This window comes from Dendropsophus ebraccatus, chromosome 2 (genome assembly GCF_027789765.1).
Source record: "Dendropsophus ebraccatus isolate aDenEbr1 chromosome 2, aDenEbr1.pat, whole genome shotgun sequence".
Classification (NCBI taxonomy): domain Eukaryota; kingdom Metazoa; phylum Chordata; class Amphibia; order Anura; family Hylidae; genus Dendropsophus; species Dendropsophus ebraccatus.
Window position 1 is genome coordinate 43,354,177 of NC_091455.1, and position 288,358 is coordinate 43,642,534.

At 43.5% G+C, this 288,358-nt stretch overlaps 3 protein-coding genes and 1 long non-coding RNA gene across 10 annotated transcripts; 1 reads left to right on the forward strand and 3 right to left on the reverse strand.

Moving 5' to 3' along the window:
- Positions 1-10,495: 10,495 nt before the first annotated feature.
- Positions 10,496-79,562, reverse strand: LOC138784398 (uncharacterized). 2 transcript variants are annotated; one of them, XR_011361833.1, is made up of 4 exons: positions 79,505-79,562; positions 79,259-79,387; positions 68,195-68,250; positions 10,496-10,902 (listed from the first exon to the last, which is right to left on the reverse strand). It is a non-coding gene; the product is annotated as an uncharacterized lncRNA (long non-coding RNA). The 2 variants fall into 2 exon arrangements; XR_011361832.1 differs by lacking the exons at positions 68,195-68,250; positions 79,259-79,387; positions 79,505-79,562 and adding an exon at positions 55,453-55,621.
- On the forward strand, positions 78,946-135,798 carry LOC138784397 (uncharacterized). The gene is made up of 6 exons (XM_069959952.1): positions 78,946-79,133; positions 114,533-114,669; positions 119,019-119,111; positions 121,815-121,892; positions 134,449-134,592; positions 135,482-135,798. The coding sequence occupies exons 1-6, from the start codon at positions 79,124-79,126 to the stop codon at positions 135,635-135,637; spliced, it is 618 nt and encodes a 205-aa protein (XP_069816053.1). The 5' UTR covers positions 78,946-79,123; the 3' UTR covers positions 135,638-135,798.
- A 40,311-nt stretch (positions 135,799-176,109) lies between these two features.
- On the reverse strand, positions 176,110-217,971 carry ZC2HC1A (zinc finger C2HC-type containing 1A). Of its 2 annotated transcripts, XM_069957438.1 has the most exons (10): positions 217,796-217,971; positions 210,489-210,556; positions 206,401-206,517; positions 204,944-205,085; positions 201,212-201,360; positions 196,304-196,403; positions 194,141-194,246; positions 190,056-190,175; positions 186,102-186,203; positions 176,110-176,496 (listed from the first exon to the last, which is right to left on the reverse strand). In XM_069957438.1, the coding sequence occupies exons 1-10, from the start codon at positions 217,809-217,811 to the stop codon at positions 176,310-176,312; spliced, it is 1,107 nt and encodes a 368-aa protein (XP_069813539.1). In that variant the 5' UTR covers positions 217,812-217,971; the 3' UTR covers positions 176,110-176,309. The 2 variants fall into 2 exon arrangements, with proteins under 2 accessions (XP_069813539.1, XP_069813540.1); XM_069957439.1 differs by lacking the exon at positions 190,056-190,175 and having other exon boundaries at positions 217,796-217,970.
- Positions 217,972-240,879: 22,908 nt separating this feature from the next.
- Positions 240,880-266,368, reverse strand: PKIA (cAMP-dependent protein kinase inhibitor alpha). 5 transcript variants are annotated; one of them, XM_069959953.1, is made up of 3 exons: positions 266,199-266,368; positions 246,081-246,258; positions 240,880-241,969 (listed from the first exon to the last, which is right to left on the reverse strand). In XM_069959953.1, the coding sequence occupies exons 2-3, from the start codon at positions 246,229-246,231 to the stop codon at positions 241,890-241,892; spliced, it is 231 nt and encodes a 76-aa protein (XP_069816054.1). In that variant the 5' UTR covers positions 246,232-246,258; positions 266,199-266,368; the 3' UTR covers positions 240,880-241,889. The 5 variants fall into 5 exon arrangements, with proteins under 5 accessions (XP_069816054.1, XP_069816056.1, XP_069816055.1 ...); XM_069959955.1 differs by lacking the exon at positions 266,199-266,368 and adding an exon at positions 263,520-263,645; XM_069959954.1 differs by lacking the exon at positions 266,199-266,368 and adding an exon at positions 254,812-254,896.
- Positions 266,369-288,358: the final 21,990 nt, after the last annotated feature.

The window sequence follows — 288,358 nt, forward strand, 5'->3', positions numbered from 1 at the left end:
TTCCTTTTATGCGGTCTAGCAGAGTCTCTACCTCTCTAGTCTCTATCTGCAGGACCCCAGGCTACTGACTGACTCTTCCTTTTGTACTGTTAGTGAAAAAACTAGAACCTTCTAGTGAGCGGGTGGAGTGTAGAAGCACAGCCTTAACAAATGCAATGTTTCAACTTTAGTCAGCCATAGACTTGTATTAAGTCTCCATACAGTTCTATGGGAATGACAGCAGTTCTTTCTAGACATAAACAACATTGAAAAGGTCAGCATATCTATTTTCTTCCCTCTTAAAGTTTCCCTCCAATACTCATCACTTCACACTATCTCACAGCGACAGTGGAAAACTACTAGCTTCTAAGCTTCTTGGTTCATAGCTTGGCTTTATATTAACCCCTTCAGAGTATGGTGGAGGTACAGTGCAATTACAGGGAACATCACAAAAAGACATTACACACCAAGCAGGGGCGTAACTAGAAATGGCTGGGCCCCATAGCAAACTTTTGATTGGGCCCCCCCCTTCCTCGACCAACCACTATGCCATCAACACATCCAGCTCTACACAGGTTCTGTACACCATATAAATTACACTGCAGTTATATTCAGTGACTCACAGGGGACGTCTTCTCTCATTAGAGTTGTTTCCTTTTCATTTTTTTCTCCATATGCCCTGGGCAATTATAAGAACTTCTCCGAGCCACGAATCCACAGAATCTGCCAGACAGACAAATTAGGCTCTGTGTAGACAGCTTATAGATTGCCCCTTGTTCAGTCCTCCATATAGATGGCCCCATGTGCATCTACTATAGTAGAGATCCCCCTCTGTGTAATCCATTTATTGTAGATGACACCCTCTGTGCATTGCCTATATCAGGGGTAGGGAATCTCGGCTCTCCAGCTTCTGCAAAACTACAACTCCCATCATGTGTGGACAGTCCAAAATAAAGCTGTAGTTTTGCAATAGCTGCCCTACAGTATATGGTCCCCTCTGTGTAGTCCTCTTAGATGACCCCACTGTGTAGTCCACCTCCAGTGTAGTTCCCCTTATAGATGCCCCCTAGTCCCCTTCATAGATGGCCCCTCTGTGTAGTTCCCCTTTTAGATGGCCCACATTCCCAATAAAGGTAGCCCCCAGTGTTGTCCATCCCCGTCCCGCATATAGGTAGCCCCCAGTGTTGTCCATCCCCCATATAGGTAGCCCCCAGTGTTGTCCATCCCCCATATAGGTAGCCCCCAGTGTTGTGCATCTCCCCTATAGGTAGCCCCCAGTGTTGTGCATCTCCCCTATAGGTAGCCCCCAGTGTTGTGCATCTCCCCTATAGGTAGCCCCCAGTGTTGTGCATTCCCATCCCCATATAGCCCCCAGTATTGTGCATCCCCCCATATAGCCCCCAGTATTGTGCATCCCCCCATATAGCCCCCAGTATTGTGCATCTCCCCATATAGCCCCCAGTATTGTGCATCATCATAATTTCTGGGTAACTGTAGCCCAACCTAGCGACAGAACTCAAATTAACCCCTACATATTTTTGAGTGTGGGAGGATACTGAAAAATCTTAAAGAAATACAGAAAAACAGGCTGAAAACACATTTTTTGTGGATGTTGCCCCTAGTTGGATTCAAATCCAGGACTCTAGGACTAAAAGGTAAGATACTGACCACTGGCCATCTGCTGAAAATGCACTTACTCCAATCTGTGTATACCACAGTGCACTTTCCTTATAGAATCCCCCCCCCCACCAAGGTTTGGTTTTCATTGTTATCTGGAGCAGTCACACAGCCTGATAAGCGGCTTTGTCTTCATCTGTCCAGAATGACTCAATGTACATGGTGAGGTAAGACAATGAGTACGGTTAGGTTAAACAATAAGATTTTAATATAGGAATAATACAGGAAATCGTGATAACCTAAACCCTGCATGATTTGTTAGTTGTCTTTGCTGTTGGAGACATTGTGGCTGTGACCATCTGAGAGAGCTGTGGCTATCACATTTATGGGATGCGGCTATCATATCATATTGCTGTAGGCATTTATATACAAGGGCACCAAGACAAGCAGTCAGTGCATGTGCCTTCTGCATGAAAAATTGTCATCCTTGGTTAAAGGCCCTATTACACAAAGCGATTATCCAGGCGACAACGATGGCAACGATCTGCTACCGTTGCTCGCTTGCACCCTCTGATCGCCCATGTAATAGGGGCTATAAGCCATCAATGCCTAATCTAGGGGGTGCAACTCCTATCACCTCAACTAGTCATATAATTGCATAGCACAAGCAAATAGAGGGCATTACATCAGGGTAGGGAGAGAGGGAAGGAAATTCGCTGGAGCAATGCTGGAGCGTATAATTGCATTGCTGTCTCTTCACTACCTACCAGGTACAGCCTTGTACATTTGGTTGCAGCTATATCTGGTATTGATGCTTTAACTATTCACTTTAAATAATTTATACCATTTACCTTTAAATGTTTCATAGACTATACAATGCATTTAGAAAGGTTTCACTTTTTCACAGTGTGTTTTGTTGCAGCCCTGTGTTAAAATTAAAAAATTAAGTTTCCTCCCCATGAGTCTGCACTCAATACTCTATAATGAGAATACAGAATTTTAAGATATTTTTATCAAGTTTATTAAAAAGAAAAATTTTAAATGAACATAAATACTCAGACCCTTTACTACGACATGTGAAATTTAGCTCTGGCTCCTCCCATTTCTCTTGATCATCTCTCAGATGACAGCGGCAGTCGCAGAGATGGGGCTGGGGGGGGGATACGAAGATGAGTAAGTATTGTATTTTTTGTTTTGCTCAGACTTCTTTAAAGGGATTATCCGGGTAACATAAACAATATTCTAAACAATCCCCCTTCCTAATACCACCCTATCTCTTATATACATGTATAACCTATCTTGCACCCTTTCTATGTTTTTTTTCTTATATTTACCTGCTCTGGATGTCTAAATTCACCTTATCTGTGTGCACTCTGACAACACGCTGCTACCTCTTACACCCTCCCTTTGTAGACACAGGATGTGTTATCTCCTCTCTGGGGGCCAGGTTAGCTGTCTATTGACTTGGTAACCCGACCCCCAGGAGACATCATCTGCACCTGATCACTGCCGCTTCCATAGACTTGAATGTGCCGCTTCCATAGACTTACATGTGTCCCTGAGCCTAGGAAACGTTATAGTTCTATCTCTGCTTGCTTTCAGTGAATGCAGGCATATTTACCTGTCTTTGTGTCACTGCTCTGTATATTGTAATTGTTATAGATGTTTTAGAGTCTGGATGGAACTAGAATGATTTCATTCACAGTCAGCAAGCAGAGATCTAAATCTGCACTACACCCCTGGTAAACAGATGCCTATTATGCACATAGCTACACCATGCACGCGTCAGTTCTGCTACATCATCATCTAGTATGGAATACATATACTGGGATGATGTGATGCAAAATCAGTGAAAAATCTGTGTTTTCTGTGCAATAGTGATGACAGCTAGTGGGCAGGAAAGAAAGCTAAGGGGGCAAGTACACAAATGGACCAATCAGGCAGATGCATGATGGGAAATGTAGTTTCATGGCTGGCGCCATCTTGAAAATAGACCAGCTTTTAGATTGTAACTCAGGAATGGCAGCAGCTATGGACAGGAGACTGCTCAAAATACTCAGGGGGACTTGGTAAGACCAGTTAACATTTAATTTTTTAGCTCTTAGGTGGATTACCCCTTTAAACCATTATGCCTCTAGACATGATGCAACAGGATGAGCACATGATTCGTACACTTGACACTTGCTTCATCTGGAATAGTTTGCTATATCATTGTGCAGTAAACATATACAGATGGCGCACTAGATCTCACACAAAGCTTGTTTAGTTATCATACACTTTGCAAGGAGTAAGCACATCTGTCTTTAATATATTGCTTCCACGAGGCCCTATGCTGTAAGTGCAGGGCACCATAAAAAGCAGGTAGGATGGTAAGCTAGGTTTGCTTTGTTCATCCCTAGCTTACTGTTAATAGAATCTCTAAATAATAATAATAATAATGTTTCCATCTGAAGCCAAAAATTATCCTGCTAAAGATGACCAACATAAATAGGACATATAGTATACTCCATAAAACTGTCTCCCTGTTTAGGAATTGCTCAGTTGTTGAATGGTGATCATGCTCATTACTTACAGCCTCTACCAGCTTCATATCTCACATCTGAAATCGAGCAGAGTTTCTATTTCTGTCTGTACAGAATAAAGTTATGACAAATAATAAAGTGGCTGGAGGGGGATTAGGAGACCTTTAAATTCTAAATGATATTTTTGTCCTTCAATCTACAGTCCCTGGAGCCTTATACATGTTAATTGAACAAGTGTTTGTCTCGCTGGCATTGGGTCTTATGAATAATGCCAAAATTAATCCAGCACATGAAATAATCATGCAGTGTGATTTTATTTAGTTAAGATTCAGTGCATTAAAAAATACCCAAATAAGAAAAACAAAAAAAAGCTGTTTTTTTAAATTATTTATTTAATTGATATACTGGTCGATGTTTACTTATCCTATGTGATATGCCTTGTTCCATGACCTCTACCATGTGTGTGGTTCTAATACTTATTGCACAACACCATGTGCCTTTCTGTACTGATGCCTTGATATCTTACTTATTTTTATTGACACCTCTTCCTATGGTTATGGTATGCAAGCTTAAAATAATAAAAGTAGTTTTTAGCCAGAATACTAGCCAGAGGAGACAAGCAGACACCAGGACCGGAAATGCCATGATAAAGTCTAGAAAATAGTGTCGGCAGTTTGGGGGGTGGAGGGGGAGGGGTAAAGATTTGCTTTAATACATAGTTATACTTTCAAAGCATTTTAAAAACCATAATGTTTTTTTTTTACATTAACCCTTTAGACTGGTGATTTTAGTGCTCTGACTGCAGTTATTGAGGACCTGAGAGTTGTTTCTTTTTGATCCAGGTATATTCTTTCCCTTTTTTTTCTGGACAGTCACAGCACCTACTTCTCTCTGCTATGCAATGGCGGATTATAATGTAGGCGGTTTGGGCGGCCGCCCGGGGCCCGAGGCTCCGGGGGGGCCCATGCCTTGCCGCCCACATTATAATGCCGCCCGGGAGGCCCCCTCGCCACTGCACTCTTGTGACCGCAAGCATTGTTTCGCTTGCGGTTACAAGAGTCTCCGGCTGCCTCCGGCTGATGCGCGGCTGCCGGGGGTGTCCCGTCCTCTCCCCGGCAGCGCGCGCATCTCACAGCTCCTAGTGCCGCCTGGGGCCCTGACTTCCGGTACTGGGAGCGCACGTACCGGAAGTCAGGGCCCAGGCGGCACTAGGAGCTGTGTGATGCGCGCGCTGCCGGGGAGAGGACGGGACACCCCCGGCAGCCGCGCATCAGCCGGAGACTGCAGACGGAGAGAGGATCGACGGGGGAACGCAGGGTAGGTGAGTTATATTTTGTTATTTGTGTGTTATTTACTGACTGGGGGGGCTTCTATAAAGAGGAGAAGAGGGGGACCAGCTATATGGGGGGGGGGGAAGAGGGGGACCAGCTATAAGGGGGGGGGGAAGAGGGGGACCAGCTATAAGGGGGGGGGGAAGAGGGGGACCAGCTATAAGGGGGGGGGAAGAGGGGGACCAGCTATAAGGGGGGGGGGAAGAGGGGGACCAGCTATAAGGGGGGGGGGGGAAGAGGGGGACCAGCTATAAGGGGGGGGGGAAAGAGGGGGACCAGCTATAAGGGGGGGGGAAGAGGGGGACCAGCTATAAGGGGGGAAAGGAGGACCAGCTATAAGGGGGGAGAGGGAAGAGGGGGAGAGGGAAGAGGGGGACCATCTATAAGGGGGGAAAGAGGGGGACCATCTATAAGGGGGGGAAGAGGGGGACCATCTATAAGGGGGAAAGAGGGGGACCATCTATAAGGGGGGGAAGAGGGGGACCATCTATAAGGGGGAAAGAGGGGGACCATCTATAAGGGGGGGAAGAGGGGGACCATCTATAAGGGGGGGAAGAGGGGGACCATCTATAAGGGGGGAAGAGGGGGACCATCTATAAAGGGGAAAAGAGGGGGACCATCTATAAGGGGGAAAGAGGGGGACCATCTATAGAGGGTGAAAGAGGGGGACCATCTATAAGGGGGGAAGAGGGGGACCATCTATAAAGGGGGGAAAGAGGGGGACCATCTATAAGGGGGGAAAGAGGGGGACCATCTATACGGGGGGGAAAGAGGGGGACAATCTATAGAGGGGGAAAGAGGGGGACCATCTATAAGGGAGGGGTAGGGGGACCAGCTATAAGGCGGGAAAGAGGGGGACCATCTATAAGGGGGGAAAAAGGGGGACCATCTATAAGGGGGAAAGAGGGGGACCATCTATAAGGGGGAAAGGGGGGACCAGCTATAAGGGGGGAAAGGAGGACCAGCTATAAGGGGGGAGAGGGAAGAGGGGGACCATCTATAAGGGGGGAAAGAGGGGGACCATCTATAAGGGGGGAAAGAGGGGGACCATCTATAAGGGGGAAAGAGGGGGACCATCTATAAGGGAGGGGGAGGGGGACCAGCTATAAGGGGGGAAAGAGGGGGACCATCTATAAGGGGGGAAAGAGGGGGACCATCTATAAGGGGGGAAAGAGGGGGACCATCTATAAGGGGGAAAGGGGGGACCAGCTATAAGGGGGGAAAGGAGGACCAGCTATAAGGGGGGAGAGGGAAGAGGGGGACCATCTATAAGGGGGGAAAGAGGGGGACCATCTATAAGGGGGGAAAGAGGGGGACCATCTATAAGGGGGAAAGAGGGGGGCCATCTATAGGGGGGGAAAAAGGGAGACCATCTATAAAGGGGGACTATCTCCTATAGGATTAGCACCCTCCTCTCCTGACATCCTCTGCGCTGCTGGGACCTCTCCTATAGGATTAGCACCCTCCTCTCCTGACATCCTCTGTGCTGCTGGGACCTCCCCTATAGATCAGCACCCTCCTCTCCTGACATCCTCTGTGCTGCTGGGACCTCTCCTATAAGATCAGCACCCTCTTCTCCTGACATCCTCTGTGCTGCTTGGACCTCTCCTATAAGATCAGCACCCTCCTCTCCTGACATCCTCTGTGCTGCTGTGACCTTGGGAGGGGCAACATCAGGGGACCAGGTGAGGTGGCGATATGTTTATTGGGGGCAGTGGAGGTGGGGTGGGCAATGCTTACTGGGGGTAGCAGCAAGGGACCAAACATTATGTTTATTGGGGCCAGCAGCAAGGGGAGGCAGGCAGGCAGTGTTTATTGGGGACAGTGGGGGGGGGGGGGGAGGCGCAGTAGCAGATTATAATGTGGGCGAATTGACTGGGGGGGGGGGCCCAGGTTGGGTGGACAGCCCGGGGCCCAGGGTACATTTAATCCGCCACTGCTGCTATGCCATGACCCTGTGCTAGGAAAAGTCTTTTACACTAAACAGCCTAACACTGTGTTAGACTAATAATTTTTACAGTACAGTACCATACATGGTATTTGGAGAGAGAAGATGCAATGTGAACACAAACAAAGAAACTGCAGAAAGATGGCATCAACAGGGCAGATTCTAGGGCATTTTGTCAACAGGGCGAATCTTGATAATCTAGTAATAATGTCTCCTGCTGTGCCTCCATGTAGTAATAATACCTCCTGCTATGCCTCCATATAGTAATAATGTTCCCTGCTGTGCCCAGATATAGTAATAATACCCCCTGCTTTGCCCTCCATATAGTAGTAATGGACTGGTCGCACATAGCAACGGCCGGCCTGCTCGGGGGGGCCCCTTTAACCAGTGGGCCCGGTGCACGTGCACCATGTGCCCTCTGGTTAAAGTGGCCCTGCACGCGGCAATACCAAATATATTTATTTATTTATTTTTATTTATAAAATGGGGAAAGGAGGGTGATTTAAACTTTTATTAGGGGAGGGGATTTTTTTACTATTAAAAACACTTTTTTTTCACTAACAGTAATATGAAGCCCCCTGGGGGACTTTTATATACACAGCAGTGATCTCCCATTGAGATCAATGCTGTGTATATAATAGAGCAGTGCTTCCCAACCTTTTCCACCTCGGGGCACACCTTGGAAAAAAAAATTTCCTCAGGGCACCCCTACTAAATAATGTTCTACAAAATAAGAAAACCATCATACAGTGACTCACAGGTGACGTCTTCTTTGATCTGAGGAGTCACTTTCCCTTTTCCCCTCCATCCAGTCCAGTCCTCCATGATGATTTCTTCCAGCTACTTTTCATCTCTTCAGAACCTGCAAGACAAACAATTTAGGCTCCGCACATTTTTAGCAACTTCCTTCCCTTTCTCCCTCCTGTAAGCTCCCATAGTAACTGCGCTGTTTGGTGTTATGTGCAGTAAAGCGAGTAGGAATGTGGGATGCCCCCTGTATGTAGGATCCCCTGCTGTGATGAACTAATAATGCCCCTAGAGGTGCCCCCATGAGCTAATAATGCCCCCAGAGGTGCCCCCATATACTAATAATGCCCCCAGAGGTGCCCCCATGAACTAATAATGCCCCCAGAGGTGCCCCCGTATACTAATAATGCCCCCAGAGGTGCCTCCATATACTAATAATGTCCCCAGAGGTGCCCCCATATACTAATTATGCCCCCAGAGGTGCCCCCCATATACTAATAATGCCCCCAGAGGTTCCCCCATCCTACTCACCTAATCCGCGCTGTGGCTGCAGGAAGCAGCTCTCCTCCTCCTCCTCTTCGGGCTCCATCTTGCGAGCCACGGGGACGGGACTTCCGGCAGACGTGATGACTTCACATCATCACGCCTGCCGCAGAGGTCATGTCCCAGCCTCCCATAGGCTGCCGGCATGAAGTGCCGGAGGCCTATGAGAGTGAATATAGGAGCAGGACGCTGACACGTCCTGCTCCTATATTCTGCTCACTTTAATGTTCCGCCCTCTCACAGTGCGGGCGGAACATGAAAGTGATCCGTGCATCCCGAGAAGCTGCACGGCCGCAGCTTCTCGGGATGCTTAAAGAGACAGCGCATATTTCCCACCGGGATCCCGCGGCACCCCTGGCGGGTTCTCCCGGCACACCAGAGTGCCGCGGCACCCCGGTTGGGAAACGCTGTAATAGAGCAATGATCCACCAGATCGGTGCTCTATTATGATGGTCTGCAGCAGACCATCTACATGGATTGCCGAGCCGAGATCAGCGTCATTCCGACACTGAGCCCCTGCACGCTCATTACAATGGATCTCCCCTCTGCGATCGCATGGCGGGGGGGGGGGGGGGAGATCCCCCACTAGAAACCAGGGAGAGGGGCACAGTCACTATTCAAATGCAGCTGTCAACTTTGACAGCTGCATTTGAATAGTTAATTAGCCGGCCGCAGCAATCGGCCGTGGCGGCTAATACCGTGGTCCCTGGCTGCACATAGTAACCGGGGACCGCAGGCTGGAGAGAAGGCTCACGCCAGGAGCCCTCTCTGATCCCCCTTAAGGGCCGCATGATGGGTATACCCGTCATGCTTCGTTAAGGGATTAAATTACAAATCTATATAACTTTCTGACACCAGCTGATTTGAAAGAAAAAGATTTTCGCTGGATAACCCTTTTATCTATTTTACTCTCTTTTAGGAATTACATAGGCTATCAAATAGAGAGAAGTTAATAAAAATCAAAGTAACCACTTACATCACAGCGTAGTAGATATCTATCAAGGGTCTAAAATGATTTTATTTATTTGTGTATTTAGCTTTTTTTTTTATATTGAATTACAACCCTAAAGCGACTCTGTACCAACAATCTGACCCCGCAACCCACTTGTACCTTCGGATAGCTGCTTTTAATCCAAGATCTGTCCTGGGGTCCGTTCGGCAGGTGATGCAGTTATTGTGCTAAAAACAACTTTTAAACTTGCAACCCTGTACCCTAATTTTGCACCACCCCTCCGTCCCTCCTCCCCACCCTCTTCATCATTAGGAATGCCATTGGAACATTTTCTCCATGCTGAACATTGCACAGGGGTCTTAACGATCCAGCCAATGTTCAGTATTTACACAGCTGACGAATAGGAGACAATCTGCCTGGGGCATTCCTAATGATGAAGAGGGCAGGGAGGAGGGATAGAGAGGGTGTGCCAGCCTAATGCATACACAATCTAAGCCCCGGCGTTTGGGCACGGGGCTGCACATTTAAAAGTTGTTTTTTAGGACAATAACTGCATCACCTGCCGAACGGACCCCAGGACAGATCTTGGATTAAAAGCAGCTATCCGAAGGTACAAGTGGTATGTGGGGGACAGATTGTGGGTACAGAGTCGCTTTAAGCACTAAAATAGTCCCCAAACAGGAGACTTGGACATTGCCCTAAAATTTGGCAGGTTCACGTCCATGTAGTTCCTGCTCCCGAGACATATCATGTGTTGTCCAAGACAAATAATTATTTGGTACTTGCACTCATTATTCATTAACTTTATAGTGATCTCAGTGCCAGACGAATGAGCTGAGTCTAGCAGTAGTCAATGGGAAAAATACAAATAGTGTTTTATTCTCAGTCTCTATTAATCGTTGTGTAGAGTACATTTTATTGACTATAGAGCATTTAATAAAAATGACCTCTATTAGACCTTCAGTAAAAAGATGAAAATATTTTATTATGCCCCCACAACTCCATGGATTGTAAAATGTAAAAAAATATATATATTAAAGAGAAATAAGCAAAAACCTCATACAGATACAACATACAGATATAAAACACAGCTGATGTTTTCTGGCTTTGTGTAAAGACTATTTTAGCCTGCAGCACATCCGCCGTGTTTCTCTGCTCCTGGTGCAATATTTGGCTGATTTTACTTAGATTGTTTGTCCCTAAAACTTGGAGGTCGTTGTCAGGGAGATTGTTTTCCTGTGCCTTGGTTCTTCTGACAATATGCTGTAAAAAAAAACAAAAAAAAAAAAACATCAGTTTTACAGAAGTCTGTCTTTTTTAACTTTATTAAGTCATTGTTACCTTTTTCTGACCCTAGCAACCAATCAGATTCCACCTTTCCTTTTCCAAAGAGTCTGTGAGGAATGAAAGGAGGAATCTGATTGGTTGCTAGGGGCTAGACGCTAGGATTCATGGGGCCCATACTGTTTTTTGCTATGGGGCCACTTGAATCCTAGTTACACCCCTGAGCGAAGGTAGTATCAGCCAAAGTCCAATCTGTAATAAAGTCCTAGGCATTCACAAAACTAGGTGGAAGGCCTGGGTGCTGAAATATCTTTCTTTTTTGCCTTCTCTGTTCTGAGATATAGCTACGAACACTTCACTTTGACAGTGCCTTGGCCTCGCTTACCATGGGTTGTCATTGTGCCGTTCATTGTTTAATTAGTTCAAATACCAATTAATAAACTATAAACAGCATTGTGGGATTATTGTCGCTTTTTTCCCCCAAGTTGCTTTAAATAAGTGAATCCATATAGTGTCAAAGGCCTGCTCCTGTAGGTGTAATAGACTGATGTGGAATTTCAGTTTCTTTGTTAATTTACTGTTCAAAATCTTAAAACAGACTGTGACAAATGACTCTCTAGCCATAGCAATTAGAACAATACGGCAATAACATTTCAATGATATTCTAAGTGTCAAGACAATCAAAGCTGCTCTGCCGTTCCTTGGAATAAAGGACAGATAGTTCTAGTAGATTCTATTTCATAATACAGTTCAGGAAAAAAAAAGATGTAGAGGTTATAAACGATACTGTCATTTAAGGTGAATGTAGATTTAAATACTTAAATACTTGTATTTTCTAATCTCTTTATTTTATTTTTATTACTGTATTCTCCTGTGTATAAGACCACTTTTTAACCCTGGAAAATCTTCTCAAAAGTCCAGGGTCGTCTTATATGCTGGGTGTCATCTTATAGGGCGGGTGGTGAAAAACTGGAAGAGGGGTAGTCTTGTACAGCGTGTATATCCCAAACTCTATATTTTAACTGGAAAAGTTGAGGATTGTCTTATACGCCCAGTTGTCTAATATGCAGGAAAATATGGTACATGATTATGGGGCAGACATCTTCCCTGAGCTGTTTTACCGTTTAAAGATATGCATTACAGCAAGCTCCATGAACAGAGGCACAAAAGACTTGAGCTGAACCTATTTACTTCTATGGGAGAGTTTTCTAGGCATGCTCAATGACCTGTGTAAAGAAGGGAAGCTTGGCTCTGATTGTCACCTATTGTTGTACAAAACGTAGTGAAGGTGGTCAGCGCCCAGTAGCATAGATACTGTTTCCTTTATATCACGGTTTCAGAGCACGAAGGTAAAGCCCCTGGATGCCGAGGTATACACAAAGAAGAAAAGACTGGATTCCTTCAGCTCCCATAAAATCAGTCAAATTTTATTTCAGAATTTCATTAAAAAGACATCCGACGTGTTTCGAGCCTAGCCTGGCTCTTAATCATGGCATCTGTATAATAGTGTTATAAGACATACAAGAAGTTAGTGTATATACAAACAAAATGATTAAAATAACACAAAACAAGATTAAATGGTGGGTTAGTCACATAAAGAATGGACAATAGCATGTTATAGACAAAAAGTCCGGGGTACATAACCCGTAAGATATAATCATGATATGCTTAGGCTATAGTTACATAATATGTCAAACATGATCTAACCTTGCTGTGACTATAGAAAGAGGGTGAAACGTACGGTGTAATATGGACTCCAAATAGGATCGATAGCATATAACTCTAAATACTAGGTATAGGAGAAGATCTATCCAGATCGGTGGGAGATACATGAATATGCAAAATCAGCACACTCTGATTAAATACCTGAAATTGGTGCAATCACTGGGGAAAAAGAGTAATGCCTCCCATATTAAACGGTCACCATGAGAGCAAAAGGTCTCTGCAATACACAAATGAAATACACACCTAATACATGCAGAGACCGATGGCACAAATTACATGATCACGACCTATGACCAAAATAGGTCCACTTAGTGCCGAGTTACAGCTACATTGCCACTCTACATTGGGACCAATTCAGCAGGAGAGACGCATGTAGCGCCGCAAAAGATCGCGGCGTCTAAGGCAGATGCCTGAGTGTCAGAATATATGCCCGATGAAACCGGAAATGACGTCTCGCGTCATATCCGGTTATTGGAACGCATTGGTATCTCAGGGCTGAGTGAGTGGGCGGGCTTAAACTCCGTGGTCATGTCATATTCGCTCAATGCGTTCCAGCTTGGAGCGCATAGCTCATTTCCTGAGCCTCAAAAATAGAGTACATGGACACGGGGAAAAATATTAATCACAAAAAATAAGAAAAAATGAGAAAAAATGATAAGAAAAAGGAAAGAGGAAAAGAGGAGGGGATCTGCTGATATAATCCTATAATATGTAGATGGAATACATGTATGGTAATGGTTGTTGTTATGTGACTGGGTATGTTGTTATAGGGGTATGTTACTGGGTATGCTAACGTCCTCATGCGTGTACAAACGGTACTAGTAGAAATACCTGTCATGATTATTGCATGAACAAAAATAGAACAAAAATAAAATAAAAGATTATAAATACTATATGGACAACATATATTGAAATACTTAATACAAAAACATGAGGTCGCTTCTAATATTGAGGCCAAAAGGTGCTCGTGTACCCAATTTAAAAATCCCCTCTGCCTCCTTAGTTAGCAATTTTTTTCTCCAGTCTCCTCCTCTTCTAGGTTCCAAAACCCTGTCTATAGCAAAACATCTGAGGGTATTTAAACTGCCGTTGTGTGTTGAGCAAAAATGCCTGGCCGCCCCAGAAAGTTGTAAACCCCCATGTTTTATGCTATGCACATGTTCTGCGATACGGACCTTGAGTTTTCTAATGGAGCAACCTACATATTGTAGGTTGCATTCCTCACACTGAATAATATATATAATGTGGTCCGACTCACAACTCAAATGATGGTTTATGTTGTATGTCTTGGTCATGTCACTAGAGTGAAAGGTGGTATACTTCCCTGTATGTTTGCACATACCACATCGTGGTTTGTTGCACGGACTAAAGCCTGCTTGTCTAATGGGTCTTAGTCTTTGAGCTAGTTTGGCACTCACAAAAAAACTGGGAGAGAGTAAACTGCCAAGAGAGAGTCCCCTTCGGGAGACAAAATGACATCCGTCATCCAAAATCCTTGCTAAGCCCTCATCTTGACGTAGAATGCCTAGGTGTTTCCGTACAATGTTCTTGATCTCCATGAACTCCTTGCTTTGGGGGTGCAGAAGTATATGTCATGGAGACCAAGAACATTGTACGGAAACACCTAGGCATTCTACGTCAAGATGAGGGCTTAGCAAGGATTTTGGATGACGGATGTCATTTTGTCTCCCGAAGGGGACCCTCTCTTGGCAGTTTACTCTCTCCCAGTTTTTTTGTCAGTGCCAAACTAGCCCAAAGACTAAGACCCATTAGACAAGCAGGCTTTAGTCCGTGCAACAAACCACGATGTGGTATGTGCAAACATACAGGGAAGTATACCACCTTTCACTCTAGTGACATGACCAAGACATACAACATAAACCATCATTTGAGTTGTGAGTCGGACCACATTATATATATTATTCAGTGTGAGGAATGCAACCTACAATATGTAGGTTGCTCCATTAGAAAACTCAAGGTCCGTATCGCAGAACATGTGCATAGCATAAAACATGGGGGTTTACAACTTTCTGGGGCGGCCAGGCATTTTTGCTCAACACACAACGGCAGTTTAAATACCCTCAGATGTTTTGCTATAGACAGGGTTTTGGAACCTAGAAGAGGAGGAGACTGGAGAAAAAAATTGCTAACTAAGGAGGCAGAGGGGATTTTTAAATTGGGTACACGAGCACCTTTTGGCCTCAATATTAGAAGCGACCTCATGTTTTTGTATTAAGTATTTCAATATATGTTGTCCATATAGTATTTATAATCTTTTATTTTATTTTTGTTCTATTTTTGTTCATGCAATAATCATGACAGGTATTTCTACTAGTACCGTTTGTACACGCATGAGGACGTTAGCATACCCAGTAACATACCCCTATAACAACATACCCAGTCACATAACAAACCATTACCATACATGTATTCCATCTACATATTATAGGATTATATCAGCAGATCCCCTCCTCTTTTCCTCTTTCCTTTTTCTTATCATTTTTTCTTATTTTTTGTGATTAATATTTTTCCCTGTGTCCATGTACTCTATTTTTGAGGCTCAGGAAATGAGCTATGAGCTCCAAGCTGGAACGCATTGAGCGAATATGACATGACCACGGAGTTTAAGCCTGCCCACTCACTCAGCCCTGAGATACCAATGCGTTCCAATAACCGGATATGACGCGAGACGTCATTTCCGGTTTCATCGGGCATATATTCTGACACTCAGGCATCTGCCTTAGACGCCGCGATCTTTTGCGGCGCTACATGCGTCTCTCCTGCTGAATTGGTCCCATAGGTGAGTGGCAATGTAGCTGTAACTCGGCACTAAGTGGACCTATTTTGGTCATAGGTCGTGATCATGTAATTTGTGCCATCGGTCTCTGCATGTATTAGGTGTGTATTTCATTTGTGTATTGCAGAGACCTTTTGCTCTCATGGTGACCGTTTAATATGGGAGGCATTACTCTTTTTCCCCAGTGATTGCACCAATTTCAGGTATTTAATCAGAGTGTGCTGATTTTGCATATTCATGTATCTCCCACCGATCTGGATAGATCTTCTCCTATACCTAGTATTTAGAGTTATATGCTATCAATCCTATTTGGAGTCCATATTACACCGTACGTTTCACCCTCTTTCTATAGTCACAGCAAGGTTAGATCATGTTTGACATATTATGTAGCCTAAGCATATCATGATTATATCTTACGGGTTATGTACCCCGGACTTTTTGTCTATAACATGCTATTGTCCATTCTTTATGTGACTAACCCACCATTTAATCTTGTTTTGTGTTATTTTAATCACTTTGTTTGTATATACACTAACTTCTTGTATGTCTTATAACACTATTATACAGATGCCATGATTAAGAGCCAGGCTAGGCTCGAAATGCGTCGGCTGTCTTTTTAATGAAATTCTGAAATAAAATTTGACTGATTTTGTGGGCGCTGAATGAATCCAGTCTTTTCTTCTTTACCTATTGTTGTACATTGTCATAGATCCTGTCACCTTTCATTATAATCCCATCTGCAATGATAAGTAGGAAACTGCTGATTATATTTCCATACAGAACAGGAAGTGTTAGCTTAATATTAGGCTTAGTGGCCAGATCAAAAACTACACAAATTCTGGATTAAAAAAAAAAATAATATAGTTAAATAGGTCATATTCTATAGACATACTCTATTTGAAGAGACAGCCTATTAAAGTCTATCTGGAATTTTAAAGAATTTTGATTTTTTTTTTTTTATTAACCCTTAGAGTGGTAAAGGGGATTTTAGTCATCTCACTGCTGTTACCGAGCACCTGGAGTATTGTCCAATGAAACAAATTGAATTAATCTTTTGCCTATGTGCTTTTTACACTGTTGATTCCTGGACTTTTAAGACATGTAAGGCATGTATGCAGTGGATTCCCTATGGACTTACAGCAAAACCAGCAATATGTGAATGAGACCTGTAAAATTTCATCCACTGAATTTTTTTTACCTTGTAAATTTACTTTCCAGCACCAGATCACTGTGTATTATCAAGTGTCCCTAACTATTTATAAAGATACAGATTGCCTTTACCTGTGGTACAGCAGCGGGACACAGGGTTAGGTAAATTATTGGATACAGACTGCAAAGGCAGTCTGTATCTTTATAAATAGATATAGGGGCAGGTGCACGTTTATAATAGGGGCAGTTAGATTGAGATGACAGATTCTCTTTAGGCTAAGGGTCCTATTACACGGAGCGATGATTAACGACTAACAATAAACTATCGCAAACGAGATTGTTTTTGTTAATCTGAAATCGTTCACTATATTACACAGAACGATAGTCGTTAGTTACAATCGGTACTGTGATCGTAATTGCGATCGTTACTATGATCGTTTACTTCTTCTGATCCCAGCAAAACAATGAACAATGTGCAATTACACTGAACGATTAGTGAAAAAAATGCGGAACTTGACAGAACAATTAGCGAACTATTAGTGAACGATTAACAATAATTTTAGGTTCAGATCTAAATCAATGATCAACGATATACAAAGGTTTTTTTGATCGTTGCCTGCAATCACACAGAACGATTATCGTTTAAATTAGAACGATTTAACGATTTTTCGCACGATAATCGTCCCGTGTAATAGGGCTCTAAGACTTCCTGTTCTGTCTGAGGTGATAAGAAGAGGCTGCTGTAAAGTGACCTGTACAACATTACATCAGGTGACATCAGTAAACAGACAAAGACAATAGCAGCTCCCTGTTGAATGACCTCTTCACGTTTATCTCATGTATGTTGTTGTCTATGTCCATGAGGCTTGCTGTAAAGCATATAACTAAATGCTGTTAAAAACAACTCAGACAAGACGTCAGCCCCCAATGTATGTACAAAATAAAAAAAAAGTTGAAAATAGAAGCAGTCTAGGAAAAAATTACAAGTTTACTTTTTGAATCTAATCTGTAAAAGAAAAGGCGACACATTCCCTTTCAAGTCCTATCTTACATTGGTTATCCAGTTGTTCATTCTTCGGTGTTCAGTATATTGGAGATTGAGTTGCTGGCTTCACTGGGAAACACATGTGAGCTGTTATATAATGTAGTGCCAAAATTTAATCTGAACTTTGCCAAAGTCAAATAATGGATTTATTCGGAAACCAGGTGATGGTGTAACTATTCCGTTTCAAGGCAAAGCAGGGATATGACTAGAAATCACTGAAACCATTTCAAAAGTCAAGGATGGGTCTCCACTACTAGTCTTCATGGATATAGCATCTCAAGTCTTCCATTACTTATCAGCCGCTGTATGTCCTGCAGGAAGTGGTGTATTCTTTCCAGTCTGACACAGTGCTCTCTGTTGACATCTATGTCTAAGACAAGAACTATTCAAAGCAGAAGAGGTTTTCTATTGGGATTTGCTACTGCTCTGGACAGTTCCTATCACAGACAGAGATGTCAACAGAGAGCACTGTGTCAGACTGAACAGGAAACAACATTTCCTTGGGAAGACTTGAGATTTTTAAATAGACATAAATTAAAAATCTATATAACTTTCCAAAAACAGTTGATCTGAAAGAAAAAGATTTTCACTTGATAACCCCTTTAAATGAGGAGCCAGAAGGTGTCCAATCACCGGCAGAGTTGATCAGTTAGCAGTAGATAAAAATAACAAAGATAGGATATGCTTAAATAAGGAGTATTTATTGTGGTAACACCTTCACCAATATTTACAAATTAAAGTAGCTTGTGATAATTCATGCACATAGTCGTGCCAGTATATGGAAATTCATGCACACAATCGTGCTGTTCTTTCCCTATGTCGTCATAATATAGTACAGTCCAGAACCTGTGTCGGTCTATTAACTGTATTCCAAGATAACATATAGTACCAATCAACCAGATCTACACCGTAAGCCATCATGGTGTAGATCTGGTTGATTGGTACTATATGTTATCTTGGAATACAGTTAATAGACCGACACAGGTTCTGGACTGTACTATATTATGACGACATAGGGAAAGAACAGCACGATTGTGTGCATGAATTTCCATATACTGGCACGACTATGTGCATGAATTATCACAAGCTACTTTAATTTGTAAATATTGGTGAAGGTGTTACCACAATAAATACTCCTTATTTAAGCATATCCTATCTTTGTTATTTTTATCAAGTAGTGCTAGGATTCTTGGCATCATATGGTACTTAGTGTTACACACCACACTAATTGATATAATACAGTTAGCAGTAGGTTATAATGAGAGAGCTTTCTACCTAGTACAGTATCAGATTGAGGACATAGGGGGACTGTATTAATAAATCTTGCTCATTTACCAAGCTACAATTTTTAAAAGGTATTAGCTTGTCTTGCAAAATTCCCTCAGACCAAGTTACTTGTTATCCAAAATGTCACTGTATATTGAAGTGAGGTTAATTATAGTCCTATAATAAAGGTTATTATTAACCAGCAGGTTATACACAAAGGCCTTTGTAGTTTGTAGAGTCACATAGTGTATGGATTTATTTGTGAAATTTGGTCACCCCAACTATATATAAAGTGTGAGGCCACAGGTGACTTCTAGTATTCTTAATAATTTATAGTGGTAAGCACAGTGTACCTGATAATACACCTATTTGCAATCTCAGAAGTACAGTAACTAAGAACTTCTTAGAATACTCTCACCACTATCAGGGCTCACACTCCTGCAGTTAAGCTGAACACATGTATCTCCCACTGTTGGACTTCATCAAAAAAATGTTGCTAGCTATAAGTACAGTCCATTAATAGATTCAGCATATAAAAAACAGCGGCACTCACCAACTTGCTTTACATTAAAGCTTACTTTTATTCCATGCAATTAAAAGAAGGACATGGATGCTGGCAAGTACAGGCAACAGCCGCTTGGCACGCAAAATGGCTGTAGCCTGTACTTGCCAGCGTCCATGTCATACTTTTAATTGCATGGAATAAAAGCAAGTTTTAATATAAAGCAACTCGGTGAGTGCCGCTGTTTTCTATATGCTGAATCTAATAATACCTTAAAGTGTACCCGTCATTATAAGAAAACTTCTGACATGTCATAGAGACGTGTCAAAAGTTTTGATCGAACCAGGTCTGAGTGTTAAGACCCGTACAGATCAGGAGATAGAACGGAGAGAAGACACGCTGCAGTGCGTTCACAAGGGCCAGCTCCAGGTTTTTGCGGGCCCTTGGGCAACAGAGCCTCACTGGGCCCTTCATACATCCACTATGCACCCATCATCCACACACTATGCATAATCCCTTGAGACACCACTAACATACACAAACACATATTACTGACACTGACAGACAGACACAGACACTGACTGACAGTGACACACTCGGGCATTAACACACAGCACTTACAGCTCAGTCTTCTCCCTCTTCCTCTTTGACTGCTCTCCACACTGTAAGGTTGAGGACCTTTAGGTCATGTGATCAGGAGCTTCACCCTTTTCTCTCTTCATGCAGTTCCTGCTCTGTCTCTTGTGTTCTGTCTTTTGATGTTCAACCCCCTCTTTCTGCACTACAGTGAACAGGCTGAACATTAGAGCACCGGGCCCCTAGAGGCGCTGTGGGCCCTGGCACTTGCCCGGGTAAGCCCTGTGCTGACGCCGGCCCTGGCGTCCACTCTCCGCTCTAAATTAAAAAGAGTCTGACTTCTAATGTGCTCTATAGGAGCCCGACTCTTTTTTTTAAAAAAAATCTCCGAGTGGGGAGCGGACGCGCTGCAGCTGTGATCCTCTCCCCGCTCTATCTCCCGATCAATAATAGTGTGAACACTCAGACCCTGACCGATCAAAACTTTTGACATGTCTCTGTGATAAGTCAAGTTTTTTTTTCATAATGACAGATACATTTTAATGTCTGAAAGAAACTACAACTGCTTCTGTTTTGTTCAGCCCTTGACGCAAGTACTTTATGCGTTTTGTCTTGTCAAGTGTTACTAGTAAGTGTAATTTCTGAGCCAATGCAAATAAGTAGGACAAGACAAGACAGCTTGTATGTTTTGTGATACGCCGAAAATAATGTTGAATAATAGGACCATTGTTGTGTAAAAGTACATGTGTTGAACAGCAACACTAAGGAACTTCGATAAACACAATATTGCTTAATAGACTTTACCATGTTCCTTTAGTCTTTGCTGCATCTGCATCTGCAGCTGCAGTCTGATCAGCTTTGCCTATTAGAGGCATATTGAATTACAGTGCTGATCAGCACTGCAATGCAATATGCCTGTAATGAGGCAATTGTACAGTGAAATCCCCATGGTGGGACAATGAAATAAAGTGTAAAAAAACCCAGACACAAAAATATTAATAATAAATTAAAAATCACATGTAATCCCCATAGCACGCAATAAAATAATAGATGTTGGGGGAAAAAAAGTACACATATTTATTATCCAGCGTGTCATTTTTTCATGAAAAAATTAGCATTTTTCACAAAAATGTTTTTACATATCAGCCAAAATTTACCACTAACTTAAAGTACAATATTTCACACAAAAAAACAATCTCTGAATCAGAAAGAAAAGTTATAGAATCACGTAGCTATAACCGCATAAAGTGAGACAGGTTGGATTTTAAAAAAAAATGAGCCCTGGTCCTGAAGGCCAAAATCAGTCCAGTCCTGAAGGGGTTACTAATGCGTTCCCTCCCCTCTTCTTGTGTAGAATTACAGGCCATTTGTTGCATGAGAACACCGCTTTATATATCCAGAATTCCCAGTGGAGCATGAATGGTCATACATCTTTTTGAAGCTTTGGTCCCAGATTTCCAGATGTAACACCTTTTAAAGTTTTAGCAATTCTTTCAGTCATTTGTAAGTTAAAGTATGACTGTCGTATGGGAAAACTTTTGACACGTCATAAATAAAGGCCAAAAGTTTTGACCGGTCCAGGTCTGAGTGTTCACACCTATACAAGCAGGTGCTGCACAGGACCATGCTGCAGCGTGTCCGCTCCCTGCTCTGTGTAAGAAAAAAGAGTCGGGCTCCATAGACTTACATTTAGAGATGAGCGAACTTTTCAAAAGTTCATTCCGACCGGACTTCCAGATTTTTTTGAAAAGTTCGGTTCAACCGAATTTCGGATTTCTTCGGATTTCACAGTTTAAAGCATCTCTATGATACGGGGTAGTGTATTTGGTTGAATTTAGGGCTCTACATGTCAGTAACATCATTATCTTTTCAATATCTAAAAGTCAATTTTTTTTTTTTTTAAACTTCAATATTCATCATTACAGGGTCTATGCAGGAAATTCACCATTACAGGGTCTATGCAGGAAATTCACCATTACAGGGTCTATGCAGGAAACTCACCATTACAGGGTCTATGCAGGAAACTCACCATTACAGGGTCTATGCAGGAAATTCACCATTACAGGGTCTATGCAGGAAACTCACCATTACAGGGTCTATGCAGGAAATTCACCATTACAGGGTCTATGCAGGAAACTCACCATTACAGGGTCTATGCAGGAAACTCACCATTACAGGGTCTATGCAGGAAATTCACCATTACAGGGTCTATGCAGGAAACTCACCATTACAGGGTCTATGCAGGAAACTCACCATTACAGGGTCTATGCAGGAAACTCACCATTACAGGGTCTTTGGAGGGAAAAGGTCACAAATGCAGTGAAGGAGCAGCAGTAGTCATTGGAGGCCAGTGGAGGTCCAGCAATAGTCATTTGAGGCCAGTACAGGAGCAGCAGTAGTCAACATGGAGGCCAGGCAGGAGCAACAGTAGCCAACATGAAGGCTAGGCAGGAGCAGCAGTAGCCAACAAGGAGGCCAGGCAGGAGCAGCAGTAGCCAACATGGAGGCCAAGCAGAAGCAACAGTAACAAACATGGAGGCCAGGCAGGAGCAACAGTAGTCAACATGGAGGCTAGGCAGTAGCAGGAGGTATTCTGACCCTTTCAGGAATCAGTAGTAGATGTGACATCACACTGAACTTCTGAGACTTTGAATTTCTGAGAGACTTACCTGTTGTACAAAAATACCGGATAACAGAGCCGTCACCGGCCGGGACGTGCTCTTCCGTACGCAAAGAACTGAGGATCAAGGACTGGTAGCCATCACAGAGGATTAGAACAGCAAACCAAGTATCATTTTGTATATGGGAACAACAGACAAAAACTGCTGTACTACCGGAGCACATCAGGACCCTGCTATGCAATCACAGTGAGAGGGTGAGTGTGGTTATCTTAGCTCCATTTCATAAGTATACAAACTTACCTTGGAGAATATACTGCTGTGATTAGGGGAACGCTACTATCTATACCAAACTAAATATCTATCATTCAATATATACTATTTGTGTCTATATATTGTAGGGATCTTCCCGGGGGATGGTGTGTTTGGACACAGTTCAGGCAGCAAACTTGGGCTCATAAAACAGCTTTGGGTGTTTATTTGTAGCATAAACGGTCCAGCAACATAAATACAGCAACACTGTGCAGTGAGAATAAACAAAACAAAAAGTCCTGCCCGTCTGGGCGCTTACTAATACAGCAGGTTACCTCTCTGACACTTCAGTGATCTGTATTGCGGGGTGTGAACAGGCCCCAGCAGCGGCTGTCTTCCCAGCTCTCACCAAACAGCATGCAGGCTGTTCACTCCTGGCTGAGAGAGAGAGACCTGTACACTGAGCACAGCTTTTGCCTTCTCAGGCTGATTGGGATCAGAGCTCACCTGATCCCAAAACCCACACTGGATCGAGGGGGAGGGAATGGCAAGTCCCACTACCAAAACCTACCTGCCATTCCATGTAAGTCCAGGCCCGGCAATAATAAATAATAGCTCAGCAGCATAACACTGCTGAGCACAGATGCCTCCTGGACTCACCATCTCACACTGTGTATCAACCTGGGTGAGATGTACATCCCCTCGAGCACTTTACCAGTGACATGTCCACATATCCCCCCCCTCTTCTTCAGACCGGAGGGCTGAGCGTATTGTCCCCACAGGCAGTGTACCCTTGATAGGGCGTCAGCATTTGCCTGTAATTTCCCTGGCCGGTGTTCCACAGTGAAATTAAAGTTTTGTAGGGACAGAAACCACCTAGTCACCCTTGCATTCTTCTCCTTGTTTATTTTCATCCATGTTAGGGGGGCATGGTCTGTCACTAACTTAAACCTCCTGCCTAGTAGGTAGTACCTCAGGGATTCTAGGGCCCACTTCACTGCCAGACATTCTCGCTCAACTATGGCGTAGTTTTTCTCGGCCGGGGATAGTTTCCTGCTTAAGTACATCACCGGGTGCTCCTCGCCATTCACGACCTGTGAGAGGACGGCACCTAACCCTGTGTTAGAGGCGTCTGTCTGTACCAAAAACTCTCGCCTAAAGTCAGGGGTAACTAGCACAGGCTGTTGGCACAGGGCAGACTTGAGGCTTTGAAAAGCCTTCTCGGCCTCTGGAGTCCATGTCACCATTGCGGACTTCGCACCCTTTGTCAGGTCAGTTAGTGGGGCTGCAACTGAGGCAAAATTTGGCACAAACCTACGGTAATAGCCCGTAATACCCAGGAAAGCTCTGACCTGTTTCTTTGTGAGGGGTTGAGGCCAATTCTGTATTGCCTCGATTTTATTTAGTTGTGGTTTCACTAACCCCCTCCCAATAATGTAGCCCAAGTATTTGGCCTCCTCTAAGGCTAGTGCACACTTCTCCGCATTGATGGTTAACCCCGCATCACTTATGGCATCTAACACCGCCTGGACCTTACAGAGGTGACTTTCCCAATCCGGGCTAAAAATGACCACATCATCGAGGTAGGCAGCGGAGTAATCACGATGTGGTCGCAGAATCAAGTCCATCAACCTCTGAAAAGTGGCAGGGGCTCCATGTAACCCGAATGGCATCACTACATATTGGAACAGTCCATCAGGGGTGGAGAATGCAGTCTTCTCTCTAGCCTTAGGAGTGAGTGGGATCTGCCAGTAGCCCTTAGTGAGATCGAGGGTAGTTATGTACCTGGCATTACCCATCCTTTCTATCAACTCATCTACCCTGGGCATGGGGTAGGCATCGAACTTGGAGATCTCATTTAACTTTCTAAAATCATTACAGAACCTCCAAGTTCCATTGGGCTTTGGGATTAACACAATCGGGCTGGACCACTCGCTCTGGGACACCTCAATGACTCCTAGGTCAAGCATACGTTTTACCTCGGATGATACCGCCTCCCTCCGGGCTTCTGGTATCCTATAGGGCTTAAGGTTTACTCTGCTTCTAGGCTTAGTTTCAATATGATGACTAATGAGATGCGTACGCCCTGGTAGGTCAGAAAACTTGTTTTTATTTTTCTGCAGGAACTCCTTAGCTTCCTGCTTCTGGGATACTGATAGGGTGTCACCAATCCTGACCGGAGGGATTGGTGGTGACAGATGACCAACAGGCTTTGTCGCCACCAAGGATTCCCTGTCTTTCCAGGGCTTGATCAAGTTTATGTGATAAACTTGGAAAGGCTTCCTTCTACCTGGTTGGTGTACCTTGTAGTTGACCTCACTGATCTTCTCTACAATTTCATAGGGACCCTGCCACTTTGCTAAGAATTTGCTTTCTACCGTGGGAACAAGTATGAGTACCCGGTCACCTGGGCTAAATGTCCTGATTCTTGCAGAACGATTGTAAATTCTGCTTTGGCCCTCTTGCGCCCTCTGGAGGTGTTCCCTTACTAGGGGCATTACAGTGGCTATACGGTCCTGCATTTGTGCTACATGCTCTATAACACTCTTGTATGGGGTGGACTCACTTTCCCATGTCTCTTTCGCTATATCCAATAAACCCCTAGGGTGACGACCATAGACTAATTCGAAGGGAGAGAACCCTGTGGACGCTTGGGGTACTTCCCTAATAGAAAACATCAGATAAGGTAGTAAGTGATCCCAATCACGACCATCCTTTTCCACCACTTTTTTTAACATATGTTTCAGGGTTTTATTAAACCTCTCCACTAACCCGTCTGTCTGTGGGTGATATACAGAGGTACGTAGGTGTGAGATTTTAAACAGTTTGCATAGCTCTTTCATCATGCGATGCCCTGGCCCCTGGGGGCCACTTCCGCAGTGCTGGTGTTATGAGCGGGCAATGACCGGGGCAGCTGCAGGGTGTATACTTGTCACGGTATAGGCCTGAGGGCAGCACAGCTGTAGGGTCGGTCTGAGGAATCTGCGGGTGATGATGGGCATGCGATTCTTCGCTGCACCTAGTCAGGGCACCAGTTAGTGGACACCAATGCCAGGGTTCAGTAACAGCGGTTTTATTATAGAAAAGGTAACTAGTAGCAACAGTTCTGTCCGGATGCAACCGGGTATATAGCAGGCTTTGACAAATAAAGCAGGAGTGGTGCTGCATAGGCTGTGAGAATACGTGCCGGATGATGGGAGTAGGAGTATGAGAGAAATAGCGTTGCTGGGTGGATTAGCTTGAGAGTAATACTTGCTGTGAATCCTTGCAGCGATGAGGAGAGATAACGGAATGACACCCAGATGAGAGAGGAGACTCCGGACACTTGAGCAGGCAGATACAGCCGAAGACTTGAATACAGCAGAGCACTCGATCCACAACTCCTCTGAGGCAGGAGAGGGACGACACACATCCTCCTTGCTTGGAAGCAGGGGGAAGACTCACTTGTTAGGAGGAAGTGGGAGGTCACATGGTTTCTCCTGGCCAGAGCTAGTCGGCCATTGGAGGAACCATGGTTACAGGTCACGTGATCAACAGCCTTGCATACCACTGTACACTGTAATACACAGGAACACATGAGAACACACATGAGAATGCACATTACCAGAGAATACTAGGGGAAAACCAGCAGCAGTTGCAGTGCAAACACTTACCAGAACAGGCATTGACACAGAAATAGAAATGGCCATAATAGGAGTAGTAGTCTGCATGTTCTGGGACACTGCATACCTCCCTAGCAAATTTGAGCCGACCTCGGCGAATCTAGAAGGCAGCAAACATGAATAGACTGGACAATCAAACAACAGGAATGAATGATGAGAGTGAGTGTGATGAGGTGTGTGTTTCCCACGCCCAAGGCACAGGTGAAAAGAGAGAGAGAATGAGAAACCCTAGTGGCAGGACTTCACCTAGGGGTGCCTAACGTACTCTGGCGACCAGGTAGCTAGTGCGTGAACCATCTGACGTGTAAGCCAGGACAACTTAACTGCTGGCGGGTGACCCTCAATATTCCAGCCAGTTAGACAGTAGGTTTTCTGTTAAATGTGTTACCCTACTGGAAGAGAACTGTGAAGACCTGTGTACTACCTTGGCGTGTCTGAGTAGTGTCTTGGATACCTGGAAGAGAAAAGAACAAAATAATAAAAGCAAACATACATGGGGAGCTCCCTTTCATACCACTCAATCACACACACAAGCACTCCACAGGCCAAACACACGAAAAGGTATCCAAGGTGCGATATGTATGGACAAGTGTGAAGGTTAGGTATGACTATGTGTGATTACTACTGTGTTGGGACAAGACAGAGGCGAACAAATACTGGAAACAAAAGGAAGGGAAACACAAAAGACAACAAATACTGCGAGGTCTTGAGGAGAACTGGCTCAAATGAATCTGAATGAAAATCTGAGAGAAATCTGAATGAAAATTTGAGAAAAATCTACATACGAACTGGCTCAACTACATCTTTCCAGCTATAGATATGATAATAATACACAATAATGAGACTGGATGAGAAAATACACTCCTACATAAACTGGACTTTCTCTGAGGTATATGTAAACTGACTTCTCTTACTCAGAGGAGGAGCTATCTGACTTAGACACTGGAAAATATACTGTTTTACAAAAGAGGCACTCTACTCTGAGGCAATCTATATAACCTTGTGCTTACTCAGAGGAGGAAATACAAAGACTTCGATAACACTGGAATACAATAGTAGAAAAAGTACAATAATGAAATAAGTGCATTAATACCCTGTGTGGAACACACAATCACAGGAAAGTGCATTAGGAAGGAATGGGTTAAGTGTCTCTGTTAGGTAGAGTCTCTTTTAGGCAATTGGAACATCGTCCATGTAAAAGGCTCTGGGACAGGCACTAAAGAACTTTTTGTTACTGTAAGTGTCCATCAGCTCATGGCTGGTTAGTACAGGGAACTTGGTCAGGAGGACCAGGCACGAACCTTGAACGTTGCATGAACTAGAATGGTGAAACAGTTAAGGACTCTGGTCTCTGTAGCGAAGTGGAGGAATTCCTCTGGTAGAGCGCTCAGACCGTCTCAGCGGAGGATCCTCTTCAACAGTGATTGGTGCAGGTACAGGTGGAAGATCACCCCCAGCATCTGGTTGTAGAGCTGGAGTTGTTGGAGGCACAATTGGAAGTGGAGGGGCCACTGGAATGTGTACAGGGACCGCTGGATAGCCTATGGCCATGAGGAACGGTTCAACTTGGAACATTTCTTCCAGAGAGAGAGGTTTAGCTGGAGCTGCTGGGGGAGCCGGAGGTGTGGATGCAGGTACCGGACACGGTGCTGTAAGGCCCTGTAGGTCCTCCTTAGTGCAACGTTTTATCCTATTCCGGTGCACCGTCTGCGGGGCTAGCCCTGGCTTTTTTACTTCATACACATCAGTCTCTGGGTAAGGGATAGAAGAGATGACATAGGGCTCAGGCTCCCAAAGGCTTTCAAGTTTGTGAGAGCGATGATATTTCTTTAGCCAAACTTTATCTCCCACTTGTAGTGGTGTGGCATTCGCCCTTTGGTTGTAGGCATCCTCTTGGCGCTGCTGAGCTTCCCCCATCCTCCGGTCAACAATTTCCCGGGCATCCTGGATTCTCCTCTGATGCTCCCGAACCCAGTCAGTTTCAGGTAGGGGGTTGAAGGTGTCAGGAGCTTGGACTCCCAGAGCACGGTCCTGAGGAAGTTGGCCTTGGCGGCCGAACATCAGGTAGAACGGGGAGTAGCCAGTGGAACAATGAGTGGTATTGTTATAGATCTCCACTAGTTCATCCAACAAGTGGGGCCACTCTACTCTCTTCGTCACTGAAGCCGTTCGGAGCATGTTGATAAAGACCTGGTTAACTTTTTCACACAGACCATTCCCTTGAGGGTGATAGGCCGTGGTACGGAGCTTCTTACATTCATGGTAGGCACACAGCTCCTGGAAAAGTTGCGACTCGAAGGCCGGTCCCCGGTCCGTCAGCAGAGACTCTGGGCACCCATAGTGCTTTACATACTCCTTGTAAAAAGTAAGGGCGGTGGTCTTGGCGGTCAAGTCCCTGACAGGTACCACGACTACCCACTTGGAGTAATGGTCGACCATGGTGAGGGCGTAGGTATACCCGCATCTTGTAGGGGCCAGCTTCACATGGTCCAGGGCGACTAGCTGATTCGGCCGGTGGGAGGTGATTGGATGCAAAGGGGCCCTGACTTCTCTTCCCCCAGCTTTGGAGATATTACAGGCAGGGCACTCGGCACACCAGTTCTCGATGTCAGCCCTCATCCCGATCCAGTAGAACCGCTGTCGGATAGTGGCCTCCGTCTTGTGTACCCCGAAATGACCGGACCGGTCATGGTAGGCATCTAGCACCATCTTAGCGTCTCGTCGGGGAATGAGGATCTGGTGGCACCTCTCCCCGGAGACCGGGTCAAGAGAGTTCCGCAGGATCAGTCCCTTCTGTAGGAAGAGCCTCTTTCTTTGCCTCCAGAGTCGCCTTAGCTCGACATCAGGATAGGGCCTCTTTATCCGCATGGGGACCCGACCAGTAGAGAGGTAGTCATAGATCTCCCCCAGGATGCGGGACTCTTCCTGGATGGTCTGCCACCTGGCCAAGTCTTGCGGGGCCCTAGGTGGAGGCGAAGGCGTTTCAGGCCTAGCTGCATCAATAGCACTCTGGGTAGCGAACCTTTGGTAGAAGGGAGGCATTTCTACATCTTCCCAATCGCTGTCCTCTGGGGCCTCTTCGCCCTTGGGTAGTCGGGACAGGAGGTCTGCATTGACATTAGCCTTGCCACTGCGGTACTTAATTTCAAACTGGAAATTGGCCAGTCGAGAAGCCCACCGCTGTTCCAGGGCGCCCAGCCGAGCAGTGTTGAGATGCGCCAACGGGTTGTTATCCGTATAGATGGTAACAGGGGTGGCAGCCAGGTAGTCCTTGAACTTTTCGGTGACGGCCCACACTAGGGCTAGTAACTCCAACTTGAAGGAGCTATAATTGTTGTCGTTCTTCTCAGCGCCCCGAAGACTCCGGCTGGCATAAGCTACAACTCTCTCTTGGCCATCTTGAACCTGGGACAGCACAGCTCCCAGGCCTTGGAAGCTGGCGTCCGTGTAGAGCCGGAAAGGAAGGTTATAGTCCGGGTAGGCCAGGATAGGAGGCGTAGTCAACAGGCGTTTCAGGGTTTGAAAGGCAATCTCCTGCCGTTCGGACCACTCGACGGGGAGCCGTCGGTTGTAGCTTTCTCGAGGGCAACCCCGGAGTAACTCATTGAGGGGCTCGGCCACTTGGGCAAAGTGGGGAATGAAGCGGCGGTAATAGCCGGCAAATCCCAGAAAACTTCTCACCTCCTTGACTGTCTTAGGGGTATCCCAGTGTTCCACAGCCGAGATCTTCTCTGGATCGGGTTGTATCCCCTCAGCACTCACAACATGCCCCAGATAGTTCACTTGGGGTTTGAGAAGGTGGCACTTGGAAGGCTTGATTTTCAGGCCGTGATCGATTAGGACCTGGAACACTTCAGCCAGATGATGGACGTGATCTTCGTAGGTACGTGAATAGACAATCACATCATCTAGGTAGAGCAGGACACTCTGAAAGTTGAGATGGCCGAGACACCTTTCCATCAACCGCTGGAAGGTAGCGGGGGCGTTGCACAGACCGAAGGGCATGCTGGTGAATTCAAAGAGCCCCATGGGGGTGGTGAAGGCCGTCTTCTCACGGTCTTCGGGTGCCATGGGCACCTGCCAGTACCCACTGGTGAGGTCCAAGGTGGAGAAGTAGGCGGCTGACCCCAAAGCAGCAATAGACTCTTCGATCCGGGGCAAAGGATAGGCATCCTTGTGGGTGATTGTGTTTATCTTCCTATAATCCACGCAGAACCGGATGTTACCGTCTTTCTTTTTCACAAGGACAATAGGGGCAGCCCACGGACTCTGACTTTCTTGGATAACGTTAGAGTCTTTCATCTCCTTGAGCAGTTTCTTGACCTGCTGATAGTTGGCAGGGGGGATTGGCCGATGTTTCTCTTTGATAGGCAAATGGTCCCCAGTGTTGATCCGATGCTGGACCAGATTGGTCTTTCCGAAATCGAGAGAGTGTTTGCTGAAGGCCTCGTGATACCTTTTGGCCACCTTGAGGATGCCGTGGAGGTATTCAAGTGGGGTATTGGCATCGCCAATATGGAGCTCGTCCCACCAAGGGGCGAGAGCCCTGTTTGAGTCCCTTTGAGTGCCACGGATGGATCTCTGATAGGCAATGGTCTCCTCACAGACGATGTCCTCAGGATCGAGTTGGTATAGCATGGCCACGGTGGTGAACTTGGGTAGGTCAGCTGGGGAGTCTCCAAGGTTCACCAGACGGACAGGGACCTGACCATTGGAGACGGTCACCAGGCTTCTAGCGGCCCTGACAAGAGGTTGCCCCTCAATTTCAATAGCATCCAGAAGGGCCACATAGTCAGCATTGTTAAGGCCCGGACGGACCCTGCACCAGATGAGGAACTCACTGTTAGCTGGGATGATGATCGGACGAGCATCTCTAGTGCGGACACGGCAGATTTCTCCTCGAGGATTGGCAAACTTCCGCTGAGCGGTGAGCACTTTAATGGTCTTCTGGACGGCTTGCCTGTACTGAGGAGAAGCACAAGACATAGAGGCATTCAAGGCATCCAACACTTCAGTGAATACATGACGGATAATATTCATGCCTAATACCACGGTCCTACTATCTCCCTGAGCCTCAGTAACAATGATACCCTGACGTGCTAGCTCTTGCTTCCCTATGCAGACAGTGGGTTCCCAGTAACCTAGTTGCACAATAGGACGACCATTACTAGCAATAAGTTTCAGACGGTATTTCTCAACTGGACCTAGGGTTCTCAGATCCCAATGTTCTTCAAACACATGCCTCGGGATAGTGGTAACCTGGGAACCTGTATCTACCAGAGCCTCCAGGGGGACTCCGTCCACCCAGAGAGTCACATGCGGGCATTGTGAGAGGAACCTTGAGAACCACTGTGCTTCCTGCGGGCCTGGATCTCGACCTCCTGGGTATTGGCCCTCGGACCCAGGGGTAGCCCCGTTTAACTGATAGCATTGGGAGCGGTAGTGTCCATGTCGCCTACAGTGGCGGCAATAGGGGCGCTCAGGGGATCTAAGTCTCTGTGGAGGAGGCCGATCGGGAACTGCATACTCAGGGCAGGGGTCCTGTGGTGGTGGAGGTGTTGGATAGGCCCCTTGTAGCCCCCTTAGGGCTTGGCAGAGAGAGTCAACCACTTGCGTAAGGAGAGCAGGGATCGCTGGTGAGCTAGCCGGGATAGACTGTTGGGCAGCTTGTATAGCGGAAACCGGCGGAACCATATTGGGCACTGGAGGTGAGGGTATAGATCCCACCGGGTCCGGGCAATCTGAACCTGGAGTACAGCCGGCACAGGGATTGTCAATGCCAACCACCCTCAGAGCCAGAGTCTTGAAGTCCAGGAAAGGCATTGTAGGGTTTTGGGCAGCTAGCATACGCAGTTGGCTCTGGATGAGTCTAGAGTCCACCCCCTCTATGAAGCGGTCAGTGATCATACTCTCCACAGCCGAGGGGGCTATGGTATCAACCTGTCTCAGGGCCCGGTAGGCAGATTGGAGGGCTAGTGCATAGTCTCTGAGGGTCTCACCTGGCCTTTGTCGTCGGTCATAAAACTTAAGGCGGACCTCCGTGGGTGACTGTACCTCAAATTCTTTACTCAGCCGGGCCAGGATCTGTTGTACATTAGCTTTCTCCGTAGCTGGCCACGACCGCACCTCCTCTGCAGCGGGACCCTCAAGTTGTCCTAGCAGCAACTGCACCTGCTGAGTGGGAGAGAGTGAGACAAGTTCAAGGGTGCGGGAAATTTTTTCCTTGAAATCAGCCAACGTGTGGGGTTCCCCTTTATAACTGGGAAGATTGTTGGGCCCAATGAAGAACGGGACCGCTGCGGTAGCCATAGCAACGGGAGCCGCGGGAAGTCTTCGCCGGGCCATCGGCGGACTGCCGGACCCGTCAGAGTCACTGTGATGGCCGGTGGACATGATGAGGGGTTCTGGTGTAAGGCGTCTGGAAGAGAGCAGAGGTGAGGAGAGCTTGCGGGAACAGCAGGCACCGATAGGCAGGGTGTCCGGGACCGGAGAGGGATAGGGCGGAAGTCAGCACCAACACTTCCGGCGGTCCGGGCACAATCTCCTTCCCTCCTGCAACAGAGGCTTGGATACTGCAGGGCCGGGGCGGAGCTTGAGTGGAGCGCGCGCGCGCGCGAAGACAGTGCGTCACAAGCTGACTTGACCCCTTAGCAGGCCGCAGCGCGGCAATAGCAGAGTCTCTGAGGATGATGAGGGGTAGCAGTACAGTTCTGGGGACACTGACAGTTGGCACAACACAGTCTGTATCCTGTTCGTGACGCCAAAAATGCGATGCCCTGGCCCCTGGGGGCCACTTCCGCAGTGCTGGTGTTATGAGCGGGCAATGACCGGGGCAGCTGCAGGGTGTATACTTGTCACGGTATAGGCCTGAGGGCAGCACAGCTGTAGGGTCGGTCTGAGGAATCTGCGGGTGATGATGGGCATGCGATTCTTCGCTGCACCTAGTCAGGGCACCAGTTAGTGGACACCAATGCCAGGGTTCAGTAACAGCGGTTTTATTATAGAAAAGGTAACTAGTAGCAACAGTTCTGTCCGGATGCAACCGGGTATATAGCAGGCTTTGACAAATAAAGCAGGAGTGGTGCTGCATAGGCTGTGAGAATACGTGCCGGATGATGGGAGTAGGAGTATGAGAGAAATAGCGTTGCTGGGTGGATTAGCTTGAGAGTAATACTTGCTGTGAATCCTTGCAGCGATGAGGAGAGATAACGGAATGACACCCAGATGAGAGAGGAGACTCCGGACACTTGAGCAGGCAGATACAGCCGAAGACTTGAATACAGCAGAGCACTCGATCCACAACTCCTCTGAGGCAGGAGAGGGACGACACACATCCTCCTTGCTTGGAAGCAGGGGGAAGACTCACTTGTTAGGAGGAAGTGGGAGGTCACATGGTTTCTCCTGGCCAGAGCTAGTCGGCCATTGGAGGAACCATGGTTACAGGTCACGTGATCAACAGCCTTGCATACCACTGTACACTGTAATACACAGGAACACATGAGAACACACATGAGAATGCACATTACCAGAGAATACTAGGGGAAAACCAGCAGCAGTTGCAGTGCAAACACTTACCAGAACAGGCATTGACACAGAAATAGAAATGGCCATAATAGGAGTAGTAGTCTGCATGTTCTGGGACACTGCAATCACCTTTGACACAAATGGTGTACCTTGGTCAGTCAAGATTTCCTTGGGGATCCCCACCCTGGAAAACATATAAAACAATTCCCGTGCAATTGATTTAGAGGTAGTGTTTCTTAGGGGTACAGCCTCAGGATAGCGGGTCGCGTAGTCCAACACCACTAGAATGTACTGGTGTCCCCTAGCCGACTTTACAATGGGACCCACCAAGTCCATTGCGATCCGGTCAAAAGGTACCTCTATGATGGGGAGTAGGACCAAAGGACTGCGAAAATGCGACACTGGAGCGCTAAGCTGACATGTGGGGCACGACTCACAGTATTTTTTTATGTCAGCATAAATCGCAGGCCAATAAAACCTCTGGAGGACTCTCTCCTGTGTTTTATCTGTCCCCAAGTGTCCCCCAAGGACATGATTATGGGCCATGTCGAGTACCTGACGCCGGTACGACTTAGGCACCAGAAGCTGTTCCACCACCTCATCATTAATTTTAGTGACTCTGTAGTAGAGATCATTAGTCATAGAAAAATGTGGAAATTTTTTCTCAGCTTCTGGTTCCTGAGGTACCCCATTCATAACAGTGACCTGCTCTCTCGCATTTTTGAGAGTGGGGTCCTGTAATTGTGCAGTACCAAAATTATCCCTAGACACCTCTAAGTCTGGAACATTTTGCGCAGTGGGAGGAGCCTCTTCCTCACCAGCCAGGACCTGCAAAGGAAAAGCATCATATTCCTCCTGTACATTTTTATCATTTACCGTGGGTAATGCAATAGGCTTAGGGGTCTCCTCACTCCTTTCAGGGGATTGTTGTTTTCCCCATAGAGCCCAGAACAAAGGAAAATCACGCCCCAATATAACATTATGCATAAGGTTTTTAACCACACCCACTTCATATTGTACAGCGCCTAGTTCAGTCCCGACATTAGCCCGTACTATAGGGTAAACCTTTGTATCGCCATGTATGCATACCACACTCATATGTCTTGCTGGCACAAAGTCCCCAGTCACCAGGCTGGCATGCACCAGGGTGACAAGGCTTCCTGAGTCCAGCAACGCCTTAACAGGAAAGTCATTTACAGTAATGTTGCAGACTTGTGGTTCAGTCTCTAGTCCAGTGACTGCAACAAAAGACGGCTCCGCAAATAGCGACTGACGCCGGCTAGCGTCACACTCCATGGGCTCAGAGGTAAGAGGGCAATGGGCAGACATATGTCCCGTCTCGTGGCATCTCCAGCACTGGATAGGGCCTGGTCTCCTTGGCAGGGAGTCCTTTTTAGGGCCACTTAGCCACCGGGGTCCCCCACCAGTCTTTTGCCCCTGAGACACCTCCTGAGCGCTCTTCCCTCTATCGGCACCCCTCCACACTCCCCCAATAGATGGAAGTCTCTTACCAGATGATGGCACAGATCTGGCACTCCGGGGAGGTGACGGTGCTGCAGGAACATCACGGAGGTAGTCCTCGGTCGCCTGGAACCTCTCCACAAGGCTGACGAGTTCGTCGGCACTCCTAGGGTCGCCTTGTCCCACCCAGCGTTGTAGATCAGCAGGAAGGGCACGGAGGTAGCGATCCATCACGACCCTCTCTAGAATCTGGGCAGGAGTAGAGGTGTCTGGCTCCAACCATTTTCTTGCCAGATGAATCAGGTCGTACATCTGGGACCTCGCTGACTTGTCCAGACTGTAGCTCCAGTTGCGGACCCTCCGGGCACGGACAGCAGCAGTAACTCCTAGTCGGGCGAGTATCTCTGCTCTTAGCCGAGGATAGTCCTTGACCTCTTGCTCACTGAGGTCATAATAGGCCTTTTGAGGTTCGCCTGTTAAATAGGGAGCAATGACCTCTGCCCACTCAGTGGAGGGTAACTTTTCTCGCTCAGCCACACGCTCAAAGACAGTTAAGTAGGCCTCAACATCGTCATCAGCAGTCATCTTTTGCAGCGCTCGCTGCACGGCTCTTCTCACAGACAAAGTCTCTGGCGCGGCTGCTGCCACCAGCTGGGGATTAGCACCTGCAGACGCCTCTTGCTTTGCTATCAGGTGCTCAATAAGTCTCTGTTGTTGAGCCATTGCTTGCTGATGTGCAGCCATTGTCTGTTCATGGCGCAGATTAGCGGCTGCCTGATCCTGTTTAGCGGCTGCCTGAGCCTGTTGTTGTGCGGCCAATGCCTGTTGTTGTGCGGCCAATGCTTGCTCATGGCGTAGGTTAGCGTCTGTCAGAGCCTGTTGTTGCTGCATATTCACTTGCATTAACTGCTTCATCATCTCCTCCATGTTGCTTGACTGTTTTTGGAGTGAAGCCGCAGCCTTCACCCAGGACATAAGCAGCTGTAGCCAAGTTGATGCACACCGTTGCCCCTAGCAACCGTTTTGCCCGCTCCGCAGCACCAATTGTAGGGATCTTCCCGGGGGATGGTGTGTTTGGACACAGTTCAGGCAGCAAACTTGGGCTCATAAAACAGCTTTGGGTGTTTATTTGTAGCATAAACGGTCCAGCAACATAAATACAGCAACACTGTGCAGTGAGAATAAACAAAACAAAAAGTCCTGCCCGTCTGGGCGCTTACTAATACAGCAGGTTACCTCTCTGACACTTCAGTGATCTGTATTGCGGGGTGTGAACAGGCCCCAGCAGCGGCTGTCTTCCCAGCTCTCACCAAACAGCATGCAGGCTGTTCACTCCTGGCTGAGAGAGAGAGACCTGTACACTGAGCACAGCTTTTGCCTTCTCAGGCTGATTGGGATCAGAGCTCACCTGATCCCAAAACCCACACTGGATCGAGGGGGAGGGAATGGCAAGTCCCACTACCAAAACCTACCTGCCATTCCATGTAAGTCCAGGCCCGGCAATAATAAATAATAGCTCAGCAGCATAACACTGCTGAGCACAGATGCCTCCTGGACTCACCATCTCACACTGTGTATCAACCTGGGTGAGATGTACATCCCCTCGAGCACTTTACCAGTGACATGTCCACAATATATATTTATCTTCCACACTCTATTGTAGTGAGAGGGTTTAACCATAGTGTGCACACAGCCTGAGAATTAAATAGGCACTACTTCAAGCCAACGCCCTGAGGACTTAGCAATCAAGAAGAGCGCGATCAGATACCTTGTTTTATAAATTAAATAAACTTAATGTAACCAAAGCTCCAGGGCCTGATGGATTACACCCCAGAGTTCTAAGGGAACTCAGTTCTGTAATTTTTCTACCCTTGTATGAAAGATTCAGTGATTCTTTGCTGACTGGTATTATGCCGAGGGACTGGCAAATGTAGTGCCGATCTTCAAAAAGGGCTCTCGAACTTCCCCAGGTAACTATAGACCCGTAAGCTTAACGTCCATTGTGGGGAAACTATTTGAGGGGCTTATAAGGGACTACATCCAGGAATATGTAGTGGCTAATAGTATTATAAGTGATAACCAGCATGGTTTTACTAAGGACAGAAGCTGTCAAACCAACCTAATATGTTTCTATGAAGAGGTGAGTAGAAGCCTGGACGGCGGCACGGCTTCATTACGAACCCGAACCCTCGGTAATGATTCCCGCTGTCTGCCCGCTCCGTGGAGCAGGTGGATCAAGCGGGAGGACCGCCTGGAAAACTGGGATACAGCCATAGCCATAGGCTGTATCCCAGTTTTCCAGGCGTTCCTTCCGCTGTATCCGCCCGCTCCATGGAGCGGGCAGACAGCGGGAATCTGCTGCCGAGCGTTCGGGTTCATACGAACCCGAACCTCGGCAGGTTCGGACCATCCCTAATGAGGAGAGAATAAAATAATTAAATATTAATAATAATTAATTTAGTCTGGAGAAGAGACGTATAAGGGGAGATATGATTAACTTATTTAAATATATAAATGGCCCCTACAAGAAATATGGGGAAAAGATGTTCCAGGTAAAACCCCCTCAAAGGACAAGAGGGCACTGCCTCCGCCTGGAGAAAAAAAGGTTCAATCTCCAGAGGCGACAAGCCTTCTTTACAGGGGCGTAGCTAGGGGCTCAGTCTAAGGGGGGCGAGCAACTCTGAGTGGGCCCCCAACCCACGCTGCGGAATCTGCGGAATCTGTTGGCGCTATACAAATAAATATTATTATTATTATTATTATTATTATGACAGACAGCAATGGTTTCTGCATAATGAAGGGTATATTTTACAGTACATAACTCTCAGTGAATGTGAAGGATTTAGAACAGTGTAAACGGCTCTCTACGTATAATCACTCTAAATTAAAGGGGTTATCCAGGATTTAAAAAAATCTTGGCTGTTCTCTTCCAGAAACAGCACCACCCCTGCCCTCAGGCTAAGTGTGGTATTGAATTTTATTTCCACTGAAGTGAATTGAGCCAGGTTTTAATACCACACACTACCAGGGTGATGCTGATTTTGGAAAAAAGTGCCTATGTTGTGCCAATCCTTCATAACACAAACCCCATACCAGCATGGATCCAGTCCTGGGAAACTTCTCCCAGTTTTCCAGGACTGGATCCATCCTTTCCCAGAACCTGGGCAGGAGCTGTAGGTAACAGAGCAGATTTAAAAGCCTGCAGCCTGATGAGCAGAATGCAGATAGGGATGAAGCGATTCGCTTCCTTCCTAATGTAGATACGCTCATCTCTAGTATTAACCCCCTTTTTGCAGCCTGCTCAATAGTATTAGCTGCCCTGTGTAGCTCCATATACTATATGGGACTGCACACAGGAGGTTAATACTACAGAGAGGGCTATACAAAGCTGCATAGACAGAGGACGTTAATACTATATGGCATGGGTCTCCAAACTACGGCCCTCCAACTGTTGCGTAACTACAACTCCCATCATGCCTGGACAGCTAAAGCTTTGGATTTGGCTGTCCAGGCATGATGGGAAATGTAGTTTTGCAACAGCTGGAGGGCCGCAGTTTGGAGACCCATGCTATACGGCATACAATATTAACCCCTTCTGTCTGTGCAGCCGCATACAGTATTGACCCCCTCATATTATGCAGTCCCATACAGCATTTGTCCTCCCCTTTAGCATAAACCCCAGTGGCGGAGTAGTCCATAGGCCCCGGGCCGTCCTCCAAATCTGGGCTCCCTCTTTCCGTGAGCTGCAGGTGTATGAGTATAGGATAGGATAGTCAAATCATTATCAGCAAGTTTTGTGTGTGTTTGTTGGGGAGGGGGGGGGGGGGTTCCTGACATTAGGGCAAAAGGAAGATAGATAAAACAGGAAATAGAGATTGGGATGGGATAGATAGATAGATAGATAGATAGATAGATAGATAGATAGATAGATAGATAGGAGATGGATAGATAGATAGATAGATAGATAGATAGATAGATAGATAGATAGATAAGTAAATAGATAGGAGATAGATAGATAGATAGATAGATAGATAGGAGATAGATAGATAGATAGATAGATAGATAGATAGATAGATAGATAGATAGGAGATAGATAGATAGATAGGAGATAGATAGATAGATAGATAGATAGATAGATAGATAGATAGATAGATAGATAGGCTTTATTTACCTGAACAGTGGGGAGGGGTTCAGCTTGCAGGTAGTACATCACCAGTGATGATAGGACATGTAATGAGAATCCTCTGAGGTAACTCCAGGTCCCTGCTGCTGCAGTCAGATGAGAGGATGAGCTGACAACAGGGCCAGTGAGTGGATCCCTCACAGATCAGGCCAGGATCTATTCTCCTTTCACAGCAACATGTAAGTGCAACTTTAGTGTGTGGTAGCAGTGTCTGTGAGCTCTCTGCCCCTACCAGCTCTGCCTGTCCTGTGTGCTGGGTGCACAGTACCATGTGATGGCAGGACTTGTACTCCAGGGGCTGATGGATGTGGCAGGGGGGCTCCTATTGGAGTCTATAGCTCCAAACAGTTGCATCTTTTGTATTGAGGGGATCAAATGGAGAAGGAAACTGCAGGGTCCTGCTGGAGGATGATAAGAAACACTGCTCCACTACTGTACATGATCCCCGCACAGTCCCTTCAGGCACAGAGACAGAAGCAGCAATAGTTGTGCAGTCTATACTGCTGCCTGTAGTCTTGGTGCCTGCACGGTCTGTGCAGATTGTATGGGAGAAGCAGCTAGTGCTGCCCTGCATCCTGCTGCAGCCCAAAAGCAAAGTGTTTGCAAACATTCATGGGCCCCATCACCACTGATTATCCCCATGAAAAAAGTAAACTTCCCTCTCACACGCTGCCTGGATGCTGCTGCTGCTCTGCAGACCCCGCTCTCCTCTCTCTCTTACTCTTATCTTCCGGCACAGACAATGAGACGCTGCGTCTCTCTGTAGCCTCAGCTTCCTGTCAGCGCTGCACAAGTGAGTGGGGCCACCCCTGGGGATCCGGGACAGGTGTGCTGTGGATCCCCAGGTGATCCCTGCATCGCAGTGTGGAAAGCCGACCCTAATTACCTCCATGTGCTGACACTGGTCAGGGGCCCCCAGCCTATGCGGGCCTGGGAGCGGCAGCCCCCCTGCCCCTCCCCAAATTTCGCTACTGCTTCTTTACCATGAGAACTGTGAATCTGTGGAACAGTCTACCCCAGGATCTGGTCACAGCAAAAACAGTAGAGGGCTTCAAAACAGGGCTAGACAAGTTCTCAGAGCAAAATAATATAAATGCATATGCAAATGCATGTATAGAACCTATCACCCCTTCCCTGTATCCATCCCCTCCTTGGTTGAACTTGATGGACATGTGTCTTTATTCAACAGTATTAACTATGGAGGTCAGGCAGGAGCAGCAGTAGCCAACATGGAGGGCAGGCAGGAGCAGCAGTAGCCAACATGGAGGGCAGGCAGGAGCAGCAGTAGCCAACATGGAGGGCAGGCAGGAGCAACAGTAGTCAACATTGAGGGCAGACATGATCAGCAGTAGCCAACATGGAGGGCAGGCAGGAGCAGCAGTAGCCAACATGGAGGCCAGGCAGGAGCAGCAGTAGCCAACATGGAGGCAAGGGCAGGCACAGCAGTAGACAACATGGATGCCAGTGAAGGCCCAGCAGCAGTCAACATGGATGCAAGTGAAGGCCCAGCAGTAGTCAACATGGATGCCAGTGAAGGCCCAGCAGTAGCCAACATGGAGGCAAGGGCAGGCCCAGCAGTAGTCAACATGGATGCCAGTGAAGGCCCAGCAGTAGCACACATGGAGGCAAGGGCAGGCCTAGCAGTAGTCGACATGGATGCCAGTGAAGGCCCAGCAGTAGTCAACATGGATGCCAGTGAAAGCCCAGCAGTAGCGAACATGGAGGAAAGAGCAGGCACAGCAGTAGTCAACATGGATGCCAGTGAAGGCCCAGCAGTAGCCAACATGGAGGCAAGGGCAGGCACAGCAGTAGTCAACATGGATGCCAGTTAAGGCCCAGCAGTAGCACACATGGAGGTAAGGGCAGGCCCAGCAGTAGTCAACATGGATGCCAGTGAAGGCCCAGCAGTAGCCAACATGGAGGCAAGGGCAGGCCCAGCAGTAGTCAACATGGATGCCAGTGAAGGCCCAGCAGTAGCACACATGGAGGCAAGGGCAGGCCCAGCAGTAGTCGACATGGATGCCAGTGAAGGCCCAGCAGCAGTCAACATGGATGCCAGTGAAAGCCCAGCAGTAGCGAACATGGAGGAAAGAGCAGGCACAGCAGTAGTCAACATGGATGCCAGTGAAGGCCCAGCAGTAGCCAACATGGAGGCAAGGGCAGGCACAGCAGTAGTCAACATGGATGCCAGTTAAGGCCCAGCAGTAGCACACATGGAGGTAAGGGCAGGCCCAGCAGTAGTCAACATGGATGCCAGTGAAGGCCCAGCAGTAGTCAACATGGATGCCAGTGAAAGCCCAGCAGTAGCAAACATGGAGGAAAGAGCAGGCACAGCAGTAGTCAACATGGATGCCAGTGAAGGCCCAGCAGTAGCCAACATGGAGGCAAGGGCAGGCACAGCAGTAGTCAACATGGATGCCAGTTAAGGCCCAGCAGTAGCACACATGGAGGTAAGGGCAGGCCCAGCAGTAGTCAACATGGATGCCAGTGAAGGCACAGCAGTAGTCAAAATGGATGCCAGTGAAGGCCCAGCAGTAGTCAACATAGATGCCAGTTAAGGCCCAGCAGTAGCACACATGGAGGCAAGCGCAGGCACAGCAGTAGTCAACATGGATGCCAGTTAAGGCCCAGCAGTAGTCAACATGGATTCCAGTTAAGGCCCAGCAGTAGCCAACATGGAGGCAAGGGCAGGCACAGCAGTAGTCAACATGGATGCCAGTGAAGGCCCAGCAGTAGGCAACATGGATGCCAGTTATGGCCCAGCAGTAGCCAACATGGAGGCCAGGGCAGGAGCGGCAGTAGTTAACATGGAGGCCAGGGCAGGTGTAGCAGTTGTAATGTGGTGACATGAGCAGCGGAAGCAGAATAATGAGGTCCATGGACAGGCGAGAGGTAGCAGGGCAGCAGCAGCAGGAATGGTGGAATGACCAGTAAGGGCTAGTTCACATATAGGCCATAATAGAAGCAGAAAAGGTCCTACATCTTGGTGACAACAGGACCAAATCATACTCTGTGGTATCAGGAGCAGGTGTCACAAAGTCCTTCATTTTGATGAAAGTCAGACGCTCCACACTATCACAGGACAATCTGGTTCTCCTGGGACTGACAATATGACCTGCTGCTCTGAAAACTCGCTCGGATGACACACTGCTGGCCGGACAGGAGAGTATGTTCAAAGCAAATTCAGCGAGTTGTGGCCAAACATCTAATTTTTCCACCCAGTTGTCCAGGGGTTCGGGGACGTTAGATGGCAACGTAGAGTCCAAAAACACCTGGACTTGCTGTTTGAGGTGTGCCGCCATGTCCTGCTGCTGTGCGGGTGCTCCTGTTACCCCGGCCTGTGGCTGCATGAAAGCATGCATCATGGACATCAGGCTCAGACTGGTGCCGCTGCTCATGCCACCCAAGCTGCTAGAGGAGGATGTGGAGGAGGCAGCCCTGCTGGCGTGGCCCCGGTCGGAATGGCGTGAATGAGAGCGCCGTGTTCCAAAAGCTGCCACTAACTGTGCACCCAGCTCCTCTCTATAATAATTCATTTTTTACTCCCGTTGGGAAGGGTGAATGAATTCACACAGCTTGTTACGATACCGTTGGTCCAGTAGTGTGGTCAGCCAGAACTCGTCCCATTGACGAATCCTTTGCAAGCGTGGGTCAGACCGAAAGCATATCAACATGTGCTTAGTCATTTCCACCACGGAGTGGGAAGGAGTCCCCGCCTCTCCGTCTCTACAGCATATTGCCAATGGGTACTGCCTCCATCCTCCTCATCCTCCTCATAGCCCTGCATATGCTCCTCTGGCCCCCCTCTGGTCTGGCAGGAAGGCTCAACTCCTTCTCCTCCACCCGTCTCCCCTAATAGTTCCTGTGTGTACAGGTCCTCCTCCTCCTCAACTTCCTCTGCCTCCTCCTCCGCCAAGCCTTTCTCCAGTGACCCCGGCTGCAACAGTGGCAAGACCTGTTCACCCTCGCCCTCCGCATCAGCATCAGCTCCAGTACATGAAGCAAGGGTAAGATGGCGCTAAGTCCTGTATCTTGCCCACTGACCAGAAAAGTGGCCTCCTCAAAGGGTCGTAGCAAGCGGCAGGTGTCACGCATGAGCTGCCACTGCCCGAGCTCCAGGTTACACAGGGGGGTTGCCGTGTCCGCCGGCATCAAGAGGAAATCAGTCAAGGCCTTCGTCTGCTCATAGAGCCAGTCCAGCATGTGGAGGGTGGAGTTCCACCGCGTGGCTACATCGCAAATGAGACGATGTTTGGGAAGACGATTCCTCCACTGCAGGTCGAGGAGGATGTGATGAGAGCGACTTGAATGGCTGAAATGGTTACACAGCTTTCGAGCCATAGACAGCACAGTCTGTAAATGGGATGAAGACTTTAGAAAGTGTTTAACTATTAGGTTTAAAACATGTGCCATACACGGGGCGTGCCTCATACCTCCTTGCGGAGAGAATGTTGCTCCCATTGTCACTCACCACCGTCCCAACTTTCAAATGGCGTGGAGTCAGCCACGAGAGGATTTCCGTCTCGAGCAGGCGGTGCAGCTCTTCCCTTGTGTGTCTCCTTTCCCCCAGGCAGGCTAGGTGCAGCACAGCGTGACACCTCCGTGGTACACCCAAGTGGTACAAGGGAGGAACACTGGCGGTTGAGGAGGTTTTGGACCTACTGGAGGAGGTGGAGGAGGATTGCGACACAGGAACCCTGCTGTGACAACGGGGTGGTGTCATCACCCTTTCCTGGCCAAGTTGCTGGGGGTCCGCCGGCCATATTACATTTACCCACTGAGCAGTAATGTACATATAGTACCCTTGCCCGTAATTACAGCTCCAGATGTCTGTGGTTAAATGTACATGTCTGCTCACTGAATGGCTCAGCGAGTCAGCAACCTTTTCGCGAACATAGCTATACATGGCCGGTGTTGGAAAAGTAGTGTCGACAACTTTAAACGGCCGAGCTCCTGCACAGCCAGCGACTTATTATTTCTACTACTCCTGCTCCATTGTTTTTCTTTCTGGGGCCCACTGACACTTCAGCCAACACCCCAAGATGCGGATGACATCTAGCAAAGCCTCAACAGCGGCGCAGAGAAAGACGCAGTCTGCTCTCCCCACAGCCAGAACGACACAAGATGGCGCCGGATTCTTTCCTGACTTTTGTTTTGATGGACTTTGTTCAGATGCAGCAGTGGCGTGGCCATGTTTGTGTGGCAGGCCACTCCGGCATCATCAGCAGCAGCACAGCATCAGAAGAGCTCTGCCTGTGGGCAGTCCCACTCGAAGTTTCCAAAAAAGAAAAAACAGAGAGGTCAGCATATAGAAAAAAGCTCCCGACAGCTGCGATCGGCTGCCAAAGACAAAGCAGTGCCGTCCTTCTCCCCTCTGCATTCTCTCCCCGGCTCCCCCTCTCCTCATGCTGACTCTATCTACGATTGCCCGACTTCTCCTTTATACCTCCCTGAATTGTTTGCAGAAGGGACTACTATAGATTCGGACTCTGAAACTGCATCCCTTGTGGCCGATACCCCTCTTACAACAAAAGGTATTGCTAGCTCTCCGGCTGTGCCATCAGACACAGGATTCTCTCCAGCACCTATGCTTGACCCATTAGATGAGCTGCTCCACACCGACTCCTCTTTTACCTTAAAGGGGTAGTTCGGCGGTAAGCAATTATTTACTAAATAACACACATTGCAAAGTTATACAACTTTGTCATGTATGTTATGTTAGTGAATGGCCCCCTTCCCCGTGTTTCCCCCCACCCACGCTAGACCCGGAAGTGTAGTGCTCTATACTCTACTCTATACCTGATCCATGTCGACCCCCCGTCGCCATCTTGCGACAGTGATGTAATCTTTGGGCGGGCGGTCGAACCGCTCCAACCGTCCCTAGATCCGGCCGCCCTCTGCCGCATCATCAGGTGCTCAGCCGCGATTGTCTGAGCACAGTTATGCTTAGCCAATCACGGCTGACTAGCTGATAACGTGGCAGAGGGCAGCCGGCACGAGGGATGGTCGGAGCGGTTCGGCCCAAAGATTACAAGATGGCGGACGGGGGTATAGGGGGTATGGCGGCTGCCATTTTAGAAAGCAAATAAAAAAAAATAGGGGCGGATTTCCAAAAATCCGAATCCGACAGGACTTGGACTTTTGGGAAAATCCAACCCGAATCCCATACCGGGCTAACCGGTTCGCTCATCTCTACTTACATTATGAGCAGATATGCTGCAGTATGTCCTCTCCTGCTCGTTCTCCTGATCAACATGGGTCTGAACACTCAGACCTGGACCAATCAAAACTTTTGATGTGTCTCTATGACAACTAAAAAATGTTTCCAAACGAAAGTGACACTTTATAAATCTCACAAATATAGTTTTTTTTTGTTTTTTTTTTTGGGGGGGGGGGGGGGGTGTTAGCCAAGAAAAAGCATCACAACTAAATACTCTGTCTCCTTGCCTATCTTAGTTATAATAACCTAATTTAAGTGGAGGCCATGGCCACTTTCTTTTAACCCCTTCCCTCCTGGGCATATTTTCGTTTTTGCGTTTTCGTTTTTCCTCCTCGTGTATATAAGGCCATAGCGCCTGCATTTTTCCACCTACAGACCCAAATGAGCCTTTATTTTTTGTGCAACTAATTGCACTTTGCAATGGCAGACTTACGTTTTGCATAAAATATATTGCGAAACCAGAAAAAAATTATATGTACAGTGAAATTTAAAATAAAATGCAATATTTTTTATCTGGGGTGGTTTTGTGTTTACGCCACGCGCCATATGGTAAAACTGACTTGTTATGCATGTTCCTCAGGTTGCTACGATTACAATGATATGTAACATGTATAACTTTTATATTATTTGATGGCTTGTAAAAAATCTAAACCTTTCAAAAAACCTAAATGTTCTTTAAAATCGCTCTATTCCCAGGCTTATATCGCTTTTATCCTTTAGTCTATGGGGCTGTGGGAGGTGTCATTTGTTGTGCCATGATGTGTTCTTTCTATCGGCACCTGACTTGCGTATATGCGACTTTATGATGCACTTTGAGATTTTTTTGTGCTTACGCCGTTTAACGTGCGAGATCAGGAATGTGATAATTTAATATTTCGGGCGATTGCGCACGCGGCGATGTCAAATATGTTTATTTATTTATTTATATTTATAAAATGGGAAAAGGGGGGTGATTACAACTTTTATTATGGGAGGGGGCTTTTTATTATTAAAAACACTTTTTTTTTCTTTTTTTTCTCACAAACAGTAATATGAAGCCCCCTGGGGGACTTCTATATACACAGTACTGATCTCCCATTGAGATCAATGCTGTGTATATAATAGAGAACCGATCTATCAGATCGGTGCTCTATTATAATGGTCTGCAGCAGACCATCTAAATAAATTGCTGAGTCGGGATCAGCGTCATTCCGACGCTGAGCCCCGGCCAGCTCAGTACACCCGATCCAGCCACTAGACACCAGGTACACAAGACAGTTAGAGGCAGCTGTCATGTTTGACAGCTGCATCTGTCCTAATTAGTGGGCGCGGCCGATCTGTGGCACCCGCTAATAGCCGCGGTCCCGTGCTGCAGTAAGCAGCCGGGATCGCGGTGGTTCAGAGCGGGGCCACGGCGCGGCCCCTCTCTGAACCTCCCCACCCTTCTGCAGGACGTGCCGGTACGTCCTGTGGAGGGAAGGGGTTAAATAAAATAAAATTTTTTAAAAAAGTTCTGCCCTTGTCTTTAGGTTGTATGAGTTATTACAAGCTTGACTCCATTCACTTTAATGGAACTGAGTTGCAATACCACACCCAAGCAGGAGTGGCGCTGTTTCTGGTAGAAAGCAGCCATGTTTCTCAAATGCTGGATAACCCCTTGAATTTGACATTACATCTACAAGGTATGAATTGCCCCATTTTCAGAGACCATAGGAAATAATTTAATCTGTGTGTGAGAATTTGTATACTAGTAATTGTGATGTAAATTTCATTATCATTTCGAGCTCGGAGCATCTTTGGTTCTAATAGGTTCCTTAGGAATCATCAATGTGAGCAATTGTTCTAGATACAGTATATAGATGCCTGTGTTACTGCATTATAATTGTAATCCTCCGCTGACTTTATAACCTTCTCTGAATCATTAACCAAACAGTATCTTGTTTTCTCTTATTATATCTTTGCATTATTAAAATACACACCCTACTGACACACAAGGCCAACGGCGTCATGGATACAGTCTGAGATTGTTTCAATTAATTGCCCATATTTCCTGGTTGACTCTACTATATTAGATTACAAGTGCTGCTGCCAAGTGTATACGTGGCACCGTGTCATAATAATAGGTCGGACACCATGAAGGGGTTGTATGTCCTCGTCTAAGGCTGGGTTCACACTACGTATATTTCAGTCAGTATTGTGGTCCTCATATTGCAACCAAAACCAGGAGTGGATTAAAAACACAGAAAGGATTTGTTCACACAATGGTGAAATTGAGTGGATGGCCGCCATATAACAGTAAATAACGGCCATTATTTCAATATAAAAGCCGTTGTTTTAACATAACAGCAAATATTTGCCATTAAATGACGGCCATCCACTCAATTACAACATTATGTGAACAGATCCTTTCTGTGTTTTCAATCCACTCCTGGTTTTGGTTGCAATATGAGGACCACAATAGTGACTGAAATATACGTAGTGTGAACCCAGCTTAAGGCTGTCTTGTCTTAATGACATCTTAACCGATGGTTCATCATAGTCAGCATGTTTTAGTGATTTACAGAAGGGGCAGCAGAGAGCACTATGGGAGACTGGAAATAATACACTACTTCCTGCAGGGCATACAGCAGCTGATCAGTACAGGAAGACTTGAGGTTTTTAAATAGACTTAATATAAAAATCTGTATAATTTTCTGACAGCAATTGATTTGAAAATATTTTTTTCCTCCGGTGTTCCCCTTTAATGACCAGAGATACTTGTAGTTTTTGCAAATTAAATAGTTGACTCTTTTTTACCTTAAAATTGTTTGCATTTATTTGACAATAATTTTATAATGATACTATTGCCAAGAAATATCTGGTGTTGGTTCTCCAATATTGCAATGCACAAGCATACAATACTGGCATACATAAGTATAGTAAAAACAATAATCTTTTTGTAAAAAAACCGTTATGAAAAAAAAAAAAAAAAGCATAAAAAAAGACACAACACATTTTATATAAATATATTTGATTTAATAGAACTCATGTAATTAAACTAAAATCCACATATTTAGTATTACGGTACATTATACAATTGCAACCTATGGTGAATTCACACACTGCTGATTTGTTTGCAGCCATACTTCTGAATGAGGTTTGTCACAAAAAAATAAATAAATAAATAAATAAATAAAAAACGTTTGAAATAAATACTATTGATTTTCAGTGACAAAAAGACATATCAATTTTTTTTTTAAATCAGTTAGCGAGGGCTAGTAACTTGCAGAGCTTATTAGACGGCTCAATAATCATGCAGCAAGGGCTGTATATATATGGTTAGCGATATCCTGGCCAGTGATTAGCTGAGCGGCCTGTCACTTCACAGACCGGGGGAGCGTGGACAGGTATGTAGAACTTTTTTTTCTTTTTCTTTTTTTTACACAGTCATCAGCCAATGATTTTTCAGTATGTTAAAAGACAATGATTAGCCGATGATTGTTTCTTCAGCTGATTGTTGATTTACAGTATTACACAGAATGATAATCTGCCGAAACGCCTGATTGGACAGATGTATGCTCCGTGTAATAGGGCCTTTAGTTCTCAGACCATGACCTATCAGGAGAACAAGGCAGGAGAGGTCGGCACTCATGGCTGTATAAAGTCTATGGGACCTACTCTCTCCACTCTTGTTCTTTTGATCTTCCAAAAAATAAAGACGTCAAAAGTTTTATTAACCCCTTAAGGACACAGTGGATTTTGGCCTTAAGGACCACACCGATTTTTATTTTTACGTTTTCGTTCTTTCCTCCTCGCCTTCTAAGAGTCATAGCGCTTTTGAATTTTTAACCTACAGGGTCTTAATTTTTGCGGCACGATTTCTAGTTTTCATTGGTGTCATATTTGTGTAGACAGGATATTTTGATCGCTCTTTATTATTTTTTTCCGATATATAATGTAACAAAATATCTGCAATTCTGGCACTTTTTTGCTTTTTTCCCATTTACCATACAGGAACACTGTTATCATGATCAGACAATTATGAATGCTACAATATGTAATATGTTTATTTATTTTAAGGTCTTTTATGTATAAAATGGGAAAGTTGGTAGATTTAAACTTTTACTGGAGGAGGGTGATGTCATGTTTTATAAAAACTTTTTAAGTCCCCATAGGGGACTATTACATTCAATTTTTTACATTACATACGTTCATGTATGCCATAGCATAGTACTGATCAGTGGTATCTGTGATCATTGCATAGAACCTTCCTTTTGCAGACTCTATGCAATGATTGCCGAGCTGACTGAACGGAGGAAGGTAAGAGACCTCCGTCAGTCACCTAAAATGATTGGAACCCCCATCTGATGGACTGGCCGCTCAGCCAATCAGTGACTAGAGCTGCGTTCTGTCCCAGTCACTGACTGGTTAAGCGGCCAGTCCATCAGCCAGAGTCATGACATCGGCTCTGTAAGAGATCCTGGAACTCGGTGAGAGTCCCAAAGTGGTGATCCAATGCTGGAGAGGCACAAGGAAGGGTGAGTTGGTATACTTTGTTATGTTCCCCTATCAGCCGAGTCATGCCCCTGCTGTTTAAAATAAATTTCCTATACCCAGATTTGTCCTTTAAAAGGTTAAATAATATATTTTCAGTTTATTTTTTTAAAATCTAACAGTATTTGGGGATTCATTTTATTCCTGTGATGACGGATAAGTGAAGCCACACACAATACTATTGTCATGTAAACATCAAAGAAACCTCCAAGTTACATAGTAAGAAAGTGGGGACAGAACTGGAAATAACTGCAGTCACTCCAGAATGTTCAGGTTTTCAGTGAATTTAGGTTTTCACCTTTAAATGACCTGTTTTCTACTGACCTTAATGACTAAACAAACTGTGTGTATATAGCCTAAGGGCCCTATTCCACCGGACGATTATCATTCAGATTATCGTTAAATCTTTTGAATCTAAACCATAATCGTTCGTTTGAATAGCAGTTAACGATTAACGACCGAACGAGAAATCGTTGATCGCTTTATAAGACCTGGACCTATTTTTATCGTTGCTCGTTCGCAAATCGTTCGCATTGAATAACACATTGTTCGGTTGTTCGCAGTAGATACGAACGCAATAGCGAAGAAAAAGTGATCGCAATTACGATCATAAGTAACGATTATCGTTCCATGAAATGAGTGAACGTTTCCAGGTCTTTCCCAATAGCGGTCGTTTGAGATCGTTAATCATTAACGATTATGCGAACGATAATTGTCCAGTGGAATAGGGCCCTAAGTGCTCTCACTATTTGTTTACCAGCTACATGCAGGGGCGGTTTAACTTTACCATAGGCCCCGGGCTGTTCACGGAGCCTGCCCCCCCCCCAACCCACTGTAACTATGGCAGTACTAGTGTAGTGTTCATAGTACAGAAAAGATAATGTCATGATGCCCTGAATTGTGCAAAATTGTTGTAAAAAAGCAGCGATTTTTTGCAAATCATGGCAGAACTGTAGCCAAGAGATTTTACACCACTAAAAGTATGTCTTTTTTGGGTGGCCATGGGCCCCCAGGAGCTCAGGGCCCCAGGCTACCATCCGAAACGGACCTATTATAATCCACTACTGGCTACATGCCATTTGCAGCACTTATTAGGTCACTTTTCACACACAACTGGGGTTTATGGACACATAGTATTTGTTTGTAGCATGCAAAGAACTATAATTTGTACATAGAGCCCAATACGAGTGTGGACAAAGTCTTAGGGGCCATTCACAAGTACGCAAAATACTATCCGTACACGGACAGTGTTGTGTTAACTAAACCTCAGAGCGCCCAGCATCAGTATTCAATATGATCTAGAGAGCTCCTAAAGGGGTACTCCACTCAAACATAACTTTTCATATGTTGCTGCCCACGGTGAGACTAACAATTCCTTCCATACTTATTATAATCTTTTCAGTCTCCTTCTCCCAGTTCTGAGCTGCTGCTTTATACTGAAGACACAAAAAACTGTGTGTGGGCTTTTTTCTCTTTCTCCCCTTCCTCTCCCTACCATATGAGACAGTTGATGTAAGTCCCTTTCTGCAACTTTGTAAAGAGAATTAATCAAAGAAAGTTTATCAGCCACTTGACCTCAGATTAACCCTCACAGTAATAAAAAGAAGCTACAAAGTTGCAGCCTGCCAGGGACTCAGAAGAGAGTGAGGAGATGGAGAGAAAAGCTCACACACAGTTTTCTTGTGTCTTCAGCAGAAAGTAGCAGCTCAGAACTGGGGACAGGAGACTGAATAGATAATAACAAGTATGGAAGGAATTGTTAGTCTCATCATGGGCAGCAACATATGAAAAGGTATGTTTAAGCTGAATACCCTGTTAAATCTTTGCGCTACTGTACTAACACAGTGTGAACTCGGATAGCAGGAGCTCAGAGGTCCGTTCTGCAGAATACTGTCTGTGCACTTTTTTTTTTGCGGACGTGTGAATGCCCCCTTAGTTACTTGTGAAATTGAGCCTTGGCTCATCCTTTCCTTTCATGGTAGATCAGTAGTTGGCTCAAGGCTAAATGGGCAATAACTATAGTAATCTTGTAGGTAGATAGGAGCTGGAAATCAACACATCACAGAAAAACAAAAAGGCTACTGAAGTATATAACCACCTTAGTGTGTGTGTGTGTGTGTGGGGGGGGGGGGGGGGGGTCTACATGGAGCACAATGTGGAACTATACTAGGAACCATATAATAGCATATGATAGATTGCTGAGATGGATAATCCCTATTATTGAATTCTTACCCTCCTGGATGTATGAACATTATTGCTGGATTATTGCTGGATCGATAGATGTTATTGATAAGCAAATGATGAAAAAATATACAAAATATTCAAAACATCTCAATGTATTCAGTATCAAGTATAAGCACCACATGCAGAAATACACTTGCATGCTTTGGCATGGTATCATAGAGGTTAATGAGGCTCACAGTCACACATATCATCAAGATCAACTGCTGGCAACAGAGGTCACAGATGAGTTTGACAACAGACAATGATTTTAGGAATGTTCCAGTTTCGGCAAATATAATCAGAAATGATATATGAAATTATACATGTACTAATTTACCTTCTGCATCAATTCCTTGTGAATTTCAAGATGCCTGTTTGCAGTTATTTAGTAGGGACTTGGGATGTCTCGCGACTTGTCTCTCATCAGGCTCATTCATCAAGGACATTTACATGCCCATGTACATTCAGCATGGCAGATCATTCCTCAATCAATCATTAGTATCCTCATTCTAAGCATGCCAATGGGTGAAGGTGCATGTACTTCTGGGCGTAGTGCTCATACTTGACACTGAATTAATTGAGATGTTTTGAATATTTTGTTTCCATTTTTTTATCATTTGCATATCATTATCATGTTTATCGATCCTGTGATTTCCATAATTCTATGACTTTTCCTTCTTAGTGTTGTAATTTCAATGTTTAGGAGTGTATTTATCCTGCCAGACAACCCCATTTAGCATATGATCTAAATAACCTTCCAAATTGTTAACTTTTCAGATACAAATCATGTCTGACATCTTGTTTACCTTAGCATGGCTATGTATACACTGAGTAAAAAAAAAAAGAGAGAGAAAAGGCGTCCACCTTTTTGCTTTAAAATAACGGCTGTTATTACCGCCTTTTAATTGAAGTCAATGGAATGATGGACGCCCAATGCACACAGTGTATTAAATAACAAGCGTTGTTTGAGCGAATGTAAAATTAATGTCCATGACAATTTTTTTACTGTCCTTTCACCGTCTTTGCTAATTAATTCAATGGACCTTTAACTCTTTTACGACCTGGGGTTATTGATACCTCAATGCCCATGTCGTTTTTGGACATCAGCTTATGGGATCATAATGATCCCATAAAGCTGATGTCCCTATGTCTGCCCCCTCTCCTCTGTCCCCTGCCGCTGTTACAATTTTATGACAGCGGCAGGGGAGAAAGGGGAGGGGGCAGCGCTCACGGCCACGCGCCCGACGCACGCCCTGCCTTCCCTTCCCCCGGCCGACCTCCGTAGTCAGGAAACCGGAAGCCTGAGGCTTCCAGTTTCCATGGCTACCATCGGGGCTCTGCGATCACTTCGCAGAGCCTCGATGAACACCAGACAGAGTATTCTCCCTCTGTAGAGGAAGAATTCTCTGTCAGGAGCCTTATAGATGCTGCAATCATGCTGACTGTAGTATCTATAGGGTTAACTCTCAGCACTGGAGCGTGGTCTATCACTGATATCCGGGACCAGCCGCGGATGACACAGGCGCAGCTCCTGCGCCTGTGTCATCCTACAGCGTAAATTAATGTCGCTGCAGCATAAGGCAACAGCTACAGCAAGGTTAAATGACAGTGCAGCGACCGGAGGGGGTTAAAAAAGAAGCACACCCTAAAGGACTTGGATAATAACAGCCTTCATTGTAATGATGGGTGACCAAAATGCAAAATGACTGATGTCATTTTAAAAAATAAAAATGGAAAAAAAAAACTTAAAAGGGTTAGGGCCCTATTAGACGGAGCAATAATTGGCCGATCATATTGACTGATCATGTCTTTAGGTCCGGAACTTAAATCGTAGCCGACGGCTAATGATTGAGTGAACTGTTATGCATTACCTCTCCATGCTACCGGTCTTAGGCTACGTTCACACAGAGCAAAAGGGGCGGATTACGCGAGGAAATATTTCCGCCTGAAATCAACTGACGGTGAATTCCGAGCAGAATACAAGTAGAATGTAAGCAGAATCCCTGCGTATTCCGCTAGGAAAGTGTTCAGCTCGTAATCAGCTCTTGACAAATTCAGCGCGGAATACTCGAGGAATCCGCGCTGAATCCGCATGCATTCAGCGCTGAAATTCAGCGAGTATTTGGCGAGTAAACTAGACTATACCAGAATATATACTAGAATCCTCCCCCCCCCCTTTTTTCCCCATTTCCGCGCTGATTCAGCGCGTAATTTCCGCTTGTATTCCGCGCTGAAACAGAAAATCAGAGCCCCATTGGTTTGTATAGGCTTCCGCTAGCGGAAGAATGAACATGTTCATTCTTCTGGCGGAAAGCGGATTAGTTCAGTGCGGAAATTTCACCGTGTGAATTGCAAAGCAGAATTTCCATTCAACACAATGGAAATTAGCTCTGCACCTATTTTAACGGCTGAAATTTCAGCACTGATTCAGCGCAGAAATTCAGCTGCTTTTGCTCTGTGTGAACGAGCCCTGAAGCTGCAGCCACTGCGCTGGAAGTGAAAGCAGAGGGTAGGAGAAGACCAGGTGGGTGAGGAGGTAATCTATAACAGTTTAGGCCAAGGGCTGCACAAACATCTCTAATGATGTCCGTGCAGCCCTTGCCAAATGATGTGTAATAGGCTTTATAGTCTAGCAGATTGGCACTCAATTACATTATTGATTGGGATGCCATCAGCTCATCTAATAGGACCCTTGTGGTGCTCTTTTCAGAAGAAACCAGTCATATTTTTCAAATGTACATACATACATAATTATATTTGTTAACACCCCCAAAATCATTTGCATCGCTAAGCAATTCCTTAAAAAATACTTACCGTCATTGAAAGGGAATATTTTCGTGTATAGCAACAGACTAAAAATTTGAAAACGTTCATTCTTTGCTCACATACGTTACTGTAGAGAAGTAGTGTCAGGTCATGTGTCGCCAATGCTAAGGTTTACTTTCCATCAGCTTCACAGATTTTCACTCCAGCTGGTTCCCCTCCAGTAAAAAAAAAACAAACAACAACAACAGAATCAAACAACAGAATGCAGAAACAAAAAGTTAATAAGCAAACATGTCATGTTAAACTACAAATCAAACCTGCTGATATGTCCCTATTCCCCTTCCCCTGCACTTAATCGTTGGAGCAGTAAAGGCCCTATTAAACAAAGCGATTATCGGTCGTATTTGGCAGTTATATGCGATAATCGTTTTGTGTAATAGAAGACAATCGTTGTCTTTCAACAGGCTGAAACGGCAACGATCAGCCTTTAAACGATCTGCTGCCGTCACTTCACGCAATAGGAACGGCGGCAGCAGACCGTCGCTGTCTCCTATGGGCTGCTCTGAGGATCAGATGATCGCCCGGGCAGCCCCCCCCCCCCCACGCGCGCAGCTCCCCGTGGCCCCTTTGCACTTACCCGCTTGCTGTCAGCGCGTATAATAGCGCCAGCAGCTGGAGGGGGAACGAGGGGCAAGCGAGAGCTGACCTGAGAGGTCGGCGTTCACTTGTTCTCCACATCGCTCTGTGTAATAGGGGCTTAAGGCACCATTAGGAGCACTGCCCCTTGCCCACCCCCTCTAATCATAGTCAATGGAGCGAGGTGGCTGGGGCCGGGCTGGATCAGCACTATGGGGACGGGCCAGTGCTCCTAACAGTCTTACCGGGTCCAAGGAGTAAACATCTAAGTGCAGGGGAATGGCACCAAGGATGAAGGTAAGGGACATACCTTCATCCTCGACGCCTTCTGCGCAATAGGAGCATATCATATCAATCTGCTGACAGTTCCCCTTTAAATAAACATTTTTATTCAGTTAAACGTTCCCTTTAATGTTTATTTACATGACATCAGTTAAAAAAAAAAATTTATTTCCATTACCAAACATACAGGGAATGTTGCTGTACCTGAAATATATGTCTGCAGATTACCAGAAGTACAATAAACCTTTCCGGCTCCCACAATAAAAAGCATGAAATGTTTAAAAATAGATTATCCTCTGATTATGACGGGGAAACAGGGCTGCAGACGCGGCTCAGCTTGTACATAACCCTGCACTCATAAAGAAAGAAGAACTTTTTTGAGGAATGAATAGAGAATGTTAATGTCAGGGCCGTTTCTAGCACCGTGCAGGGCGGGCTATGGCACGGGGCGCTGACAGCTAGGGGGCGCCCTCCTCACTGATCAGCAGTGGCCGACATTGTCTGTGCAGAGGCCGGGGCATAGACCTCTGTGCGCCCCTCACACTGCACCTGGCTCCTGGGGGGCTCTTTTTGCGTCCTCTCAGATGAAGGCTGCAGGGAAGAGGAGAGAGGAGGCAGCAGAGACCTCGGGATACTTCCTGGCTGCTCTGCTAAGGATCATCACACAGGCAGCAGCTCCCATGTGACAGGTCTCCTCCCCCGACCCGGCCTGAATACAGCACAGGAGAAGCAGCCTCCTGCTTCCCTCTCCTATTACAGCTGAGTGTGTGGGGGTGGGGGGACTGGGAAGACATCGGCAGTGTCCGGCCAGGTATGTGAGGGGGGGGGGGGGGGATGGGCAGCTTCACTCTCTGGAGTCTCTACTTTCTCCTTATCAGTCACAATTATTGCTGAGAGTTTAACCCTTACACTGCCTTGCCATAAATTAGTAACCTGTGCAGGCAATGTAAAGGTTAATTTACTGCAATAAGTGTCTGATGAGGAGAAACTGAAGGAGACAGAGAAGTGATATTCATAGTATAGGGCCCATATTGCTATATATATATTAGTAAGGACCTTTTACATGCCCCATATGCAGTCATGTACAACCAGGCTGCTGTATGGTTCGTACAGCCATTTAAATACATTACTATCGGCTGCATATTCCCTGTATACACGGAGAGATGTGCAACCGATAATTTATACAACTACCCAAAAGATCAGCAAACAACTGATACAACTCCCATCATTTACTGACAGGCCACTGTCCTCAGAATATGCTGCGAACGAAGAGAGACCTCAAGGTGTTGTCCCCTCACAAACTACAACTCCCAGCATGCCCTGAGAGCTTCATAAGTGTAGGGCATTCTGAGAGTTGTAGTTATTCACAAGGGTCACAGATACTTCACTCCAGGATGGGAGGGGGTGACCTGTCTCCTCTTACTGGTTCCGGCTATGTTCACACAACGTATGTTTTCGTATGTTTTGTATGAAAACTTTGCTTTCCATGGGATCCCGGCCGGAGTGTATACATATAGGGGGAGATTTATCAAACATGGTGTAAAGTGAACCTGGCTCAGTCTCCCCCGGCAACCAATCAGATTCCACCTTTCATTTTCCAAAGAGTCTGTGAGGAATGAAAAGTGGAATCTGATTGGTTGCTAGGGGCAACTGAGCCAGTCTCACTTTACACCATGTTTGATAAATCTCCCCCATAGTATACGCTCCGGCCGGGACCCCTCGCGGCGCCACAAAGAACTGACAAGTCAGTTTTCTGCAACCGCTATTTAGTGAATTGCGGCCGCAGAAACCCATGTCAGTGCACACTATGGAGCGAGCCGCTTGCCTCATAGTGTGCTATGGGGAGTTCTGCTGCGGGCGTGCACTGATGCGCCCGTGTCAGAACTTTGTGGCATGAAAGATCATCCGGGATGATCTTTGCAGAGACCGGCCACTCCATGACCTGGCCGGATCATGGAACGACCGGTCTCTTACGCCATGTGAACATGGCCTCCTTCTGTAAGTGTCCCCCAGAATCAGCCCTCCCAGGAATCCAGGACACATGTTCCAGATAGGGGCGCCCTGCAGTCTAGGTCCCCCCCTGAACCTCACACCTCACTCAGCATGCCCCCCGTGTTCATAAAAGCTGATTGAGATCCGGGGGGGGGGGTTGGGGGCGCTTTTTTCAGATTCGCCCTGTTGCCAAAATGGCCTAGAAACTGCCCTGGTTAATGTATTTGTAATAACATGTGTCTTATGGTCAGGACACCACCTATTCACATGTGATGTGTTTGGTGCCGATTCTGCACTGGTTCTGTTCACTACAATGCATGTAGATGGATTTAAAAAGAAAAAAAAAATTTTTTTGAGGAGAAATCTGCTCCAAAAAGTCTGGTTGTTCAGACTCAGATAAGTGATTTGTATTCAGGTCCCCATACACATAAGACTTTAAACAGCTGTACCTGCCATAAGCTCACAGCTGGTTGAAGGATATAGGGATTAGGCATGATGAGAAATCACTGCCTGACCTCTGTGTTCTGGGAGAGACAAGCTGCAGCCAGAAAGCTCCATCCCCTCCCTATAGAGAACACAGGAGGCCTTGACGTTCCGAATTTTCCTGTGTATGAGGAGGATGGGAGGTAGGGAGCGATGAACAATGATTCGCCATCAGTTAATGAAGGTGTATGGCTCAGGAGCCAGTTTTTGCAACAAGATAGGGAGAGAAGTGAGCCATCAAGTAATGCTCTCAACCTTCACTTCTGGCTCTATCTAGCAATTGGTGGGGTCTGAACTTTTGTTTGTGCAAAGTTTTTTTAAAGTTACAGCAAGCCTTTAAATTCTAAAGAATACATTTTTTTTGAATTAAAAGAGATGACCCAATAACAACGATAATAATAATAATAATAATAATAAAAAATAAACATTATACTACATGTGCCAAAACTAGTTCATTCAGTTTATTCATGGATTGTGAATAAAATAAATAATACCTATTATTCTTTTATACCTTAATAAAAAAGTAACAGATCATACCGAGGCCTAACAAACATTTCTTGATGTTAAGGGAAAAAACAGTAAGGAGGTAGTAGTGCTGTATATAAGTAATGCATGGCACATGTATATAGTGCATACACTTTCCATGGTGCATGTGGTACTAATGTGAGTGGTGATACATATAGCCAAGATAGTAGTAACATGTGGCACCCTTTCCCTGGCACTTACCCGGCTTTGCTTCCCTCTCTCCGTGGCAGTGCTGCCATTACTAGTCTCCATGGTGCGGTGTCATATCCCCATTCATGTCCAATACAGATGCGCTACAAGGGTATAACTATCCGAATAGCGCTGGCTGCTGTTCCTTTTAATTCTCCACACTGTCAACAATTACCAGCAGTAAGGTTAAAACCCTAGGTAATACCGACACTGAAAGAGGCTTAGAGATATTGGTGGACAGTAAACCTACATTTAGCAACCAGTACCAGGTAGCTGCTGCCAAGGCAAATAAAAGCATTGGATGCATCAAAGGGGGCAAAGGTCACGGCACAATCATCATTCTGTCTTTCTACAAATTACTAGTTAGACTGTTCTTCATATGGAAGAACACAGCGAAATTGGAGCAATACCAGAGACAGAACATTCAGAACAATCAAAGCAAATAGTTTTTACATCAATGGGGGCCAGAAAGTTCTATAGATTTGTACATTACCGCTGTTTTAAAATGTAAGCCTTCCGTACCTATCAACTGCTGTATGTCCCAGAGGAAGTGGAGTAGTTCTTTCCAGTCGGACACAGTGCTCTATGTGAGTGTTGGTAACTGTCCAGAGCAGAAGCAACTTCCCATTGCAGACCTCTCCAGCTCTGAACAGTTCCAGACACAGACAGAGGTGGCAGCAGAGAGCACTGGGTAAGATTAAAGGGGTTATCCAGCGCTACAAAAACATGGCCACTTTCCCCCTACTCTAGTCACCAGTTTGGGTGGGATTTGAAACTCAGTTCCATTGAAGTAAATGGAGCTTAATTGCAAACCACACCTGAACTGGAGACAAGAGAGGGGCAAAAGCCATGTTTTTGTAGTGCTGGATAACCCCTTTAAGGGTAGCTTCACACGTACCATATCGCAGCTGATTTTACTAAATGAATGAACACAGCATTAAATCCGCACTGTAAAATCAGCTGCGATATGGTACGTGAGAGGCTACTCTAAAGGAGTTATACAATGGAGTTATACAGTGGTTAATAAAGACTGACTTTAGTTTTTTAAATATACACAGTTAACAAATCCATATAAATTCCTGACTCCAGTTGATTTATTTTTTGGGCAAAAGTATGCCTTGGCTATGCGCAAAAGTCCCCCCTTCCCTGGAATGATCTGCAGTCATACAGAAACAGGAGGAGGACTTGAGACTTTATATAATGTATATAGCATTCCTCCTCCTGTCTCTGCAGCCTGTCAGCTTCTTTGGTTTTGCAGCTCAGTTCCACTGAAATATATAGGGAGCTAAATTGTAATACCACACACAACCTGAGGGCAGGGGTGGTGCTGTTTTTGCAAAAATGTAGCTGTGCTTTTTCTGATCTTGAATAACCCCTTTAACGCTTGATATGGCATGTTAGATTGCATCTACAATGCAGTCTCCTTCTTGTTTTACAACTAAAATTCTTAGCTTATAAGTCTTAGGCTATGTTCACACAACGTTTTTTGAGCTCCGTTTAAAATGACATCCGTCATTTTGAGTCTAAAGTAACAGACGTCATTTAGCAGCCTGGCCTCCCCTTAATGCAATGACTGTGTCTCCATTATTCTAGTTTGGTTACTAATTGGCCTTTGGGTGCGGTTTAAGTGAAAAGTCCATTGAATTTAATAGTAACAACAGAGAAAGAACAGTGACAAAAGAAAAACTGTGTGTGAACAACTAATAAAAAACGTCTACTGTTTGCAAAAGACGTCCGAAAATAATGATCATGTTCATTATTTTGACGACCGCGGTAAAAACGTCCGTTATTCAATGCATTTTGTGCATAGGACGTCCGTCTTCCCATTGACTTTAATGTATTGCCATTGCAGTCAGTTAAATCACAGCAAAAATGGATGTTTTTTTAAATCAAAATATTTTTGACGTTGTGTGAACATAGCCTTAAGGCTGTATTTCACAGGCCGACGAGAGGAGCTCTCAGCGCTCGTTTGCTTCTCATTCCTAACTTGCTGCCGCCACTATTAGACAAGGCGGCAGCGCCGGGTGAGTATAGGGGGGCTGCGGGGAGCTGCGGGGCAGCTGCCTGGGTGATCGCTAGATCATCTGGGCGACCCATAGAGGGTAGCGGCAGTCTGCTGCTGCCGATCCTATTCCATGGTGCTGCAGCAGCAGATCTCTGCTATCCCAGTCGTTTGTCTTTTAACATGTTTGAAAGACAAACGACGCAACTATCAGCAGACATGAACGATGTCTGATTGTTGCCTTCTATTCCACAGGGCGATTATCGTCCGTAACATGGAATAGGGCCTTTAGATTGTAAGATCCCAGCTTTAACTTGCTTCAAGCTAGCCTGAGATATGGCGCCCAGAAGCCAAGTTGGGAACTGACAGCTGCATATGTTTCCAGCTGTCACTGACAACGACACAGAGGGCTACATATCTCCAGCAGGATCATGGCTGCAACTGAGATTATGATCTTGTTCTATAGCAATATGATTATATATGATTGCTAGTAGCCTGGATGTATCAGAAACTTCCTTGCCACTCTGCCATTGCATATCAGAAGGTTAGAGGGATGTTGACTACTAATAAGCAGGGAATACTGGGCCACTGTGTGTGTGTTTTTTTGTCTTTTTATTATTATGCTAGTGATGGCCCCGGGGTGCCCAGGGGACGGTACTGTACTGCTTAGTGCACCAATCTGATCACTTTTTAGTCATTCTGTACATTTAAATAAGCAGACCGTGCTCCAGATATTATTCTTCAAATAACGTGTATTTTATCCAGCTGTCTACGCAACACAATGAATTATCGTGGCAACATTTTGGGCTTTATTTTGTGGATAAGTCCCATAAAAAAGAAAGATGTGTTTAGGAAGCAACCCCAGGGGATCCATCACATGGATGCGTCACCTATTTGTTCAAATAAACAGGCACACCCTGTTATATAAAAAATATATTCAGATTATGTTCACACTGGAGGTTACTTAAACCCTTCATGACTGAGGTCATTGCTGCCCAGATGTCCGAGTCAAATTAATGCAATGTTCCTCCTCACCTTCTAAGAGCCATAACACTTGTATTTTCCCCCCTACAGGGCTGGTTGGGGTGTAATTATTTGTGCCATGATCTCTAGATTTTATTGATATCATATTGGTGTAAGAGAAAAATTTTGAATGTTTTTTAACAATATTTTTCGAATATATATTTTGGAAAAAATTTGCAATCCTGGTGTGTTTTTTTTTTTTTTTTTGCCGTGCGGTATCAATATTGTTATAGTTTAACCCCTTCAGGACCAGGCTAATTTTCTTTTTTTCCTCCTTGTGCTGAAAAGGCCATAGCAGTTGCATTTTTACACCTACAGACCCACATGAGCCCTTATTTTTTGTGTCACTAATTGTACTTTGCAATGACAGGCTGAATTTTTGCATAAAATATGCTGCGAAACCAGAAAAAATTATATGCGCGGGGAAATTGAAAAAAAAAAACACAATTCTTTTTCTTTGTGGGGGGGGGCTTCATTTTTACACCGTGTGTCCTATAGAAAAACTGACATGTTATATATGTTCCTCAAGTTGATACGATTACAACAATATGTAACATGTATAACTTTAATTTTATGTGAGGGCTTGTAAAAAATTCAAACTATTGTTAACAAATATATGTTCCTTAAAATTGCTCTATTCCCAGGCTTATAGCGCTTTTATCCTTTGGTCTATGGGGCTGTGTGAGGTGTCATTTGTTGCGCCATGATGCGTTCTTTCTATCGGTACCTTGATTGCGCATATGCAACTTTTTGATCGCTTTTTATTACAATTTTTCTGGATTTGATGCGACCAAAAATGCGCAATTTTGCACTTTGGGATTTTTTTATGCCGTTTACCGTGCGAGATCAGGAATGTGATTAATTATTAGTTTGGGCGATTACGCACCCAGCGATATCAAACATGTTTGTTTACTCATTTATTTTTATTATGATAACATGGGAAAAGGGGGGTGATTATGACTTTTATTAGGGGAGGGGATTTTTATTAATAACAACTTTGACAGCTGCATCTGAAGACTTAAATAGCGGCACGGCGATCGGACTGTTTCCGCTAATAGCCGCGGCCCTGGGCTACATGCGGCACCCGGGACCGCGGCGGTTCAGAGCGTACAGTTATGTCCTTGTGTGGGAAGGGGTTAATAGATCGGACAATTCCACATGCTACAATATGTAATATGTTTATTTTTATGGTTTTGTAAATATATATATATTTTTTTGGTATAATGGGAAAAGGGGTTAGACCCTATGAACAGATTGAAGATCCGGCAGGACGGAGGTAAGTGGCTTACCCCCACCTGCCGGTACAAGTGATCGCCAAGTGATGCTGCGGGGGTCCCGATCAGTCTGTGACAGGTCCTTGTCCTGTCCTTGACTACCTTAAACGCTGTGATCGTTGTCTATTGCTGCATTTAAGGGAGTTAATGACAGGCAGCTATGAGACCGTGGCTGCCTCTCATTCCCGGGCCTGGGGACTGTATTGTGTGCAGGGCTGAACGCATTGCAACGGCCCTGCACACATTAACCTCTTAAGGACGCATGACGGCCCCGCTCTGAACCGCCGCGATTCTGGGTGCTGCGTGTAGCCTGGGACCGCGTCTATTAGCGGGCACGGTCTGATCGCCGTGCCCGCTAATTCAGTAATCGGATGCAGCTGTCAAAGTTGACAGCTGCATCCGATTACTGTATGCAGCACTTCCCTGGTGTCTAGTGGGGTGGATCGCTCCTCCGGGATGTTGTACCGGAGGAACGATCCACACATCCTACTCCGGCCGGGGTCTTCGCCAAAATGGCGCTGATCCCGGCTCGGCACTCGGATACCCTCGGCTGCAGCAGCAGAAAGCAAACGAGTGCCTATCTCATTGATCTTTGCTGTATAACTATACAGCAATGATCTTGATGAGAGATCAAAGTGTATATACTAGAAGTCCCCCAGGGGGAACAACCCTAACCCCAGGGGGGCTTCTAGTATATGTGTAAAAAAAAAAAAAAAAAGTGTTGTTATTAGTAAAAAGCCCCCTCCCCTAAAAAAAGTTTGAATCACCCGCCTTTTCACATGTTTTAAATAAAAGTAAATAAATAAACATGTTTGGTGTCGCCGCGTGCGTAATCGCCCGAACTATTAATCACATTCCTGATCTCGCACGGTAAATGGCGTAAGCGCAAAAAAAAAAAAAGTGCAAAATTGCTCATTTTTGGTCGCATCAAATCCAGAAAAAATCAAAAAGCAATAAAAAGCAATAAAAAGCAATAAATAAAAAAATAAAAAGCAATCAAAAAGTCGTATATGCGCAATCAAGGTACCGATAGAAAGAACACATCATGGCGCAACAATTGACACCTCACACAGCCCCATAGACCAAAGGATAAAAGTGCTATAAGCCTGGGAATGGAGCGATTTTAAGGAACATATATTTGTTAAGGGTAGCTTCACACGTACCGTATCGCTGCGTTTTTAACGCTGCGTTTTTATCGCGTTTATAACGCTGCGTTTTTATCGCGTTTTTATTGCTGCATTTTTATCGCTGCGTTTTTGGTACGATTTTTACATGCGAGTAAAAAAACACACCAAAAAACGCACCAAAAACGCAGCGATAAAAACGCGATAAAAACGCAGCATTAAAAACGCAGCGATACGGTACGTGTGAAGGCACCCTAAGGGTACAAACACACACAGCAGATACACAGCAGATACGCAGCAGATACGCAGCAGTACGCAGCAGATTTGATACTGTGTTCAGTTATTTAGATCTAATCTGCTGCGTATCTGCTGCGTATCGCAGCAGTAAATACGCAGCGTATTAGCCGTGTGTGTTTGTACCCTTAGGGTATATTCACACGAACGGACTCGCAGCGAGGCACTCGCTGCGAGTCCGGCAGGTCCTGGCAGTTCCCACACATTATATACTCGCTGCGGTCTGAACAACCGCGAGTATGTAATTCTACCGCCCTTAACCCCTTCTGCTCCCGCCTGGCTTCCCCACTGTAAGCATACATTACCTCTCCTCGCTGCACAGGTCCGGCGTCCTGCACAGGTCCGGCGTCCTCGCTGCACGGGTCCAGCCCAGCCGCAGCCACTGATTGGCCGGACCCGTGCAGCGAGGAGAGATATTGTATGCTTACAGCGGGGGAGCCAGGCGGAGCAGAAGGGGTTAAGGGCGGTAGAATTACATACTCGCTGCGGTCGTTCAGGGAACGACCCTGTGTGGGAACTGTGTGGGAACTGCCAGGACCTGCCGGTGAAATTGAACAAAAAAAAAGCATTTCTTTTATTTGGGGGGTATTTGTTTTTACGCCACTCGCCCTGGGGTAAAACTGACTTGTTATGCATGTTCCTCAAGTCGTTACGATTACAACGATATATAACATGTATAACTTTTCTTTTATCTGATGGCCTGTAAAAAATTCAAAACATTGTAAGGGTATATTCACACGAATGGACTCGCAGAGAGATTCTTCTAAAATCTCAAGTCTTCCAGTACTTATCAGCTGCTGTATGTTCCGCGTGTGTTTTCTTTCCAGTCCATGACTCTTGAGAAAGGAACCGGATTGGTTCCGAAACGTGTTGAGTCTTTTAATAAATTTTATATATATAAATATATTTCATACATATTTTTTAGTTTTATTATATATTTTTTTGTTGGACCTGCACCCTCACACCCGTGTGTTTGTGGTTGGAGGAATTGTTGCTCTATTGATCCCTGGAGGATATCGGGAGTGGCTGCGGTCTGTCTCACATGTGCTTCTGAGTGTTGTGCCTCCTAGCTAGCACAACCTTACCAGGATAGGGTTACCTTGTTTTTTCCTCCCCTTCGTTTTATCTGGTTGATCCCCGCCATGGAGCGCTGTCTCCTTCTTCTTTTTTGTCTATTCTTTCCAGTCTGACACAGTGCTCTCTGCTGCCACCTCTGTCTGTACCAGGAACTGTCCAGAGCAGGAGAGGATAACTATGCAAATTTGCTGCTGCTCTGGAAAGTCGCTGATATGGACAGAGGTGGCAGCAGAGAGCACTGTGTCAGCCTGGATTTGATAAATCTGGGCTATAGTGTGCAAATTAAACAGAGCTGTATGGGTATTTTCATCACTTTCACCACTTACATCAGTTAGTATCCCCTTCATTAACCCCTAGCTGCACCACGATGTTACTGAACGTCCTAGTGCCCCTAGGGGAGTTCAGAGGGGGGCCGCGCAGCAATAGTTGCTTTTTCGCCTTCCGTGGTGGTCTAGTGGGGGGATCACCCATCCCCACGCGATTGCGGAGGGGGGTTCCCTGCATCCTCACCCATCCGCGATCTGCGTCGTATTGGCACTGATCCCGGCTCAGCACTCTATTGCTTTTGGCTGCAGCAGCCGAAAGCAATAGAGCACAGATCTCATGGATCTATGCAGTATATCTATACTGCATAGATCTCAATGAGAGATCAGAGCAGTCATATTAGAAGTCCCCCCAGGGGGAATAACCCTCACCCCAAGGGGGATTCTAGTATGCATGTATGCATGTAAAAAAAAATATTTTTTTTTATTGATACAAAATCCCCTCCCCTAATAAAAGTCTGAATGACCCCCCTTTCCCCATTTTATAAATAAAAATAAATAAATAAATAAACATGTTTGGTATCGCCGCATGTGCATAATCACCCAAACTATTAAATTATTCCATTCCTGATCTTGTAAACAGCGCAAGCGTAAAAAAATTCAAATTGCAAATTGCGCATTTTTGGTCGCATCAAATCTCGAAAAAATTGTAATAAAAAGCGATCAAAAAGTTGCATATGCGCAATCAAGGTACCGATAGAAAGTAAACACCTCACACAGCCCCATAGAACAAAAGATAAAAGTGTTATAAGCATGGTAATAGAGAAATTTTAAGGAACATATATATATTTTTTTAAAGGTTTTAATTTTTTACAAGCCATCAAATAAAATCAAAGTTATACAAGTTACATATCGTTGTAATCTTAACAACTTGAGGAACATATATAACAAGTCAGTTTTACCCTAGGGCAAATGGCAGAAAAACAAATACCCCCCAAATTAAAAAAAAAATGCTTTTTGTTTTTCAATTTCTCCACTCATATAATTTTTTTTTCTGGTTTTATGGCATATTTTAGGCAAAAATTACATCTGCCATTGTAAAGTACAATTAGTGGCGCAAAAAATAAGGGCTCATCTGGGTCTCTAGGTGGAAAAATGCAACTGCCATGGCCTTATATACACAAGGAGGAAAAAACTAAAGTGAAAAAATGAAAACTGTCCCCTAAGGGTTGCAGCAAAGCGCATGTCAAAAATGTTTACATGGTCGGGGTCTCACAGCCGAGATCCCCACTAGTCAGAAGAACGAGTTGGGAGAAGCCCATAGTAGTGCACTTCACTCCCTGTCTCCCAACAGCTCTATTATAAGTCTATGGGGCTGCATGAACAGAGGTAATTGACAGCAGGGAAGTGCAGCGTGCTTAGTAATTGTCAGTGCAGGGCTGCATGAATGATTTCTGGATGATTCATGCAGCCCTTCACTTACATCATTATCAGCCACACATCACATGTTTACACAAGCTAACTACATGTAATTAACTGGTAATAAAATAAAAAAATATATATAAACTCTTTAAAGGCATAACACTAAACTCCCTATATAAACTAACAAAAAACTACAGCACTTACCTCTTCCACCACGGCATCAATGGTTCAGGGGTTACCCAACAGTCTTTGCTGATATCCTGGGAGGAATAATATTAAAGTTATCTGTTGTAATAGGTTCAAATTGTGCACACATAAAAACTCAATTATATTCATTTCAAGTAATAAAAATATTCTCTGTTTGCATACGCTCACACATTAGGAGCCTCAACAAGATTGCTGTTTTTTAATACTCCAAAACAGCAGAAAATATAGATCTTTTATTGTCTGTTTTTTTACAGCTGTGGAAAAGTGTCAATTTTTGTTATTTTTAACTAGATAGCCATTATATTAGACCAAATCTAGCAGATAACATGGGCATCATTATGGCTTCTTGCTTTACCAATGGCAAGACAACAGACAAACAACATATATACAATAATATATATATATATATATATATATATATATATATATATATATATATATATATATAATATTACATATTATGTACTATATTAATTACAGGGCTTGAGGTGTGAATGTTGAGTCCTTTTTTGGGCTTTATCTGAGGCCTAATTTATTTAAAGTGCCACTGTCGTGTTTTGATTTATTTATTTATTTTTTTGCAAAAATCAACAGTCCAGGCGATTTTTAAGAAACTTTGTAGATGGGTTTATTAGGCAGATATGCCATTATGTGCATTCAAAAAGCCTCTCCCCAGCCCCCCCCCTCTCTCATCCACTGCTCATTACCAGAAAATCTCGACTCATTTACATCAGTCGGGCCCTGTGTAACCTATGGAGAGGGGAGGAGGGAGATTAGTCACCAGCAGAGAGCAGAGAACAAAGGATTACACAGCAGGATCTGTGGGAAATCCGGTATTCAGAGGTCAGAGAGGTCAGTGCTGACTTCAGAGGAGATAGCCCAGTGATGTAGCTGTAAATTAACTCTTTGTTGTCCTATTTTGGTGCCTCATCTCCCTCAGCCCCTCCTCTCTATATAGAGAACAATGAAGACTGTACTATTAATTTCTGAAATAAATAAACAACAGTGAAACTTTAAGGGTTTGGGATTCTGATTTGGGGTTTACTTTAACCATTGCCCCTATTTTAACTCTTGAGACCATCAAGTCACAGTGAAGGAAAAGCCAGTCAGCAAAGCCTGAAGAGGAAAAGAGTATGTCAGCATGGACTCCAGTCCAGAGAGAGAAAGAGTCTGAGAAAGGTGAGTACCCGCATTCTAAGACTACAAAAATATATATACACACTTTATTAAAGGGGTTTTCCCATTTGCTGAGAATTCATCTCCGCACCGCTTACTTCCTGGTTCGGTGCAGGGGGGCCTAGGGGGGAGTAAGGAGAGGAAGCAGTGGTGCTGTGCTACACCAGCTTGGCATGTCTGTGTCTCCCACATAGCTTACACATGTCTCCAGGGGCAATCCAAGCCCTGGGGATGTATGTGAGCTCAGTGGGAGAGAGGGAGTAAAAGTATACTTACTGATCCTCAAGGTCCCGACCACCTGAGTGTCTTGCCCTCTGTTCTCGACTACCGAGCTCAGAGCAGTGGTCAAGAACCTAGGCGACTGGTATCAAACCTAAAGGAAACGAAGGGGCCAAACTTTAGAATGAAAGTATTTTTGCTAATGGAAAGCATTAGCAAAATTGCTTTCTCTTGCATTCCCTATCAGCTAACAAAGGAATACCCCCTTAAATATAAGAACCAAGACATTAAAAAAATTATACGCCGGGGGGGGGGGGAGGGGGTATTGGGGGATTCACTGCAGTGAATTAGCCTTTTTGGCTTTTATTGGCATTTTAAATACATGCAACAGTTGTACAGGTTTCTAGATATGTCCGTGAAGAGGAAAAAGTAAGAGGGCACTCACCGTACTGATGTGTAGACGTATGTGCGTGAAACGGCTGTGATAGCTTGTGCTTATTAGTGGTTTGCGTCCGAGCCCGCTATAGATGAATCTGCTGGAATTTTAAAGTTTATATGAAATAAAGTCTACACATCAGTACGGTGAGTGCCCTTTTATTTTTTTCCTCTTCACAGACATATCTATGAACGTTTTTTTGTATTTCATGAGGAGCACCCGTATAGTGTTTTTGATATATGCAACCTCGCTCTGCAATCCTATAGAAGCTGTCCCTGAAGGGTAGTGCCGCTACTGTTTTCTTTACAAAGTTGTACAGGTTTTCTATCCAATACAAAAGATAAGCAAAGTTTTGCTTATTCAGGCACTAACTAAACACTAAGGGAGAAACTATTATGTGTGACTTTTTGCAGTGTTCATATGGTAATTTCTTATATTGTTGTACAATGATTGGTGAATTTGCACTGCCACTGTAATGAAGAATAGGTACGGGACTAGGAATGGAGGCAGTCAGAACACTACGATGCCTCCAACCATCAGGTCTTAGAATACATGTAGAATACCTAGGTGAAATATATCCACTCTCTACTATGTTCCTGGTCATCATATTACAACACCATATTACGCACATCATTTACGATAATTAGAATGTAAAATAAAAATGAAAAAATATATGGTATATATCAGAACAGTAAAGTAAAAAAAATATATAAATTATATTTGCATATCCTCTAATAGGGTTTTTTTTGGAAAGGGTTAAAAGAACCCTGATAAAAAAGGATACTTATTTTTATCACAGAAAGAAACCTATGGCGAGCAATTCCAGGAAAAGAACATAAACTATAAAGCTGAACTGTAAAAGTATTAGACTTAAAACGATACGAAACTTTTTCTTGCACATTGTAGCAGACTGTATTATTTTATGCAATATCTTTTTTTAAAAAAAAATAGTTATTTTTATTGTATATTTTGCCTCTGGCATTTTTTGGGGGAAATATTTTATTATTTTTAATTCTTTTTTTTTTTTACATGAAATATTCTCGTAGACTGGAAGAAAAATATTTTGTCCAACGATTATTTTATATCGTGTAAGAATTTCAACATCTGCATTACGTGATTGAATTTATAGCTCTGATATTATTAAACACACCTGAACACCAGTTTAGCTATTTTCACACTGTGTCCATTTTGAATGCATTATCGTCCTTTAAAGATATACATTAAATAGACAGCCTTACTAACCTGACTTTGTAGACAGGAAAAATGTACACTATATAAATCAATTGGCAATAATTTTTGGCACAAGCTATATAAAGGAAATCAGTGGTGTACAGTAAATACTATAGCTTTGCATTTTGCATCTAAACAGAGACTTACTAACCAGCATGCAACAAAATAGTTAAAAAAACACACACAAAAAATCCACCCTCCTCAATGCAGTCATTGCAATGTGTGTGTGTGTGTGTGTATTATTATTATTATTATTATTATTATTATTATTATTTTACATGTGTACTGTAATATATATATATATATATATATATATATATATATATATATATATATATATATATATATATATATATATTACTATTATATTATATATTATTATTACTATTATTATTATTATTATTATTATTATTTTACATGTGTACTGTAATATATATATATATATATATATATATATATATATATATATATTATTACTATTATATTATATATTATTATTATTATTATTATTATTATTATTATTATTTTACATGTGTACTGTAATATATATATATATATATTATTACTATTATATTATATATTATTATTACTATTATTATTATTATTATTATTATTATTATTATTATTATTATTATTATTTTACATGTGTACTGTAATATATATATATATATATATGTTTGTGTGTAAAACAAAAACTTTAACTTGATAATAATTGACATAGAAATAAAATTATTTTTAAAAATAACTTGCATTCTACTCAATAACAGTACAGTAGGTTCAGAGATTACATTATGTTTAAATATATTTAAGCGTTATTATACATTCCTTATTGATTTTTACCATCTGATGCCAATACCAGGAGTTAGAAAGACACAGTGGAAAAAATATAATGGAAAGATTTTCACTTTATTCTGTGTTTTTGACCCCCTCCTGGTTTCGGCTGAAAATACTGCTGAAAGCAGTGCAGAACACTCAGTGTTACGTGTGAGCCCAGCACTGAGGTGATTCCCCACTTTGTGCTATCTATGGCATTATTCCTGGCACGCTTTCCAGTATTTTTCTCGTCAGAAAAATTGCTGTAGCCAGATGTTCAGTTAAAGTCAATAGGGACCTTTAAAACACCCCACAAACACGGCTTGTGGACATCCTTGTGGTGTTTTCCATCTTATTGGGTGTGTTTTTAAGGTCACATTTTTTCTCAAACATATCATACTGATTTTAAGGCAGTTTGGAAGGAAAGAACATGTAAGGATATGTACACACTGTTGCAGGACAGGACCTCATTTATAGGCAGTAGAGATGAGCGAGTAGTGAAATATTCGACTTTCGAGAATTCGGATCGAATAGGCACCGATATTCGACTATTCGAACGAGTATTTGATCCCATTATAGTCTATGAGAAAAAAAATTGCAGCACTTGGAAATCAAAATTCGACCACTTGGAGGTCACCAAGTCCCCCATGAAACCTCCCTAAACAATGCGAACACTTCCGGAATGACACTGGGACATTAGGGGGAGCATGCCTGGGTGCACACAATACCCTAAAATCGCAGTATAATGCCAATCTCTGTAGTTGCGAAGGAAAAATATTTGCAAACGCTTTATGAACATTTATGGCAATGTTCACACATTTCCTTTGGATTTCTTGTGCAGTGTTACATACATGATTCCAATGTGCGTCCGAAGAGCGTCATCTTATTCACGCATATCACGTGTAATGCTGTACGAACGTTACTGAAACAGTATGTATGACGTGCCTTTTTCTGGGCTACTGGAACAATATGTATAACGTGCCCTTAGTGGTGTTAAACAGGGACACTATAAGTCACTTGTACACACAGGGTACTGGAATGAATACAGCTGCTGATGCTGATGCTGCTGTTATATCATCTATTTCTTAGCACTGAGAAGTGCTTTGGATTCAGAGATGACTTTTTCACTTGATCTTTGCCCTGAAAATCCCTTTTGGGTTCAGTAGTAATCCTGCCTAACCAAAACGCTACTAAAACCTATCTCTCCCTGCTGCAAGATCTTTCCCTGGCTAGGTTGAAAGCTCATCTGCGGTCGAGAGGCGGGAACCAAGTATTTAAGATTTGAGGTCATGTGGTTCAGCCATCCAATGAGGGTAGACGCCGTTTTCGCGCTGCATGCGTACTCCCAGGGTCCCTCACGGCCTCCCTGCATGGTCATTGGATTAAAAAAAGCGCCAAGTGCGATGGGAGGGCTTTCGAATGTTTCCTGGGTATTCGCCTCACTAGTCGATTGAATTCGAATCTTTCGAATACCGCAATATTCGATCGAATACCTACTGGATCAAATCGTATTCGCTCATCTCTAATAGGCAGTATACATATCACCAATATCAGGAAAATGTTTACCTTTTTCTGTGTTTTGGACCCATACCTGTTACTGGTAAAAGTACTGACTGAAATACTGCAGCTTTGGGCAATGTGCACAGATAGTATTTCCATCAGCATTTTTTCAACCAAAATCAGGAGAGGGTAGAAAATAGTGCAAATCTTTCAAATTTAGGGCTACACACAGTAAAATAAAAAATATGACAGTAAAACAGGTATAAAACACTGCCATATTCTGAAATGATAATGTGTTACATTAAAGTCTATAAAAAAGTCAGTCTGTGTAATCTATGATTCACATTGACACAATGGGGGAAATTTATCAAGAGCTTTGAGCCTATTTTTAGGTGAATAATTGGATTTTTCACCCATTTTTGGTCTAAGTTCTATTTATGAAACAGTGTTCGACAGGCGAATAATTTTTAGATGCAATTTTTTTATTCTGCCTGTTTTGAGTATTCACCCAAAACTTTGCATAATCTGGGATTAGCGCCCAATTTATCATTTGTGACTTTTCAAAAAGTCTCACAAACTGGTGCAGGCCTACGTCTGGTCGGTACTAGGTGAATTTTTACATTTTTGGGACTTTTTCTGCAACTTTTTAACTTAGATACATTCAATATGCAGTGAATACATTTTAATAAATCGGTCACAAGATATTGGAACAAAATACACACCAATGCCCATTAGAATAGTCACACACATTAGACTCCTTAGTAAATGTCCTACAATGTATTTTAATAAATAACGTTTGCAAAAAAAAAAAAAAAAGCGTTCCTAATCATTCTTTGTAGCCATCGTTATAGTATAACGGCCACTATTTTTAACATAGAGACGCTGTGAGAACATAGCAGAATTATTACGGGGAAAAAAACAGGAACTAAAACACATGATTTCAAATAAATAAATAGATGAATAAATAAATAAATTAAGGTATTTTAGAAACCAAATCAAACACCACAAAAAGTCTGTACGAAGGTGGTCTCATTGTTTGCTGCATCTAAAGGCCACATATAATCAAGCTCTTCATTCAGATTCAGGGTACTTGTTCTTACACAACAATTTCAGGTTTTAATGAAACATAAATATCCCATCTCAATTCAGAGATTTGCACCCAGGTTTCCAAACTGCACAAATGTACAATTGCTTTTAGGGCAACAATACAACTAATCATATAGTATTTAGAATAATAATATACAAATCTAGGAGATTTTACTAAAAACTCATTATGATAGATAGATAGATAGATAGATAGATAGATAGATAGATAGATAGATAGATAGGAGATAGATAGATAGATAGATAATAGATGAGGAGATAGATAGATAGATAGATAGATAGATAGATAGATAGATACTAGATAGAAGATAGATATAAAGATAGATAGATAGATAGATGATAGATGAGGAGATAGATAGATAGATAGATAGATAGATAGATAGATAGATAGATAGGAGATAGATAGATAGATAGATAGATAGATAGGAGATAGATAGAAGATAGATATAAAGATAGATGATAGATAGATTGATAGATAGAAGATAGATAGAAGATAGATAGATAGATAGATAGATAGATAGATAGATAGATACTAGATAGAAGATAGATAGATAGATAGATAGATAGATAGATAGATAGATAGATAGATATGAGATAGATAGATAGATACTAGATAGAAGATAGATAGAAAGATAGGAGATAGATAGATAGATAGATAGATAGATAGATAGATAGATAGATAGATAGATAGATAGATTGATTATATTTGTTCTGGGTGAGTGATTCTCACTTCCTATGGTTTTAATCTGCAACTAATAGGAAAACCTGCCAATAGAATAGTTAGAAATACAGATAAGGAAAGAATGCTTATCAGGTCACAGTTACTGGAGCAGGGATATAATGCTGTCACATAATCATAGTCCCTGTGTGGTCATTGAGTCCACTAGGGACTTTATATTTTCTACATATGATTTGTGTTATATGAATGAGGTGATTAAAGACGTAGAACTCCCTAACTACTTACTACTCACAGTACTCTGCCCTGGAATCCTAGCCTTCTAAGTGCTACAGTAAGAGTCACACTACATATCCCGTAATAGATAGATAGATAGATAGATAGATAGATACCGACACCTAACAGCGTGTAAGCGGGGGCCATAGAGATGAATGGATCCATAATCTGCAGACAGAAATTGTGGGCATGTTACTGTGGAAATATAACCGAACTTTCGAAATTGTGGGGAAACTTAGTTAAGCTGTCTTATAGTTAGACTGTCCTTTGTCGCCCATAGCAACCAATCACAGCTCAGCTTTCATTTTAGCAGAGCTAAAGCTTTGGCCATAAAGGGATGATGGGAATTGTAGTTTTGCAGCAGCTGGGGGGCTGTGGGCTCCCCATCCCTGTTGTAGATGGTTTCATCAATGACGCCTATAAATGATGAAACTATATGGAACTTTCTAATATATAGGTTCAGGTACTATACCTAATATACAACTTATTTTCTCACATAAGTGTTTCTAATTTTTTTTACATGACTTCAGCTCCCTCTTTATAAATAGAAGCATATACAGACTGATAACATGTCTAGACCTAGTCCAACATTCCCACAGCTCGGTGTATCTAATCCACAGTGCGCTGTCCTTGTGTGCACTCCAAGCTGATAGCTCTGCTATACACATGTACATTGTTGGGTCTGGGTCATATCCATTGACTGTATTATGTTGCTGGTAAACGTCGGAATATCAGTAAAAAGGTATTCTAATGTACAGTTTAACACGGCATAGCCAAGACATGCCCAAGACCAAACCTAAAGGAGAACTCTGGGCAATGGTAAACATCAAGGGAGGCAAGGGGGTGGTGGCAGCATAATACTTACCCATCCTGGTGCCCCTGGAGCACAGTGTCTCCTGGCTATCCCAGTCATGTGATGGCTCAGAAATACCTGCTCAGCCAATCAATGACTGAGGCAGGACACCTCTGCAGTCACCGACTGGCTGAGTGGGTAGTTCTTGCTGGGTTGTGACGACACAGAAACCTGGAAAATTCAGCAGACCAGAGGCTGACGGTAGGCTGTTGTGCTGCGGGGACAACGGGACAGGTAAGTATCACTTCATTACCACCTTCCCCAGGGAAAAGGGGGCAGGGCCTAATATAAGTCATAAATCCCCCCTTTGTGTAGATCATGTCTAGTGATGAGTCTCAGTGGTGCACTGCACTAGATGCTGAACATTGTGGTGGCTACATCTGTATACGAACAATGTAGCTGATAATATGGAAATCCATCTAGGCAATATCCATCAGAGGTATATAAGGGTATTTATATCCAGTTGGTAACCTTACTATTTAAATATGATATGCAGTATAATTGCTGTAGGCAAAATGTGCGTCAGGCATGCGGAAACACTGTATTTAGTTGGCATTACTTCAGGCACACAGCCTTAGTATTATGCATGGCATTTACTTTATGCATCTTGGTTACACATACTACTATGATACAGTGTCTGCTACTACATTAAGCTATTAGTGATGTTATACAGTATGTCAGTGTAGGATTCCCTTATTATATGGACACAATATTACAGCTTCCTTATGTGACTAGCTGAGGAGTTATTTAACGCCTCTTATTATATGTTCCCAGTACATGGGTGTAAGAGGATACAGGTCAAATGCAATACATTTACAATCGGTTGTATCCCACATGACACTATTTTGCATGATAGTGTATTTGTTTTGTGACCAAGACACCTCTGTGATTTTAGCGATGTCCGTCAATTTTAATTGTTGTATTATATGATGAAACTAGATTTATTTGGGCTTGAATTTTCTTTGTTGGTTTAGTATATTGCATTTTTCCAGCCAAAGGCTACGTTCTTTTTCAGTAAAGAACAGATGCTGATTGCAATGGAACGGGCGTTAATATAATGTACATGCTTATTATATGTGGACGCTGTTCAATCAACAGTGTCCGGAAATAATAGCTGTTCCCAAAATGTAAAGTCGGATGGCGGCTGTACTTTACATTGAAGTGAATGGCTAATTGATTTACGGGCACCCCCGACAGTGCCGCAAGTCAATTGTAAAAAAAAAAAAGAACGTTCCTGCAGCTGATACAGAGCTATCGGCTGCAAGGAACGTCCTGAATGCAGCCTGGCGGACGGCCTGCAATGGACGCTGTTAAATGTTGTGTGAACATAGCTATATAAATATTTTTTTGGTTGACCCTACAGACTGGTTATAGGTTGCATTGTCAGTAATTGACTGCATGTACGCTGTTCACATTTATTTAATTCCATCAAATCTGTCGATCAAAGACGAAAGGCAAAAATCCCCAAAACCGCTGCTTACAGCTCCTTCCATTCGGAGGAGGCTGTGGTTTGGTTTTTATGAGATCCCTTTATGGTTTGCTGTTTTTTACACTGGAGGGTGGCGTTTATATGGCACCTATTTTCTGTGTTGGAAGTTACGCATCTCAAAGCTATTATATAGGGGGCTCCAGTCAGTCCAGATGGGTCCTGCTCTTCTCTCTCCCCTTTCAGCCACCCTCCTCCCCCTCCTCATCTCACCGTCCCAGGATCTCACACAGGGTGGTGGGGCTGGGCTTCTGACTGTCCTACAAGCGTGACTCTGCAAAGGGAGGGGGTGGAGGGAACTGCGCTCACAAAGAAAGCATGTGTACGCTCACACTGGTGGCACGCTTACAGCTTTAGCAAAAGAATACACATACGGTTTAGTCCTCTGAATCAACTTAAATTGAAAATTTAATGGGACTTCTAGATTGCTTACGTGACTTACAGTGACGTGCAATGTACTTGTCGTAGGTAGACCCCCCCCCCCTTTTAATAAGTTGATGGGGCAAGTAATGGAAATGTTTATTTACATTGAATGATAGATGGTAGGTAAACCATCAATGTGAACAGAGCCTAGCAAGCACATACTAGAACAGATCTGTTTATTCTGTTCCCATTGTGAATACTGGATTATTAGATGAATGGGTGATAGAAGCTAAAAATGGGAGACCTTGGGGGACCATGGCAGGTGGCAGCTTCTCTCTTGGGTCCATGATCACAGTCACAGCTTGGCTTTAATAGCGGAAGAGAAAAAACCCTAGCGCGGGGCATTGAACTTAGGACTGCGACTATAGACAGAGAACAAGTTGTCAGTGCAAGAGAAGGGTTAAAAGGCTGACTTTCCAGAATGCAAGCTAATCACACCCAAGCCTGCTAGTGATACACCAGCGCTGTCCTGGCAGCCACCATTCATTCCAATGCTTGAAACTGAAAGTGGAAACGCGGAAGTTCACGAGGACTAGAAAAGCCCATAGGAGGGACATGGATACTTTGTGGTAATGCTTTTCACCCATGGCGAGTTCACACAGTTACAGCTGCACACAGTGGCAGTGACTGGAGTCCCAGACTCAAGCATGGACTCTACTAGGACAAAGCCACTTCTCCCAGATCCCTCAAGATGACTACAACTCCCCAGCTCCTATACACCCACCTTCCAGACCATGGTAAATGGTAAGCAGCCAGCTCTGTGTGAAAGGCTTGGACTTCAGTCCTGACATGCGTCAGCAGTTCCTAGCATGGAAAGCGGTAATCCCATGCAGCCTGTAGTGGCCGGGTAAAGTAAGTGGAGTCCTTACCACCTGTAAGTAGCTGTGTCCAGGTATAGTCCACTACATGCTCAGGTTAGAGTCACACTTGTTGCAGATTTGTTGCAGATATTTCCATACTTCTGAAAGGGACTTGCAAAAATCCATGTACTGCGCATGCTGCAAAAACAAAACCATTGTAATCAATGGGAAATATATTTTTATCTTCTCCTTAGAGTCCAGGAGCAGCACTCACCATAGGCAGTCTATAATGCTCCATTTATTGCTAGTTCTTACCTTATGGAGTCTTCTCTGTGCAGGTGCAGCAGACAATCCTCCTGTAGTCCCCAGCACATACAGATCACTAGCATAGCCTTCAGCACAGCTCCGTCTCTTCGCACAGTCTTGAAGAAGTGACATTCTCTTCAGCTTCCTCGTTGACTTTTTATTCTGCGTAAAGCCGGGATTTTCCCACATTTTCATAACGAAACTTTTACTCCTACTCTTTATGAGAAAACAATTTATGTTGCTGGGAAATGACATTTCAGACGGATTATTATCGCATTACGCAACGACATGTACTGCTTTATATACTGTATCTGTAATAAGAGAGAGGATCTGAGAGCGAGGATACATGGCTGCAGTGTATACTGTAATATAGATAGAGGAGTATGGTGGGCAGCATAATATCATAGAACTGTAGATATGTAGGGGGATAGTATATACTATAATGTCATACAACTGTATATATGTATGGGGATAGTATATACCATAATATCATAGAACTGTATATATGTATGGGGATAGTACATACCATAATATCATACAACTGTATATATGTATGGGGATAGTATATACCATAATATCATAGAACTGTATATATGTATGGGGATAGTATATACCATAATGTCATACAACTGTATATATGTATGGGGATAGTATATACCATAATGTCATACAACTGTAGATATGTATGGGGATAGTATATACCATAATGTCATATAACTGTATATATGTATGGGGATAGTACATACCATAATATCATACAACTGTATATATGTATGGGGATAGTATATACCATAATATCATAGAACTGTAGATATGTAGGGGGATAGTATATACCATAATATCATAGAACTGTAGATATGTATGGGGATAGTATATACCATAATGTCATACAACTGTAGATAACTGTATATAAAATAGTATAAGAGAGCTGTGAATATGTATCAGTCTAGTATATATCATAGTATCAGAACTGTAGATGTGTATGGGTAAAGTATATAACATAGTATCAGAGAGCTGTATAAGTATAGTAGATAAAATAGTATGGATACATGTCTGCAAAGTATATTGTAATATCAGTGTAATATAGATAAATATGAGTGCAGTGAGTATCATATCAGAGATCTGTAGATATGTATAGGTACAGTATATATTATAGTATAAGAGAACTGTAGATATGTATAGGTACAGTGTATATTATAGTATAAGAGAACTGTAGATATGTATGGGTTCAGTATATATCATAGTATCAGAGATCTGTAGATATGTATAGGTACAGTATATATCATAGTATAGGAGAACTGTAGACATGTATAGGTACAGTATATATCATAGTATAAGAGAACTGTAGATATGTATAGGTACAGTATATATCATAGTGTAAGAGAACTGTAGATATGTATAGGTACATTATATATCATAGTATAAGAGAACTGTAGATATGTATGGGTTCAGTATATATCATAGTATCAGAGATCTGTAGATATGTATAGGTACAGTATATATCATAGTATAGGAGAACTGTAGACATGTATAGGTACAGTATATATCACAGTATAAGAGAACTGTAGATATGTATAGGTACAGTATATATCATAGTATAAGAGAACTGTAGATATGTATGGGTTCAGTATACTGTAAATTATAGTATCAGAGAATTGTAGATATGTATGCATACAGTATATACCATAACATCAGAGAACTGCATATATATATATATATATATATATATATATATATATATATATATATAAAAACACAGAACAAATCATAGTATCAGGGAAGTAGATATGTATGTAGACAGTATATACTATATTATAAAAGAAATGTAGACTTGTATGACTTGTATGAGTACAAAATGGTAGATACATATAGGTGCAGTGTATAATATATACTGGTACAGTATAGATTTCTAAGTACATTGTATTGTCTTAGATAAAAGAGCTGTGCGTATAAGTGCAATGTCTACTTTAATATAAGAAAGTTGTATGTATGTTAGTAGATTGTATACTGTTATACAAGGGAATTATGCATGTCTGCAATGTATACTGCAATACAGGGAAATTGTAGATATGTAGACACCATATGTACTCTAATACAGGGGTATTGTGGACATGTACAGGTACATTGTATTCTGCAAATTGTAGCTGTGTTGGCTCAGTGACTGAAATACAGGAGAACTGTAGATATGTGAGTACACTATATACTGTAATACAGGACAACTGTAGATATGTGAGTACACTATATACTGTAATACAGGACAACTGTAGATATGTGAGTACACTATATACTGTAATACAGCAGATATGTAGATATATGAGTACACTATATACTGTAATACAGGACAACTGTAGATATGTAAGTACACTATATACTGTAATACAGCAGATATGTAGATATATGAGTACACTATATACTGTAATACAGGAGAACTGTAGATATGTGAGTACACTATATACTGTAATACAGGAGAACTGTAGATATGTGAGTACACTATATACTGTAATACAGGAGAACTGTAGGTATGTGAGGACACTATATACTGTAATACAGGAGAACTGTAGGTATGTGAGTACACTATATACTGTAATACAGCAGATATGTAGATATGTGAGTACACTATATACTGTAATACAGGAGAACTGTAGGTATGTGAGTACACTATATACTGTAATACAGGAGAACTGTAGGTATGTGAGTACACTATATACTGTAATACAGGAGAACTGTAGGTATGTGAGTACACTATATACTGTAATACAGGAGAACTGTAGATATATGAGTACACTATATACTGTAATACAGGAGAACTGTAGGTATGTGAGTAAACTATATACTGTAATACAGGAAACCTGTAGGTATGTGAGGACACTATATACTGTAATACAGGAGAACTGTAGGTATGTGAGGACACTATATACTGTAATACAGGGGTACTGTAGATATGTGAATACACTATATACTGTAATACAGGGGAACTGTAGATATGTGAGTACACTATATACTGTAATACAGGAGAACTGTAGATATGTGAGTACACTATATACTGTAATACATGGGAACTGTAGATATATGAGTACACTATATACTGTAATACAGGGGAACTGTAGATATATGAGTACACTATATACTGTAATACAGGGGAACTGTATGTATGTGAGTACACTATATACTGTAATACAGGATAACTGTAGATATGTGAGTACACTATATACTGTAATACAGGAGAACTGTAGGTATGTGAGGACACTATATACTGTAATACAGGAGAACTGTAGGTATGTGAGTACACTATATACTGTAATACAGGAGAACTGTAGGTATGTGAGGACACTATATACTGTAATACAGGAGAACTGTAGGTATGTGAGGACACTATATACTGTAATACAGGAGAACTGTAGGTATGTGAGGACACTATATACTGTAATACAGGGGTACTGTAGATATGTGAATACACTATATACTGTAATACAGGGGTACTGTAGATATGTGAGTACACTATATACTGTAATACAGGGGAACTATAGATATGTGAATACACTATATACTGTAATACAGGGGAACTGTATGTATGTGAGTACACTATATACTGTAATACAGGGGAACTGTAGGTATGTGAGTACACTATATACTGTAATACAGGGGAACTGTAGATATGTGAGTACACTATATACTGTAATACAGGAGAACTGTAGATATGTGATTACACTATATACTGTAATACAGGGGAACTGTAGGTATGTGAGTACACTATATACTGTAATACATGGGAACTGTAGATATATAAGTACACTATATACTGTAATACAGGGGAACTGTAGATATGTGAGTACATTATATACTGTAATACAGGAGAACTGTAGATATGTGAGTACACTATATACTGTAATACAGGGGAACTGTAGATATGTGAGTACACTATATACTGTAATACATGGGAACTGTAGGTATGTGAGTACACTATATACTGTAATACAGGGGAACTGTAGATATGTGAGTACACTATATACTGTAATACAGGGGAACTGTAGATATGTGAGTACACTATATACTGTAATACAGGAGAACTGTAGATATGTGAGTACACTATATACTGTAATACAGGAGAACTGTAGATATGTGAGTACACTATATACTGTAATACAGGGGAACTGTAGGTATGTGAGTACACTATATACTGTAATACAGGGGTACTGTAGATATGTGAGTACACTATATACTGTAATACAGGAGAACTGTAGATATGTGAGTACACTATATACTGTAATACAGGAGAAATATAGATATGTAAGTACACTATATACTGTAATACAGGAGAACTGTATGTGAGGACACTATATACTGTAATACAGGGGAACTGTAGGTATGTGAGTACACTATATACTGTAATACAGGAGAACTGTAGGTATGTGAGTACACTATATACTGTAATACAGGAGAACTGTATGTGAGGACACTATAAAGGGAAAGTAAAAGGGGGCCAGAGACAGGTCAGAGAAGGGCAGCGTGAGTGGGGATTGGATTGGGTCACTCACCATTGGTGGAGCCAGGGTCCATATAAAGGAGGTTTGAAGAGGCGCAGCAGCAGTTCCCACTGGACCAGTGGTAGCCCACTCGCTCATCGATGTTACAGCAGCTGTGAATACTATGGTGAGTGGGTTTGTTCTTGTTTGCCATGACAGCCTGCAGTAGGGAGGTTTTGCAGGGCACTTCAGAGTCTGGTATGGAAAAGGGAAGCCCATAACAGGGAGGGAACCCTCTCATTTTCATTTGTAAAGATTTGGTTGTTCCTGGAGGAATAGATCACGGAGAACAGCGGAGTTACAGTGCCATATAGAGGTTTGCCATCTCCCGAGTCAGCATGGTGTTGCTGGAGAATAGGTTAGGTTTGGTACTGCTCAATGGCGCCCTCCTGGCCTTGCACACCAGATACTGTAATATAGGGGAACTGTAGATATGTGAGTACACTATATACTGTAATACAGGAGAACTATAGATATGTGAGTACATTGTATACTGTAATACAGGAGAACTGTAGGTATGTGAGTACACTATATACTGTAATACAGGAGAACTGTAGGTATGTGAGTACACTATATACTGTAATACAGGAGAACTATAGATATGTGAGTACATTGTATACTGTAATAAAAGAGAACTGTAGATATGTGAGTACAATATATACTTTAATACAGGAGAACTCTCTCTCTCTCTCTCTCTCTCTATATATATATATATATATATATATATATATATATATATATATGTGTGTGTGTGTGTGTGTGTATACTTTGCATACTGAAATACAGGAAAGTCATAAATATGGTAATTGTAGCTATCTGCATGCATCATATACATGACATAGATAGAGAAGAAATGCAGAAGCAATTGTGGAAAAGGAAGGACAGCTGCGGACATATTTCTTGTTGACCTCTACACTGTACATACAGTATTATATAAAGATAAGGGTGATGTCATATAATGTAACCATAACAAGACTTTACAATTTATCCGACATTCACCTGTTGTAATTTTCCCAACATATCTATAGAGATATTCTTTGATTTATTTACAACTGGGTTCAGAAAGTTGTACAGATTTGTACATTGCTTCTATTTAAAAATCTCCAGTCTTCCAATACTTATCAGCTGCTGTATGTCCTGCAGGAAATGGTGTATTCTTTCTATTCTGACACAGTGCTCTCTGCTGCCATCTTTGTCTATGACAGGTACTGTCCAAAGCAGCAGCAAATCCCCTCAGAAAACCTCTCCTGTTCTGGACAGTCCCTCTCATGGACAGAGATGGCAGCAGAGAGCACTGTGTCAGACTGGAAAGAATATACCACTTCCTGTAGGTCATACAGCAGCTGATAAGTACAGGAAGACTTGTGATTTTTAATTAGGAGTAAATTACAAATCTATATAACGTTCTGACGCTAATCTATTCAAGAAAGGGAAGAGAAATAGTAGGAAAAAATATGGTTGAAATACAACTGGCACCAGAATTTGGGTGCAATTAGTCAAAAGTATCGAACATGGTCATAATGCTATAAATGTATAATGCTGAGAGCACGTCTTTACACTGCCTTTCTTTCTTTCTGCATTTCTTTCTGCTGTGTTAGGATTAAAATAACGTCTCCAATGCTTTAGAAGTTGCGTTAACCAGATGTTCATGGACAAGTTGAAGTTTTGTTCTGCTGTTTCCTCCTGGCACATCTCTCATATAGTGCTAATTCTTATTTCTAGATTCTTATGCTTTTTAACATCAGTGTACCTCCGTGACAGCCGGACCCGGAAATGGCCCCCAGAAAGTCAACTGATTTTCTTTATACATTTCTTTTTAGTCTTTTGGACTAGAGTCATAAATATACTGAGAAGGGAGGAGAGGGAATAGCTGGGTGAGACAGACAAACAGATAGAAGCAATGATGATGCTGCAGCTTGTAGTAAGTGTTATATCTCCCCCAATTCTTTATTCACAGCATACAGTGCTCGTGACTGCTCTGTAATATCATCTATGATGCTGCAACTTTTAACAATGTGATATAGAAATATAGGGGAGCAAGGTCTGCTCTATGTGTGGACAATGTATGGGAAGCATCATAGCAGCTAGTCTCAACCTACTAGCTCATGGACAACTGGCCCCAAAAATTAAACCCGCAGAAGGGTAAACTGGTGAAAAATACCATACCTAAGATATTTGGTCACTAATGGAGATGAGGGAACCTCGTGTGTGCTTGGGTTTTATCCAAATGTGAGTGTGCAGGATTCAAATACCAATGGCTGCAGAAGTTGGATGCAGCCCTAGGGAGACCTGGAAAAAATGCATGCAGCCATAGGCTATGTTCACACATTGTCATAACGTTATTTTACAACAGCCATTATTTACCCCTCTGATTAAAACATCATTTTGATGTTTTGGGAACATATCCACGTTTTCCAGGTCTCCCTAGGGCTGCATCCAATTTCTGCAGTCACCGGTAATCAAATGCCACAAGCTCGAGTTTCTGACAAACCCGAGTGTGCTGAAGGTTCACTCATCTCTAGTGACCAGTAATAGCACTACTACTCATGTACACACATGACAGCCTAAAGGGGTATTCTGACTTAAGTAAATAAACGTATCCCCTATCCATATGTTAGATTGAGATTAGGGATGATCCGAACCTGCCGAGGTTCGGGTTCGTATGAACCCGAACGCTCGGCAGCAGATTCCCGCTGTCTGCCCGCTCCGTGGAGCGGGCGGATCCAGCGGGAGTAACGCCTGGAAAACTGGGATACAGCCTATGGCTATGGCTGTATCCCAGTTTTCAAGGTGGTCCTCCCGCTGCATCCGCCCGCTGCACGGAGTGCGCAGACAGCAGGAATCATTACTAATAGTTCGGGTGTGTACGACCCCGAAACGAACTCGGTTCAGACCATCCCTAATTGAGATTGTAAGGGGGTGTCGGATCTCCAGAAGGGGGCCCCCAACTTGGTTAGAATGAACTGGTAGGTTGGCAGGCGCGCCTCTGCTCCATTCATTCTCTACGGGAGCTGCATAAGGTGGCTGAGTATTGTACTTGGCTATCTCTGGCAGCTCTATGCATGGACAAGCAGTGTGTGTGTCAACCTGTCGTCCTATTGAAAACATTTTGTGCAGCTAAAAAACAAAAACAAACGAGGTTCAGAATTTAAAAAAAATTGTGAAAAAATCCCCGACCAATTAAATTACCCTTCATTTTTATTATAGAAAGGGAAACAATTAGACATACATTTTGTTTGGTATTGTTGGCTTTTTCTCCATTACATTTTATTCTGGGACAAAAAGATGTGGTGTACTCCTATCTATATCTGCTTCTGGACAGGAATTAGCTCCATAGGGTGTATCAATATCCTTGTTACTCATTTTCCCTATGGAATACACATGCAAAACACATCAGTAAGTGAGGTTACCAATATGTTTCATGCAATTCATGGTGAAAAAATTTGTCTGTCAAAGGTTGCAGTGTGGTCTACAGCACATATTCTAAATGTAATAAATTGGATATGCCTTATACAATATTTTTTATGTATATTCTCATGCAGAGTGAGGTCATGTTTACACAACGTAAGTTAAGTATTAATCACGGCCGTGTTGCTGATTTGAAACACGGCCATGATTAATACCTAATTTACATTGTGCTGCTGTCTATGGAATCCCGGACGGACTGTATACACATAGGGGGAGATTTATCAAAGGGTGTAAAATTTAGACTGGCGCAAACTGCCCACAGCAACCAATCACAGCTCAGCTTTAGGCAGTGCTGAAAGGAAAGCTGAGCTGTGATTGGTTGCTGTGGGCAGTTTGCACCAGTCTAAATTTTACACCCTTTGATAAATCTCCCCCATAGTATACACTCCGGACGGGATAGCTAGCAGCCACGCAAAAAACTGGCGTGTCAGTTTTCTGTGTCCGCTATTCAATGAATAGCAGCTGCATATAAACTTTCAGTTCACACAATTAAGCGTGCAGCTGCGGCCGCACGCTCCATTGTTTGCAGTGGTCAATTCAGCAGAAGTGAAGATCATCTGGCCGGTACTGCAGTGCCGGCTGGGATGATCTTTAGTAACACCGGCCGTTCTGTGATCCGGTCGGATCACAGAACGGCCAGTGTTATACATAGTGTGCACATGGCCTGAGTGTGGGAAAAAGCATAAATACGTTTTGTGAACATAGCCTTAAAGAGGTATTTCCATCTAGAGTTATGCCCTATCCACCGTATCCAAAGCATAGGGGCATAACCAAGAGATCATAGGGGGTCTGATGGAATCTGACCAGAATCTGAGTTGAGAGATCACTGTGGTAGCAGCCACTCTGAATATTGACTTTCTGTTCTGGGATTGCATAATATGCTCTTGTGGCTGAGCTTTCACTACAAGTAAAAATTCTTGGGATGATTTCTGGGGAGAAGAATACTGTACGCAAAGCATCTCTAGGATGGCACTTTTTGATTGCCATTCCTACTGCTGGTGTATTATTTGTATGTATCAAATATTAGTGCATACCTATTTCTTGGTTTTGGATGGGATCAATTACCACTTATGTGTACATACACTAAAAAAACGAAAAATATCTGTTCCTGCCTAATCTGTTAATCCAACCCTACATTGACGGCCCCAATCTCCATCCTTATTGTTGAAAGATACAGTGCTGAGTTTTGGGGATGGTCCCGAAACGTTGCTCTGCCATGTGGAATAAATATCACCTATTGGTTGGGAGTGCTGTCTCAGCTTGTGCTTTGGATATTCTGTCGGCTGGTTTGTCCAGTCCAGTGAGGCGAGCACCCCATTACTACATTCCTTACTATAGTGTGTGCTGCTTACCACTTTTTGCCTTCCTGGTTCCTTTCCGCCCAAGTAGCTTTATGACAACATGATATGCCTGGCACACCATTATCTATATATAAACCAGTGATTTACTATCTGTTCCAAATTATTAAGAGTGCGTTTACACAGACAGATTTATTATTAGACAGATTTTTTAAGCCAAAGCCAGGAACAGACTATAACCAGAGAACAGGTCATAAAGGAAAGACTGAGATTTCTCTTACTCTTCCCTGTTTTACCATTAAAACAATGGCCATTGTTTTAAAATAACAGCAATTATTTGTCAAATAACGGCCATCCGCTAAATGACAACAGTGTGTGAACATAGCCTTTCTGTGTTTTCAATACACTCCTAGTTATAGTTGCAAAATACTGATCAAAATACTAAGCAAAAATACAATGTGTGTGGCTATGTTAGCCTATGGCTGCATCCAACTTTTTCAGCCACCAGTATTTAAATGGCAAATGATTTGACTTGATCATGCTTCAGTTGTGCTCAACCACATGACATAGATCTCCCAGGAAGCCACTATTTAAATTGTGTTTGTGTCCTCTGGTTGTCATAGCTACCATCAGGCAATAATTCTCCCTCTGTTCTTCTTTATACATGGTTTGCATTGACCACAGCATCTACAGGGTTAAAGAAGAGTCCGGGGGAAATTTTTATTAAAGTATTGTATTGCCAGCCAAAAGTTATACAAATCACCAATATACACTTATTACGAGAATTGCACATAAAGGGGGAGATTTATGAAAGGGTGTAAATATACACCTGGTGTAAACTGCCCACAGCAACCAATCACAGCTTCTCTTATATTTTACCAGAACTGAAAGCTGAGCTGTGATTGGTTGCTGTGGGCAGTTTACACCAGGTGTATATTTACACCCTTTTATAAATCTCCCCCAAAGTGCTTTTTTTCACTGCACTTACTACTGTATCAAGGCTTCACTTCCTGGATAAAATGGTGATGTCACTTCCTGGATAAAATGGTGATGTCACGACCCGTCTCCCAGAGCTGTGCGGGCTGTGGCTGCTGGAGAGGATGATAGCAGGGGGATGCTTAGTGTCCCTCCAGTGCCCTGTGTCCCTCAGTGTCCCCCTGCCATCATCCTCACCAGCAGCCACAGCCCGCACAGCTCTGGGAGACGGGTCGTGACATCACCATTTTATCCAGGAAGTGAAGCCTTGATGCAGTAGTAAGTGCAGGGAAAAAAGCACTTTGGGGGAGATTTATCAAACATGGTGCATAGTTGCCAACATTTGACATTTTTTTCCAGGGACACTTTAGTGTTAAAAAGATGTGTGGCTTATTGTGGGTGTGGTCTCGATGGCTGTGGCCTATCATGGGTGTGGGTTCAAAATTTTCCAGTTACAATTTGAAACAAAAAGAAAGCTATATTTACCTCACCAGTATGGTTCCTCTAGTCCCCCAGGGACCCCTCTCTCTGCTCTGCATGAGTGACATCGCTCCCGCTGGAAGGGGGTGAGGCATCCCGCAGCAGGGGGCAGAGCTTCCCTGGACATAACCGGGACATGGTTTTGTCGGGGATATCTCCTTAGAATTGGGACAGTCCCTGCAAAACCGGGACTGTTGGCAACTATGCATGGTGTAAAGTGAAACTGGCTCAGTTGCCCCTAGCAACCAATCAGATTCCCCTTTTCATTTCTCACAGACTCTTTGGAAAATAAAAAGTGGAATCTGATTGGTTGCTAGGGGCAACTGAGCCAGTTTCACTTTACACGATATTTGATAAATCTCCCCCATTATGTGCATTCCCCATAATAAGTGTATATTGGTAATTTGTATAACTTTTGGGCAGCAATTCAATACTTCAATAAATATTTTCATCGGACTTCTCCTTTAACTGCCGGGATCCAAGCGTGTATGTTTCATCTGAGGACGTAATTGTATGTCCATGAGCGGGAAGGCACCGCAAAAATGGAAGTACAGTCACATGCTCAGTCCTCAAGGAGTTAAAACACCTGCCTTGGCAGATTTAATAAAACTGAAAAAAAACAGTTGCATCAAGCAGTGTGTGCGGTCGGTGTATTAGTGCAGTTCCTCTGGTGACCAGTAGCAGTCCATAGTGCATATCGTCTTGTTTGACTAAATAATTTTGTAGTCAGAAAGAATGGTGCTATATCTTCCAGTGGGTTTATATCATTATAAAAGCCTCATCCCCTAACAATATAAAGTCTCTGGTGTTTTGGGACACCTTGTAATGGTGGCCAAGACCTCCAGACACAGGAGCACTGGACCTTTGTTAGGGCTAGTGTGAGGTGCAGGGTGCGGTGAAAGAGATGACAGAGTCCCACATTAACAATGCTTAAACTTAACTTGAAAAATATCTTTAGTGCAATGCAAAAGGTATAACAGTGCTTTAGTACTTTGGTGAAATAAACAGTAGATATCTCAACAGTAGCTTGAGGTGAAGGTAAAGTAGGAATAAACTGTAGAAGTAGATAGGGGCTGGATAGGAGCCCTTGCCTAAGCAATATTGTGCTCTGCCGGGATGTGTGTGAAGTGGATCTGGAAGAACTCCTCATACTCATGTTTAGATAAGTCTGCGTTATCTGACCGCCTTCTGCCTACACAGTATTGGTGACCGACATGCAAGGTAGTATAAGCCCCAGGCCTCTGTCTTGCTGACTAGTCAGTAGAGGGGCTAACTTGCATCTGTGCTCTACTGCGGATCAGTCCCACTGCCTTTTCTCTCAAGGGAGTGACTGTCCAGAAGTGAAGATCAACGGCACAGGCAAGGATGCATGACTGCAACTGGTCTCTCTCTAGAGACACGTGTTGTTTCATCTCTAGCCAAACCACAACTAACTTACTTCCTGACAGGACTAGAGCCAGACTGAACCACCCTAGGAAGTGTGTGTAAAGTCTGAGGTGTACAGAGTGTAGACAAAGGCTAACCTTCCTACATATACTGCAGCTGTGCACAAAGGGAGTGAGACACCTAGCGGCTGGAGTAGGACACAGCAACTAACTGCCCTAGTTGTGGCACCTGAGTGAACTACTTTAACCTGTGTGGAATATATATATACAGCTTTTGCTGCACAATTATCGAGCTGTGTAATAGGCTCAGTAGGCGAGGACTAACTTAGCAGATCTACACTCGCTTACACTAGGCATCGGACCATGTAATACGGCCCTAAGTCAATGTTCACACATAGTATTTCGGGCAATCTTTTTTCAAACAAAAAACAGAAGTGGGTTTAAAACACAGAAATTGTGCAAATCTTTCCATTATCTTTTTTTCATTGTCAGCTCCACTTCTGATTTTGGTTGAAAAAAGACTGACCAGGAGACTGACGGAAATACTATGTGTGAACATAGCCTTAAAGTGCTGTGGGGTTGTTTTGCTGCCTTCTGTATTGGAAGCCTTGAACTTTTTACATGAATCAATAAAATCACAGGATTAGGTTTTAGAGTGAAACCTTTTAAACTGGCAAAGAATCCTGATCTCATTCCAACAAAACATCCTTTGACAGAAATAAAATCTGCTTCTGGGAAAAGGTACCTTTCAAGAGCTCGAGAGACTTGTAGTGGAAGAGTGAAAGAAACTAGAAGGAGGCAGATGCAAGTACTTCATAGCTGGCTATATGAACCACTGGCAACAGAGGTGCCCAATCTCTCTCTCTCTCTATCTATCTATCTATCTATCTATCTATCTATCTATCTATCTATCTATCTATCTATATATATATAATATATATATATTCCACTTTCTTTTATGTTACATTCACAAAAGATTATTTTACTTGGATTTTTTGAATAAATATCTATACTCTAGTGTAGTTGTCTTGCTGGAAGATGAACCTCTGTCTCGATCTGAAGTCTTTTTCAGCCTCTTATATGGTGCGTTTACACACACAGATTTATCTGACAGATTTTTTAAGCCAAAGCCAGGAACAGACTATAAACCGACATCAGGTCATAAAGGAAAGACTGAGATGTCTTCTCTTTTCAAATCCATTCCTGGCTTTGGCTTCAAAAATCTATCTGTAAAAAAACACAATAAGGATTGAGTCAGAGGACATTCAGTTGAGGATGAAAGATTGTAAAGCCTTTTGGATGTTCAGGCTGGACACCTGCTTTCCTAAGGGTATGAACCTATTCATGTAATACTGACTTATTATTGAATTCTGATGTATTTATTCTACTACATGTGTAATATGGGTTGTACTATTGCTTTTGTTGTTGTTATTAAAGGAGAAGTCCGGCCAAGATTAATTTTTGATATATTGTTACTTATGAAAAGTTATACAAATTTCTAATGTACATTAATTATGGGAAATGCACATATACTGCTATTTCCCTTAATTTAGTAGATCAGGAAGTGTTAGAAATATCTCTGAAGAAGTGACGTCACGACCCAGGGTGTTCTGTTACATCTATGTAACCTCAATCATTAGTGTGGTGGTTAGCTGGGGTGTTGGTGTCAGCTCAGCCAGTGATGTTATAGTCGTGACGCCAGTGCTTGTGCAGCACACAGGTGTGATGTTGATACCGTCTTGTTTGTGTGGATGGCTGTGTTCCCCAATGGTCGGAAACCTGCTGGGTTGTGATTAGGCTCGTCACGGAAGTCCTGAATGGCAACTGACCCACCCAAACTGTCGGTACCGCCACCCACAGAAAGGGGAAAAAAATATAACCCAAGGTGTGCTGTTTGTGTGTATGGGTGCTGGTTACTTGACAGTAAAGCTGTAAAATATAACAGCTTTACTGTCAAGTTCTTCAATTTAACAATAAACTTTTGCGAAATACATAAATCTTCACATAGACTTTTAGTGCTTGACCTTGTTGTGCTTGAGGAGGTGCTTGAGAGTAGCGTTGAGGAGAGATAGTTGTAGCAGTGCTTGAAGAATAGAGTAGAGGAGTCAGAGGAGTCCCAACCCAATGTAGCTGTGTACTCTGCCTGAATATATACTTTGTAGTGAAGTGTTTACTTGTGGTTGTGTTTAGACATTGGTCTGACCACCTTCTGCCCTACACTTGCGAGCTACCTGTCCTGTTAGGGTACTACAAGCCCCAGCCGTGGTTATCTGGGTGTAGCTAAGTGTCTGGAGTGCCCCAGTTACCTGCACTGCGCAATAGGATACGTGGGCCTTCTGTACTGGCTGCTTTGTCCTATCGAGGCTAGTTCCTCTTGTCTTCATGATACTGCCTTGCTCTGTGTAGACGTGTTCTCAGCGTGGGTTAGGGTGTTCCTTGATGACCTCTCCCTTTAAAGTGCTGAGCACTGCATAGTAGGGATAAAGTAAGATGCCTATTTATAGTAGTCATTTCTTACCTGGAGTAGCCATGAGTAAGGGTGCTTAAAGTTCAACTTTGTCCTTATCTGACCAAAGCAATTGCTGAGCTCAGGGAGACCAGCGACAAAAAATCAAATAAAGTACTCACTGAGGAGTCTCCATTGATACATTGCCCCCTGTAAATTCAAATATACAAAATTTTTCATTGCCCCTATTAGCCGGAATCCTACTCCTTACTGACGAGGGGCAACTACCCCGAAACAGCTGTCTGTGGATGGATGCCTGCCTTGGTAAACCCTTGTCATGTCGCAATACCACAGAGTTAGACTTTAACGCAAAATGGGCCACCCTGGTATTTCCCTATTTATGTTCCAATACTTGCAACCGAGTGGGACTTAAGGGGTTACGTATCCGGGTGGTTTGGTGAACTCCCCACTGGGAGTCATGCCCTTAGTAATAGGCTTTCCTCTCCTGAAGGGATATCTGGCTATTCCTGTGTTTTGAGACTCGAAACTGAGGCTCCATGGACTCCTCTTTTGCTTATCTGAGCAAAGCACCTTCTACCACATGGTTGCTGTGTCCCCTACATAGCTTATGGCAAAATACAAATGGGAGTTCTTATGGCTAGCTTTCAAAAACATTTTTCTTCTTGTGACTCTTCCATAAAGGAAAGGTATGTGAAGTACACGACTAATAGTTTTTCTGTCGACAGATTCTCCTGCCTGATCTCTGCAGCCCCTCCTTAGTGACCATGGCTGCTCCTCTAATCACAGCTCTCCTTGACTGTGCTGTCAGTTTAGGTGCACGGCCATGTCTTGTTGGGTTTGCAGTTATACTCCTTCCTTTTTCGGATACTAGAATTGGGGACGGGGGGGGGGGAGGGGGGGGGAGGGGTCAGAGGGTTGAATATAAATCCATGCCACAAGCCACTACATTTTTCACAGAGGCCAAAAAGCCTCCATCTAGCCAGTATACTTCAGAGTTCTGCAAAACAAAAGTTTGGAATAGCATAGTAGTGTCTCTGAGAGTCTCTGACTGGTACAGGTGGTGAGAGGTGGAAAGGAATGTGTGCAAGAAGAGAAGAAAAGTGATAGGGTAGATAAGAAGGGTATATCCATTGGACAATAACTTACATAATATAGAAGGAGCAGTAACCCTTTGTTCACTACAGCTGTGCAATAGATAAAAGTTTACATACAAAACACTGACATCTAGTGGTGAAACAACAAACTACCTTCATCACCACTAAGCTTGGAGTAAAACAGCTTTTGTGACAGGTGTGGCATAAGAAACACCCGTGGTGGGACACCACAACAGCTTCCATGGGTATTCCTTGGAGCTGGTGATATATCCTACAGTATGCCTATACAGGGGGAAATGTTATAGCTTTCTGTCAAAGGTATTTCTAGGGAGTCTTCCCACTCCTCTATTTCCAATGTAGTGCAAAAACATGATGTGAAATGGGCCTTACATAGGTAGAACAACATAATAGAGGAACATATGGATGAAAGTACATTTATATGACATTCCAAGTTTTTAGAAAGCATAATAGCATCTGAGAAGTAACTGAATAGCATATTGAAAGCTCTCCCTGTATACAAAAAAGCTGTCAATTAATATATAAAGCAGAATTCACAGATCTCTCTGAGTCTTGGCAGCATTTTTGTATAGAAATGCTGAATGAATTTTATGAAAACTATGTATTCTGTATCTCAGAATCTACAGCACTATATGCAACGTTCAGACATATTTGATTTATGATCGTTTCGATTCAACACCCGCTGTTGTAACTGTAAGGAACTTACCTCACCTCGGTCCAGTGGCGTCTGCTTCTAGCTCGGCTCCGGCGGCCGGCTCGGGAGCACGCCCGCTGGAGCCGAGTGACGTCACGGAGACCCAACGGCGTCCCTAGCAACCAGGGATGCTGTGGTCCCACGTGATTGTCAGCCTGCCGGCTGGCACGCGGCTGTGTTGCCTTGCACTCAGGCTGAGTGGCGGATCAGCCTGCCACTAAGCCTGCAGTGCATCAGCTGGAGTGTGGCTGGATTCAGGAGGCCGGACCAATCAGCTTTTGGTCTGGGCTCCTGGTCCAGTATAAAGTAAAGTGCTAGCCAGTATGTAATCGCTGGCTATTAGGTTAACTCCTGGTCCCAGCTCCCTGTGTCTACTCCTGCGTACCCTGTCCCAATTCCTTCCTGCCTGACTTACTCGTTTTTCTGACCTCCGCCTGACTCCTGACTATCCGTTGTATTGCTGATTTTGTACTGCGTTGCCTGTGTGGTTTGACCCGGCTTGTCCACTACTCCTTATTGTGTTTTTGTCTGTCCGTATTGTTCTGTGTCTCACATACGTAGTGTAGGGAACGTCTTGGGTTGACTGAGGCAAGTAGGTAGGGACAGTGGGTGGATTCAGATCTAGGGTCCACTGTCTCTTGTCCTGTCTGTACCTGCCAGTCCTGACAGTAACATTGTCGTTTTCCAATCGTTCCTTGTGTTGCTTCTTGTGTTAGAAAAATATATATATAAATTTTATTGAACCCAAATGATACACACTATGGGGGACATTTACTGTTGTTACGCCCCTGGAGTACACCAGGGAGAAAGAGTGAATCTGCGTACACCTGCCGTATCGCCTGCTTACCCGATGGGCCGGCAGGAGTGTGCAGTAAAGCGGGAGGAGAAGCCTCCTCCTGCGCCTGATTTGCCATGGTTTACCCCTGCTCACAGCTGTAAATTATGGCAGACATCTACACCTGCTCAGGCAGGCGCAGGTAAGGCCAGATTTACTAAGAGGCGGGCACCTCTTAGTGAATCTGAGACAATTGGGGGCAGAGCCTAATTTGAGACTGGCGTACTCATAAACCGGTCTTCATAAATGTCCACTGAGTTTACAGAGACCAGACTAACAATAGACGCACGGAAAATAAGAAAGACTTCCTTCTCTTGGCTGGAATCACCTTGTCTGACATTTCCATTACGGAGAGAATTAATTCATTCCACTGTATGAGTCACACTCAATCACTGAATTTGTTTACAACTCCAGTAGTTATGTAAACAGACCATAAACCATTTATAGCAAAACTTCTTTGAAACATTCTACTTATTTCCAGGAAATTAAAACTGATGCTTAGTGCATTTTCCGCTTCAGCACCCTCGTCCCTATATTGTGCTCATCAGTCCCTGTCCCCACAAGAGCTCGCAATCTAAGTTCTTTATGCCAGAAACAAACACTAACAATGAACTTCAGAATGTTTTGTTCAGAAATCAGAGAACATTATTATGTAAGAATGACTATTTCGGTGCACAGAACATTCCTTTTTATTTGTTTTGTACAAAGAATAGAAGAAAATGACATACAGCTTTTCAGACCCTCTGCTGGCCCTGCCTTGTATTCAGCAAGAAAATAAGGGAACTCTAACAGGAAGCATTCAGGGCCTCTATATATATCATCTACAACCTCTAGGTACCCAAGTGATCTTAAGAATTAGGGGGAATGCAGCTGTGATGTACGGCACTGTGCAGTGGTGGTGTTAGGTGTATAGATGTGGGAGTTACATACAATACATCAATAACTTGGTTCAGCTTTCTTCTGCTTTCTGACCACCTCTGGTTCCGCATTCGTGGCACAATGGTTACACTTCGAGATGAGCGAGCACCAAAATACTTGAAGGCTCGTTACTTGAGTTGAGTATTTTTCAATAGTCAAGTCATCAACTCAAGTAATGAGCCTCATTAAAAACTATGGGACATCTGAGCATTTCACCAGGTGCCCCAGGTGCAACTCTGATTGGCTGAGCTGCGATAGTTCTTCAGTGCTCTCATTATGCAAATGAGCAGAGAAAAGTCAGATGTCCATAGAAAATCACTGCTCCGGCATCCGAAGTGGGACCTCCTAGAGGGGTAAGTATGGGATGTTTTGTTTTGTTTTTCTCTTCCAAATATATATTTTTAATAATTATAATAATTATAATTATTATTATTAATATTATTATTATTAAATTACATCCAAAAAAAACACAATCAAACAAAAACACAACATTAACCCTTTGATGACCGAGCCCAAAATGACCCAGTGGACCGCACAAATTTTCATTTTTGAGTTTTCCTTTTTTCCTCCTCCCCTTCTAACAGCTCTAGCACTTTCAGTTTTCTATCTACAGGGCCATGTGGGGGCTTGTTTTTTTTTTTTTTTTCAGAAGAAGTTGTACTTTGTAATGGCATTTTTCATTCTACCATAACGTGTATGATGGAACCCCAAAAATATTATTTATGAAAATATAAATTGGTGAAATCGTAAAAAAGAATGCAATATGGTAACTTTAGGGGGGTTCCTGTGTCTACGTAATGCACTATACGGTAAAAGCGACATAATACCATTATTCTATAGGTCAGTCAGAACACAACCATATGCAGATGTACACTGATTCTTGAATGTGATATATTTTTTTTTTTAATGAAATCCTTTTTTTGAAATAAATTATTAATAAAGTGGCCCTATTGTGACTCTTATAACGGTTTTAGTTTTTTACCTATGGGGCTGTATGGGGCGTCATTTTTTGCACCATGATCTCTACTTTTTATTAATACCATATTTGTTTAGCTCGGACTTTTTATAATTTTTTTAAATGTATAATGTAACAAAAAAAAACAGCAATCCTGGTGCTTTTTTCCCCTTTTTTCGTTTACGCCGTTCTCCATTAGTGATGACGCTTGTTATATTTTAATTGATCAGACAATTACGCATTCTACGATATATTATGTTTATTTAATTATTTTTATAAGTTTTATTTATATAATGTGAAAGGGGGGGGGTTAACTTTTATTGGGGGAGGGGCTTTGGGGTATTTTTAAAAACATTTTTTAATACTTTTTTTTTTTTACACATTTTAAGTTTTACCTATGCCATAGGCATAGCATTGATCAGTGTGGTGGGCGCTCTGCTGATTGAGCCTGCCTGTAACAGACTCAAGCAACAGAGCGCCAATCGGACCACACAGAGGAAGGTAAGAGACCTCCGGCGGTCCGTTAAAACGATCGGGACCCCCGTAGTCACACTGCGGGGGTCTCAACCAGTAAGTGACAGGGGCTGCCCCTGTCACTTACACTTAAACGCTGCGATCGCGGCATTTAAGGGGTTACTGGATGCAGCGATTTCTTTGGATCTCTTATGATCATAGGATAATTTATTAAAGCAACTCTGTACCCACAATCTGAGAAAAAAAGTATAGTGCTGTTCGGTTGGATGTTTTACTTTCCAATTATAGTATAGATGGTATTGGTGTAAAGTGTGTACTTATTTTGAGGGGTTAGGATGAATTAGGGGAGGATGAGTCCATTGATGGCCATAGTACTTGATTATAATCTCCCACTAATATTAAGGATGCAAATTCCATGTTCCTAGCCTTACTTATCACTTTCTTATTGAATGTTTGTTGGTGCATGCTAGTGGAGTAGATGGTTGCCAATGTGTAAGATAGATTATATATCTGCCTCCTTTGTCAACATGTATGTGATGGGGAGAAAAGGAGACCCGATCACTGATTGCAATTGCTACTCCTCCCTTCTTATGAGACGCTGGTGTGACACATATGTTCGTGAACTTTGTATGATTTAGTCTATATATCTGATGCATTTAGATGAGTTTCTTGCATACAGAATATTTCTGTCTTCTCCTTGACTGCATCATTCCCAATAGGGACCTTTTATACGGGGAATTAACATTAAGGGACATGATTTTGAATGTCATATTGCTTTTATCGTGCCACAATAAGGAGACTTCCTGTATGATATTATTTTAGAGTATTCATAGACATTAAGGTATAATTCTTTATTCATCTTAAATCCACCCCACCCCCAACTTAAAAAATTCTATCCAGGAGTGGGGTGGGTTTGGCCTCTCTCCCAGGGTGACGGGTTTCCTCCAATATTACAGAAACAGCATTGAGAATAAAGGAAATAAGAAACATACCTTCATCCTCAGCGCCCTGTGCACTATAGAAAGATATGAGAAGGTTAGATACTTCTAACCTGCTGATCATTTCCCTTTGAAGGACTTGTCTTACTTGATCAGGCATTTAATATCTCTATACAATCCACATAAAAGTTGATTAACTTGTAAAAATGTTGATTTACTAAACTTTACTGCTTCTGAGTGGCGGTATGTAGAGTGGCCCAGAGCAGAACTCACAGTTCTGCTGGTTGTTATTGACAGATTGTGACAAGATTGTGATAATTTCATCCACAATAATTTGTATTCTTGGGCCATGTTCACACGGCGTAAAAAAACCGGCTGTCCTGTGACCCAGCCGGGTCACCGAACGGCCGGTGTTTGTGAAGATCATCACTGCCGGTACTGCAGTACAGGCCAGATGATCTTCCTGTGTGTGCCCGCATCCCAATTCACCATAGCCGCACGGTCCATTGCGTGACTTGCCAGGCTTGTGTGGCCGCACAAAACTGACAAGTCAGTTTTTTGTGCGGCCACTAGGGATCCCGGCCTGAATGTATACTATGTGTATACACTCCGGCCGGGATTCCCTCAGCCTGCAGTGCACGTAAGTTTTAAATTAATTATGGCCATTGCTGCAAATCAGCAACAATGGGCGTCATTTATTCAAAACTTACGTTGTGAGAACATGGCCTTGGTTTGTATTTTATATGTTACAAAAGTCACTTTCCTAATGGGTCTTTATTACAAAAAAAAAAAAAGAAGGCTTCATAATTCCTCTAAAGTCCCTAAAGTTTACTGTTTTCTCTTTATAGTCATAGCCTATGTGATGTTACCCTGCAGACTGCCTATGTGTGTGCTCTCCTCCCTATCTACAGCCTATGTGATTCTACTCTGCAGACTGCCTATGTGTGTGCCCTCCCCCCTATCTACAGATTATGTGATTGTACACTGCAGACTGCCTTTGTATTTGCTGCCCTCTCTATCTACAGCCTATGTGAATTATCCTTCTAGTACAGATGTATTCTTTCGTATCTTTAAGAGATACAGTATATAGTGTATTATACTCATCTGCATGGACTCCTGTCTCCCTCTTACTGCTTTGTTTTCCACTATGTTGTTCTGAGGTAGCATCCTGGCATTGCCATGTCCACGCATTAATTTCTAATAGGTTCATGCCTTTGGCAGGTGTATGCCATGGTTACACTGCACAGATCTTTTACCTTGCATTTTCAAGTGTTTGCGGATCTTCTAGCTTCTGACCTTTCTGAACTGTGTATCCAGTAACCCCTTCTAGCTTGCAGATTCTGTATTGACATAACCTCCTGACTTGACTCTTGAACTGCTCCCTGTTAACCCTCTGCTTGCTGATTTTGCATTTAAAAGACCTCCTGGCTTTTGACCTCTGGACTGATATCTGTTTATTCTCCTGCTTGTTGTATTTCTCTCTTCGAGCCCTCCTGGTAGTGACCTTGCTTGTTGACCATGTTAACTTCTTTTGGGGCCCCTGTGATGGTTTGCAATAATTCTCAATCTCACTACTCTGCAGACGCAACACAGGTCCCAGGCAGCCTAGTCTATCCAATTTCACAAAAGGTTTCGGTACTTGTGACAGGGCTCTCCCTAGGTATCTGCACATGCCTCTTTATAAGGCTGGGTTCACACTATGTATATTTGAGGCTGTATTTGTGAGGCTGTATAGCAACCAAAACCAGGAGTGGATTGAAAACACAGAAAGGCTATGTTCACATAATGTTGAAATTGAGTGGATGGCCGTCATTTAATGGCAAATTTTTGCTGTTATTTTAAAACAACGGCTGTTATATTGAAATAATGGCAGTTATTTACCGTTATATGACGGCCATCCACTCAATTTCAACATTGTGTGAACAGAGCCTTTCTGTGTTTTCAATCCACTCCTGGTTTTGGTTGCTATGAGGACCTGACTTGAGGACCAAATACTGCCTGAAGTATACAGTGTGTGAACCCATAAAGGTGTTCTGGATGTCCCTTCTGTAGTGTGAGGTTGCAATGTGGGAACATACAGACTCCAGAGTAACGTATACAGCAAAAAGTTTTTCTTGGACAGTCTTTTAAAGATATAGTGCATTATTTCCAATAACTGCGCTCACAAAGTGTGTTTTACGTATGAGAAGTAGTTTTGCCAGTGAGCTCCCATTAGGAGGTTCTTGTAAAGATACTACTTTAGCAGTTGGACTATAAATATACAATACTTGTGCAAAGTCTGGAAGGTACCTGGAAGGTACCTTTTCATATATGCACAGCACAGCTGTTGGGGGGATTCTGGCAACCTTGGCTACAGTTGCGATAAGTAAGAAAAATAATTCTTCCTTACCGCTGTGACTGATCTGTCAATGCTGGCGAAGTACAGAGGGACAAGTCCAGTAATACAGGCTCTAGGTTTGCATGTCTAGCCAGAGCTAACCCCTCAACATTAGCTAAAGGATCCGAGTAAGAAACAGTGGGATACATCGGCTTGTAGCACTTCTCCAACTGCTTTTAGTTAAGTCCTTGTTTAGACTAACAGGACTTCAGGATAAACTTGAGTGTGACAATCCCCCACAACGTGAACAGGTGTGATCTCCTCTCTGGTGACAGTTAATTTCTTTTGGAATTTGCAGGTCATATCCTGGCTTTCAGGAACTTGTAGAAAAATAGAGCTTCAGTCTCAGAAGAACACCCTCAGGAACTCTGCTCTGCTCTTTACATTTGAACAAGAACTAAGACAGGACTTTTTTCCTATTGGGGGAGCATTTTTAGAGCAGAGAGTATAGGAGAAGCATACTGTATACTCCTCTCTGCTCTGACAATACATATGTTTACATTCCACATGTACTGCTCCCTGCGGGGGAGGTCCTGGCGACAGATTTGAAACACCCTCACTGTATAAATGGTCTCTAACTCGGTGTATGCATACAATCTGATGAAGGGCTATTTATTTCCTGAAACGAGTCATTGTTTAATCTACTTGTTTTATTGTTTTAATCCTCTCCTTTGAACTGGTTTTATATGCCAATAAAAACAAAGTATTTTTTACAGCGCTAACATTTGGAGCATTGTCTGTGGCAGTTGCAGGATACTTTCCAGACAATATTTTTCTACTATTTTGCCTATTGAAACAGGCGAGATCTAGTTCATCCGTCAGGAAGCCCTCTCCACGACAAACAGCTCCCCCTGCCTATGGGTTATATGCTTAAAGCTCAAGGGGCAACAAGGAGGACCCATCTATATCTATACCTTATTTTTTACACCTAACAGGATTAAATGAGGTACCATCCTCCCTGTCCTTTTTCTTTCCTCCCATACCTCTTATCCCTGGCTGAGACAGGACAGCTCCGGCTGATTGGCTTAGCAGGCTGTCAGTGAGTGGAGCACCCGGAGAAGCAATCAGGAGGGCATCGGGGGAACGCAGACGGGTCATCATGGCCTCTTAATTAATTTTTTTAAAATATATTCACTTTTACAATGCTATGGACTCCATTCTGGCAGTGCCATAAACTTTAATAATAAGAAGAATCGCAACAAATTTCACTGCAAGAAAATTGCAGCATTAAATTGGCCGCAATGTGGTACATGTTAATGGACCCTTGGGCTAGGTTCACACTATGTAACTGTGCGGCTGTATTTTTTATGCGGCTGTAAATGTGCGGATGAAACTACGGCCGTGAGAAAAAATAGACATGCGGCTCAAAACATACGGTCATTTACTTGGAAATCTGGTTCAACTAAAAATAACAAATAAAATCTTAAGAAAGTGATGCAAACACCTCTGGATGCATCTAGGAAAGCAGGGAACACAGTTTACATGAATTGCTATTACCGGGGTTTGCGATCCTCTGCACTAATGCCGATGTCTCTCATGGTTAATCTATTGAAATAATAAAACAGATTTTATTTGTAATAAAGACCCTTTCGTTGTTCAATAATTAAATTCTAACGAATCCATCATTTTGCAATTAAATATACTGTTAAAATAAATAGATATATAAATAAATGTATATTTATATATATATATATATATTTATTTTTTGACAGTATATTTAATTGCACAATGATGGATTCATTAGAATTAAATTATTGAACAACGAAACTGAATTTATTTAATCGAAAATGTGTTTTATTAATTAAATATTAATTAGTACAGGAAGCTCCATAAGCCGTTAATTCATATTGCCGGCAAAAGAGCTTTCTGTACTAATCATCACTTTACTTTAATGAAAACATCAAATGTTTCTTCTAATTATGTTATCACAATAGCATTATTAGAAGAAACATTTAGAATTATATGTGCGCTCAGCTGATTGGCTCAGCGCACATATAATGAGCCGGTCCGCAGCACAGTGACTTCATTGTGCTGCGGACCAGCGAAGAGGACACATCGGGGTGAGTATAGAGCTCTCCCCACCCGCTCCCCTGCACTTCACCCCTCCCAGCAAGGAAGGGGGGTCACTTAACCCCTTTCTTGCTGGGATGGGTGCAGTCTGACATCAGTCTGGCCCCCCGGGGGTTAAGGGGGATGCAATACATCCTCCCTTAACCCCTTGGGGGCCAGAGTGTAAGCAGCGATCTGTAAAGATGCTGCATACTGTAAGGAGCACAACACCGCTCACAATGATGGGTGTTGTGCTCCTGTTTGTGTGTTTTTTGTGTGTTTCTCCCTTTTTGTTTTTCAGATATCGGTATCCTGTGGATTACGTCGGATTCCGTGGACTACGTCGATGACCAGCGTTTTTTTTTTTTGTTTTTTTTTAATAAAATGGTCAATGAGGGGTGTGGAGGTGTTTTTATTTGAATAAAAAAATTTTTTTAACTTGTGTCTTGTCTTTATTTCTTTACTTTATAGACTTAGTAGTGGAAGCCGTCTAATAGACGGAATCCATTACTAAGTTGGGGCCTAGTGTTAGCCGGTATAAAATGGCTAACACTAACCCCCTATTATTACCCCAGTACCCAATGCCACCAGAGTACTGGGAAGAGCCGGGTGCCAGTGGTCCCGGAGCGTCAAAATTGGCGCTCCTGGACCGGGCGGCAGCAGGCTGGTAAGATTTAGGCTGGGGAGGGCCTAAACCAATGGCTCTTCCCACCCTGGTGTTACCAGGCTGCTGTCGTTTGGTTTTTAACCCGGCTGGTTATAAAAATAGGGGGGACCCTATGCGGTTTTTTTAAAAATAAATAAATAATTTAAAAAAACGCATAGGGTCCCCCCTATTTTTATAACCAGCCGGGTTAAAAACCAAACGACAGCAGCCTGGTAACACCAGGGTGGAAAGAGCCATTGGTTTAGGCCCTCCCCAGCCTAAATCTTACCAGCCTGCTGCTGCCCGATCCAGGAGCGCCAATTTTGACGCTCCGTGACCACTGGCACCCGGCTCTTCCCAGTACCCCTGGTAGCATTGGGTACTGGGGTAATAATAGGGGGTTAGTGTTAGCCATTTTATACCGGCTAACACTAGGCCCCAACTTAGTAATGGATTCCGTCTATTAGACGGCTTCCACTACTAAGTCTATAAAGTAAAGAAATAAAGACAAGACATAAGTTAAAAAAAAAATTTATTCAAATAAAAACACCCCTCATTGACCATTTTATAAAAAAAAAACAAAAAAAAAACGCTGGTCATCGACGTAGTCCACGGAATCCGACGTAATCCCCAGGATACCGATATCTGAAAAACAAAAAGGGAGAAACACACAAAAAACACACAAACAGGAGCACAACACCCATCATTGTGAGCGGTGTTGTGCACCTTACAGTATGCAGCATCTTTACAGATCGCTGCTTACAGTCTGGCCCCCAAGGGGTTAAGGGAGGATGTATTTCATCCCCTTAACCCCTTGGGGGCCAGACTGATGTCAGACTGCACCCATCCCAGCAATGAAGGGGTTAACTGACCCCCCCCCCTTCCTTGCTGGGAGGGGTGCAGTGCAGGGGAGGGGGTGGGGAGATCTGTATACTCACCCCGATGTTGTCTCTTCGCTGGTCCGCAGCACAATGAAGTCACTGTGCTGCGGACCTGCTAATTATATGTGCGCTCAGCCGATCAGCCAATCAGCTGAGCGCACATATAATTCTAAATGTTTCTTCTAATAATGCTATTGTGATAACATAGTTAGAAGAAACATTTGATGTTTTCATTAAAGTAAAGTGATGATTAGTACAGAAAGCTCTATTGCCGGCAATATGAATTAACGGCTTATGGAGCTTCCTGTACTAATTCATATTTAATTAATAAAACACATTTTCGATTAAATAAATTCAGTTTCGTTGTTCAATAATTTAATTCTAACGAATCCATCATTGTGCAATTAAATATACTGTCAAAAAATAAATATATATATAAATATACATTTATTTATATATCTATTTATTTTAACAGTATATTTAATTGCAAAATGATGGATTCGTTAGAATTAAATTATTGACCATTGAAAGGGACTTTATTACAAAGAAAATGTGTTTTATTAATTTAATATATTAACTATTAGAGGCATCGGCATTCGGCATCATTGCCGGCTATTTTTGAAGTACTCCGTACGGACCGCCTGTCAATCCACGGCCGCATGTCTAGCCGCAAACAATGGTCTTGTTCATTTTTTACGGGTCCGTTTACGATCGGGCCGTAGATTCATACATAGTGTGCACTGTGCAGCCGTATATCCTATACTTTCCAGCGTACGCATGAACCACCAAAAATACCGCTGCACAATTACAGCTGCAAATACAGCCGCACAGTTACATAGTCTGAACCTGGCCTTGAAGCGTAACTGTCAGATTTTTTTTAAATTGCAGAAATCAGTAGTATAAGCTATTTTAAGAAACTCTGTAATAGGTTTTATCAGCCAAAAAAGCCTCTTTCTGTACTCAAGAAGCAATCTCCCAGCCTCCCCCCCTGACTTCTTATCTGTGCATTATCAGGCAAACACGTCTTCATTACAGAGAAGCCAGTGAAGACGGGCTCTGCTCTCTCCATTCTATCCTTATAGAGGGGGGAGGGGCCGAGGGAGATGAGGGAGCAGGAAGAGGTGACTTGAAGGTCAGCTGTTTGTAGACTCTCTGGGCACCTAAAACGCAGGATTCTGGGGTCAGAAAGGTCAGTGCTTATCTATGAACTTACTGAGAGAAGATTGCAGGGTGTTGTGCTGTGCAGGACAGCTCCGTGCTCAGTCACTCCTAACAGACCCTCCCCTCTCCATAGCCACATAATGGAGAAAGAAATCCTGCTGCTTCTGATGTGAGGGGGGAGGCTGGGAGATTGCTTTTTCAGTACAGAAGGAAACTCTTTTGGTTTATAAAACCTATTACAGAGTTTCTTAAAATTGCTTGAACTGTTGATATTTAATGTTTTCAAAAAAATGACCCTGAAATGACAACTACGCTTTAAGCTGAGAAAATGCATATCTTAAAGGTAATCTGTCAGCACCTGGACCTGACTGTGTGCAGTAGGTAGTATTACACTGGCGGTCATGTTACCAATTTCAATTGTCCTACTGTAATCAAAGAGTCAAAGAGGAATCATGGTATAGCGATCGTTTTGCGTTTTGTCACATCTGACAACTCCTTCCTCCTCCCTCTTCTGTATGAATATTCTGTGCTACTCGGCCTTCTGCATGATTGCACTACCTTCACAGTCCCTGCATGCACTGCTGATGTCAGAGGCTGTGCACCTCCTGTATCATGGTTTACATCAGCAGCGCTTGCACAGATTAGGAACATAGCACAAGCACAGGAGCCCGAGCAGCACAGATTATGCATACAGAAAAGGGAGGAGTCCAGATGCTGACAGATTCTCTTGAATGCATACCAGTCATTTCAAAATGACTACCGCATACCTCTTCTAGCTCATTTTTCTGATCATTGGAACCCTGCCGATCAGAACTTTTGACATGTCTCTGTGACAAAACAAAGAAGCCCAACAGCGTCCAGTAGTGTAACTCTTCAGTGAGGGTTATTCCTAAAGCCACATACACAAAAGCAACGTTTCAACCCAGCAGGGTCTTTCATCAAATCAGGCTTGAGCATAGCTCATGGTATTAGGCCATGGCACATGGCAAGACATGGTATTAGGCCATCACAGATGGCAAGACAGCGGCCATTCTGTGACACGGCTGTGTCACAGAACGGCTGCTGTCTAAGATGAACATCACTTCTTCTTAATTGGAACAAGGCCTTAGGGTCCATTTACACAGAAAGATTATCTGACAGATTATCTGCCAAAGATTTGAAGCCAAAACCAGGAGCAGACTATAGGCAGAGTTCAGGTCATAAAGAAAAGCCAAAGATTTCTTCTCTTTTTAAATCCATTCCTGGATTTGGCTTCAAATCTTTGGCAGATAATCTGTCAGATAATCTTTCTGTGTAAATGGACCCTTATGCTGGGTTTACACGGAGCGATAATTTGCCCGATCGTACGATTAACGATTTTGAAGTAACGATTTTTTTTTTATAACGATCAGCATTTAGACTGTACGATATATCGTACAGAAAATTCGTTTTGCGATCGCTTAAGCCTATCTCACACATAGGGAAAATGAGTGAACGACTGTTTACACGGAACGATCGGCAACTTCTTTGCGAACGACGAACGACGATTTAAGAACCTGTTAAAAGATCAAAATGAACGATTTTTCGATCGTTCGCCGCGTTTACACGTACGATTATGGTTCGAATTCGATCGTTATCGGGAAAATTCGCCCGATAATCGCTCCGTGTAAACCCAGCATTAATGTATTTAATTTAAAGTCAATGGGAGTTGAGAATGCAAATGACCTAAAGAGCCATCTGGACTGTGTTGGGCTTCCCATCCCAGCCAAAGCCAGGCTGGATGGGGTTGTGTAGCCCTGGAACTAAAAATAGACATGGTATCCAATGGTGGAACCCACATCTAGGGGTCCTTAATGCCACATCCTGAAGATATACCAGAAGTGTCCCAGATATAAATACCTCAGTAAATTTGACTAATATTGGGGTGTTCACGATAAAACTGTGAACAGGATGTAACAGTAAGATGTTAACGTGCTTGGCTCACATATCATTAGCACTGAACCATAGCTTTAGTGATGGGAAATTCAGACTAATTACCTATTTGGCACTCATTTCGATCTTCTGGATTTTGGCATGATGTGCACAATGAAAATGTTTGTTTTCACCGCTTATTCCAGTTTGTCTTGGAAAATGTGGCTCACTCCCCCAAAACACACAAACCTCAAACACTGTGTTAGAGTTTGCAAACTTGTCAGACTTTCGAAATATTTTTGCTAGACCGCTCCAAGAATGTTCAGTTTCGCTTTGTACAATAACTATTCTCTCCTGAATTATTGTAATACTTGTAATAAAAAATGCGGGTATAGTCTGTAGTCCTGCTTAGCTTGTGCAGATGGCAGATACATTTGGAAACTAATGCAGACACCTTCACAAACATCTTAAAGTGAATGTACAGATTTTTTCCCTACATTACCTAGTTGACACCAGTGTGGAGATCCTGGTAGTGTGATCCATTTTTCTAAAGGCAGCCTAGTTCCTATGATCGGTGCCAGTTTCTTCATGTGCACCGGCCCGCTCTATGCACTGGAGGCAAGCCCGGGGATCCCACTGTAGCAACATCCTCTCCCATCAGTGATGATCCTCCATTTGAATCAAGTCTGGCCTTGTCACAGAGGGAAGGGGATATAATTACACTGTGGGTGCCGGGCCGGCCTCCAGTGCATAGGGCAGGCCGGTGCACATGAAGAAACTGGCACTGATCGTTGGAACCAGACAGTGTGTTTTTTATGCTTTGGTAACCTATGGCATAGTGTCATGAAGCAAAGAAGGTAAAATCAGGTGTGCCCCCCCTACACCCATACTGTATACTGTATGTAAAGGAGAACAAGTGTGCTTTTTTTTTAGCACAGTAACTTACATGACCCTGCCACGTTTCTTTCCTATGCATCCAAATCTTGTGTTTCCTGGTTTTCTTGTTTTCCTTGTGCCATAACCCCTTTAAGTGTTGCTGGTGTAGTATGCAGCCTAATGTTGATAAGGATGATGTTGCTAAGCAGTTCAATTGACTCAGACTCTGCTGTAGAGGATTCTCACAGAATGGGCAAGTTGCATTGTAGTCAACTGAGAAAATTTTACTCACAGTCAAGTTTGAAGCACGATCTCCCCTAAAAGAAAAGACAACCTAAATGCCACTAAGTACTAACTCCAACCTATGCTGGCAAAAGTTAGGTAAGAGAGTCCTTGAGCATCTGTTACCTCTCTCACAGCCAATTCAGAGGAACAGGTGCTCGAGTAAAACGTTCCTCTCAGTGTGGATTGTAGGTAGTCTATGGTGATACTTTCTTACTTCACATAATGCCATGGTCACCATTTACATGTCCCAGAATTGACCTTTAGCAAACGCAGTAACTGCAGGAGGATGAAAGGTTACTTGCTAGCAGCAGTACCAAATTAGGTTCAGGGGCCCCAAGAGGTAAAACATTCTCTTCACTGTAGAACTGACCTGAACCGTAGAACTGTAGAACTGAACCATTTACATGTCCCAGAATTGACCTTTATTAAACGCAGTAACTGCAGGAGGATGAAAAGTTACTTGCTAGCAGCAGTACCAAATTAGGTTCAGGGGCCCCAAGAGGTAAAACATATTCTTCACTGTAGAACTGACCTTATCGAAAGTATTGAAAACTTTAGTGGATTGGGTGCAGGGGCCAGAAAAGGAGAAAAGTGGATTTGTTACATGTTTTAGCAGGATTATAGGGAGCAGGAAACTTGGCTAGGCTGGGTGTGAGGCCTAGCACTGCTAATAGTACTCTACTCAGCCTCAAAGCTGGAAGACACCTCCTCACACTACTCTGGCTAAAGCCAGTTCCATCCATCTGGATTAGGGAGTTTGACTTTTTTGCTGTCATTGGTTGTTACCTGGAAAAAGGTGGACCTGAAAGACTGTGACCAAATCTTTGCTTCCTTAAATGTGACCAGTACACAACAATGTTAACCCTTGCACTGAACAAATAGCTCTGTGTATACTATTAGGCAGTGTTTGTCAGTGTGACAAGTAAAATAGCAGCACCTACAAAAAACATGATACCTAAAGATGCTAAACATGGTATTCCTCAGCCACATGACAACGTTAGGCTTGGACACGGGTACTGTGACACTGCACATGAATCCCTTCTCATGTATTTAAAGATGCAAGTGATCATTGAAGCTTTTCTATTTTATCTGCTGCCGCTTATCCCTAGATAGGAAAGGTTAGAATTTTACCATCTGTTCCTTTCATCAGGCGCACATAATAGGCACAAGCTTTTGGGAAATGCAGAATTTTTCACTGTGAACTTCACAGGAAAAAAAAAGAGTCACATGTCACAAGTAGACTCCACTCGGAAAGTGACAGCCCTTCAGCATAACTCCCTTCCACTAATATCTTGATGGCAAAGTGAAGCACCACTAACAGAGGTAATGCTGCCCCCTAGTGGGTAAAACATAGAAACCTAGAGGATTGACAGGAAAAAAAAAGTTCAATTGGTCCATCTAGTTTTATTTATTTTATTTATTTTTTATCCTATTTATCTGAAGAGGCTTTTCATTCAATTTTCTTGAAGATTTTGTTCTACTGTTTTTAGGAATACTTTTCCTAAACTTCCCTACAATTAACTGTCAGATTGTGCCCAAAGTTCTTATTTAGAAAAAAAAGAAAGTTATTTTTTTAAAGGAGAAGTCCGGAGAAAATTTTTATTAAAGTATTGTATTGCCACCCAAAAGTTACACAAATCACCAATATACACTTATTACGGGAAATGCTTATAAAGTGCTTTTTTCCTGCACTTACTACTGCATCAAGGCTTAACTTCCTGGATAAAATGGTGATGTCACGACCCGACTCCCAGAGCTGTGCAGCTTTGGCTGCTGGAGAGAATGATGGCAGGAGGACACTGAGGGACACAGGGCACTTAAGAGACACTCAGCATCCCTCTGCCATCATCCACTCCAGCAGCCACAGCCGTACAGCTCTGGAAGTTGGGGCGTGACATCACCATTTTATCCAGGAAGTGAAGCCTTGATGCAGTAGTAAGTGCAGGGAAAAAAGCACTTTATGTGCATTTCCCATGATAAGTGTATATTGGTGATTTGTATAACTTTTGGGGGGCAATACAATACTTTAATAAAAATTTTCACCGGACTTCTCCTTTAACCTTACATTTGGTTTACACCCATCTCAAAATTGGTGCCACATCATTAGAACATGCTTTCACTTTTTTATAAATAGAAATCCAATCTCAACTGGCCACTTACTTCACTTCCCTCGCATACAGGGTGGACAGGTGATGCTATGTAGGGAAAGTTTGTGTTTGTACTTAATACAAAGCAATGTTAAGATCAGATTCTTCTGCATTCCCTGGCAATACATAGTATGGATAGTGTTTTGTGTAGGCCTAGTCTTTCCTCCACCATCAATAAAAAAAAAACAATTCTGAAGCCAAAAAACAAATATTATGTTGATCAGTCTTTCCCAGAATGAGGATTAGCCATTCCATTATCTGTATATTATGGTCATGTGTCCGGATTATGACTTTCACAGTCACAAAGAGAATCTCTTTGTACTTTATTATCTCAGACCTGTCATGAACATTCTGATGCGGCCATGTAAAAACATCACAATTCAAATGACTGGTAAAGCTTCTTCTGCTTCACATCTCGATAGCTTCTTATAATATGTTTTGTGGGACGCGAGGTGAGCAAAAATCTGCAATTGTGGGATTTGTTTTTCTTTTAATTTATGGCATCTACATATGGGCGAAATAACATTATATTTTACCGGTAACAGCTTGGACATTTTTACATGTGGCAATATTAGTAATGTTTAAATAAGAAAAGGGGACCAATCTGAATTTTAAGGGGTTTAAAAAATTTTAAAAACTTTTCTTAATTTTTTTTAAATCTTGAGGTGACGTGTACATGGAAAAAATCTATTGCTTATACAGAACAATTAAATATTTAGTCCTAGGGTTGCCTAAAAAACACAGATACATCCATAGATCTCCTAGGTCTGTATCCATGTTTTCCAGGTAGCCCTAGGGCTGCATCTATCTTTCCCAGGCATCATGATTCAATGGTCGAGTGTTTAGGTTTGGGTTTGGCCGGGTTTGGTTCGCTCATCTCTAGGGATAACTGATGCACTGACTATAATTATATCATCGGTGAAATACTAAGTAAGACTATGTTAACACTGCAGCCTGAGGAAATCCCGGCCGGAGTGTATACACTTGGTATACACTCCGGCCGGGATCCCATGCGGCGCCGTAGAAAACTGACATGTTAGTTTTCTGTGGCCACAATTCAGTGAATAGTGGGCACAGAAAACCCTGTCAGTTCACACAATAGAGCGAGCTGCTCCGGACACTTGCTCTATTGTGTGCTGTGGAAGTTCTGATGAGGGATGCGCCCACATCAGAACTGCAGTACCAGCCGGGATGGTCTTTTCAGAGACCGACCGGGTCACGGAACGGCCGGTCTCTTACGCCATGTGAACTTGGCCTAACAATAACTGGGACTGTTTCCTGTGATGCACAGCTATTTGACTGTGTTGTCCGTGGTGCTGAACATAGAGTGGAAGCTGAACACAAACCAGCTTTCTGTGTTGATAACTTTTGAACCACAAGAGATATTGAAAAGCTGACCATGACAATCAATTTCTGAGACAATTCTTGTCTTCTTTGATATGCTACATGACCATCTTCCCATTGGAAAATGTTGCGCTTGATCCAATATGGTAGCTTTCAAGATGGTAGCCATGATGGCCAGATATAGCCTAAATAATAGACCGCCTCACCCTGGGGTATTCAGCTGTAAAGGAAAGATGGATAGATCTTCATAAAAGCATCATAAATTAGAGAAAGATCATTTTAAAGCTCAAATGAATCACAGGGTTCATAAAGGCCAGTGTATATAGATCCCTCACTTGTCAACCATCTTATCTTTTGGAAAGAATGGGTGAAAGGCTAGGATAAGGCATGCTAAGGGGAAATCCACAGAGAAATGTGCAGGTTACACAGCAGGCTTTGCTGCAAATTCATCATGGAGAATCTATTGCATGTGGACCTACTTTAACATTTGTATACAGGTTGGACATAGAGTTGAACAAATCTACTCGGAATCCAAACTTCCTAGAATAGCCATTGATTTGGTTCATATGGGAGGGAGGAAGAGGGGGAGATGGACAGAAAAGCTCACACAGATTTTTGTGTTTTCAGCAGAAAGCAGCAGCTCAGAATTGAGGGAAGGAGACTGAATAGATAATAACAAAGTGCGGAATGAATTGTTAGTCTCACCATGTGCAGCAACATAAGTTGTGTTTCAGTGAAATACCGTTTTAAGACAAATAGATGTAGCATAGCAATAATAGCGGCTACAGATTATTCAATAAATTGCTATACAACTGCATTATTATTCCTTTGAACTGTTTTTGTTTTACTTTCTTTTCAGTTTTCCTCAAATATAGTATCGCCATTCCCTTCCTGATAATATTGTTGACAAGAGCTTATTCCCGTCCGTGTGTACCCGATAGAAAACAAATGCTGCAAAATCAGGAGAATGTCTTGGTACGCAACATAGACTATGTGGTATGTATATCTGTTTCTGTTAGTGGTTAAGCCATAGCTATAACACTTCTTTTCATAATTCAGTCGCAAGGTTCTGCCTATTTTATGCCAAGTACAAGGCCAAGGCTCTGTTCAGACGTTAAAGGGGTTGTCCAGCGAAAATCTTTGTCTTTTAAATCAACTGATATCAGAAAGTTATACAGATTTGTCATTTACTTCTATTAAAAAATCTCAAGTCATCCCATAATTATTAGCTACTATATGTCATACAGGAAATGTTGTTTTATTTTTAGTCTGACACAGCGCTCTCTGCTGACATCTCTGGCCGAGACAGGAACTCTGTCTCAGATTTATATGAATCCCCATAGAAAACCTCTCCTGCTCTGGACAGTTCCTGTCTCGGCCAGAGATGTCAGCAGAGAGCACTGTGTCAGACTGAAAACAAAACATTTCCTGTATGACATTTAGTATGGGAAGACTTGAGTTTTTTAATAGAAGTAAATTACTAATCTATATAACTTTCTGACACCAGTTAATTTGAAAGAAAAAGATTTTCACTGGACAACCACTTTAATATGAATCCTAACAGATCTCCTTTCTGATATGAGAATAGGGCTACAGATGGCAGTATTCTTGCTTTATAAATAGGGAATGTACCACCAGGTACATTGCTATGGGCTTTTTACATTAACAGACCGGTGCTGGCACAGGGATGCCAGTGGTGTTGCCTTTTTTTGGAACAGCCGTTAGGTTCCTGCACATGGCGGTGGTTTATTTCCAACCACCGGCATGGCTTTAAGCAATGGGGGTGGATCACCGACCCTCAGTGTGACGAAACCCTCTCCTTTCTATAACGCAGCTCCATTAGAATCAATGGAACCGCACCATAAAAGAGGGTTGGTGGGCCTGCCTCCAGTGCTTCATGCTGGGCCGGTGCTCGAGAATAGACCGATGCTGTGTGTGGCAACCAAGCCACAGTTAAAAAAAAAAAAACGACTTTGCTACTGGCATGCCGACGCCGGTCTGTTAATGTAAAAAGCCCATAGCGATGTACCTGGTGGTACATTCCCTTTAAATAGAACAAAACCCTTAATGAGAAAAATCCAAATTCTTGTTTCTTGTTGTTTCGTGTGCCACACACATTGCCACACACAGGCCCCGCAATCCTCGGTGTGGGCAGCACATGAGTGGACCTAGGGTCAGACTCGGTCCCAGCCTCCACCAAGTTAACCCAATGTGCCGCCAGGGCGATAGTGTCCCTACCTGCCAGTTCTTGTCTACGTGTCCGTGGAGGGATTAGGAACTGGAATCGCAGGAATAGACAAGGGGGAGCTGGGACCAGGGTATTAACCTAATGGGCAGCGATCAGGAACTGACCACTGGCTCTTTAAATACAGGACCAGGAGCCCGGACCAGAAAGTGATTGGTCCGGACTCCTGAGTCCTGACAAGAAACACATGAAAAGACTGCAAGCTGGGTGGCAGCAGCGTCTGCCACTCAGCCCGAGTCTGACTCTGCTCAGCTGAGCGTTACTTTGCTCAGCTGAGCGGCCGTACGTCACTGGAGCCCGCAGCGCCCCTGGTAACCAGAGACGCCATCGGGTCTTGTGACATCACGCGACGCTGGCCAGGAAGGCGGCGCTGCGCTCCAGCCGGGACAGACGTCGCTGGAGGGCGGTCAGGTAAGTTGCTAACAATACCACTAAGGTGTTTAAAAACAAAACACAAGCTGCAGTATGCGACCAGGAAAGGTGTAGCTGCACTACAGGTCCCAGCAAGCCAAGATGCTGCAGCAAAAATTTGTACTGGGAGTACTTTTGGTGTAGTCTATGGAGTCTGTGTGTACCAGGTGCTGTTTGTTTTAGAGCACCCATTACGCTGCACACTGCACAGCCAGGATAGGTGTAGCTGCACTACAGATCCCAGCAAGCCAAGGTACAGCAGCAGCAAAAATGAGTACTGAGAGGACTTTGGGCATTTTATTTGGAGTCTATGTGGACCCCATGCTGTCCCCTTTCTGGCACCAGTCGTTCTGCACAGTGTGTAGCCAAGATGGCGGTAGCTGCACTATAAGTCCCAGCCAGCAGCCAAGAGGAGGCACTAAAAAATGTAGTTGTAGCTTTTAGAAGGACTGTTGGGTTCTTTGTGGATGATTCCTGCCTAACAGACACTATTATTCCCACCCTAACACTCTCCCTGACAGACAGCAGCTCTCTCCCTAATCTCATCCAGCCTACATCTGAAGCGAGCATCGCGAGATCTGATTCTTATATGCTCAGGTCATCTGATCTGGCCAGCCAATCGCTGCTATGGACGTGCAGGGGTTCCCACGTGATGCTACAAGCTCCCAAAGCCTCTCCTGCATGTTGATTGGCTGAGAAAAAGCCGCCAAACAAGCAGGAAGAGGAAGAAGCCATTTCTTCGAGTATCGCGAGAAGCTCGCCTGAGTACCAAGCACCTTTGAGTACCCAGTATTACAAGTACATCAACTAATACAGTAGTGTTTCTACATTGTATTGCTACAACAAACTTGGCAATAAGAGGCTGAAATCAAGTAGACTGACAACTATGACTCATATGTATATATACTCATGGAGCATCACCAGGGTCATAAATCTACTTTACAAATTGTGCCCGGGGGGTGCATGCACCTCCAATATCCTTCCGTTACATTTTCATCTTGCGTAAATGAAATGTTTCTGTAAAGACATCTGTTCTCCCATGAAGATGACAAAGAAAGATTTGTAAATCATTAAATATTTTATTCTTTTTGTTGTTCATATTTCATTATTTATTTAATGCAGACAGAAACTGATTCTAGGCATTAGCATTCATCATCTCTCACTATGGGAAAAGTATTTGATCTGTGTGGATCTGACTTCTAGAATTAATCACTAGATTTTATTTGCCAATCTTTACTCCTGTCTGAATGATATAAAAGCATAGATGCTTAAAGGGGTTATCCAGCGGTACAAAAACATGGCCACTTTCTTCCAGAGACAGCCCCACTCTTGTCTCCAGCTTGGGTGGGGTTTTGCTGCTCAGTTCCATTGGAGCTTAAAGGGGTGCTCCAGAATGGGGGCACTTTCTGGGGGGGACTGGGGAGGAGGTGGCTGAAATAAAAGACGTCCATTCACCTCCCCGGTTCCAGCGGCGGGTCACTCATCACGGCGCTCCGGTCCCCGGTTCCCGGCCGCTTCCTGGTGTCTGACGCCGCCTGAGACACTACATTTCAGGGCCGCTCAGCCATTCAGTGAAGGAGGTCGGGATCCAAACGGACTTCAAACGGATCCCGCCTCCTTCACTGAGTGGCTGAGCGGCCCTGAGATGTAGCGTCTCGGGCGGCGTCAGACACCAGGAAGCGGCCGGGTAACCGGGGACCGGAGCGCCGCAATGAGTGACCCGCCGCTGGAATCGGGGAGGTGAGTGGCCGTCTTTTATTTCAGCCACCTCCTCCCCCCCCCCCCCAACAAAAAAGTGGCCCCACGCTGGATAACCCCTTTAATTGCAAACCACACCTGAACTAGAGACAAGAGTTGTGTTGTCTCTGAAAAAAAGTGGCCATGTTTTTGTAGCACTGGATAACCTCTTTAAGCACCCACCCATGGATAGGCAATATATAGTAACACCTGGAATACCGAAGTAGTAAAATTAATCTAGAATCCAGTGCAAATAAGTGGGGTAAATCTATGCTGTATTTTCTGCAGGAACTGGTGTATTCTTTCCAGTCTTTCCAGACACAATATTCTCTGCTGCCACCTCTGTTTATGACAGTAACTGTCCAGAATAGTAGCAAATTCCCATAGAAAACCTCTCCTGCTCTGAGGTGGCAGGGAGAGCACTGTGTTGAACTGGAAAGAAAACACTTCCTGTAGGACATACAGTAGCTGATAAGTACTGGAAGGTTTTTTTTAATGGGAGTAAATTACAAATGTGTATAGCTTTGTGACATCAATTGATTTAAAAAAAAAAAAAAATTCTCCAGAGTACTCCTTTAAACATTTTTGATATGATGAATGTAGATCATTTGTTCATACATATTGACATTTAGGAGCCAATGTGTGGTTGTGTAGGATTTTGCACAAAAATTAAATGATAGCCCTTGTTTTAACAAACTTTGCAGAAATCTGACTCCTCACCCCTCCCTGAACAAGACTATGGGGGGAATGAGATGGAAGAGACGCGAGTTTAGAGATCAGAAGCAGAGACACAAACATACCACAGAAGCTAACTATACATATTAGATCTCATTTAATTTTTATTCACAGATTATACTGTTCACTACTGCTAGTTGTAGATCTACCTGTATTTGTTAGTATTTGATGCCTTCTGTTCTAAATGTATGTAATGTCATCTTTTTCTTCTCTTCAGAAGCTCTCACTGGCGGAAAATTTTACCACTGTCTGCAAAACTAAAAAAGATACAAGCCTGACATTTCTGGATCTATGCAACGATTCTGCAAAGGTAGTCATTCATTCATTCATTCATTCATTCGTGTACATGTTCAGTAGTTGAAATGGTTGGCGATTAAATTGGATTACCAAAATTACCCTTAATGGTTGCTATAGCCTAAAGTAGAGTTATAAGATTATAACTATTATTATAACTATTAATAAACTAAGCTCATAACAATAAAAGGTGACTTTACCATTAGCTTTATGCATCGTTTGCGCCTTCAGGATAACATAAAGGATTGCGTAAAATTTTAAAGGACCAATAAACCAAGAAATGAATCATAAAACAACAGGAGTTAATCTTGCCCAGACAGTTATTCAGGCTGCAAGATTATATTTATAGTACTGGAAGGAAAAAAGTTAAAGAGTTAATTTCCTCTTGATCCAGGCAGAGAATGGAAGTGGCTTAAAGGAATATTCCCATCTCAGCTAATATAGTTAGTTGTTTTGCCCGGACTGTCCCAGTTTTGAATGACAAGCCCTGTCCCTGTGGTAAGCTCTGCCCCATTAAGACAAGCCCCGCCTCTGTGATGGCAAGCCCCGTATCCCGGGTCAGCCCCTATGTCTCTAACTATAAGCACTTATAATCTTGCCTCTAATTTCAAGGCCAGGGAGGTCGCTCATGTGTCTCAGCTCACAGAGCCTGAAGGAAGAGAAGATGTTGGGGGGATTTTGACAGCAACAGTGGTAAAAACAATTATTTACAGAAACTTTGGTTAACCCTTTAAAGAGGGTTATCCGGTAAGGTAAAATACATGTTGAATCATTCCCCTTCCTGGAGAGGGGGATTTCCCTTCCAGACTCCTCTATCCTCCTCCAGGCCCCTCTGTCCCCTCCAGACTCTTCTATCCTCCTCCAGGCCCCTCTGTCCCCTCCAGACTCTTCTATCCTCCTCCAGGCCCCTCTGTCCCCTCCAGACTCTTCTATCCTCCTCCAGGCCCCTCTGTCCCCTCCAGACTCTTCTATCCTCCTCCAGGCCACTCTGTCCCCTCCAGACTCCTTTATCCTTTTCCAGGCCCCTCTGTGTGCTCTAGACTCCTCTATCCTCATACAGGCCCCTCTGTCCCCTCCAGACTATTCTATTTTCTTCCAGACCCCTCTGTCCCCTCCAGACTATTCTATTCTCCTCCAGGCCCCTCTGTCCCCTCCAGACTCTTCTATCCTCCTCCAGGCCACTCTGTCCCCTCCAGACTCCTTTATCCTTTTCCAGGCCCCTCTGTGTGCTCTAGACTTCTCTATTTTCCACCAGACCCCTCTGTCCCCTCCAGACTATTCTATTCTCCTCCAGACCCCTCTGTCCCCTCCAGACTATTCTATTCTCCTCCAGACCCCTCTATCCCCTCCAGACTCCTCTTTCCTCCTCCAGGCCCCTCTGTCCCCTCCAGACTCTTATATCCTCCTCCAGGCCCCTCTGTCCCCTCCAGACTCTTCTATCCTCCTCCAGGCCCCTCTGTCTCCTCCAGACTCTTCTATCCTCCTCCAGGCCACTCTGTCCCTTCCAGACTCCTTTATCCTTTTCCAGGCCCCCTCTGTGTGCTCTATACTTCTCTATCCTCCTCCAGGCCCCTCTGTCCCCTCCAGACTATTCTATTCTCCTCCAGACCCCTCTGTCCCCTCCAGACTCCTCTATCCTTTTCCAGGCCCATCTGTGCCCTTCAGACTACTCTATTCTCCTCTAGGTCCCTCGGTGCCCTCCAAACTCCTCTATCATTTTCCAGGCCCATCTGTGCCTTATCTTCTTCTATATAACTTCTTTATCCTCCTCCAGGCCCCTCTGTGCCCTCCAGTCTTTTGTCATTCTCCTCCAGATCCCTCAAGCATCTGAAGTGTATGGGTAGCTTAAAGAGAAACTAAGAGCAGGTTAAAAGGCTTATGTTCCTATAGGGCCAAGGACACAAAGGAGGAAGGTCATTTTTTTACCTTCCCCCTCAGCGCGGTTTTCACTAAATCTTAAGCTCAATATGCAAATTAGACAGCTTGTTGCACTGGGGGCGGGACTAAAGCCCTCCTACACTACAGATCACCGATCCACCCACTTCTCTTAATGATTCTTATCAGATGCTCTGCAGGGATAAGCAGCTGGAGCGACGTCACTGTAGAGTGCCGGATAAATATTCATGGGCTGGCCAGGGCAAATCAGTTCACTAAGAGTGATATCCCCACCCCCAGTGCACCAAACCACCTAATTTACAAATTGAATAAAGTGAAGATTTAGTAAAAACAGCGCTGAGGATGAGAGTAAGAAAATTATGCTAAGCAATACCGATGGGGACTTTGTATAGAGGTGAAGATGGTGCTGGAGCCAAGAGCCTAAAATGTTTATCTGGCAGATTATGCGGAGACGAGTTGTGGCTGGAAGAAGTCTTCATGATGGCCGGGTCAGAAGGAGAAGAAAAGGAAAAGTGAGTGACTCCAAGAAGACGCCCCCTGTGAGTGAATGGATGTAACTGCACTGTGATCGCCTATCTTAATCATTTGTCCACATAGCTGACAAAGCTGGCACTGCCAGCAAGCAGCTTCAGAGATCTTCCTCTTCACTCTGCTTGCTGGCAGTGGCAGTGATTGGTATACGGTAAGTGAAAAGGATGATCTCTGAAGCTGCTTGCTAGCTGTGGTAATCAGTTAAGTGGACAGAGTAGAAAACTCTGCTTGCTGGCAATGGCATTTTAGTCAAGTCTATACTTCAGTGTATCCATTTTGTTTTCCCTGTTAGGTAGATGAGACAAGAGGAAACTTCAAAACAAACTGCTACAATTATTCCAGAAATTTAACAATGTGTTGCCAATTCAAGGTAAAAAATAAATTAATCAATAAATAAATAATGTTCCCAATATTTGTTTGCTTGTGAAAAGTACTTTAAGAGACTCTATCAGTAGGTTTCTGCTGTCTTATCTCAGGGTAGCATACACTTGTGACAGGGAAGCTGAACAGAATGATGTATCACTTACACTGTTCTGTGCAGATGATTCTGAGATCTCCTCCTAAATAACATGGACAATAAGTTGTCCTCTCCATTAAGTGCATGTGCCCAGTAGTCCTAGATATTCATGAGAAGCAGAAAACTCCGCCCACCAGCTGCTAATTGGAAGCTATCTATCCATGCTGTGTATAGGCAGTCCACTGTCAGTCAGCAGCTGGAGGGCGGGGGAAGGGTGTAGCAAGAATCTTATTCTCCTGCATATTAGGAGAACGACTGAACAGAATGATGTAAGCAATACACCAATCTGTTTACCATTTCTGTCAATAGTTAATATTGCCCTCATGTAAGACACCATAAACCTAGAGACAGATTCCCTTTAAATATATGACTAAGTTCCCTATGTCATGTGGAAAGTTTGTGAAATTCCAAGGTTCTGTCTCCTTATTTGTGATAAGCGCTGTGGGATCTGTTGATGCTATACAAATATAATTATTATTATATGAATAAATTGACAGGTGACTAAACTCCCTCCCAGCACAGCAATATATATATATATATATATATATATATATATATATATATATATATATATATATATAGATAGATAGATAATGAGCATAAATACACAGGGGAAAACGTTATCCTATCTGGATAACAAGCATTATCTCTAGCTGCTAACTATGACCTGGAAATAACAGCAGTAAAAATGCAAAACACAACAATATGCATAATCATATAAACCTACAATAATTTGCACATATCAGCAATGCTACTGTAGGCTTGGATAGAAAGCATGGCTGCAGATGCTGCTGGTTTTGCAAGTGATGTTACAAAAATGACTGCTATGTTCTGGCTTGATGAGATCATCAGGGTCATACATGATAGATACAGTGGCCTACATGGGACATACAGGGAATAGTTTTTTCACCTAATTGATTGTACAAATGACCAATAGATAGCGCTATTGCAACATGGCTTTAAAAAAATAAAAAGTGTACACTACTTGACTGGGCACTGCAGCAGCAGGGGAGCGGGCTGGGACACATAGATGCTTTCTATCAGAAATGAACCAGAAGGTTGAATTTTCACAATGTAATTCTTTATAAGTGTGCATGCTTTATAATAAAAAGAAGACATTTGTACTATTACCTACCATGCTGTATGGGAAAAAAAATAAATAAATAAATTAAAAAAAAAAATTATATATATATATATATATATATAAAGAAAAAAAAATTTAGGATTTACATTAAGGGGAGCTCTCATGACATAAAATATCACAAAACAAGGAAGGAGCATGGGAGCATGAGGATAAAATGTAGCATAAAAAATTCAAACGGTAATGCGAGAAAAAAAAACTGAAATAGAGAATGTGCTCATATCATTTTAAGTGGACAGTGATTGAGCGAGGGGGAGGGGGGGGGTCCTCTAGCCAAGTAATTAACCTAAAATAATAATAATTAACCGGAAAGGGAGGGTATATATAAAGACAATCAAGAAAGGATAGGGAAGAAAAGTTATAGTAGGGAAGATAAGTATGATCCAACAGACTGGTCCTTATTCCATGTGGGGCCTTAGCGTTCTCTCATTGTGTTGTCCAGCTTTTGAATTAGCAGCCAAGAAGATGAAATAAGTCAGCCACGCCATGCGCTTCCGCACGTACAACGCAGCTTGTGTAGGGCACAAGATTATATCAGATGGTAGATCCGTATGGAAAATCTGCGAACATGGGGAAATTCCCACCATATATGTTGTGTAGTGTCCCTAACGCTGCACTTGAGGAGGCACAAAAGCTGAGGCGAACATTTGTACTAGGGATGAGCGAACCGAACCGTTATGAACCCGATTCGTTATGAACTTTGCAAAAACCGAACCGAACTTTGAGAGAGTTCGTTACGAATCTGGTAAAAATAACAACGGTGACGCAAAATTGTACTTTTTTCACAGAATAGACCAGGATACAAGGGATTATTACTGCTATAATGCCTTGTATCCTGGTTTTCTGTGAAAACCAAGATGTGTGACGTCACTCCCCAGCACCAGGAAGTGCCTGTGCGCACCAGCAGCTTCTCAGTGTGTGGCCAGACTTCACAGAGAGAGGAGCTCCGTATTAGATAGAGAGGGAAAAGAGATAGATAGCCAAACAACTAGATAGATACAGGGAGAGATAGAGAAGGAATAGAACGTGTTAGTGAGAGAAGCAGGAGAGAGGAAGAGAAAAAAAAATAACAAGATCCAGGGAAAGCTGAATATAGAAGATAAGGTGATAGGTAGAGATAGGCATCTAAATACAAAAAATAGTGAGATCTAAAGAGAGATAGGGAGTTAAAAAAAGAGATAGGGAGAGAAAAGTGAGAAAAGAGTCAGGACAGGTAGCATTGAACCAGCTCCTTTCCCATGAACGAGAGTACACGCTACACATTGCTGCTTTGCTGGGTGCCGTCAACCCCGTTTAGCCGCAACCAAAAAAGTTTGTTTCTCATAAGCTGTTATAGGTGAAGTAACCTATAGCAGCAAAACTTATTGAAGCCCTCCCTAGAGTGTGGCGCAAAGTCAGCGCCCCACAAAACCTGTCCATTTAAAAAAGTTTAAAAAAAGTTATAAAAAAAAAAAAAACAATCAAGTGCTGCCTCCTTCTGCTCCTCAACTTGTCTGTTCTCAACAATACTGGCCTAGGTGCAATCAAGTGCTGCCTCCTCCTTCTCAATTTGTCTCTTCTCAACAATACTGGCCTGGGTGCAATCAAGTGTGGCCTCCTCCTCCTGCTCCTCAGCTTGTCTCTTCTCAACAATACTGGCCTGGGTGCAATCAAGTGCTGCCTCCTCCTCCTGCTCCTCCTCAACTTGTCTGTTCCCAACAATACTGGCCTGGGTGCAATCAAGTGCTGCCGCCTCCTCCTCCTCAACTTTTTTTTTTCACTATTTTTTTCACTATTTTTGCACTTTTATTCACTTTTATTTTCATTGTTATAGCAACTGCAACAAAACGAAACTATACCCTATCAGACTCCCACGATTGTAGCTGCAATTATTCAGCCGTTATAGCAAGGTTCGTTTTAGGTTTGGTTCGTACGAATCCGAACTTCACGAAAGTTCACCGGATTGAACCGAACCGAACTTTTCAAAAGTTTGCTCATCCCTAATTTCCACTATTTGCACCAGGCTCTCACTACTTTGGTATCAGAACACATACCCTTTCCATTTTATTACCTTGAGTTTTATTACTATTATTTTACGTTGTACTGAAAAATATAATAACAAATAGTTTAATAGTGGATCATTCTATGGCTATGTTCACATACTGTAAAATAAAGATAAAATGCGGCCGTATTTTCAAAATTAGGTTGTGTTCCCACTGTAGAAAAGGGCCATCATTTAACATCTATTGATATTGATGGACGCAAATAATGTTCATGATTGTGTATACTCTAGTGGGAACATAGCCTAATAATGCCCTCTATTGAAGTTGAAGGGAAATTGGCCAGCAGTACACGCACAGTAAGGAATAATGGCTGTAATGTAAAAATAATGAACAACCTGCTTTTACAAAATACAGCCTTGAGGACTTCCGTTTCCGGCGTGGGCATGTGAGGCACGGCACACAGGAGCTCCCGCTGAACCTCAGCCTGTACCCGCACAAACAGTCCTCTGGACGACCGACCGGAGCCCCGGCAGCCTGTGAACTCCCCCAGAGGTCAAGATGGACAAATTCGTCCAGAAAAGGGGGCCAAAACTGTCTCTGTCCCGCCAAGGGCGGCCGCCTCCGTCCCGCTGCACGGATCCAAGATGGCCCCCGGCACTTACAGGGGAGGCAGTGATGATGGGGACAGTGTGGAGATGGCCACAGAGACACAGCGATCACGGCAGCAGGACATCTCAGGTACCTCACATGCAGCAAGCGCTCCTGATGGCTGCACTGAGACGCAGAATCTCTCCCCCTGCTCACCCACACTGCTTGCAACATCCTCTGCCTTTGATTATAGGCTGCTGGCAGCAGAGGTAGTGAAGCTTACGGCACCAGAGGTACAGCGCTCTGTAGAACAGGCTATTAGATCTACATTACAACATCTCCAGACGGAGGTCTCAGATCATACCAGCCGTATCACCACACTAGTATCTAGAGTATCATTCTTAGAAGATGAGAACAAAGAGGTGCAAGACGGTTGCAGTTAATGGAAGATGAGATGTCCAGAGTGACTGATAAGCTGGACAACCTAGAAAATAGGTCACGTCGTAATAATCTTAGATTAGTAGGGGTGAGCGAAAAAGTACTACCTTCTGAACTACAAGGATTTTGTGAGAAGGACCTTCCCAAAGCATTGGGGTTACAGCATTCCTGTAGAGTAGAGAGAGCGCAGAGGATTGGACCCCCTCCTGATGCACGCACATCCAGAGAAGGCACACTCAGCTCAACGCTCACGTCAAGTCCTTTTTAAGCTCCTTGAATATAATGACAAGGTGGAACTGCTTTGAGCGTTCAGAAAATGCAAAGAACCGCTTACCTTTCATCGTATAAAGATCTTATTATTCGAGGACTTTTCAGTTACAAAAAAAGGGAGGGCCTTTAGTTCCGTTTGCTCCTCTTCATATAAAGCAAATAGACGCTTCAAGTTACAGTATCCCGCCACCTTACGGGTATTCCACAATGATGGTTCTTTTTCCACAAACACCCCGCCAGACGCAGCAGCTGCAGCGCTCCTTTCCAACGGAGAATCTTCCTCCCAGCGTAGTCATCATCGCCAAAGTCGTGACCGTTCATCTTCACCAATGGAAATGAGACGCTCTTGGTCTGTAGGAGGACATCGCACCAGCCTAAGAGAGCAGGTGGAAGTAAACGACGTTGATGCTCCTCAGGACGCTATTAGGCTATGTGCACACTCTGTAAATGACTGGCCATTCCGTGACCCGGCCGGGTCGCAGAATGGCCGGTCTCTGCCAAGGTCATCCTGGCCGGTACTGCAGTACCGGCCGGATGATCTTTCCGACCGCAGGGTTCTGATGCGGGCGCATTGGCACGCGCTTGCATTAGAACTTCACACAGCACACAATGAAGCAAGCGGCCGGAGCCGCTCGCTTCATTGTGTGAACTGACAGGTATTTCTGTGGCCACAGTTCACTGATGTGTATACGCTCCGGCCGGGATCCCATAGAACTATAGGCAGTGTTCCTGGGCGTACAAAGTACCCCCGTTGTTGCCGTTGGCAATGGCTGTACTTTTACACTGTGTGAACATAACCTAATGATGAACAGTCACTTCGTTGTTGAGTAATGTACTTCGCTATAACTTGTGTTTTGATGCCTAACCAAACTTGCCCGTTTTGCTTCTAGTTTTATTGTTCTTGTGACCTCCGACTGATAACCATATGTTCCCCTCAGGGGGACATTTATCAAACTAATTGCACCTGTTTTTAGTCTAATATATCTATTTTGCGTTCAAAATAAATCTAATATGAATGTATGAAGCTTTTTTAGACAAGACTATCCAAATTAGACGCAACTTTTTGAATTAGATTTATTTTTTGTTGTTAATTAGATTGAAAGTGCGCCAGAATTCTTTTTTAGCGAAATTTATTAACTGCGCAATTTTTTAAAAAGTCGCATATATTGGCGCATCGCTACGTCTGCTCCGAACCAGGTGAATTTATTAGACTAATTAAAATACCATTATTTTTAAGACACATTTGCTATGCTATTAGACAATTTACATAAATTTGACTAAACACATTAGAATGGAAATTATGCCAAAACATCTTTGACAAAATCGTGTTTTTAGATTTGTTAGTAAATATCCCCCCTAGTCTCTTCCTCTGTTGCAAGGGACTTATGTGTTTAAATTAACCTAGGTATCTCATTATTTCTCTTTGCTCTTACTAGCTGGAGATGCCTTATGATATGTCATTACATGTATAAGTATAAATACCCACTATCTATAATATCTCCCTGACCCTATTAGGTAACCTTCTTAACAACACAAAAGGTAATTATGGGTAACATACTATATATTGGACATAATGTCTGTGTGGATGTAGGGTGTTTATAGGGTTGTAGGATACTACCTCATGGTTTTGGCAGGGCCCTCCTTTAAATAATATTATTAAGAGGGATGAGGAGGCGGCTGCACTGTGTCACACGCCCGAAAAAAGGGAGTTCTTTACCCACGTGACAAGAGTGATACTTGTGTCATCTCTCACACTTGTCAAGGGATGTTACTTCTACTGTTCTTTTTCAACTTGTTTGTATACTTCAGTTAGAATGGTTGTTCACCTGCATGTTTGCTGTAGTTACAAATGTCCTTGGAGGTATTTATCTTGGTATGCCACAGTGTTTCCACTTGCACATATGTGCTGAAGATTGAAAACCAGACTCTTTGCCACTCACAATTAAGATTTTATCGTGGAAGGTCTCCGCTTCCCAGAGAAGAGGGTCAAAATTTTGCGGCATTTAAAGAAATTCCGCCCAGATATTGTATAACTTCAAGAGACCCATCTGGTCTCAGATGATTTCTTTAGATTGCAGAAATTTTGGGTGGGGTCTGTTTTTGGATCTTCAGCAGTTGACGATAAGGCGGGACTGGTGACTCTAATTTACAGTATAAGGCTGTGTTCACACTATGTAACTGTGCGGCTGTATTTTTTATGCGGCTGTAAATGTGCGGATGAAACTACGGCTGTGGGAAAAAATAGACATGCGGCTCAAAACATACGGTCATTTACTTGGAAATCTGGTTCAACTAAAAATAACAAATAAAATCTTAAGAAAGTGATGCAAACACCTCTGGATGCATCTGGGAAAGCAGGGAACACAGTTTACATGAATTGCTATTACCGGGGTTTGCGATCCTCTGCACTAATGCCGATGTCTCTCATGGTTAATCTATTAAAATAATAAAACACATTTTCGTTGTAATAAAGTGCCTTTCGTTGTTCAATAATTAAATTTAAACTAATCCATCATTTTGCAATTAAATATACTGTTAAAATAAATATATATATAAATAAATGTATATTTATATATATATTTATTTTTTGACAGTATATTTAATTGCAAAATGATGGATTCGTTAGAATTAAATTATTGAACAACGAAACTGAATTTATTTAATCGAAAATGTGTTTTATTAATTAAATATTAATTAGTACAGGAAGCTCCATAAGCCGTTAATTCATATGCCGGCAATAGAGCTTTCTGTACTAATCATCACTTTACTTTAATAAAAACATCAAATGTTTCTTCTAATTATGTTATCACAATAGCATTATTAGAAGAAACATTTAGAATTATATGTGCGCTCAGCTGATTGGCTGATCGGCTGAGCGCACATGTAAAGAGCCGATCCGCAGTACAGTGACTTCATTGTGCTGCGGACCAGCGACACATCGGGGTGAGTATAGAGCTCTCCCCACCCCCTCCCCAGCACTGCACCCCTCCCAGCAAGGAAGGGGGGGTCAGTTAACCCCTTCCTTGCTGGGATGGGTGCAGTCTGACATCAGTCTGGCCCCCAAGGGGTTAAGGGGGATGCAATACATCCTCCCTTAACCCCTTGGGGGCCAGACTGTAAGCAGCGATCTGTAAAGATGCTGCATACTGTAAGGAGCACAACACCGCTCACAATGATGGGTGTTGTGCTCCTGTTTGTGTGTTTTTTGTGTGTTTCTCCCTTTTTGTTTTTCAGATATCGGTATCCTGGGGATTACGTCGGATTCCATGGACTACGTCGATGACCAGCGTTTTTTTTTTGTTTTTTTTTTAACCCTTTAAGGACATGGCCCATTTTCGTTTTTACGTTTTCGGTTTTTCCTCCTTGTGTTTAAAAGGTCATAGCACTTGCATTTTTCCACCTAGAAACCCCCATGACCCCTTATTTTTTGCGTCACTAATTGTACTTTGCAATTACAGGCTGAATTTTTGCATAAAGTACACTGCGAAACCAGAAAAAAAATTCGAAGTGTGGTGAAATTGAAAAAAAAAACGCATTTCTTTTATTTGGGGGAAATGTGTTTTTACGCCATTCACCCTGGGGTAAAACTGACTTGTTATGCATGTTCCTCAAGTCGTTACGATTAAAACGATATATAACATGTAAAACTTATATTGTATCTGATGGCCTGTAAAAAATTCAAACCGTTGTTAACCAATATACGTTCCTTAAAATCGCTCCATTCCCAGGCTTATAGCGCTTTTATCCTTTGGTCTATGGGGCTGTGCGAGGTGTCATTTTTTGCGCCATGATTTGATCTTTCTATCGGTACCTTGATTGCCCATATACGTCTTTTTGATCGCTTTTTATTACATTTTTTCTGGATTTGATGCGACCAAAAATGCGCAATTTTGCACTTTGGGATTTTTTTGCGCTGACGCCGTTTACCGTACGAGATCAGGAATGTGATTAATTAATAGTTCGGGCGATTACGCACGCGGCGATAGCAAACATGTTTATTTATTTATTTATTTGTTTACTTTTATTTAAAACCTGGGAAAAGGGGGGTGATTCAGACTTTTATTAGGGGAGGGGGCTTTTTACTATTAACAACACTTTTTTTTTTTTTTTTACACATATACTAGAAGCCCCCCTGGGGGACTTCTAGTATATACACTTGGATCTCTCATTGAGATCTCTGCAGCATAGATATGCTGCAGAGATCCATGAGATCGGCACTCGTTTGCTTTCGGCTGCTGCAGCCGGAAGTAAACGAGTGCCGAGCCGAGGACGGCGCCATCTTGGACGCGTCCCCGGCTGGCATCAGTAACGGAGATCGCTCCTCCGGGACAAGGTCCCGGAGGAGCGATCTCCCCCACTAGACACCAGGGAAACGTTGCCTCCGGTAATCGGAGGCAGCTGTCAACTTTGACAGCTGCCTCCGATTAGCTAATTAGCGGGCACGGCGATCAGACCGTGCCCGCTAATAGCGGCGGTCCCGGGCTACACGCGGCACCCGGGATCGCGGCACTTCAAAGCGGGGCCGCCGCGCGGCCCCGCTTTGAAGTGCAAGTGAGGACATAGGACGTACCGGTACGTCCTATGTCCTTAAGAGGTTAAATAAAATAGTCAATGAGGGGGTGTGGGGGTGTTTTTATTTGAATAAAAAAATTTTTTAACTTGTGTCTTGTCTTTATTTCTTTACTTTATAGACTTAGTAGTGGAAGCTGTATTTTTGAAGTACTCCGTACGGACCGCCTGTCAATCCACGGCCGCGTTTCCAGCCGCAAACAATGGTCTTGTTCATTTTTTACGGGTCCGTTTACGATTCAGTAGATTCATACATAGTGTGCACTGTGCAGCCGTATATCCTATACTTTCCAGCGTACGCATGAACCACCAAAAATACTGCCGCACAATTACAGCCGCAAATACAGCCGCACACTTACATAGTCTGAACCTGGCCTAAGGGTACAAACCCACTTGACGTATTTGCTGCGTGAATCAGTCTTAAAAATAAGCAGGCAAAACGCAGGTTGGCTTTATACGATTGTTCTGCGTTAAAATACGCAATTGCGTATTTTTGAAGCGTGAAGCTTGTTGTTAGCAAAGCATCAGTTGTTAACAACCTGTGCGAAAAACGCATGTAGCTTCATGCTTCAAAAATACGCAATTGCGTATTTTAACTCAGAACAATTGTATAAAGCCAACCTGCGTTTTGCCTGCTTATTTTTAAGACTGATTCACGCAGCAAATACGTCAAGTGGGTTTGTACCCTAAGGCATTTTCATTCTCTTTATTGTCTCATACAACAGATACAGCTGGAAGACTCTCCCATTTGTTGTTGGAACATAATTGAGAATCGCTCAGCATATACAATCTGTATGCGCCCAATGGAGAGAATAAACTTTATTTTGAACAGATTATAGATAAGGCCCAATCGGATACTATCCCTAATAAGATTGTAGGGGGGGACCTAAATACCACCCTTGGCCCACTAGTAGACAGAAACAATATCCCCCGGTAGTATTGGAGCTGAGATCTCAAGACAAAATATATTAGCCATGAAAAGAAGATATTAGCCAAGATATTAGCCATGAAAAGAACTTTTGGGTTCTGTAGTAATCCTGCCTAACCAAAACGCTACTAAAACCTATCGCTCCCTGATCCACGATCTCTCGCTGGCTAGGTTGAAAGCTCATCTGCAGAAGTCAATTATTAAATATTCGAGGTCATGTGGTTCAGCCATCCAATAAGGGTAGATGCCGTTTTCTAGCTGCGTGTGTACTCCCAGGGTCCCTCACGGCCTCCCTGCATGGTGACTGGATTAAAAAAGCGCCAAGTGCGATGGGAGGGCTTTCGAATGTTTCTAGCGTATTCGTCACATTACTCGATTGAATTCGAATCTTTCGAATACCGCAATATTCGATCGAATACCATCTCAATCAAATCGTATTCGCTCATCTCTGCTCTTTATATTAGGAATCAACCAAAGCAGTCTTTAGGGGCTGTATTATGGCACATTATAGCGCTATAAAGAAAAAAACTAAACTAAGCTATCTAAGAGCTAGTGCCTTCTTAAAGGAGGCTTACTCCCTTTTTTTGGGCTCCCCACCCCAACTCATAAGGAGAAATGGCAATCTGCTCGCACAGCATTCGAGTTCTGGATAGATAAAAGGGAACAGATGCATAGATCCCAATATGACACTTACCTATTCAAGCAGGTTACCAAAGCGGGAAGACTCTTGGTGAGATTGGCAAAGGGACGGTGTGTGTCCTCCTACATACGTGCTCTGAAAAATGATCATGGCACGAGACACCTGCAACCACATGCCATTAATGATCGCTTGATGAAATTGTATGCACACTTATACAAATCAGATCAAGTGGCGCAATCTGAAGGGCATAGGTTCCTGCAGAGACTCTCTTTCCCAACAGTAACACAAGATCAGCTAGATTTGCTAAATTCGGAAATTACGGCAGAGGAGGTTGTAGCCACCATTAAGGGACTCCCCAATGGTAAAGCTCCAGGGCCAGATGGTTACTCTGGGGATTTTATAAAATTTTGGCCCCTCAGGTTTCCCCTGCCCTTTCTGGTTATTTTAATTTTATCTTGCAAACTGGGACTCATCTCATCAACGGCTGAGCTGGCATATATAAAGGTGCTTCCTAAGCCGGGGAAAGACCCATCAGACTCTGGATCCTACAGGCCCATTTCCCTCATTAATCAAGACCTTAAGATAATCTCAAAAATTATAGCAAATAGATTGGCATCTTTTTTACCAGACCTTACTGGTGGCCACCAGTTGGGGTTCGTTCGTGATAGAGCGGCAGTCACAAACATCAGAAAGGTACTGATGGTTCTAGACAGGGTTCAGCACCGACCCCAGCAAGGAGAAAGCCAGCTCGGCTCTCCTTGCTCTGGACGCGGAGAAAGCTTTCGATAATGTTTGATGGGGCTGGCTGACTGGGTTCAGTGCTGGACAAATATGGCATATCTGGAGCATTTAGGGTTTTCTTGTCAGGCTTGTACAGTCATTTAAAGGCACAAGTTCACATCCCCTTTGACCTTGGAGAAGGGAACAAGGTAGGGGTGTCCCCTCTCCCCTCTTCTCTTTGACCTGGCCATAGAGCCTCTAGCTAGGCACTTGGTGACATTACATGTACACTCATTGGAAAGTCAGGTTGGCTATGACGCCATAGACTATTCTGTTTCACCAGCTACGCCCTCCAGAAGAGGGAGGTGAATCACGCCAACCACCACAACTGATTAGCGTAATTCTCAGTGGCACGTCGGTGTTTATTTTTTAATTGGATATCTTCTACACCCCCTGACATACCCACCGTCATTGCTTGCATTGGACCACATTGATACTGAGAGACACGAAACTAAAAGCAAAAAACGTTTTTTTTTTCAAGAATATAGGACTTTTATAGTCACCCATTATGACCCTCAGGCTATTGCAGATATAATGAGGCCTTTCCGCCTCACAGAGTGGTACTGTAATGCTGACTCTTTAGGAGCCCTCAGACTTCCTTCATAGGTTACAACACGTTGGTTGCCAAGATATGATGGTCAATTTATTCTTTTAGAGTTCTATTCTTTAAGATGATATCTTCCTTTGTTTCTTCGGCATCTGGTTCCGTGGATCAGAATTCTCTGGTTAATCTTCTGTATATGATGCTTTTGTTTAGGGACACCATCGTTGTCATATTGTTTTTTTCTGGACTGATTCATGGTTCATATTTCATATTTCATTTCTATGTGACAATACTTTGCACTGCGTATTGTATTCTTACAGTGAATCATATTTATTTGGAAAATGTTACAAAAAAAAATTGCTGTTATTTTACCCAAAATGTTATTGTGGGGACATAGCCTCCAGTGTATGTTATTAAGCACTTTTGACCTCTAATGATATTGAAACTTCAGTTTTGAAAATGCAATGATACAGGTTGTTCACCTTCAGTTCTTTTTAATAATATTTTTTTCTTATTTTATATTGAACAGAACTTGGCGTACTTGGCTTGTTTACTGAAGCACCAGACAAGAAATCTAAAACGATCGAATTCATCCGCAGTTACTGAATTGCATAATAGACTGAGTAGTATTGTGCGATACAATGAAGAACTCTGTTTAAATTCTGCAAATAAGGTGAGTGAGAAGTCAGCATTGTCCAGATCTAATAGAATAGAGAACGCTGCAGTAAATACATACGCCACATGGGTTATACCCATCATACCAGGGAGCCTTCTATGGTTGGTGGGTGAACGATTATAAACCAAACTAACAAGCTAACTGTTTGAATGTATTAGGGAATCAGAAAGGTATAAGGTTTGGTGAGGAACCTTTGGTCCTCCAGCTGTTACAAAACAACATGCCTGGGCTAAGCTTTCTCTTCATCTGTCAATGCATGATGGGTATTGCAGATGGATCTTTATATGTTAGAATCAACATATTGTGTACTATAGATTTTCTCACAGCGATGACCTGTGTATAAGCCCTGGTGATTGTTGTGCACATTCAATGAGTCGGATTAGAGATTGACTCAAATACTCACTGTGCTTGCACTGCAATCACTATTCATGACACAGGTCGCAAAAGGCAGACGAGCCCTACATGCCAATAAAACATGGACCAGCCGTGGGGTCACAGGGGAGAGGTGTTGCACGGTACAGTGGACCTCCACCTCTTTACCACTCTGAAACAAGATCAAGCTCCCCTTGGACACATCTTTTGCATTGTGTCTTTTTGGGTAAAAAAAGTAAAAAAATAATTTAAAAAAAGGCCATAAATTCCCAGCAGTTTGTCTGCTTCTTTTTGTGTTCTTTTCTCACATGATCCTTTATCATGTGATTCTAGGTTTTCTATTGAAGAATTGGGCAAAAAAAGTAAACAGGGAAAAAACGGCAACATTTCTGTAGTAAAATGCAGAACATTGAAACCTCACCTCATTGAAATCCATGCCTGACCGTCACAATTGTTTTTGCCTTTGTTGCACTTTCCAACGCTACAAAAATTATAGTCACCATTTACTTTCCAGAAACAAAGGTCAACAAACAAGCTCAAAGGACATTCTAAGGAGGACTATAATCCTGACAATGGAAGGTCGTGCAAGGAAATCCACAAAATCAATGAAACCCTTCAGAGTTACGCCACCAGCTGGCAAGAGTTCAGAGCTTCCAATGACTGCACATAAAAGCCTTCATTAGGCCTTCTCTATATGGACTGAATCTACTTGTATATATGGACCCTAATGAACTACGAGTAACTTTTCTGTATATGCTCGTCCAGCGTGCTCATCTCTCAGTATTCACCACTACAAGTATCATCTAATTCCAAGAAATGGTAATTTGTTTATCTATAGGTAACAATTTTTTTTTATCTTCTTTGTAAGCTTTATCATTGTTTGTATAGTAAGGGCTTCTCCATGTTTATGACAAGACATAGGGTTCCACATTCACATGTAGCTGGAAAGTTCAAGCAGAATTCTGGGCATACCCAGGTGGACGTGTCGTGGCTTTGTGGCAAAATGTGCAATGGAAGACCTCTACTGTGTGTGAGCATACCCCAAACTTTTTATTATAGCTAAGCACTGTATAGATGACATATATGGTACCTGGTATTAAATGGGTGGAGAGCAGATGAGAAGATGGTGGAACTGTGAGGATAGCCACATCAGACTATGCTCAGAATAAGCTACAGACAAACTCTCTACAGACATTACTCTCTATATTAGCGCCTTATGGTAATGGATGTATTCTGAAAACCTGCAGGTCTATAGAAGCTTCAGTCACTTTCTCACCCTGAGAACTTTTTCCAGGGAAGGTATTTTATTCCAAGGGATAAACCAGTTATAACAAACTGTTTATTTGTTGTATGGTGAAAAGGTGGACAGCTTCCTAGAAATACTTTGTACAGTCATGGCCAAAAGTTTTGAGAATGACACAAATATTATTTTTTCACATGATCTGCTGCCCACTGGTTTTTATGTGTGTTTGTCAGATGTTTTTTGTTTTTATCACATACAGAAATATAATTGCAATCATATTATGAGTAACAAAAGCTTGTATTGACAGTTAGAATTAATGAAGAGAGTTAATGCAGCTAGTCAATATTTGCAGTGTTGACCCTTCTTCTTCAGGACCTCTGCAATTCTCCCTAGCATGCTCTCAATCAACTTTTGGACCAACTCCTGACTGATAGCAGTCCATTCTTGCACAATCAATGCTTACATTTTGTCAGAATTTGTTGGCTTTTGTTTGTCCACCCGTCTCTTGATGATTGACCACAAGTTCTCAATGGGATTAAGATCTGGGGAGTTTCCAGGTCATGGACCCAAAATCTCTATGTTTTGTTCCCTGAGCCATTTAGTTATCACCTTTGCTTTATGGCAAGGTGCTCCATCATGCTGGAAAAGGCATTGTTGATCGCAAAACTGCTCTTGGACGGTTGGGAGAAGTTGCTCTTGGAGGACATTCTGGTACCATTCTTTATTCATGGCTGTGTTTTTAGGCAAGACTGTGAGAGAGCCGATTTCATTGGCTGAGAAGCAACCCCACACATGAATGCTTTCAGGATGCTTTACAGTTGGCATGAGACAAGACTGGTGGTAGCGCTCACCTCATCTTCTCCAAATAAGCAGTTTTACAGATGTCCCAAACAATCGGAAAGGGGATTCATCAGAGAAAATGACTTTACCCCAGTCCTCAGCAGTCCACTCCCTGTACCTTTTGCAGAATATCAGTCTGTCCCTGATGTTTTTTCTAGAGAGAAGTGGCTTTTTTGTTGCCCTCCTTAAGACCAGGCTTTGCTCCAAGACTCTCCGCCTGACAGTGCGTGCAGATGCACTCACACCTGCCTGCTGCCATTCCTAAGCAAGCTCTGCACTGCTGGTAGCCCGATCCCGCAGCTAAAATACTTTTAAGAGACAGTCCTGGCGCTTGCTGGTCTCTCTTGGGCGCCCTGGAGCCTTTTTGGCAACAATGGAACCTCTCTCCTTGAAGTTCTTGATGATGCGATAGATTGTTGACTGAGGTGCAATCTTTCTAGCTGCGATACTCTTCCCTGTTAGGCCATTTTTGTGCAGTGCAATGATGGCTGCACATGTTTCTTTAGAGATAACCATGGTTAACAGAAGAGAAACAATGATGCCAAGCACCTGCCTCCTTTTAAAGTTTCCAGTAGTGTCATTCTTACTTAATCATGACAGATTGATCTCCAGCCCTGTCCTCATCAACACCCACACCTGTGTTAATGGAGCAATCACTGAAACAATGTTAGCTGGTCCTTTTAAGGCAGGGCTGCAATGATGTTAAAATGTGTTTTGGGGGATAACGTTCATTTTCTAGGCAAATATTGACTTTGCAAGTAATTGCTGTTAAGCTGATCACTCTTTATAACATTCTGGAGTATATACAAATTGCCATTTTAAAAACTGAAGCAGTAGATTTTGTAAAAATTTATATTTGTATCATTCTCAAAACTTTTGGCCATGACTGTATTCATCAACATTCTGGCGCACAGGTTATTAGACAAACAGAATGAATGAACGGACCACACCTGGCTTATTCAATGACTACAACCAGTTATTTACAAAAAAAAAAATTAAGAACTGACAAAATACATACAAAGGCTGTTCACATCACATTTTTGCATCCTGTGTCAATATATGATTTTTTATCTTAAACAAACAAAGACTTCAGTTTTTTAACATGAAGCTTTCTAGGCCTAGTTCACACTATGTATTTTGTTTATTAAACAAAGGCCGTTGTTACAGGTTTGTAACAACAGTCATTGTGTAATCACAGCGGCCGATCTCATTGCGTGACCAGCGGCTCTATTCATTACTATGGAGCTGACGGAAAGAGACAAGTACAATGCTCTTCCGGCATACTCGGCTCTTTCCTTCAGCTCCATAGGAATAGAGGCGCGGGTCATGCGCCATACCCGATCCTGAATCTGTCAGGATCTGTTGTTGACCATTCAGCTCTCTTTCGTGGCACTAAATTAAACCCTGACACAAATGTGATCCCAGTCTAAGATCAACTGTTCGTTTTTTATGACAGAACTGTTTCAGTTTGCATTCATTTTTATGTTTGTTTGTTTTTTTGTATAAGCTTTAAAGTCAGTTGCAAGCTTTATTAAGAAAAAGATGGTTGTCAAACAGGATGGTTTAAGAGCATATAGCATACTGGTTGTCATGTTACGCCGGGTTTACACTGTCTAGTCATGAAGCTCTGTCAAGTTCCATCTTCCGTCTGTTTTTCAGGTTCTGAGCAGACAAAAAAAAAAGGAATTTTTTTGTCTGCTCAAATCTAGATAAAGTCAATGGGATCTCTCAGGATCCATCAGCATCCATTAGTGTCCATTGTTAAATGGACTGTCTAGCTTTCGTTTGTGGTGCCGATATTGACTCTGAACAAAGCCCCATGGCAAGTGTAAACCTGGCTTAAAGCAACTCTGTACCCACAATCTGACTCCCCCCACAAACCGCTTGTACCTTCGGATAGCTGCTTTTAATCCAAGATCTGTCCTGCGGTCCGTTTGGCAGGTGAAGCAGTTATTGTGCTAAAAAACTACTTTTAAACTGGCAGCCCTGTGCCCTACGGGAGTGGCCTAGATTGTGTATGCATTAGGCTGGCACAACCTCTCTGTCCCTCCTCCCCGCCCTCCTCATCATTAGGAATGCTCCAGGCAGATTGTCTCCTATTCATCAGCTGTGTCAGCCCGGCACCTGTGCAAATGTTCAGCATGGAGAAAATGTTCCAATGACATTCCTATTTTATGACAATAACTGCATCACCTGCCGAACGGATCGCAGGACAGATCTTGGATTAAAAGCAGCTATGCGAAGGTACAAGCGGTTTGGGGTACGTCGTCCATGAAAGCTGCATCACCTATACTTATATAATGGACAATGGTTTTGCTATATTTGAAGAACCTGTACTGAATAATAATAATGAGGGTCTTTTATTATCTGATATTTCAGTTATGGAGTGGTTCTCAGGTTTCTTTTACAAAGCTATGAATGGACTTTGTGGTTGTTTATTGACAATGAATAGCGCTCTAATACCAACCTTTCGAAGCCGCCATAGTTACCTACTGATTAGTTGAAGAGACTACTAGGGAAAGTTTTTATTTTGTGTTTGGGTAATTTTATTGCCATTCCCTTATACAAGGTGATAAAACTTTACCAATGTTCCTGTACAATGCAACTATACCAGTTATTTATTGAAATGTATAGTAGTAGCCAATGAGTAACAAGATGAATGTTCTAGGGGGCTTAGACACTTGATACAATTAGTGTAAGACTAATATAGCAATAATCTATACAGCATTGATCTCTGTGAATGTATGGCATTATGGGCTAAAATTTCCAGCCATGTGACCAGTGGGAAGACGGTGTGGTGCATTATGCAATTAAGCCAGAAAAATAGATGCCAGGTTTTGGGGCAATATTGCACTTTTTATAAATATAGTCTAGTATGTTCAGAATTTCCCTCTTTATATCATTTGTATCTATCTATCTATCTATCTATCTATCTATCTATCTATCTATCTATCTATCTATCTATCTATCTATATATCTCAAAACCCCTCAGGGTAGCCAAATGTAATGTAACGGAGATTATCTATCTGTCTATCTGTATATCTCAAAACCCCTCAGGGTGATTGTAGCCAAATGTAATGTAACGGAGATTAGCTATCTGGCATTGAATCTGTCTCATCGGCTTCTAGGCCTAGGGCATTTCAACATTCCAAATGTTCACCAGTAACTGTGTGCCTTATTCAAGATAAGGTTATTATATATTATTTTACATTGGTAATATAACACTTGCATTTTGAGGCTTTGTTCCCACACAGTATTTTTTGCTGAGTATTTTGCAACCAAAACCAGGAGTGGAGTGAAAACACAGAAAGGCTTTGCTTACACACTGTTGAAATTTAGAGGATGGCCGTCATTTATTGGCAAATAATTACTTGCCATTAAATGGCAGCCATTCGCTAGATTTCAACAGTGTGCGAGCATAGCCTTTTTTGTGTTTCCAATCCCCTCCTGGTTTTGGTTGCAAAATACTGAGGAAAAAATACTGTGTGGGAACATAGCCTCACTGTTTTTTTTCTCTGTCCATTCATATGCACTATATTATTGAATTTGCTTTTGCAGCTATAGCTTGTCACTGAGTGCATTGCTTACATGGCTTACTATTACCCCCATTTGCCCGGCCGGATTTACTAAGAGGTGCACCCCTCTTATTGAATCAGGCGCGACCTGCACCTGTCCCACAAAGTAGATGTTGACTTCTTCCATGGTTTACACCTGTTCCTAGACATAAGCCATGATAAACTAGGCACGGGAGGAGACCATGCCTTTCCTCTGCCTAGCCACGCACTTGGCATATGCCACCAAAAAGACCGAAATTGGAGCCTTTTCCGTGGCGTATATGGGTCTATGTGTTTTGTGTAAAGTAAAAGAAAAAATAGTGAAACATTATGCCATGGTTGGTAGAAGGTCCTGCCATGGAATGATGAAAAAAAGAATGGCATATTTTATTGATCGCAGGTTATCAACAGAGTATGTGGTGGGAACACATAAGAAGAACACATGAGGAATCTAGAGTTGGATCTGGTCTTTCAAGGTAGCTATACACCTACTATAGCTGTTAGCTGAATGCTTGTTTGGGAACAGCTTTCTCCCCCAATCCCCCTCATGCACATGAACATTGGACATGGCTGAACATCAGTGGTGTAGCTATATGGGTTGCAGAGTGTGCATTTGTGGTCAGGCCCATAAACCAGGGGTCCCCATTACCTCTTTAGAGTTGACTGCTTATGCCTGACCTGCTAAAATTCAGCTGTAATGGAGGTCTGTGCTGCAGCACTGACAGGAGCAGAGGTGTCACAAAGGTTAAAGGTCAGAGTAAAGTCATAAAACAAGAGGCTGCACTGACAGGAGCAGAGGAGATAAAAAGTGTGTGTTAACCCCTTCCCTTCAATCAGCTTATGCTGTTCATTAACAAGGGTTAAAATAAATAATTTTTAATTCTTTATTATACAGATTGTTTTACTAATCCTATCTATGGCCAGAGCAAGACTAACATCATATATAGTGTGTATATATATACAGTATATGCTCACAGGGTGGTCCCAAAGTAGGTAGACAGTATTGGGGGTGATTTATCAAAGGGTGTAAAATTTAGACTGGTGCAAACTGGCCACAACCAATCACAGCTCAGCTTTCAGCTCTAGTAAAATGAAAGAGGAGCTGTAATTTGCTGCTGGGGGCAGTTTGCACCAGTCTAAATTTTACACCCTTTGATAAATCTGGGCCTATGTGTAATAGGTTTATGTAGATTTGTCAAACATGGTGTAAAGTGAAACTGGCTCAGTTGCCCCTAGCAACCAATCAGATTCCACTTTTCATTCCTTACAGGCTCTTTGGGAAATGAAAGGTGGAATCTGATTGGTTGCTAGGGGCAACTGAGCCAGTTTCACTTTACACCATGTTTGATAAATGTCCTCCTTCATTGGGGCTTGTAATGCTTTATCCATGCCCCTACTGAACATCTGTGTGTCCTCGATAGAGAGGTAAGCCACAACCAGACAGCTTATCTCTCTGAGAACCGATAGATGATCGTAGGGGAGTTTACATCGGTACATAAGTATCTGATAGAGATGGACATATTTTTTTATATGAAATGTGGCGCTCCATAGAAATCTATAGGCACCAAATATTTGTTCATTACACCTCAGAGGTGGCATGGAGCCAAAATCTAGCAATATGCGCATACCTGAATTCTTTATCATATTACATAGAGCTCAGTTGCACTAGGTCACATGAGGGGTACGCCACACCCGAACAAATTGGCCTTAATGCACAGCAGCCAGATACAAGTTCATATAAGTTCATCAAGATTGCTTGTGGCACTAACAATGTAATGTGAGTGCCCTGTATTTTACTGGGGGCAGTGCCAATATAAATTGTTAATAGTTATGTACACAAAGAAAATATTACAAACAGGAATGTTAATGAAATAGTAATGTAAAGAGCTTGCCTAATGACTATATTACTGAAAAGAAGCACAAACATTGAGAATCCCATAGTATCAGAGACGCACCTGGTATTAAAGGAAACCTGTCACCTTGGACCAGGGCCGTTTCTAGGTAATTTTAACTACAGGGAGAGTCTTGCTAAAAGCGCAGCCCCCCCCCCCCCTCAAGGCGATGCCGGGGGGGGGGGGGGGCGTTTGTTACTAGGGAGAAGCAGTGTATGTATTATGGCATAAAGCACAGTTATTCAACCCTTTTCAATTTGGGGCAAAAAAAAGTTGGTTACTCACGGGTGACGTCTTCTTTGATCTGAGGCGTCACTTCCCCTTTTCCTCTGTTTCTGGCCCGTACCCCCATGACAATTTCTTGCAGCCACAATACATCTCTTCTGAACCTGCCAGACAAACATCTTAGGCTCCACACTTTTTCAACAACTTCTACTTTTTTTTGTGTCATCTGCAGTAAAGTCAGTAGGTATGTGGGTTGCCCCCTGTATCTAGGATCCTCTGCTGTGTCCCCCCATATAGTAATAATGTCCACAGGCCCCCCCTGTGTGCATCTGTTTAGAAGTTAGGCCTCCCTGTGCAGGATGCCCCCCCCCCTCCCCCAATAGGTAGTGTCTGCAGTGTAGCTAATCCCCTGTAGGTAGTCTCCACAGCACGTAGCAGGTAGGGATCCCCCCAATAGTAAGCCCACCAGTATGTAGTATTCCCTCTGCAAGTGATCCCCCGTTAGTTAGCCCCCACCCCCTTAGGCATTTAGCCATAACCCCTGTAAGTTATCTCCCTGATAGTTAAACATCCCCCCCTATATATAGTAACACCCAATGTAGGAGACATCCCAGTTTAGGTAGTTAGTTAGCCCCCCAGCAGATAGCATCCCCATGGTAGGCATATCCCCTCTATGTAGGCATATCCCCTGTTAGATTACCCCCCCCCCCCCATGTAGGCATCTCCCCTGTTAGATCCCCCCCTATAAATATATAGGCATCTCCCCTGTTAGATCCCCCCCTATATATATATATATATATGCATCTCCCCTGTTAGATCCCCCCCTATAAATATATAGGCATCTCCCCTGTTAGATCCCCATATATATATATATATATATATATATATATATATATATATATATAGGCATCTCCCCTGTTAGATCCATATATATATATATATATATATATATATATATACACATCCCCCCTGTTAGATCCCCCCCTATAAATATATAGGCATCTCCCCTGTTAGATCCCCATATATATATATATATATATATATATATAGGCATCTCCCCTGTTAGATCCATATATATATATATATATATATATATATATATATATATATACACATCCCCCCTGTTAGATCCCCCCCTATATATATATATATATATATATATATATATATATATAGGCATACCCCCTGTTAGATCCCCTTCTATATACATATATATATATATATATAGGCATCCCCCCTGTTAGATCCCCCCTATATATATATATAGGCATCCCCCCTGTTAGATCCCCCCTATATATATATAGACATCCCCCCTGTTAGATCCCCCCCTATATATATATAGGCATACCCCCTGTTAGATCCCCTTCTATATACATATATATATATATATAGGCATCCCCCCTGTTAGATCCCCCCTATATATATATAGGCATCCCCCCTGTTAGATCCCCCCTATATATATATAGACATCCCCCCTGTTAGATCCCCCCCTATATATATATAGGCATCCCCTGTTAGATCCCCCCCCTATATATATATAGGCATCCCCCTGTTAGATCCCCCCCTATATATATATATATATATATATATATATAGGCATCCCCCCTGTTAGATCCCCCCCTACATATATATAGGCATCCCCCCTGTTAGATCCCCCCCTATATATATATATATATATATAGGCATCCCCCCTGTTAGATCCCCCCTATATATATATAGGGATCCCCTGTTAGATCCCCCCCATGTAGGCATCCCCCATGTATCTATCCCCCCTGTTAGATCCCCCTATATATATATATATATATATATATATATATATATATATATATATAGGCATCCCCCTGTTAGATCCCCCCCCCCATATATATATATATATATATATATATATATATATCCCCCTGTTAGATTCCCCCCTATAAATATAGAGGCATCCCCCCTGTTAGATCCCCCCCTATATATATATAGGCATCCCCCCTGTTAGATTCCCCCCCCCCCATATATATATAGGCACCCCCCCTGTTAGATCCCCCCCTATGTAGGCATCCCCCATGTAGGTATCCCCCCTCCCTCCCTATCTCCCTATGTCCCTATGTAGGCATTTCCCCAGGCTTTCTGTATAAAACAACAAACAGTTATACTCACCTTAATGCAGCACAGCAGGTCCTGTGTCCCGCGTCTTCTCTCCCGGCACTGAGCTCCAGCACAGGAGTGACGTCACTCCTGTGCTGGAGCTCTGGGGGGAGACAGCGGCCTCTTGTGGCCGGAGGCAGAATGCAGCCTCCGGCCTCAAGCTGAGCAGAGCGGCGCCACAGCAGGTGATGGGGTAGGCGAAGGGGCGGCCAGAGGGGTAGATGATGGGGCGGACGGGCGGGCGTTCGGCCGCGGGTGACACCAGAGTCCCCTAGCTGTCAGCGCCCCGTGCGGTCGCCCGGCCCGCCCGCCTATAGAAATGGCCCTGCCTTGGACGCGGGCAAAGAGCCCGCCCAACCCCCGAGTGAACCCCCGGATACTTACCCTTTCCTGCAAGTCCCGCTCCTAGAAACGGGACGGAGATATCGGCGCCTGAAGCTGAGCCCACGCTGTATGCTAATCAGCAGAGATGAGTCCAATGCGCATAGAGAATGACTGGAGCCGTCATTCTCTATGGGCATCGGCCCCATCTCTGCAGTGCGCACACACCACTTCCAACTGCAAGATCTCCGTCCAATTCCAGGAGCGGGACTTGTAGGAAAGGCTAAGTATCCGGGTCCTGGGTGACAGGTTCCCTTTAATGCTAGATGTAACAGAAAAACTCTGCGTACCATGTTATCCAGCTAATAAAAATGATAAAAACTGAGAATCCTCAGTAGCTGATGCCTTTAAACGGATAACTGAAAAAATTATGCAATAATAGAAGCTTTCCAGGCTTCTCGGCCTAATTGTCAGACATGCTGGACGAAGAACCCTTGAAATATAATAATTTAAATGTGTTCTTTTATAGCATAATAATAGTTTGCATGTTTTATTCACTGAAATACATGATATATAGGTTAATATGGTATTTTCAAGACGCATATAAACCTGTATTGGATTTAAAGGGAATCTGTCACATTGGGCATGTAGTCCAATCAGTGGTCCAATCTGATAAAGCAGGAGGAGCTGGGAAGATTGATATATAGATTTGTGGAAAAGGATTTTGCAGACCTTGTTATTTGTTCATTTAAATCCCTTGTCATTTGAACTTTAGGAGTCCAGAGGGTGATTCTTATCAGTGATTAACAGTTATCTGTCAATCATTAAGTGGGACTTCCCACTGGACTCTCAAACTGAAAATGACACAGGGCAATAGTCTAGTTAAACTGAATATTTTTCCATAAATTTATATATCAATCTTCCAGCTGTTCCTGCTCTATAATGTGCTTCTTACAGACATTTCCCTGATATTAGTCCTGATGTTTCCTGTAGGGCTCAAATATCTTTGCCTATAAGAGTAATATTAAAAACAAAAAACATGTCATACTATGTCAACCTCCATTGAAACATTCACATTTTTGGAGTGCATGATATTGCAGTGTCTGGGTGACTCAGTAGTTTGGGTGGAAATGTATTGTAAATCCATCAAGGAAGGAGGACAGAGACCCATTATTTAGTAATAAGCAGCTGTGTCTACTCATCTAATGTCACATGGAGATGGTCTGCTGCCAATTATAATAATAATAATCCAAGCCCATATGATCAGACAACCTAAAAGGGAATATGTTTTCAGGAAAGTCAAGTTTCTATTTTACTTTCTATGGCTTCTAAATCACAAACATAAAGCTTATTGCATGGGAAAACTAGGCCTGAACATCCATCCACCACAAAAAAGCACATACCGCCATGTTTATAACATGGCAGCCTATATGTGACGTAAAGCACAGCATAGTATAGATGTAGCAAGCTCTATTGCACCTTAGCTGGTGCTATGTTGTTAGTGTGGCTTACTGTCCATCAACAACACGATTGCATATTGTACATTTAGCACATACAGAGATAGCAGCCAGTCTCTCGCCATCTCTTAAAGGGGTACTTCCCCCCCCCCCCCCAAATCAACTGGCATCAGAAAATTATATAGATTTGTAAATTACTTCTATTAAAAAATCTCAAGCCTTACAGTACTTATTAGCTACTGTATGTCCTGCAGGAAGTGGTGTATTCTTTCCATTCTTAGGCTATGTTCACACTACGTATATGTCCAGCCGCATATTTTTCGCGGCCGGACATATACGTGTAAAACTCCGGCCGGGATTTACGCAAGTTGCGGCCGGCTACGTACGGTCCGCGAACTTACGCCCGTAATCTATGTACGCTTCCCGAGCGACGTACGTAGCGATCTGACAGCGGTCTTTTACTTGGATATCTTCGGCTACCCCCGGACACCCCACAGAACCTTTTGGATCGCCAAATCAAAGTGTAAAAATGAAGAAATCACCACTCCGTACGGGACCGCATGTTACGTTACGGGCGTAAGTTACAGCATTTCCGTCCCAAAACAATGTTCTGGTTCATTTTTTACGGCGTATACAATCCGGGCGTAAGTTCTTACGTAGTGTGAACTGTGCAGCCGTAGATCCTATACTTTCCATTGTACGCAAACTACGTAAATTTGTGGCCGCTTATTCAAGGAGCGCGCTACGGCCGAAAACTTACGTAGTGTGAACATAGCCTTACAGTGCTCCACCTCTGTATGCGATAGGAATTGTCCAGAGCAGGAGAGGTTTTCTATGGGGATTTGCTACTGCTCTGGACAGTTCCTGACATGGACAGAAGGGGCAGCAGAGAGCACTGTGTCAGACTGGAAGGAGTATAACTTTCTGATACTAGTTGATTTAAAAACATTTTTTATTTAAAGAGACTGTGCTGAGCGTTGTGCTGCCAATTCATACAATCCTTAGATGTAACATTTGACTGGGCCAATTCTGCAAGAAGGGAGCCATTATGACTAATAAGGGGTGTAAGGAACCCCTTAGTTAATCGTTTTTCAGAAACAGAATGTGGTCTGTTAATTTCTTTTTTTTTTTTTTTGCACAGGATTGTGGGGTGACAATGAGTGTAAAAAGTTCTGTGTTGTCCCGGCTTTTGTGGAACATTTTGGCACATACAGGTGGCTGATACTAGTAATGGACTAACGTATGTACCTGGGATTTAGCTTCTGATATAGCAATTTTTATATTTATTCCATTTTTATATTGGTGCTTTGCAGTTGAAACTGATAGCAATGTTCGTAGTTTGTCATCTGAATATAATTCACAACGTTAGATTTTACAGATAATTCTATAGACTCTGATATAGCAAAAGTCTAGTGGTAAAGAGCATGGTATCTTATAGTACCTGTCTGCTTTTTGTAAGGACTGTCCCACAGCCGTCCCATCTGCCTATCAATATAAGTGCACACTGTGGGGCAGATTTATCAAACATGGTGTAAAGTGAAACTGGCTCAGTTGCCCCTAGCAACCAATCAGATTCCACTTTTCATTCCTCACAGGCTCTCTGGAAAATGAAAGGTGGAATCTGATTGGTTGCTAGGGGCAACTGAGCCAGTTTCACTTTACACCATGTTTAATAAATCTCCCCCTGTGTCCCTAAAGTGAATCTGTGCCAGCATGTAGCCACACCCAAACCACCGATGGTAAAAGTGTCGTGTACAGTTCGGAGGTTGGCCTTTCTCCCAGTGGCAGTATAGCTTGGTGGGGCAAGGAGTCAATCTGGGGTATCCTACAGTATCCATGCCCTAGGCCTGCAGCGCCTCTCTCCACACCTCCCTTCACTTTCTGCATGCTCCTGGACTTGATGGAGGCGGGAAGAGAGGCGCCGCAGGCCTAGGGCACGGATGCTGTAGGACACGGCAGATTGACTCCCCACTCTGCTGCAGCAATATAAGTTGTCTTCAAAATACCGGCACCAGGAGATAGGCGGACCCTCGAACCAGACCCGGTGTGAGGATCTTCACAATGCAGTACCTGCAGTTTGGGGGCGGCGACATGCCGGTACAGATTCGCTTTAACCTTTTGAGCCTGTGCGTCTCCTCATTTGATCCATCCATTTGATGAGCTAATCCTATGTGACTGTAAAATCCTTAAAGGACCTCTGTATCAGAGATCATTGCAGGGACTTGCAAGTAGAACAGCCTTGTGGGATCCTTAAACTATGCAAAGGTGCTATCTGGTATGAACCTAGCGCAGGGTCTTACGATCTACTACTGGGTGTACCAGTACTGTTGGTGCATACAACTTTAGGATTAGAATATCTGGTATTATGAATATGTAAGGATGGCAAAAGAAAGTTTTTCATGTTTGTCTTTTACATGAATATTCGTATAAGCAAAATGATGCCCACTATGTGGGAATGTAGTCACGATGACTTAAGAGTATTAGCCTTGTGCTTCTATATGTATAAGCTTTCACATATTAAAGAGGATCTGCCACCATTTTCTCACTTATGGAATTACAATAGAGGAGTGAACAGATTCTCTATACAATGAGGGGTGGAGAGGTTGCAGTTGGCCTATAGGGGTTTCCAACATGTATTTCTTACTAGCATCTGTTGGTGGTTGGTCTGGAGAGCCCCATATACCTAATACTGACGACTTAACCAGCCGAGAGCAATGAGTACAGCCAACAAAAGTTTAAGGTGTATGGGAACTTTAAGAGGGAGAGCAGGGGAGATTTTCCAATACCAGTTGTAGTACAACCAGATTGTCCATAGACCGATATAGAGAATACATCAAGGTAACCTCTACCATAGCTTAGAGGGTCTGTCCACTCTGCTGTGTTTATGTAGCAGGGCAGAAAACGGCAGCAGATACCTATTTAATAAGAGATGTAAAGTCCAAGGACTATATATATATATTTTGTACATTTGTTTAGTTCCTGCTTTTGCTAGTTTGATCAAATCTTTTGTTAACTGTAAATTATATATATATTATTAGACATGAGACATATAGAGAACATTGAATATCTAGACTTTATATAATCTATTGCTGTTAGATTTTTTTCTGGGTTTTCCAGTATTACAGATGGAGAATGCCAATTAACCCACAGGTTTTGTTTTAAAGTGAACGTGGGAATGTCTTATCTGGGGCAGAAGTGGAAAGAGATGCAGATCATGGAGTGTGTTAGTGGGACTCTCTGCATATTCAGCCAAGAGTGCATTTAGGAGGTCAGACACTGATGATGGATGAGATGGTTTGGCTCACAGCCAGCATTCCAGTTCATCCCAATGATATTGTCTTCAGGTCAGGTCACAGGGTTCTCTAGTTTCTAAACTCCAAACCAAGTCTTTATGAAGTCCGCTTTCTGCACAGGGACACAAATTGTTGCCATAAAGTTGGAAGCCTACAATTCTCTAATATGTATTTGTATACAGTACCTTTAAAGGGAAACTAACAGCAGTCTAGAGGACTCTAATCTGTTGTTGTGTTTACTTAATATGTAAATTAGGCAGTTTGGTGCACTGGGGCGGGACATTGACCCTCAATGCACCAATCCGCAACACCTGCCTATAAATGTGGCAGAAACAAAAAGTTTTGGCCACATTGGGGGGCATTTATGGTGTTTTCGTATGCTAGTCTTTACTAAGATTTACTGAGAGGTTCACAGCTCAATGGGACATGGGCAGGACTTGCTCAGAAATCTGATTTCTGCATGGTTTACATTTGTAAACCATAATAAATTAGGCCACACCTTCTTACCGCCTTGCCATGCCCCCCCCCCCCTCCCATTTGGAGAGCGGGGCTTAGGGATGGCGTAAAAAATGGTGATAAATGTGCCCCAAGTATATGTCAAGTATGGTGCAATAAAGCATTGCAAACTAGTACATACATAATTATTATGACTGGATGCACAAAAGGAGCCTGATAGTCTTTCTACTATCCTATCAGTAGGTGCTGATTGATAATTATGCAGTACTACAATAAAAGACTTTACTGAAATATGTTCTCATTTATATCACTGTGCTCAGCTCTCTGTATGCATTAATTTCCTCAGATAAGGCAGCATATAGGATTGTTAAACAGGCTCCTTTAAACAGGCCTTCTGGCCACAAAAGTTAGTTGAGCTTTCCACAGATCTGGTTATTAGATACTGGTTGGTGGGTTTACATCACCAGGCACCCCTGTTTATCAGATGGTCAGCCCCCGAACTACGCAGTACATGTGACGGGAAGCAACTAGCTCCATTCACTGTGTAGTGGCCAGACCTGGTTACTGCAAAAGCTCATGACCAGGTATCTGCACCCCTCCAGTTCGTGACTAATGACCTCTCTTGTGGATAGCTCATAAATCTGGTTTGCCTAAAAAAAACCTTTAATTGTGTCAATTGAATTGAGATTACATTCATAACTTTGGTTTCGCTTTCTAAAGTAACACTGGTGTATATCTGACATTCTTATGTGGAGAAAGAATATAACCCAGTTAATATATGTTTTAGTTGCAGAGTTATGGGCTAGAAGCCAGTGATTTACCTTTGAAGTATGCACGGGAAGAAGCCCATCTCCGGCGGGACTGATTCCTTGCGCAGCGGCAGTGTATACAGCCCACTATGCAGTTATGAATATGCATAGTGGGCAGGACGGGAGGGGGCGGCGCGCGGCGATGCTGTCTGGCCCTGAGCAACGCCCTAAATGCTCTTATGCTAGTAATTTGCATAAGAGCATTTAGCGATTTTAACAACAATGCGGGGGAGGAGAGGGGTGAAACTAATGGCTATGTACTACTGACATACACAGCTACTGCGGCATATCAGCAGGTTCTCTGGGAAGAACCTGCTGATAGTGCCGCTTTAAAGAAAATAGCTAAGAAACAACCATAAAAATTCAAACTACGCAGATGACTCAGATTATTTGTTTCTTAAGAAACATCAAAAATCTTCATCTCAAATGACAACAGCTCAGATTTAACAACCAATGCACAACTCAGGTTTAAAGGGGTATTACTCTCAAACATAACTTTTGCTATGTTGCTGCTTATGTTGAGACTAACAATTCATTCCCCACTTGTTGTTATCTATTCAGTCTCCTTCCCCCAGTTCTGAGCTGCAGCTTTTTGCAGAAGACACAAAAACTGTGTGTGAGCTTTTCTTTGTCTCCCCCTTAATTTAAGATCAAGTTGCTAATAAACTAACTGTGATTAATCCTTCCGACATTACAAAGTTGCAGATAGGGACTTGTTTACATCAGTTGTCTTGGAAGGGAGGGGGAGAACGGGGAAACAGAGAGAAAAGCTCATGCACTAATTTTTGTGTCTTCAGCAGAAAGCAGCAGCTCAGAACTGAGGGAAGGAGACTGAATAGATAATAGCAAGTACAGAATGAATTATTAGTCTCACCATGAGCCGCAACATATCAAAATATATGTTTGAGTGGAATACCCCTTTAAGAATGTAAAAAAAAAAATAATAAATTTACAAAGCCAATTAAAATATGAAAGCTGAGCTGTGATTGGTCACTATGGGTAAATTACACTAGTTGTTGTTTTTTTACAAATCTGGGATGCATAAAAAAGTTTTCTTTGACATGCGCAGCCTAAACTTGAGGCCAAATTAGAAATATGTCCTACTGTATATCATTTTCTTTTTATATGTATTTTAAATAAGCTGATATTCACACTGGTATAATTTATTGTCAAGTTGTTAAATTAACTGATGAATGTATACCCCTGACAGATGAAATTTTATTACAACTGTAAAAAACACGTTTTACATACTGTGTTTCTTGAATAAGACCTATCCTGAAAATAAGTCCTAGCTTTATTTTTCAGGCTTTTTGGAGTAAGCTTGAAATATAAGTCCTTCTCTAAAAATAAGCTCTAGTGACAGACAGCTGACCAGATCACTGACACTGGGTGCTGAGCATCAGCCAATCAGGAGCAGACTTGTTATGCTCCGCCCCCACCTGCTCAACACAAGCTGCAGGGAAGGCGGGAGTGGTAAGAAGAGGCACAGTAGGGGACATTGTATATGAAGGACGAAAGGTACGTGGGCCAACTACAGAAAAGGGAGAGAGGTATAAAGTATGGGGACTACCTGCAGTTGAGGGATGTATACAGTATAGAGGAACAACTACGGGGAAGGGGGGTGTAGGGAGGTATACAATAGGGGGGCCTTGCTGCATGCGGGGAGGGAGATATACAGTATGGAGGCCTAACTACAGGGGAAAGTACAGTATAGGAGCCTTACAACAGTGGGACAGTATAGTGGGTAACTACTGTATAGAGTTTGATACAGTGTAGGGGCATACCATATTTATCTGAAAATAAGACCTACCCTGAATTAAGTCCTAGCCCTTTTTCAGAGAAACAAATAATATAAGAGCTGTATTATTAGCAGATTTTTTTTTTTTTCTATTCGACCATGTATTTTAGAATGTTTTCTGATGCATCTCAGAAAAATGTATATCAAAAGGACATTCTTATGGACATTTTTTAGGTTTAGCTAAAAATGGACTATGGCCTATTTTGAAAAATTCTAATAAAAATTTGTTATTAAAAAATGAAGTCTATTGACATATTAATGTATGCATTGGAATGTGATACCACAAACACAGTAAAACTGATCTTAAAGGGGTTATCTGAAGAGCAGAAAAGGTCCTAGCTCTTCTGCTCTCCGGAACTCCACTTCCTCCTGTCTTGAATAACATGTGAGATGAGAGGGGAGGAGGGGGGGGCGGAATATGTTGTGGCAATTGATCAATAGCTGCCTAATGTTACTGATGTTGCAGCAACATCAGGCAGCTATTGGACATTGCAACATGTACCCGCCCTCTCTTGTCTCAGAAGTTATCACCCAAGATGATCAAAGGGAGGAGGTCTAGCACTGGAGAGTAGAAAAGGTAGAACCTTTTCCACTCTATCTCATAGTGGCTCCTACCATCCTGAAGATTGTCACAGCTCTTTATTCATTCATAATTTTACAAATTTTGATATTGTCTACGGCTGAGTTCCCTCTGGCACTGTAGTCTCTGTTCGGTGCCTCTATTGCTGGTTTGGTCCAAAATACAGGACAAAATAGAAACTTAATGGAACAAAGTCAATAGAGTTGTTGATGAAGTCAGAGATCACGGAACTCACAAGATATTCTGCTAGTGAGGTAGTCTAGATCCACCGCCGCCATGTGTTTGTTTTTTTATTTTCTTGCTTCCTTATAATTGAGGAGATTGTGTTATAATAATCAACATATTGTTGTTTATTTCTCCTAAAAAGATAGGGAGATAAGTTATTTTTTAAGAAAGAAGATTAAATAGTTGCTGGCTATTTTGATTGGCAATAAAATCCAGATGTATTATTGACGAGTCACTGATTTAGGAAGAACCAAAGCAATTACATATACCAAGCTATGAAGACATCATTGACTTATGTTGAATAGAATCTAGGTTCCCATACTTTGGTACATGTACACACCATATCTCTAGGGGGTATTTGCACTGTCCATATGCCGTGCTTATAATACATGTGTATAATATGTAACCCAGTCTAAGGTCATAACCTTTAGGATATGATGCAGTTACTCGGGGGGGAGCCATAGGTTGACAATATTAGTTGCCATTCTCAGAACTGTAATTACTAAGAATATTAAATCCACCAACCAACAATGATTTCACCAATACTCTGTAAGACCTTACATTACCTGATCGCTTATAGTAATTACAGCTAAATGAATGGAATGTCAGCTGCTATTAGTAAAGCCAAGAGATACATGATCGCACACATTTGTTGTCTGCTGATCAAAGCAAGATTATAATAATGTAAACGTGATCTCATCCATAATACAATAACCCCCATATATTCTGTCTTGTAAAGATGAGTCACTGTGTGCTGTAAGTGCAGGCCTAGGCTGGTAAATTACAGATTAGGCTATAATATGATTTCAGCTTCATAGAATATAACTCAGCAATTTGTGACCCTGATTTCCTTTCTCTTCTATTCTGTAACTGTTGTTATAACTAAAGAAAATGGAAATATATTTCAGCCTCATTTTATTAAAGTCCCGGCGTAACCTTTTTTTTTTTTGCCCATTTCAGTGTTGTAGCTTTGTGAATGATAAACCACTGGAAATTAGTATTATAAAAAGGTAAAAATTTTACAGTTACTTATTTAGAGAGTAAGATGACAATATTTATTTTATGAACAGCGCCACTTTTGTCTATAGATTGTGTATGGTACTGCAGCTAAACATTAAGGCTATGGACAGCTTTGCACCGATTTTTTTAATTTTTTTAATTAATTTAATTAATTTGTTTAAGAAGACCACAGTCCACAGACCTATACTTACCATGCATGTACAAAATACACAACCTGATCAATCATTATAAGCTCAGAGACAAGATTCAGCCAAGCTTCCTGAGACAGCAGAGAATGTGTTGTCTGGAGTGAAAGAGGAGCCGATATCTACACAACATCCCAAGTAAAAATGCACTGAAGCCAGTACTATTTGTGATAACACTATATTAATATGTTTCATGTTTTTGGGTAACAGTTTTTTGGTAATGGAATACCCCTTTATGGTGCGTTCACACCTACAGGATCTGCAGCTGATTTCCTGCAGCAGATTTCATTTAAATAACTGAACACAGCATCAAATCTGCTGCAGATCTGCGGCAGATCCTGTAGGTGTGAACGCACCCTTAAGAATTCCACAGTCCACCAACCTGTACTTGTGATACAAAATACAGTTCTAATCCTAATTGGTCTCATTGTAACCCTGTAGGATTAATCCAGATTCAGTGGGATCTATCCAAATAATTTATCATATTCAGACACATCAATGTCAACAAGGCCCTTTGCAAACTTTCTGCTTGCAGTAAGGGTTATGTAGAAAAATCATGATCTGAAATTGACAAATGGTGCTAGTTTGTCATTTAGATTTATTTTTTTTTACAAAGGGCACCGGTTGATGCCAAACTAAATAAAAAATAACGCATACTCACCTGCTCCAGTCCCTTGTGACTGTAGTCCCACCAGCTCATGGTCTCAGCTTCTTCCTGCTTCCTGTGATGTGGTGACCATGCAGGAACTGCCCACTTACCTAACGACTTGGCTGGACTGGCAGTTCTTGCATAGCTGATATATTACAGAAAAAATAGAAAAGTTGTAATAATCATTGAGTGAGCTGACAGGACTGCAGCAGTGGACTGGGGCTGGTGTGTACAGGTTTTTTTTTTTTTTTTTACACAGAGCCTTTCGAAAACCATTTTCATCCTTGGACACACCCTTTTTAAATTGTCCCTTATTGGACTAATTTTACCCCTTCAAATGCATTTTATTGTTTGTACATAGCATATTGAAGTCCATATTCAAGTTTAAATACAATATTAGGACCTCTTTACATGGCTTGACTAGTGCCGCAGTTAAGCACCATTTAGCACTTATTTGCGGAGCCTTTACCAGGCCAGGCAATCGTCGGATCCTAACTTCATAATCCCCCACATTTTCCCATTTATACAGGAAGATGTGCAGGTGACTACCAATGTTTTTAATGACCGCACATAAGATGTGATCAGCTGACAAACTAGAGATTTCTCCTTTGTCGGCTGATGACTGGCTCTTTTACGAGCAATAAGGGTCCCCGGTATATAAGAACCCTTACAGCTAGTGTACAAATGAATCTGCTTAGATTCTTACTATCACCATCTTCTATCTACTACTGACTGTATACTATAAAACTTATATTGTAAAACATGATCCACTCTGATATATTCCAATCAATGATCAAACTATAGTTATGTATGTCACATGCTTAATTTATTCTCTTTCCTTGGACCAGTACTGTTAGTTTTTTTATGTCTTTTTATCTGTATGTATTAAACAAGATGTTGACTAATATTTTTGCGTTGTCTTAATTCTTTTATTTATTTGGAGTCTTAAGAAGATATATCGTAGGTATTTTCTACCTTCATACCTTCCATGAGTCTTTATTCGCCTTTTTAATGCATTCATGCTTTTATTTTTATATTGGCCAAAACTAGTGATGAGCGAGCATGCTCGTCCGAGCTTGGTCCTTGTTCGAGTATTAGGGTACTCGATGGTACTCGTTACTCAAGCGAGCATCTCATGATACTCGAGACAGTGGCATCTTCCTCTTCCTGCATGTTTGGTGGCTTTTTCTAAGCCAATCATCATGCAGGAGAGTCTTTGGGAGCTCGAAGCATCACGTGGGACCCATACATGTTGATAGTTAGCAGCGATTGGCTGGCCAGATCAGATGACCTGGGCATATAAGAATCTGGGGCGGCAGTGCTTGCGTCAGACGCAGGCTGGAAGAGATTAGGGAGAGAGCTGCTGTCTGTCAGGGAGAGTGTTAGGGAGGGAATTAGCATTCCTGTAGGCAGGGATACTATATACAGAACCCAACAGCCCTTGTAAGGGCTAAAAACCTTATTTTTTTGGAGTACTCCAGGCTGCTGGCTGTGACTTGCAGTGCAGCTACCACGATTTTAGCAGCACACTGTGGTGATTGGCTGCTGGCAGAAAGGGGACAGCAGGTGGTGCATACAGACCCCAAAGAAGTCCTCAGTACTATTATATTTTTGGGGGAGCTGGTGCTGATGCTGTTGTACATTGTATTGTTGTGATTTGTGGTACACCTGCATAGAACCTCACTGCTCATTGTCCTGTGTAACAGGTGGCATACACCATATACCACCAGTTACACACAGACTATATGACAACCTCCAAAAACTAGTGTAACCAGTATCTTTTGTCATCTGCAGCCAGTCAGCAGGGTTGCTTTATTTCTTAGTGCAGCCATATCCAAGCTCACTGCTGATTGTCCTGTGTAAGAGGGTGGCATACACTATATAGCAGTGGTTCATATGCTACCTCTGTTTTAATGTTTCCCAGTGTTCTCACTGCCAGGCTGTTGCCCAGAATTTGGCGTAATGGTGCGATTAGGCAGCCTCAGAGGCATCCATGCATGCTGCCCCTGCTGTTTACTGTCCATTTACGTTTCCATAATTTTCTGAGGTTGACAGGTTTTTACACAACCTTCCCTGTGCTGAGCTTGGGTCCCCCGGCAAAAATGATCGAGTTTCCCATTGACTTCAATGGGGTTCGTTATTTGAAACGAGCACTCGAGTATCAGGAAATCGAGTAATGAGCACCCACTCATCATTAGTCAAAACCTTGTACACAAATGTTAAAACTTTAGGGTGGAATGGGTTAAAATTAATGTTTAAGGGATTGCTGAACTGGTCCTCTGAACCCGAACACTGGGCATTTGACTCCCGGTGGCTGGAGACATTGGAAACATGGATGCCGTCTATAGTGGTCATGATTCAAGGCTTTAAATTAGTCTCAGAAGCATTTTTACAGTGAATTTTCATAAAGATCTGCTAGGGTCATTTTTTTTATAGTTTCAAAGCTATTTATACAATTTGTGTTTCTCTGCATTTAATTTTCACATGATAATAATAATGTGGAAAGTGCTTTGTTTCATTTTTAATAATTCAATTTGCTTTACGGTCCAAATGTGAGAGGAATATGCAAAAGAGGAGCCCGTGGAGCCTCATTGAAGAGTCTCAAAACACAGGACTAGCCAGATACTGTATCCCTCCGGGAAGGACCCAGCCAAGGGGCAGCTCCTGTTAGGAAACCACCAAATCCACCATATTAAGTGGCCCTATAAGTCAGTGTAATGACAAGGGATAAACCAAGGCTAGGTAACTATCCACATACAGCTGTTTCGGGGTGCTGCCCCTCATCAGTGTGGAGCAGGATTCTGGCTAGGTGGGAGCAATGCCTAGTAGAGCCATAAGAGAAACAGATTGCTGAACTCAGGGAGACCAGCCAAACGACAACACTGCCGGCTGCTAGTGAAAGCGCTCAATGCAGTGAAGTCCTAGGTGCATTGCCCCCTGGGAAACATAAATATGCAAAAGAGGAGCCTGTGGAGCCTCATTGAAGAGTCTCAAAACACAGGACTAGCCAGATATCCCTCCGGGAAGGACCCAGCTAAAATGAAGCAGAATTTTTCACTATTACCAGTAATATGTTTAGAGTTCATGTAAGGATAATACGAGGCAGGAAGTTTATGAGATTCAGCTCCAGCCAATAGTAAATGAGCAGGAAGTCTATAAGCTGCAGCTTCAGCCAATATCTGTAGAGAAGGAAGTTTATAAGCTGCAGCTACAGACAAAAGCTGCAGAGCAAAAGGTCTATGAGATGCAGCTTTAGCCAACAGCGTCAACGCAGGAAGTCTATGAGATGCAGCTTCAGCCAATATCTGAGGAGCAGGAAGTCTATAAGCTGCAGATTCAGCCAATATCTGCAGAGCAGGATGTCTATGAAATGCAGCTTCAGCCAATATCTGCAGAGCAGGAATAAGCTGCAGCTTCAGACAATAGCTGCAGAGTAAGAGATCTATGAAATGCAGCTTTAGCCAAGAGCAGGATGTCTATGAGATGCAGTGTCAGCCAATATCTGCAGAGCAGGAAGTCTGTAAGCTGCAGCTTCAGCCAATAGCTGCAAAGCATAAGGTCTATGAGATGCAGCTTCAGCCATTAAAGATAGAAACACAGAAGACTGTCAGCAGAAAGAGACCCCAAGTCCATTTTGTCTGCCCTTCAGCCCTAAAGCTTTAGCCAATATCTACAGAGCAAGAAGTCGGTGGGGTGCATCGTCAGCCAATTGCTGCAGAGCACTTACTGATTTCAAAGAAGGAACATCATTTTGAAAACTTCTCCCATACGCATCATAAGTATGAACAAATTTAGTAATTTCCTGTGGTATTAACGGCCTTTAGTTTACACAACACTATGGAACTGTACATTTGAGGGATCAGTGTATAGGAATGACCCTGTTATGTAATTCAATGATAAAAACTTGCCTGGAGTTTGCTCTTTATGCTTAATGATTTATATCATACAATGGATCATAACTAAGTGCAACATAAAAATATAAGGTTCACTTACAACGGCACAAGGTTGTACAACTGCTTTTAATTCCACTTATAGTTTTACATGTTAATAAGTAACTTTAACATGTAACTTAAATATTTGCACATAGGTTCATCAGAAATAATTTACAGTAATTAAGTTACAACCTTTGACTCAATTTATTGACCACCAGCTGCAAAATATTCCTGTAGACTGTTCTACCTTTACATCTACAGTACTGTTGTTCCTTTGTCCTTTTATGGGTATATATATATATATATATATATATATACTATATGTATCCTGTGATAAAGGAGTGTAAGGTATAGTGGAAGCACCTTTAGATCTCTAATTTATGTTGCACCTAAACAATGATTACTTTTATAGTATCCTAAAGATTTCCGCAATAATTATTTTTTTTTCTGATTACTCATTTAGTACTTATGAGTATATAGATATGGGTCCTCCATTAATGACCGCCATCTATTAGTTTGATTGGATAGCAAGCACAAAGAGGATTCCTCATTCTTCATGTTACACAGAAAACCCATAATAATAATAATAATTTGTTTATTGCCAACAGATTCTGCAGCGCTTTCATAAACAATAAACAAAAGTAGAGACTGGAAATTTGTTTCGCGAAGTATGCAATTATTCGCGTGAATTCGTGAATATTCGCAAATCGCATACAAACAAATTTTTATTAAAATAGGCAAAGGATGGTAGCTACAATAGGGGACCATTACAGAGTTGCAACTTTTTTAACAGCTCTTGCTGTGACGGTGTCAAAATTGGAAAATTACAATTTTTAATAATGTCAATTAGCCTGTCAATCATTCCATTTCCGTAATATCAATTTTCTCCCAGGACAGCAGTGGACATTGGTAAATGAGCGCCCAGTGAGGTATTGAGATATACACTGTGTTCACATTGACTTCCTATAATGCACACCCAGCACCCAGTGACTTCCTATAATGCACACCCAGCACCCAGTGACTTCCTATAATGCACACCCAGCACCCAGTGACTTCCTATAATGCACACCCAGCACCCAGTGACTTCCTATAATGCACACCCAGCACCCCGTGACTTGGTACAATGAACAACAGTCACCCAGTTACTTGGTATACTGGACAATGGCTTCACTGCTCCCACAGAAAACCACCCACAATCCACCTGTCAGGAACCGGACAGCAGGGACAAAACAAGACAGAACGCTGAACCCACCAACTGTCCCTACCTACTTGCCTCAACCGGCCCTAGGCGGCTGTGGACAACCACAATGACGTTCCCTGCGCTGGTATAGGTGCACACAGAACAAGACAGACAAACAAACAAAATAAAAAATAGTAAACAGTCCGGGTCACAACATTTGGGCAGCAAAAGTTACATAGTTAATACAGTTGAAAAAAGACACATGTCCATCAAGTTCAACCAAGGAGGGGATGGATACAGGGAAGGGGGAGGGGTGATAGGTTCTATACATATGCATTTATATTATTTTGGTCTAAGAACTTGTCTAGCCCTATTTTGAAGCCCTCTACTGTTGTTGCTGTTACCAGATCCTGTGGTAGACTGTTCCACAGATGCATAGTTCTCATGGTAAAGAAGGCTTGTCGCCTCCGGAGATTGAACCTTTTTTTCTCCAGGCGGAGGCAGTGCCCCCTTGTCCTTTGAGGGGGTTTTACCTGGAACATCTTTTCCCCATATCTCTTGTAGGGGCCATTTATATATTTAAATAAGTTAATCATATCTCCCCTTAAACGTCTCTTCTCCAGACTAAACAAATGTAATTCTTTTAATCTCTCCTCATAACTAAGATGCTCCATTCCCCTTATTAGTTTAGTTGCCCGACTTTGTATCCTCTCCAGCTCTAGAACATCCTTTTTATGAATCGGGTTCCAAAACTGGACGGCATACTCCAGATGAGGCCGCACCAAAGCTTTATAAAGCGGTAATATTATATCCCTGTCCCAAAAGTCCATGCCTGTTTTAACGCATGACAATATCCTGCTGGCCTTAGAAGCAGCTGACTGACATTGTGTGCTGTTCTGTAGTCTATTATCTACAAGTACACCCAGATCCTTCTCCATCAGCGACTCTCCCAGAGTAACTCCCCCCAGGACATATGATGCATGCGGGTTATTAGTACCCAGGTGCATAACTTTACATTTATCCACATTGAACCTCATTTGCCAAGTGGACGCCCAAACACTCAGTGTGTCTAAGTCATCCTGTAACATCTGCACATCCTCCATAGACTGTACTGTACTACAAAGCTTGGTGTCATCTGCAAAGATAGAAACATTGCTGTTAATTCCATTCTCAATATCATTAATAAACAAGTTAAACAGAAGAGGGCCCAGTACTGACCCTTGGGGTACACCACTTATTACCGGGGACCATTCGGAGTAGGAATCATTGACCACCACTCTCTGGGTACGATTATTAAGCCAGTTTTCAATCCAGTTACACATTATATTTTCCAAACCGATAGACTTTAACTTACCCATCAGACGTCCATGAGGAACTGAGTCAAACGCTTTTGCAAAATCCAGGTACACGTTATCCACAGCCGCGCCGCCATCCAGGCTTCTACTTACCTCTTCATAAAAACATATCAGGTTGGTTTGACAGCTTCTGTCCTTAGTAAAACCATGCTGGTTAACACTTATAATACTATTATCCACTACATATTCCTGGATGTAGTCCCTTATAAGCCCCTCAAATAGTTTCCCCACAATGGACGTTAAGCTTACAGGTCTATAATTACCTGGGGAAGTTCGAGAACCCTTTTTGAAGATCGGCACCACATTAGCCTTACGCCAGTCCCTCGGCACAATAGCAGTAAACAAAGAATCACAGAATATTTCATACAAGGGTAGAGAAATTACAGAACTGAGTTCCCTAAGAACTCTGGGGTGTAATCCATCAGGCCCTGGAGCTTTGGTTACATTGAGTTTGTTTAATTTATCTTGGACCATATCTATAGTAAACCAGTTCAGTACATTACATGTGTTAGCAGCACTGGCCCCACCCACCTCAGTAGTGGCCCCACCCACAACAGCTCCATCCTCTTCTTTTGTATATACAGAACTGAAGAAGCCATTAAGTAACTCAGCTTTCTCCTGATCCCCAGTTATTAATTCCCCGTCAACATTATTTAGGGGTCCTACATGCTCTGTCCTTGGTTTTTTTGCATTAATATATTTGAAGAATTTACAAATATCAGAATCCAGAAGGCGAAGTCAAAGTCCAGGCAATATGGTCAGTGGCAGGCGGCAAGCAAGGGAGGTCAAGATACAAAGGCAAAGATCAGTAGATGCAAATAGACAGAAGACACTAGCAGGCAGAGACAAAGTCAATAACCAGCAATGAGTGCACAGACTGCGGTTAGTTATATAGGAGGCCACTGGTCTGGCCCAGGACCATGTATATGTTTTTTACATATTTTTATTTGTATAATGGGTAAGGAAGCAGTTTAAAGCTGGGTTCACACACAGTATATTTGAGGCTGTATTTGTGAGGCTGTATAGCAACCAAAACCAGGAGTGGATTGAAAACACAGAAAGGATCTGTTCACATAATGTTGTAATTGAGTGGATGGCCGTCATTTAATGGCAAATTTTTGCTGTTATTTTAAAACAACGGCTGTTATATTGAAATAATGGCAGTTATTTACCGTTATATGACGGCCATCCACTCAATTTCAACATTGTGTGAACAGAGCCTTTCTGTGTTTTAAATCCACTCCTGGTTTTGGTTGCTATGAGGACCTGACTTGAGGACCAAATACTGCCTGAAATATACTGTGTGTGAACCCAGCTTAAAATTTTATTGGGGTTTTATTTTATTATGTTTGGGTGTAAATATACACCTGGTGTAAACTGCCCACAGCAACCAATCACAGCTCAGCTTTTATTCTACCAGAGCTGAAATCTGAGCTGTGAATGGCTGCTGTGGGCAGTTTACACCAGGTGTATATTTACACCCTTTCATAAATCTCCCCCATAGAGTTTGGCTGAGGGCAGACTCTATGAAAAGACTGCCAATCCAACAGCACAAAGGTATTTTACTCCCATGCTTCGGGGATCCAGATTAGTCAGTGAAATGTGCTTATTCTGTTACTGACTTCCTTCAAAGCTGCAATCGCTCTAAACCACAGTGTTATAGGGCACTACGTTTATAGGGCAGCTACATTTTCACGCGATCATTACCTCTGGCTCCAGGGACACTAATGTGTGAGGGGCCGATCACATTGAAGTGGTTCTGGCACACATTAAAACCCCTTCATGTTAAGAACGTTTATGTACGTTCCTACTGCACTGGGCATCGATAATAGAAACGTATATATATGTATTATGGACATAAAGGGGTTAAACAGCAAAGGTTTGTAATTCAAATCACAAACCACAAACATTCCCATCAACAATAAAATTTAAAAAAGAAGCAAGATGATGTAAAAGTAAATAATATTAAATACTATTAATATTAATATCATTAAAAATAAATTTATACAAATATAATAAACCTGTATCTTTAAATAAATTGTCTGATTTACAAAAATGTCAAGCCGAGAGTCGAGGATTTCATTACAAATGGAAGATACAGCTCAGAAGAAGAGTCTGATATGTGGCATTTAATCTTTGCTTATAAATAATGCAATCAAGTAATAAATATTCTGGATTACTAATAAGAAACAAAAGAATAAGTTAACATTTTGAGGTTTTATTTTTTTTCTCTTTGCCTTCTAAAAGCTATAAATCTTTTATTTTCCCATCTACAGATGTTAAGTCTGTGCCTGCTCAGACTTCATGGCCATAATTCAGTGTGCATGTTTTCTACCAATCTGAATTCTGTCTTATTTCACCGCTTGCTGTGTGGTGATTGATAGGTTCCACCACACCCATCTGGTTTCTTCTGTTAGCCTTAGCTGAGCTGCAGATGGTTTAGACTGAGCAGTGATGGACAGTTGCCTTTGCCACTTATTTCCCTGATAAGTTTCATTCATATGCCCTTACACAAATTTTGTAGCCTGTCTTTGGACCTCTAGCTATACAGACCAGTATACGATTTGCTTTCCCTACCACCTGGTTACACTGGTGACTAATTTTAAGACTGTCACAAATTGCTACCGCAAAATCTTTCTCTTCTGAAGTCTTTGCAAACACAGAACTGCCGATATTATACTCAGATAGAGAATTCTTTATTCCCAAGTAATTACTTTACATCTGGAAACAATTAACTACATTTTGCATTGTTTTGATCACTCATCTAAAGCTAAATAATTTACAAACACCTCCAGAAATATCAACCCTATTGCCTACTTCTGTGTCATCAGCAAATAGATAAATCTTTCCTAACAAATCTTCTCCTATGTCACTTACAAACATATTAAACATACAAACATAAGGCTGCCATGAAGGCCTAGTAAAGGCATCCACCTGCCGCATTAAAGTTAATCTGTCAGCTGAAATTCAGGTTTTAAACTGCTGGCACTGTTAGATATCTGTAAGGGGGAGATATATGGTACCTTTCATATATCCATCTGTGCTTCCAGAACATAGAACATTTTTTTTTATTCTCCAGTGCAAAGTATTAGAGAGTCTTTCTCAAGCTCCTAATCTGCTGCAGGCTGGGATACCTCATCCCATCCCTGGCCCTGCTTGGAGCACAGGTGATAGTCAAGCAGGGGCAGGGATGGTAGAGGATTTTAGCTTGCGGCAGATCAGGAGCTTGGGAGCGCCTCATTGTCTACCGTGTGTCTCTTTGACTCTAACAGTGTCAGCAGTTTAGAATGTGAACTAAATTGTGATGCAGGGGTGCCAATCAGTGACCCGACCCCTGTGGCAGCTCTCATTTTGCCCTGTAAAAGCTGTTGATTGATTGTAAATGCTATTGATTGCAGCATTTAAAGGGTTAAATGCACAAAATCAGTGGGATTGCTGGTAACAGACACCCACTGTGTATGGAGCGGGCTCGGTCCGATCCATACACACTTTCCCTTTCAAGGCCTTAAGAAACCATGATACATGCAAAATGGTTGGAGGCCTGGAGAAGGTGACATATCCTCCATATTTTATACATCACAGCGAATTTCACAGTGAATGTTGAATGAAATACAGATCAGTGGTGTGAAAGAGAATATGTCAGCAGCCAGGCCATAACCAAGGTGCTGGCAGTGTGCTGTAGTTGGCAGATCCCTAGTAAGCATGGTGCTTTTTGGTAATTTGTCTGTGCAGTGGATTATGTGCAATCTCAGGTCTTCTACTGTAATGAAGAGTCAAAGAGGAGTTGTGCCTCAGCGTTTGTGCCGAACTCTGGCACGCTTCCCCACTACTTACTCCTATCTACTGTCAGCCAGCGTCTCTCAGTGTTTGTTTCAGACATAAACTGCCTGGTTTAATCTCCAACAACCAACAAGTTTTTTTTTCATTATTTTTAAAAGTGCCAAGAATTCCCAATGAGGTCAATAATAGTTTTACATTTCAGTTTTTCATACAATGGGGGGAAAAATAGTTCTAGGCCACAGCTACAACACAATTAAGTTTGCAGATTCAGCTATATCTGATTGCAGATTAGTCCCCTTTGGACTCAGAGACACTGGCTGACAGCACCAGCGAGCAGGAAGCCAGGCAGCACAGATTATTAATGAAGAGGAAGGAGAAAGCAGTGGTGAAGTGTGCCAGAGTATGGCACAAATGCTGAGCCACAACTCCTCTTTGACTCTTCATTACAGTAGGAGACCCAAGAATGAGCATAATCCACTCCACAAATTACCAAAAAGTAACATTCTCACTGCCAACTACACCACACTGATGTAGAATGCCCTTAAAGGGCAGCTCTAGTGAAAAATATATGTTTTCCCCAAATCAACTGGTACCAACAAATATTTAAAAATCTACAGTCTTCCAGTAGTTATTAGCTGCTGTATGTCCTGCAGGAAAATCTATTTAACTTTTAGGTACCAGCTGATTAGGGGAAAAAAAGTCCCCCTTTCAATCTGTAAGGAAAGGGTTAGATTTTTAGTTTTTAAGAATCCAAATAAGAAGACCTACAGCAGAGTAAGAATAACAGAACAAGCTGCATGGATTGCACCTGGTAGCGTGAGGAAGCTGGAATGAGCTGGAGTTCACATTTAAAATAGACATGATCCATTGAATAAAATTGTGGGAAGCAAAAAAAAAAACTTTGATTTACATGAAATTACTCAAATAACTTCTAATCTCACAGAGAGGAAATCACTGAAGGATGACATTTTGGAAGGTATTACATAAGCATGTCTCATTTGGGCGTGGGTGACTAAGTGTAATAGTTTTATAGTTTACTTTGGGAGTTCAGGTATTATGTCAGAACGAAACCATTTTCTAGAGAATTTCTTTATTATATAAAATCTGGAGCCATGCCAAAAATTAACATTTTACTTCTCTGTCCAATTTTTGTTTTCTTAAGAAGAAAGATAATTCACGTTCCAGCAGCGGTGAGAGGATTGCACAATAATGACAAAGATAAATCATACGTGTGCTGGCTCTTACACCATTACTTAGAATATCTGGAGCTCACTGTTTTTCCATTTTTTTCCTCAGCACTAGTTTTGTCCGTGGTCTAAAAGTTTACATATTATAGATATTGGACCAGTTACTGGACCAGAGAGATGAGCATTTTTTCTGTTGTTTTTGACTTTTTGTGAGAATTATCTTTTTTTTTTTTTTTTTTTACCTAATAAAGGCTCCATGGTGATTTTGGGAGCCGAAATGCATTGTATCTGTTTTTAGAATAAAAATATTATAGTTTTCATACCCCACTTGAGTACTATTAGCTTCTTAGTGGCGGTTTTAGAGGCATTTCTTTTTTACTGAACACAATCGGTCACGCCACCATCTGGAGGGACCCCTTCCACAAGCCTGGTCCAGGTTAGTGACATCTTTCTCTGCATGCTGCATTGATTGCTCAAAGCGCTATATAAAGTTGTGCCTAAACGTTTGCACAACTCTAATAGGTAAGTGGTTCTGTGCCTCCACATCTCTCTTTTTCATGGTTTAGGCGTTTTTGTGCGCTGAACTTTTTTTTTTTTTTTTTTCCCCTCTGCCATCACAAGACCTAGTTGCTCAACCAGGTGACAAAAATGCCAGGAGAAAAAAAAAAAGAAAAAAAAAAAAGAAAAAACACCATATGCACAGCAGTGGGGTTATTGAGACAACCAGAACAATCCCATTTAATTCTATGGTAGGAAAAAAAAAACACATCCTCAGCATGCTGCATTTTGGAGAAGCTGCCAAAGAGCTTCAAAAACAACAGAAAGGAGAGAAAAGCGCAACCCCCCCCCCCCAAAAAAAAAAAAAAACGCCAGGTGTGGAAGGCAGATCATAAACTTCCATTGACCTATATATTGGCCATATGAGGATTTGCTCTTTGAAGGATACAACTTCGGGTAACTAGAACTTATTAATGCATTAAAAAACATTTTTCTACAATATGGAAGCACACATGGATATATAGGCTACATATTCCCATTAAAGGGGTACTCCGGCAATATTTTTCTCTTTCAAATCAACTGGTGTCAGAAAGTTATATAGATTTGTAATTTACTTCTATTTAAAAATCTCTAGCCTTCCAGAACTTATCAGCTGCTGTATGTCCTGCAGGAACATATAACTTTCTGACACCAGTTGATTTGGAAAAGAAGAGAGAAAATTAGCCGGAATTCCCCCTTTAAAGTCAATATTAAATTCCAAATTGACATGACCTACTTCGCCCAACTTTTGTTCTCAAGCAGTTGTCCCTTTCTGTAGCCCCAGTGGTATAACAGATATTATGTGTACACTGCACTATTCTTGAAATGGAACCCCACAGGACCCAATTATAATTTATGAATGGAAGAAATGAACTGGTGTCAGAAAGTTATACAGATTTGTAATTTACTTCTATTTAAAAGTCTCGTCTTCCAGTACTTATCAGCTGCTGTATGTCCTGTAGGAAGTGGTGTACTCTTTCTAATCTGACACAGTGCTCTCTGCTACCACCCGAGACAGGAATTGTCCAGAAGAGGAGAGGTTTTCTATTAGGATTTGTTACTACTCTGGACAGTTCTTGTCTCAGACAGAGGTGGCAGCAGAGAGCACTGTGTCAGATTGGAAAGAATCCACCACTTTCTGCAGGACATACAGCAGCTAATAAGTGCAGGAGGATTGAAGATTTTTAAATACATGTAAATTACAAAGCTATATAACTTTCAGAAACCAGTTGATTTGAAAGAAAAAGTTATTTTTTTCCCGGGTTCCCCTTTAAGATCTTTCTCATGAATCGACAGTGGAAAAATCCATTGAAACGGAATCATTAACCTAAATAAAAATGTATTCTCTAAATTTACTGACGTATTGCAAATGTGTGTAACTGGGGGAGCTATTTATATTGAGTAGAGTACCTGAAAATGCATGTTCTAATCATATTCCTAAGCAAGTAATTAAGTAGCAATGTGCTGAGGTGCAGAGGAACGGGAAGGGTCACGCACATAATGCTGAGCAAGTACCGTGCAGCTGTTACTGACAGGTAAGCGGTTTTCATACTCTCCGCAGATGGCAGGAGCTGGTCATACACTTTTTTTTTACTTTTTTAGATGCTTTTACAAGGGACATTCATATATATATATATTTTTTTTTTTTTTCACTTTTATTGGAACAAAACAACAGAAGATTGCAGAAGGAATAGTAGAGCTCTCCAAGGAAAAACTGTGAGATCCAGCAGTGTTTTTTCTGATAAGTTTTGGTTCAGAGGAACAAGAACAAACCCTTGGTAGAGAGAAATGAGCAGCTGCCAGATCCCTCCGTCACTGCTGATCCTGGGGGAAAAGAACAGACTGAAGCCGGAAAAATGTGAGCTAATTTAATTGTCTCTGCCAGGAGCGGATGCTGATGGCTTCTGACAACTCCTACAGCTAGCAGTAAATGTGGCAGAACGGTTGTAATGTGATGTCTATGGAGAGTTTATTGCAAAATGGCATGGATATAAAAAGGTATATTCTTAGTTATTGTTAGTTACAGCATTTCACAAGGTGTAAAGAGGCCACGCTCTCCTTGTGGCGCCGTCACTCGAGAGCCAGCGCCGGAACTGCACGGAGAGCGCGGCCTCTTGTGACCACAGGCAGTGCTTTGCAAGTGGGGGAGCGCAAAGGGGGCTATATACACCACTGGGGGAGCACACGGGGCTATATACTACTGGGGGGAGGACACAGGGGGGCTTTATACCACTGGGAGAGCACACAGGGACTATATACTACTGGGGGAGCGCACAGAGGGACTACATACTACTGGGGGAGCGCACAGAGGGGCTATATACTACTGCGGGAGCGCACACAGGGGTCTATATACTACTGGGGGGCAGCACACAGGGGTCTATATACTACTGGGGCAGCGCACAGTGGTCTATAGTATTGGGAGCAGGACCCATGGGGTCTATATACTACATTGGTGCAGCACAGAGGGGCCTATATTATATAGGGACCTTATTACTATATTCGTGCACAGAGGGGTGTAACTACTATATAGGGACAAAGAGGGGGGTAACTAGTATAAAAGGCACAGAGAGGGGTAACTACCGTATGTGTTGGAGCCTAAAATGTTTCTCTGACAGATTCTGGAGAGAGGATGCACAGCCGGGGGAAGACTTCCAAGATGGTCCACGCTGGAATGGTCCACGCTGGATGGAGTGAAAGAAAAGGTGAAAGGCTGATCAGAAAAGACTCCCTCTGTGAGTAAATGGATGTAACTGCACTCTGTTATAGGGTCTGTAGTGATAGTGGTCATGGTGTGGCAGTATTATGTAATGGTATCATTGGGGATATCTTTATAAGGTTAAAAGGTAACTACCGTAAGTATTGGGGCTCTTAATACAGTGTGGGGGCATTTTTAGGGCATGATACTGTGTGTGTGTTTGGGGGGGGGGGGGGGCTGTATACCCCCAAATGATATATGCAAGAGAGTCTTGCTATACAGGGTCCCACCAGAAGGGGTCTTTGTCCTGTTTGGATTTTTTTATGTTATTGTATGCTTCTGGAGGAAGTTGTGTAGTTTTTTTTCCAATCCGGCACAGTGCTCACTGGTGAACCTCTATCCATGTTAGGAATTTATGATCTGGACAGTTCCTGACACAGACAGAGGTGGCAGCAGAGAACATTGTGTCAGACTGGAAAGAATACACCACTTTCTGCAGGACATACAGCAGCTGCTAAGTACTGGAAGACCTAATTTATATAAATAGAAGTAAATTACAAATCAGTAATTTACAAATAACCATCTGACACCAACTCTTTCTTTTTCTAAAATACCCCTTTAACTTTCTGTATTTGGATGGAGTTGTATATTACAAAATAAAAAAAGTCATAAAACATCTCAAGAAAACACTGCAGGCAGTTTGGACAGTTTGTTTTTTTATTGAGTAACACAACAATGGGGCAAATGGGCTCTGTACAGAGTGATACGGTCAGTGTATTACCCAGCAATAGAAAATACTACATGGACCAACCAGTGTTGTTGGAAATACATATTGACAAGTTTCTATGAAACAAAAATGGTACTGTAAGTATTCAAAAATCTGTACATTAGGCGTGTGGTAGTGTTTTTATTGTATTTCAGCCATGTGATGCCTGCAATGTGATATACATGACCGATTACCTCCGAGCACAGTACAGTGTATCACAATGCATGTAATGGGTTAACTACCTGGAAGAAACACAAGACTGTACAATACATGGACATTACAGAATTGAAATTATTTCTCAAAACATAACTTTTTCCTATTCATATCAAATAAGGACGGTGTACTAATGCGATGCAACATGGTTCTACAGAAAACACACAATGTTCCATGTATTAAAAGTGTCAGGGTAAAAATATGTGATCAGATCAGGTTCCTATAGTCAGAGCAGCTTAGGAAATAAACGCTGTTATCCGACTTATTACTATGAAAGACAAGGCCGCGAGGAGAGGCTAACATACATAATATTATACTGATGGTCTGTATACACCTGGCTCTGTGTGGAGGGAGTGAATGGAGGTTGCAGATTTATTATCACAAAGGAGAAAGTAAAGCATGTGTGTAGGCTTAGGCTGCATTCACACTACGTATATTTCAGTCAGTATTGTGGTCCTCATATTGCAACCAAAACCAGGAGTGGATTAAAAACACAGAAAGGATCTGTTCACACAATGGTGAAATTGAGTGGATGGCCGCCATATAACAGTAAATAAGGCCATTATTTCAATATAACAGCCGTTGTTTTAAAATAACAGCAAATATTTGCCATTAAATGGCGGCCATCCACTCAATTTCACCATTGTGTGACACAGATCCTTTCTGTGTTTTTAATCCACTTCTGGTTTTGGTTGCAATATGAGGACCACAATACTGACTGAAATATACGTAGTGTGAACCCAGCCTAAGAGTGAAGGTCCCACTAGGTACATCGCTATGGGTTTTTTGCATTAATAGACCGGGTCAGGAAAGTTGATGGCGTGGTCCTTTTTTTAACCGCCACTGGATTTCCACGCACGGCGCCAGTCTATTCCCAAGCACCAGCTGGACATGAAGCAATGTAGACGGGCCCGCCGGCCCCCAGTGTGACAAAACCCAGTCCCCTTTGTGACGTGGCTCCATTACAATCAATAAGGCTGCGTCACAGAGGGGAGGGGAGATTGTCACACTGGGGGCCGGCGGACCCGCCTCCAGTGCTTTATGCCTAGCCGATGCTCGGGAATAGACAAGCGCGATGTGCGGGAATCCGGCTGTGGTTAAAAAAAAATTGCAGCGCCGGTCTGTTAATGTAAAAACCCCATAGCGATGTACCTGGTGGTACATTCACTTTAAAGGGGTGATGCCCACCAGTCTGTTGTAGTGTTGAGCTGACCTGTCAAAGTGCTCAGGTTCCGCAATGTTCTCCGAACCTTAACGCTCAGCATTTTACTCCCAGCGTCTGGAGAAGTTGGATGCCGCTCTAAGGCTGCCAGAAAAATGTGGATACAGGCTAAGGCTATGTTAACACGCTGTATAAGACCGTCCAGGTCACGGAACGGCCAGTCTCAGAAAAGATCATCCCTGCCAGTACTGCAGTACCATCCGGATGATCTTTAGCACCGGGCGCATCCGTGCGTACCTGCATCAGACCTCCCCACAGCACACAATGGAGCGTGCGGCCGGAGCCGCTCGCTCCCTTGTGTGAACTGACAGGGTTTTCTGCGGCCGCTATTCACTCACATGTCAGTTTTCTACGGGGTCGCTAGGGATCCTGGCCGCAGTGTATACTATATGTATACACTCCAGCCAGGATTCCCTCAGCCTGCAGCACTACGTAAGTACCGCAGAAATTTCTGCGGAACTTACATAGTGTGAACACAGCCTAAGGCTGTATCCATGTTTTCTGGTATTCCCTAGGATGGCATCCAACTATTCCTGACGCTGGGAGTCAAATTCCGAGCTTTCAGGATCGGAGGATGTTGCCGTCATCTCTGCTAAAAACTAATCCCTAATAATCAGGACCTCCATCCCTACACCAGTGATAATGCATGGGCACTCCTATTACAGCAGAAGTCTGTGGGACATGGAGGTGGAGATTTTTACCTACAGGATGGCCAAAGTTGTTATAAATGGGAACCTGTCATCACTTTCATGGTAGCTTCCTACTGCCCTGCCTGCCTTGATTGATAGAGACATTTAAGGGGTTATCCGGGCTTTGATGCTCGCTTACTTCCCAAAACAGCCCCTCTCCTGTACTCAGTTTGGGTGTGGATTTACAACTATATGGTACTCAAGTGAATGAAACTGAATTGTAATACCACACACAACCTGAAGACAGGGGGGTGCTGTTTTTGCAAGAAGATAACTGCGTTTTTTTTCTAACCCTGAATAACCCCTACAATCATGTCTGGTAAGGCTCGTAGACGCCACTAGGGATGGCCCCCATGACTTGTGGACCTGACAACATGGAAGCGATGAAGGGTTCCCCTTTTTTTTTACCCTAGACCCAGTTTTCACCAGCTAGTAGACGCACTTATACCAGCAAACACAGACTTACATGTTAAATGAGAATACAAACTAAAATACATGTTCATATAACCTAACACAGGTACACGTATACACACTGTATATAGCTATAAAGTCTGTCACTCAATGTAGTCCTGAACAAAACCACCACCAAATGATTTTGTTTTTGTATTATTTATACTTAACAATTATAAGGTGCAATTTATAAGTTGACTACAAAGTCATACACTCAAATACATTGTGTTCTTGAGTAAACCTAACACCCTATGAAAAGTTCTTTATACTATTAAACTCATTGATATTCCACCTGAGATTGCATCAAATAAAGGCAGAATTCTTCCCAACACTTAGTATTTGGCCTCACTGTCCTGTCCACAAACATTCCTAAAATATATTACAGTGAAGCTGTCAGCAGGGAAACAGGGGTGTAAATAAGCATGTAGTGAGATGGGAGCAGTCATATCTTTATTTCAATTTTCCTTTCCAGCGCTAAGATATAAGCCTTTTTGTTTTAATATGCAAATGAAGCTCTAAAACCCAGAGGGGTGTTTACTTACATGGCAAGAGCTCAGGTAATTCATGCTCATGTTCGTTTTATTACTGCCCACTGTCCTACTTATATCCACCTACCTCCTTTGACATACAGACAACAAAGAAAAAAAACATGGGCTTGGCTTACCTGGGCTCTTGCTGTACTGAGGAACACCCCCTGGACCCTTGAGCTTTATTTGTAGATTAAGAAAAAGGCTTATATCTTAGAGCTGAAAACAACTATTTAAATTAAATAAATTCTGATAATTTAAATCCCTGTTTTCCTGTTGACAGATATTCCATTCTAATCTGTCTGGCAAATTGGACAATTATTATGACCTCAGCTCTTACATTACGCTGACATAGGAACACTTTGCTTATAACCTCTTTGAAATAAAGTGTCAGTGCCAAATTTTCTTGACTGCCCCAACAGCTCTGGACGCTATTAAAACTTTGAAGGTTTCCTGTGTTATCAGACTTCAAGATGCTTAGAGCAGATCCTGTAAGTCGTAAAGGGTGCAACCTCCATAATGTACATCAGGCTTGTTTTTCCAGCACATCCTACAGATACTCAATCAGACTGAAATCTCTGGAATTTGAAGGAAAAGTCTTGAATTTTGTTGCGTTTCTTAAACCAATCACAAGCAATTTCTGCTGTGCGGCTGGTTACATGATCCTGCTGCAGGCGACTTATCTTTTTACAGTGCATCCTACTGCCATCCCTTCCCCATTGAAATGACTCATTTGCATCTGGCTGTCCATGTGACCCGTGTTCTGACCAGGTCGTGTAGCAGTCACCCTTTGTTAGAGTAGCTCAGATCATTATGGTTGACAATTTTTTCTGCTTCTTACACATCAACTTTAAGAACGGACTTCATCTGCTGCCCCCCCCCCCTTGATAAATGCCATCGGCACAACATAAATCACCATTATTGACTCCATCTGACATTAACGTTATGGCCGGTTGATGTATATACAAATGTTTTTCGTCAGACTCTTTTTACATACTGACTTTACATATGGGTCTGTCCTATTCTGCCAAGGTGTCCATCATTCTGCAGGGATAAACAGCAATGCATGCAACATAATTCCTCCCATCAACAAAGCCTGGAGCTTATCAGTTTTCAGAAATTTCCATGCAAATTCCAAGATGACTTTTTCACAATATGTGGATGAGATTTGTTACCATCTCATCCACTTTGCCGCTACTGTAATACGCTGTAATGTCAATTTTACGTGCACAAATCCACTGCAGAACAGTCCATGTGAAGGCACCCTAAAAAAATGACGAATGAAAACGAATCGGCGACCACTGGAAAAGGATGAACCCATTTACCCAACCCACACAAAACCAATAAAAATAAATAAAATAAGGCATTCTAACCAAATGATAAAATCCTATAAGGGAACAAATACAACATGGACTGTACACTTAAAAAACCTCTAATAAATCTTTGCATACACGACTAACAAAAAGTTCCATAAAACCGCAGTCCTGCATTCGTAGAACAATTTCTAGTGCTAGTGAACACGCAGTTAGTATAACAAATTAAAGCTTCCAGTGCCAGAACTTACGAGTGCAATAGAAGTGGCTCTTCTGTTAAGTTGACTATGGACAGAGGTTGGCCAACAATTATCATTCTTAAGTGGCATGGCCGTATGGCTTGGCCAAATACATGTTACTTTAATATGACAATTAAAGATAAGTGGCTCCCAGAAAGACTCAAAGTTTGCTATCTGCACCACCTTCCTTATATTAGGCATTGGGGAACATCTGGCAGCCCCCATAGACACTAGGGCTGGTTGTATTCCTTCCAAGGTTCCCCGTATATTCCTAGTGTTATTTTCTGCAAAATAAGCCATTGCCACATCATAGAAACGTGTACACAACCGATATTAAATTTAAAGGTGATCTTGTGAGATGCAGATACAGGATATTTAAAAAAAAAAATTAGATCCAGTTTTAATATTCTAGTACGATAACCAATATATTCAATTATAGTCTTTGCCAACTTAAGCTTTCGTTTTCTTGTGGACTTCATATATTCCCGGTAATTTATATGCCAGCAATGTAAGCAGTCGAAGCGAGCCCGCGTTTAGGCGGTGTGATGTTTGGCTTTCTTTAGAATAAATCAGGAAATGATCAAAGAACCATTCTTCTTACTCCGCATTCACAGCAGAACTTGGCCGACTGAACGGGATATTTGGTGCCGCACTCATGGCAAAACTTAGTCAGCTGCCCTGAGCCATTATTATCTCCAGCTTTCAGGCGGCCTCCATTCATGGCAATTGTGTGGTCTCCAGTATCGTAACCCATTTTGTTATCGGGCCTAAAAGGTTAAAAAGAAATACAGGTGAATTAAGTGGTTTATAAGAAACATCCAGAACATTGAGGCCACCATGTTATAGGAACAGATAATAGAAACATTTCCTGTTGAATGGTAGACTAATGGGGAGTCCTAGTAGAGTCCAGTGTCTTCTCCAGAGACCAGGATGAGACAGGGGAGATGCTTCACTGCAATATGTATTCCTTGACCAGTACAGTCTCATATTATTAAATCTATACTAAATAAGGGAATAAAGCAGTTGAGTCCTTTCACCCTGTGTCAGTGCTTGTGCTGCGTAACTGCAGCTTTACTCCCATCAAAGTTTAGTTCCTGTTCACATTCAATTTTTTTTTGTATGATGACTAATATTTTTTGCATCTGTAGTTTTGTATTAGGGCTTTTTTTAATTCTATTTTATGTGATATATTACAATCACTAAAAAACAAAACAAAAAAAAAAAAAAACGCACTTTTTTTTTATCCATTTATGCCTATTGCCAAGCCGGATTAATAATACCTTATTTTATTAGTTCAGACATTTCCCCCACGCAGCATTACCACATATGTTTATTTTACTTTATTTTTTTTTAATAGGAAACGGGGAAGGGGCAGTCTAAACTTTTATAAGGATTAATTATTATTATTATTATTATCAAACTTTTTTTTTTTTTTTTTTTTTACACATTTTAGGGAACTATCAAACATTATTCAATTTTTTTTTTACTTTTTTTTTTAATTATGTAGCATTAGTTAAATTGGTGCTCTGCTGCTAAGGTGCGGAGGCACTATGACTGGCACTGAGCCTCAGTTGCACAGGAGCTGATTGGACCCCTGACATGTGGCTTCTGTTCACTCACTTTCTGTATGCTGCCATTTGCAGATCTTGCCAAAATCTGGTACGTCCTTGATTTGCACAACCTTATGATTTGTCCTTGTTGGTGCTGCAATTTCAAAGTTGGGGAGTGTAATTTGTTTTCTGATGCTACATTCCCTTCAAGGCTTATTGCAGCTGCCATATAGCTCCCACACCCTGCTGCACAGTCTATACATACAATACAGATAGGAAGTGTATATCTCCTAATGGCCGCCCCAAGAAAGTTTATAAAAAGAAGTGAAATCTTTGAATAATTAAGCAGATAAGCATCAGCCAAAGTTGGTTAATTAAGTTGTGGAAGAGTAAATTTTGGGAGAAAGACCGGCCAAGAACTAAAAGTTTTCTGTGACTATATCTCTTTACACAATAAAACTTTGAACTTCTTCCAACTTATATCAAAACAAGAAAACTAAACCTTCTATCCAGACAGAATAAATGTTCTTATTAGAGCCATATACAGTGGTGCCTCAACATATGATATTAATTGGTTCCAGGACGACCATTGTATGTTGAATCCAAAACTGTATGGAAAACAGGTTATTGGATCTAAATCCCCCAAAATGAGAAAAAAATAAAACTTTAAGGAAAACAAGCAGCTAACTAATATGGACACAGCAAGTCCTAACATACAACAGAAGGAGCTACAAGAGACTCTAAATTACTTTCTATGTAGAGGACCGTAGCGTTTTCAGTTCCTGTACAGTTCCGCCAGGGTCCCAGAAATATAAAATTCAGCCGCCCTCACCTGATACCCAAAGGAACAACTAATCCTGGCCCAGGTAAAGATCAGTACAGGACATGTAGTATACCAGACAGCCAACCAGTGCAGGCACTTCACCAATACTGGGATTTTACCAGTGAAACGGTCACTTTCATTGGTCGATCAGCTAGTTTGTTTGTTTTTTTTTTTAACATGTTCCGCAGATCTGAACTGTCTATAACAATGTATGTTGAGTCTGGTCTTAAGTTACGATGGTCGAGAAAGGAACAATGTACGTTGAAAATATTGTATCTTGAGGCCATTGTAAGTTAAGTGATCACTGTACTGAAACACAGCATTCTGTTCCTACTCTCTGATTTTTTTTGGAGGATGTGTAGATGCTTTATAGCGTTTTAAGCACGGACGGCGGAAGGGAGCCTTCATTGCTGCAACTCTGAAAAGACACCTTTCCCATTCATGTCAATGAGACAGCTCCTGCCCATTGTTGCCCATGTCCATGGAACTTGCTGTAAAGCAGAAATACACAACCCGTTTTGGTCGAAGAACTGTATTGTCATAGTGTTTGACCTCAAGAGGTCACAATAAAAAATATGCCTAAAATGTTTACTTTTATCCTTACAGGACTGTGTAGATGTATTACTATTAAGGTAATAATGTCCTCACTAAAAGTGCCCCCATATATTTAAAATGCATCCTAAGCCCCCACACAGTAATAATGTCCCCTGTGCCCCCCTAAAAAAATAATAGACCCCTTTGTCCACATATGTTAATAATGTCTCTTATGCCTTCATATCGTTATAATGTCCCCTGTTCCTCCCATATAGTTTTACATTATTATTGTTGTTGTCATTATTATTATTATTTATACAGCACCAACAGATTCCGCAGCAATTTTGGGGGGACAAACAGACAAAAATCAGACATTACAGAGATATACATATAACTATCCATCCATGAGGAGTGAGGGTCCTGATAACAAGAGCTTACAGACATTAGGAGGGGGTTTGGGACAAAAATGCAGAGGGGCAAAGTGCTTCATTGTTACTATGATCCAACCATGCTTATAAATTGGGCAGTGAAGGTAAGGGTGGGTGAACCAGTCAGAAACCAATGCCTTCATGCTACAGGTCTAATTACTTGGCATATGTGGCAGTGGTGGGTAATTATAATGTCCCCATATAGTTAAACGTCTTCTGCTGTGCCCCTCTATAGTTATGATGCCTCTGCTGTGCCCCTCTATAGTTATGATGCCTCTGCTGTGCCCCTCTATAGTTATGATGCCTCTGCTGTGCCCTTCTATAGTTATGATGTCTCTGCTGTGCCCCTCTATAGTTATGACGCCTCTGCTGTGCCCCTCTATAGTTATGATGCCTCTGCTGTGCCCCTCTATAGCTATGATGCCTCTGCTGTGCCCCTCTATAGCTATGATGTCTCTACTGTGCCCCTCTATAGTTATGATGTCTCTGCTGTGCCCCTCTATAGTTATGATGCCTCTGCTGTGCCCTTCTATAGTTATGCCTCTGCTGTGCCCCTCTATAGTTATGATGCCTCTGCTGTGCCCCTCTATAGCTATGATGTCTCTACTTTGCCCCTCTATAGTTATGATGTCTCTGCTGTGCCCCTCTGTAGCTATGTCTCTACTGTGCCCCTCTGTAGCCATGATGTCTCTACTGTGCCCCTCTGTAGTTATGATGTTTCTGCTGTGCCCCTCTATAGTTATGATGCCTCTGCTGTGCCCTTCTATAGTTATGCCTCTGCTGTGCCCCTCTATAGGTATGATGCCTCTGTTGTGTCCCTCTATAGTTAAGATGCCTCTGTTGTGCCCCCATATGGTCATGATGGCCTCTGTACTATAAACACCTGGTTCTAGCAACACCTCTGGGCGGACCGCAACTGGCAGCGTTGTGTGCAACCCTGCCATAAAGCATCTCAAAATCCTGTAAAATCAGCAAGATGGCTGCCCCACAATAATGTATAAAAAATAAGGAAAGAAGAAAAACGACAATCATAAAATAAAGGTGGACTAGAGAAAAAAGAAAAGAAAACGTTTCAGTGTATGAAAAAAAATAAAAAATACAAATTTAGGTGATACTTTCCCTTTAAAGTACAAACCATGTTCTCTCCGATAGATACAACTAGGTTTTAAAAAGTAAAGGAGCAAAAAAATAAAATGATTTAATTTAGATTAAAGTAGAAATGAACATTAAGGAATGGACACTAAAGCAAGCAAAGCAATGACTGAATAAGTAGGTTAAAGGAAGCCGAGATGGGTGCAGGGGGTATGCCTGCTGTATGGGGGGTCACGGTGGGCATAGTAACAGAGTGGTATTTATGCTATCTTATCAAAGGCAAACTGCTTTGGGCTAATGGAAATAAGTGACTGGGGGATCGGATTTGCATTTTTATTTGCTGATTAGCGTGTCATTTAATTAGAACTAAAGCCTTGATCTCAGCTCCAACATTCCCTGCAAGCAAAGGGGCTGCTGGAATGTATATCCTGGAGAAGACAAACTCCTTCCATCAACAGATGTGTCCTATATTCAAATAGATTTGGTATTCTGATATAGCAAAACCTTGACTGCATAGACAGTAAAAAAGCATCTAACAGGTCACAACCAGGAGATAAAAAGATAGCAATGTCACAACTGTGCAAACAAAGAGGATGGAAAAGATCAAAACAGTGATTTGTGGGTTGTACTTTTACAGACTGAAAACTATAGAAATATAAACAACCATTCATCTATCACTTTCTAACCATACAGATAATAAATCTTCTGTACACTAAAGTATATTCATAAAGTTTTATGGACTGTAGTTATGTTTTCTTTCGGTAAGAAAACTACTGGCTGACTTGTGGGCGTGCTTTGTGATCTTTGCAGGGGGTAAGTGAGCGGACACAACTGTCCATATTTACCAACATGTTCAAAATAACGACTGGCGTGTGGGCTGTTTACAAAAGTCTGTATATTACACACTTCCATTACCCTTTGTAAATGATGTGATCCTGTGTTATTTAATTATAGGTGTCATCTTTTATTGTAATCCTGTTCATAATAATAATGATGATAATAATAATAATATTATATTGTAATCCTGATTTTTAAAAATATAATAATTATTATTATTATTATCAGGATTACAATATATCATTATCAGGATTACACAATAATAATAATAATAATAATAATAATAATAATAAATCGTAATTCTGATTTCAGGGGACAGGACCAGAGTTAAGATGTTTAAAGCAGTACTCACACAGGCACTTCTTTTCCCTTACTTGTCTGGCCAATCACAGGGCCGCATCTACACCTCTCTGATATGTCATGAAATGGCGCTGATTGGCGTTATTGTCCTAGAAAACAACTTTTAAACTGGTAGCCCTGTGCACAACAGCCGTGGCCTAGAGTGACTATGCATTAGGCTGGGGCAACCTCTCTGTCGCTCCTCATCCTGAGGGAATGCTCCAGGCAGATTGTCTCCTATTCCTTACCTGTGTCAGCATGGCACATGGGCTGGATCGTTAAGGCACCTGTGCAATGTTCAGACAGGAGAAATTGTTCTTGGGGCATTTCTAAGGATGAAGAAGACAGGGAGGAGGGACGGAGGGGTGGTGCAAAGTTAGGGCATAGATACTGCAAGCCCCGGCCGTTGGGCACGGGGCTGCAAGTTTAAAAGTTGTTTTTTAGAACAAAAACTGCATCACCTGCCGAACGGACCCCAGGACAGATCTTCGATTAAAAGCAGCTATCCGAAGGTACAAGTGGTTTTGGGGGGGTCAGACTGTGGGTACAGAGTCGCTTGAACTGTCTGGTGGTGTGATTAACTGCACAATACAACAGATAGCATAGGGAGGGGAAAGGGGTCATTGATGCTTTGTGCTGTTTAAGCATAAAGGAATGAAACAGCAGCAGCAAGGAAGGGGTTACACTAAGCAGTGAACATCTTTGGTTGAGAAGAATATTATACCCTGATGCTGTGGACATACAGTAGTGTTTACACAAGGGACGACTGCCCAGAACTGTATGGGTGGCCAGAAATGAGTGGGAAGAGCCTTGATGTACCCATCATTCACAGTGTGGAGGAGGCACAGATGCTCAAAGATTGCAGGTACACAGACCGGGCTTGTACTATCTCTCATACACATAGCAGTATGGGCATGTAGAAAATAAATGGCACCAGGAGCAACTTGCAATTGTCCACAGTCCTTGTATTGTAGGCGAAGTGTGTTATATAGGCCATAATGTGAACAGAGAGGAAAGCAGAGCCAAAGAATAAATGTAGAAATGGAAGTAGCAGAGTTCAGTACTTCAGTATTAACAAAAAGCTACTGTGGGATCAGCATCAGGAACATGTCAATTGCTATAGACAACAGAGTTCTAGGAAAGAGCTTATTCATGATGGTCGCCTGCAAGGGACGGCAGCTGGGAAACCATTCAGAACCGAGACTCTTCAGGCAAGGTTATGTGCAGGAAGGGGAAGCTGGAGAATAAGTCATCTTGGAAGGCAGCTGAAGCTTCCAAAATGCAGGATTATTTATTTTTTATTAATGAATTACTAGATGTTGTGGAATGATTTGTTATTATGCGTTTATTACATGTATAACCCCTGCTGGAGACCTACCACTAGAATAAAGGCATCCAGCCAACTGGAACAGACTCCTGGAACCAAAGGCAGTAACTAGGGCAAGTAGTTATTCTTTTTAGTACAATATTATGGGGGCTTCCCACGCAGTTTATAACAGCATTTAGTGATATGCTTTACAGCAAGCCCCATGGACATAGGCAAAATGAACATCCTCAGACCCTATTCTTTGTATGGGGAAGATTTATAAGCATGGTCTGTCACCTCTGTGACCTGTAGAAAAGTCATTTTGGGGGGGGGGGTAGCCAAGCTTTTGTCTTATCTACTGGTGTCAACTTTCACTGTTAGGCTGGGTTCACACTACGTATATTTCAGTCAGTATTGCAACCAAAACCAGGAGTGGATTAAAAACACAGAAAGGATCTGTTCGCACAATGTTGAAATTGAGTGGATGGCCGCCATATAACAGTAAATAACGGCCATTATTTCAATATAACAGCCGTTGTTTTAAAATAACAGCAAATATTTGCCATTAAATGGCGGCCATCTACTCAATTTCAACATTGTGTGAACAGATCCTTTCTGTGTTTTTAATCCACTCCAGGTTTTGGTTGCAATACTGACTGAAATATACTGACTGAAATATACATATACTGACTGAAATATACGTAGTGTGAACGCAGCCTTAGGGTGCGTGCACACTACAAATTGCCACGTATAACCCGCGGCGTATTCAGTCGCTCGTACCCACACGCGTTGGCGCGCATTTACGCCTGTGCCATAGACACTATTCTATGCACGGGCAGATTCCACATTCCGCCGAAAAAGAATTGACATGTCACTTCTTTCGGAGGAATGCGTAATCCGCCCGTGCATAGAATAGTGTCTGGGCAGAAATGTGCGCTGCAGCGTGCGGGTACGAGCAACGGAATACGCCGCAGGTTATACGCGGCAATTCCGTAGTGTGCACGCACCCTTATGGTAGCTTCACACACACCGTATCACAGTGGATTTTATGCTGCAGATCCGCAGCTGATCTGATCAAAATAACTGAGCACAGCATCAAATCTGCTGCGGATTCTGTACGTGTAAATGCACCCTTAGGCTATGTTCACACAACATATTTTTTTATGACAAGAACAGCTGTTGTTCTAAATTAAAGGGGTTGTCCAGCAAAAAAAAATTTTCTTTCAGATCAGCTGGTGTCAGAAAGTTAAATAGATTTGTAATTTACTTCTATTTAAAAATCTCAAGTCTTCCCATACTTATACACTGTTGTGTGTCCTGCAGGAAGTGTTGTTTATTTACATTCAGAAACAGTGCTCTCTACTGACATCTCTGGCGGAGTCAGGAACTGTCCTGAGCAGGAGAGGTTTTCTATGGGGATTTGCTGCTGCTCTGGACAGTTCCTGACTCCGCCAGAGATGTCAGTAGAGAGCACTGTTTTTGAATGTAAATAAACAACACTTCCTGCAGGACATACAGCATCTGATAAGTACTGGAAGACTTGAGATTTTTAAATAGAAGTAAATTACAAATCTATTTAACTTTCTGAAACCAGTTGATTTGAAAGAAAAAAAAAATTGCTGGACAACCCCTTTAAGTCAAGGCAGACAATGGCCTTTGTTCACACAGTGTTTTGAACAACGGAAGTTTTTCGCTTCAGCCGTGGAAATAACGGACAAGTCAATTATTTTCGTCTGTTGAGCATTGATTTCAATGCAGTTTTAAGTGCAACAGGGGCCATTGTTTGACACTCACTACAACGGCTGTTGTTTCTGAGTGCCAAACAATGGTCGTTCCTATGGACGTTCCTGTGTGAACATAGCCTTGTGCTGTAAAGATCACTTTCCAACAGCCTCCTCCTTATTATGACAGACAGAACAAGTCATAATAAGAATAAGGATTAAAAAATAAAAAGAGATTTCTAAGCTTTTTTTTTTAAATATAGATAATAACATGGAAAATCTGGGAAAAAAATGTGGTTGATATAAAAACTTGAATTAAAGAGACTCTGTACCCACAATCTGACACCCCCCCAAACCACATGTACCTTCAGATAGCTGCTTTTAATCCAAGATCTGTCCTGCGGTCCGTTCGGCAGGTGATGCAGTTATTGTCATAAAAAATTACTTTTAAAATTGCAGCTCCTTGCTCTACGGGCGTATCTGTGCCCTAACTTTGTAACACTCCTTCGTCCCTCCTCCCCGCCCTCCTCATCTTTAGGAAAGATGGGGGGGGGGGGGTTCCGCAGCGGGGTGAGTTTTAGATAAGTAGCGCTCACCCCGCTGCTTGAAACCGGGCAGAAGGTATAATAGGGGCGGGGAGAGAGACAGACAGGCAGTGTGATGGGACGGAAGGAGGGGGTACATTAGAGAACAGGAAGGGAGAGGACACTTATTCAGCCACATAGAAGCATACATCAGCTGCTGAGCTGCTGAGCTGCAATCGCGGCTGAGCAGCCGATGACGCTGCAGAGGGGGGCCGGCATGAGGGACGGCTGCAGCGATTCGGCCGGCCTCCCGAAGATGACGTCCTTGGCAGAAGATCGGAGACGGGGGTCGACACGTGTCAGGTATGTATAATGCACCACACTTCCGGGTACACGGGCGGGGGTGGTGGGACACGGGGAAGGAGGCGATTCACAGACATAACATACATTACAAAGTTGTATAACTTTGTAATGTGTGTTATTTAGTGAATAATTTCTTAGCGCCGCACTACCCCTTTAAACCACGTTTTCTCTGAAGCCTTGTGCAGTTTCATGAACATCTAACATGTCAGAAATGGTTATAAGTGAATCAAAGGGGCTTTTTGTGTATACCAAAAAGGAGGCTGCAACTTTTTAAATATTTCATTTCCATTTAGAGATTTTTGATTGCTGGAGACATTCACTAATTCTATCCAGTGCGCCGCTACTGATTCCTTCTAGTGCGCTGTCAATGATTCTATCTAGTACATTGATCATGCCCAATACTGAAGGGTTTGGAGGATGTAAATGACATTCAGTGACCAAAAGCAAAGAACATGAAAATAATGCATTAAGGGTACAAACCCACACTCCGTATACGCAGCAGATACGCAGCAAAAACGCAGCAGATTTGGTGGTGCAGATTTGATGCTGTGTTCAGTTATTTAGATCTAATCTGCTGCGTATTTGTTGCGTATTTGCGTATCGCAGCAGTAAATAAGCTGCGTATACGGTGTGTGGGTTTGTACCCTAAAAGTATATTAGAAAGTTGCAAAATTAGCAAACTGTAAGCTGCGAAACCCACAGCCAAACTGGACAGAAGCTGTGCTGTTTCTGGAGGAAAGCAGCCATTATTTTCTCAGCCTGAATAACCCTTTTAATGAATGCTTACATTGTATTTTACACAATAAATAAAAAACCCTTTTATGACAATGACAGAAGATGAACTGAGCATGTTACCTTGAGTAGTTGTCTGCGTTGTAAGTTTTCCTTTTGTTAGCGGAAGGTACGGAGGTTGGGTTTCTAGCCATGCTAGGTGGTGTTTTTGTCTTCAATGACCCTCTGAAAGGAAATAAATCAATGTTTAATAATCGTATATATTTTTGTGCAATATTTTTTTACATTTATTTAAGCGACCAACACAATAGTCCTTCAAGCTACCGGCCTGGTGAGAGTAAGGTCCCCATTACAATAGGGCCAGTCATCAACTGACAAACCAGCAACTTCTTACAACCTGTTTTGCTGCATCCATAACATCCAAACTAAATTATTATGTAAAAAAAATACACATTATAAGTACCCAAATAATTATGCTTAGGATAAAGGTAAGAAAATGACCTTCTTCTTCAGTGTCCCCGGCGCTGTGGGAACATAACAGCAGATGAGTCTTCTAACATGGGCTACTCCTTAAAGGGTTAGATAAGCATTGTTTTGCATTTCGAATTAATGTTTTTCTTGTAAGACATGATAGCTGCAGGCTTGGATTCAGCAAACATGTGGTTTCCCCTTAGAGCGGACAGTCTGTACAGCATTATTCAATAAACACTCAGCTTGGTTTCATGTGGGTATAATCTCAGTGACTAGCAGATGATACTTGTATGGTATCATGTAGGAGGACGACTGTACAGTCTGACCTAATGACCCATGGCAGGTTTCTTACAGTAATTACAATTACGTGCAAAAAAGAAAACGCTGTTCATTGTGTAATAATGTACTTCTTAAAGCGACTCTGTACCCACAATCTGACGCCCCCCCCCCCAAAAAAAAAAAAAAACCCAACAACTCTTGTACCGTCAGATAGCTGCTTTTAATCCAAGATCTGTCCTGGGGTCCGTTCGGCAGGTGATGCAGTTATTGTCCTTAAAAACAATGTTTAAACTGACAGCCCCGTGCCCAAAGGGAGTATCTGTGCCCTAACATTGCCCCACCCTTCTGTCCCTCCTCCCCACCCTCTTCATCATTAGGAATACTCAAGGCAGATTGCCTCATATTCCCCACCTGTGTCAGCCCGGCACATGGGCTGGATCAGTAAGCAATGTTCAGCATGGAGAAAATGTTCCAGTGGCATTCCTAATGATGAAGAGGGTGGGGAGGAGGGACAGAGGGGTGGTGCAAAGTTAGGGCACAGATACGCCCATAGGGCACGGGGCTGCAAGTTTAAAAGTTGTTTTTAGAACAATAACTGCATCACCTGCCGAACGGACCCCAGGACAGATCTTGGGTTAAAAGCAGCTATCCGAAGGTACAAGTGGTTTGGGGGGGGGGGGGGGGGGGTGTCAGATTGTGGGTACAGAGTCGCTTTAAGGTCCCATTAAACTGAACGATTATTGGCCTTACTTGGCTGATTACTGACCGATCAGGCCAATAATCGTTTGGCGCAATAGAACATGTGGAAAGGCAATGATCAGCCGAAGTGCACGATGTCAGCTGATCGTGGTCTTTTAACATGCTCAAAGATCATGGTCGTGTCAGCCATGAGCTGCTGCTCGTCGCTCCGTGTAATAGGACTGCTGCTGACTTCAATGGGCCTTCCAAACGATCTAAGGATCATTCGGGTGGCCCTTCCCGCTGCCTGAGTATGAAATAGCAAAGGCAGTGAGCGGGGATCACGGAGAAAGTGAGCGCTGAACTGACAGGTCAGCGCTCACTTCCCCGGATTACTAGGCCGTGTAATATGGCCATTAGGCTGGGTTCACACATAGTATTCTGGTCAGTATTTTTACCCAAATCCAGGAATAGGTTAGTTCCGCTGCTCTCTTTGAATAAAAGCAAATGACCAAAATGATCAATAAATACTACATGTGAACGACTCCTTATAGTGATGCTTGCTTGCAACTAGGCTTTCCTTAATGCAGCCTTAGTTCACACCAATGTTATGATCCGTTTGGGTGGTTTTCTAACAGCCAGGAAGGTTTGCTGCACTATCTCCAGAATCTGCCCTTTTCTTACTGTGGAAGAGGTAAAAAAAAAAAAGTGATACGGTCACCCCCTCTTACTCTTGCTTCATTTCAATGGCTAATAGGGTCACCTAGACGGGGATTCACGGCAGTTGTGCTCCATCTCCTAGCTGGGGTGAGGGCCAAATTGAAGCATAGGTGACACTGTCCACCAATGAAATGAAGGGATTTTACAGCAGAAAGAAGACAAAGACAAGTGTTATACAAGTTTATATCAAATGTGCAGCATCTAAGCTAGTGGGTGGTGTGGAGAACCACAAATAGAGTAAAGGGGGTAATAATATCACTTTAAATACTGTAATTATTGAACTGTTTTCTTCTCTATAAACTCTCTCCTGAATGTAGAAGACAAACTTATCATCCTGTCCAGTCCTTATGCTAGTATCTATGCAGTGTCCTCATACCCGTATCCCAGCTACTGCATGTGTAAGATTGCTATTTGGCTGAGGAACATCTTCCTTGGTACTGTGTTAAGGCCCTATTCCACGTAACGATTATCGGCCGTATGCAGCCGATAATGGTCCCGTGGAATAGAAGGCAACGATAAGCCGACATCGTTTATGTCGGCTGATCATTGCAGTCGTTAGTCTTTCAACCATGTTGATCTGCTGCCGTCGCTCCGTAAAATAGGCCACTATCATCTAAGGGCTGCCCAGATGATCTAGCGATCACCCGGGCAGCCCCCTCCCCCTTAGCTCCCAGTGCCCCCTCCCACGCCCACCTGCTCGCTGTCGCTGCGTGTGATGGCGGTGGCAGCGAGCGGGGAACGAGGCTGACAGCGCTTGTTTGCTCCTCACTGTCTGCCCGTGGAATAGGGGCTTTAGGGTATTACAAGTTCTTTGTGTACACTATATTGTCAATGCAATCGGTAATTTAATGCTGCGTTATTACCACACCCAGTTGTCACACGTATAAATGTAAGATGCTTTGATCACATGATTCTCTCCAACAAAACACAGTAATCACTGAACTCAAGGAGATCAGTGAAAAAATTCCATTGAAGTACTCAAGAGTCTTCACTGTTGCCCCCCAAAAATGTAAATATGCAAAATAAGAGTCCGTGGAGCCTCGGTTGCGAGTCTCAAAACACGGGATAGCCAGATATCTCTAGCCTGTTGCCATGGGATGTCTCCATGATGGGGAGAGCACCACACCACCTTGATAAGTAGCCACAGAAAACAGGCTAGAGATATCTGGCTATCCCGTGTTTTGAGACTCGCAACCGAGGCTCCACGGACTCCTGTTTTGCATATTTAAATTTTTGGGGGCATCAGTGGAGACTCTTGATTGAGTACTTCATTGGAATTTTTTTCACTGAGATCCTTGAGTTCAGTGATTACTGTGTTTTGTTGGTTGATTTGTCATTGCCCCAACTAGCCAGAATCCTACCCCACACTGATGAGGGGCAAATACACGAAACAGCTGTCTGTGGATGGATGCCTAATTGGCAAACCCTTGTCATGATCGCAATACTCGCACCTTGATTTAGACAATGACAAAAAGGGGCCACCCTGTAGTCCCTATTTATGTTCCAATACTCGCAACCGAGTGGGACTTAAGGGGCTACCTATCAGGGTGGTGTGGTGCTCTCCCCATCATGGAGCCACCCTGTGGCAACAGGCTAGGTATATCTGGCTATTCCCGTGTTGAGACTCGCAACCAAGGCTCTACGGACTCGTTTTGCATATTTGAGCCTGTATTTTGGCCAAAGCACATTTCTGCTAGCTTTGAACCTCCTAGTCAGATTAGATAACAGCTGATCATGGATGGTGCTGGGAATGTTGCACCCTTTTTCAGTTAATTTGCAGGGAAACATTTTAACAAAACTTTTTTTCCCAAGTAGAAACCTCCTTTAATTTACAGGTGTTTATCTGTGCTACTCTTTCATTTTGTAATTGTTAATATAAATACATGTAAATGGAATCTGTACAATGTGTCCTCAATTTATATTACTTACTTGTTATTGGGAAGTAATTGATTAGATCTTGGGTTGAAATTGACTGTTTTTGTGTCACCCTCATGCAATCTTTGTACCTCTTTTCCTGTCCGCAGGGCTGGACCTATTGTACCCATTTTACTAGCAAAAAGAAAAGGTGGACTAGTTTTATTTTTTTATTTACATATAATACAAATGCAGTGAGACATCTTATATAGGATTATCGACTATCCCTACTTCTAGTCCATTGTGTTGACTATGGGCAATGAGAAGGAACTTGGTCGACCACAAAGCTTCAGCCACATAAAGCTGGAAAACACAGGTCCAAATATGTGCCCGTTAGCCAATGGCAGCACACTGTTACTGGGATTACTGGTAACATCATGCAGCCACTGGTCAATGCATGTGGTCGTAGTTTTAGATACATGTATTTCCCAGCTTGTATGGACAGAGTCTAAAAAACGTGCAAAATAGTCTTATATATACAGATGATTACCTGCAGTCCTATGTCAGATACAAGCTCGGCTGCAATGACTATGTGTATAGTGTCATGCCGCCTCACCTCAACACTACACTACCCTCAGATTAGTGCTAGTTAAGTCTTGCCGGGTTCACGCTGCATTTAGTGTTTACATTTCTCCAGTTTCTGGAGGATGAGATTCTGATGTGTAGCATGCAGCACAATCTGTTTTTGCCATTTGTTTAACATTTTTACATTGTAACAATATAAAGTGTATACAATAAACAATGACAAAAACAGTATGGACCCAGGCTCATCTAGCTGCCCATGCAGACATGGTTTCAGCTGCACGTGGCCTACCCCTCCATGTAGCCTCATCTTTATTGGTCAGGGTAAACTGACATTAATAAGGATTCTTATCATAACAAATCCAAAATGATCTCCTATTGTAGACAGCATTACCAATCAAAAAACCCCACACCTGCCTTTATAAGGTGGAGAGTGCCACCCAGTGGACAGTCCATAGAAGAATCACAGGATTATACATGATGGAAATTAGATGGAGGGAACTTTACTGATAGGTATAACACAGGCTCTCCCTCCATTATACTTCTATCAACCTTACAGAACTTTCCTAAGATTATAGAATATTAATACATAGCCATGGACTAACCTGATGTCTGGCTTCACAATATACAATCAAACTTAAAATAATGCCTGGAATCCACTTTTTTGTGTAAGAACAGCCAAAAAAAAAACAAAAAAAACAAAAACAAGACAAACTGGAATCTCTCCAACCATTTTCCTCCAAAAGATACTATTTTTGGAAAGAAAACCAAATCATGGATGGCTTTTAAGCACCTCCCCATAAAAAAACAAACAATGGTGTATGCAGAATAGCATTTCCAGACAGGTGATAACATGAGCATTTAATAGCCATCCAATAGTGTCCACTATACAGTATGAGGTTAGCGCTACAGCAATGCCAAAAAAAATGCAGTGTCCCTAGAGGTAGGTCCCTGTAGGAGTAAACACAGTCTGTAGACAAGACACCGACTAGTTAGGAAGGCTTGCGTGAATGGCAGAATCCTAATGTGAACAGAAGTGTTAAGCGTTTGCAATCATACGTAGTTTAAGCAAGCATATGACAGTAAGAGAGAGAAGTCAAGGGCACTCACCAAAGACATGTAAAATTCTTTATACCTGGTATAACTTAACAACAACAGGACACCTCATCTTGGGTGGGGACGCCAAACACTTGTTATATCTGCAGTTTCACGCGCTTCATCAGATGATGAAGTGTGCATGTGCATGAAACGGCTGTTATGTCCGACATGAGGTGTCCTGCTAGTTTTAAGTTATACCAGGAATATAGAATTTTGCACGTCTTCGGTGAGTGCCCTAAGCTTTTGTCTATCTCACTGTCCCTGTTGGAGTAGTGATCTCTCCATCCGCCAATCTGTACATTCAGGGATAAGAGATGTTCACAAGCGATCTGAGAATGACGTCCTTAGGCTGCATAATTCTCACAGACCACGGTAATTAGATGCTGAGAGCAGGGGAACTGTACACACAGTTCTGGTACTGGATGCGCCGTGTGGCTGATTCATTACAGCGCGGTGCATCTGTACAGTTCCCCCCCCCTTCCAGTATCTTATTACAGATGCTGCCTGGGAGGGGGAAGAGTCCGTTACAGGCATTCCACGTCTGTGTTCCGTGAGGACCACGGCAAGAGAATGCAGCCTAATCTGGTAATGGAATAATGCTCCAGGACAGTGCTGGGAATCCTGCATGGTCTCAATGAACTTTGGTTACCAGGAGTCACACAGCAAGTCTAAAGCCACATTCATCACATACATACATCACACATACATTAAATTTCGGGACTATCATGGTACGCATCGTAAAATCATGAAAAAAAAGTATCAAGGGGTTATCAACGTTTCAATTTTTATATATTTTGCTGGCCTGTTGATAAACATAATAAACATGTTATACTTACCTCTCTACGCTCCCCCAGTGTCCCAATGCAGCGTGGCTGGTGTCTTCCGCTGACTGCAGCTCCGTTACTTCTGAGACAAACTTATCTTGGGAGGAACAGCCTGCACAGCCAATCACTGGTCCCAGCACTGTCCCATCTCAGCCAGTGATTGGCTGAGTGGGCTGTCACTCCTGAGACAAGTTAGTCTTGGAAGTGGCGAAGCAGCAGTCAACAGCACAGTGCTCTTCTGTACTCAACCACAACTCATTCTGGAGGGCTGGTTGAGTAACAGGCAGTTTCCCCCCCATAAGAAGTAATGCAAATGTGTTTTATTGGTTCCAGTATCCAATAATAGCTAACTAAAGCATGTACAATGAAATACTATTAAAAAACAAAAAAAACTACTGATAAAATTTTCACAGATTTATGTAAGAGCTTCTCAAGCTTCTAAGCAATGGAGATGTGAGATAAAATCGTTTTTTAATGGATGATCAATAATCCCATTAGAGAACAGTACAGTCTGCCTGCCCCCAACCTGCTGCTCACAGGAAACATCAGACTGCACTTATGCTAGCATCAATTGTGCAAGATTTATTATAAAGTCGTGCAATGTATGATGAATCTGCACATTTCTTACGTCAACCATTGAACAGAGTTGCATCATGTTGAAAATTAGGAATTAAAGGAGAAGTCCAATGAAAATTTTTATTAAAGTATTGTATTGCCCCCCAAAAGTTACACAAATCACCAATATACACTTATTACAGGAAATGCTTATAAGGTGCTTTTTTCCCTGCACTTACTACTGCATCAAGGCTTCACTTCCCGGATAAAATGGTGATGTCACCACCTGATTCCCAGCTGTGCGGGCTGTGGCTGCTGGAGAGGATGATGGCAGAGGGAGGCTTAGTGTCCCTCCAGTGCCCTGTGTCCCTCAGTGTCCCCCTGCCATCCTCCTCTCCAGCAGCCACAGCCCGCACAGCTCTGGGAGTCTGGTCGTGACATCACCATTTTATCCAGGAAATGAAGCCTTGATGCAGTAGTAAGTGCGGGGAAAAAAGCACTGTATAAGCATTTCCCGTAATAAGTGTATATTCGGGATTTGTATAACTTTTGGGGGGCAATACAATACTTTAATAAAAATTTTCACCGGACTTCTCTTTTAACTATGGACCCGCTGGATTATTAATACAATATTACAGCTTAAGTTAACTAATGTTACACAGATTTGTAAATTACTTGTGTGCACAGACAGGGTTTTCTGCAGCCGCTATTCACTGAATAGCGGCCGCATAAAAATTGACGGCGCCACTAGAGATCCCGGCCGGAGTGTATACCCTGTGTATACACTCCGGCCGGGATTCCATAGACAGACACAATGTATATTTTCGTATTAATGACAGCCTTTGTTGCTGGTGGCGTACTTTTACGATAATATATGTTCTGTGAACATGGTCTTAAACTGGAAAGAATACACCACTTCCCACAGGGCATACAGTAGCTGATAAGTACTGGAAGACTTTTTAAATAATTTAGTAAGTAATTTTCAAAATTTGTATAACTTTCTGACACCAGTTAATTTTTAGACCTTTTATTCCTCTGGAGTACCCCTTTAATCTTAACTCAGTTGCATAGTCCTTATTATTGTATATTTAGAGCACCTACCCAGTCTGAGGACTTGATATGGCTGAATTTTTATGGGCTGGAGAGAGTGTCTGTAGACGGCTTCCTGGTACTGCGGCGCTCACTGCTGGTTTTCCTGATGGTATACCTAAACAACACAAAATAAAATAGATAGAGGCAATGCTGGAAGTAGAGCAAATCAGCACTGTTCTGATGAAGGGAGACCCACTTACCTCCTGAAACGCGTAAACTTTGTGCTTTGTAAATAAATTATATATATTTAAAGTTTTTCATGGTGCACATTTGGATTTCTTTTGGGACAGCGCTGTATTTAGTACCAATTTTTTTTCTTGTTTTTTGCTGATACTGTGACTGGATAACACGCCATACCATACCAGACCTGACCAATACTGCCATACTGTGACTGGATAACACCGCCATACCATAGCAGACCTGACCAATACTGCCATACTGTGACTGGATAACACCTCCATACCAGACCTGACCAATACTGCCATACAGTGACTGGATAACACCGCCATACCAGACCTGACCAATACCGCCATACTGTGACCGGATAACACCACACCAGACCTTACCAATACCACCATACTGTGACTAGATAACACCGCCACACCAGACCTGACTAATACCGACAATACTGTGACTGGTAAACACCGCCACACCAGACCTGACCAATACCACCATACCCCCCCTTGAAAAGACACCAGATTTACTGGCAAGTCTGAACAGGAGGTGGGAGACAAAAAAAATAAAAATAAAAGTTGTTTCCTTCCCCCTGCTCCCTGGTGCTTCCCCCTTGCAAGGTGCTGCCCTAGGCACCGCACCATGGGTCGGGTGCCTAATGGTAAATTCGGCCCTGACCATACAACATTGTATGTTGTACCAACATATTTTTGCTATGAATGACCAAAATCACAGTAAAAACAAAGTGTCCTTGCTGTAAAACATCTAAGGTCAATTTGTCAGCTTTGTGGGTTGTCTTGCTTTACCTTGGCCAATATTACATCATAATGCCTTATTCGCACATCACAGCTCTGGGCAGTATTTTGAAGCTGAAACCAAAAAAGAATCCTAAACAGCAGGAAAATACCAATTATATAAACCTTTTCTTCTTTGTATCCAGTCCTGATTTTGGTTTTAAAATACTGATCAAAATGGTAATGTGTGAACTAGGTCTGATAGTTTGAACCTGGTGGGCTGTATTTACATTGGCATCATGGCTTCACTTTATGAAGGATCCATGATAGATAGAACTGACTTATAAAGAATTTGTCAGATATACCCTTTTATTTTATTTTACCTTAGATACAATACTGCTGTATAGGCCCAGCCCCCTCGCCAACCATTGGAACAGGCTGGCCTAAAGGTCTAGGCCCCACCCCCTCTAGGCGGCCCATATCAATGGGCATCGAGGGGGTGGGGCCTATGTGCTGACTACGTCAAGGAGGGGCGGGCCAACTGTGGCTCTGTGGGCGGGGCTAAGTGGTGCGGTTTCCATGAAGCCACGCCCACTTAGCACAATCTGCAGTTGAGAAAAGATCACTTTTCACTTGAACAAGAACTATGACGTATGATATAAAATAAGGTATGAAAACTGCTAAATTTAGCCTTTACACCGTGTAGAGAAGTCAGAATGCAAAAAGGGGGTGACAGTGTCACTTTAAAGCAAATGTACCACCAGTACATCGCTTTTTTATTTTTTATATGAATAGACTGGCATTAGACTATTACCGAGCACTGGCCGCCATGAAGCACTGGAGGTGTGCCGTCTGTCCCCCAGTTTGACTATCTGCCCTCTGTGATGCAGCTCCATTGATTCTGACAGCCAGCCCACCTCCAGTGCTTCATGTCGGCCAGTGCTCAGTAATAGAACGGCGCCGTGTCCAGGAACCGGGCCACAGTTCAAAAAGGGACTGCAGCTGGCACCGGTCTATCCACGTAAAAAACAAAAAAAGCGATGTACTGGTGGTACATTCACTTTAATATTGCAATGAAAAAGTAGTAATGAAGGTAAAAGAAGTGTGAACAAACCCCTAAGGGGTTTACTGATCACAGACCATAGCATCTCTGATTACCGGGCAAAGCTGCATTCATACGTTTCACCCTAAGGCCACATTATGAGAATTCGGCTTGGCTTGCTCTTTATCATTGTATGATACAGATAATGTACTCCCGACATACCTGAAGCTGCTTTACCCATGTTAGGTGGTTGCGGTAGGCGGGAATTTGCTGCAGACAAGGAGGCAGGGGAATTAGGCTTCTTAAGCGAAGGGGCCTTGTACTATAAAGATAGAGTTACACATAATTGTTATGCACATAAAACATTGTTACTGGTAAAAGAACAAGCAATTTAGTACTAAACATATTCTTCTGGTTTGTATATACAGCTCTTAATCAGATGTACAAGTCTCCATAGTAACAGACTACAAACAAACTCTGTGTAGTCTTGTACACAGCTTATTAATAAATAGATATTTAGTAGTGACTAAGGTGTCAGGGAAGAACTAGATTGTCTACAACCTGTTTATTCAGATTGGTGCCAGTTTGAAATCTATGTAGAATATAACAAACACACTCGATTCCACCAGCTTATTGCTTATTGCGATTTTTATTCAATATAAACACAACAGAATTCTTTCAGGCACTTTTTTTTTTTACATCCTAACAGTACCAGTATACCCAATCACGGGACATTTCGGTCACAGGGACCTTTGTCAACCAGGTATACTGTGGGTAGAGTAGCAGAGAATAACTATAAAAGCCTATAGAGGGAACCTGTGTCTACATTGGCGGGCCCCAGCCACCATTACATTACAGGTTCCCTCTATAGACACTCTTAAATATTCTCTGCTACTTTACCCACAGTATACCTGGTTAACAAATGTCCCTGTGACTGAAACAACCCGTGATTGGGTATACTGGTATTTTTAGGCCAGGTTTACACTTTGTAAGACAGCGGCCATTCTGTGACACGGCTGTGTCACAGAACGGCCACAGTTTGTGAAGTTCAACCCGGGCAGTAATGCAGCTCTGGCCGGATGAACTTCATTTCTTTTGAATTGTCTGCAATGGTTAATTGTAACGCGGGCACACCCATATGTGCCCGCGTTCCAATTAACCATTGCAGACAATGTAAAGTAATGCTGAGTTTACACGGAACGATTATTGTTTGAATTTTCGATAATAATAATAATAACGATCGCATTTGAGCGATAATCGTTCCGTGTAAACACAGGGAATGATCGTTGAGCGAGAAATCATTCATTTTGATCTTTCAACATGTTCTCAAATTGTCGTTCGCTAAAAATTCGCAGATCGCTTCGTGTAAACAGTCTTTCAAAGATTCACCCTATGTAAAAGATGGGCTTAAGCGATCTTCAAAACAATCGCATTAACGATTTTTCAAACTATTTATTCGTCTAAACGCTGATAGTTATAAAAACCAAACCATTGCTTGAAAATCATTAAACGATCGATTGGGCGAATTATCGCTTTGTGTAAAATCAGCATAAGGTTGGAGCATCACTTTACATTGTCTGCACTGTCAATTTTTTGTGGCCGATATTTAATGAGTAGCGGCCGTATAAATCTGACATGTTAGTTTTCTATGCGGCTGCATGGAATCCCGGCTGGAGTATACACTCCGGCCGGGATTCCATAGAAAACAATGTTATTTCTTTTTTTTTAAGTAAATAGCAGCTGTTGTTGCAATCCTGCAACAACGGCTGTTAATTAGTGAAAAATACATTGTGTGAATGTGGCCTAACATGTTATTAAAAAAAAGTGCCTGAGAGAATTTAGATTTATATTGAATAAAAATGGCAAATAGCCATTAAAGGAGAAGTCCGGCCAAAATTTATGATTTATGTTGTTGTTTCAATACATTTCAAGGCTATTTCCACAATGTGTATTGAGTAATACGTTAAGGTAATGCTCCACTTACTTAGTAGCACTTGCCATAATATATTATATCTATATACACACACACACCGCATGGTTTATCACTGTATACGGCTGCATGTAATAGAGCACTAGCTAAGCAGAAAATAAACGATAACCACCCCAGTGAAGGAGAAATTGACACACTTTTAGCATGTTGGTTAATGGGGTCTATAGATACATTTACTGCACAGGGTGTAAAATTTATCAAAGCATACAGCAAATATAAATCAAAAATGTGATGTGTCTAACAGGTTGGTCATAGATCCAATTGGTGATCAAAGATTTCTGAACTATAGCTGCTTTCTTTCTAAATCACATCACACAGCCTGGAGACAGGTGTGGTGTTATCACAACTTGGCTCTGTTCACTTAATAAGCAGCTATACCACACACAAACTGAGGACAAGGGTGGTGCTGTCTCTGGAAGAAAGCAGCTATATGTGTGTCATCCTGGATAATCCCTATAAAATATCTAGCCAAGACTTTTTTCTATTACAGAGCTCCAATCCCCTGCACAGACTTGAGAAGCCACTAGAGGGAGCACTACTGTCTGTATTATTGTATAAAAAGTATGCCGTGATCTCCTGCCATGCGTCAAACCTTACTGCACCCATGTGTTCTAAAATAAAGCTTCTATGGATTCCTTTTCTCAGGCCACTAACTCTGTATATCATTAGGCGTTTCTGTCACCCAGAGAGTTGTTATTGATAGAAGTGTTCAGACCCCGATGAATACAACAAGTGAGGACAGATGAGTGTTGCATACACTTTTCTACCCACACTGCGTCTATGAAACATGGACTGTCCCATAGACGTACATTATGAGTCTGTCCAGATCAAGTGACACAGAGAATACGTTAGGCGCACACTTCTCCTGGCTTGGGGTCTGACTGATAAAAATGTGTCCTGTGACACCATTTTTTTTTTTTTGACTGTTTAATTCCTTGCCGAAAATGATGTCCCGGGACGTCATGAAAAGCAGTTCATTTACGATTTATAATGTACATCATAATGTGCAGGGGCTCAATACAGCGAATTCAGGAGCTGAGCTTGCTTCATAGTGAGGACCGGCTGCTATCAATTGTTAATGACAGTCCGCAACGACTGTGCTGCAGGCCGCCATTAACCCCTTAAACCCTGCAGTCATTAAGTGTCAGTCAATGTCTGATGAGGGCACCCGCAGTCACACTGCTGGGGTCCCTACATGCTAAAGGTAAAATACTGTGTGTGGTCTAATCGGCCTCAGGTAGACTGTATGGGAAGATCGCTGATAATACTAATCAATACTATGCAATGGCATGGCAGTGACCAGTAGATATTACTTAGCCCAAAATAAAAGTTTATTCATATCTTAAAAATAAAACACATATCAGGAGAGATTTATCAAACATGGTGTAAAGTGAAACTGGCTCAGTTGCCCCTAGCAACCAATCAGATTCCACCTTTCATTTTCTTAAGAGTCTGTAAGGAATGTAAGGTAGAATCTGATTGGTTGCTAGGGGAAACTGAGCCAGTTTCACTTTACACCATGTTTGATAAATCTCCCCCATTATATACCATAGCTTGCCGAATTGTCCAATATAGTAAAATATAACAATATCATTCCCACAAAGTGAATGGTGTAAATGAAATAAAATAAAAGGCTTGCAGTTTTTCTGTCACATTATCAGAAAAAAAGAAATAAAAAAGCGATCAAAAATTTCCATCTACACAAATACGAAACTAATAAAAACTGATCATGGGACAAAAATGCCCTAACCATCCCTGTAGGTGGGGGGGAAAAAAAAAAGTGGCTCTTAGAAAGCGAGAAGGAAAAATAGAAAACCCCATAACGGCCTGGTGATTAAAGTGACACTGTCACCCCCTTTTGTGCATTCTGACATCTCTACACAGATGTAAAGGGTAAATTTAGCAATTTTCATACCTTATTTTATATCATACATCATGGTGCTTGTTCAAGTAAAAAGTGATCTTTTATGAACGGCAGATTATGTTAAGTGGGCAGGGCCTCGCGGCATTAGCGCCACTTAGCCCCGCCCATGACGCCACCGTTGTCCTAAACCTTTAGGCAAGCCTGTTCCAATGGCTGGTGAGGGGTGGGGCCAACAGTGGTGGTGTGGGCAGGACTAAGTGGCGCTAATGCCGCGAGGCCCCGCCCACTTAACATAATCTGCAGTTGATAAAAGATGACTTTTTACTTGAACAAGCACCATGACGTATCATATAAAATAAGGTATGAAAAATGCTAAATTTACCCTTTACACCTGTGTAGAGATGTTAGAATGCACAAAAGTGGTTGTCCAGCGAAAATCTTTTTCTTCCAAATCAACTGATATCAGAAAGTTATATAGATTTGTAATTTACTTCTATTACAAAATCTCAAGTCTTCCCATACTTACTAGCTGCTGTATGTCCTGCAGGAAATGTGGTTTTATTTTCAGTCTGACACAGTGCTCTCTGCCGACATCTCTGGCCGAGACAGGTCTCGGTTTTCTATGAATCCCCATGAAGCCAGAGATGTCAGTGGAGAGCGCTGTGTCAGACTGAAAATAAAATAACATTTCCTCCATGACATACAGCAGCTGATAAGTATGTAAAGACTTGAGATTTTTTTTAATAGAAGTAATTTACAAATATATATAACTTTCTGATACCAGTTAATTTGAAATAAAAAGATTTTTGCTGGACAACCCCTTTAAGGCTATAATAGCTGCAGAGGCAAGGGGTTAATAGAAACCAAGGACAGCAGCTGAGTGGAGTTTGTATGTTCTCCCCGTCTTTGTGTGGGTTCCCCTAGTTTCTCTCATTTCCTCCCTCACTCCAAACACAAACTGCAACAAACCCACTCCATACAAGACCTGAAAGCTAAGAACCTTTTCACTGCTCTTTGCATCCTGAATGCAAAATGAAAATGTCTCAGTGTTATGATAGTAGCAGGGAGCTGTACACAGCTGGACAGTGTGGACAGAGAGGAGGGCATACATGGAGGGCAGCTCTCACAGCATGTAGATAGGGAGGAAAGCACACAAAAAGCAGTTTTTAGTGGAGAATCACATGGGCTGAGAGAAAGCAGAGCAGGCTCCTGACAACACAGACCTTACATCGAGCACCAATGAAGACTGCAGACTTAAACATGAAATTACAATTACCTGAGTCCGAGAAACTGCTTTCCCTTTTGGCTCTCCTCCCAGTTTGGCCTTATTGGTTATGCGAGCTGCTTGTTCCTTGCAGAAGTTGATGTGCCTGTCAGCCGCGTTCTCATTAAACCTCCTCTGACAGTACGGGCACTGAACGTAGTCTAAAGAAGTGAAGCAGGAAGAAAACATGCAGCGTCAGGGTTTATTAAAAGCCTCACAAGACAAGTCTCTAAAGTCTCAAAAATAAGTTGAAAGAACAACTTAGCTTTTTTTTTAGATTAAATATGTATGATGCCACAACTCACGTTATGCACTAAGTATGCCGTTCTATTCCAGGTCACAACCGGTGACTAAAGGGGAAGAAAATGTGCCTGATGTCCGATGCCAAATATTCTTTATGTCAATGGGAACATTAAAGAGGATGTACTACCTGGTACATCCTCTTTAACCTAAACCCACTGATCGAACGGCGCCAGCACGGGGAAGCCGGTGCCGTGGTCCGTCTTTCGGACCGAGGCCCGGTTCCCGTGCACGGCGTCGTTCTATGCACCGGAACCGGCCGGTGCTCAAGCACTGGAGGCGGGCCGGGCCGCCCCCAGTGGGAGGGAATTCCCTCCCCTGTATGACGCGGCTCCCTTAGAATGAATTGAGCCGCATCATACAGGGGAGGGAACTCCCTCCCACTGGGGGCGGCCCGGCCGGCCTCCAGTGCTTGAGCACCGGCCGGTCCCGGTGCATAGAATGGCGCCGTGCACGGGAACGGAGCCTCGGTCCGAAAAACCGACCGCGGCACCAGTTTCCCCGTGCCGGCGCCGTTTGATCAGTGGGTTTAGGTTAAAGAGGATGTACCAGGTGGTACATCCTCTTTAAACAGCATGTAAACCTTCCTAGGCTACATTCACACGTTCAGTCGTTTTTCAGAAGTAGCTACTATGTCTACAATAGTCATCCACAATCCGCAAAACAATGTCCGTAGTTCATCCCTATTTTTTTGCGGATTAGCAAAAAAAGGAGCAAGTGATAGTAAATAAAAAAAAAAGACAATTTTGTTTTATGAGGAACGTATTACAGATCTGTGCCCAGTATCAATTTCCAGAGATGAGCTGACTACAGCTACTACTTTTCCTTGTATTACAGATCTATATGACTACAGACAATGAACAGCCCAACTGAAATCAATAGGCCTTAATAGGGATACTCCAGTGAAAAGCTTTTTCCCAGTAATTGAAACACATTACAAAGTTATATAACTGTGTAATATGCTTCAATCACCTATCTTCCCCCTTCCCTATCTTTTCCCCCCTCAACCCCCACCAGGAAGTGAAGTAAACTCATTTTTACCTAATGACTGTTGACCCCCAGGCTGCTCTGTGGCAGACATTTTGTGACAATGACATCATCAAGAGGGAGGCGGGTCTAAGTCCTGTTAAGCCAGCCTCCCTTTGTCAGGTGACTCAGGTTGCTCGGTTCTGATTGGCTGAGTAAGATTCAGTTAGACATTACAGGAGACAAAGTGCATCATGGGAAAGCCCAAACCAGGAAGTTAAGAAAAATGAAGCCACCAACTTCAGCTTCAGGGACCTGCAAACAGCAGGAAATTCAAACGGAGACAAACTCCCGAGGGATGGTAAATGTAAAAACTATATTTATGATTGTTTGTTTTTTTATCAGCGCCGAAGTACCCCTTTAGGGTACGTTCACACTTACCAGATCCACAGCGTATTTTCTGCTGTGGATCCGCAGCAGATTTCATTTAAATAACTGAACACAGCATCAAATCTGCAGCATCAAATTTGCTGCGGATCTGCTGCAGATCTGCTGTGGATCCTGTAGGTGTGAACGCACCCTTAATATGTCTGCAAATGCAAATCTCCAATTACAGACAAAAGAATGTGACATGTACCCTATAAATTATATCAGCTCTCTCCCCTCCTTCCTTACTTGTTAGGCTGGGTTCACACTGCGTTTTTGCAATCTGTTTTTTTCATCCGTGTTTTGCAAAAAACGGATGAAAAAAAACGGATGCATTTGTGTGCATCCGTTTTGATCCGTTTTTCCATTGACTTTCATTGAAAAAAAAAAACGGATCAAAACGGTACCGTTTTTTTTGACGGACACAAAAACGTAGCTGACACTACTTTTGTGTCCGTTAAAAAAACGGATCCGTTTTGATCCGTTTTTTTTACAATGGAAGTTAATGGAAAAACGGATTAAAACAGATGCACACAAATGCATCCGATTTTTCATCCGTTTTTTGCAAAAAACGGATTGCAAAAACGCAGTGTGAACCCAGCCTTAGCGCAGACCACTACTTGCTTAGTATGCACAATAGTCAACAGGGCCTACCTAGAAGTCACAGCAATAAAAAAAACACATGAAACACACAAGCTGCCAATTCCTCAGCAGATTAAGCCAATGGCAGAATGCAGACTGCAGGAAATAACCAAAATTGCAGTTTTTTGCAATTTTTGCTTGAACTTCATAAAGTCTAGCCTCAATCTGACCCCCCCAAACCACTTTTACCTTCGGATAGCTGCTTTTAATCCAAGATCTGTCCTGGGGTCCGTTCCGCAGGTGATGTAGTTATTGTCCTAAAAAACAACTTTTAAAACTTGCAGCCCATGCCAAACGGGAGTATCTGTGCCCTAGCTTTGCACCGTCCCTCCTCCCCACCCTCTTCATCATTGGGAATGCCACTGAAACATTTTCTCCATGCTGAACATTGCACAGGTCCTTAACAATCCAGCCCATGTGCCGGGCTGACACAGGTGCGGAATAGGAGGCAATCTGCCTGGAGCATTCCTAATGATGAGGAGGGTGGGGAGGAGGGACAGAGATGTTGTGCAAAGTTAGGGCACAGATACTCCCGTTTGGCACAGGCTGTAAGTTTAAAAGTTGTTTTTTAGGACAATAACAAGCAACATTTACCACCTAGTCACAGGATAGGTAATAAGTGATTGATCAATGGGCGTCCAACTCCAATAGGGTCACAAAAAATGTCATCCATTTAAACAAGTGCTGGTCAAGCATGCACAACACAATATTTAAATCAATGGCACTGACAGCGATAGCTAAGTAAAGGTTTCAGCTATCTTCACCAGGCCGAAAGACTAGGAAGAGCAGAAGAGTGCATACTAGACCACTGCTACATTCAAGTAGGGGGAATGGGATCCCAATTCTCATGATCAGTGGAGGCTCAGTGGTCAGACACTCAGTGGGAGATTTATCAAACATGGTGTAAAGTGAAACTAGCTCAGGTGCCCCGAGCAAACAATCAGATTCCACCTTTCATTTTCCAAAGCGTCTGTGAGAAATGAGAAGTGGAATATGATTTGGTTGCTAGGGGCAACTGAGCCAGTTTCCTTTTAGACCATGTTTGATAAATCTCCCCCTTAGTGCCTATCCCATGGATAGGTGATAACTTACTATTATGGGAAATTAATTACTCTCCTTAAAGTACTTGTCTGAGATACTTAAAAATTTTGCCTGCACATAAGACTGCGATACAATAAAAAAGCCTATTTAATCCTCGCTGCTTCTAGTGTCGCTGCTCTGGTCCTCCGGATGAACCTTTGCTTACAAACCTGCTGTGCATATGGCCCACCTCAAAGTAAACCTTGAAACCCAATGTTAAAATGGTTATTTTCTGTTTATTTGCCCAATTGCTCCAACCTTCATTTGGTTATCAAGGGGTATCTTACCCAAACCCACATAAATCTCTGGTCCACTTCCTTATAAACCTACCGGGGTCATACGTGGGCGGAGGCGGTGGAGGGAGTTCTCCTCCTTCCTTGATAATCTGACCAAGTCCTTTAGCAGCTCTTATTGTGGCGATAAAGTCCTCATGCTTTCTTCTCCAATTGGATTGCTTCTTTGGAGGCTCTGGCTGCAATGAATGAGTGACAATGAGACAATATCTGACTTACTGGGGTTTTGAAGTTATACATACGTGGTAGGGCTTATTTTTGCAGAAACAAGGTATAAGGTTAATGCTGGTATGAACATCGTAGAAGAACTAAGAGCAACAGCTCAAGAAAGGGGCAGAAGTTATAAGATGTGAGAAACAAGATTTTCTGGTCTAAGGAAACAGAGATTGAACTTTATGGCCTCAATTCAAAGCGTTGTGTCTGGAGGAAACCAGGTACTGGTCATCACCTGCCAAATCCCATCCAGTGGGGACAGCATGCTGGGAGAGGAGGACTGGTCAGGGATTAAGGAAAGCTGGAGCAGAGTACAGAGATATTCTTAATGAATACCTGATCCAGAGCGCTCTGGACCTCAGAACCGGCTGAAGATTCACCTTCAACAAGACAATGAACCTAAGCACACAGCCAGGAAAACACAGAAGAGGCTTAGGGTACTATTACACAGAACAGCTGATTATCGTTCCGTGTAATAAACACAACGATCATCGGCTGATTGTTGATATAGGTTTGGACCTATGATTGTCGGGCACCGACCGCGCATTGCTACGAGTAATAGCGGTGCGTGGCGGGCGGCCGACGATTCCACAAGCTTCATACTTTACCTAACCATCTTGCAGGGCTCCTCCTGTGCTCCCTTGTCCTCCCAGTCCCGCGTGCAGCAGCAGCTTCAGAGTGGCCTGTCTGAGCTGACAGACTGCTCAGCCAATCACTGTCCGGGACCGCAGCTGCTGCACGCAGGACCGGGAGGAAGATGGAGCGCAGGAGAAGACCTGCAAGATGGTTAGGTAAAGTATGGTGTTTAAACAAGGGCTGCAAGGACATCGGTAACAATGTCCCTGCAGCCCACGCTAAACAATTATTGGGCCGTGTAATAGGTCCAGTAAACAAGCGCCGATCTAGCAGATTGGTGCTCGTTTACATTATTGATCGGGCCCCCATCGGCCCGTGGAATAGGACCCTTAGGTGCAACTCTGTGAATATCCTTGAGTCCAGAGCCCTGATCTGACCCGGACATCATCCAAGCCAAGCTCCACTCATGGTCTCCATCCAACCTAACGGGATCTGCAGAGAAGAATAGAAGGAACTTCCCAATCCAGGTGTGTAAACCTTGTGGTGTCAAAGCCAGGAAGGTGGCTGGAATCACTGCCAAAGGTGCTTCAACAAAGTAGATTTAGGATTTCCCATCTCAATAAATTAGAAATAATTTCTTTGTCTGTGCAGGTGAATGCCCCCGATACCGATATTTTACAGCTCCGGTAGTTTTCGGCTACTTACCCTCGCCTTTACAGGCTTCACAGTGGAGATATCTGTTCCTTCTGCTCGCTGTCTACTGGAGTCAAAGATTTTCCTTCTTTTAGCTGCGGCTTTTTGGCATATTGGGGCGTGCTTTTTCTAGAGAAATAAGAAAATGTACATTATAAACCCAAAAAGTAATTTAGACAGGTAGATGTACAGAGGCCGATCAATGAACACCATCCATCACATCTGCTCTGTCACGTGATCTATAATGTATGCTGTTCCATACCGCAGGCACCAATGATCCGGTGACTCAAGGAACAATCCACATAGGACATAATACACAATGCATGGGCAGATGCCAAGACACAGTTATATTAAAAGTAAACTCCCTGGGCGGCCAACACATTGCTGTCAGCAGCAAAAAGCTTAAAGGAGAAGTCCCATGAAAAAAAAAAAAATTACAGGCAGAAAAGGGGGTGCAAGAAAATAATAAAGAAGGTATACTTACCCATCCGCATGCCCCTTGTAGTGCTGCCTTAACGATAGGGGACAGTCGCCAGCCTCCTCCTGCTGCTGGAACATCATGTATTCCGTGGATGGATTGCCCACTCAGGACACCACTGCAGTGGATGAACGGGCAATTTAACAGCGTGGCCGTGACGTTCCAGCAGCAGGACCCAGGGCGGGAACATAGGAAGAAGACGGCCAAAAATTCCTTCCAGCGGCTGTTGGAGAGAGGTGAGAGTGGCACTGCAGAGGCATTTGGACATGTAAGTATTCTTTTTTTTTTTTTTTATGTTCACGCACCCCGATGTCTGCAACTTATTTTTTTTATTTTCATAGTACTTCCTCTTCAAAGGGGTATTTAAGGATAAAAAAAACATAGCTGCTTTCTAAAAATAGAGCCGCTTCAGTCCTGGTACTGCAGCTCACTGATTTTCTAATCCTGGATAACCCCTTTAATACCATCCTATCCGGGTCATTGTGTAGGGGGCTGCACCCCTTTTATTGCTGCACCTATGGTTTATATCACCGACACCAACGCTCACATGGGTCCTTGTACTGTTTTTAGCTTTCAGAACTCAGCAGAGAACTTATGTCTTTTTATTTCAGCGATCGGTAGGGGTTTCAGCAACCGGACCCCAACCAGTCAAAACATCTGACAGGTATCCTCTACAAAAATATAATCTTACCATTTCTAATATGGAGAAATGGGGCATGGTTGTGGCCGCCTCACTCACTCATCGGCAGAGACCACCCTGCTCCCACAATACATGCACACTGGAGGATTCCTACAAAAGGAAGGTCCTGGGGCGGGTGCTGGGATATCTCATCTTCTTCCAGAACTGGTTTCTTTGGCAGGAGATGGAGCTGAATAAATCATGGTGTGCTGTAAGTGCAGGCTAGCAGGTCTGATGCTGTTATTTCCAGGATGCTGAACTCACTTATTATACTCATAAAAATAGACTCATTCATGACTCTGGAAACAACAAGGTACACATGATAATGATCACCCACCCCCTATATCAGCCTCTTAGAGGCCTTCAGCTATAGACCTGTGCACACCCCATATATATCATATATTGTATATCTGATCTCTGATAACAGCTGATCCCTATTCCTTACATGATAAATCTGCATCAGAAGGATCTAAGGGTTAGGAATCTGTCAGCTTCAATAACTGTTGGCCCCTACTGCCTCATACACACACGAGACTAGAAAGGCGCTGCACGCGAGAACCAGGCAGTGGTTCAAAAAAAAGGACCACGGCGATGCTCTATCCATGTAAATATCAGAAAAGCAATGTATCGGTGGTATATTCACTTTAAGAACACTATGACCCCAGCTTTCCTCTCAAAGGGCAACAGGGTCAGGGGCAGGAAATCCATCACACCCTACCCTCCTGTCCGCTGACAGCCTCTGTCCATGGAGAAGCGTGAGGTACCCATACACCTTACACTGTTAACCAACTTCAGTATAAGGTGTAAGGGCACCTTTAGATACCATATATATTGGTCTGTGCCTTCATAATATAAAAAATGCTTTTACTCTTTGGTGCAAAAAGTATTAAAGAAGCATTCCCAAGCTCCTGAATTACTGTAACCTGTAATGCCTCCTCGCTCCCCCTCCCATCCCTATCCCTGCTTCATTGACAATCCCTGCTTCATTGACAATCAGCCGGAAGCTGAGCCCTGCTTCCACACTTTGTATGCACAGCACATGGACGATATCTGGAGTCAGAGCTCAGCATTGGAAGCAAAGATAGGGATGGAAGGGGGAGCATTGCCCCCCCCCGTCCCCATAGCTGTCTGTTTTGTATGACTCTGGAGAGCTTTATGATCTCTTATAAGCCATTCCTCCTGCAGCCTAATGCAGGAAGATTCAGCTAAACATTCTGCACAGATTTTACATGTATGTTTTACATGTATTTTACTGCAATATCCTAAAGCTATGCTACTAACTAGGAGGGGCTTGGTTTGCTGGCGCTCTTCCTGCGGTGGTGCAGAGAATGCGGCTCTGCTAATATATAGTCCATGTAACCTGCTGAGACAGGGACACCGCCTGCTAACCCTTTCTGCTTATCCATTTACATTACCCTGGTGCAATGATGCAGACACACTGCTGTATATAGGAAAATGTGTCTCATTGCACTTTATCTGTCTGAAAGTAGATATGGCGTAAGGTTGGCGCCGTGCTGAGAACTCCCTAATAGGCAACATAAGGACAAGGCATCAATGCCTGATCCAAGACCGGCTTGTTTTTTTCCTCTCTCCCTATTAAACAACATGGACAGTCAGCTGAGCCTAGCATGCATGTATATGACGGAACTAGGACAAAGCCCTCCAACCCAACAACACATCAGCTCACAAGTAGCAAGGTTGTATAGGCACCTCATAGGGGTACTGTCACTTTAAAAAAAGAAAACACGTCCTATAAACAAGTCAAATGTTTTGATCAGTTGGGGTTCTTTTGTTCAGTCCTCCACGATGGTTCTACAGAGCCAGAAGTGGTGCTTGGCTCAGCACTTCACTCCCTGGCTCAGTGTGATTTCTAAGCTCGGTGCAGGAGAAAGGCTCCACCGCAAGGGTACTATTACAAGGGCCGACTACAGCCCGATAATTTTAGTAAACGAGTGTAGATCTGCTAGATAAGCGCATAAGACGGCCAGATAATCGGGCAAGACAATGTCCATGCAGCCCTTGCCCAAACACCTGATACCTTACCTCTCCCCGCTCCCGGTCTTCTCTTTTGTGCAGGGAGAGGTAAAGTATCAGGTGTTTGGGCAATCATCAGCCGTTGGCCGCGCATCGCTATTACACGTAGCGATGCAAGGAGCAAACCTAAACCAACGATCAGCTGTTGTCTCTATTAAACGGAGCGATAATCGGCCATGAACTATGTCTATGAGTCTATGAACATCATCTCCTGCAGCGAGATGGAATTCACATCTATTGATCAATGGGCGTCTGGACACCCAGACCCTGACTGATCAAAAAGTAGCGGAGTACCGCCTCGGCCGCTGAATGGCTGAGCTGCCTCAAGACGTCACATCTCATGCCGCAGCTCACACCAGGAAGTGCCCGGGGGGTGGGTGTACGGGTCGGCGCAATCGGGGACCCGGTGCTGGAACCGGGGAGGTAAGTGACAGCCGCTGTCTATAACCACCCCCTTCCCGGCCATAGCTCAAAAATACCCCCGGGCCGGAGTACCCCTTTAATTTTAACCACTCTTGATAATTATTTTCCCCATTTTGTTACAAGTTTATAAAATTTTGCTCAGAATTAACGTTTAAAATTTGGCTGCCATGGTGCACAACATCACAAATAGCCTATTCTTCTCTCTGCGCTCCCCGTGTCTTCCTATATCATCTTCAGTTCCCGGCTGAACGATCCCGCCTCCACTTCCAAGACGGACTTCCGCTGTCCCGTCTCAGTCTGTGATCAGCTGAGAAGACTGTCACTGCCAGATGAGTTCATATTGGAAGTGGAGGTGGGATGGAAAATGATGTAGGAGGACACCGGGGGAGCGCGATTCTGAGCAGAATACCGCTTTAGGTGCCTTTATGTGGTATAATCTGTCACTGGTAATAAAGGTTACACACACCTCCTTAGTTTTATACATACCAAAGCAGGTGGAAGAAACGTTCTGCCGCAGATTTTGCAGGGCCTGAGGTCTTCAGTGGAAATGATTTCTGTAAAATATAGATTGCAGAACAATGAATCGGATCGTTTTGACGGGTTAAAAAAAACAAAAAAAACATCAACAGCACAGAGTCTCATGAAGAATCCAGCGATCATTGGTGCAGCCTTCCCTGCATGATTACCGAGCTGTGTAACAGGCTCTGTATACGAGTGCCGATCAACAACCCAGATCAGGCCACATAATATCGCCCTAAATCACAGCTAATATGTTTCTCCTTTAAGAATACCCACAGAACACTCTCTCTAGTTTCTTATTCAATTTTGAGTGACAAATTCCTTTTAAAATTTACATAAAATGCTGAAATGGAGATAAGCAAATCGCTCACCTAAACAAAGTGGAGTGCTTGATTTGATCAGCTCCTGGGATCACTCCTCCTAGGATGCCGGGAAAAGCTGGATCCAATCCTGGGAAACTTCTACCAGTTTCCTAGGATTGGATCCAGCTTTTCCCCTGGCACCCCAGGTGGAGAGGCAGGGAGCTGACGCTTGATGTCCGGAGCACTGATCAAACAAAGTGCTTCATCTCTACGTGAAGACCTTGGCACATACTGTGATACTCATCTTCTGCAAGCTTTTATTTGCTGATCAGCTGATCACAGCCAGATCCCCAGCACCGGCAGATGCAATTAGAAGCAGAAGGCTGCGGTACCCTGGTGGCCACACTGGGTTACTGCAGCTGATTAGTAAGTAGTCATAATCATGTGACCTTACTGGGATAACCGGCTGTTTTAAAGGGCAAATCCTAAAAATCTGCCCCAGTTTTATGCTAAATCTTTGTAACGTACAAAAGAGAGAGATCTGATAGATGTGCGACATATACATGATCACTGTGCGGTATATGAAAGAACGGATGGATATCACACAGATGGAAGTGAAGGACTTTACTCTGACGCACATTATAAACTACAGGGGGACATATAATGGGATGAAATCATCGCACAACACAGGAGGAAGCCATTAAAGTCCATGATCTCAGGAGGGAAACTGTCGCCTCTAATTCTTTATTCCTCATTTTGCACAGGGGCCTGGTGACGGGTTGCGAGAAACTTTGGTATCCAACTTTCTTTGCAGAAAGACTGAGGTTTATTCTTAGAATATTTTAAGGAGCATTTCAGTCTCCAGCCCTTTCCTACACAGCTGGGTGACTGGGCAGCAATGGTAATGGGGAGAACTGAGCCAGGGCCGTACAAGTCAGTGCTGCATCACTCTCCGGACCCCCATAATAACTAACCGCTATGGCAGTGATTTTCAACCAGTGTGCCGTGGCACACTAGTGTGCCGCGACACATGGTCGGGTGTGCCGCGGGGAAAGTTCCCCAAACTATGGTGCCCCTGTGAAACAGGAGAAAACAATGGGGGAGAGAAACCTGGGGATGGGGGAGAAGCAGGGGGGAGAGAAGCAGGGGGGAGAGAAACATGGGGATGGGGGAGAGAAACAGCGGAGAGAAGTTTGGTGGAGAGAAGGCAGGGGGGAAAGAAGTATGGTGGAGAGAAGCACAGGAGAGACGCATGGGGGGAGAGAAGCACAGGAGAAGCAGGGGGGAGAAGTATGGTGGAGAGAAGCAGGGGGGAGAAGTATGGTGGAGAGAAGCAGGGGGGAGAAGTAGGGGGGAGAAGTATGGTGGAGAGAAGCACAGGAGAGAAGCAGGGGGGAGAAGTATGGTGGAGAGAAGCACAGGAGAGAAGTAGGGGGGGAGAAGTATGGTGGAGAGAAGCACAGGAGAGAAGTGGGGGGGGAGAAGTATGGTGGAGAGAAGCACAGGAGAGAAGTAGGGGGGGAGAAGTATGGTGGAGAGAAGCACAGGAGAGAAGTAGGGGGGGAGAAGTATGGTGGAGAGAAGCACAGGAGAGAAGTAGGGGGGGAGAAGTATGGTGGAGAGAAGCACAGGAGAGAAGTAGGGGGGAGAAGTATGGTGGAGAGAAGCACAGGAGAGAAGTAGGGGGGAGAAGCACAGGAGAGAAGCAGGGGGGAGAAGCACAGGAGAGAAGCAGGGGGGGAGAAGAAAACAGGCCCAGGTTTCACACTGAGTATAAATACATTTAGAATCTATATTATTAACTATATGTATAATATGTACTGTTTTAGTGCCATTTTGGTTGGTGGTGTGCCCCGGGATTTTTTAAGTATAAAAAGTGTGCAGCGGCTCAAAGAAGGTTGAAAATCACTGCGCTATGGTAACTGGCTGCGAGCCCATCACTCTCCAGACCCCCATAATAACTAACCGCTATGGTAACTGGCTGCGGCCCCATCACTCTCCAGACCCCCATAATAACTAACCGCTATGGTAACATGCTGCGGCCCCATCACTCTCCAGACCCCCATAATAACTAACCGCTATGGTAACTGGCTGCGGCCCCATCACTCTCCAGACCCCCATAATAACTAACCGCTATGGTAACATGCTGCGGCCCCATCACTCTCCAGACCCCCATAATAACTAACCGCTATGGTAACTGGCTGCGGCCCCATCACTCTCCAGACCCCCATAATAACTAACCGCTATGGTAACTGGCTGCGGCCCCATCACTCTCCAGACCCCCATAATAACTAACCGCTATGGTAACTGGCTGCGGCCCCATCACTCTCCAGACTCCAAACTAGGGTAAATTGCAAGTAATTTGCAACGAGTAAAAAGTAGAAAGATGGTGACATCCATCCTTTCCATCAGGGTGGGGGACTGTACTGACATACAGGCCAGGCTTCCTATCATTTATCATGGTGGGAAAGTCATAGGACGTCATCACTTTACGACTGGTGGGAGCCTCACTGCTTCTCAAAATGAACCACCCACAGCTTTTTCAAGGCTCATTCACTTTAATACAGCTCCATGTGCTCCTGTTCACATGTGGGTGACAGATGGGAGTCCTAGAGATTAGATTTCTACCAGTTATGAGGAGGGAGTTCATCCTATTTTAAAGGCATTCTAAAGTGATTATCTGCTGTATTTTGGCGATTATCAGCCATGACGGCCGATAATTGCACAATGTCGGCTGATCGTTGTCTTTCAACGTCTTCCAAGGACTAGGGTAGCAACGATCTGCTGCCATTGACCCTTTTTCGTCCGGGGGCCCTTCCCGCAGCTCCCTGTGCACCCCCCTTTCCCGCGCGCACTTACCCGCTCGCTGTTGGTGCATGTAATAGCATCGGCAGCAAGCGGGGAATGAGGAGCAAGCAAGTGCCGACCTGACAGGTCAGCGCTTGCTTTCTCCCACTGATTGCCCCATGTAATAAGGGCTTAAGCCATGACTTAAGAAGCCCCCCTTTAAGCAGGTGAAATAAAGTCGAACTCTATATATAGACAGACCCCTATATAACGTATATATAGCTGGGCATAGGCATAAGAGATCTGTTGAACAGCAACTAGTTGATCATCATGGGAAGGGCAGCTGGAACCTCTGCTGTGGGTATTACATGGCACCCAATCCATGTATAGATGGTATCACAGGTGTCAAACTTGTGGCCCTCCAGCTGTTGCAAAACTACAATTCCCATCATGCCAGGACAGCTAAAGCTTTAGCTGTCCAGGCATGATGGGAGCTGTAGTTTTTCAACAGCTGAAGGGATCATGCCATACATGATCAGAGCGAGTCCTCTAAAGCCTAAGTGACTTTATTATCTGTTACTGCATATAGGTGTCATAAAGACACTGGTTGTCCTATGTCGCGCACCCCCTTTACATGCCTGTGTGCTCAGTCTATCAAGAGAGTCAGACCCTGGGAGGCCATGAGACTCTGTGTACAGAACACACTGGTGTCTGCTGTGAGGTTTCACAGTTCCCAGTTCACATGTAACTGGGAAAAAGTTATCCCACGGAAAGAAAGCTTCATGTGAGTGAGGTCATTGTTATGGCGGATTACATCTGCATGGAAACAGCTCAAATATAGAAAAATGTGACAACTACAGGAAAACGTCTCATCCTTAGGAAAACGCCAAAGGCAACAAAGTCTAAGGGCCCTGCTCCACGGGACGATTATCGTTCGCATAATCGTTATCGATAAACGATCCAAAACGACCGCTATTGTGAAAGACCTGAAATCGTTCGCCCATTTACATGGAACGATAATCGTTACTTATGATCGTTCTTGCGGTCGTCTTGTCGTCACTACTGCGAACGACGTCTTATTCAATGCGAACGATTGGCGAACGATTGGCGAACGAGTAACAATAAAAATAGGTCCAGGTCTTATTAAACGGTTAACGATTTCTTGTTCGGTCGTTAATTGTTGACTGCTATTCAAACGAACGATTATCGTTTAAGATTCGAATGATTTAACGATAATCTGAACAATAATCGTCCCGTGGAATAGGACCCTAACTTAGGGTAGCTTTACACGTACCGTATTTTCTGCTGCGGTAGATTTGACTAAATGAATGAATACAGCATTAAATCAGCTGCGATACGGTACGTATGAAGCTACCCTTAGTATTCCCATCTCAGGTATTAATAGCGCAGATGATGTGGGTGCCACCTCGGGAAGAACATGGGTCCAGTAACTCCCATAGCCTTTAAAGGGGATATTCATCTAAATGTTTTATTCTTTCAAATTAACTGGTGTCAGAAAGTTATACAAATTTGTAATTTACTTCTGTTTAAAAATCTCAAGTTCCAGTACTTATCAGCTGCTGTATGTCCTGCAGGAAGTAGTACATTCTTTCCAGTCTGACACAGTGCTCTCTGCTGCCATCTCTGTCCATGACAGGAACTGTCCAGAGCAGTAGTAAATCCCCATAGAAAACCTCTGCCGCTCTGAACAGTTCCTGTCCTGGACAGAGGGGGCAGCAGAAAGCACTGTGCCAGACTGAAAAGAATCCACCTCTTACTGCAGGACATACGACAGCTGATAAGTACTGGAAGACTGGAGATTTTTAAATAGAAAGTAATTACAAATCTATATAACTTTCTAAAACCAGTTGATTGGAAAGAAAAAAAAAAATCACTAGAGTACCCCTTTAATGGAGAGGGCTTTGCACAATTACGGCTGCTACTCCTTCCTATGAAGAATATGATGGCTATGTATGGGGGGTGGGGGTGGCTCCCTCCATTCTCCCGTTAGGTGAGGGTTCTGCAGGATACAACATAAAGTAAACGCTCATTTAAAGGGAAACTCATACACCAGCATACAGGGCAGGAGGAGCTAGGAAACTAAGAAAACTCTTACAGGGTTGTAGAAAAATATTCAATATTCAGGACTTAGGAGTCCAGTGGGAGGAGCAACTCAATAACTGACAGTTATCTCTGTATTCACACTGCTACAGGTAAGGCTGTCAATCATTGAGTGACCCCACCCACTGGACTCCTACACATGGAAAGAGCAAGAACTCCGGAATCTCTTCCCTCAAAGCTTTATATCCTCCTGCTCAGTAACATGATACCAGCAGATTAGACAGCATCTTCACAGTGACAGGTGTCCTTTAAAATAGACTTCCATCACATTTTATTCAGGCATGGATCTGCAGGACGAGCACAGACATCACCATGAGTATGATCCGCTAGTAATGCAGCTATGTATGGTTGGTTGCATATACTACCATTCAGGAGCCCAGGAAAGCTGTGTGACATTCCCTGAAGGGCTAGAGTGGTGGCCGTACTGGATAAGAAGCAGCTGACAGCTACTGCAGGTGACAATGCAGCTTACACGGTATATTTTTAGCCGTTGGTGTTTGCAGTGTTTTATATATATAGCGCCATGTGAGGAGACGTGTTCTCCACTTATTCTTTTATCTGCCTGTAATCCGGAATGGTAACCTACACCCTGCACCAGGGACGTGAATGAGCTGACTCCATCGTCCTCACTAGCGGTGACCTCCAGAGCAGATTCTCAGCTGTCCCTCTGCTATGTCCCCCCCTCATTCCCGGACCACCTATGGGCTGTCACAGCCATACAGCAGGGTCACACATCCCTCCCGGCACGGCCCTCGTACTGCGGACACAATGTAAGATATTTATAAGGAGATTATTGTCACCTATATATTACATAGGACACCAGGCAAGACCACCTTAAGGGTGCGTTCACACCTACAGGATCTGCAGCAGATTTGATGCTGTGTTCAGTTATTTAAATGAAATCTGCTGCATAAAATCTGCTGCAGATCCTGTAGGTGTGAACTCACCATAAAGGAGCTTTCACAGAAGTTGGGAAACCATGTTACTGCTGTAACAATACGTATCACTGCGGGAGACACCATCCAGGAGTGGCATTGCCCCTTGCTTCATCCATCCGCAGTCATCACTATCTGCAGCTTTATTATAGTTACTATGCCGCCATCTTGTATTGATCTGCGCAGGGCAAAATCACCCCTGGTCACCCGGCCCTAAGCCAATCAATACAAGATAGCGGCATAACTATAACTATAATAAAGCTGCTCGGAAGTAAAAGTGCAGATTTTGATTTTGTCCTGGGGGGGGGGGGGGGGAATTTTGCCCTGCAAGAACCCTCAGGGAGGAGAAGATGGGTACAACCTACCAATCAATAATTCCAGGGCTATGTATGGTTATTGATTGTCACATGGCTTTATCCTCCTCTGTCTCTTACTGGTTCTTGCCGCACTGGTGATACCGGGCACCTCACAGGGCTAGGGGGGCACAAACCATCACCTAATAGAGGGGGGCACATGCAGAGAGTGTATAATAGATATGGTATGTGCAGAGTAGGGGGCCTGTATGCAGCATCAGAAGCCTATGGGGCCCCTGGCAGATGCAGAGTGGGGGCCCTGTAGTCTATGGGGCCCCTGGCAGATGCAGAGTGGGGGCCCTGTAGTCTATGGGGCCCCTGGTAGATGCAGAGTGGGGGCCCTGTAGTCTATGGGGCCCCTGGTAGATGCAGAGTGGGGGCCCTGTAGTCTATGGGGCCCCTGGCAGATGCAGAGTGGGGGCCCTGTAGTCTATGGGGCCCCTGGTAGATGCAGAGTGGGGGCCCTGTAGTCTATGGGGCCCCTGGTAGATGCAGAGTGGGGGCCCTGTATGGTGATGCAGGGTGGGGGGCTGCACGCAGCATCAGTCGCTGTCAGACAATCAGGATCAGTCAGTGTCAGTCAGTATTAGTCAGTGTCGGTATCAGTCAGTGACAGCTGATGCCTGCCATGTGATGCTGCTGTGAGGCGGCGCGGGCCTGATTCCCGGGATTACACCGCACACTCATCCTCCGTCTGCTCCGATCAGCTGATGTCCCGACCAGTCTCGTGTGACTCAGGATGACAGCCCGTGCCCGCACCGGAGCCCCCTCCTTACCTTCCACATCCTCCATGTTGCCTCCCCCTATATGTGTCGCTCCGCCGCACTCCCCTGCTACCACGGTAACGGCGGCACGCCCGGGCGCCCGGGAACCAGCACGTTAATTGGCTGAACGAGCCGTGTCACCAAGCATCGAGCAACACAACAGTGGGCGTGTCCGGAGGGGGGGAGAAGACGTCAGACGTCTAGGAGGCGTGGCCACATAACCTACTGTATGCAGTCCGTGTAACCTGAGGGAACGATGCTGCTGCACCCAACGTCTGCCAGTGCTGGGGGCGTGTTCCCTGACCGTAACTAGGGGCGTGTTCTGTGCGCATCCTCCAATCAGAGCCCGAAGGGTGTGTCATGTGGTGCGTGGACAGCCAATGAACGCGCGGTGTTCTATCCATGTGTAACTGTCAGCTATGAGGATGGAGCGTGACTCCGGAGTTCTGTGGATTGTGCTCTCCAGCTGTTACAGCGTCCGCTAGGGCATTATGGGAGTTGTAGTTCTGTAAGGCTGCATTCCCACGTTCCGTGATCCGTCACATGGAATGCACTGGAGCCCCCCCCCCCCCCGCGCCTGGACAGCATCTGTAATTAGATGCTGGGAGCGGGGGAGACTGTATTCATAAGCGCCGCGCTGTAGTAACAGCACCGCGTGTGGGAATGCAGCCTTACAGCTTAGATAGATAGATAGATAGATAGGAGATAGATAGATAGATAGATAGGAGATAGATAGATAGATAGATAGATAGATAGATAGATAGGGGATAGATAGATAGATAGATAGATAGGAGATAGATAGATAGATAGGAGACAGATAGATTGATTGTTTAGATAGATAGTAAGATAATAGATGGGAGATAGATAGATTCTTTGTTTCATTGAGGGACCTGTAGAATAGAGAAGAAATCAGGCGATACCTTTTGGAGGCTAACTGAGTATATTTGAGTGTAAGCTTTCGAGAGTCTAGCTCCCTTCGTCAGACAAGATGTTATACAGAACTGAAAAAAATCACAGACTTATATACACACTAAACAGAACTCATCAAAGGAGTTCTGTTTAGTGTGTATATAAGTCTGTGATTTTTTTCAGTTCTGTATAACATCTTGTCTGACGAAGGGAGCTAGACTCTCGAAAGCTTACACTCAAATATACTCAGTTAGCCTCCAAAAGGTATCGCCTGATTTCTTCTCTATTCTACTGATTTCTACGGCTAACACGGTACAACAATACTCTATTGAGGGACCTGATCATTCAGCTATTTAAACAGAAAATGCTGCTAAATCTGGACCAAAAACCCAGTGTGAGCCCAGCCTGAGCCAGCAGGGGGCTGTAGATGTGCAGGTATGGCCCTGTTCACACCACCACATAAGTGTCACTGTGAGGTGCTGCCTGGGGGCCAGACATGCTGCTAGCTGTTACTCATGGGGCTGAGGTTTCCCGGTTGTGCTGCTGTGACTTGTAGTGCAACACAAGTCACAGCAGCTCTTGCTCCCTCTCTCTCCATCAGTTTTGTGGACCCCTGGCAGTCCAGGCTCCTTTCATACTGACTACATTCCTCCCAAATTTCCGGAAGGTCAGTCAGGGTCACTTATGGTTATCGGACTGGAATTCATTCTGGCGACAGCCCCACAGTTACTATCCATGAAAATATTACCCGATGACTCACAGATCTGCTGCACATAGGCGCACGCCCTTACCAGGGCACAGTACTAATGGGAGTGTACTGTTACCAAGAGCGGCCCATGTGCTGCTGTTATGTCAAGGTGTAGTAAGGGGTTAACACTAACAATCTTAGCAAAAGTGACTGAAAAATAGAATTTTTTTATAATCCAAATTGCAATACATGGGCTTCCGGCAAAAATGTTTTTCGTTCAAATGAACTGATGTCAGAAAGTTATACAGATTTGTAATTTACTACTATGTTAAAATCTCAATTTTTCCAGTACTTATCAGCTGCTGTATGTCCTGCCGGAAGTGGTGTATTCTTTTCAGTCTGACACAGTGCTCTCTGCTGCCACCTCTGTCCATGTCAGGAACTGTCCAGAGCAGGAGAGGTTTTCTATGGGGATTTGCTACTTCTCTAGACAGTTTCTGACATGGACAGAGGGGGCAGCAGAGAGCACTGTGTCAGACTGGAAAGAATACACCACTTCCTGCAGGACATACAGCAGCTTATAAGTACTGGAAGATAACTTTCTGACACCAGTTGATTTTGAAAGAATGTTTTTCGCCGGAGTACTCCTTTAAATTATGGAATCCTTTACAAGTTGGGATATAATAGAATGACAATATATTTTGGGGCATATAGTGAGTGTACAAGTAAGCATGTCAATTTCTTTAGTTTGACTTCCATACCTTCATACAAGCCCTTGAGCACAGTCTTGCACATGCAGAGCTGTAGACAGAGGGAAGAGCTGGTATTTCCTATGGTGGCAGTCAGCCATCTTGCCTAAAGGGCCGCTGTATCTGTGCACATATGGAATGGCCGCTCCTATACTCATCATGTAACATGTATTGTAGATTATTATTTAGAACAAACTGTGCAACAAATCTGGTAATTTTCCTCTGTGATCACATGTGCGGCCAGGAACGCGTTACAATGATCTCAGAACGGTTCATGTCTGGATTTGCAGGAAACTGCCTGCACTCCTGGTTGTACTGTGGATTGCTTTATAGGCTATGGGGGAGATTTATCAAACCTGGTGTAAAGTGAAACTGGCTCAGTTGCCCCTAGCAACCAATCAGATTCCACTTTTCATTCCTCACAGACTCTTTGAAAAATGAAAAGTGGAATCTGATTGGTTGCTAGGGGTAACTGATCCAGTTTCACTTTACACCATGTTTGATAAATCTCCCCCTATGTTCCCACAATGTCTTTTTTAGACAAAAAAAACCACAGTTTTTATGGCCTATATATAGCTGTGACAAAGCGCTAATGTTGGTTGCTGTTTGCCATCTGTATCCCTGTCATGTTGGAATAAAGCACCTGAAAGATACGTGAGGGCCATGATCTACTGTTCTTGATTCCCTCAATTAGCTTTTTTTTTAATCTATTGGAACACAGAGCACCACGAGTGGATCAGGGATCAAGGAGAAGTATTTGCAAGGCTGCTCACAGTGATGGCCCCATATCTGGGTAGTGCTGAGGTTCGTATCATTACTATGGGGGACATTTATGAAGAGAGAATAAGTGCTTTCTCCCTGGCGTACACCCATGGCCATCTTACCCATTGGGCATGGTAGGCGGCTGCCCGGGGACCCTTGCGTCTTAGGGGGCCCCTGCCCGCTGTCACAGCGGGCAGGGGCCCCCTAGGACGCAAGGGTCCCCGGGCAGCCGCCTACCATGACCAATGGGTAAGACGGCTCTGCACCCCCCCTTTCCCATCTCTCTCTCTTGCAACCGCAAGCACTTTCTTGCTTGCGGTCGCAAGAGGAAATCCGGCCCCCGACTTATGCGTCGCTCCCTGGGGGATTCCCAGGGAGCGCACGCATCAGGAACCTCAATGTGCGTCGCTGGGACTTCCTGTACGGAAGTCCTGGCCCGGGCGCACACTGAGCTTCCAGATGTGTGCGCTCCCTGAGAATCCCTAGGGAGCGACGCATCAGCCGGGGGCAGAAGAGGAGAAGAAGCAGCAACAAGGAAGCGCTTGTTAGGTGAGTTGTGTGTTTGTTTTTATCTGCTGTGCAGGGGGGAGCGATCTATAAGGGGGGAATACAGGGGAGCCATCTATACGGGGGGGGGAGGGATACAGGGGGGAGCCATCTATTAGGGGGGAATACAGGGGGAGCCATCTATAAGGGGGGAATACGGGGGAGCCATCTATACGGGGGGGAGGGATACAGGGGGGAGCCATCTATAAGGGGGAATCCATGGGGGAGCCATCTATACGGGGGGGGGGGGGGGGGGTACAGGGGGGAGCCATCTATAAGGGGGGAATACAGGGGGAGCCATCTATAAGGGGGGAATACAGGGGGGAGCCATCTATAAGGGAAGAATACAGGGGGAGCCATCTATAAGGGGGGAATACAGGGGGAGCCATCTATAAGGGGGAATACAGGGGGAGCCATCTATAAGGGGAATACAGGGGAAGCCATCTATATGGGTGGAAACAGGGGGAGCCATCTATAAGGGGGGGATACAGGGGAGCCATCTATAACGGGGGAATGCAGGGGGACCCATCTATAAGGGGGGAATACAAGGGGAGCCATCTATAAGGGGGTAATACAGGGGGAGCCATCTACAAGGGGGTAATACAGGGGGAGCCATCTATAAGAGGGTAATACAGGGGGGAGGCATCTATAAGGGGGTAATATAGGGGGGAGCCATCTATAAGGGAGTAAAACAGGGGGGAGCCATCTATAAGGGGGTAATACAGGGGGAGCTATCTATAAGGGGGTAATACAGGGGGGAGCCATCTATAAGGGGTTAATATAGGGGGGAGCCATCTATAAGGGGGTAATATAGGGGGGAGCCATCTATAAGGGGGGAGCCATTTATAAGGGGGTAAAACGGGGGAGCCATCTATAAGGGGGTAATACAGGGGGAGCTATCTATAAGGGGGTAATACAGGGGGGAGCCATCTATAAGGGGTTAATATAGGGGGGAGCTATTTATAAGGGGGTAATAAAGAGGGGAGCCATCTATAAGGGGGTAATACAGGGGGGAGCCATCTATAAGGGGGTAATACAGTGGGAGCTATCTTTAAGGGGCCAATACAGATGTGCAGTTTGTAGAGATGAGGATGGTGACATAGTGAGGAGCCTAATATGTCTGTCTGGCAGATTCTGTTGATTCGTGGCTCGGAGAAGTTCTCATAACGGCCCAGGGCAAATGTAGAAGAAGATGAAAAAGGAAGAACTCCGATCAGAGAAGACGTCCCCTGTGAGTCACTTGATGTATCTGCACTGTAATGTATTTGGTGTACAGAACCTGTGTAGAGCTGGGTACCTCTATATGACTGGATGAGGTGATAGTGATATGTGTACAGTGGATTAGTCAGTAGCAGTGGGGGTGTTAGTCAGTATGTGGTGGTAATATTTGTTGCTTGTTATCTGGCACTGTGTTTTATTGGATTTAGTATACAGGATTTAGTCAGTAACAATATGGTGGTGATGGTTGTGGTGGTAATATTTTCCCCTTGTATACTGGTATTATTGGTAATACCATATATATACCAATAGCATGCGCTTGGTCAAAGAAGGGGAGGGCCAAGTTGACAGTCTGCAGTCCTCAGGATATGCTAGGAGTTGTAGTACAGTGTAGACAGATGTATTGCTGGACCTTCAGGGCTGATGGTTGTCTCCCACAGACTGCAGCCACCAGGAGCCTCTGCACACACTGATTTCTTAAAAGGTTGTGCCCTCAGAAACTACAACTCCCAGCATACCCTGAGAGCTTTATAAATGTAGGGGGTTCTGAGAGTTTTAGTTTGACTGAAAATGTTGTTCACAAGGGATTTGTCACAGATACAGATGAATCCAGGGAAGGACGGGGTCAGCATGTCGTGTCTCACTGGTTCTATGTTGGTCGGCCCCAAGGATCATTTTCTCTGGTGGGCCCCAGGTACCCCGGTCCGACACTGCCGCTGTGACATATTCCCTGTCCCCGGTTCCCAAGCAAGCTCCCTTGTAGGTATTGTGCATGTGCTGCCGACAGCCGCTCCCCCCTCCCCCCGGACATCTTCCTTGTCCCTAGTCTGCATGGCGCAAGCTCCCCCTTGTAGGTGCTGTGCAGTGCCTGTGCTCTGAGTCCTGCCGTCAGCTGCAACCCCTCCCCCCGTGCGCGGTCCTCAGGCTCAGGCCAGCAGAAGGGAGAGGAGTCTGTGAACGCTGTACGCAGCAGCTGAGACTCCTCCTCCTTCACGTATTAACTGAGGAGGACGACGTCAGGTCTCAGCCCATGAGGATGGCCGCCGGAGTACTGTGCAGTATACAGGGAAACAACATGGCTTATATAAAGAGAAGGGCAAAACAACATGTCTCATATAGACAGAGGGGCAACAACATGACTATTATAATATATATGAACCACGTTGTTTCCCTGCATACAGTATACAGGGAAACAACATGGTGCTCATATATAATAGTCATGTTGTTGCCCCTCTGTATACATAAGACATGTTGCACTGGTGTGAAAATAAACCCTGAAGATTGCTGTTGGAAGTGCTGTCTCCATTGCATTTTTTGGATACTTTGAAGCCAACCTGGTCTGGTTTGGTGAGGCACACACGGTTATTTTTTGTTTTTGTGCTGCTGAGAAGCTATATTGTGAATTAAAGTTTATGCTAACAATAATTTGTATTTTTTATTGTAAGTAATTGTACTGGCTAGGGGCGGGGTTGCAAAGATGGGGGGGGTTTGGATGGCGGCGGCCGCGCAGGGGGGTTGGCAATTCGCACCTCTGCCCAGGGGCCCATATTGCTGTTAAGACGGCCCTGCGTACACCAGGGGCAAAATGATAGTAAATGTCCCCCTAAGTGTATATAATAAAATAGCTAACCTATTCCGCAGCACTTAATTCAATGTCCCAGAACAGGTGTGCCATTGCTGTTCTTATAAAGGAAGGTATGACACTTCCATCACTAGATGTCTCATTGTATCACAAATCAGACAATCAGTCTTCTATATCTCCTGTTTCCCAATCAGTTAGTTCTCTGAGGCCTATATATATAGTGGGGGAATAGTTTATTGGTGTGTTCCGTCAGAAAGAGCCAAAGAAGAGTCTTCCCTCTGAGAAAATTTACAGGGCCTGGCCGGGAGGCCAGGACCCAACTGTGGGTTCTATATTAATTTTTGCTAGTGTTCCTGTGCTAGCCATGCTGGGCTAATAACACCTGTGGTGAGGCTACTGTAGACAGGGGCCAAGGACTTATTCACACTGAATGGCTTTTCTTTCTCTCAAGTGATCTGGTAACTAAGACAGGAGCAACTTAAGCTGAGAACTCTACTGCAAACTCGCTAGTTCATATAGGGGGTTGCCCCAACAGCTAGCTTTACCCACAAGGTGGGACCATTCGTGTCTCTTGGTACCCTCAACCAGCGATAGCAGAACTTTGTACCTGTGAATACAGGTATTTGTTAAATATATTGCCACCAAGCTAAAGCGGTTAGAGCCCATTAAGCCAAGTACCAAGTGTATGAAAAGGTCCCCCTTTAAGGTAGCTCACTATCTTCTGAGCTTAGTCTACCAGAGACTTGATTCTTAAGTATTACAATGGCATCTCAGCCAGCCAAGTCTCAAGCTTCTTTGATATATTGCACCCAGAGGCGGATTATAATGAGGGCAATCTGGGCAACCGCCAGGGGCCTGAGCTCCAGGGGAGCCCAGAGAGATTGCCCCATTATAATCCGTGCAGGTCAGCAGCATCGCTGCGGCTGGTGGCCTGCACCGGCCTGTCCTGTCCCCCCAGTGCAATTATTATTAAGGGGCCCTGGGGCGAGTTTCCGGCACAGACAAACATTTACACCATGTCGGAAGCTCACTAATGCAGTCCTGGTGCCCGCACTTCTCTTCTGCTTGGCAGCGCGATGTGCTGCTCGGCAGCGTGATGACATCATCGAGCTGCCGAGCAGAAGAGAAGTGCGGGCACCAGGACTGCGTCAGTCAGCTTCCAGCACGGTGTGTAACTGTTTGTCTGTGCCGGAAGCTCGCCTCAGGGCCCCTTAATAATAACAGCACTGGGGGGGGTGGGGGACGGGACCTGCCGCTGCAGGCCACAAGCCACAGCGATGCTGCTGCAACCCCCTGGCCTTCCACCCCCAGCCTCTCCCTCCTGGCTCTGCCACCCCAAACTTCTCCCCCCTTGCCTTCCACCCCCCGATTCTCCCTCCTAGCCCTGCCACCCCCCAGCTTCTCCCCCTGGCCCTGCCACCCCCCAGCTTCTCCCCCTGGCCCTGCCACCCCCCAGCTTCTCCCTCCTGGCCCTGCCATCCCCCAGCTTCTCCCCCTAATCCTGCCACCCCCCAGCTTTTCCTCCTGGCCCTGCCACCCCCCAGCTGCTCCTCCCTGGCCCTGCCACCCCCAGCTGCTCCCCCCTGGCCCCGCCACCCCCCAACTGCTCCCCCCTGCCCCATTACCCTAGCTGCTCCCCCAGCTGCTTGCCACTGCTATCCCAGCTGCTCCCCCCTGCCACCCCCCAACTGCTCCTCCCTGCTACCCTAACTGCTCCCCCCTGCTTCTGCCACCCCCAGCTGCTCCCCCTCCCTGTCACCCTAGCTGCTCCCCCTGCCCTTGCCACCTCCAGCTGCTCCCCCTGCCCTGTCACCCTAGCTGCACCCCCAGCTGCTTCTTCCTCCCTTTATCACCCCAGCTTCTCCCACTGTAACCCTAGCTGCTCCCCCCTGCCACCCCCAGCTGCTCTCCCCTATCGCCCTAGGTGCTCCCCCAGCCCCTGTCACCTCCAGCTGCTCCCCCAGCCCCTGTCACCCTAGCTGCACCCCCAGCTGCTCCTTCCTCCCCCTGTCACCCCAGCTGCTCCCCTGTCACCCACAGCTGCTCCCCCTGCTCATGTCACCCCAGCTGCTCCCCATGTCACCCACAGCTGCTCCCCCGGTCACCCCAACTGCTCCCCCTTCCCATATTACCCTAGCTTCTCCCCCTGCCATGCCCAGCTTCTCTGCTTAACACCCCCAGCTGCTCCCTCTGCGTCCCCAGATTCTCCCCCTAACACCCCCAGCTGCTCCCCCTGCCTCTACAGATTCTCCCCTGCCCCCCCAGCTACTCCCCTTTCATCTCAGCTGCTCCCCCTGCCATCCCCAGCTGCTCCCCTGCCCCTGTTACCCCAGCTGCCCTCCTGCCCAAGTCACCCCCAGCTGCCTCCCTTTCCCAGTCACCCCCAGCTGCCCGCCTACAGATGAGTTGTGGTCGTAGAAGTCTTCATGATGGCTGCGCCAGATGGAGAAGAAACCGAAAAGTGAGTGCGATGCCCTGGCCCCTAGGGGCCACTCCGCAGTATAGATGGTGCTAACAGGCATGAACCGGGGCAGCTGTAGGATACTGTGGTCACGGTGTAGGCACGAGGGTGATACAGCTGGAAACCGGGCTCCTGACCATGCGGGAATACTGGGCATGCGATTCTTCGTTGTCCTTAGTCAGGGCACCAATTATTACACCAATGCCAAGGTTCAGAAACAACGGTAGTTGTATATTTATTGTAACGGTGGTAACTAGTAGCAACAGTCTCTCCGGATGCAACCGGGAATAAGGCAAACTTGAATAAAGCAGAGTAATGGGTGATGCTGCAATAGGCTGTGAGAGTAGCGTGCTGAATGATGGGAGTAGTAGTGAAACTGAAGTTGAGATGCTGGGTGGAATGAGACTTGAATGAAATACTTGCTGTTGATGATTAGAGAAGATGATGATGAGAGGAACTGAAGAATGACTGAAGAATCGACACCCAGATGAGAATCTTGAGACTTGAGACAGGAACACAGCCAGTGGACTGGAGCAGCAGAGCACACGCAGGCCTCTCTTAGCAGGGAGAGAGGACAAACACACAACCTATTCCCTATGAGATAGGAGATAGACTCAGAACTTGTCTCCTAACGGTGGAGGACAAGACTGAGGTAGAACAGGAAGTCACATGGTAACCCCAGCCAAAAGCTTGATGACCATTGGAGTTACCATGGAAGCAGGGCACAGTCACGTGACATCCAGCCATTGCATCATCACACCATTAGGCATATACAGAGAAATATACATGAGAAGTACCATACTTGAACACTGGGAGGCGACATAATACCATTAGGCACTGATACCTGAATATACATGGAATAAATGAATGGAATAGCAGACCTGAATACTGCAGGGGTGACACAATACACACAGTTTGCAGTGGAACATAGCTTTCCAGAACAGAACTGGTTATAATAAAAGTGTGAGCATGAGAAGGGCTGTTCTGGGACACTGCATACCTCCCTACTAGAAATGAGCCGACCTCGGCGAACCACAAGCTGAGGTAAATGTGGCTGAATGAACATAGAGGACCAGGACAACAAGACAAGAGGAAGGAATGTTAGTGTGAGTGAATATGTAGATGTGTGTTTCCGACGCTCAAGGCACAGGTGACAAGAGAAATATGAAGAGAAAGAAAACCCCAGTGGCAGGACTTCACCTAGGGGTGCCTAACGTACTCTGGTTACAGGTAGTTAGTGCGTGGACCATCTGACATGGAAGTCAGGACTACTTAACTGCTGGCGGGGGACCCTCAATATTCCAGTCAGTTTGACAGTAGGTTTCCAATGACAATGAGTTACCCTACTGGAAGAAAGAGAACTGTGAAGACCTGTGTACTTCCTTGGGTGTCTGTGTGAAGTGACTTGGACACCTGGAAGAGAAAGAATAAAATAACAAAAGCAAACATACATTTGGGCGCCCATACATACTGGTCAATCATACAACACAATTACTCAATAGCCTGAACACACGAAAAGGTATCCAAGGTGCAATATGTATGAACCAGTGTAAAGGCCAAGTATGACTATGTGTAGCAACTACGGTGTGTAGGGAAAAGACAGAGGTGAACAGACACTGGAAACAAAAGGAAGGGAAATACAAAAGACAACAAACACTGCGAGGTCTGGAGGAGGATTGGCTCACATAACTCTGAAGACATCTGAAGAAAACTGGCTCAAATAATCTTTCCAGCTGTAAATATAATAATACTATGCATGGAGAAAATAGAAGATTCTTCTGAAAAATACACTCTTTAGAAAATACACTTTCTTTGAGGCTATAGATATAAATATGTAGACTGACTTCTTTACTCAGAGGAGGAGGAAACTGTCTGACTCTGACATGAAAATATACACTGTGAGAAAATACTTTTTCAAAAGACACACTTTACTCTGAGGCTTAATCTAAATGACTTTTCTGCTTACTCAGAGGTAGGAAAATATATATATATATATGACTCTGACAAGAAAATATACTTTTGACTACTGAAGTGCAATACTGAAGTGCAATCATGAAATACAATAATAAACCTCTGACAATCACATAATCATGAAAAGTGCTTTAGGAAGAACTGGATAAGTGTCTCTGTTTGGTAGAGTCTCTTTAGGCAATATAGAACATCGTCCATGTAAAGGCTCTGGGACAGGCACTAGAGAACAGTTTGAGTCAATGAGTGTCCATCAGCACATAGCTGGATGATAATAAGGAAACTTGGTCAGGAGGACCAGGCACGAACCTTGAACGTTGCATAGAACTTTTTAATCACACAGGAACAACAACAAAACAGGAACAGTTTAGGGACTTTGGTCTCTGTAGCGGATTGGTAGTGTTCCCCGAGTTGAGCGCTCAGACCGTCTCAGCATGAGGTTGGCTTCATGAGTAGCTTGCTCTGGAACAGATTGGGGGTCATTGACAGCAGCTGGTTGAGGAGGAGGAACCGCAGGAGGCGGAGCCGCAGGAGGCGGAGCCGCAGGAGGCAGGATAACTGGGGTGCTCATAGGAATTCCCTGATAGCCAATGGCCATGAGGAATGGCTCAGTTCGGAACATATCCTCAAGAGAGGCCGGTTTAGATGGAGCCTCTGAGACTGGCGGAAGTGCCTGTACAGGTGCTGGACAGGATGCTGTGAGGCCTTGCAGATCCTCCCTCACACAGCGCTTTATCCTATTCCGGTGTACAGTTTGAGGGGCTAGACCTGGCTTTTTGACCTCATACACGTCAGTGTCTGGATAGGGAATAGCAGAAATGATATAGGGTTCAGGCTCCCATAGACTTTCCAACTTGTGGGTACGGTGATACTTTTTGAGCCAGACTCTGTCCCCCACTCTTAGTGGTGTGGCATGCGCCCCTTGATTATAAGCATCCTCCTGACGCTGGTGGGCCTCTCCCATCTTCTGGTCGACAATCTCTCGGGCGTCTTAAATCCTCCTCTGATGCTCTTGGACCCAGTCGGTATCAGGCAGAGGGTGGACAGTGTCAGTTACTTGAACTCCAAGCGCACGGTCTTGAGGAAGCTGACCTTGGCGCCCGAACATCAGATAGAAAGGAGAGTAGCCTGTAGAGCAATGAGTGGTGTTGTTATAGATTTCCACCAGCTCATCCAACAGGTGAGGCGATTCCACCCGTTTTGCCACAGAAGCTGTTCTGAGCATATTGATGAAGACCTGGTTGACTTTCTCACAGAGACCATTGCCTTGTGGGTGATAGGCCGTGGTACGAAGCTTTTTGCACTCGTGGTAAGTACACAGCTCATGGAAGAGTTGATATTCAAAAGCTGGGCCTCGGTCTGTGAGCAGGGACTCAGGACAGCCGTAGTGTTTCACATATTCTTTGTAGAAAGTTATGGCTGTGGTCCTTGCAGTCAAGTCTCGGACGGGTACCACGACTACCCACTTGGAGTAGTGATCGACCATGGTCAGGGCATAGGTGTATCCACATCTCGTCGGGGCCAACTTCACATGGTCCAAGGCAACAAGCTGATTTGGCCGGTGGGACACAATGGAATGCAAGGGAGCTCGGGCCTCTCTTTCTCCCGCCTTGGAGATGTTACAGGCGGGGCATTCAGCACACCAGTTCTCAATGTCAGCCCGCATCCCGATCCAATAGAACCATTGACGGATGGTCGCCTCAGTCTTATGGACCCCGAAATGTCCGGAACGGTCATGGTAGGCATCTAACACCAATTTGGCGTCTCGCCGGGGAATCAAGATCTGATGGCATCGTTCTCCAGAGACGGGGTCCAACGAATTCCTTAGAAGTAGGCCCCTATGAAGGAAGAGCCGATTCCTCTGTCTCCAAAGATGTCTCAGTACAACGTCTGGATAGGGCCTCTTGATTCTCCCAGTAGACAAGTAGTCATAGATTTCCCCCAAGACTCTAGACTCATTCTGGATGGTCTGCCATCTAAACAAATCTTGATAGGGTCAGGGGACATCTCGCTCTCTTTAACCGCCGTGGTAGTACTCTGGGTAGCGAATCTCTGATAAAAAGGGGGCATCTCTACATCTTCCCAGTCGTCATCCTCTGGGGCTTCCTCACCTCTAGGCAGTCGAGACAGCAGGTCAGCATTCACATTGGCCTTGCCGCTTCGATACTTGATTTCGAAGTTGAAGTTGGCCAACCTAGAGGCCCAACGCTGTTCCAGAGTGCCCAGTCGCGCGGTATTGAGGTGAGCTACCGGGTTGTTATCCGTATAGACAGTGAACGGTGTAGCCGCGAGGTAATCTTTGAATTTTTCAGTAACGGCCCACACCAGAGCAAGCAATTCCAATTTGAACGAGCTGTAGTTACTGTCGTTCTTTTCAGCGCCTCTTAAACTTCGGCTGGCATAGGCAATAACCCTTTCCTGATTACCCTGGACTTGAGACAGGACAGCCCCTAGGCCTTGGAAGCTGGCGTCTGTGTAGAGATGGAAAGGCTGACTATAGTCAGGGTAAGCCAGGATGGGAGGCGAGATCAACAGGGCCTTCAGGGTTTGAAACGCCGTCTCCTGACATTCAGACCACTCTATGGGTAGCCGTCGACTGTAGTTCTCTCGAGGACAGCCACGGAGTAGCTCATTGAGTCGTTATGCCACCTGGGTGAAGTGGGGTATGAAGCGGCGGTAATAGCCCGCAAATCCAAGGAAGCTTCTCACCTCTTTCACCGTCTTGGGAATGCCCCAACTTTCCACAGCCGAGATCTTCTCGGGATCAGGTTGTATCCCCTCGGCACTCACGACATGCCCCAAATAGTTCACCTGCGGTTTGAGGAGGTGGCACTTCGACGGTTTGATCTTGAGGCCATCGTCAATAAGGACTTGAAACACTTCGGCTAAGTGATGAATATGGTCCTCATAAGTGCGAGAATAGACAATGACGTCATCCAGGTAGAGCAATACACTTTGGAAGTTGACGTGACCGAGGCACCTCTCCATTAACCGCTGAAATGTGGCGGGGGCGTTGCAGAGCCCAAACGGCATACTTTTGAACTCATAGAGTCCCATGGGGGTAGTAAACGCTGTCTTCTCCCGGTCATCCGGGGCCATGGGCACCTGCCAATACCCACTGGTGAGGTCTAACGTTGAGAAGTAGGCGGCTGATCCCAGAGCAGCAATAGATTCCTCTATACGAGGCAGCAGATAGGCATCCTTGTGAGTAATGGTGTTCAGCTTCCGGTAGTCAACACAGAATCTGATGTTGCCGTCCTTCTTTTTAACGAGGACGATAGGGGCAGCCCACGGACTTTGGCTCTCCTGGATGACGTTGGTGTCCTTCATTTCCTGGAGCAGTTTCTTCACCTGCTGATAGCTGGCAGGCGGAATAGGCCGGTGCTTCTCCTTGATGGGGGGATGATCTTTGGTATTAATTCGATGTTGGACCAGACCAGTTTTACCAAAGTCAAGTGAGTGCTTGCTGAAGGCCTCGTGATGGCGCTTGGCAACTTTGAGTACCCCCTGAATATGCTTGATTGGGGTGTTGGCATCCCCGATGTTGAGGGCATCCCACCAAGGAGCGCGGGACTGTTTGGATTCTCCTGATGATGTCCTGATCGACCTCTGGTGGGCAATAGTCTCTTCACATATGAGATCCTCAGGGTCGAGTTGGTGGAGCATGGCAACCGTAGTAAACTTAGGTAGGTCGACTGGAGATGCACTGAGGTTGACCAGCCGTACTGGAACCTGACCATTGGAGACGGTCACTAGACTTCGGGCAGCCATGACAAGGGGTTGACCCTCAATCTCGATGGAATCTAGTAGAGCCTCGTAGTCGGCGTTGTCTAGGCCCGGTCGAGCCCTGCACCAGATAAGGGTCTCACTGTTGGCTGGGATAGTGATTGGGCGAGCATCTCTAATACGGACACGACAAATCTCCCCACGGTGATTGACAAACTCTGCTGAGCGGTGAGCGCCTTGATAGTCTTCTGGATGGCTTGCCTGTAGGGGGAAGAAGCTTGAGACAGAGAGTTATGCAAGGCAGCTACTAATTCGGAGATTACATGGCGGATGACGTTGACACCATGCTGGGTTAACCTCCGGTTACCAATGCATATAGTGGGTTCCCAATACCCTAGTTGTGAGATAGGCCGACCATTACTAGCAATCAGTTTTAGCCTGGCCTTTTCCACTGGACACAACACCCTGCGGTCCCAATGTGCCTCAAAAATGTGCTTGGGGATGGTAGTAACTTGGGAACCAGTGTCCACCAAGGCCTCGAGAGGCACACCGTCTATCCATAGAGTCACATGCGGGCATTGCGATAAGAATTTTGAGAGCCATTGTGACTCCTGCGGGCCTGAGATTCTACCTCCCGGGTGTTGGCCCTCGGACCCGGGGGTGGCCCGTTTAACTGAAAGCACTGGGATTGGTAGTGTCCATGTCGCCGACAGTAGTCACAGTAGGGCCGCTCTTGAGGTGTGGCCCTGTGGGGTATAAATAGGGGAGAGCGTGGACGCCCGGGAGGTGACTCTAGAGACAGGGCCTGGCTGGAGGTAGAGTAAAAGGAGGAGGTGGACGAAGTCCCCTTTAGCTCTTTGATGGCTTAACAAAGAGAGTTGACTATTTGAGTAAGGAGATCAGGAGTAGCCAGGGGGCTGGTGAGAGAAGCTTGCACGGCCTGGACAGCTGGAACAGATGAAATAGAAGGCGTGGTGACATGCCCAAGGGTAATACCTGTCAATACTGGCTGACTCGAGGTCGGGGGACAGTTATGGCAGGGGGAATCAGTTCCTACTACCCTCAGAGCCAGGGTTTTGAAATCCAGGAAGGACATATTAGGGTTCTGCGCAGCCAACATGCGCAACTGGCTTTGAATGAGCCTAGAGTCTATGCCCTCTATGAAGCGATCTGTGATTATGTTTTCTGCTGCAGAGGGGTCAATGACATCCACCTGTTGTAGGGCCCGATAGGTAGACTGGAGGGCAAGGGCATAGTCTCTCAGGGTCTCACCTGATCTCTGGCGCCGATCATAGAACTGGAGGCGAATTTCTATGGGGGACTGTACCTCAAATTCTCTCCTGAGGCGATCAAGAATCTGCTGTACCCCAGCTTTCTCCGTAGCGGGCCATGACCGGACCTCCTCAGGAGCAGGACCTTCTAATTGTCCGAGTAGGAGTTGAACCTGCTGGGTAGGAGAGAGAGAAACCAGTTCAAGAGTACAAGAGATTTTCTTCTTAAAAGCATCCAAGGTTTGGGGCTCCCCCTTATAGCTGGGTAGGTGATTGGGCCCAATGAAAAATGGCACTCCAGCAGCACTAGCAGATGCAAGGGGGGCAGCTGGAGGAGCGGGTGCGCCAGCGGGTGAGGACGGTGGACTGTTTGACCCGCCGACGGCATCATCATCCGGGCTGGACATGATGGGGAACTTTCACTTATCTGACTGTCCCAGAGCAGCAGACGGGATCCCTGGATGAGCTGCACCGAGTGGTCCGGATGATTGGCGGTGAGCTGAGATGACCAAGACAGGAGCAGCAGGCTTGCAGAAGACAGCGGTGGTTCGGGCGGAAGCCCGGCAACTTCCGGCAGGTGGAGCAGAAATCTTCTTCCCCCGGCAACGGAGGTAATAGCTGAAGGGCCGGGGGCGGAGCGTGAGCGGCACGCGTGCGGGAACCTGGGAGATACGGCCTTTACCCCTTCCTGGGCCACAGCGGGACAGGTGCAAAGTCTCTTTGGGGTTGCGGCACACTCTTGGGGACACACAATGCGATCGTTATCCTGTTCGTGATGCCAAATGCGATGCCCTGGCCCCTAGGGGCCACTCCGCAGTATAGATGGTGCTAACAGGCAGGAACCGGGGCAGCTGTAGGATACTGTGGTCACGGTGTAGGCACGAGGGTGATACAGCTGGAAACCGGGCTCCTGACCATGCGGGAATACTGGGCATGCGATTCTTCGTTGTCCTTACTCAGGGCACCAATTATCACACCAATGCCAAGGTTCAGAAACAACGGTAGTTGTATATTTATTGTAACGGTGGTATCTAGTAGCAACAGTCTCTCCGGATGCAACCGGGAATAAGGCAAACTTGAATAAAGCAGAGTAATGGGTGATGCTGCAATAGGCTGTGAGAGTAGCGTGCTGAATGATGGGAGTAGTAGTGAAACTGAAGTTGAGATGCTGGGTGGAATGAGACTTGAATGAAATACTTGCTGTTGATGATGAGAGAAGATGATGATGAGAGGAACTGAAGAATGACTGAAGAATCGACACCCAGATGAGAATCTTGAGACTTGAGACAGGAACACAGCCAGTGGACTGGAGCAGCAGAGCACACGCAGGCCTTTCTCTTAGCAGGGAGAGAGGACAAACACACAACCTATTCCCTATGAGATAGGAGATAGACTCAGAACTTGTCTCCTAAAGGTGGAGGACAAGACTGAGGTAGAACAGTCACATGGTAACCCCAGCCAAAAGCTCGATGACCATTGGAGTTGCCATGGAAGCAGGGCACAGTCACGTGACATCCAGCCATTGCATCATCACACCATTAGGCATATACAGAGAAATATACATGAGAAGTACCATACTTGAACACTGGGAGGCGACATAATACCATTAGGCACTGATACCTGAATATACATGCAATAAATGAATGGAATAGCAGACCTGAATACTGCAGGGGTGACACAATACACGCAGTTTGCAGTGGACCATAGCTTTCCAGAACAGAACTGGTTATAATAAAAGTGTGAGCATGAGAAGGGCTGTTCTGGGACACTGCATGAGCGACTGCAATCAGAGACTTCACCTGTGTGTCATTAGTAACTGCACTGTAATCACTTCTATTGGTAATATTGTTCTTGGTTTACTGGATTTGGTTTCTAAGGGTGACGGTATGGTGATAATATGGTAACAGTGTGACAGTATGGTTGTAATATGGTGAGAATATGGTAGGGGGATAGAGGTTTTTGTTCTGTCCCCTATTAGTGCTTTTCTGGGGTCACTTGCCTATACTGAGCCCCCACAGATCTATGTGTTCTTATATGCCACAAAGCATACAGTGTATGATGCACCTAGGACCCAACTACAACAGCTGCATGCACTACAACTCCCAGCATGTACTGACAGTCTGCAGCCCTCAGGATATGCTGGGAGTTGTAGTACAGTGTAGACAGATGTATTGCTGGACCTTTAGGGCTGATGGTTGTCACCCACAGATTGCAGCCACCAGGAGACTCTGCACACAGTGATTTATTAAAGGGTTGTCCAATCAAAGACTACAACTCCCAGCATACCCTGAGAGCTGTATAAATGGAGGGTGTTCTGAGAGTTTTAGTTTAACTGAAAATGTTATTTACAAGGGATTTGTCACAGATACAGATAAAACCAGGAAAGGAGCGGGTCAGCATGTCACGTCTCACTGGTCCTTTATTGGCATAGACAGAGAGAGAGACAGAGATATAGATAGATAGATAGATAGATAGATAGATAGATAGATAGATAGGAGATAGATAGATAGATAGATAGATAGATAGGAGATAGATAGATATGAGAGAGATAATAATTAACTGCAGAGGACATTGCTCTGCCATTTTTCCTTAGTTGGGGCGTGGCTAGCAGGGGGCCCACAATTTCTGAACTTCCCGGGGCCCATGGTACCCTTAATTCGCCCCTGATTGCACCTTGTTACCACATGGATAATTATATGTATCTCTGTAATGTCTGTCCATGTATGTACCCCCAGAATTGTAAAGTGCTGTCGAATCTGTTGGCGCTATATAAATAAAAAATTATTATTAAAATTATTATTATAGGACTGATTTATTCTGCACTGCACCTTTAAAAAAAACTTTCAGTAAAAGCTCCAACTGTTTAAGTTACTGCTGGACTCCATGGTTCCTCTTTACTACTCCTGCACCTACACTGTTCTTTAGGGTAACTTCACACCTAGCGAATTGCAGCAGATTTCAGGCTGCAAGTTCCCGGCTCCTGGAGGTCCCATCCAGCCAATCAGTGACTGCGACAGGGTCGTCACTTGCACTGCGGGACCTATGGGAACCGGGAGCAAAGTATAAGTATGGTAAGGGCTGCTGCTGGTTAAGGGACTGGAATTTAAATACTTGCAGCAGAATTAAAATTCCGCTGCGAGTATGTAACCCTATTCAAACAGCGGCCTGTCACTACAGACACTGACATTGATAACTATATATACACAGCCCATGCTGCACGATTACTGAGCCGTATATGGGCTCAGTAAGCGAGCCCCGATCTAGCTGATCTGCGATCACTTCCATCAAGTCACTGGGCCCTGTAGTATGGACCTTGTTTGTATCTGTAAAGCCAGGAATGGATTTGAAAAGAGGAGAAATCTTAGTCTTTCCTTTATGACCTGTTACCGGTTTATAGTCTGTTCATGGCTTTGGCTTCAAAGATTTGTTAGATAAATCTTTATGTGTAAACACACTATAAGACCAATACCCTCCAATATTACCAATATCATTAGTTTAGGACAGGGATGGGGAACCTTCTGCCCTCCAGCTGTTGCAGAACTACAATTACCATCATGCCTGGGCAGCCAAAGCAACAGCTGGAGGGCCGAAGGTTCCCCATCCCTGGTTACGGGGTTAGGCACAGCACCTGGAAGCCGAAAGGGTCTTTCCAAGAGCAGCGCTCATCTGGGTTGCCAGGGTTACTGCATTATGGTTTAGCATTATGGCAGAATTGCTATTTAGCAAATATTTATTATTTTTAAATTTTCCAGTATCTGAATATAAAGGCTGGGATGGATATACTATGGAAAATATTAGGGATGGTATGAACCGAATTCGGTTCGGGTTCGTACGAACTTGAACCCTCGGTAATGATTCCCGCTGTCTGCCCGCTCCGTGCAGCGGGCGGATCCAGCGGGAGGACCGCCTGGAAAACTGGGATACAGCCATAGCCATAGGCTGTATCCCAGTTTTCCAGGCGGTCCTCCCGCTAAATCCGCCTGCTCCGCGGAGCGGGCAGACAGCGGGAATCCGATGCCGAGCGTTCGGGTTTCATCCGAACCCGAACCTCGGTGGGTTCTGACCATCCTTAGAAAATATGTTTATATATATCTAGGTCAGGAATGTATCAGCTTGTTGTCAAACAGTTCAAACATTGCAAGGTTGTTTTTCTTGAATTTCGACTGACTGTTTCAACTGAGAATGCAGATTTTGCCATACTTTCAGTTGCCCCAGTGATCTTTATGCTCGCTTTGGATTGTTTGAGAAATTACCGACATACACTGCATGAAATCGAAGCACACATGGCTGTATTACTGCATAAATGTCAATTCTTTATGCAGATTTCATGTGGATTCTTTCTATTGAAGAAATGAAAACAATAACATCATAAAGAAGATAGTGAGGGTGACGGAGAGGAGGAGGGGGGTGTAGCACAACTTTTTATATGAGATAATATCTTTAAAAAAAGTGTGAGATATTATTTTAGTTTATGTTTATATGCTAATGGCGTTCTGTATTGGTAATATGACACTTTAGTTGATAGAATTTCTCTGGACAGTCTTTATTAAAAAAGTACTAGTGTTCATTTCCATTTTTTCACCACTAGAATGCGCTGCTGAGTTTTTGTATTGCAGGAGGCTGTATTTGCATTACAAACCTCTATTCTGGTGCGTCTACTCACAGGAGTCCGACTATACTGCCCCATGCAAACATCCGTGACAGTTTTTTTGATCAGGAAAAATTGATCAGGAAGTATTTTAGGAAATAGTATTTCCTGATCCTAAAATGGAAAGGGAAAAAAATCAGCAGTACACTCTAGCTTGGCCTCTTCCCTGGTGTGCCATAGAGTCGGGGAGAGTGTGGCCTTATGTGGCCAGAGATATACTGCTGCCTCCAGCCAGAAGAGATTGGCAGGACGGGGAGCCAATGTCAAACATGGTGCCACATTTAACTGTATGTGCTCCAGATTAGAAGCGCAAACAGTTAATGATTTAGAATAAATTTAGATAAATTTAGTGTCTGTGTGCAAGGGGCCCTAAAGGGACATTGTGTTTTCAGAAAACTGTTGACGTCCTAGGGGGCTGTCAAAGGTTTTGAACGTTTTTAATGATCTATAACAAGAACAAGAAATCCACATTAAATGCAGTCTCCATCGGCTCTGTATCATGTGTCCGAGACCCCAGTGCAATTCTATTGGCCTGTTTTGCTTACATGTGCACAGAGTGGGGCATAGGCACGTGCTTCTCTCCCCTCTCATAGTGATCGGTCACGGTCTTTGCACTTGGGTTTAACACTTGGGCACCTTTTAACCATCAATGTAATTAAATGTTCTTGTCTATTTTGCCTTCTAAAATTATTTTATAGAAAAGTTTGGTATCCAATTTATATTTCATATAGAGTAACCAAATATTGCATTTCCACAAGCACCAGATCTTGTATCCTACAGAAAATCTGAGGATAAGTTTGTCACCGCTTTCCAAAAAAAAGTAGCTGATCTCACTTTTGGATTAGCGCAGGGTCTTTTTTGCTTTCTCTGCTATGATGTATAATGAACAAGAAGTAACTACATTCATATTACATTAACCTTGTCCATTTGGCTTTTAAGAAGCTTTAATTGATGATTAAGTGTTCAGTACAGCTCTGCTGCGGTAGATGGATTGTGATAGTGTTCAGGGGTTAGCTGGGACTACACAATTGTTGGCCTATACCCAAAATAGATCATCAATATCAGATTGTCGGGGGGGGGGGGGGGGGGCAACACCTGGCTTCCTGATCAGCTGTTTGTAAGAGTTGTGGCACCAACATATACAGAGCTGAAAAAAGGAAGCCAATGGGAGAGATTTATCAAACATGGTGTAAAGTGAAACTGGCTCAGTCGCCCCTAGCAACCAATCAGATTCCACCTTTCATTCCTCAAAGACTCTTTGGAAAATGAAAGGTGGAATCTGATTGGTCGCTAGGGGCAACTGAGCCAGTTCTACTTTACACCATGTTTGATAAATCTCCCCTATAATGTCTTTGCACATTGCGTGTTGGGTTACTGCATCTCAGCTCCTATTGAAGTGAATGAGAGTAGTAACCCAGAATGGCCACTATACAATGTACAACACCATCTACTTCCTGTTCCATTTCACTGTATATAGAGGTCTTGGGGTGGGCTAGCCAAGGCGGATCGGTGCACTGAGGGAGGTAGTCCTGTCCCCGATGCACCAAACTGTCTCATTAGCATATGGATAAATTATACAAAAACAGCGCTGAGGATTAAGGTAAGTAACTCACCTTCATCTTCAGCGTCCTGTGTGCTATAGGAACACAGTTTGGATGCATCTGAAGTAAATTTGGGCCACAGTGTCTGAAAGCTCCCTTTCGCTATGTTCACACAATGATTGTTTTAGTAGAATAACGGCTGCTAAGTTAATTGAAGATAAAAGCCTTTGTTTACCGATTTCAATAATCCCTATGGAAGTCAATGGAAACAATGGCTGTCAGTTCACACAATGTATTGGACAACGGCCAATGTTCACAGCCACTGTCAAATTAATGTTCAGGACATTTATTTGCGGACGTTAATTTGCGAATAATGGCCATTATTTTGATTTGTTCACACAGTGTTATTCAAAGGACGTAATTTTGCCATCTTTTCATCAAAGGTCTATTTACCTTTAAAAACAGCCACACTGCCTGCAGATGATTTTTTATTTTGACCTGAGTTCCCCTTTAATATTAAGGATTATGCTTTTGTCTTTTTTTTTGCTTCCCCCACCACCCGCTCCCCCATGAGGAAAAAACATACACTTGGTTAAAGGGATTTTTCCCATCACCAAATAAATTGCCTGGGGCAGGGACAGAAAGGGGAAGGAAAAATAAAACTTATACTCACCCCTCGGATTGGTCCCAGTTCACCACTGCACCAAGTGCCCTGAAGAGGTCACCATACATTCTTAACCGGATGGCTGTGGCCAATCACTACCATCACTAATGTCAGTGATTGGCTCCAGTGCCTTGTGCAGTGCGATTAGTGATATCACCAGGGCACTTCCACTGGGGACTCCAAGACAGTGGTGGTGCTGGATGGGAGCTTGACAGTAGAGGTGAGTAAAAGTTTTTTTTTTAATTTCTCCACCCAACCCCTGCCCCTTGCAATTTTTTTTTAGTAATCAGAACACTCCTGAAAAAAAAAAAAGACAAAAAAAGCCAACCAACAAGAGCCAGCAATTCTAACATATTTGGTTACCTTTATTGGTTATTATAACTTTTAAACAACCACACTATTAATTAGTAAAATATACAAACATTAAAAAGTGCACTATTACATCCCTAACCCGAACAGTGTTAGAAATAGGTACTAAATTTGGAAGGAATCGGTGTGTCCAGATAACCACACGCTCTTCCTTAGTGCATTCCTATTCTCCAACCCTCTAAGTGTAGTGCATCTCTCGCTAGTACAACAAAAAAAAAAGTTTTCAGGTGGATTTCTAGAAGATAAAAAAGTGAGAAAAACTTTAGTGAATGAAATGCGTAACCCTCGTGAAAACCGGTATTGTGAAAAGTCTATAGTGACTATCAAGAGTGAATTAGAAACTGACAGATATCACATAACACGGTGGCTTCACCTGCTACTTAGTACAGTGCATTTCATAGACTCTTTTAGTAACAGCTGTTGTACTGATGAAATATTACGAGTTTGGAGGTGAGTAAGGAATTAGTCTGTGAATGACAAAAAAAAAAATCTCAAAAAAGAATAAAAACACACAACAGCCCTTTGTTTGTGAGGCCACCAGGTCACATGTGCACATTTATAGTAAGGGGCGGTGTAAAAGATAAACCATACAAAACATTGGAAAACAACAAAGCCATTAAAACACAAATACAATGTTCATAATTCAATGTCAGGTTTTTCATGTTATTTGTCTGTGATTGAGACGCCGTATAAATCATGGAAGCCATTACAACAGCACAGAATCGAATCCTTAGAGGGTTTTTAAAAAACCCACAATGACTGTGGCTACCCAATGGTGTTTCAATAAAATTTCAAGTAGCTAACTTTGCCTTAACCGTCTCAGCCATTGCTTATGAAAAAATTGGGAAAAAGCCCTTGAGCCGTCTCCGCTGCTTTCAATCTCTGTGATATGTTCCAGTCACTTCTGCTCTCCGGGCTGATGTCTACACTCGCCACACTTGATATCTTCATATTGCTTTGAGGATTAGAACCTTTAGATGCAGCACCACACTTGTATTGAACTGTTAGCTCTCTTGTTTTGGCGCTTGAGTTTGTTCCTCTGTAGTTTTCTCACTAGGAGTTGTCTGTTCATTTTCATCACCCTCTGTAATAAAGACAAGACCAATTTTTTACCAATTTTTTTAAGGAAATTTTGTTTCAGTACTCAACCACTCATTCGGCACCCAGTCTTGCAGTCTTATGTAATGCCAACTTGTGCTGACCTCTACAAACATTGATTGTTGCTCTCCCTACACATGTAAGTGTTAAAGCCCCCATACATGTTCAATGATCGTCCAGCCATCAGTTACAGTATGTTTGACTAGAGTAAATTCAGAGTGGCACTCTATGACAGTTCAGACCGTTCAGATTGTAGGTTTCTGGATGTTGAATAAACTTTGAAGAAAATGCCATCGGTGAGTGCCGTGATTTATTACTGTATTTGTGTCTGGCACCAGGAAGAAGCAGTGATGAGTGGCAACTAAAAGCCATTGGTATGGCAGATTAAGGGAATCAGGGTAGGTGAGTATCACTTCTTTTTTTTATTTTTACACCTAATATCTCCTTAAATCTTTCTATCATAACTCACTTATTATGTGATGCTGTTCATCTCCAGACAACCAGTTTAATGTTTCTGTTCTAATCTCCTTGATATGTGAGCAGGGTCTGGAAGTGGTCAGAACAGCAGCTTTGGGAGATCAGCATAGGTGAGTATCATTTCTGTTTTTTTTATTTACATTTTTTCGAACCTCAGTATTAAAAAATGATCCTTGGACAACTCCATATTGTCTTTTTTTTTTTTTTTTTTAAACAATAATTTTATTGCATTTTTGAATAGCAAGCAGGCCATGTCATATAAAAGACAAAAGCAATAGAAAGTTGTACATGTATATAACATATGCATGAAGGGAGACACCTACATATACTGAGTCATTTATTCGCTCCAGAGTGTAGAGAAGGGGATGGTATTACGACTACGGTTACCATGACCATATGTTCCCCAAGGCGTCTCACGAAGTCCTCAGCGGACTTGGGTGCTTACATGAGCTTGGCCCTCAAAACCAGACCGTCTTGCATAAAAAGGCAGTAACGAACCAGAAAAAACTGTCACATAGCTTGCATCCAGAATTACTTTCCTAAACAACCATGGGACAGTTTATAACAACTCAACTTGTGACCAATGGATCCACACCAGACACACAGTTCACACAGACCAAACAACAAACATACCCAACATAAAAACATACACACACGAAGACAAAGAAAATCAGCCAGACCAAGACATGACACTCAAGTGATTTTTAGCACCCCCAGTGTGCCTTTAAGATCTTCAGTACAGTACCATTCTGAGCACCTAAACTGTAGCATAATCTCCTTCCTTTCGTCCGGAGAAGAAACTTTTTCTAGAAACGGTCTCCATTTATGAAAGAATTGTTTAGTGATCTTCCCTCCATATTGTCTTATTTACTAACTCATTTATTTCTGCTTTTGGTTGGGATATATATATATATATATATATATATATTTTTTTTTTTTTTTTTTTTTTTGCTGCATTAGCTTGTTTTTTCTCCTCACTAAATGCAAAATGCTCTCACCTCCCCAGAGGACCTGTACATTGGGGTGTGCATGCATGAAGGGCAAGTTACACAGGCTGTAGATAGGGTTGATAGCACACAAGATGCAGTTTTCAGGAGAGAATCACATGGGCTGTGTACAATTGTAGCAAGAAAGTATAGTTACCAAAGCCAACTTGGGATGTAAGAAAACACAGAACTTATATTCATCATGGATTACAGACGAACTCTGGCAGTGACAGCCCGCTCAGCCAATCACTGACTGAGACAGGACAGCACCACGGCCAGTGATTGGCTGAGCAGGCTGTCACTGCAGGGGTGAGCATTTCTGCAGAAGTGTAAGTGGCTGCAGACTGTGGGGAACCCAGAGACACCACAGGAGGACGTGCGAGGAGGTAAGCATAAGATAATTGTTATGTTTTATACGAGGGCAGTGACATATAAAAAGTTTTTAATTGCCAGATAACCCCTTAATTGATTGTTAGTCAGGTGACAGTGCATGTACCTGGCCGCGTCCCCTGAAAGGAGAGGGAACACTAAGTAGAATGGACTTCTCCAATAAAATTGTCAGTCTGGTTATCATTTTTGTCACCGTCAACTTTGTAAATAGGACTGTACGTGTACGTAGCCAGTAAGACACGTGTATGCACAGATCCTACCTGGACCATTTTGTCAGTCTTCATCCACTCTTTCACACATAATCTGCAGTGACAGCTGTGTCACCCCTCCTGTGACTTCCTCTTCACCTCTTTGCTTCCCCACCCAGTATGAATATGATAGTGATACGATACTTTTACAGACGTTTGACCAGCAGATATCTAACACCATTTAATTAATTTGTATTTCCTAATGCCTGGCATTGATCCCAAGTAACTTATGCAGCACCTGTTTGTATATTTTAATCCATGCTTATCTGTAAGCTTAATCTTTCTTGCATTTCATAATTAATATTTCTAATCTTACATATCTTAAGAAAGGAATGGCAGTGAGTTGACATGTGGTATCTTTTTGTATCTAATGTAGAAACATAGACGATTGTTGGCAGAAAAAGACCACTTGGTCCATCTAGTCTGCCCTATTAGTATTTCCCTTCTTAGGGTATGTTCACACTGAGTAAATATGCCAGAATTCCGCCACATTTACTCAGTGTGAATCCCGCCTGCCTCAGTGTGCCATAGCCTGTCTATGAGACGGCTCGCGCGCTTCTTCTCCAGCTGCTCTCTGCGCAAAGAATTGATATGTCACATCACGGCCCTGGATCCTGCTGCTGCATGTCAAGGTCCTGCTGATGGACTACCTTCTCAGCCAGTCAGTGTAGCAATGTCCCTTCCCATTGACTCATAAGCTGAGCAGGTAATCCATCAGCCGGGTGCCTGACGTTGCACCAGAAGCTGCAGGAGGCAGGTGGCTATCAAAGATTGTTATTCTGTGGGGGGCAGGGTGATGGGTAAGTATACTTTCTTTATTATGTTCCCCCACCCCTGCCTGCCTGTATTTATTTTTTGTGAGAGCCAATAACGGACATTTTTTTTTTTTTTTTTTTTTTATTCCTCCATTTGATTTGCATGGCTTTTTAATTAATATTTGCAAATATGATTAATTTAGTGGCAGCATTTTTAATTTATTTACTTTTCCTACACTGTCTTGCGCCAGCTCTTTTCAAAAGAGTCAGCACGAGACAGGAAACTCCCGTCATGCAGAGCGGCGGCATAGGTTCCCATGATCCTCTGCCGCCGCTCCGTTAATACACAGTGATCTCACGCTATTCAGCACAAGATCACTGTGTATTATCTAAAGTCCCTGTTCTCTGATTTATTTATAAAGATACAGACTGCCTTTGCAGTCTGTATCTTTTACTTCACCTAATCCTCTTTTTTCCATCTTGATGATGTCACTTGCGTTTCAGTGTTAGAATACAAGTGACATCATCAAGATGGCGGCGCCCGACCTTGCTGCACCGAAGAAGAAGGTTAGATAAAGTAAAAGATACAGACTGCAAAGGCAGTCTGTATCTTCTTAAACAGACTTAGGGAGAGATGAACTTTGGTAATAGGGACAGTAAGATTTAGGTGATAGGTTCTTTTTAAACTTGCTAGAGTTCCCTAGAACTCTGTAGTAAAGGGGGAGTAATCCTCTTTCGTAACACTTTTTCTCTCAAAGTCTAGAGCCAATCACTGCAAGACTTTAATCATTTAAATATCCAGCTTTTTTTTAACCCTTTGGCTACAGCTGATCAGGATCATGTGTACTACTACAGGCCACAACACGGCGGACTGCAATATCCTGTGTATATTCTGTACTCTGACCAGAAGGACTTTTTTCTTTACCTTTGAACCTTTAGTATTTGACTGAGTAGAGAAATTAGCCTTGCAAGGATAACAAGAGAGTGAAGCATTTTGGTCTGATAAGATATATTACAAAGTTTCCTATATTCACTTGTACAAAGTGTGTTGAAATAAAAGCGTGTATTTAAGGGAAAAAAAGGCTTCTCTAAAGTACTGTAGGGATTGAAATAATACATAAACATGACTCCAGAGAAAAGGAAAACCCCGGCATTGTGTTCAGAAGCTGTCAGAGGCTGCACAGTGTTAATCCTAGGTGTTTTCTCTTCGCACATCTCACACTTGCATATTAGACTCTTACCTGACTTGTTAATGTCAAGCTCTGATAACTTTAGAGCCAGCTCACTGGTGTTCCCGCTTGCAGAGGAGACAAGTATATCATGCAAAGCATTCCGTCTTCCTGTTCTCCCAGAGGCTATGAAATCTGCATATGTAGATTCCACATCAGTCATTGCTACCAAGTATCCACATAGCAGTGCCTGCAAGGAAACACATCATTTTATGTCAGTGCTTAGAGTAACAATGGATCCCAAAGCTATTATTCAGCCTAAAATAAGTGTATTTTTACATATGTATTATAGGTGCAGCCAGGGCCTGTCCAGGCGGCGGGTCTGATAACCTGTACTGACAGAACCAAGATAGACTGGGCTAAAGTGACAGTGAGTAGTGCCACACACGGACCATCATAGGGCAGTATAATAAAGACTATAGGGGAGATTTATCAAACATAACTGGCTCAGTTGCCCCTAGCAACAAATCAGATTCCACTTTTCATTCCTCACAGACTCTTTGGAAAATGAAAGGTGGAATCTGATTGGTTGCTAGGGGCAACTAAGCCAGTTTCACTTTACACCATGTTTGATAAATCTCCCCCAATATCAAGAATAAGATGCTGCTGAAACATGACTTTTTATATGTTGCCTATGATGAGACTAACAATTAATTCCATACTTGTTACTATCTATTCATTCTCCTTGTGTATGAGCTTTTCTCTCCATCTCCCTCTCCTCCCCCCTCCCTTCCGAGACGGCTGATGTAAACAAGTCCCTATCTGCAACTTTGTAATGCCTGGATTAATGAGTTCATCAACAACTTGACCTCAGAATAACCCTCCTACCATTACAAAGAAGCTACAGATAAAGCCTGCCAGGGACTTGTTTACATCAGTCGTCTCAGAAGAGAGGGGAGACGTGTCTTCAGCAGAAAGCAGCAGCTCAGAACTGGGGGAAGGAGATTTAATAGATAGTAATAAGTATAGAAGGAATTGTTAGTCTCAACATGGGCAGCAACATTTGAAAAGTTATGCGGAATACTCCTTTAAGTAAAAAGAACTCTAGGCATCATTATAACTAATAGTTAAAATTTTCATGACATAAAAATTAACAGGAAACTCTTAAATAGCAATATGATTACTGAGGCACTATAATGATATCTATAACGCTATTTACCTAAATTCTATATGTACTACTTATACAGACAATATGGGGGGAATAATTAAGACTGTTATTTTATACACTTGTCTTTAGGAAAAAGGGTGCTGGAGCAAGCACCAAATTTATTTAAATCAATTGGTTTCAGAAATTTATACAGATTTGTTTTTGTTTACTTCTATTTAAAAAACAAAAAACAAAACCTCAAGTCTTCCAGTACTTATCGGTACTTACCAGCTGCTGTATGTCCCACGGGAAGTGGCAATTTTTTTCCAGTGTGACACAGTGCTCTCTGCTGCCACCTCTGTCCATGTCAGGAACTGTCCAGAGCAGGAGAGGATTTCTATGGTGATTTGCTACTACTCTGGACAGTTCCTGACATGGACAGAGGTGGCAGCAGGACATACAGCACTGAACTGAAGTACTGAAAGGCTTGAGATTTAAAACCAGAGTACCCCGTACTATGTGATTGTCTGTCTGCCACACACAGCAGAGTTTTGCTATAATTTATAGCAATATTTTTCTTGAAAAATTTATGGTAAATGTGTCAGGAGGCCATGTGCTTTACTGCCAAATCCTGCACAGCCCACTTTTTATGAAGTGCTGACTGACACATAATAATTAGAGATGAGCGGACCATTGGACTTTTGGTCCGACAGTATCGGCGCTCTCTCGTCATGTCTGTGATCCTGGCCGCATAGTTGCGATCCCGCGAATATTCCAGGGATTTCAACATCGATTTCCTGTAATATCCTGGCCGCATATTACCAGGAGCGCAGCTATGCGGCCGGGATCACAGGCATGACAAGAGAGCGAACTGCTTTCAGACCAAAAGTCCGAACAGTTCGCTCATCTCTAATAATAATATAAAAATGTTTTGTTTTAAACACCCTAAAAACTTGTGTATACACCAAAATACATTTCATTGAAGGTAAGCTGTCATCACATTTATTCTGCCTAGCCATTGGGGTGGTCCCTCGTGGCTTCTGCCTGCTATGACAGCTTTAAAGCGACTCTGTACCCACAATCTGACCCCCCCAAACCACTTGTACCTTCGGATAGCTGCTTTTAATCCAAGATCTGTCCTGGGGTCTGTTCGGCAGGTGATGCAGTTATTGTCCTAAAAAACTACTTTAAATTTGCAGCCTCGTGCCCTACGGGAGTATCTGTGCCCTAACTTTGCACTACTCCTCCAACCCTCCTCCCCACCCTCTTCATCATTAGGAATGCCACTGGAACATTTTCTTCATGCTGAACATTGTACAGGTCTTTAACGATCCAGCCCATGTGCCGGGCTGCCACAGGTGGGGAATAGGAGGCAATCTGCCTAGAGCATTCCTGATGATGAGGAGGGATGGAGGGGTGGTGCAAAGTTAGGGCACAGATACTCCCGTTTGGCACGGATTGTGGGTACAGAGTCGCTTTAATGAGTTTATTCAGCGCTTCAAAATCATGGCCACTTTCTTCCAGAGACAGTACCTCTCTTGTCCCCAGTTTGGTTGCAGGTTTTGCAACTTTGTTCCATTGAAGTTAATGGAGCTTAATTGCAAACCAAACCTGAACTGGAGACAAAAGTTGTGTTGTCTCTGAAAGAAAGTGGCTAGAGATGAGCGAACCTGGAGCATGCTCGAGTCGATCCGAACCCAAACTTTCGGCATTTGATTAGCGGGGGCTGCTGAACTTGGATAAAGCCCTAAGGCTATGTGGAAATCATGGATATAGCCATTGGCTGTATCCATGTTTTGCAGACAACCTTAGAGCTTTATCCAAGTTCAGCAGCCACCGCTAATCAAATACCGAATGTTCGCGTTCGGATCGACTCAAACCTAAACCCGGTTCGCTCATCTCTAAAAGTGGCCATGTTTTTGTAACGCTGGATAACCCCTTTAAATGATAGATCTCTCCTTATATCCAAGCAGGGTGACAGTCATTGTAATAAGGTAAATTCACTTCTAAAATGATGGAGTGAGAAATCGCTCATCATGATCTTTCAACATGTTCTCAAATCATCGTTGGTCGCTCAATGACAATTCGCCAATTGCTTCATCTAAACAGCCTTTCACAGATTAACCCTATGTGTGAGATGGGCTTAGGCGATCTTAAAACGATCGCAATACTGATTTTTTACAACAATTTATCTCTCCGTCAAAACACTGATCATTATAAAAACAAAATTGTTGCGTCAAAATCCTTAAACGATCGATTGGGCAAATTATTGCTCCATGTAAAAGGACCATAACAGTATTGCACGAACTAAAAAAAACTGGCAAATCAGGATAGGATATGGTCCGTTTACACGGAGCGTTAATTCGCCCAATCAATCGTTTAACGATTTTGAAGCAATGATTTGGGTTTTATAATGATCAGTGTTTTGACGGAGAGATAAATTGTTTGAAAAAAATCGGTATTGCGATCCTTTTAAGATCGTTTAAGCCCATCTCACACATAGGGGGAATCTGTAAAAGAATCTGTTAGACTAAGCGAACTGCGAATTTTCAGTGAACGCCCAACGACAATTTGAGAACCATAATGAACGATTTCTCGCTCGTTACTTGACCGTTTGCTGTGTTTACACGAACCGATTATCGCACCAATAGGATAGGCCATTAGTTTTAAAAATTCTGAACATCTGAAATAAGAGCTGTCAGGTAAAAAAGCAAAAAATATGACAAACAGGATGTGTATAAAAGAACTATATAGTCTTGGCACAAATCTATTGGCATGAATCTATTTTTTCAGTCCATGAAAAGCCATGCACATTATCCCACGGTATATTTTATAGACATTCCAACCCTCTTAAATATTTTTTTCTGAATTTGTTAGTGTGAAAGGATGATTACCTCTAAATAGTTAATCCACTCTTTTATATGTATACTTTATAATGGAAAGTAATATCCTGAAAGATTCAGTGATTTCTATTTTGGGACTACTGATCCATGAAAGTGCTAAAAATAAAAAGCTGCTAAAAACTCCAGATACATCTTCGGTGTTGTGGACTGTGCGTGCGACATGACTCACTATCATCAACAGGTGTTCAGTGCTTCAGAGTAAAGTCTGCCTCCTGCATTGTGCAATTATTCACTCTCATATCTGGCAGCAAAATCGTTTTCAATGAGCAATTCGGCACAAGGATTTCGTCAGAATTTAACAGGTAAAAAAAATAAATAAATCACCAACACCCTATTGCAGTGTGAACCAGAACAATACTATATAAGCCCTGTTCTGATGCCGTCCCTGTACCCAGGAACCACCATGTTGTGTTGCTCATGCTGCCTGGTCGTCTATCGCTCATACAAGCGGCCGTGAATTATTTGGGGGTATAACAATTGGTGATGATGGATTTTACACTTACTGGGGGAGATTTATCAAACATGGTGTAAAGTGAAACTGGCTCAGTTGCCCCTAGCAACCAATCAGATTCCACCTTTTATTTTCCAAAGAGTCTGTGAGGAATGAACAGTGGAATCTGACTGGTTGCTAGGGGCAACTGAGCCAGTCTCACTTTACACCATGTTTGATAAATCTCCCCCACTGTCTTACGTGAGATACAACACTGCCCAAATAATGTATTGGCTTATTTTCTTCTTTCCATAGAGCTAAACATGACCGAGTGCACGAGTTGCTTATCATTGTTGGAAGGTGAGTGGGGCGATAAGCTTTCAGCCTAATGTGCATCTCGTGTATGGCTGGCTATAAGGCTGTCATGCTATTTTACAACTATCTGCTCAGCACTTTATGGCCCTCTAATTGCTACAAATGAAGCCTCTAAAAGCTTTACTCCAATACATAGAGGCCACACTTACTGTACTGTACTAAAACAATTAGTTCACGATATTCTATCTACAAGCATAAACCATATGTACTTGATAACCAGAATCGGGATTTCTATATAAAATGATGAGCAGAATCTTCGATGACAACAACTGTGTCTACTGATCTAAAAATAAAGGATTAACCTGATTGCAGAGTAATGAGATATTCGCTGTGATAACCTTCAGCACACTGGGCATTAGATATCTACTCGATGCTTCTGCAGACTATTCCTTCCCTCTTTCATCTTCCATCCCCCTCTCTGGTATATTTATAGGGGTTAGGGTTGCTGTTTACTATCTCTATAGCTGATTTGGTGTTCTTAATTCACATCGGATAGTGGCTGTCTGCCCATGTGGTTGGGTACTCATCCAGCTATTGGCTTCAAGCCACGGTGGGGGCTGGAGTACAATACTCGTCCCCTTTAAATACATGATGCACAGACAAGAACTCGCCTTTAATTCTCCTATAGAGATCTATAGACACTTGGTAGACACTGAATGAATATGTAACTGTTTCTAACAATTTTACAAAGATACTATGAGGTCCCTGGTGTCCTGAACACTGGTTTGTGGGCCTGACAGGTAAGGAGAACAGCTTACTGATGCTTTTCTCTTATGCTCCTTCTGATACTGCAAAAAGCTTCAAAACAACTTTGAACGGTGCCCGCCATACGGAAATGACCGACCCCCAGTCATAAGGAAGTAGACAGAGCCCCTTCAGTAATACTCACCTCACCCTTCTCCCACCCTGTCATATTTGATTAGCAGCCTGAGTGTAGGGCTGCCCTGACAGGTCTTGGAGCTGGTGTATGGGGCACCAGCGACCTCACAGGTTCGCTTTAATATACAGAAGCTTTTCTTCACCATCGGGAATGCAGAATACAGATACCTACTGGGCACAATCCACCTCTAGGAATATCAGGTGTCTCATCGGAAATCACTCTCACCATATAGACTGCAGAAGCCCCTTTGGCGTTTTCTCTGTACAGCAATATTCCTGACCACTTAGGGGAGGTGTAGAGGAGTACTACTGTGTAGGGGAAAGCTACCGTACTGGTGTGGCAGCAATGGGGAACTGAACTGCAGTACCACACACAACCTGAGGACAGGGGTGGAGCTATTTTTGCAAGAAAGGAGCAGTGTCTTTACAAAACCTGGATAAAGGATCCCTTTAAAGGGTTACCACGTGTACCCCAGGTTTATCCCCTGCCAACAATCTACCTGCACCATTTATATCTGGCAGCCACATCCACTCCCTCTTGCCAGGCAACTGGCTTTCAGCCAGAATACTGCCATAATTTGCTCCAAAAGACTGGCTTAACCTCAGTGGTCTAATCTTAGACTAGACAGGTTAAGAACCTGACATTGATAAAAAATGTTTTGAAAAATCTGGTACATAGACTATCTAATCATATTACATTTCAGTTTTAGTAAACCTGGGTCAATGTGCGCACTAAAGCCACCTAGCCATCAACTAGAACAGAAGTCGTCAAACAGAATTTGTTGGACTTTTAAGATTGCATGTCTATTGTCAATCAAGTCACAATCAGATCTGCCCTGGATCTTGTGTTAGTGATTGATGGAATAAAACATCTAATAGTGTACATATGTTGTTAATGTTTGCTACCACTAGCTGTTTGTAGTACAATTGCTAAGAAGGGTATTGTAGTCCCAGAAAAAAAAAATAACATGATATATAAAAAAAATAGAATTGGCAGCTTTGATGGGGAATCAGGGCAGGTGAGTATTGCTTCTTTTGTATTTTTTTTTTTTACACCCTAATTTACTTATCTTTTTTTTTCTCCTTAGACAGGATATATAATAATGTAATGCTGCGTTTACATGGAACGATAATTCGCCCGATTGTACGATTAGCGATTTCGAAGTAACAATTTTCTTTTATAACGATTGGCGTTTAGACGGAACGATATATCGTACGGAAAATTCGTTTTGCAATGATTTTGCGATTGCTTAAGCCTATCTCGCACATAGGAAAAGTCGGCAAACGACTGTTTACACGGAACGATCTGCAAATTTTTTACGAACACCGATTTTAGAACATGTTGTAAGATCAAAAAGAACAATTTTTTGCTCGTCACTTGATTGTTCGCTGCGTTTACACATACGATTATCGTTCGAATTCATTCGTTATCCATGCAAATTCGCACGATTATCGTTCCGTGTAAACGCAGCATAAGACAGTATTACTTGTTGTTTCCAAGAGTCAGTTGAAAAGCTTAAAGGTCATCATGCCATGAGAGGTAATAGTGTATTACTAGTATACTGTATGCCAGTCAGTGGGCATGAGGCCTCTGTGACACCCACTGATCATGTGAAGTGCCAGAAGCCCCTTTGGCTTTTTCTTTGTACAGCAACATTCATTGACCACTTGGGGGGGGTATACAGGAGTAGAGATGATCAAACAGGGCCAAGGTTCAGGTTCGTACGCACCCGAACCATCAGCATTTGTCTCACGCTGCCTTTTCTCTCCGTCTCCCCCCTCCTCCCCCTCTGTTCTGTGACAACTGATGTGAACAAGTCTCTGATTGGCTTTATCTGCAACATTGTATCTTCTTTTAATGCTGGGCAGGTTATTCTTAGGTCAAGTTGTTGTTAAACTCACTGTAAATAACCCTCCAAGCATTACAAAGAAGCTACAATGTTGCTGTCTCAGAAGGGAGGGGAAGGAGGAGGAGGAGGAAGAGGAGGTGGAGAAAAAGAGGAAGGCTCACATGCAGAGTTTTGTGTTTTCAGCAGAAAGCAGCAGCTGAGAACTGGGTGAAGGAGACTGAATAGATAATAACAAGTATGGAATTAATTTTAATCTCACCGACTACCTGACATTTCTGAGGACTTAAAAGGGTTGAGCACTGGAAATACAGCATGCCAGACCTTTCTCTTACCTGGTATCATCTGTCGAGGGAGAGTCCAGAGGGTACCATACCTAATAGATGGCTGTTCAGTCCAACAGAAATTGGACATTTCGGCCAATGTGTCATTGGCCACCAGTCTCAGGATTAGTGATGGTCCCAGCAATTGGGCCCCAACTGGTCAGAAAAAGATGGCATATATACCAGTGATAAGCCATCCCTTCTAATTGTTAGATAGATAGATAGATAGATAGATAGATAGATAGATAGATAGATAGACAGACAGACAGACAGACAGACAGACAGACAGATAGATAGATAGATAGATAGGAGATAGATAGGTAGATAGATAGATAGATAGATAGATAGATAGATAGATAGATAGATAGACAGATAGATAGACAGACAGATAGATAATGCAAAACCATAGGGAGCCAGTTATGGTCCAAATAACGAACTCAGCTCTGCTACATCCATATATAACTAATCATGATCCTGAGTCGTATTACTTAGTTTGATCGGCTTACTGTAATTGTGTTGTTTCATGCCAGTAACAAGGGAGCTGATATGTTACCATATTCACATGGACTTTAAAGTATATTATGTAAATTCTCAGTCCTTGTCCTATATAATCCTCAGCACATTTCTGGACTGTGATAATCCAGCGTACACACAATACACAACCAACGCAAATCCTAGAACGCATCAAGTGCTGAAGCAGCATATAAAATATATGAACACATAGACAATAGAATAGACGGAATATTTACCTAATGTTATATCAGGCAGAAATGAGCACCCAGCCTGTGATCCAGCTACACGCTACAGTGCATGAGTCTGACCTATATATAAGCATTAATGTGCAAACAGATCAGTGACAGCAGAAGCTTTCGCCATAGCCGATACCAAAATCCACTTACTTTACGATTTCTTGCTAAAAGAATCCTGGTGGAGAAGGCCTTAAAGGTGATATTTACATCTCAAGCCTGGCACCCTGCTGCATCCATTGCTGCCGCTCTATTTATGGTTTGCTATGTCATCACTTGCTAAAGACTGAGACAGCTGTCCCCATAAGTGGTGCTTCAACCAACTGCAAAGTCCTCGCAGCCAGATAATTCAATCCTCCACTTTCCCCATCCAACACAAACACACTGAGATTCTGACACATTGTCATATAGACAAAATGTAATGCCACTTCCTACACATGACACCTATTGTATATAGGCTTATGTCATTGTGTTTGTTTTCTTACACGTTCTGCTTTTGAGGCATCCCTTCACTTTCTGATGGGAATATAGCTGTATACAAGTCACTGCTATATATTCACTACTGTTTCTGATCTATTCAGTATTTTGTAAGGTTTGTGCATACATTATATTAAAGTGGTATTCTGCTCAAACATACCTTTTGATATGTTGCTGTTAATGGTGAGACTAACAATTCCTTCCACACTTGTTATTATCTGTTCTGTCTCATTCCCCCGGTTCTGAGCTGCTACTTTCTGCTGAAGACATAGAAAACCGTATCTGAGCTGCTCAGACCCTCTCTGCTCTCTACCCCTCCTCCTCCCTATCTGCAACTCCGTAGCAACTTTGTAATGCCTGGAGGGTTGATCACAGTGAGTTAATCAGCAACTTGACCTCAGACTAACCCTCTCAGTATTTCAAAAAAACTATAAAGTTCCAGATACAGCCTGCCAGGGACTTGTTTACATCAGGGAGGGGGGAGGAGGAGATAAAAGCTCACACACAGTTTTTTTTTTGTGTCTTCAGCAGAAAGTAGCAGTTTAGTATTGAATGGAATTGTTAGTCTCCCTGTGGGCAGCAACATATAAAAAGTTATATTTAAAAAGGACCTGTCACCCCCCGTGCCAGGGTGACAGGCTCCCGACCCCCCGTTACAGCCCCCTATACTCACCTGATCCCGCCGGGTCCCGCTTCCTGATCCGGTCGGGTCACGGAGAAATGAGCGCCCGAAGCCCGGTGCGCACGCTCACAGGAGAGTCCGACGCTCGTAGAGAATGAATGGGGAGTCCGATGCTCTATCATTCTCTATGGGCATCGGACTCCCCTGTGAGCACGCGCGCCGGGCTTCGGGCGCTCATATCTCCGGGACCCGACCGGATTAGGCAGCAGGACCCGGCGGGATCAGGTGAGTATAGGGGGCTGTAACGGGGGTCGGGAGCCTGTCTCCTTTAAGTAGAATACCCCTTTAACCTGAGAAGATACTTATGTGTATATGGACATTTTCTGTCATTGACATTTTACACTTCAGCATGATGCATGAATGACATTTTGTTTAGATGCTGCGGAGTGAGTTGGTCTTATGTACTGTAGCAGAGATACTCAGAAATGTCAGATTGCAGCAAAACTCTGAATGCATTTATGTCTCAAGCAGATACATGCTTACTGCCAAATCCATTTCACCTAGCAGAAGCATATTTGGCACCCATGGGGGAGATTTATCAAACATGGTGTAAAGTAAAACTGGCTCCGTTGCCCCTAGCAACCAATCAGATTCCACCTTTCATATTCCAAAGAGTTTGTGAGGGTTGAAAGGTGGAATCTGATTGGTTGCTAGGGGCAACTGAGCCAGTTTTACTATACACCATGTTTGATAAATCTCCCACATTATGTTTACTTTGCTGTGGTGTCAGGAATGAGAAATTTGGTTTGCCAATGACTGAAACCATATCATTTTAGTGAAATTCCGGTTCTAAATGGGATTTAGTGACGGTTAGGTTTGGGTATGGAGGCCTCATGCTAGCTGCATCTAAGAGCCACTAATCCTCTCCCCAGCTATTAAAGAATGGTTACAGCATAGCTACCAAGATATTAGTAAGTCACAGTAATTTCTTGTGAAATGAGCGGCAATGCATATAGTACTGTATGCATTGTCAATTAAGATGTCCATGGAAACAAAGTAGCTTGCTGCTAATCATGCTGGCGACCACTATATATTTGTATATAGTAACATCATCATCCTTCGCCATGTTGATACATGATGTATCTAATCTGTCTTCCCATATGGAAGTTGTCTCGGTCATAATGTACATGGTTGTTACATTAGAATAGATAATAGCTCAGTCATTATTGATCTAGTTTTAAGCCTGTCCATCCCAGTTAAAAAATAAAATATGACAAAGGGAAATTCCATCTTACTAAGGAAACTACCATGTCATCTGTAAAACACTTAGACACAGGAACTCCCGTGACTGGCACCCTGGAGTCATGCTTGGCCTTGTGCATTGATCACATACGTTTTTAGATGGTACAGTATGTTGTCTGCAGCTGTGGAATGGTCACATAGCTCACATATCAGGTCATAAATTATATCACCAAATCTGACATTTAGGTAATAAACTTCTGAGGGGCATGCACCTTTGTTTTTGAAGCCCAGTCTGCATCTATCCACATTCAATTTCATCATAATCTTGTTACCAATGTACACACATGACTTAGAATTAGTGATGAGCGAGTACTAAAATGCTCGGGTGCTCGAAACTCGAGACGAATATTTCCCGATACTCGGGTGCTCCTTTCGAGTAATAAACCCCATTGAAGTCAATGCAGGGGACCAAAGGACCAAAGGGGACCCCATTGAAGTCATTTTTGCAGGGGACCAAAGCTCTGCACAGGGAAGGTTGCGTGAAAACCTGACAACCTCAGAAAATAACAGAAACAACACGGAAATGGACAGGAAACAGCAGGGGCAGCATGCAGGGATGCCTTTGCTGCTGGCTAATTGCAACATTATGCCAAATTATGGGCGTAATGACCCTCATTACAATTTTGCTGACCCAGACCAAGTTGGGCAGGGCACATGTTAGGAAAGCACCCAACTAGGTGCAACTGGGAGGACTTTTGGTGTAGTGTATGGAGTCTGTGTGTACTAGGTACTAGGTGCTGTTTGTTTTAGAGCACCCGTTACACTGCACAGCCAGAATATGTGTAGCTGTACTACAGATCCCAGCAAGCCAAGGTACAGCAGCAGCAAAAATGAGTACTGAGAGGACTTTGGGCAATTTTGGGGGGGTCTATGTGGACCACATCCTGTCCCCAAGATGGCGGTAGCTGCACTACAAGTCCCAGCCAGCAGCCAAGAGGAGGCCAGGAAAATGTAGTTGTAGCCCTTAGAAGGACTGTTGGGTTCTTTGTGGATGATTCCTGGCTAACAATATTTTCCCCACCCTAACACTCTCCCTGACAGACAGCAAGCCCATCCAGCCTGCGTCTGAGGCGAGCATCGCGGGATCTGATTCTTATATGCCCAGGTCATCTGATCTAGCCAGCCACTCGCTGCTATCGACATGTAGGGTTCCCACGTGATGCTACAAGCTCCCAAAGCCTTTTGTGCATGATTATTGGCTGAGAAAAAGCCGCCAAACATGCAGGAAGAGGAAGATGCCACCTCTTACCGAGCACCATCGAGTACCCTAATACTCGAACGAGTACCAGGCTAGGACAAGCATGCTCGCTCATCTCTACTTATAATTAATAAGGTCTGTTTTTTTTTATTATTAATACGTGTACTTTCAAAAAATGCCTATAATCCTACATGGGTCTGTTATATGAACTATTCAGAGTAGTGACCAGGGCCAGATTAGCCATCTGTCATTTCAGGCAAATGCCAGATATGCCGGTACTCTCTGTGGCTTGGTCCAGTCCTCCTCCTGGCCTGGCAATTGCCTCCTGCTACAGTAGGGGAAGGAGTCTCCCAGCCAGGAGGAGGACTGGACCGGCCCAGAGAGGGCACTGGCCTATCTGGCATTTGCACAAAAAGACAAATGGATAATCTGGATCCCGGAAATGCAGGACATCTGATTCCTAGGTGAGCCTCCCATTTAATTGTGTGTGTGTGTGCGTGCCCTTGAAGGGGTTATCCAGCGCTACAAAAACATGGCCACTTTTCCCCCTCTCTTGTCTCCAGTTAAGGTGTGGTTTGCAATTAAGCTCCATTCACTTCAATGAAACTGAGTCCCAAACCCCACCCAATCTGGAGACAATATTCTGGGAAAAGTGGCCATGTTTTTGTAGCGCTGGATAACCCTTTTAAGGCACACACACTTGATTGGGCACAGGCGCCAGGGCTTCCGGCACAGGCAGCGTCTCTGACCCACACTGCCTGTGCTGGAAGAGAAGACAGCATGAGCCTGGAGACCAGAAGTATCGGAGGAGCCAAATAGAATTGTGGGCAGTCTGGCCCTCGTCCTCTGCACCCAAGTACAACACTTCTCAGAGTGAAGGGGCCACAGTACTTGGCTTTCTGATTAATGGAACAATTTTAGGGTGCAGTATAAATACAGATAGGACCTCTTTCACCCAGGGGTTCGAAACCCTTACTGATCATAATTATATGCCATATCTCGGTAAGAACACCCACTTTAATGCTCTCACGTACAGTATTAAGTTGCACCATGCTTGACAGATTAGCTCAATAGCAATAGCGTGTCCTGGGATATTATATTTAAATGTTATCAAAAAGAATTTATATGTGGTACACGTGGAAACAGCTGCTGTTTGGTGCACGGCAGGGGTGACTGTGAGAATTGGATAGGGTTATCAGCTGTTGTGATACAAAAAGATATAGCACTGAGAATTAAAAGCAGTAACATACCCTGTAAGTGTTTAAGAGGGCACAAAATGTCATAGTCTCCATGCTGACATTGGGCATTGGAGAAAATCTGTCATATAATACCACTGATCATGAGAATCATCTAGATAGCGTTGTGGTCAAGAGTGCAGTTATGTTTTTGTAGGTTTTCAAAAGCAAACCTTATAATTTAAAGGGAACCTGTCACCCCCGTGCTGGGGTGACAGGCTCCCGACCCCCCGCTACAGCCCCCTATACTTACCTGATCCCGTCGGGTCCCGCTTCTGGATCCGGTCGGGTCACGAAGATCTCAGCTGCTGCAGCCCGGCGCGCGCACTGAGAGATGAGTCCAACGCTCATAGAGAGTGACGGAGCGCTGGACTCTCCTGTCATTCTCTATGAGTGTTGAATTCATCTCTCAGCGCGCGCGCCGGGCTGCAGTGGCTGAGATCTCCGTGACCCGACCGGATCCAGAAGCAGGACCCGGCGGGATCAGGTGAGTATAGGGGGCTGTAGCAGGGGGGTCGGGAGCCTGTCACCCCAGCACGGGGGGTGACAGGTTCCCTTTAAGATGTCAGGTGCAGTGAGCAAGCAGAGTTCTTGGCTCTTTAGGACTGATCCTAAGGGGTCATCCTCAGCTTAAAAAAAAACTTTATGGGACTTTGTTGTCTTTGGTCGTTATTATAGTGTAGCATCCTCAGGCCATCATCTGTCCAATCTAACACTTAGGGTCCTATTAGACCAAGGCTGTCAAACCAAGGCCCTCCAGCTGTTCCAAAACTAAAACTCCTATCATTCATGGTCAGCCAAAGCTTTAACCTTCTTCCTAATACCTCTTTCTAGGGATTTACAATTGCTAAAAAGAAGTCTATGAGGAAAATGCTGTATCTAGAGCACACTCTGTTTTAAAAAAAAAATCTAACTGGATCTGCACTCTCTAATATTGCGATGGGCCCACTCCAACATACTAACTGTTATTTGCCAATGCACGAGACAGACATCAGTGTTTAGGTTTAAGAAATTCAGCATATTCCAACATTATGTATAAAAACATATCCAGCAAGTCAAACAACAAATGTTTTCCAGATTCAATAGTCATAATAATCCAAACAATGACTAACCACGAAATACAAGCAAAATTAATATTCATAGTATAAAAGAATTCCCCCTAAAGTAGAAGATCTCCATGAAATACCAGTTAGAGCTGGGGTAGGGAACCTTGGCTCTCAGCCGTTGCAAAACTACAACTCCCATCATGCCTGGACAGCCAAAGCTAAAGCTTTGGCTGTCCAGGCATGATGGGAGTTGTAGTTTTGCAACAGCTGGAGGGCAGAGGTTCCCTACCACTGAGTAAGAGTCACAGTCTAGAGTCAAGCTATTGGAAACTTTAATCATTGGTTTCTTTGTTATGCCCATTCCTTTACTTGCTGACATATGACAGGGACTAATATCCACATTACAGCTAGGACAGGCTTTGTCACTGAGCTCCGCTGAGCTGCTAACTGGAAAGCCTGCAAGAAACTTTTTATAACACAGCAGACCTAGATACGGGGGCCTGGCTCTGTGTATCATACGGTACCTCTAAATAATGTGGTCACAAGATAATGGTCAGATAACAATTCTACAGAGTGAATACTTGAATACAGTACAGTTGCATCCAGTAACTCACAGGTTACAGTCATCTCTTTTTGGAATAATTTACATTCTTTTTTCTTTGAGCCCTGACCAGTAGTGCCCCCTTTCGTGCAACACAATGTAATAGTGATAGTACCCTCTGTGCCCAAAAATGTAATAATAACCTTTTACCCCCCCCCCCCACAAAGTCATAATTTCCCACTTTGTAACCAACACCTATTTTTGTGTCACCACATTAGTGCCCTTATTGATGCCATAACACTGTAATTGTACCAACTTTGTGTCCTCCATAAATACATGTTGCCCCCTCTCAATTCTTACACAGCAGTAAACTAATAATACCACTTTGATGCTGTACATACTGTAGTAAAAATCTTCCTTTGTGCCAACTTACAAGGTAAAAATGCCCCCTTAGAACCCCCCAAACTCTTGTAATAAAAATCAATGGAGCAGGCACCATCCCCAGCACGCCCCACCCCCAGTGTTCCAAACAACCCGATTAGCATAAGGATCTGACTACGACTACACAGGACTGATGCTGAGGATGAAGGTAGGAAACTCACCGTCATCCTCAGTGCCCTGTGCACAAAAGGGAGATATCAGCAGGTTAGATTTGTTTAACCTGCCAATAGTTTCCCTGATAGTTTCCTTGTTTAACCTACTAATAGTGCCCACTTTTTTGCCTACAGGAACAATAAACTATAAATCTCATTTAACCCTATTCCCATGTCGAGCAAATTGGCCAGATGCTGGCAGCATGATGATGTCACTGCAGCACAATGTACGTACTGTTTGTGCCCCTGATGTCTTGTCTGAAGTTTAAAGGGGAACTATCAGCAGGTTAGACAAATCTAACCTGTTGATAGCCCCTACTTCGCACAGGGCACCTTTGCTGTTAGCAGTGTAATACTAGGTCTGGAGCACCGTTAGGAGCACTGCCACACCCCCATCACACCAAACCGTTCCTTCTAATGATAGTCAATGGAGGCTGGCTTGGCACTATGGTCTTCTGCAAGCTGGACCCCCCACCAATCAGCTTGTTATCCCCCATCCTGTGGATAAAAAATTACTTTTGGGGATAGAATACCCCTTTAAAGCAATGTTTGACCACAAAAAGAGAGAACAGGGCACCATCTAACCCAAGGCAAGTCCAGGTAGCAACTACAGACAATTCTAATGGATGTCACTAAGGAACAGTACAATAATATATTAAATAACTCGACTAAAGAAGACAACTCAAGGTCGTTAACAACAATACGGATATTTCTAATTGCAGATTTCGGCTGGAATCCTCAGCTGGCTGCTCCTGAACTACTTCTAGCTGCTAACTAGTGCTTAGTGCAGTGACCTAATTTCATATAACCTGTTTTATAAGGAAAAAGAGATGATGGGTGACATGTATTATAACACAGCTTCAGAAAATAAGCTGGGCCCTATAGAAAGACGTAAGATCTACAATTCTACTATATTTCCTGGTTAGCTTAAAAGGAATGGATTTTTGACATTATAGGAAAATGAAGTCTCCCTGAATGGGAATCACCAGCAAGCAGCTGTAACCTGCATAGGAGCAGGCACCACCACAGGAAATTAAGCAATTACTATAGAAATCATTGGGCTCTCCATGCAATGCATCTGGAGCGAAAGACACTCTCTCTGTGTGGAAATGGGGATCTGCATCAAATAAAGTCACTAAGGCGGGGTATATTCAGGACACACTTTTACACTATTACAGTCAAAAGTCCCCATTCTGATGAGCTAACTTGACAGCTGTCAGCTCAGGTCTTCAGAAGCGACTTGCAACTTATACGGACGCAAAAATGTATCCCTTATACGCCTATGTGAAACTTGCCTTAGAAGGTGTTTGTAAATGTATTTTGCAAACCAGCTGTGGTTCTGCCACAAGTCAGTATGATGTCAAGGGTCTCATGAAAACGTAGTGCAGGTATTTTTAAACTGGATGCACCCTTTAAATTGGCATGGTCATTTGAAAGCAACTTTCCTCCATTCCATAGCCTTTGGGATTCCTAGTATATTTGTAAATCACTTTATGTACCAAAAATGACCCCTTCCCCTAGAAAACATCTCTAAAATCCTGGCCACATGTGTCTCTCTTCTTTACAATATGCTGTCTACTGCCTGTTGTCAGGGGATTTCTGTCTCTAGTAACAGTGAAACGTAGGACAAATTACAGGAAATTGGGGCAGGGACTTTCAGGGGCTCAATAACAGCAATGAGAGCACTATAGTTATTTTGTCACCACTCAGAAGGGGTAATCTATCAAAACCTATACAGGTTAATAAAAATATTTTGTAATGACAGGTATGTGTTAAAGGGTTACTGCGGACATTTTTAAAATATATTTCTTGAATTGCTAATAAAATAATTAACAACCCATACTCACCTTACATGTCCTCCCATGGTCCTCCTGTCACGTCTTCACATCTCCCCAGCTGAACGCTATGGCTGCTACTTCCAAGGTGGACTTATCTTGACAGTGATACAGTCAACTCTGTCAAGTACTGGCTGCAGCAATGTCCAGCGCTGTCCAATCTCAGGTAGTGGTTGGCTGTTGATGGGATGAATTTATTAATCTGTGTGAAACAAAAACTAGTGTAATGTGCCCATAGCAACCACTCACAGCTCAGCTAGTCAGCTCTGGTAATGTTAAACCAGTAGTTGGTTGCTATTGGCAAATGACATATGTTTATGTTTTACACAGATTGACTAATCTGGGCCTAGGCCACTAAAAAGTTTTGTAGAGTTAACTTTTTGCACACGTCTTCTTTTCCTTTTTTTTTTTTTTTCTTTTTTTTTTTTTTAAATTCTGTGTTTTAGTCACCTTTGCACCTTCTTAGCCAAAAGGGTGTGACTTCATTATAATAGGGAACTAGTTTAGGTGTAGTCGATTTTTGGCCACAAGTATTATATGCAATTTTTTAAAAAGTAGCAACATTTTTGCTAGAGAAAAAGTGTTTATAAACAAAGTGCACAAAAGAACTATTTATTAACGCATCTTAAAATCCTACAAACAATGATAAATGCTCCTTATAGAGTTTTGTTGTAGAATGCAAAAGCACAAGTGATCACAATTTTAAAGGAGTATTTAAAAAAAAAAAAATCTCATTTTCCAGTACTTGTCAGCTTCTGTATGTCCTGCAGGAAGCTGTGTATTCTTTACAGTCTTTCACAGTGCTCTCTACTGCCACCTCTGTCCTTGTTAGGAACTGTCCAGAGCATTAGCAAATCCCCAGATAGAACCTCTCCTGCTCTGAACTGTTCCTGTCACAGACAGAGATGGCAGCAGTGAGCACTGTGTCAGACTGGAAAGAATGCACCAGAGCATAGCATAGAGCTGTAGCATAGAGCTGTATGCACTGCAGACTGCAGTGCATACAGCAGTTCATAAGTATTGAAAGACTTGCGTTTTTTTAAATAGACGTAATTTACAAATCGGTTTAACTTTTCAGCACCAGTTGATGTAAAAACAGTTCCGCAATCATAAGTATACTATGGGGGAGATTTATCAAACATGGTGTAGAACTGGCTCAGTTGCCCCTAGCAACCAATCAGATTCCACCTTTAATTTCTTCAAAGAGTCTGTGAGGAATGAAAGGTGGAATCTGATTGGTTGCTAGGGGCAACGGAGCCAGTTTCACTTTACACCATGTTTGATAAATCTCCCCCTTTATGTTTAGAAATGCAATGACCATAGCCATTTTTAGACTATGTTAGGTCCCATGAAATCAAGTGAGCTGCGCTATATCTTGAAATACCATGTGGCTAGTTTTCTAATGTATACCACAAACTGAATCTATGTGTACATGCAAACATACACTAACAAGCATAGGGACTGACACACAGAAAAGCCACTAGGACCACATATTGTATATATTACAGTCATAATACTACAAACCGAGATGGACAAACCGTCTATCACCTTTGCTTCTTCATTACGATTTGAATTTAGTAGGTTCTCTTTATTTATTTTATATCACGTGTCAAACTCAGGCCCTCCAGCTGCTACAAAACTACAATTCCCATCATTTCTGGACAGCCAAAGCTAAAGCTTTGGCTGTCCAAGCATGATGGGAATTGTAGTTTTGCAACAGCTGCAGGGCCAAAGGTTCCTCATCCCTGCTTTACATCGTCTATACATTGTTCTTTGTACTATTCATGACTGCAATAAATATTAGTTTCCTCCGCTTTTCTCTTTTTTAAGCTCTTTTTTTTCTCTACTGAGACATACGCTAATAAAGATGAATGAATTCTTTACTATATTGTTTCGGTTGTGTATGTTGTGTATTGAGCCTCTCCGTTTAGTTTCGGAGCGAGCCGCCTCTGTAATTTACGTATCACTTTCTCATCAAATCAGAGGAATCTCAGACTCTTAGGCTGCTAAATATATCTCCCGGCAATCTTATCTGTGTAAGAAGGTTGAGTAGTAAGTATCGTCTCGATCAAGTCTTTGCAGATTTTAAAGAACATTTTTCTTTTTTTAATGATTGTTTTCATATATTTGTATTGCTTTTTTGCTTTGTGCATGCTCATATTGCAGGCATCTGTAATTTAAGATCAGGCAGATGCTGTTGCTTGGCAACAGTTCATGGCCTACTTGGTACCCATCCTATGAACCAATGGCTAGCAGGGTTTTTTTTCCCTCCAGTACACATGCTACAAAGAAAAAAAGAGGCCATTGTATGATTTCAATAATTAATGAATGATCTACCAGGAGGTCTCAAGATTTCCTAGCATGGCGAGAGTCCTGGAGCCGAGGACCCCTTACTGTTCTGTTGCGATTAATCATTGGGATGTAAGCGGGAGAGCTGAGGCATGTATGACATGCGACCCCTGGCTATCATCTAACACACATAGCATGCCCCCCATTGAGGTTTGGTAGGCAGCGCTTGCATAACGTGTTAAATAATTGACTGCCTGTCTTGTGCATCGCATGAGACTCTCCGCAATGGTCGTTCCTATCACACCTTCTATTGTAAATCCTAACAAATTGCTCAATCCTATAAGGGATCCCCAGCTAGAAGTAGAAGTGCAGATCAGAGCAGCCCCCATCATCACAGCTTACCTTGGCGTCTCTTCTATTGAAGGAATGGTTAGGCTGACGGAGTCGCCGACGCCAGCACTGAGGAGGTTATTAAGCTTCCAGGACTGGTTGATTATGTGATGATGTTAGCAGGCAGACAATGTCAGTGTGTTTCCCATCCAGACAACAGCTGCTCTATTCTCTCTCTCTCTCTCTCTCTCTCTCTCTCTCTCTCTCTCTCTTTTTTTTCTCGGACGCTTTTGTCACGCCTGTCTACTGCTCTTTTTTCTCCCCCCTTTTCAATTAACTTTATTGGTAGCATTAAAAAAAGGAACAGCAGTCTGTGTAAATTGGACGGGAGGAAAATACGAAGGGGGGATGGGATTAGATGCACGGTGGATAAAAATCATTTAAAAGAAGCCGGCGTAGGTAAATGTAAAATTAATGTAAGAATAAATGGAGGTAAAACAATGTAGATCAAAGTGTCATATCTAGTGCTGTGATAAGTCTATTGGGACACGGCATGGGTGTAATACAGTATATACTGTACATATATATATATATATATATATATATATATGTTATAGAATCTATATACAGTGCACAAAAAAGTATAAATTGTATAGTAAGATAGCAGCATGTAGCATAATTACATCATTCTGCAATGAGCATAATCAGTAGCGGATCATAATAGGTCCGTTTCGGGCGGTAGCCCGGGGCTCTGAGCTCCTGGGGGGCCCATGGTCACCCAAACAAACTTGTACTTTAGGAGTGTATTGTCTCCTGGCTACAATTCTGCCATGATTTGCAAGAAAATTGCAGCTTTTTCTGTGATTTTGCACAAATTAGAGTATTATGACATTATTTGTCCTGTACAATGAACACCACACTTGTGCCCCCTATTGCTACAGTAGGGTGGGGGGTGCCCAGGCTTCGTGAACAGCCTGGGGCCTATAGTGAAGTTATTCTGCCCCTGAGCGTAATATGACATTACTGCGGGCATGTTCAAGCAATAAAGGGTATTTATCATTCCCTGCGCCGGTTCTGAGGGACAAAATTGTGCAAAGATTTTGCACAAAATGTTTTTTACAACAATGTGTCTTTCTAGTTTATATGCTGACTCTGCGTCATGGATTCCATGTCCCATTCTCACCTAGTTTCAGTGGGAATCAGCCCTATAGTTAACATGATTGGGGTGAGTGATCCCAACCTTTAGGGAGGTATTGATCTACAATCTTTAAATTTAAGCCAAAGGCTAGAATACCCTACTTGCCCAAAAGGTAAAATTTTACTTTTATTGATACTTGATTAAAAGAGGAAAGAAAAAAGTGTGCAGTGACACTGCACACTTTTTTCTTTCCTCTTTTAATCAAGTATCAATAAAAGTTAAATTTTACCTTTTAGGCTATAGTTAACATGAAGCAGATTTTCTCCAACAAGTTTTACTGGTATTGTTAGGTAGCCTGGGCCTGGATTAGTATCAAAGGAGATAACTTATGTCCAAAACTGTGGCGGAATCCAAAGCGTACAAGCTGAAGATCTAAAGCAGAAACCCAAAGGTTTTCCTGATGGAAAAATCCATAGCGTGAACATGACAACCTAACACCTACTGCTGTACTCTTATGGGGCAAAGTATTGGAATCCCTTAAAGGTGTACTCCCGCACTTTTAAAGTGATACTGTCCCCCCTTTCAGTATGAGGATTTTTCTATACAGCTGTAAAGCCTAAATCCTGCAGTTTTCATACCTTACTTTATTATAGATTTCTTGGTGCTTGGTCCAGTGAAAATTTTTTTTTTTATCTTTGGTGATTTGTGTCACCTGGGCGGGGCTTCACGCCTGCAGCGCCAGGTAACCCCGCCAACATACGCTCTTGATTGCATTGTTGCTTACAGTACTGTATCTACAGGCATTAGACAGGCGTGTCTGCTTCTGTACTTACTTTTCATTGTGCACAATGTCTATAGCCACAGATTTAGAGAAGCATGTTGTTGATGTGTTTAGCAACCGCTGCATGTGTATGACACAAAATTATTATTAATGGCTCGGCTGAATGACATCTGGTTCACTTAATTTGTGATAGACAAAACCCATTTTGATGCTGTAAGCCAACAAAATAAATTCGCCACAGAGTTAGCAGTTACCTGACAGCCATCCAGACAGTGAAAATGTTTAGCTTCTTTTCCCCATATTATGTGCACTCACCATCACTAGTCCTACAGAGCCATTTCTTTTATTCCAGTGCAGTTGCATCCATATGTTTTATTAGTGTAACTGGGTAAATGTTGGAAAAAATGCCTTAAAAATATATCATAAAGCTTTTTCTATATTATACTTTTGATTAATATGCTTATTATGAAGTGTGCTTTTTCAACAAGAATGTAAGGAAGGCTGAGCAGACAATAAAGATGTGGTCACTTGCTCAAACTGACAGTTTAAGTAAGAGGAAGTTCCCTGCTCATCCTCCCAACTCATCAGATTTGTGATTGACAGCTCTTAACCGCAAGACCTTTTCTAAACCTATTGTCAGGTAGGGTTCTGGAAAGACAATAGACGAGTGCAGCCCTAAAACTGGCACCCACCCCAGCTGTCCCTACCTGCTTGCCACAACAGTACTAAAGGGTTACTGGGGACAACTGGTCGACATTCCCTATACTAAAATAGGTGCAACACAAAACAAAGAGAAGACAAACTCACACAATCATAGAATGGTCAGATATCAGGGTCGGCAACAATCGGGCAGCGAAGGTACAGAATCAGAATCCAGAAAGCACGGTCGGGGTCACAAAATCCAAAAGGTCAGAGTCACTATAACAAAACAGTCACAGGAAAGCTAGGTCAAGGCACAAGGCGCTATCACAGGCAATAAATGAACACCAAGGCTGAAACTTATAGTGAACAGGAATCAGATACTTACAGCTGACTGGTCATGTCAGTTGTCAATCACAATCATGACAATAAACAAAACACCTGATGCCGATCGGCTGGGGGTGGTGAACCCACAGCCCCGGCTACATGAGAAAACAAATCAAACACAGCAGACTGGTTGCCAGGGATGCCGTCGGCGCACCCCTAGCAACCAGACCTGCTCAAAAATAAGGACGCCATTAGTGTCTCTAGGGGCCATGCGGTAGCTGGAAGCGCCAGGTGGCTGCTAGGGAAGCCATCAGCACAACCGCAGCAGATGGCCTCGCCTGTAACTAAGGACGCCGTCGGCGTCTCCCAAAGCCGGATTGTGACACCTATATAACTGTTGATGACATTGTATGATGCAGACATCATTGAAGCAAGCCATGCTTGTGTTGTCTCCCTGCATGCAGGAATAAAAATTTTGCCATAACCTTGGTGTTTCTCAGTCCTGACTTGATAGTGAGAATTTTTGTGACAGTGATCTCTAACCTGACCCACAGAAAATAACAGTGTTTAATGTGTCAGAGGAAGTTGTCTGTCCTGGCACACCAGATATCCTGTGATTTGCAGGATGACATCATCACCTACCAGGGCCCTCCTGGCTGTTCACAAACTTCTAAGCGAGTGGCCAGACCGCAAGTGGTATAATGACCATCCAAGAATCGTGCCTCCAATTGGGGAAGAATTGGCTATATTTCTCATCTGCATGTTGTACTCAGTTGCTAAGTTAAAGGAAAACTACCAGCAGGTTTGTGTATATGAGCACAAGAGCACTGTTCGGCCTGCCTGCCATCTCAAGCGCTCACACCAACTTATGCATATGCATGAGCAGCAGGCGGGAATATATGTGAATGGGTTGAGCAAACCCTCGGTAATGATTCCCGCTGTCTGCCCGCTCCGTGGAGCGGGCGGATCCAGCGGGAGGACCGCCTGGAAAACTGGGATACAGCCATAGCCATAGGCTGTATCCCAGTTTTCCATGCGTTACTCCCGCTGTATCCGCCCGCTGCACGGAGCGGGCAGACAGCGGGAATCTGCTGCCGAGCGTTCGGCTTCATACAAACCCGAACCTCGGCAGGTTCGGACCATCCCTAATTTATACGTTATATCACGTTATATTGCAAAGTTATTAAACAATGTACAGTGGTACCTCGGTTTAAGAATAACTTGGATTGAGAGCGCTTTGCAAGAAGAGCTCACAAGAGCTCACCATTGCTTTGGTTTAAAGGGGTTATCCAGCTCTACAAAAACATGGCCACTTTTGCACCACTCTTGTCTCCGCATTGGGTGGTGTTTGAAACTCAGTTCTATTGAAGTAAATGGAGCTCAACTGCAAACCATACCTGAACTTGAGACAAGAGTGGGGCAAAAGTGGCCATGTTTTTGTAGCACTAGATAACCCCTCTAAGAGCTCCCTTTACTGGGTGGGAGGGAGATGGTCTGTATAGCACGGTCTACAGCACTGTCCTAGGAACTCTCCTTCACCTTCCAAATCATAGTAGATCTACTTCAGGCTGGGGCTTGTATCAGGGGACAGGTCTGTGGAGGTAATCTCTCCATAGCTGTAACCCCTCTCTCCCTAGACAGAGAGTACTGCTATACTGTGCTTACATCTGCCCTGCTCATTCCTATCATGCTCCCTGCAGTCTGTCAGCCCTTGTGTTTTCCATCCTCTCCATTCCTGTCTGCACTCACACTCAGCTATACACACTGCTACTATAATGTGCCTGCACTTACACTCAGCTATACACACTTCTGCTATAATCTGCCTGCACTCACATTCAGCCATTCACACTGCTGTATAGAAAAGTTTCTTTCACTGCCCTCCTGCACAGCTCTGTGATTCTCACTAGGGATGGTCCGAACTGAGTTCGGTTCGGGTTCGTACGAACCCGAACTCTCGGTAATGATTCCCACTGGCTGCCCGCTCCGTGCAGCGAGCGGATCCAGCGGGAGGACCGCCTGGAAAACTTTGATAAAGCCATAGCCATAGGCTGTATCCATACGAACCCAAACCTCGGAGGGTTTGGACCATCCCTAATTCTCATTTCCTGATTAGTCCATGTTGGACACACCCCTTTCCCATTGTGGTCATGTGACCACACAGACCTCTGACAGTGGCCCTGCTTCTCTGTTCTACCCTGTTGTACTACGCTACTGCATTTTGGGGATCTGCAATTCCATCCTGTATCTACAAACTGCTGATCTTTTTTCAGGTTTATGTCCTTACTATACATTATACTCCACATGCTGATTGCTATACTGTACAGTAACTTATAATATGACATATTCAGCTGTTTCTAAATGTTTGTTTCATTTGTTTTACATGTTATTTAGAATTTTAAAAAAAAATCATTTTTTTGGGGGTGTGGAACCAATTTTCTGCATTTCTTTGATTTCTTATGGGAAAATTGGCTTTGTTTTAAGAGTGATTTGAATTACAAGCATGGCCCCGGAACGAATTATGCTTGTAATCCAAAGCACCACTGTATTAGCAAAAAAAATAAACATTTTTTTTGTATTTAGAGTACCCCTTTAATCTAAGTAAGTAGTTTATGAATGCCCAGATTTTCCTAATCTCATGGCCTCAAGTCTAAGCTCTGAAGTCAGAAGTTTCAAGCTAAGAGTCTGCAGGGAGCAGCAGATGGGGCCACCCATATTATCCTTAGATTGTTCGGGCTGCCCATTAAAGGGAATCTTTCACCCCCCGTGCTGGAGTGACAGGCTCCCGACCCCCCGCTACAGCCCCCTATACTCACCTGATCCCGCCGGGTCCCGCTTCTGGATCCGGTCGGGTCACGGAGATATCAGACGCTGCAGCCTGGCGCGCGCGCTGAGAGATGAGTCCAACACTCATAGAGATTGACGGAGAGTCCAGCGCTTCTTCATTCTCTATGAGCGTTGGACCCATCTCTCACCGCGCATGCCAGGCTGCAGCGGCTGATATCTCCGTGACCCGAAGGGATCCAGAAGCGGGACCGGCAGGATCAGGTGAGTATAGGGGGCTGTAGTGGGGGGTCGGGAGCCTGTCACCCCAGCACGGGGGGTGACAGGTTCCCTTTAATGTCAGCAGTGGTCTTTTACATGGAGCGAAGTGCAGCAGACTTGTCGCCACACACATTTCAGCATGTTCAAAGACCACATTAAGCATGTTGTCTGATTGCTGCCTTTCAACATGCGCTATTACACTAAATGATTATTGGCCTATATGGTCAGTAATCACCCAAGTAAGGCTGATAATCGATAAGAGTAACAGTGCCTTTACAGTGCAGCCTCTTTACAAATTGTTGTAGTAATTTGGAGAAACACAGGGATCCAACCATCTACTCCAGCCGCCTCTTCTGGGACTCCTCCCTGCTCTTGAATGAGTGGGACTACAAAATCCAATTGAACCTTGACCTTCCATTGTGTCCACCCAAAGATGCCACGCTCCAATAGACAAGCCTTCCATCCAGCAATGCTTTGATGTCCTGGCCTGTACTGGTTGTCAGCACACGGCAATTTTTCAGGCCAGGCCAATTTATTGGATGCAGAGCACGATTAAAGAAGTCCGGGCATCCGGCCCTTTTAAAATTGTAACAAGTGGCAGGAGATCTCTGATCACGTCATGACTCGGGGGAGAATGTCTGTCCCGGCTCATGGACAGCCCGCTCAGCCAATCAGTGACTGGAATGGTGGATATGGCAAGTGCTTTTACCCCAACCCCAGGACTGTGCAGTCTGTGATGCCTTCTCCTCACCTACGATCATGCCCTGCAGCCTGCATATTTCCCACATTGACTGTGTTCTGAGGCTTGTGCCACAATCAGCTCTAGTAGGCTTTCCTTAAAGGGGTTATACCATGAATAACTTTTATCACCTACTCACCGGATAGGTGATACATACATCCTCACCCTCACCCCCAAACAAACGGACACTATGCTTGAGGTTTAGCCCAGGTGTAACCTGGTGTGTAGATGCGGTAGCAAGAATAGACCAGAGTCCAATGACTTTACCAGAGTAACTTGGTTTACTTGTAGAAACTAGTGTAGTGTAGTGTAATACAGAATATACACACTTTGGTATCTGCAATTGCAGGCAGGAGGTGGTAGTAATAAGAGTTGTGAAAACAGAGTAAAGTAGAGGAACGTCTTCAGGGCCCTGTCCAGTGTAGCAGTGTATTCTGCCGGGATAACTAGTTGAGAAGAGAAGAAGATACTCTTACTCACGTATAGATACTGTGGATCTGACCACCCTTTGCCCTATAGTGTCGAGTTACCCATCCTGCTAGGGTAGTATGAGGGCCAGGTCCCTGCGCTGGATTGAGCAGACTTTCCAACACGTCCCAGAATAGCCATGCATTTCAGTAGGATGCGTAGGCTGCTTTATCCTACTGGGTCCAGTACCTAGCCTCAGGTATACTGCCCTGTGTGTTGCTAACCCTGGCGTGGTCAAGGTTTTCCTCAGAGGAAGTCCTCCCTCCTAAGGGTCTAGCGCTGCATACTAGTGGTAGTTACTTGCATAAAAGAAGAATAAGTATCTTAGTCTCTGACAAGGGTCCTGGTCTGAGCTAGGCCCTGGCTTCACTGCAGCAGGAACTGCTCTATGTTTGTCTCTCTCCACCTCTACTGACAAAAGACAAGACCCTCCCACCAGGAACTAGCTCCTTTTTATAGGAACAACTTAGCTAGCCTGTGATTGGTGGGGCTATGTGTGTGTGTGTGTGTGTGTGTGTGTGTGTGTGTAAGAGAGAATAGACAAGATAGAAGGAAAAGTGAGGGAAACAAGCCTGCACATGTGAATGGAGAAAACATGACATGTGACACAAGACAGTTAACCCATGAAACCTTCAGCGTTGCATAATACAGTACATATACAATGAATACAACAGTGACACCCAGAGGCAAAAAATACACAATACAAACTCCTTCATCTCCTTCTGTGAGAGTAACTTTAACCAGGGGTATAAAATTTAGTGGCACACCTGTGCTGGGATACTACACATCCTTTGTGCCCCAATTACTGTACTTATGAACAATGCCCCCAATAGTAGTGTCACTCATGTAGTGTCCCCCAAAATAATGCATTGTCTGCTGATAATGAGAAAGGGCACTCACATTATTAGGACTGGTGGGGTCTTCAGCACAATACGGTGAGGACCAATAGTATAACCATAAAATGACTAAATCACTAATCAAGTAAAGTTACAGCAATACAACAATATGTAAAACAACCGTAAAATTCAGAGTTCTATCTTCTTGTTGGTCAAAGCCAAGGACTTATCAAAAACCTCTTGTACATAGTGGATTTGAAAAGAGGAGAAATATCAGTCTGTTCTCTGTTTATAGTTGGTTCCTGGCTTTGGCTTCAAAAATCTGTCAGATATCTGTGTGTGTAATAGGGCCCTAATTCTCTGGAGTACAGATTAGCAACAGCACCAAAGGGGGGAACATAGAAGCAAATCCTTCTGAAAAAGATATATTTTTTTAATGCTAAAAACACTGATTTATTTTTCTCTATGAAGATGATCTATGGCCAGGGATGGGGAAACTAAGGCCCTCCCTCTGTTGCAAAACTACAATTCCCATCATGCCTGGACAGCTAAAGCTTTGGCTGTCCAAGCATGATGGGAATTGTAGTTTTGCAACAGCTGGAGGGCCAACTCCTGAGCTATAGGATAATCCTCTGAGGCCCAAAATAGGCCAGTCCTTAAAGAGTCACTGTCGTATTTTTATTTTTTTGCAGAAATCAATAGTCCAGGCGATTTTAAGAAACTTTGTAATTGGGTTTATTAGCCAAATCTGCCATTATCTGCATGTAAAAAGCCTTTTCCCAGGTCCCCCCCTCCTTCCTCTTTTTCATCCACTCTGAAAAATCTGAAAATTGTGACTTGTTGCAGGAGACGTCCCCTGTCTGTTCTAGGGAGAGGGGAGGGGGGAGGAGGAAGGAGGGAGTTAGGCAGCAGAAAGCAGATAACAGAGGATTACAGGCACGGAGCTGGGTGACAGCTGTAATCTGAGCTCAGACAGGTCACTGGTGACTGTCACAGGAGATATCCCGTGAGGGATTTGTAGATTAACTCTTTGTTGTCCTGTTTTGGTGTTTTATTTAGCTCTCTCCATAGGAGAACAATGAAGACAGGGGGGAGAGCTTCAGACTGCTTTTTCATGATAAAAATGCATTTTTCGGATAATAAACCCAATTACAAAGTTTCTTAAAATCGCCTGGACTATTGATTTCTGCAAAAAAAAATTTCACGACAGTGACACTTTAAGGGGTTAATATGATAATCTAACAAACCATCTGTTTCCAAAGATACTCAATTGTGAAATTTATACATTAAGTGCATGTTAGTCTTCACAACCTTTTGATATATACATTATTCTACTGGAAATACTATATATTTGTAGTCACATTATATGTACCTATTTTAGAGTATCTTTATTTAAGGAAATGTATACTTTTAAATTCTATACATGGTGAAAATTCATATTTTATTATCTATATTTTATGTGTTAAAGGAATATTCCAATCTTATATTCAATGCATATGACGTGTAAGGTGGGAACATAACTAACTCTATTTGTGTTCGATTGATTTCTATTTGTTAATAAAGGCCATACTGCCCTCTAGTGGAGAAAAATAAGTATACACCAGAGTACAAGTTTTAATCCCTTTTTTTTTTCTTTTTTTTACTATTTATGGCTATGTTCACACATAGTATTTCCTTCAGTCTTTTGGTAAATCTTTTTCCAACCAAAATCAGGATTAGAACTGACAGGGCAAAGTTATAATGGGAAGATTTTAACAGCTCCTGGTTTTGGTTGAATAAATACTGACTGAAAGACTAAAGGACTCAAAAGGAATCAAAAACCTTATTTATTTGAGTTTAAAAGAGTTTAAAAGTGAAAAGTTTATAATAGCATGTCTATGCATTCTAGGGCAGTGTGATACTGAATATTCACAACCAGAACTTTTATGTTTATCATTTTTTATTATTTATATAGCACTCTCCATCCAAGTTCCAGATTAAATTTTTAGTACGTTTAAAGGGGTATTCCACTCAAACATAACTTTTCACATGTTGTTGCCCATGAGACAAACAATTCATTACATACTTGTTATTAACTAATCTGACTCCTTTCCCCAGTTCTGATCCTTCTGCTGTGTGCTGAAGACAAATAAATCTGTGTCTGAGCTGTTCTGAACCCCTTCCTCCCACCTTCAGCCAGATGGCTGATTTAAACAAGTCCCTGGCCGGCTGTATCTGCAACTTTATAACAACTTTTAATGCTGGGAGGGTTAATCTGAGGTCAAGTTGCTGATGAACTCACTGTGATTCGCCAAATTTTGAAGTAAAGTTCGTGTTTGTCGGAGCTGAACGTTAAATGACGCACTAAAACAGCTAAACGATTGCAGGCATTTAGATATTTTAAAGCAGTTAACAAAGTTTGTTTATCAATACTTACCTGTCCGCGTTCCCCTGGTGTCCTCCTTCTCTGGTGTCCCCTGCAGCTGCAAATAGCCCGCCAAGCCAATCACTGACTGAGATGGGACAGCACTGTAGCCTCTGAATATCTGAATGAGCCATCACTTTTCAATCACTGCCTGTGGCACTGTCCCATCTCAGTCAGTCAGTGATTGGATGAGTGGGCTGTCACTCTCGTTGAGAGTGACAGCCCACTCAACCAATCAATGGCTGTGGCGCTGTCCCGTGGAGGTGGAGGCGGCTACGTGCTGTCCTGCGCAGGTTGGAGGTGGCTACGATCAGCGAGACACCATAGACCTCAAAGAGGACACTTGGGGAGTGTGGACAGGTGAGCATACACGTTTTATGTGTATTAAATTGTGAGGCCGCCAACTTTACTAAATTACAACCTTTTTGCAAAAGTGGGAACAAATCTCAGTTCGATCCGCTCATCTATAGTTCTTAGTGACCCTGTGGTTTCTTCTTGATCTGGATCTCCTGACAATATTGCAAGAAGACCAGTAACTTACAGTACAGCAAACAACAATAATTATACACCGAGTGGCATTAGGGGCTCCCCAGGAGAGACAATTGTGCAGGGTAGTAAGATAGTGATAAGTTTGGAAATCACTGTCCTAAGTGGGGTTTTTTGTTTGTTTTAATGTGGAGATTGCAAGAGTTTCTAAAAAGTATGTCTCAACACTAGTGGTAGGTATATAGATTAAGGGCCCTATTACACGGAATGATATTCATCTGATTTGGCCGATTATTGCTTCATGTAATAGAGGCAACAATCAGCCGATAACACCGATCATCGGCTGATCGGGTCTTTTGGTCCTGACCTAAAATCATCGGCCACTATGTGTGATAGCAATGTGCAGCCAACAGCTGATGATTGTGTAAAAGGAAATAATAAACTGTATGCATACCTCTCCATGGTCCTCACTGGCCTGCTGCAGTCCCAGTTAGTGACTGGCTGAGCGGCCTGACAGTTCAGAGACCCACTGTAAAGCTGCAGCGGCAGAGGGCAGAAGCACAGTGGGAACAGAGGAGAGGTAATGTATAACAGTTTAAAGCCAAAGGCTTCATGGACATTGCTAACGATGTCCGTGCAGCCCTTGTTAAATGATTATTGAGCTGTGTAATAAGTTTGATAAGTGAGCACTGATATAGCAGATCCTTGCACGCTTACAGGAGGCATTGGGCAGTCTAATACAGCCCTAAAGGTCCTATTACACCAACAGATTATCTGACAGATTTTTTTGAGCCAAAGCCAGGACTATAAACAGAGAACAGATCATAAAGGAAAGACTGAGATTTCTCCTCTTTTCAAACCCATCCCTGGCTTTAGCTTAAAAAAATCTGTCAGATAATCTTTTGGTGTAATAGGGCCCTTAGTCATTCTACTGAGAAAGTGCACTCCTTTCTCCATCAAAGCCAAGGGACTGCATTCGGACCAAGAACTTCCCCTTCTTATTATTGTAAGTAATTCCATTATTATTAATACATTTTTATTATATTTAAAGGGGTTGTCCAGCGAAAATATTTTTCTTTCAAATCAACTGGTGTCAGAAAGTTAAATAGATTTGTAATTTACTTCTATTAAAAAATCTCAAGTTTTCCCATACTAAATGTCATACAGGAAATGTTTTATTTTCAGTCTGACACAGTGCTCTCTGCTGACATCTCTGGCAGAGACAGGAACTGTCCAGAGCAGGAGAGGTTTTCTATGGGAATTCATAGAAAACCGAGACAGAGTTCCTGTCTCAGACAGAGATGTCAGCAGAGAGCACTGTGTCAGACTGAAAATAAAACATTTCCTGTAGGACATACAGTAGCTGATAAGTATAGGAAAACTTAAGATTTTTTTATTGAAGTAAATTACAAATCTATATAACTTTCTGATACCAGTTGATTTGCAAGAAAAAGATTTTCACTGGACAACCCCTTTAATGAAGACATGTTGACCTATGTATTATTTCTGTAGCCAGCAGTAAATGTCATATTTATTTAACCTCTTAAGGACGCATGATGTTCCGGTACGTTCCGCCGCGGGGCGACCCCGCTCTGAACCGCCACGATCCCGGGTGCTGCGTGTAGCCCGGTACCGCAGCTATAAGTGGGCACACTCCGATCGCCGTGCCCGCTAATTCAGTAATTGGATGCAGCTGTCAAAGTGTGGAGGAGCGATCCACACATCCTTAACCTGCCGGGGTCTTCGCCAAAATGGCGCTGATCCCGTCTCGGCACTCGGATGCTTTCGTCTGCAGCAGCCTAAAGCAAACGAGTACCGATCTCATTGATCTTTGCTGTATAAGTATACAGCAAAGATCTCAATGAGAGATCAATGCACTTATACTAGAAGTCCCCCAGGGGGGAATAGCCCTAACCCCAGGGGAAATAACCCTAACCCCAGGGGGGCTTCTAGTATAAGTGTAAAAAAAAAAAAAAGTATTGTTATTAGTAAAAAGCCCCCTCCCCTAATAAAAGTTTGAATCACCCCCTTTTCCCCAAGTTTTAAATAAAAGCAAATAAATAAACATATTTGGTATCGCCGCGTGCGTAATCGCCCGAACTATTAATTAATCACATTCCTGATCTCGCACGGTAAACCACGTAAGCGCAAAAAATCCCAAAGTGCAAAATTGCGCATTTTTGGTCACATCAAATACAGAAAAAATGTAATAAAAAGCGATCAAAAAGTCGTATATGCGTAATCAAGTATCGATAAAAAGTAAACATCATGGCGCAAAAAATGACACCTCACACAGCCCCATAGACCAAAGGATAAAAGCGCTATAAGCATGGGAATGGAGCGATTTTAAGGAACATATATTTGTTAACAATGGTTTTAATTTTTTACAGGCCATCAGATAAAAGAAAAGATATACATGTTATATATCGTTGTAATTTTAACGACTTGAGGAACATATATAACAAGTGAACATGGCGTAAAAACAAATACCCCCCAAATAAAAGAAATGCGTTTTTTTGTTCAATTTCACCACACATTGAATTTTTTCCTGGTTTTGCAGTGTTTTATATGCAAACATTCAGTCTGTCATTGCAAAGTACAATTAGTGGCGCAAAAAATAAGGGCTCATGTGGGTTTCTAGGTGGAAAAATACAAGTGCTATGGCCTTTTAAACACAAGGAGGAAAAAGCGAAAACGCAAAAAGAAAATTGGCTCTGTCCTTAAGAGGTTAATACTAAATGATGACATTTAGTTTCCACCTTACAGTAAGTAACCAAATTCTAAGATTTTATGAAATATTTCATTTAAAGTGAAGTCAAACAGAAAATGAATATCATGGCAATAATATACTATTGCTTTAAAGCAGAAACATGTTGCCCACTAGAGGTAAAATTTAGTATTTCACCAATAAATATATTTTTTAATACCCTTACTTTCTGATCTCTATTTTTATGAACTGCATTCAGGTGATTTTCATGTTTGGGTTTAAGAAAAACATTAAAAAAAAGTGCAGAAGTGTCCAAGTTCTTTAGAAGAGACACAAGAAACATAATGGTTGTCTATGGAAAATGCAGCAGATGAGAGATTTATTGAACTAATGTTATGCAGAATTACACAGCACAGCATGTATAGTAAAAGAAAAATACAGCTGTAATTTTGAGGTTAAAATATGGCTGTATTTTCAACGTAATAATGCACTCTATTGGGAAGTTGGCCGACAGTGCACGCACCATATAGGATAATGGCCGTAAACATGCTCATTACTTATGACCTGCTTAATGCGAATCTGGTACCCCCACCTCTCTAAAAAATACTGGTATCATTGTGCAAGTTGTAATAAAAGATGTACAGGCATACCTTTAAAAACTGTGACTGCATTGTTATTAATAAAAATCACATATTAATCCGTCCAGGGCACAGCCTAGTGTTCACGTGCCCTAGGACTGCTGTGCCCAATTCAAAAGACAACCAAATATTGGAGTATTGCACTATATGATGTTGTGGTGCTTCCTTATAGGATAGATATACGGAACATCTTCACGAGTAGAGACAATAGAGAGGGTATAAGGGCATTCACCATTTAAAATTTTTTATATCTTTATTGTAAATTCATCTTTAAAAGTCCATAGTAGACGTTGCAGGAAGCAACTTTTCAGCAGCGTGACAGCTGTTTCACGTAATTAATTACGCATCACCAGTCTCTTTTAAGGGCTCTGGCCTAGGCCAGGCCTGCTTAGTTACTGCAGCAGGAACTCTGGTCTGTGGTCTGTCTCTCATGCCCACTAGGACGTAAAAGACCTGACAAAAAACCCATACATTATATAGGGTAGTATGACAGGAAGTAAGAGTAAGAGAAAGGGTAGAAGTGTATAGGGTGTATAAACATTGAGAGAGCGAGATGCATAGTGGTTCAGGGCACTCCAGTACAGTGCAGTTCACCATTCCGAGCGGAACCCCCACCCCGGACTCTGCTCGGAATCCCACCTGCCTCAGTACCTCTATGTAATGTGTTGCGTGCCTCCTCTCTCCAATAAAAGAACTAACATGTCAATTCTTTGAGCGGAAAGCAGAGGCACGTAACACATTATATTGCAACAGTGAGCCAGGCAGGATTCAGAGCGGAGTCTGTGGCGGGGATTCCACTCAGAATTTCCACCTGTTTTCCCCTACTCCCTTAGGACCTTAGGCTTTGGTCTTGCTACATCACTGCCAGACCGCACGAACAAATCCCACAGGGACATTGTCGAGTGGTGGTGACCAAAGAAAATCCTTGTTATTGATTACTAGGTAAGTGTAACCGTTAGGGATGAGCGAACTTTTGAAAAGTTCGGTTCGGTTCGGTTCAATCCGTCGAACTTTCAGGGAGTTCGGCTTCGTCCGAACCGAATACGAACCTTGCTCTAACGGCTAAATAATTGCAGCTACAATAGTGGGAGTGTGATAGGGTATAGTTTCGTTTAGTTGCAGTTGATATTACAATTAAAAAAGTGGGGGGAAAAAAGTGCAAAAATAATGAGAAATTAAAAAAAAAAAAAATAAATAATAATACAAATAATAATAGGAATAATAATAATAAAATATAGTGAATAAAAGTGCCAAAATAGTGACAAAAAATATTGAAAAAAAAAGTTTACAAGGAGGATGCTATTGATTGAACCCAGGCCAGTATTGTTGAGAAGAGACAAGTTGAGCAGCAGGAGGAGGCAGCAGTTGATTGCTCGCCTCTCAGGCCAGTATTGTTGAGAAGAGACAAGTCGAGGAATAGGAGGAGGCAGCAGTAGATTGCTCGCCTCTCAGGCCAGTATTGTTGAGAAGAGACAAGTTGAGCAGCAGGAGGAGGCAGCAGTTCATTGATTCCAGTCCAGTATTATTGAGGAGAGGCTACTTGAGGAGGAGTCAGCAGTTGATTGATTCCAGGCCAGTATTATCGAGGAGAGGCTACTTGAGGGGAAGGAGGTGGCAGCAGTTGATCGATTCCAGGCCAGTATTATTGAGGAGAGGCTACCTGAGGAGGAGGAGGAGGAGGCAGCAGTTGATTGATTCCAGGCCAGTATAATTAAAAACAGACTACTTGAGCAGCAGGAGGAGGCAGCAGCAGTTGATTGATTCCAGGCCAGTATAATTAAAAACAGACTACTTGAGCAGCAGGAGGAGGCAGCAGCAGTTGATTGATTCCAGGCCAGTATAATTAAAAACAGACTACTTGAAGAGCAGGAGGAGGCAGCAGTTGATCGATTCCAGGCCAGTATTATCGAGGAGAGGCTACTTGGGGAGGAGGGAGCAGTTGATCGATTCCAGGCCAGTATTATTGAGGAGAGGCTACTGGAGGAGAAGGAGGAGGCAGCAGTTGATCAATTCCAGGCCAGTATTATTGAGGAGAGGATACTTGAGGAGGAGGAGGCAGCAGTTGATCGATTCCAGGCCAGTATAATTAAAAACAGACTACTTGAGCAGCAGGAGGAGGCAGCAGTTGATTGATTCCAGGCCAGTATAATTAAAAACAGACTACTTGAGAAGCAGGAGGAGGCAGCAGTTGATCGATTCCAGGCCAGTATTATTGAGGAGAGGCTACTTGATGAGCAGGAGGAGGCAGCAGTGTATTGATTCCAGGCCAGTATTATCGAGGAGAGGCTACTTGAGGAGCAGGAGGCAGCAGTTGATCGATTCCAGGCCAGTATTATTGAGGAGAGGCTACTTGAGGAGAAGGAGGAGGCAGCAGTTGATCGATTCCAGGCCAGTATTATTGAGGAGAGGCTACTTGAGGAGGAGGAGGCAGCAGGTGATTGATTCCAGGCCAGTATAATTAAAAACAGACTACTTGAGGAGCAAGAGGAGGCAGCAGTTGATCGATTCCAGGCCAGTATTATTGAGGAGAGGCTACTTGATGAGCAGGAGGAGGCAGCAGTTGATTGATTCCAGGCCAGTATTATCGAGGAGAGGCTACTTGAGGAGGAGGAGGCAGCAGTTGATCAATTCCAGGCCAGTATTATCAAGGAGAGGCTACTTGAGGAGGAGGAGGCAGCAGTTGATCGATTCCAGGCCAGTATTATCGAGGAGAAGCTACATGAGGAGGAGGAGGCAGCAGTTGATTGATTTCAGGCCAGTATAATTAAAAACAGACTACTTGAGGAGCAGGAGGAGGCAGCAGTTGATTGATTCCAGGCCAGTATTATTGAGGAGAGGCTACTTCAGGAGAAGGAGGAGGCAGCAGTTGATTGATTCCATGTCAGTATTATTAAAAACAGACCAGTTGAGGAGCAGGAGAAGGCAGCACTTGATGGCTCTCAGGCCAACATTGTTAAAAACAGACAAGTTGAGAAGGCAGCTTCCGCAGCTCTTGATTCCACCCAGTATGTTTCCAAATAGACAATTGACGGTGGGGGCATTAGTAGGAGTAGTATTCTTTTGGACCCAGAAGGACCTAGTACAGACAACTGAAGTTTGAAGCTAAGGATATGCACGTTTATAAAAATCATTCTTTAAACATGACAACATGTTGATGTAGAGTTCAGCACAGGACAGTCAACGTAAAAAAAAAAAAACCCTCTAACATTACACCTAGTCTAGCTGGATACGGATACGGTAAAATAGACAGAAAACCTCACCCACAGAATCCATGAGGTGAAGAAAGGACATTTAAAAAGGCACAGATTCAAGAAGGCTTTACCCCAGTTCCATTATCCAAAAATACGTGTCCAATTTTCATGAAAATGACACCTCACTGGCACTTATTTTATATATATTATATATATATATATATATATATATATATATATATATATATATATATATATATTTTTTTTTTCTTAACACCAGTTTGATGTCCTAACCGAGTGTAGCGTCCAATCCATTGGACGTATGCTTTTGTGTTTTTTAAGTGCTTTCACCAGCTGGCTTAAAGGATAAGTCTGGTCAATTTAAAGGTTTCTGGGTCAAGTAAGGGTACAGAAAGTTATTAATTGCCTGGACTTATCTTTTAAAGTGAGTAGGGGAAAAACCCCTGATGGGGTATGGGAGTGACCTCCCACCCTCGCTTTTGTCACTCCCAAAAAACCTCACCCTATGGGTACCTTCACATGTGGCTGCGGGTCTGCTGAGTAAAATCCACAGGGCATTTTTATACCGTTCACCAAATGGCATTCAGTACTAGGGTGCCGGCCAGACATACGCAGTTCTGCGCTGAACTGGGTATTTGCGCCCAGCCCCATAGTACTGAAGGTGGCATAAAATCAGCCAATGATGCGCTGTGGATTTTAGCCAGCAGGGAACCAGAAAAAAGTCTCCCATTGTAAAGGCACCGGTAAATAAGGCAAGTTAACCCGCCTTTCAGAAACTGTTTGTTGCTGTAACTAACTGTGGTGGTTTTTTATATCACAGTTGAAGGACAGCAGCCTCCGTGATATATACCCCATAGACAGCCTTATTCCACGCGTGACTGCATGAGAGGTGTGAAATCATTTGCACACAGAAGAACCCCATCGGGATTTGCGGTGCAAGATTTCACTACTCTCATGATATCCACAAAATACCTCAAGAACAGTTAGTACCCGCTCACAAAACGGTGAGTAGTGTTCCTTGGCACTGGTGCCAGGGATAGAACCCCACGTCTATAGTTTTCAAAAGGTGAAATCCACACTTTTTGAAGCATAGTTGTGGGGATTATTTTAGGTTTTCTACTGTTCTTGGGGTATGGGTTGGACGGTGCACTGGTGTGAGGCATTAATCTGGTGTGGAGTTGTTAAATGGCCAACACACCATGGGCATCAAATTTGAATCTGTTTTTTCAAATGTATCCGAATTAAGTAGGGAATTTTTAAGGTGATTTTTAAAAAAAATTTGGGGTCTAAGGGGGGAACATTACTTAATAAGTTAAATTATGGATTTTTACGTTGGGCACATATTAAGGATATTAAGGTCAATTTCTTGGACACACGGATTGCCATGCAAGACGGGTGACTGATGACTTAGTCATTCACATCAGGCAGGGGGGTGGTATAATCCGATGTAATCCAGGCACGATTCATCTTTACAAAAGTGAGCATCTCCACACTGTGGCAAGAGAGCCTCGTTCTTTGCGGTGTTATGATGTTACCCGCCGCACTAAATACCCTCTCTGACGCCACACTACTGGCTGGGCAGGACAGCAGAGCCAAGGCAAACTCTGCCAGTTGAGGCCAAATCTCCAGTTTTTCTGCCCAGTACTGCCCAGTACTTTGGGGCAGGGTAGAATCAAGGTAGGCAGTGACCTGGTGGCTGAGCTAATGCTGGTCCACGCCATGAGTCCGGTGCTGTGTCCTTTCTTCACCAGCTGGCTGCATGAAATCGCTCATGAGGCCTTGCAGGCTGTAGCGACTTCAGATGCCTCCACTAGTGGTGGTGGGAGTGGAGCACGCTGGTTCCCCCCGAGAGGATGTTGTTTGGGAACCTGGCTGGTCTCGCAGGTAAGTTGAGACCAACTGACTGGTGAGCATGTCCCTGTAGTACACCAGTTTAGCCTCCCTCTGTGATGGCGGGAAGAATTCTGCCATTTTGCGGTGAAAGCGAGGGTCCAACAGGGTGGCCAGCCAGTATTGGTCCCTCTGGCGGATGTCCACAATCCGGCTATCATTCCGCAGACACTCCCGCAGACACCTTGCCATCTGCACCAAGAACAATGAGCGCCTCTTCTCTCCACTGTCCTCGCTATAGTTCCAGGGTCTGCTGGGGTCTTCCTCCTCTTCCTCTACCACCTCATCCTCCATCTTCTCCGGTGATGGAGAGGCAGAGAAGCCAGGTGGCGGTGTGTGGAATGGCTGGGCGTAGACATCTTCCTCCTCCTCAACCTCCATCTGCACTTCATCCAGCTCTGGGCTCAAGGCGATGTTCAGCCTTGGAGTTGTGGCCTGGGAATCCTCGCTGATGATGTTGGTCAGCGCACTTTCCAGAACATGGAGTAGTGGGATGATGTCATTGATCCCATAGTCCTGCCTGCTCACAAAGACTTCCCACATTAACTGCCAGTGTGTTACTTGGAAGTCGCAGTGTGGTGTGAAGCTGCCTGATTGCCCCATGAGGTAGTCTGTTACGGCTGACCTTTGCTCGTACAGGCGGTCGAGCATATGGAGGGCAGAGTTCCAGCGGGTTGGCATGTCGCAGATTAGCCGATGTTGGGGCATACTGCGCTGTCTCTGGATTCTGAGCAGGGTGTTCCTTGCAGTGTAGGAGTGGCTGAAATGTTTGCACACTCTACGTGACATCCTCATAAGGGCATGTAGTGCATGAAATGATCGGAGAAACCTGTGCACTATGAGGTTGATCACATGTGCCATACAAGATTTATGAGTCAGCCCTCCCCGCTGAACTGCAGAGACAATGTTCCTCCCATTGTCTGCTACGACACTTCCCACCGTTAGTCGACGTGGGGTCAGCCATTCCGCTATCTCCTCCCTGATGGTCCGGAGGTGCTCCTGCCCACTGTGGCTTCGTTCACCCAGGCTAACCAAATGGAGGACAGCCTGAGAGCGCCGGGCCTGACATCGGTGGTTGGACTGCAGTGGTGGTGGAGGCAGAACTTGTGCTACCCGCTGCTGGCCCCCTAAAGCACCGTGGAGGTGACAGTGGCAAGAATGGGCCGACTTCCTGATGGTCTCCTGGGAGGATGTTAACCCAATGGGCAGTAACGGACATGTACTGCCCTTACCCATAATTAGAGGACCAGACATCAGCACTCAGGTGCACTGTCTTGGACACTGAGAGTCCCAATGAGTCGCCAACCTTTCTCTTCACATAACTGTGCAGTGATGGAACAGCTTTGCCAGAGAAGTAGTGGCAGCTGGGGACTCGCCATCTGGGGTGCGCACACGCCACAAAATCCCTGAAAGGCTGGGAGTCCACAACATTAAAAGGCAGGGACTGAAGCACTAGCAGCTTAAACAGGTGTCCGGTCAGTTTCTGTGCCATGGGATGGCTTCTGGAGTACACCTGACGTTTGGCCATGGACTCAGTCAGGGATTGATGCCTCATTAGGGGTGCACATGGCAGTGATACTGTGCTGCTGCTGGCAACTGAGGCTAACGAGCCCTGAGTTCCAGTGAGAGGATGCTGCATGATGGGATCTGCAGTGTATGGTGCATCCTGACAGGAGGTGGTATTGATGTCACGGTTTTTCCAGGCCTGTTGGTGTTGCCTTTCCATGTGCTTCCTCATGGATGTTGTCCCAAGATTATCACCCCTGCCACGACTGACCCTCTCATTGCACAGCAGGCACAGAGCGATGTGCTTATCTGTCCCCAGGCAAAAGAACTGCCAGACGACAGAGGACCATGGTTTTCTGCCAGCCACGGGGGGTCTTGCTGGTTGTTCACTGCCACCGCTGCCTGAGGGTCCCCTCTCAGGACCAAGGCTTGGAGGTAATGGACTCTGCCTGGTAGGTTGTCTTCTACCGCTTGCTCTTGTGCCTCGCTTCCTTGCACCAGTGGGATGTTGCTGTCTCCATAGCAACTCAATTTCCTCCCCTGATGACGCTGAGGATAATGGTGCTTGGGGGTGCCACGTCCGATCAGCGACATCATCATCACCACCACTGCTACTTTCCTCCAGTGGCTGGGACAGGATCTCAGGTGTGGCACTGGATGCCCCTCCCTGGCTTACAGCCAACACCTCCTCTGCAGTCTCAGCACGTTCCACCTGCTGACTTTGGGGGACTACTACTACCTCCTCTTCATCATCATCAGTAAAAAGTGGTAGAGAATCCAAAGGCAGATCAAGATTTGCCAACAGTTCCCTGGCAGAAGGTGCCCCAAAGGTGAGTTGCATAGTAATAACAGGGGACGGGGCAGAGGACTCTCGCTGACCGTCCCATGTAAGGGTGGTGTTGGATGATCCAGCCAACGTCGTTTGGGAGCTTTGGGCGGTGGAAGTGGAGAATTGGGTAAGCCAATCAAGAACTGCTGGCTGTGTGGTTCTTACAGAACCACTGGGTGTCTGGGGTAGCTGCACCCTGCTGCCACGCCTGTTGCCCTGGCTGCCACCGGGCCTGGTGCTGCCACTTCTTCTAGCCTCACCGCCTGTTGCAGTCCTTGCCTGTGAAGTGCTGGATGTAGGATGCTTTGACATGGTTCTTTTGTTGAGGGAAAATGCAAGAAGCTACTGGCCGCAAGGCACAAACTTTCAGTGACTTTCTTGTGGGTTGGCGGCACCCAGCAAAATAGCAATGTACAGGTAATCACAAAAAACTTGGAGGAGCTGTGATTGGTTGCTGTGGGCAGTCTGCACCAGTCTAAATTCTACACCCTTTGATTAATCTCCCGCAGGAAGTTCGGTATTTCCCAGGCCATCTGCGCTCACAGAGAAGGCAGTCATGTGATTGATGGTCACACTGAGCTTTGACTCTC

What these genes read in the sequence shown, in the direction of transcription:
- LOC138784397 (XM_069959952.1), top strand. An exon ending in CAATGTGTTGCCAATTCAAG is followed by an intron (nt 121,893 to 134,448) that starts GTAAAAAATAAA and finishes TATATTGAACAG; the next exon opens with AACTTGGCGTACTTGGCTTG. An exon ending in GTTTAAATTCTGCAAATAAG is followed by an intron (nt 134,593 to 135,481) that starts GTGAGTGAGAAG and finishes TTTACTTTCCAG; the next exon opens with AAACAAAGGTCAACAAACAA.
- ZC2HC1A (XM_069957438.1), bottom strand. An exon ending in CATGGGTAAAGCAGCTTCAG is followed by an intron (nt 194,247 to 196,303) that starts GTATGTCGGGAG and finishes TGTGTTGTTTAG; the next exon opens with GTATACCATCAGGAAAACCA. An exon ending in ATATCAAGTCCTCAGACTGG is followed by an intron (nt 190,176 to 194,140) that starts GTAGGTGCTCTA and finishes TCTTTTTGCTAG; the next exon opens with TAAAATGGGTACAATAGGTC.
- PKIA (XM_069959953.1), bottom strand. Translation starts at nt 246,231, where the DNA reads ATGACTGATGTGGAATCTACATATGCAGATTTCATAGCCTCTGGGAGA. An exon ending in GCTTGACATTAACAAGTCAG is followed by an intron (nt 241,970 to 246,080) that starts GTAAGAGTCTAA and finishes TCTTTATTACAG; the next exon opens with AGGGTGATGAAAATGAACAG.